At 41.2% G+C, this 232,778-nt stretch overlaps 2 protein-coding genes across 6 annotated transcripts; one reads left to right on the plus strand and one right to left on the minus strand.

Annotated features, from left to right (window-relative positions):
- Nucleotides 1–260: 260 nt before the first annotated feature.
- DNAJC1 (DnaJ heat shock protein family (Hsp40) member C1) lies at nt 261–100,990 on the plus strand. 2 transcript variants are annotated; one of them, XM_064162524.1, is made up of 12 exons: nt 261–505; nt 39,618–39,719; nt 40,646–40,692; nt 47,234–47,399; nt 48,294–48,391; nt 49,451–49,544; nt 59,334–59,424; nt 66,574–66,740; nt 85,618–85,737; nt 98,512–98,560; nt 99,190–99,665; nt 100,775–100,990. In XM_064162524.1, exons 1-12 carry the CDS (start codon nt 347–349, stop codon nt 100,841–100,843), a joined length of 1,638 nt encoding a protein of 545 aa, XP_064018594.1. In that variant the 5' UTR covers nt 261–346; the 3' UTR covers nt 100,844–100,990. The 2 variants fall into 2 exon arrangements, with proteins under 2 accessions (XP_064018594.1, XP_064018595.1); XM_064162525.1 differs by lacking the exon at nt 261–505 and adding an exon at nt 31,741–31,811.
- A 5,307-nt stretch (nt 100,991–106,297) lies between these two features.
- On the minus strand, nt 106,298–230,969 carry MLLT10 (MLLT10 histone lysine methyltransferase DOT1L cofactor). Of its 4 annotated transcripts, XM_064162520.1 has the most exons (21): nt 230,954–230,969; nt 230,079–230,247; nt 226,202–226,281; nt 213,062–213,116; nt 201,802–201,911; nt 195,671–195,774; nt 193,305–193,398; nt 191,240–191,335; nt 173,985–174,080; nt 170,298–170,553; nt 166,631–167,209; nt 141,556–141,734; nt 124,309–124,426; nt 122,904–122,976; nt 118,481–118,635; nt 116,466–116,654; nt 115,971–116,059; nt 115,484–115,845; nt 110,057–110,159; nt 109,331–109,543; nt 106,298–107,916 (listed from the first exon to the last, which is right to left on the minus strand). In XM_064162520.1, the coding sequence occupies exons 2-21, from the start codon at nt 230,245–230,247 to the stop codon at nt 107,848–107,850; spliced, it is 3,189 nt and encodes a 1,062-aa protein (XP_064018590.1). In that variant the 5' UTR covers nt 230,954–230,969; the 3' UTR covers nt 106,298–107,847. The 4 variants fall into 4 exon arrangements, with proteins under 4 accessions (XP_064018590.1, XP_064018591.1, XP_064018593.1 ...); XM_064162521.1 differs by lacking the exon at nt 230,954–230,969 and having other exon boundaries at nt 106,298–107,899; nt 230,079–230,647; XM_064162522.1 differs by lacking the exons at nt 106,298–107,916; nt 230,954–230,969 and adding an exon at nt 107,944–108,755 and having other exon boundaries at nt 230,079–230,647.
- Between the last annotated feature and the right edge of the window lie 1,809 nt (nt 230,970–232,778).

Genomic DNA, 232,778 nt, shown 5'->3' on the forward strand with positions numbered 1-232,778 from the left:
GGCGGGGTTGCCCCGGGCGGCGAGGGGGCGATAAGGGGCCGAAGGGAGGGCTCCGGCGGCAGGGAGGAGGCGAAGGGCGGACACGAGGCGGGCCCGCGAGCCCCGGCCGGCGGCCAGCTGCAGCCGCGCGGCAGAGCCCGGCCCGCGCCCCGCCCCGCGCCGCCCCGCACTGCGCGAGCGCCGGCCGTTGCCCGGGTGCCTGACGTCACAGCAGGCGGCAGCGGCGATTGGCCAGGCGGGGCAGGGCTGTTTCAGTGCGGAGCTGCTGCTGGGCTGTGCGCGGCTGCAGCGGCACTTCCTCGGCGGCCACGTCCTCGCTGCTGCTGCTGCCGCGGGGCAAGCGGTCATGGGCCGCCTTCCACTCGCGCCGCTCCTGCGGCTGCTGGTGCTGCTGGTGGCCCTGCTGGTGCCCCGCGCCCGCGCCTGGGACAGCGGCGACCTGGAGCTCTTCGATCTGGTGGAGGAAGTGCCGCGGAACTTCTACGACTTCTTAGGGGTGCAGCAGGTGAGTGAGGGACCGGGCTCCCCACAGCAGCCGTCCTCCCGGCGCGTCTTCCCCACCGCCCCCTGCCCCGGTCCCTTTGCAGGGGCACGGGCCTCGCCTGTCACCGCCGTCTCTGCCTCCGCCGAACATGGCTGGCTGGCTCCCCCCTCCCCCCCTGCGCCGCCGCCACCCGGCTGCTCCCCGCGGCACACGGGCACCGGGCATGCCGCCGACCCTTTTTTGCCTGGCGCTGTCATCCGCCTCCTGCTCGGGCACGCTTGCGGCTGCCCTGCTCTGCTGCTTGCGCGCAGGCCCCCACGCCGTATCCCGGTTGCTGAGGCTCGGGGCAAGCCTCCTATGCCTTTCCCAGCCTCTCTGTTCCCTCTGCAGAAGCTCTGCTTCAAGTACTGTTCAGTTTTTCATCATCTGCTCCCATCATAAATCGACCCACTGCAGTTCTGTGTGTTCGTGCTGCCTGTTGCTCTTCCGAGTATCTCCTCAAATGCATTTACGGCTAGACACAAATAGCTTGTGGGCTTCTCCTGGATATGGCTGTTTCTCATCTTTTATTATTTTGCATAGCTGCTGATTCCTTATCTGCCTAAGATTGTGCATCACCATGTGTTGTGGCTCCAGTTTTCTCTCACTCGTGCCATGTGGCAGACTGTGATCCTTTGCTGTGGTGACGGATTCTAGATTGTCGTGTTTGTTACTTTGTGTGCCTTGGTTATTGTGGGAGGTTTTCACCTCTGTTTGCTAGGCAGCACTTATCTTGAAGCATTTATTGTGCACCTTGGGTAATTTTCTTGCAGGTGTAGTCAAAACAGGAATTGCTGCTCTGAACAATTTTATTCTGTGTTTCTTGTGTATATTTTGGATGTGGTTGCTGGTGTTACTGGCACTTGGCATCTTCAACTTGTATCACTTGTCTTGGTTCCCACTTCATGGCCTTCCTCCCTTAAGATGCTCTGCTTTGTGTGTGATCTTGCTTGACCTCTCATCAGGCATCACTCTTTTTGTCAGTATTCTTCTCCTTCAAGGTTAAATGTGTAATTCTTTGTAATTTGTTACTTTGCTCAGAGTGTCCAAAATACACTTGGTTCTCTGTTTGTCTTCTAGCATCTCTATTCACATGGCTTCCCTGACAACCTTCAAGTTAATTCTGATGCAGTTGTGGTAGTTTTTGAGAATAGTAGATGTGTTTTCAGCTACTTTTCACTAAGACATGTCTATAAAGAAAGGGAAAATGTCTGCAGTAGGTACAGGTTCTGTTTTGGAAGCTACCAGCTGTGTTTGTGACAGTTGAGGCATTTCAAATCAGTTTCATCTCTTTCTTTTACTCCTTCTTAAACTTGTGTTGTTAAATACTAATGAATACCATCATATGCAACATAGCAAATGCTGCTACCCAAGTTTCACTTTCCTGAGCCTAAAAGCTAGGTTTTATTTCCTCATGGCAAATTTTAGTGTTAGAAAATGTAGGGGTACAAAAGTTTGTTTCTTTCAATTAGTGATGTTCAGATCGGTCACACAACTCCTGAACATCTTCCACAGTTCTTTTTCCCTGGGGCTGAGTGTGTGTGAATAGAAGCTTTGCACATGCAGCAGAACATACCTGTGAGTACAGAGCTAGAGTGTACAGTGTTAGAGTTGGGTTTCAATAGAAATATGTAAGCACTGGAGGATGCTGTATAGGTTTATGGGTTCTTCCGCACTCTCTTTTGTTGTGTTGCTTGCTTCTCCGCCTCTGACCTAAGCTCGAAGCCTCAAACAAGATACTGAAGTGGTGTTCTGATTTGCAGTGGCTAGGTACCTGCAGCCACTGAAGTTACCCTGTGGGAAGGGTCTTGTAAGGGGGTCAAGGGAAGTACACAAATCTCAGATCTGCTGTAGCTGACTTTGGAGTTCTTAACAGAAAGCTGCCTTTACCGTAACGTCTGTACATGCTGTTTTCATGTTTCTTCAGGTCTCTTGCTATTTTTAAAACTATGGTTTAATGGAGATGACTGCTCATTTTGTGTGTCATGCTGGATGTAGTTGGCACGCCTTTGACTAGAGTGCTGTGATTAACTTTTTATAGTTCGGGTGCTAGTGGTTTTATTCCCTGTGCTCAGGTGTTTCAGCACAAAAGGGTCAGGTATTGCCTTTCTGGCCATGCCTTTGTACTGTTCCTTATTTTTCAACTCGTCAAAGCTTGCCTTCCACTCTTTTGCTCCCCCCTTCCACATTCCTCTTGGTGTCCCTTGCCTTATATTGGGTCATGATAGTTCCTTCTTCCTTTGTGTGCTTCTCCCTCATGCTGGATGTGACTTCTGTGTCCGAGATACAGATACTCAAACGTGTTTGTTACCAGTAGTGTATCAAGGCTGCCAGAATTTTTCTGAACATGTCATCTTGTGCTTCCAAAAAGTAGAGGGAATGGCTCCAGTGCTTCCATAGGGCATTAAAGCAGGTTGGGAGAACTGTGGCACTGGCTGCTTGTTGAATCTCATACACTGTCAGAAGCTGATATTGGCCTAAGCTGACAGGGTGCAGAAGTCATAATGGGAAGCTCTGTTGCTCTCTAGCAAGCCTTGGTGAAGCCTCTGGCTGATGGATTACTGTTTGGGGTTGAAGAGAAATGATGTTTTTTTGGGGGGTTGTTTTGTTGCTAGTCTTTTCATGTGGGAGTAATGGGTTTGCATTTTATCTTCTTGAGGGCCATGTGGAAGCCTCCTGGCACTGTCAGGTAACTGTCATCCAGCACTGTCAGAGTGTTAGTTTTGAAGCTGCTGTAGTGCTTTCCAAGAATGGCGACTAGTTTTGTTGTGAGTGTGGAATGCCAGAGGAAGACCAAGATTGTCAGTGGCTTGGCTGTTACTATAACTGTCCTTGGTGCTTGACTTCACTGAGGGGCTGGCTGAGAAATCTGACAGAATGGTTGAGGTTGGAAGGGACTTCTGGAGAGCCTCTTGTCCAACCCCTGAGTGTTAGGGTTGAGGGTCTAGATTAAGAAGAATCTGATTTTTATACAGGGACATAATTAATCTATTTGTTAGCCCATCAGAGCTCTTGGTAGCATAGCATATATAAGAAGTTTTGTGTTGTTACTATTGCTGTTCTAAACAATTTGGGAATGGCTCTACCTGTCCATTTCTTTGGTGGTTTTTAAATTGATGGTTGTGGTTGCTCATTTAAAACATTGCTGTTCTCTGGAAGTTTGACCTAGCAGCATGGTGAGAGAAGATAACATTTGGCTTGAGAAAAGATTACATTTCCATGTCCCCCAAGTGGTTACTGAAGAAAATAGAGTCCTAAACTCATGCCAGATCAGAGGTAATAATCATTTCAGGAGTCACTTCGATATAACCAGTGTTAATCTAAAAACTCAGGTGAAACAGCAGAATTAAACCAGAAGCTATGCAGAGTCAGTATTAAAATTCCCCTGTTGCATGAGAATGAGAACATGCAAGTATGATGTCAACACTTAAAAAAAATTCCAGAAAGATCTGGGGAGCTGCAAGCTTGTATGGTGAACAAATCAACTGAAACAAGTTAATTTTATTGTCTTTCCACAGATTTCATTAGCTGATACCTGCATAAATATAATAGGCATCATCTGAATCTGGATCTCCTAGCCAAAATATGCTTCAGTATTGGCTTATGTCTTGTTTTAGCCATATCCTAGTCCATGCATGTGGCTTTACTGTAGACAACTAAGAGCATTGTGTCCATGCCGTTGTTGGATGATGGGTTTGCTAGACAGCGTTACATCACAGGATCAGAACTGCACATACAGAACCTGATTTTGGTCCTGTAGCCTGTGATACACTGATGTGTTGGCACTTTCTTGCAGTTGCTAGACCTGAGAACCAGGAAGTTGAGTTTCTTTGGCAGTGGCAAACAACAACCCCTCTGGATGAGCTAGATGTATTTGGCTATAATAGGCTCCTTCAAGAGGACTGGGACAGAAGAGCTGTGTGTACTTTGGCAAGTGGCAGTGTCTGCCAGGGTTGTGTCTGGAGAAGGCAGTGTGTGGTGCTGAGGAATTGGTATCTGTACTGTTTGCATTTCAGGGATTTTTTTGTTGTTGTTGAACTGATTCCAGGGTGGCTGCATGGCCTCAGTGCCCGCTTGTGCTGAAGGGTGCTATTTGCACTACTGGTTTGAAGTGTTACAGCTCAGTTCTATCCATAATGAATCCAGCTCACCCACTCCAAGACTGTTTTGTGGTACATGGTTGATGGGTATAATAAGGTTTGCTTTACATCTGCATTTCTGATCTGCACTAAATGATTTAAGGCAGATGCACCTTTAAGATTGTAGTTTCTTAAGTGACTGGTGCTGAATTTTTCCTCTTGGCAGTGTTCTGCAAGAACATTATCAGGAACAAGCCCCACGAGAAACTGTGGCTTTTATGGTATTGTGAGACATTATCATACAATCCTAGAAATGTTCTGGTTGGAAAAGAGCTATTAGATCATTGAGTGCAACCATTCTCTTAACTCTGCCAAGTCTGGTATTACACCATGCCCCTTAGCACCATATCTACATGTCTTTTATGGGAAGCTGAAGAGAATTCTCAGTAATAGGTTTTTGCATAGTCTGGAACTGCAGCGAGGTATGTACTGCATCCTGTCAGTCAGTTCATCTGCACAGAACCAAGTGGTGAATTCATAGAAGGAAAGTTCTTGGATGTAGAATGGTAACCTGTTTTTCAGAGAGAATGAGTCTCTGAGCCTGGCAGTGTTGTGTCTTCTGGCACTGCTGTATGGACTGCTATCCAGGAAAAAAAAATCTAAATAAAACTGGTTTTGCTGTAGAGCTTTTGGAGGACTTTGAGTACACAGTGGTCCCCTCAAGTGGAAAGAGGCATGTGAGCGAGAGCTGTATCTGTTCAAGGAATGCTCTCGAGTTTTAGCAGAATCAGCCTACCTGTACCCATAATGTATGTCTTCTGTCTTCCTTGGCAGGCAAGGTGCACATGAGGATGACAAGGATGGGAAAGTAAGGAGGTGCAACCCAGAAAGTCAGTAGTTTGGTGGTTTTTTTCCTCGGTGACAGGCGGGATTGCACTCCAAAGGCTTACATTTTGGTTGCTATTTAACACTTAAAGTCGATCCCATCCCTGCTGCTTTTTAAGATAAACATGTGTGGGTGCAGTGTTACTAAAGTCATGGAATGTGCATCACCTGCAAGTGTTTGGAGAAAGGTTGGTAACACTGTTTCAGTCCTCCAAGCTTTGCAAATGCATCATATAGTGAGACAGAGCTTCACATGCATGCAGTTACAGCAGCACTTTCTTCAGGTGCTTGTAGAAAAACTCTGAGCTGTAAGGTTTTCTTGCTTCATTTTTGAAGATTGTTTTTGTCTTTGCATGATAAATAGGATGTTTACTGGTAGTCTTGTGCCTTGAAATGACATGGAGCAACTTGATGCCTCATTTAATCATCTTTGAGGCATCCGAGTTGTTGGGCTAGCAATTAAAAATCATGTCTAATGTCTAAGCCTCTTCTTAAAAATATATATATTAAGCAGGCCTAATAGTTTTGGAAGGCATTAGATTTTAATGCACTGTCAATTGCAGCATGGGAGTTCTCTGCTGGAAGGATGAAATGTTTACATTTGCTTGCTCCGAAATGGCAAAAAGAATTAACTTCTATGACACCCAACTAGGTGGGAATAGTAGCAGGCCTTTATTTAAGCAGTGAGGTATCATAGTCATTCCTGAAACTATACATTTATTGGAAGTGATGGATGAGGAAGAGGTTTTGAACTTTTTTGTTTGTTTATTTGTAAGAATTTGCTCCTACTGTGGTAGTTACAGCCATAAAAAGCCCTCAGATATACTGTCAACACTGATGCAATAACAAACTCCACAGCATTAGAAAAATGAAGATTTTTTCAAGTGGCTTTAGCTGTAATCTCAGTTCATTCCATAAGAATAATTGCGTGTTCTTTCTCAGTGTGTTATTCAAACATAACTCTGCATACCTTCATGTGTTTTAATTTCCTTTTTGAATTGTGAAAGTGAGATTTCCAGCAGTTCTGGAAATTGCTTGTCAGAAAAAATGTAAATGATGAAAATGTTGAAGTCAACATTGAAATAATTCACTTGGATCCTACAGAACAAAGTTGCTCCAAACTCCAGATTAGTTTAATTGGCCTCAAGAGTCACCATAGAGAAGCCCTTTGCATAGCTGCTCAGATTGTGACTGAGGATGATGCAGCATGTGGGGGTTTGTGTGTGTGGTTTACTTTTGCGTTATCTCTTTTTAACAGTGCTGAACTTTGGGGTAAATTGCTGACACTTAATGTAATCCATTCTGTAAGTGCCCTGACAGCTCATGTCGGCACAGCACTCCCTGATCTTTCTGTTCACAGTTGGTGCATTTAAAAATGACCGAGACATCTAGACTTGTAAAACTAGTATTTTCCATAAAAATGGCTTTTCTCTATTGTTTCCTGTTAAATTTCTTCTTGGATGTTGTCCAAGGAAATTCAGGGTGGTTTTTTTTTCTCTCATTGTTGGCTCTTTTCTCAAAGACACAAAAGCGTCTCAGAATCTGCCATTCTAAGTACTTTCAAAGACATTTACTGTTAACTTTGCCTGACAATTCATTCATATAATACTTGCCTGATTTCTTTCAGATTATATTTTTCTTCTTTCTTGCTGTGTAGAAGACCATATAGCATCAGGAAATGACTATGTTTGGGAACCCAGGGGAACTAAGAGTATGCAAAATGCTGTGAAAAGGATAAAACAAGCAGTCTTGATTTTTTTATGCTGTCTGCAGCAACAATAATGTCTCAACTCTCCCTTGCTATACTTCCCACTTCACAGATCCTTTAAGGATGTATTCAATGTGTCTGTAATAGCTTGATGTTCAAATTGCAGCAATAAAAAGTGGACTATTTTTCCTTCCTAGAAATTCTGTGTTTGGTCTATAATTCATTGAAGGAAGTGACTGATTTCCTGGTAGGTGACCTGTGCTGATGGCTTCTGGTGCTTACCCAAGGCCAGAAGGTTCTATACCTGATTCAAATTCATCACCTTTGCAGAAGTTCTTGTGTTATGTGCCTGTGTTGGTATCTAAACTGGCATATGATTTTGTAAATGACTTCTGAGTGGGCTTTATGCTGCTTGACTGCTGTGGATTGTGGTCATTGTGTTTGTAAAGTTGTGTGGAGAAACTTCTCGAAGGTAGTCTTCATTTAATTCCATTCACTGATAAACCTTTTATGATCCATTTAGAGTAATTTTACAATAAAATGTTTTCTAGTTGAGAGAAAATATTTTAGGGAAATAATTGGAAATATTGATGGTGCTGTTTGAAGTACTTGGTGAAGATGATGCTAATCTGGGAGGGAGTGTTGATCTGCTTGAGGTAAAGAAGGCTCTACAGAAGAACCTGGGCAGGCTGGCTGGCTGGGCTGAGGTCAGTGCTGTGAGGTTCAACAAGGCCAAGGGCCAGATCCTGCAGTTGAGTCACAACAACCTCATGAATGCTACAGGCCTGGGGCAGAATGGCTGAAAATTGCTCATCAGAGAAAGACCTTGGGGTATCAATCAGCAGCATCTGAGCATGAGCCACTGTGTGCCCAAGAAGGTCACTGGCATCCTGGTCTGTCTTGGGAATGGTGTGAGTAGCTGGACGGACCAGGGCAGTGATTGTCCCCCTGTACTGTCCTTAGCGCTGGTGAGGCTGCACCTGGTGTAATGAGTTCAGTTTTGGGTTTCCCACTCCAAGAAAAACATTGAGGTGCTGGAGCATGTCCAGAGAGGGGCAACAAAGCTGGGGAGTGTTCTGGAGGACAGGTCTGGTGAGGAGCAGCTGGGGAACCTGGGCTTGTTTAGAAAAGAGGCTAAAAGGAGACCTTCTGGTTCTCTACAGCTCACCAGAAAGGAGGTTTGAGTGAGGTGATGTTGGTTTCTTTTCCCTAGTGACAAGTCGTAGGTTGAGAGGAAATGACCTCAAGTTGCCCCAGGGGAAGCTTAGGTTGGAGATTGAAGAAACTTCTTCCCTGAAAGGGTTCTCAACCACTAGCACAAGCTGCCCAGGGAGAAGGTTGAATCTCCATCCTTGCAAGTGTTTCAGAGAGGCAGAGACGTGGTGCTGAGGGACGTGGTTTAGTCCCAGCCTTGGCAGAGAGAATGGTTGGACTGGATGATCTTACAGGGCTTTTCCAACAGAAACAATTCTATAGACACCTTAATTTTCTGTTGGAGGTGCAGACTGCTGGTTAGTGAGCTTAAATGCAAGGATGGTTGCTGAAGTAGATCAGTATCTTACTGGTTTACAGGGCCCTATGAATTGGTTGAAAACCACAATCTCAGCATAGTTAAATGTTCTGTTTGGTCACTGTCTCTGTGCAGTTAGATATTCTGGTCAGTGGAGATAGCTGCTTCTGTTTTCTTTTACAATGCTTATCTTTTCCTCAGTGGTGCCATGCACTATGGCTTCTGAACAGGATTTATTTTCTATATGAACAAATAAGATACTATTTTCCAATTGAGCATTGTTTTGTCTTGTTCACAGATGTTCCAGTCTAGCATTGCATCTTAAGCAATGGATCCTGATGCCCATGGGGCCTGTTTCCATTCCCTAGCCTTCTTGGTATCATTAAGGCTCCACTGTGTGTCATCCACAAGCTCCTTGCATGCCCTCAAAGAGTGGTGGATGCTGTCAAAGTGTCCTGGATGGCTTTCACTCTGGTTTCTCATTATTTATACTGTTCTGTATAACCCTTGTGATTGTTTCTTAAAGAAACAAGTGGCACTGGATGGTATTTCTTGGACAGAGCCTTGTTCTGCAGTCCTCTGTACCTTTCCACCTTCACAGTTTTGGATCACTAATGTCAAAAAGTATGTTTTTTCATGGTGCCTTTCAGTCAGCTGATGGTTTGGAGAACTGTCAGCAATGTCTTGGATTGGTTAAGGATTTGTAGTTGCCGGATGCAGACTGCTCTGTGTAGACTTAATTTAGCTGAAGTGACAGTTGTACCTATGCTCAACCTCAGCTCTTGTTTTTTCTTTGCCCGGATCACTTGTTTTGGCATTCCCTTGCTACTGTCTGGTGTCTACCCCATGGCGTCACCTGTGAGATGTCACTCCATGCTCTGCTCCTCAGCCTGTCATTGAAAATGCCAAATAAAGCCAGTCCCAGCACAAATCCTCCAGCAGGAGACCTTTTAGCTGCCTGTTCTCTGCCCTGAAAAATAGCCATTAAACCCTGCTTTTTGTATCCTATTCATTAATTTTCTGTATATAAGACTGTTTTACTCCCACCCTCTTGTAAGATTGTTCCTTTGATAACCTTTGGTGTGAAACCTTGTTAAAAATATTTCAAAATTGGGCTGTACTGCCTGCTGGCCCTCTGCTCTCTGCCCTTACTGATGCACTCCAAGGACTGGGGTGGGCTGATGGGGCAGAGTTTCTTTTTGCAGGAGCCATGCAGCATCTTTTCCAACAAACCAAATTTATCTTCGTCTACAGTGACTTAATTTTTATAGCCACTCCAGCAGCCTGCCAGGTTTTTTGCAGTACTGAGTTACCTTCCTCACCTATAGGTCTGCAGCTTTGTATGTACTTTCCCCCCACCCCAGCAATCTTGTATGAAAGATGCAGTTCAGGTGACTTAGCATTTAATTTGTCTGGAGTGAGACATATGTCTGCAGTGCTACAGGCTTGGGGCAGAGTGGCTGGAAAGCTGTCTAGCAGAAAGACACCTGGGGTTCTAATTGAGAAACAACTGAACATGAGCCAGCAGTGTGGCTGAGAAAGCCAATGGCATCCTGGCTGGGATTAGAAATGCTGTGTCCAGCAGAAGGTGATTATCCTCTTGTACTCTGTTCTGGTGAAGCCACACCTTGAGTGATGTATTCAGTTTTGGGTACCTCAGCACAAGAGATGTGGAGGTGCTGGAGCCAGTGCAGAGGAGAGTGAGAAAGCTGGGGAAGGGCTTGGAGAGTAAATCTTATGAGGAGCAACTGAAGGAGCTGGGGCTGCTTAGTTTGAGGAAGAGGAGGCTGAGGGGAGACCTCATGGCTATCTACAGCTACCTGAAAGGAGGTTGTGCAGAGGTTAGTGCTGTCTCTTTTCACAGGTAATTGGTGACAGAACAAGAGGGAATGACCCCAAGCTGTGACTGGGTAGGTTTAGACTGGACATTAGGAAAAAGTGGTCATACAGTGGAATGGTGCATAGGGAGATGGAGTCACCAACCTTGGATGTGTTTGAAGGTCATTTGGATGTGGTGCTTGTGGCTATAGTTTAGGATGACTCTTGTAGAGTAGGGATATGGGACTTGATGATCCTGAGGGTCTTTTCCAACTTGAATGTTTCTGTGACTCTGTGATATTTATTCTAAGGTAAATGAGCTTCTCTTGAGCTGTTGACTGCAGAGAACACGTTGATGTGGAAATCTGCTGAACATCTCCAACAGAAAAGACTCATTAGATACATTATTAGATCGTATGGCTGTAGCTTTATTCTGGAGCAAAACTTTTCATAGTCTGTAGCTGGCATCCTGTTTTAAATAAAACGGTTTGGAAAATGAAGTAAGTTGCCACTCTTAATTTGCTTGGACAGATAAAAATGTTTGTATGAACATATTAGCAAAGTGGTCAATAGAGTTTTTCAGCTGTACTGGAACTAGCACAAAATCTACCATGTTGCTGTTATGGTTACTGGGAGATTGGCTGCTGTTACAGTTTCCCTGTTTGACCAGCTGCTAGAGGTGTGATTGTGCACATTGCATCAGACCTTCAACTGAGATAGGCAGAAGGAGCAGAGGAATATGTTACCTGCTTCTGTGTATTTTGCTTGAGTAATTAGCATTAACTCTCTAACAGCTCATTCTTGGAACAATATTGCTCTTTTCCAAGAGTAAAACGGTGTGGGTTTGTATTACTACTTGAGTTAAGACTTAAATAGAATTGATTTGTGAGTGTCCCCCCCCTCTTTTGATTAATGGTTCCTTCATACTATAGTAATTCTGTGGATTTATCCATTCCCCACCAAGGTTCTTGCTGTAGTGTACTTGAGTGTGTCATTCTGAAAACAATGAGATTATTTTCTTCTAGTTATCTGAATTTTGATGGTACCACTTATTAGCAATATCTTTGCTGATTCCTGTTGGTTTAAGCAGGATTTTACTATTGCAAAATCAGAGTGACAGTGTCCATTTTAATTTTTTCTATTAAATGCTGATGTTGTTGAGGAGAAAGACATCACAGAATGTTAGGGATTGGAAGGGACATTGAATGATTATCCATGCCAACCCCCCTGACACAGCAGATCACCTATACCAGATCACACAGGAACACATCCAGGTAGGTTTTGAGTATCTCCAGACAAGGAGACTCCACGACCCCCCTGGGCAGCCTGTTCCAGTGTTCTGTCCCGCTCAGTGAAAACATTTTTCCTTATGTTTCCATGATGGGGGTTTATGAAATGCCCTCACTTCTGTAAGTTTTTAAAAGGTAGAAGCTTGCCAGAATCAATTTTGCAGCAAGAAACTTGTTTGAAATGTGGAAACTTTAAGAGAACATATAAAAGCTAGATGTTGTATTGAATAAAATATACTGAATTTCAAGGGTTTAGTACAGTTTTGCTGTACAATCAATTTTCTGCTAAGTAGAGTCAGTCTGTTTATTGTTCAGGGACCTGATAAACTCATACTACAAGGTACTTTCAAGAATAATTAAACCCTGTGATCCCACCCATAGCTTCCATGCTGTGCATGTGCCTTGACTAATGTCATGAGATGTGAATTTAGGGTAGATGAGGCTCTTTGCTAACATCTAGTATCTGGAGTGAAGCACTGGAAAATCAAATTGGAGGACCCAAAGCAACAGTAACTGGAAAAGTGGACTAATGAAAGATGAAATCACACTGCATTTTCTGGGAACTCACATTTTCGGTTGGGATGTGTTGGGTGCAGATTTCATAGGAGAGATAGTGGTGGTGAGTAGCTCCTATTTTGCTACCTCAATAGCTGGGCCCAGGATTGTCCTGTGTAGGGTCCAGATTGCTGTAGTGCGACAATGAATTGCACTGTATCACAGAATCACCAAACTGCCAGGATTGGAGGGAACCCAGCTTCCCTGCCATGGTCAGGGACACCTCACACTAGATCAGATTGCCCAGAAGCACATCCATGTTAAAAACATTCAGGTTTGCACCTCCCTGTGCAACCTGTTCCAGTGTCTCACCACCCTTACGGTGAAGAGCTTCTTCCTAATGTCTAATCTAAATCTCCTCTAGCTTGCATCCATTCCCCCTGTCCTATCACTACCTGACACCTCTTCTTGTAGCCCCCTTCAGATACTGGAAGGCCACAATAAGGTCTCCTTGGAGCCTTCTCTTCTCCAAACTGAACAGCCCCAACTCTCTCATCCTGTCCTCAGGTGCAAATAAATATTATTTGGTATTGCACTTGACTCTTATCACACTTCTTAGCTTTATCTTGATGTTAGTGTCAAAGCATAGTATTTAATTCTGTCAGTCTCTGAAGATGTCAGTTTGAGTAGACTCTGTTTGACTCCCAACGGTTTAGGTAATCCTGCATTCCCTCTGTAAAGTACATGGAGTTAGAGAGAAATGCACTCAAAGTAAAAATCCAACGCTCACAATAGAGAACTTAAATATTGGTGTTACACTTTCTGTTCTAAACCACAATGTTTTCAACTTTTCAGTACAAAACATTTGTTTGCCTTCATGTTGTTGTTGTATTTGAAGACTAGGAAATTGGGACAGTAGCTTTGTTGCAAAAGTGCTCTTGCAGAGATTGCCGTTTTGTGTTGCAGGATGTCAATTTCTCTTGTAAATGTATCTGTGAATGTAAACACCATTCAGCACTGAATAAGGATAGCCATATTTTGATTCTGAGATACAATCTAATTTGTTTTCTATACATTTGCCTTCCTACAAGTTCAGATCTCTAAACAGCCATTACATTATTTTTTGTTTTAATTCATTTAAGAATACTTACCTGGTTTAGAGGACTGTTAACGGGGGCATGGTATCTTAAATTTTTGGCCTAAAGAAAGAAGGCTGTAAAATATAAGTGTCTTCACTTCTGGAATACATAAGATACATTCCTGGAGCTTCTGTGCTCTTTTCTAACAGATTTACTCAAAGACACTGTCATTGAATTAACGGAATCCCATTATTATCAGGGTATTGGTTATCCTGTCTACTGTCATGAGATATGAGAGCCTTACATGACAGCTGCTTATACGTGATCAGATTGATGCTATGGCCAGGAAGGACAGAACTGGACTAGGTTGGTTTCTGAAATTGATTTCTCAGTCAAGATAGAATTGTATCTTGATCAGGTATTCAATATTTTGCAGTCCAGCTAAGACAAATATACAAGATATTTCCTATTCCATCTGCAAGAGTAGAACTTGCTGTCAGTATAAAACGCAACACCTCCACCCCACACCTCAACTTGCACAGGGGTTGCTTGTAGAGTCCCACACTGTCCTTTGGTGTCTAAATTGGACCTTGGGTTCTGTTTGGGTAAAGTATGAAAGCCTCTCACATTTTCTGACAAAGCTGGGTCCAGATAATGTTTCAGGTGAGTTGATTGTTCATTTCTGAACCATGCCTTCCTTCTAGAGTCCCACTCATACTGTTCTCTTGACAAGGAAGGGCAAAGGCAAATTTCCTTCAGCTGCCACAGTAAATAACTGTGCAGCTCCAGAAAAAAGAAAGAAGTGGATGCTTGCTGTAGATTTTCTGTGCAGTTTTTGGCTACTCTTTATTATTTCCTTTACTAGGAAAAGATGCAAACAAATCCTCCAAAGGAATGACCTATGCTTATTCTTTCTTCTTTTAATTCCTCTCAAGCCTTCATAACAGGTTAGACCTGCCTGCCAGTGCTTTATTTTCTATGTTACTCTTTGACAACAGATTTCCAGTTTTGAGTAGCCATTAGTTTACTGAGTGTCATTGAGACTGTTTTTTTGCCTTCTTCCCCCTTGCCCCCCCCAGATTAGATCCCTTCAAGCTGTCAATCCTAGAATAATGATGGAGAACCAGACAGTTAATAAATGCCTTCTTTGCTAAGCCTAAAGCCTTGTTTTTTTTCAGAAGACAGCATTGTTGCTGGAACTGTGCTGAGTGTCCCTCATTACTGAGGGCAAGCAGTACGTGGGGTCTTTGCTGGCCACATCTAGGAATTGCTGAGCTGACTCTGGTGTTTGAGTATTCTTAGGGCTCATCAGTACATCTTGGGAATGTCCTGTAGTGCAGTTTGTGATGATAGTTCATGCAGCTAATAGTTTTCCTCTCTTTGACTCTTTCCATAGCTTTCGTGCTAGGTTTTGTTGCTGTTCTAGTTTTTGGAGGCCGAAAGAGCGAACAATCTGATAGTCCCCTTTGTCCTGCTCAAGGATGTACTTTGTCTTCTGGTTCCTCGTTTTCTCTTTTCATCCCTTCATGAGGAACTGCAGATACTAATCACAGATTCTCTTCAGGGTTATCTGTTACTTTTTCTTATCAGTTATTCGCTACATCTGTTTTAGAGATCTGCAGTCAGCTTGATCCATGTGTAAGCGTCTTTGGGAAGAAAAACTTAAGTAGGTGATTTTGGTTTTGTTTGGTTTTTAAAATCTCCAATGTCATCTTCTGCTTGTCACTTTTAATCTTGGAGGTCATCTTTTCTCTTTATTGTGTGGTTGGTTGGTTTGTTTCTAAATGTTTTCCTGCTGCCATCAAATTTTACTGTGGCTTTCACTGCTCATCATAAATTCAGTCTGTCCTTTCAGCTCGGGAACCAAAGTGATTCTGTGCACCCTGTTTAACTTACATTTCAGTTACTTCAGGAACAACCTCTTTATCGAACCCCTGTGCTTTCTGTGACTAAAATAACTACCTAAAATTGGTTTGGGCTTTTCAGATGGTCCTCAAGATTGAATTCCAAGCCAGCAGGCAGTTGGTGTTGCCTTGAGCTTAAATCTGTGTGTGGCTTTGGGCTGCACATTGCAGCCCCTGCATATAATCCCATCTCTTATTCTTGCCTTCCCTCCTCCCCCCCCCCCCCCCCCCCCCCTTTTTTTTTATTTACACCCTGACATCCTTCAGTTGTTGAGTTTTGTTTGTTCTTTATTTGCTTCCTCAGTGATTTTTTTTTTGGCCTCTTTCTGTTCGGTTTTTGGATTCTTCTTATTTGTTTCTGAACATCCATTTCCCCATCTGCATGTCAGTATCATTCCTATTCCTGCTTTCTCAGTGTTTCAGGAGAAATAATTGTCCTAAGTTTCATAATATATACTTCTGTGGTTTTCTGCAGTTGTTCTCAAACAAATATTTGATGTTTGAATTTCAACATGGTGATGCTATACTAATGGTTATTTTGAAGGAAAAAGTTCACTGTGATAGAAAATTGCTGCACTAGAAATAAGGCATCTTTGGAGGAGCAGGCAGGGTTGCAGGGCCCAGCAAACACAGAACTCAGGGCTTTCAGACTGACCTTTTCCATCTGTAAAGTTTGGCTGTCTGGAGGTTGCTTTCCCCATGGTGAAGCTTTAGCAGACTGCTTTGTGTGAGCCTGCTGGGATGGGAGGAGGTGAGCGGCCACTAGTACTTACCCAGCGAAGATCTAATCTGTGGACTGGCAGACTCGGGCTTTGAGAGGAATGGTTCAGTAGTTTTTGCTGTAGCACACTGAGTAGTCTTTGCACTTTATCTTCTGTGATGGCAACTGGAGTAACTTCTGAAGAGGAAGTACGATGATGTAAGGTTGTGTGCGTGGAAGAGCAGGCAGAAGCAGTGAATGCAGTTTTGCTGTCTGTGTGCCAGGAAGAGTTGGTGTAGAGCTATTCCTGATTGTGGTGAAGACCTTGTGGGATTTCTGCAATTCGAAGCATTGTATGTGGGAGTGATGGATGACTGTGGGAGCAGTTCTAAGGGAAGTCAATCACTGTGTTGAAATAATCAAGGTCTTGCAGCCTGGCTCCATTCTCCTGTTACTTTATTAGTTGTTTTCCCCATTATTTGATGTAGACAAAATCTCCCATTTTTTCTGTTGTGTTGCATGCTTGCTTCCCTGTAGGTCACTTTTGCTTGTGGCGCTGCTCCTAACAGCAGTTGATTACAGCTGTGGAGCACAAAGGGAGAGACTGACATAGCTGCATATTTACTGCTTTAGAGGCTGCCGAAGAGCTGGGCTGCTGCTTCTTCCTCCTAGCTTTTGAGATGCTGCCAACAGGCAGTGCTAAGCCTGAGGAAATGTTTGCGCTGTTCCTTCGAAGTATGTGATGGGATTCCTCCTAACTGCCAAATTCAGCGTCTTTGGAATGTTAAGCATCACAGATCTCGTTGCTTAAAAATTACTTTATTATGATGTCTTTTTGTTCTAAATATAACGTCAGAGAATATAGATGTAGGTTTTTATCTTGTGCAATTTGAAGTAAAAATGAACTTTCTACCAAGAGATTTAAAACTATTGCTGAATTTTATTGCGTGAGGCTCCCTAGTGCTCTAAAGCCAGGCACACCAGCACTTAAATGAAAAGAACCACAAAGATTCTCGATGTTGGTAGCTTTCTCTCCCCTACACCGATCATTTCATGTGATTATTGAGATTTTAAATTTTTAAGTTCAGTTTTGGTTTCTTACCACTTGATGGCAGTGAAGGAGCTAGTGTTACCAGGCGAAGGTTCAGGGCAAGAACACATTATGAATAACAAAAGAGGAGGTACAAAGGAAGCCTCTGACATTTAATATTGTTCACATTTCTAGGTGATATTACATATCCCACAAATGACAGTAGAGGAAGGAAAGCCTCTAGATGGAGCTTCAGTACTTCCAATGGGGGAGAGGTTTTTATCCTCAAGTGGTTCACTCCTATTTATAATAATTACAACTTTCCCATTTAGGAACGGAATGATAGCAGATATAATCAATAGGTAATATCGGTGCTCTGCTGCTACAAACATGCTGCATTTCTTGAAGCGCCTGCAATTCTTGCTGCTGCTTTTTTTTTTTACACCCTCTGTTCAAACCCTGCAGCCTCTCAACATTTGCAGGAATTCTCGGGTTTTGTTAGGAACATGAGATGTAGATTAAGGATCAGCAATGCTATTCAAGCTATTTTAAAAAAAAGAATTAGATTTTTTAAAAAAGATAATTAGATTTTACTGGTGGACCAAAAAGAGAATTATGAAAAGCAGTGTTCAGACTGGAAACTACCCCAAAGTATTTGTTGTTTAGCATGGTCTAGTCTCAGCAAAGTGCTTGTTGTAATATTTAATATTACAATGCACAGATGTGTGTTTGAAGCACTTTATTAGTGAAGGTTCTTTTGCACTCCCTACACCCATGTACACCTCTTGCCAAGCTGGTATGGGGAAATGAACCATATAATGGTTCTGCTATAGTAATTGGCTCCACATGGGTGGACTCTAGTGCACAGACAAAACCTTATTTGAAGTAATTGGTGCTTTGTATAGGTACAAGGGTCTGTACATGCAGATTTATTTTGGATCTTGGGTCAAACCTTGGCATTAGTGAAGGTCTCAATTTCATGCAGTGTCTTTGACATGTAAGTGATTTTGAATGAGGATCAAAAACATCCACACAAGCAACTTGATTGAAGTTGTTTGTTAAAAAAGTACACAGCTAATGTTTTGCAATTCTATTTTTGGTTGAATGCTTAAAAAAAACAACAACGAAGAGCTAACAATTAAAATTTGAATGTACAGCCTGTTACTAATTTTAGATTATTAAATGTTTGAGTCAATACCAGCATTATTCTAGTTCTGTGTTAGGCAGCATTGCATAAAGTCACAATTGAAAATTGAGTGTTTAGTAGGGTTATCAGTAACTTTGGTTTCAGATGGCATTCTCATGTTTAAAAAGCACTCTTAATTTTCAAAAGCATTTAAGCACATTAGTATTAGCTGGCATCTGTTAGCCTAATGGACAGCTTGCTCTTGCTGGTTGAATATGATAGCAGCCAGAGCACACTTAGTAGGCAAAATTCAAGTTTAGCAGATCAAATAAGCATCAAATGTGTGTTCTGTGCAGGGGTAGAAAGAAAGGGTTTGGAGATAGTTGAAGACAGTACAATATTTAGAATGGTTGTTTCAACCAGGGGAGACTCATTTGCTGGATATGCATTGATGGGACTGTAGCATTTCTTCAGCTGTGGCATGAAACGGTACTGAGGTGAGTTTCTGGTCAGTGCTGTTTTGAGGAAGACTTGTTAGAAAACAATGAGATTTCACCCCATTATGTGATGTGGGGTGGCTGCATTTACTTCAGTGGCAGTGGAAAATCTTAGCTGCTGTGGTGCAATGCAATTTGAAGAGAGCCCAGCACAAGCTTTTGCAGCTGCAGTTTGATTTAGGGGTATTTGAAAGGTACAAAGGAAAATATCAGAGTATTTGGAACATGAAATCAATTTGGTTTAGGAAGTTAGTGTTAATCTTGCTCTGTATGCTTCACAGGCTGAAGAGTATAATTGTCAAAAATAAGCTATGTAAAAAATAAGTGTATATGTGCAAAATAAGTGTTATTATTCTAGTTTATTGTCAAAGATTTTAGCAAATGCAACTTCAAGGGGAAATAAAAATCCATTTTAGGTTTGGGATTTTTTTTGTTCACCCAAATTGTAAACTTACCTGTTTGATGAGCACTGTGTTCCTCCAGGGATTTATGTTGTAGTACTGCATACAACTGTTAAATCTTGTTCAAGAAATCATTTTTTTATAAAAGGGGGTGGAGTGTCAAAAAAGGGGCCACAGCTGTAATTCAACTCTCATGCTTCCTGGAGGATAAGTAGTTTGTACTAAATAAGTCCTATATTAATCAGTGCAGCAGGAGCAATTCCCTAGAAGCAACATGATATTTTTAGTGCTCTGTATCTGGTTAAGAGTTTGAGATAATATTAAAGGTTTTGATTTTAGGTGAAAATCAACAAATTCATATTGATCTTTAAAAAATCCTTTGGCTTTCTTCTTTTATTGTGCTAACACTTGGGGTAATTTTTGCTGTGACATTCTCTGTTAGTTATACCTTTATATTTATCATTAAAACTTTGAGTTTCTTTGATGGCATTAAAGAAGAAGTTGATGTTTTTTTTATTTATCCTTGTCTGCTAAGCGAATCTCAAACTTGTACTTCTTGTTTGGGTTGAAGGAGCAAGTGAATTCTTGGCAAAAGCATAAAACTGCACAAAATAGCAAGCAGTCTATGGAGTAAATTTCCTTGAATATCCCTGGATTTTCTACTGATGTGTATTTTGAACAAAGGTTTAACTCTGTGTCTAAAGGCAATGCTCAAACTTTGTCATTTAGAAGAGAAAATGCCCTACCGGAACTTAAGAGTTGCTAGGATTGTGGAGTTCATTTTCACCTTAGTTTACATGTTACTAGTGATGGAAGAGATTTGCTAATTGGTGCTGCTGAATTAATAAAAAATGTAATCATAAATTTTCCTTCTATGGAGAAATCTAAACAATTCTAATTTATTAGAAACATAGACTTATAGGAAGAAAGGTGGTAAAGATAAAACTGTAGTAATTAGCTTTTTTTTTTTTTTTGTAAGGATAAATTAACATGAAGAACTTGAAATTACTCACAGAATTAACTTTAATTTTTTTTGTTTATTTCATCAGAAGAAAACCTTTTAGAATTTGAATTTCATTGCATTGCAACTAATTAATTCAGTGAGCAGCTAGTTTGTGAGGTTTGTGTCCTTATTTGATATTCACCTAAATTTCAGACCCAGTTAAAGAATGCTGGAGACTCAGTTAAGAAAGCAAAAAGAAAAAAAAATCCTTTCTTTGGGTTGTTTGTCACTAAAGCTTCTTTCTTTCTTTGTACCTCCTGTTAATAATGATTAACTGAGCACATATCCTTGACCTGCCTTTTAAAAATATTTTTCTTTTAGCTTTTTTTGGTACAAATATTGCTCTAGTGATACGGAAACTAGCAGTTGTATATTGGGGGACCTTATTCCACTTCCTTTCGTTGTTCCCTCATTTCTGAGAGTTGCTTTTCTCTTTTTGATCCCTGCTTGGTTTTATCTAACGTTGTTAGTTGAAAAGAGGCAGCTGGTAGTGAAGACTTTAAAAAAACCCCTTGGTTAAAGTCTTTCAGGTGAAGAACATTATATAAAGTATGTATGGATATAGTTTGGAACCTATGTGCTGTGCATGAAGTCTGTACAAATTAAGGTGATTATTGAAATTTTCTTCGTTTCATTCAAGGAACGTTTGCTATGTCAAGAATCCTTTCTAAACAAGGCTCTTTCATGCAGCTCCAGATCAATACAAACAGAAAGGTTTTCTTGGGGAAGATAAACTGTTCCCTGTATGTAAAGTTGTCTTGCTTGTAAAGGTGCCTGTAATTTTTCAGTTCATGGATATTTAAGTGTGATTCTAGATCTATAAATATTATTGAGAAAAAGCTTAGCGTGCCTGGCAGTTTATTTGGGAGCATAATTCTACCAGTGTTTAGGCAGCAGTCGTGTTTGACTCCCATCTAATACATGCACGAGTCCCAGGATTCCTGGAAACCTGCAGAGATGGAATTTTAATCTGTAAAACAATGTTATTTTAATTGCATGCAAATTTTGATTGCTCCATGTGGGAATAGCATAGGTTTTATATTTGGAGTTATTCTTTTATTCTTGCATAGTGCAGGAAAATTACATCACATATAAAAGAGTGTTTCAAAAATAATGTTTACAAGTACTTAGATTCTTGGTGATTGTGTTGGTGATTTTAATTTTTTGTTTGTTTATTTGCTTGTATTTTCTTAGAGGTTTTGTTTATTTGTTCTCCTTTTTCCTTTTTTTCTTTTCAGAAAAGGCTTGCATTAGTTGTATTTATTCAGTTCAATAAAATTTGTCTTACAGGGTGTATGTGGCTTTTAAAATCTTGGTCAGATGTAACCTTAGGCAATGATAAAACCAGACAGAGGTGGGACAAAAGTATTGCAAGTGTATCTTGTGTTGCTAGATGCTAACAGTGCCACTGACATGAGCAAAATAATTCTGTTATTTACAACTTCTGAAAATGTGCCTCACCAATTATATTTCCACAAGATTCTCAGTAATTTGGATAAAGAATGATTGCAGTAATTTGTGGTCTGAAAGTAGACATCTCCATTTGTGCTTCCGGAGTACTTTTATGGGTTAGAGAAGTTCTGCTGAATTATTAAGGCAGAACTTTGTTGTACCCTTACAGAATTGGTAATTAAAACCCTTAGCCAGTTTCTCGTGTGGCTGCCATTATTTTTAGAATCTCATTACTTTCATTATACTCGAGAGATTTTGCAAGATCCTGAGTCTTGTGCTTCTTTGTCTTGAATGATAAAAGTACATATGCCTTGCAGAAAGTGCTTGGTAAATATTTCTGGGGCTTTTGAGACAAAAGGTACTCTTGCCTGTAAGAGAATCATCAGTTGCCTGGACACTGTGTGTTTCAGAACTGTCTGTCTATACCTGAGCTCATCTGCTTGTAACACACAGAGTCTCCTTCCCCTGCCTAATTGATGCACTCAGTTTGCTGATTTCTCCCTGCACTGCTAGAATGATGCAGCATCTGCTGGGTTTGGATCCTGCACAGATACTGATCTGCTGCTGCCTGTCTCTCAGAAACACTACACTGCTTGTTTGAAGGAATAATCCAGTTTATGTTAGGTTCATATTAAGATTTGTAATTTGAAATAGGCAAGCTGATAACTGGCCAGATCATTCTGCAATCAAAATGATACTTCAGAGAGCTGGGCTTAATTTGAAGGGGGCAGTAAAGCCCTGTGTGTAAGATAGTATTAAAAAGCAGGTCTGCATTGCTTATGCAAATATTTAGGCTTTTTCCTTTTTGAATCTGCCTGCTTCTCTGTCGTCTTGTACAACAGCTACATACCTAACAGTGCTGCTGAAGAGCAGTAACAAATTTCTGGGGCAGCATACTGTAAAATTAGGGAATGTCAGTTTTCAGAATGTCTCAAATCTTAATTTGATTTCTTTGTGCTTGTTCATTGTGATGATTTTTAATTCACTACATTATATTCTACAGGGTCTTTACTTATTCAGGCTCAGGGAGAGATCTGGCCCCAGTGCTGCTTCAGGGTTATGTATTGAAAGAGCCTGTTGTCTGTAAAAACTGTTTAACCTGTAGATGTTGAGGGTATGTAGAGAGTGGGGGAGAAGATTGCAGGGGGGGGAAAAATTGGTTTCATGGGTAAGCTAGTCAGACGAAAAGTGCCCTTGAGGATTGGATTCTGTTCCTCTCTCTGCCACAGAATTCCTATGTGATGCTAGGCAAGTCGTTTAAACGAAACTTTTCCCAAGTGGTGACTAATTGATTTGAGTGCTCTGCAATTCTGGTTGCATAATTTGAGATACTAGGGGCTTATATGCAGAAATGCCGAGGGTTTGCAGCTGCAGCTGCAGTCGATTAAAGTCTGTGTCCTGAGCCTATGGAATGTTGAGCACTTGGAAAAATCGTGTCTGAGATAAAATTAGCACCTGAGATTGCTGGAAATTCTACCTTAATTTTGCAATTTATATTTTTTTTTTTTAAAGGAAAATAGTACAGGTTCTCTTCAGATATTCCAGTGGTGAATAGTATTATTGATGAACTGTAAGATGCCGTCATGATGGGCTTCAGAACAAATAACCACAGCTTCCAAACGTGTTTGAACAGCGTGCAGCTAACAGCAGCTGAGGCCACACGTGAACAAACGTGCAGGGAGAAATGCTGGCTGGCTGCTCTCTGGGTAAGCAGTCGTCATCTGCATCCTGCAGGAATAACAACGGCAGCTTGTTGGTCCTTTGCAGGGAACCCCTGAGCTCTTCTCAAATCTCCTTTACCTGCTCAGAACACTTGTTGTTGTCTGTATCTTTTACCGTATCACTGTTATCCCTTCATTTTGAAACGGTGTATATTTTAGATGAATTATGCTCACCTTTTAACAGTGTTATTTTTAACAATAACTTCTCTTGCTACTTAAAAAAAGGTTTTCAAAAAGGTACTGTCCTCTCATTGATTCAAAGAACAAAAATAAAACTTGACCAATTTTATTTTTAATCTTTTTTATCTCTTTGCCAACAGCGTTCTCTTTGTCAGCATTGCCACAGGGTATGCAGCTTCCACTGCTGGCATCTGCCTCAAGCTGGCTCAGGGTTTGTGTGGGACTAATTGGAAGAGGGGAGCTAGATGAGGAAACAGATTAATTTTAGTCCCCTTCTTCCTTTTGTCTTGCTTCCTCAGTTTCTTCACCCTGTAGCAAACATTTCGTTTAGTTTGTCCAGTGGTGCTTGCTGTGACTGATCTGGTCAGAGGGAGTTTGCAGTATTTCTGCCATGCCTGTTCTGTGTGTGTTGGGTTTTTCCCTTTCAAGAAAGACAAATTATGAGAGGAGGGAAAATACATCTGATGGAATCCTTTTGCTTGGATTTGATTCTGTGGCTGAGGTTATGAAATAGAGGGAAATGTGGCTTTGGTCTATTACTGATACTTGTAGGGTTATCAGTAAGAATGCTTTTTTTCTGTGTAGTAGCTCATGGACTTGCAGTTTTCTTTTGTCTCTAACTGTGTCAAAAGTTAACTATCAGATATATACTTGTTTGTCTATTGATCTTTCCTCTAGTCTTGAAAACTTGAGGGAGAACTCACATTAGTATTTGTCTTTGCTTCACTTAACTGTGATCACAGAACTTTTCCTGTAGCTTTTGCATCTGAAATATTCTGGTTTTGTCGATGTTTCTACTTCAGGCAGTAGGACCGCAGTTTTATCTTCCAGCTTTCACTGTTATCTTTGATGCTGATAATCCTGTAATCCCATGTTGAGAGGCAACTAAATGAATTGGTAATAGCCACTATCTTCTGCAGTCAGTTGGCTGAAACAGATTTCTTGTAGCATAGTTAATGGGATGTAACCTGTGCCAAGTTTTTATTGCTGCTCACTCAACTGCTGATTCTTCTTTTTCACAGGCATAGAAAGAAGAGGCATACTTTTCACTTTTATTTTGGCCTTTTCTCCCTTTGCAGTGTTTGCCTTGCAACTCACACAACTTTGTAGTTCCTGCAGCTGGCTGTTCTCTGTCCTGCTCTGTACTGTTGCTGACTGAGAGGCTATCCTTACAATACAGGTGTCGGTAGAAAATTCCTTTTATCTGTTAGTTCTGCTTGTGATGGGGAAATGAAAACAGAGCAGAGAAAGCAAGAGATCTCTTCTTTCTAGCTGTTCAGTTCCAGTTCTGCTGTTGTGACCTGATAATATGTCTCTGTAGGTGGATGAGAGATGATAGGAGGCAAATATGTCCTGTACAGCTGCTGTTTTTAATATCAGTGGCTGAAGAACTGACTTTACATTTGCCCCTTAGTTTTCTGTCAGGAGCTGGGAGCATTTCCCAGTCTGTGTCTGTTGAGAGACAGTATGGGGTAAGAGCTATTATTTTGCCTCTGATGGTGGTGACAGGCTGTTAAGTTTCCCAGCAGAAAAGACTTGGCTTTGAGTTATTTTTGTGTGTATAAAGACAGAAGCAGGCACACACATGTGTTTCTCCTCACTGCCTTTTGTAGCAAGGAGCTGTGCAGTCACCTAACCAAGGTATGCTTACATTGATGGTGAGAAGTGTTTGCTTCACACTCATCTTTTCTTCTCCTTGTGCAGATCTGCCCCTTGTCTCCTGTAGACTTCTTTGGGTTTTCAAAGCCTGTGGTTGGACTGCTGCCTTGTTCTGGATGTTGCTGTGAGAGCAGTAACCCAGTGCATGCTGCCACTACCAGCTGTTCTTTAGGCCCTTTCTGTAGGGGAATGCTCCCTTGTGTGAGTCTCCCAGACTGGGTAGACTCTTCTGGCTCCTGCGGGCCAAGAGGGAGGTTTATGGATCACTGTGAATTACTCCCCTTCTTCCCTCATGCAAACAATGCATCTAAGGTAGTACTGGAAGAGCAGTAACTGCTTGCAGGGAAAGGCTTTATGAGAAGCAGGGAGATGATCTTTCTGCCTCTCACTTGGACCTCTGTGGCCCAGTTCAAAGGCTTTGGTTTCAAAAACATAGAGGATGGTTCAGAGAACAGTGTGGTACTGTGTGTAGTGCTGTGTGCCCACAGCTGCCATAAAGCTTGAGAGGTAATTATCTTCTCTAAGGATTATTTGGCTCCTTCTCACTGGAAGTAACATCAGATAAGCATTTGTAGTGACCATAATAGCTATTTTCCATCCAACTGCTAATGAAATGGAAGCGGAAGGAATTGTCTTTGTGTCAGGTTCATCCAAGTCAGTGCATGTTTGTAATTGTTAATACAGGCACAATTTTTTTATCTTTAATTTTCTTTAACTTTTAGTTGCTTATCAATTTTTTTGGTGGATGTGTAATTTTAATTGAGGGTTCCTAATACTAAACTCAGTTTCTTTATCCAGGTGCTTTTGAGCATGACTAATTTATGGCAGGTTTTCTGAATAGTCTTTTCGTGTCTTTTAGTCTGTTGGTGTCTCTTGCATTCTGTCCTGGCCCTTCATCAGATTTGCCACGCTTTGTGCCACCAAACATGAGTTTGAGGTGGTCAGGTGATGCTCATGTTTTCAGCTTGCTTGGTTGGGAGTAGAATCCAGAACAGTTTTAGCAAAGTGATGGGCCAGAGCAGCAGGCAGACATCTCAGTTAAGATCCAATAAGCGAATGTTTTAGGCTGGGATGTGCCTTACACACAGAAATTTTGCTGATGCTGGCATCTGTGCTGTAGAGTGGTGGAGGGCATTCCTGTGTTCTTTCAAGGAGGCTATGTACTAACTCAGCAGTGAATTACTATATAGGTAGTGGCATGTTACAACCTCCCTGAGGTCTTCTGAGTCCCGAGGTAGTAATAGCTCATTAAAATGGTAGTTAATGAGTATAAAGGGATCATTATGTGACTCTCCTACATGATGGGTAGGGCTAAATCCTAACTAGTTCAGTAGAAAGTATTCTAAAAGCAGGAAGAAATTTGATAAATTCTGTGTGTAGTTCTTTATAAACATGGATATTTAAAGCAATGCATTTGAAAAAACATCACCCAAAAAGCCCAAATAGAAATATGTTTTGAATTGATTAGTACAGGTTTAGAAATGTATTTTAGGGCTTTTAGAGATATTAGTATCCTACATAATCTCAGAATTACTTTAGCATAGACTGTAATGACTTTGGTTAAAAATACACCTCATTCTGTCACTTCTGATCAGTTGGGTTTGATGTTAAAAAAAACCAACCATTCTTTGCCCCTCCACCCTGGTTTACCCTAATTTGTTTAAGCTCTCAAGATTTGTAGATATTTTCTATTCTATATTCAAAAAAGAAATGGTGGAACAATTTTTCCTTGAGAGAGAAGTAGAACGACACTCCCATAATACATAAATATACATAATACATAAAGCATAAGCACCTCCAGGAGATCTTTTATTTTATGCCTTTCATTTAACTATAGTTATTTTCTGGAGAAAGATAGGGAAGATTTCTCCAAACTGAACAATGAATTTTGTAGCAGTGAGGTAAAAAAAACTTCATGATCTCAGGAAATGTTTTGTGTCTTCTTCTGGACCCTAGAAGGACAAATGAAAGACTGCAAACTCAGGTATGTCTAGAGCTTACAGCTCAAGTTCAGAGACAGGGCTACTTTTAAGTGTCCTTAAGCTAAGAAATACATCATTGCTTCAGCAAAACGAGTCCTTTGGAAATACTAGAGTGTGATACATAAGCTAGCTAAATAATAGGGAAAGGAGGGTGGAAAGAATTAAAAAAAATCTATTATATATATAAAAATCTATTGTAAACATAGGAATAACTATGATTTTTGAGAAAGATGTTCCTGCTTTCTGTCTTAAATGAAGAAATTCTAGCTACTGTGCTTGGATGTGGTTTAGAACAGTGGTTCTACCATATCCTTTTATTTAGTTGGTTTTGCTGCAGGAATAAAGTGTGCTTATAATAAACCAAATCCAGACCATTTTTGAAGCAATAGCTTAATTTAGAAGAAAAGGCTGTAATCATGTTTGTAGGAATGCCTGCTTGCTTTTCTTGTTCTTTATTTTTATCTGATATTTTCAAGCAGCCCTATTCTGTAGCTGTTGTATATTTTCAGTCTAGTGCTGATACTGAATGGGGGAAGTATTCTATGCTGAAAGGGTGTGGATGATTTGTTAGTCATCTTCTACTGCAGGATGACTTTCTTAGTAGTTCAGAGTAGCTGCCACAGAACAGGAGAAATAAGCCTGATGCCTAGTGGTCCCAGTCATGTAGCCAGAGTCCTGTGGGGCTTCAAATTCAGAGCAGAGAAGTGTATCCTCTCGCCTCTTGCTACTTGCCACTCCTTTCAAAACCCTTTTAGAGGTTGTGAAAAATCTCACTAACTCTTTCTCTTCCAGCTTGAGCATCTGTCATCTGCAGTGTGACAAGAATACTGCCTTTCCGCCAGGACCTTTTAAACTACATAAACAGATGCAATAAATCTACTTGGAATATTTTCAGAAGTAATTATTAAATTGATCATCAAAGGGATATTTAAATTCTAAAATATAGGACTGTTAGTGACCTGCTCTACCCTGCTGTGACAGAACCAGTTAAATTTAAGTCACGTCTGATAAATGTATGCAAAACCTGCTTGTAAAGGAGCCCTCGGCAGTCTGTTCTGGTGATGATGCTTTTACGGAGTATTTCTGCTACCTAACTTGGATCTCCTCTGCTGCTATCTTCAGTGTTGCTGCTTAGCCCTGAGAAGTCAGACAAGGTAATCTGTAGAGTCATAGTATGGCTTAGGTTCGAAGAGACCTTTAGATAGCATCTACTCTAACCTCCCTGCCATGGGCAGGAATGCCTCTCTGCTAGACTCATCCAACCTAGCCTTGAACACCTCCAGGGAGGAGGCATCCACAACCTCTCTGGGCAACCTACTCCAGAATCTCACCACCCTCATACTGAAGAACTTCTTCCTAAGATCCAATATAAACCTACTCTGCCTCAGCTTAAAAATTATGCCCTCTTGTGCTATCACTGGACACTCTTGTGGAAAGTCTCTCTTCAGTCTTCCTGTAAGCTCCCTATAAAGGCCACTTTAAGGTCCCCCCAGAGTCTTCTCCAGGCTAAACAACCCAAGCTCTCTCAGCCTGTCCTCGATAAAGGTGCTTTAGCCCTTGGATCACCTTTGTGACCTTCATCTGGCCTTTTGCTGGTAGTTCTGTAGGTATTGCATTTTTCTTTAAGGCTACCTTTTGGCTATTTGAAGATGTGAATTTCCCTTTCTTTGGGCTTAAGTCACTTTTGTCCTTCCAGATTCTTGTGCAAGTCTTCCCCCCAGCTTTTTCTCCTACTATTGCAATCTTCTGGGGCTTGTATTCCTAACAGCCTTATAGCTTTCTTGAACTGCATTGTTCAACCTGGACACAGCAGTCCACTGAGGTCATACAGTTGCTGGGCAAAGTGGCACATGGCTGCTTGTTGCCATACTCCTCATGATGCTCAGCGCCAACATCACACCACCAACATATGCTCAGCTTGTGATTCACTGATCACTTCTGCTTAACTGCTTGCTTTTGCTGTTGTGTGTTTGTGGAGGTGATTAATTCTGTCCAGACGTAGAACATGAGTCTTTCACTTAGGAAATAATGTCCCTTTTTTTTTTTTGAGCAATTGGGATCGTATAAAGTTCTAATTCTCTTTGTAGGTTTTCCCAGGTTAGTGTTAACTACCAGTTTAATAGCAATTCTGTAATCCAACTTGCCTATTAAAATATCGAGTATCAGTGGACCTGGGACAAACCTCATAAAATCTGTTTGATGCATCTCTGCATTTTGGACAGTTAAATCTTTTATTCAGGGTATGAGTTACTTTCAAGTTTCTTTTGCACCTGCGAGACAAGTTTTATGATGCTCGTGCTTTTGTCATCTGTTTAAAAAAATGCTGTGCATTAAAAACGTTGCTCAAGATACAAAAATGATTACTTAATAGCTTTTGTTTACCTGTGCTCTTAAAATACTTTGTTAAGTAAAGCAACAATTGTAGTAATTACAAAATGAGCATTGCATAAGCATTAAGCACTGCTGGGGAGGTGCCCATGTTTCCACGTGTTTTTACATTGATGCCTCTGTGTGTGTGTGAAAATTTCTATCGTGGATACATGTGGGTGTATGGGTGTAGAAAGTGGAGTCCTTCACTACTGATAGGGCTAAGGGAGTGGCTAAAAAATACTGTTTATTGTGAAAGTTGCTGCCTTTGGGAACTATTCAGCATGTAATTGTCATGTCGATGCATAAGAGAATGAGTAGATTTTGGAAAACTTCTGAGTTGGAAATAATTATTCTCTCTTGACTTCTTACATGGCTTTATAGTATTTTCTTCACAGTCATACATCCTAGATGTCTCTCATATGCCATTTGCTAATTCCTTGATCTCAGAAGGAAGAACAATAAACACTTCTCAAAACTAGTTCTAGAGCTTATAAGTCAATTGAAGAAATGACAGCAGGGGTTCAGGTGACCCAGGAATTCAGCAATGAGTAGCCCAAGCATTTTTTGGGAGGCTATTTTTTTACTTTACTTTGGTCTTTTGGTTTTGTCTGTGAAGCAGTTATTTGAAAAGAAAGGGTAGGTGTGCAGGAGCATATGGGTCAGTGATGGCAGTTCTGCTGGAGGGGTGGAATAAGCACAAGATAAGCAAGAGGAAGTAAAAGCCTGTTCCTGAAATGTAACAAGAAAATGATAGAAACAATCAAATAGCTTATTCGGGGCATTACAGTGCAAGAAAGATTGGAACTTGTCAGATCCAACACCCCTGAGGTCTTTGCTGCCTTGTACTGATGCTGCAAAGTGGTGACTGTGAGCTGCATTCAGGTTTCCTTGGCTATGGTAGTGTCGCCTCTGCTGTAAATCACGGGGCTGTGCTAGGTAGAGAGAAGGACACAGAGCAAGAAATGCGCTGCAGGAGACATCCCATTTTGCTTTTGTGGCTGTAAAAGCAGTCTGTCTTTGTAGCAAGGTAGGTTCTGTGAATGTGTTGTAGGCTCGGGAATTTTGTAGGCAGCGTTTTTATCTGAGAGGTGTAGACTGGAAATCTCTGATGCAATAGGCAGCTTTTCCGAGAGAACTTTCTAGAAACAACTTTATAAGGCAACACCTAGAGGTGTGTATAAATATATATAAAGAAAATAAAAATATACATTGCAAATACTATGTAAACAATATTATATACGATGGAATAAAACCAAATATGAAATAATGTTCCTGGGAAAACATGAAATAAATAAAGGGGACCTACTTCTTCCTTTTGAACTGCCAGGATCAAAACCAAAATTGAATAAACTATAACAGTAGGTAAGGCCTCGAATTAGAGAGTATTGGCTTGAATGGCAACCTCAGTTGTTGTTTGAGAGCTTCTCTCTGTTCTGAATCTGAGGAATAGCTCTAAAAATGTGAAGAGTTTCAATGGTTTGTGAATTTTCTGTCTCAAGGACAAAGCTTTTGTTAAATCAGAACTCAGCTTTATACATAACGGTGTTCTCTTGGGCAATCTCTTTTTTCCTGTCTAATCACTTTCTGAAAATCTAAGTGAAAGAGAAAAGGTTGAAATAGTTTAAACAGAAGGGGGAAAAAAATGAAATACAAAATACTGTTGTTCAAATTGGTCAGGAAAAAGCTAAAGTGGTGTAATTGTGCACATGTGCTGAGGAGAACACTTTTTGGTTTCTCAAACATGAGGCAGCAGAATTTTCATTCATTTGGCATGCTAGGCTGAAAACAGCCTTCTTTCATTTGACACACTCCCCTGGAAACAAACATGCCAGCGAAGGGTTTGTGCCAGTTATCAGAAGCTCACAGGAATACATTGTGCTGGTTTGTCTTCATTTTCATTTCATGAGTTGCTTTAAAACTTAGCAACATAAAAAAGCATTAAAGCACCTTTTTTGCATTATTTTTAGTTCCTCTGTATTTCCCTGCTGTGCTGTTATTTGGTTTAAATCAGCGGAATGTCGTGAGACACATGGCTCCGTTTGCAGCAGAGCAGATCTCTGCCTCTGCCCGGCTATGGTTGGAGCGTTCATCTGTAGAGATTTGGAGTTTAGCTCTCTTCACATCCTTCAAAAAGATGAGCGTCTTAGGAAGAAGTTCAATAAAAATAAAGGGCGAATCAAACAAAGGCTACGGAGCAAGAAGTTGAAGCCAAAACTCAGCTGGCATCTGTTAACTATAAACACTTGCAGATAGTGCTTGGCCTTCTGGGAGACACTTGCTTTGCCTTCCTAGAGTTATGTTCTGCAGGATTGCCAGCAGGTCCTTCCCACCTCTGGAATTTGCTGCAAAACTTCATTTCTCTCATAGATGTTTTTCCAAGTGCAAACTTGGCAAACTCAGGTATACTTCTTGGAACTGATCTGGTTGTGAGAGCTGAAATTGGGAGCAGGTTGCAGTTGATGCATGTGAAGCAGAGTATGGGAGTGGTGTTTGAATCAACTTTATGTGGGTGAAAATTCATTTGTTTCCTAGTCATGTGCTGTTGGCTGCTGGTAGAGGAGCAACCATGTTAGATATGGCTATGCCTGCTTTTTCCAGCTGGTACTGCTAAGCAATTTTTGTGCATAGAAACATCGTGCAGGTATGGGTTTTAAACTATATTAATATTTTGTAAAGAGAAATTGGGAAGTGACATTCTGAAAAGGTGTTGAGGAAACAGATGTTTGTGGTTGTGCACAGAAGCTCTGTGTTGTGACATTTAAGGCTATTGGTGTTGATGACAGATTTTTTTTTGTTTCTAAAAGAGTTTGATTTTTTTAAATGTTTTTTAATTAAAAAAATAGAAAAGGCACAAAGCCTAGAGGAAATGCAAGCCAGTGTGTGATACACTTTTAATGCTGAGCTTCCTGAGTCACAATGAACAGGTATCCCCTTCTGCTTCACCAAATAAGGGTGTGAATTTGGTTGAAAGAACTTACAGCTCTGTGTTCTGTCCTCAAAGTGACCTAGAGGATGGGTCTGGAGCAACAGTGGTTGCTGTTCTGTCCCCACAGGAGAGTGAGACATTTAAGATGGGTGACAGTGTCTTCCTTAATGTTGCTTAAGGAATGAGGGCTTTTGATATTTAATTGTTGACCTACTCTCATGTTTGGTCTCTGACACTTAGGGACGTTGAGTTTCTGTGGACTTCACAGGAGAGGAGTCTGGTAAAAAGTAGCAGTGTTGACACAATGTCGAGTAGGCAGCTGTGCAGTTCTCTGCTGCTGCTTGTTGGGTGAATGTTTGTGGGACAGCCTGTGCATCCTGGGAGAAAAACATGCGATTGTGATTTACAAAGTGTACTTTTAGTTTCTTTTTTCTGCACCCTTCTGCTAAGATGTGCACCTGATGGTTACCGAAAGAAAAAAGTTACTTCTGTCCCTGCTTTATCACAGAATTTCTGAATGGAAAACTTTGCTGAAGAATCACAGAACGATAGGAATTGGAACGGACCTTGAAAGAATGGAGTTCAACCTCCCAGCCAGAGCAAATTCACCTAGAGCAGGTCACACAGGAATGCATCCAGGCAGGTTTTGAATGTCTCCAGAGGAGACTCCATAACCTCTCTGGGCAGCCTGCTCCAGTGCTCTGTCACCCTCACAGGGAAAAAATCCTCCTCATGTTTCCATGGAACTCCCCATGCCTCAATTTCCATCCATTGCCCTTTGTCCTCTCATTGGGCATCACTCAGCAGAGTCTGGCTCCAGCCTCTTGGCACTCACCTTTACATCTTTGTCAGCATTCATGAGGTCACCTCCCAGTGTGCTCCAAGCTAAAGAGCCCCAAACTCCCTCAGCCTTTCCTCGTAAGGAGGATGTTCCACTCCCTTCAGCATCTTTGTGGCTCTGTATGCATTTTAATTGCTCCTGAATAAACCCTCCAAACATAGAAGTTACCCAAGTTTGATTTATAGTTGGGGCAGGCTAAAAAATGCCTCCCAAAGGTTCACACTTGAAGTACAGTCAGCTGGTGCTCTGTACAGTTGTCACTTACTGTTGCTGTATAGCTTCAGTGACAGGCATTGTGGAAAATTCTCCACCGTTACTCAGCAACATCGCCATGAAATGGACACACTGATGTCATTCTCTTTTCACCCTTCAAAAGTGATGGGGCAAGCTGCAGCTCAATAGAAACACCATTTCTATCTGCATATTTGGTCCTCTGGACCACGTGCCTTCCCATTGCTAATAAAGATAATGCCACCTATTTGAAGACATCAGCAGGCATCTTTAAAACCCAAGATGAATTGAGCACATTTACTGCGTTAGCAGCAGTTGCTAAATTGTAAGTAACTAAGTCTTGTTGTATAACTGCATTGCACTCAAGGGAACAATTTAGGTTTTGAATTGTATATGTTGGTAAGTGAAAACTATGTAGACATTGATTATTTTTTTTTTCCCTTGACCTAATCACTGTTTGCCTATGGCAATATCTGATATGTTATGTGTTCACCAAGAATTGTCTTGGGACCATAGTGAGGCTGGATTTTTTAGCTTCATTAGTAATCATAGTTACATTAGGAATAGAAGGTAATAAAGTAATGTAACTGCACTGCTCTACACCAGTTTTTCTACTTTATTGCAAAGGTGGAAGGAAACTTGGTAGGTGGAAAATTTGAAGACAGGGAGAACAGATTTGAATCACTGAGTTTGCAGCAAGATTTTTTTCTTTAAAGGCAGGCAGGTGCCTATTTAGATTTAATTTTTAATACTCTGAAGAAATCATAGAATCACTGTGGTTGGAAAAGACCTTTAAGAGCATTGAATCCAACCACTAACTTTTTCAACGCTGGGGCTAAACCATCCTTGCCTCTTGGAAACACCTCCATGGATGGGGATTCAACCACCTCCCTGGGCATCCTGTACCAGTCACTGAGAACCCTTGCAGGGAAGAAGGTCCTCCTGATCTCCAACCTAAACTTCCCCTGGTGCAATTTGAGGCCATTTCCTCTCACCCTATCACTTGCTACTAGGGAGAGGAGACCAACTCCCCCACCTGACTCCAACCTCCTTGGTTGGTTGTAGAGGGAGAAGTTCTCCCCTCAGGCCTCCTTCTCACCAGCCTAACCAACCTCATTTCCCCCAGCTGCTCCTCACAACTGTTTTTGGGTAAGATAAATCCTTTCTTTGTTTCTTATGTGTTTGTAATCTAATGATAACACTTTTTCTGTTCAGACTAGAGCATATGAGAATGATGCTGAGTAAGTATAATTTGTTCAGTTTAGACAACAAACACATTACTAAACTGCCCAAAGTAAATGGCATAAATAGTGAGAAAAATGTTTCCCTCACTCAGAGAATTTGATTTTAGGTAAAAATGAAAAATTCCAACAGAATACCTTAAGAAATGTATTTAACTTTTGACTTACAGTTGAGTCCTTCAGGTGGTGGTAATGTTTTATATGCTAAAATACTTGTATGTGAAGAAGTGTAAAAAGGCTGAAAAGGATCATGTAGTCAGACACATCGATGCTCTGCTTGTTAATGAAATGTTAGCAAGTAAAAAATTCCCACATGAAGACTTGTGCATTTGCACACATAGGAGGCCAAATGGTGGCCAACCCACACAGAAACTTGCAGATTGGTCTTTCTGAAAACTAATTCTGGTACAAAACACATTTTGCTCCATTGACTTATCTACTCTATGCACTTTTAGCAAGTGCACATGCAGCTGACAGCTGAGTAGTTTTGATTTTATCTTAGAACATTAATTTTCCTTTCTTTGTTTCAAAAGTGCTTTGTTTTGTGCTGTGGTTTTCAAAATACACTTGTTGCTTGTGTCTGCCTGAGAGCAGCGTGATAGAGGGTGGAGATGCTGCATGTGAAAGTGTGTGCTGTTGCTGCAGCGGGCACAGCAAGTCCTCAAGATCCATTATCAGGGAATGGATGTGGAAAGAGATGTTCCGCCTGGGAAGTGTGATGGCACAACAGTGCTTTGAAAAGGTAGCTGTTGACGTAAAGCAGTGCTTTTGGTGTTTGTTTCCATGCGAGGGGTGTAGTGTGACACCAGCTGTGACATCAGCTGCTCCTTCTAGTAACCAATATTCCTGCACAGGTTTGGTTTTTTTCCTTCTTAGATGGAACTCTGCTCAAGATATCTGAATTTCAGTCAAGCCAACCAGCATGACTTTTTCTTGAAAACAGACAAAACCTGAGTGTGGTCGTGGCTTTCTCTCTCTTACCTTTGGACTCCTGCCCTAAAATGTAATAGAAGGTCTTAGCCCGTAGAGAGCAGTGACTCTTAACTCGGTGTTTTGCTGCTTGGCCTTCACAGAAGCGTTGCGGAAGGTGGCCAATAGTCAGTCAGCTGCAAACGAGTCTCTTAGCACAGGTAGCCTCACTATCCTCTGCCTTTCTCACTCTGAAAAGGTTTCCTGGGGCTTATTTAGGGTCGTACACTGTGGGGAAGTCCCGTAGTGATGAGAGGCTTTCCTCAAGCACCGACCACTTCTGCTGAGGACAGCTTCTAGGGCAGACAGCTCCTAGAGGATCTGGGACTTTGCTTGAAGATGCCCAACATTACCTCGAGGTAGCATGGCTTAGCAAAGTGTGTGGAACAGGTAACCTTGTCCTGTGCTGTGAGGACTCGGTCAGCGGCAGACATGTCACCTTGGCGTACTGTGTCCAGGCCTGGGGCCTGCAACACGAGAAGGACATTGAGCTGTTGGAGCAGGCTCAGAGGAGGCCACAAAGATGGTCGGAGGGCTGGAGAACCTTCCCTGTGGGGACAGGCTGAGACGATTGAGCCTGTTCAGCCCGCAGAAGAGGAGGCTCCAGTGAGGCCTTGTAGCGGCCTTCCAGTACCTGAAGTGGCCTGCAAGAAAGCTGGGGGGGTACTTTCTACAAGCGCTTGTAATGATGGGGTGAGAGGGAATGGATTGGACCTTGAGAAGGCAGATTTAGGCTAAATATCAGGAAGAAGTTGTTTCCAGTGAGGATGGTGAGACACTGGAACAGGTTGCCCAGGAAGGTCATGGATGCCTCCTCCCTGGAAATTTCCAAGGGCAGGTTGGATGAGGCCTTGAGCAACCTGGGCTAGTGGAAGGTGTCCTGCCCATGGCAGGGGGTTGGAACTGGATGATCTTTACGGCCCCATTCCGACCCAAACCATGCCATGATTCCGTGATTTTTATGGCCCAGTTGTAATTAAATGATTTACAGCAGCAACCCATATTTAATTGCTTATTGTTGTCCCCTTTTCCAACCTTTTAGAAGACTAAATATTTCATTTTCCGTGCTATAGTGTTGAAATGTACTTTGTTATAAAGACAAGGCCACGTTGTTTGAGTGGCCAACTGGGTCGGTAGATGAGGGAAAACAAAACAATCTCTACTTAATTTTTGTCAAGTGAGATGAACAATCTGGTTTTGTAAATCTATAGATTTTTCTTTCAACTTCTGAAGATTGAACAAATTCTCAGGGGGAAGTTTTATCTGTATGAAGTCAGGTGCTTCTCAGCAATGCCCAATGACAGGACAAGGGGCAATGAGTGGAAGCTGAGGCATAGGAAGTTTCATGTAAGGAAGAATTTTTGCTCTGTGAGGGTGACAGAGCACTGGAACAGGCTGCCCAGGGGAGTTGTGAAGTCTTCCTCTCTGAAGGTATTCAGAACTTGCCTGGACACGTTCCTGTGTGATCTGGTGAAACCTCCCCCATGCTCTGCAAAGGGGTTGGACTTGGATGATCTTTTGAAGTCTGTTCCAGCCCTACTGATTCTGTGATGTTGAAGGAGCTTTATTCTTTCCAAGTTGACTTGGGATTGCTTGCTTTGCTGAAGCACCAAACAGACAAACTAACTTTTGTCCTGATCTTGTTCACAAATACTCACACTGCTCCCAAATGAAACTGAAGTCTAAGTTGTTGGGATACAACTGAAAACATTGCAATGGTTTTTGCTTGTTTGCTGTTTGAAGAAATTGCAAGAATCCTGTGGGACAGCTCTTTAATATATTTTTATCAGATCTTTAAGTGTACTTTGGAAATGCTCCAAAAATAATACCAAGGCCATCTAGAAGTGTGGTAGAGGAGGAATAAGCTGTGTTTATCCCAAATACGTGGTCTGGAGGTACTAGTTTCTTGAAATTATTGTTGTGTCCATCCCTAGTGTTTAAAAGATTGACTTACTTTGCATTTTCACATTGTTTTATATTACCCCATTGAGTCTACACCTCAAGAATTTAATGGTTCTTTGTGCTTAAAATAGATACTTAGTCACTGTCTCTTCCTTCCCCCTAACCAAGGTTTAAAAATAAACCTATAAAACAATGACAGTGTGAAACAACTTACTGGCAGTAAGCATGCTGGAAGCAAGCTGGTGCTTAACCAGAGGAATTCTGCTTTGCTGTGTGTATGTCTTGGGAGCTGTTGGAAAGTGGAAAAATGGAAGAATGCAAATAAAGTCCTTTCAGGAGAAATCTTCCCTGTAAGTAATAAAAGCACCTTCCCTTGACAGAGAAGGGACTTAGGAAACTTGGAACTCAGATCCATGGAAACTTGGCCTTGTCTTAGGGGATAATAGCTTCCTTAAAATATAGTTCAAAGATGAATTCTACATTTTCTCCTACTTTATCCTTTTTCACTTTCCTCTCCTTCAAGGCTTCCTCTAGTAGTCATCTCTGGTCCAAACTTGTGTATAGTCTTATTACAGCCTCATGTTGTAAACTTGAGAATTTGAAGGTGAAAATAATGATTTGCAATAAAAAGCCTGACAGTCTAATTATAGTATTGCATTAATTATTATCTTATTTCAGCTCTGTTCCTCTCACATCTAATTCCACTCTGGCTTTTGGTGTTTTCTAATCTGTAGTTTTGAGAGAAAGAATACACTGGGGAATATAAAATATAGAAAATCAAGAAATTAAACTTTGACAGATAATAGTTGATTTCTAAGGTATTGCTTTGGGCATGTTAGTAGTAGAATGCAGGGAGTTCTGTGTAAGTGGATTTTCTGGTGAGTGTAATGTGTATCTACTACATAATACAACTCTTAAAATCTTACGTTTCTGGATACTTTGCAGCATGCACCAAACAGCAAGCTGATTCAGAAACTGGTATATTGTGTAGCTATGCTGGTATTTGGCCCTGGTGAGGTCACACCTTGAGTCCTGGGTTCAGTTTTGGAGCCCTCACTCCAAGAAAGGCATTGAGGTGCTGGAACACGTCCAGCTGGTGAAGACTCTGGAGAAACAAGTCTTGTGAGCAGCAGCTTGAGGAAACTGGGGTTGGTTAGTCTGAAGAAAAGACCTTCTGGCTCTCTACAACTTCCTGAAAAAAGATTTGAGCCAGGTGGGTGTTGGTTTCTTCTCCCTAGTAACTAGTGATAGGGTGAGGTGAAATTGCCTACAGTTGCTTTAGGGGGCATTTAGAAACTTTTCCTTTGAAAGAGTTCTCAACCACTGGCACAGACTCTCCAGGGAGGTGACTGAATCCCCATCCCTGAAGGTGTTTCAAAAAGGGCAAGATGTAGTACTGAAGGAAATTGGTTTAGCAACAGCCTTGTTAGAGTTAGAGAGTGGTTGGATTTGATGATGCTAAAGGTCTTTTCCAGCAGAAACAATTCTATGGTTCCATGATCATTGATGCACTTTACATTTTGAGTTTTATCTTTTCTCTCCCAAAATGTGCAATTCTTAGTTCAATTAAGGTATAGATTGATGTCAGTGCTACATTATAGCTTCAAGATTGCAAATTGAAAGCTACTTTAGAAAGTACAGTTCTCTGGATGTGGTGAAGCTTGAGTTGAATGGAACTCCTATTGATACGATGAATTCGATGTAAATATTAGTAGGGATAAACTTCACAGCAAGTCCCGAATTTGAGAAATTGAACAAAATTATTTATGTGAATACATGCAAACACAGTGATTTCCAGGGTTTATTTGAATTTTGAATGGTGCAGAAGGTGCCTGAGTTAGTTTTTAAGCAACAAAGGGTTTGAATGTTTCAGCAGGTGTCGTTGTAGTGGATGCCTGGTAGCAGAGGAAGTCAAGGTGAAAGTTGAATTGGGCTGAGTGCTTGTACAGTCATTGAAGCTGGGCTTGTTGCATGAGTTGGTTGTTGGACCTCTCGGACTATGTTGCCTCACTTCCTGCCCTTGGCTGATTGTGTCCACATCTTAACAACACTCTGGGTGTTGGTTTCTGACAGTTTGCTTTGTTTTCCTTTTTCAGGATGCTTCATCTGCAGAAATTCGGAAAGCGTATCGAAAGCTTTCACTTGTTTTACACCCAGACAAGAATAAAGATGAAAATGCAGAAACACAGTTTAGGCAAGTAAGTGCAATGTGCTTTTAGGGAAAGCAGAATCAGAATTTCTTTAATGATATTGTCACTTTAGCAAGAACCATGGCACATCTTTGAAATGTCTTGCAAGTTGAGGCCTTGAACAACCTTATCTAGTGGAAGGGGTCCCTGCTCTTGGCAAGAGGGCTGGAACTAGATGATTGTCAAGGTCCCTTCCAACCCAAACTGTTCTGTGAATCTATGAAACACTGAATTACATTTTTCCTGAAATAGGTAGATTAAAAACAAATACACTTTTTTGGAATTAACTTGTTGGATAACTCAGTATATATATATATATATATATTTAAAAGTCTATGTGTGTGTATATATATATATAACCTTCTGTATTAAAAACAAATTGAACATAATACTTAGCCTTTTAGGAGTAAAATATATTTTGTGCTTTATGTAATACTGCTTATAAATAGTCTTCAAAAGCAGGGAAATTTTCTGATCAGTTCTCAGTGCAAGTCATGTGTAGGCATGAATTAATGAAAATAATTAATATGAGTTTTTGAATCGTTGCCTTTTGAATCTTTAGAGTGAAACCACAAGACTTGTAATTAGCTCTGCCTTTAAAAATGCACTTCTGATGACTGAACACAGGCCAGTCAACTTCAGTAAGACCTTTAGGAGGAAACAAATGGTATCTTTTAATTTGAAACCAAGACAAGGCACAGTTTGGAAGATGTGAGGAGAGGAAAAAGGGGGTTGCTGCTTGGTTTAGTATCTGGCACTTGAAATATGTCACTGAGTTTGCTCCTTAGCGTTGAATGGAAAAGTAAAAACTAGTTGAAGGGCATTAGTTGGCAAATGTGTCAGTTGTAAAATATGATACTACTAAACAAATGTCACAAACTCAGTCCTAAAATAAACTTTTGTGGCTTTTTTCTTTCTCTGTCTTTTTGGTTTAGTTGGTGGCCATCTATGAGGTTTTAAAGGATGAAGAAAGGAGACAGAGGTGAGTTAATTTTCACGGCTTCTTAAAGCATTCAGGCCAGTGGTGTAATGAAGTCCTGTTTGACTTCATTGTGACTGCAAAATCTGAGTTTGTACCTCCTATGTAGCTGTTTAATTACAGGTTGTATGTGGCCTAAAGGGGAAGCTGCTTTGTGGTTTTGTTTGATAGACTGGTTATTCTCCTTTAAAAACAGAACTTCAGAAGCTAGCTGTTGTCTGGAGCATTTGTTTGGACACCTAACAATTCTTCCACTTCTTGTTGAGGTGTGTCAGTTGTTATTGCTTGTTCTGTTCAAGCCCTGCTGAAAGTACAGGCCACAAACTCAACTGTCAGGTGTGTCTCACTGTATCAGTTGAAGGTTTGTTGCATGATATTTAGGGATTATTTCCAGTATGTGTGTCATCTTCAATGTTTTCTGTTGCTTAGTTCATTATTTTTTTCTTCTAGATGTATTACCCACTTTGATACAAACTTTGATACACATTTTATTATTAATGCTGCTCCAGAAACAGGTCTAGCAGTACCTGCGATATGATTAAGAATTGATCTGCTTTCTGGAAGACTACTTTGAATTATTTCTTTCCCTTTTAAAATGGATTATTTAAACTAATGATTATCAAGAAAATGGAGACACTGAAAGAGTTTTGGTTTCAGATTGGAGTTTTAGTAACTTGGAGTTTTAGTAAGTAATCTTTTGGCTTGCAGGTTTTTAAACAGAGCTTCACAAGGCATTCCTTGAAATTTTTTTTGCTTTGAGGATGCCCTTTTTTTTCTTGGTAGTCCACTCTTGAAATGTCATGAAAATGTAGTTTATAGATGAACTTTTTGAAATGTGATAGGTTGTGGTCACCTCTCACAAGAGAATTACATTGTGAAGTTGTACTCAAGAAAAGTTTACTTTGTTTCTGACAACTTGGAAAGTGAGTTAGCCCCCAAATTCCCATCTTCTTATTTATAACATTGTTTACATATGCTCTGTGATACTGATTCTCTGCAACTTCATTCCAAAACTTAAAGGAATTGCCTTGGAACTTGCAGGAATTCCCTTGGGTGTAACTGTGATGCACTAGATTGTATGAATTCTGTTTCTAAGCCTTTGCCTATATTAAAAATGTGTCCAACTTGCCCAACTTGTTTGTGAGAATCTTGTTAATTACCGCAGCACAGTGATTGCAAATGAGAAGTTAAAGCAGCAGTAGATTGTTCTAGCTTAGATTGATTTAGTTGTCAATAACTTAATTTGTACGTAGACAAAGTTGTGTTTTTCTTATGCAGTGTGGATGTGTGATTGTTATTACTTCTTTAGCTGATTAAATATGAATGTAGTAGATTAAATGGTGTTTAATTTCCAGAAAATTCTCAGAGGGTAAATACAGAGTTTAGAAATAACATAAAGAGTAGCAGAGCTGTATTCACATTGCTTTGAGGAAACAGATCTATTACACAGCCTCATGGTAGACCCTCAGTTGAGCTTGCAAACAGAGGGTGGACTGTCCTGTGTCTTGTAAGGTGGTGTTGTAGCAGGTCGTTAAAAGAAGTCTTCAGTAAAGCATTCTGGGAGCTGCTCCCTCTGTAGTAGTGTTTCTGCTCTCATGTTTCTGGCAAGCATAGGGGAGAAGAAAGGAAAGAGTTGTTGCTTTTTGGGATCTTCCTACTTTAGATATTGATATTTGGCTGTACATTGTGTGAAGTGCTGGATCTACTGGAAGAGGCCCAAGGTTTACCCCATGCCCTGGGGAGCAACTAAGCTTTGTCTCTCAGGGCTTGTCAGCTCTCTTATGTGCTGATTCCAGAGATTCATCTGCTCTAGCAAAGGTTTCTGCCAGGCTATTGGGGTTTGTTGATTAGTTGGTTTTGTGGTGTTTTGTTTGGATGGTATAGTTTGTGTGTGATTGTTTTTGTGGGTTTGTTTGGTTGGGGTTTTGTTTTTGGCTTTTGTTTTGGTTTGTTCTGTCTCGTGGTGGTTATTTTCCATCCCTTGGCAGCGTGGTACTTTTTATTTCTGGAGTAGTTCTAAAACCTGATGGGATGAGGAGAAAAATAGTTCCATTTCTTACAAATTAGCTGGGGAGGACTTCTGGCAGTTTAGCTGGGCCTCAAATGGCCAGCCATATGGTTTGGGGCACAGGATTACACCACCTTAAAGGGTGATCAGCAGCTTCTACTTCTGTACAGTGAAGTCAGCTGTACTTGCTTCTTAGTATTATCACAGAGTGATGTAATCCAGCAGTGGTCTTGGTGTGCACACATGGGCTGGAACCAGTAAAGGAAGGAATAAGGCCCTGCACTGTGGGAGTGATGGTTGACTTATTTTGAAATAGTAACACTGAGTCTAAAATCCTTTTCCACATTTTGGTGGACAGCAGAGGTACTAAACATTTGTGTGCATATACAGAAGCAGTGTTCTGAAAAGGCAGACCTGCTGGCCAGCCATGTGCAATTATTTTCCTAAAACCTTTGTATGTTCGTATTTATTAGTGAACTTTTCCTTCATCTGAAGGCAGAAGCCTTTCTTAAAATGTGGCAGTTGCTCTACTGACAGTTCTAATACAGGGCTTTGTAATTAAAATGTGGTTTGCTGCTTTGAAAAGCTGTGTAGTTGCTTGTGAAGTGTAGTAGTGGTAGAATATAGCAATATTACTATATTAGTACTTTTCTCTTACACTCTTTGATATATCTTCAAAACATTCTAATATTCTAACATTAAGCATACATGCAATGTTGTTTAATGTAGCGGTGTTTAACATTAATTTAAACATACCAGCAGCAGAACATAATATTTTATCTTCTGTATACACACTGTGGAGTGTGTGAAACTCTACAGAGAAGTTTATCTTTAGGGTATGGAGACATGGGTGCACTTCCTGAAATACGCTTTAATTTAGGGCATTTATTGGTAAATCAACTTGACAATGATGAATTTTATTAGCCGTTGATTACTTTTAATTTATGAAAAAAGTGGATAGTTTTCCACACTTCCATTAATTGTAATTAAGCAAAAAAAAAAGTGTCTTCAATTTTAATTTTCCTGTTTCCATTTTAAAGAGTGGGTTTTTTTACCTTCTAGCCTATTTTCTGTAACAATGTGGGCTTGATTACAGGAAACATTTGCAAAGGAATCAAGATATACTTGTTTAGAGTAAGAAAAGTGTTTATCTTAGTTCTCATTATAATTAAATATCTGCATTCAGAGGTATAAATTGTTGTGGCTGATGTTGCACTGAATGTCTGACAGCTCGAGGAGAAAAAAGGCTCCCAAAATTAAAAGCGTCAGTGCAGCCTTCCTGTCGTTCAAACAGATCTCGTTAATTCAAGTTTATATACTATAAACTACATGAGATTTCTCAAATTATTTGAAATATGAAATGCAGTGGCCTCCTTAAGGGGAAAAATAAATTTAAAAATATGATATTGTGATTAGCTGCTGCAGCTAATGAGTTATTTATTTTTCTTACAATGTAATTGGTTCTCCAAAGTGCTCTAAAAACTATTTCATGAAACTTTACAGAAGAACGTTAATAACGTTGTTAATCTTGCAGTTGGTTATCCATTGGTGTAAGACTAACAAACCTTGCATGGAATCCCAAGTTTAAAAATAAAGATTTCAGCTGCAGTTATAAATGGGGATTTTATTGTCTTTTTGTTTCTGTGGTGGTGCTTTGGGGTTTTTTTAGCTCACTGACTGCTATGTATCAGAGACAACTGGCAGGCATACCCTTGTGCATGAGATCTGCTGCATTCTGTCTACATATGTCTGAGGAAAAAAACACTGCAAACACAGTTTTCCTTTTTAGCTTGGTTTTTATTTTTCTCACTTGCATAGAGTAACAATTAATATCAGTTGCCAAAAGAATAATGCTTTGTAGTAACAGTTTGAATGTAGTGCTTGATGCACATGGATTAACTAACTACCATTCACCGCTAATAAAGGTTTCTACAGAGAAATTCTTAAATTAAAATCTTGCTTTTAATTAAACCACATCCTAAATTTGGAAGTCAAGTGTAAAAATGATGGGAAGCTTCTGAGTTTTGGTAGGATCATTTTCCAGTTGAAAACCTAAAAATCATTGATATCTTTATTTTTCAAATATAGAGCTTAATTACTATTGAAAGCAGTGATTTATCTTTTAACAGTATATATTCTAAAAAGTGGGTTATAATAGAAGCTATCTTCCCTTAAAATGGCCAGTCGTGTGAGCCATAATGCTCATTGATAGTAAAATCAATAGAGCATTGATTCTGAGACTTAATCCTTGGAGACTGTTGTTCAGAACAGTGGACATAGCCTAGTAAATACGGAGTGCTGTTTAAAGTGTTTAATGCGAGAGGCTCTGCTGTCTTAATTTATTTTTTCTTAACAGACCATTTCTAAAAGAACCTGGTTGCCAAATGTTCGTTTGCAGTCTCTTTTTACATATCACTATATTGTTACTGGTGGCATCTATGGACCTTAATCGGTAGTCACATTTTTAGTACATCAATTAACGGGGTTTAGTGCATAAGAAAGGCAAATGCTTAATCATTTTATAGTAGTATTTAAAATCCTTTCTTGATTCTGTGTGTTTCTCTGAAGATTTCAATGAAGAACATCTTTTATGAAATGTTGTTTTCAACCTAATTTGGTTTAGAAATGGTTTTGTTTCTAAATTATCTTTTTTGATTCCAACACTAAAATGTTTTAAAAATACTTTTTTTATATTAATATGTTCTTAAACAAAGTAAGTGAAATAGAGGTTTGAGTTTTGAAATAATAGCCTAAGCAATTTTTCTGTGCAGAATTTGTGTTAAGGCATCAGTAGTTAATTTGTTCTGACTTGCTGGGAAAGAAAAAAAAATAACACTTGAAATTTCCCAGTAATGGATATTAATCTTGATATTTTCCTAACTGTCACAGAAGATCAAATTCTGTAAGTTGAATTTTACTCCTGGTAGCATTCAAACGCTGCAGAATCCTGAGATGTTCAGTCTTTTGCATGGAAATAACAGTGCCAGATTGAAATGCTGTTTTATCAGAAGTCAGCTTTTCTATCTATACCGAATTGAAGTTGTTTGGTTTTTTGTTTGGTTGTGGTTTGTTTTTTTTTTTAATTGAAAACGATTACCTCTTTCTGATTAAAAAAATGAATTTGCTTGTTGAAATTTTTTTTTTCCAGTCCATCTCCAAGGTATCAATTTAATAACTATCAAAGTAGCTAGTGCAGTTGTTGCATTTAAATTGATTTACATGTCAAGACTGGCAGTTTAGCAGCTGCGCTATTATTCCTGGATCGGTCAATTTACTTGAGAAAAACCTACTACTGAGTTCTACTGACCTGCATGACAATATAGACCCTATTTCTATTCCTGTAATTAGGCCTGCGACTAACTCAGAATATTTTTAATTAAAATATTTTGGTCAATGTGTTGCACCAAATTAGGCCTTTCAGTGCAGATTTAATTCTGGAAATGCTGTGATTAGAATATGTAATGAGTTGCGTTCAATTTAAGATTAACAGGTTGCGGTGTTGTGAACATGCAGGTTTTTGAGTCTGCTCGAGAGATTTTTGGTGTGAAACTTCCCCTGGAAAGTTAACAAATAGGAATATACATTGTGGGTGCCTCTGGTTAATTTTTACGTTGATAATAGCAGGCTGTAAATAAAAGAGCCTAGGCACACGAAGAGATTTCAAAGCGTTTGGGGGAAGCAAACCTGACAAATTGTCATAAACTGATTTCTGTACAGTCAGTAGTGTGAGCAAAATTAAACAGTTTAAAAATTGGTTCTGGAGACAGCTTTTCAAATAGAAAATCAAAACTGTCTAGCAGTGGTGAGCTTTGTTTTCTAACATAAAAATCAAGTCTTTAACTTAAGCTCCTCTCTGAAGGAGGATGTTAAGTCTGGCAGCTTTTTTACCTAATGGATGTCATGCTCTTAAAGGACAAAACAAAAGCCAAGATACTTCTCACCTCCCCCCCAACACTGGTCCGTTTTAATTTTAATCTGTAAAAGCAAAAAAAAAAAAAAAGAAAAACCCAAACAAAAAAAACCCACAGACAACCCCCCCCCAAAAAAAAAAGATTTCTAGTGTTTGAGATTTTTTTCCTCTCTACTACCTACTTAGTAGTTTGGAATTTACTTAGTTCTGTCACAGAGACCTGCCCACTGATTACCAGGCAGATAGAACACATCTACATGTCTCCAAGTCTGTTATTTCAGAAGTGAATGAATTGAACAAGGGGGAGGGGGATGTTGCAGGAGCAATCAAATGACTTTTTTTTTTTCTTTTGCAAAAGACTAGATACATCTCCCCAGCATTTGGTTCTGGATTCTGTTTGTCTCCAGATGCAATCCTAGCAGCTGAGAAAACAAGGCATTGCTCTATTAAAACAAAAAAAACCAAACACAACAACAAACAACCCCCCCAGAAAACCTAAACTATCTTTTCTGTGTGTATTATTCAAGCAGTCTGTGGATTATCATTTATTTTGTTTTATAATTGGATGGTGTGGCTTATTTCAGTTTTTAGCTCTCCATGAAAACCTGTTATATTTGCTACTGTAGGTATGATGATATTCTGATCAATGGACTACCAGATTGGCGACAGCCTGTATTCTACTACAGGCGGGTGAGAAAAATGAGCAATGCTGAGCTGGCATTACTCTTGTTCATTATACTCACAGTGGGTCATTATGCTGTGGTTTGGTCAATCTACCTGGAAAAACAGCTGGTAAGTATTGGTAATAAATCAAACTTGCTTCAATTAGTAGTATTGAATTTCCTACAGAAGTTTGTGTAGTTAGAGGGGTCTTTACCACTTTCCCTGTTTTGCATGTGGATTTTTTTTTGTTTTAAATTTAATATTTAAAACAGTGATAATTGTAGAATGAGAAATTCAGCATGACAAGGATAGGAATATGAAGTACTAATTTTTTTTAGAATTGGTAAAAAAATAGCAAGAGACTCTTTGATTTTTTTAACTGGAGGGAAGAAGAGGAATAAAACCAACCCTCTTCTGTCATCTCTTGATGCAGACTCATACACTGCTGTAGTTTGTAGTTTTCCTAGACTGTGTTTAAAAATGATCAGTTTTTATTCATTTAAAAGTCATACTTACTTTGTCTTTTCTTCACTAAATGCTGTTTGGTTTGGGGGTTTGTTAAGAGGATAAACATTGCTAAGGCTTATAAACCACACTGTTTTCCAATTACTTTGTTTTACATCATATAAAAATATCTTGCACTTAATACATCAGAATAAAACCTTAGCATAACTTGAAAAATATTCATACATTAGCATCTATTTACTTTTTTTTTATTTTCCACTGCATTATTGAAGTTGATGAATGAGAAAGGAGGCAAGTTGAATGCTTTCTCCTCTTAGAAAACTTTGATTGCTATGGAGATACACATGAGTGACAGAACTGGACTTCATGTGTGTTTAAAGACTGGATGCCATGGCAACAGTTATTGTTAAGATAGATCATTTTACTTAATCATGTAGGACCCCTAGATACATTTGCATAAATGCTACTCTACTGTTTACCCTTCACAGAAGAGTCCCAGTAACATTTGTGGTTTACATGTTAATGATAACCTGTAACCGTAGTTCTTTCTACATCAAGGATGAACTGCTTAGCAGAAAAAAGAGGGAAAAGAAGAAAAAAGCAGGCAGCAGGAGTGCAGATGAAGCCAAACTTGCTGCTCTAGACAAAAACGAAAGGTGGGAAGGAACTCTCTTGTTTTCTGCCCTTCTTTTTTTTTACATTTTCTCGGCTACCGGTTTAGTTCTGTTGTTTTCTGCTTGCATCTTTGATGTATTTTCTGAGAAGTGGTGGTGTATTTGTAGTAACAGCTATTGCTGACATCAAGTGTGCCCGCGTAGATGTGTTTCAGGCTTTGATTGGTAAATAGATGTGTGCTGTTTATTCAGCAGATCAGCAATGATTGAAAGATAAGGCTGAATGAATGGTGTCTGCCCTACAGAAGGGCAATGTTTCTCCAAGTTGATTCTAGAAGATTTTACAACTTTTTCTTCCTTCGAAATTTTTTTTGCCTTGGGTTGCAATTAACAAATTTCATTTTATTTAAGCTGTAGTTTGTTACCCTGCCAAGCAATGAGTTTTTGGAGTTTTTAATGCCTGTCTGATTTAATGCTTTTTATCTGCTTAACTTAAAACCAAGCCTGTTGGTAAAGGCTTCTAGCACCATTGTTTGTTAAGAGAAACATGGGGAAATAGTGACTTATAGGACACTCCAAAAGATACCACCATTTCTTCTATCGATTCATAGAAAGAAATAAAGGGTTTAAATAGTTCACACAGCAGGGGCATGAACTGGATCAATGAAGGATGGGGATCAGAGAGCATTCTGCCTGTCGTCTTCCCTGATGACATCAGTGAGTAATGCTCCAGTGAACCGCAAATGACATTAATTTTTATGCATTGTTTTGTTTACGCTACAGTCTTCATATCTGCTTGTCAGCACTTGTGAACACTTGGTTAAGGCTTTGGTGGGGGGGGGATTCAGGTTTGAGGTGTTTTAAACTGAAGTGATTACGTGGCTGACAAATGTATTTTCTTGGAGAAAAGCCCCTTTTCAGAGACTAAAATACAACGATGGTTTGAAATTTAGCTGTTATGTATTTTGAATTAAATAGTCAAACCATGTCTTTAATGTTACATGGCTGCACACTTTTTGGAGGACTTCAAGGATAATCTGAAAGTTCTGACTTGGAGGTTGTGGGCAGTAACCAAAACCATATGATTTTATTTGACTGCAGAATGCTGGACAAACCACAGTGGCATGACTTACTTCCATGCAAGCTGGGAATATGGTTCTGTCTCACTGTGAAAGCTTTACCTCAACTATTCCAGGTAAATAGTAATCATTTTAAGTTATATTACTCTTATTTTTCTTGATGGTGTCATTGTGCATAATTGGATGTGTAGCACTTGTTCTCGCAGATGTTTCTGGCTCAAGCACATAAACTCTTTGGAGGCAATTGAATATCGTCAAAATGTGAATGGATTTTAAATGGGTATTAAGCTGAATTTGGTAGGGAATTCAGCAGCAGCTCCTGTTAGGCAAAACTCTGTCACTCCTCTCCCATCGTTAATCTTACATACACACATCTAATTGGGAATAGCGGTGGCTTCTAAGTGATCTCTTAACAAACAGATTTTTATCTCAAATAGGCAAATGCTCTGTTTTCATAGCAAATATTAATGTCATTCAATTTTAAGGGGAAAGTGAAATGACTTCTTCTGATTAAATGAGTCTTTTTCTTTCAAGTTGACTGGATAATGCTGTAAATTGGTCTCTGAAATTACTAAGATAAAGTAAGAAAGGTATGCTTGTAATTTATAAACAAAAGCATGGCAGAGTTGCCCACAGTTGTAGTTGTTTTTTTAATCCACTGCTAGAAACTGCAAAATTTAGCTGGTATTCAGCCAATTTAAGTATTGTCAGATGAGTTAGCACAATAACTTTTACTATCACATGCTCTTTCTTTTCACTTCCCTTGAATACACCCATTTGTTTTTAATACCCTTGTGACTGCTGATGAATATGGATCAGGGAGGTGTAGGTGTTGTAAGTGATATCAGTGATCAATTTCTGTCTGTTCAGGTTGGAAAAAGAGTAATTTCCAATTCCTTATCTGTTAGCAAAAGGCTTGTAAAAGTTCTAAATGCAATAAAGTGTAGTCTGCCAGCATCCATTTTCATAGCCCTTAGGTTTCCCTACAAAGAGATCCAAAAGTGAATCTCTCTTCCTCTCTTTAATGAACTTGCCATGCAGTTCTAATGAAACTTTTAAGAAACTTTGCAAGTTTTTAAAGCAAAAATGATGATGCTTAATTAAATCAACAGTTGTGTTGTGTGCCATTAAAGGGAGTCGAATGGAAAGGAATTAAGTTCAGTGAGTGCTTTTGCTGCATTTCTGAGTCTTTCCTCATAATCATAGTATTTTGGCTTTTGCCTCGGTTGGAAAGTATTCAAAATGTGACAGAATATAGCAAAGTTGATTAACAATTTTGTATTAGGACTTTGTATAATCTTCCTAAGCTGTAATTTTCTCATTTTTATGATTTTAAGATAGTCTGCTAAGAAGTCAGTGTGCCAGGTTGCAGATTTCCTGTTCAAAATGTAGCTCCTGTGTCTGCCAGAATAGGCAGAAAAGATGAATGCAACTGAAGTGGTATTTCACACTTTGTAAACACCTAGCCAGTACTTCTTGCTGAGGATTTAAAATCTATAATGGTAGCGGAAAAGAAGCTATCCAATAACTCTTGGAAAATTGGAGACCAGCAAGCAGGGTTTTGGTGCCAAGGGAATCATGATGTGGAGGAATGCAGAGCTGGAAGGCTTTGGAGCAAGGAGAAAGGGAAGAGATAGGATTCTAGAGTGAATTGTCCCATATGTAAATTACACGGTTGCTTATCTGCATTTTGTCTGGTTGTTGTTTAAGATGACCTGATAATTATGTAGGATAAAATGTAAGTAGTCTTCAATATTAAGAATATTCAGGAGTTCAGGTAATGGAAATTAATGTACTACTTAACAATACTTAAAGTAGTATTGCTGCATAACAGCAGCAGTGGCCTCATGTTGGAAATGTCTTCTGAAAAAAGAGTTTCAAGAATACCTTTTATTGTAGCTCCTTGGACAAAGACACCTCTGGGCTCTTTTTTGAGTTGTATCTAAGATTTATCATCATCTACCTTAATTGCAATTACCAACAAATGGCTAAAAAATAACTGTACTTGCACAGTTCTACCCTAGTGTACAGAGGTCTTGTTTTGAGTGGAAGTGCTTTTCTCTTCAGTAATACACTAACATAGGCTTGGGATTTCAGAGTATTTCAGGCTTTTAGTGTAAACAGAATCACTAGGGCAGCTTATCTTCTAGATAAGAGTGCTACGAATACTGAGGAGTGTTATATGTGCTAGTTATACATGCAGATTATTTACCACGGCGTTAACAGCGGTTGAATCAAGAATGTCTGCTACAGATTTTAGTTGAGTTAACCTGAATTATTTCTTCACCCAACAAATTGTTTTCAAAGTTTGCTGTCATTCATCTGCAGTCAGTGCCATTGTAGAGTAAAAACAGATCCATGTTTAAATTTGCCCCCTTTGAGGTAGAAAAAGGTAAGACTTAGCAATATGTTTCATTAAATGTTGCTTCTCTCACTGTGTTTTTCAAAGCCCTCTTACCCAAATAGCTGAACTGCTTCCTCAGACCCACCAAACAAAGCCACTTGCCTGTGTACACAAGTTCTCCCTCACAGGAAACTTCATTAAAAACCACCCCAAATAACAAAACCCCAACACCACAAAACCAAACAAACAACAAAAAAACCCCAAAATGCCAAAACAAAAACCAGGAGGAGAGGTCAGTTTAAACTTGGAGCCAGTTCTTCTATTTGATTCCTTTTACCTAGCATTCATCTCCTCCCCATTAATTAATGTGAATATTCTACTTAAAACAGCTCTATCTGAGGATTCAGGTTGCTGAGCTTCTGCTCATGCCTGGCTCTCATTTATCCTTCCTCCTACTTGCCCTCCTCCTTCAAAATGTCAGATTTGAGAAGGAGGCACTTAAAATAATTAAGGTGGGCCTTTACTGAAGAAAAATGCTTTGTTTGCATGCCCTTCTGATGGCCTGTGCCATTTTGTCGTAGTCTGCATTTTATGTCAAGAAACTGGAAGAAAAATGTGTGAAAGGAGGATGAGAGAAACTAAAAAATGATTGTCTGAAAAAAACCCTATTGATAGTTTTATATTTTGAGAGAGAATACATAGGTTTTTCTATCTACACATTTAGTTTAGTTAAATTTGGGGGTGAAAACAGCACCATTATGCTTGTTTGAGGAAGCAGAGGAAAGAAAAATACATAAAATATGCCATAAATCAAAGTATCTGTGGTGTGAATGAAACATTAAGGGAAGTGTAAATTACGTTGACTTTTAACCAAGTTTAATCCTTATAATGTAGGCTCAATTAAAAGACAGAAGACAATGCAAATTCTCTCTAAGGTCATTTATAGTTTGCTCTTTCATGACAATGACCAGTAAGGAGGCTATATGCTAAAAAAGAAATAAGAAAAAGATAAAAAAAAGATAGAAACAAAACTCAGTTAAAATGCTTATTGGAACTGAAAATTGCTGTTACAAGGAAATAAACCAGCTAAAGATAGTGTGCAAGAATTTCAGTTCAAATAGTCACTAGTCCAGGATGCACACTTGGTTCAAGCTTACTTTGCTTTTGTGGGAGAACAGTTGTGTTAATGGCACTTTCTTCCCCAAAAGCTAACTGGAGTTCTCCCTTTGGAGTTGCAGACCTACAACCTAAGAGAAGTGGCTTTTTTCAAATATGATAATTCTTCTTCACAAATCCTCCAGTGTTTGTTAGTGTTCCTCTCAACTGCTTTTCCATCTCAAGCATATCAGTAGATGTCTTTATTTCTACAGCAGCTTCATAAATGCCAGTCAGCATGAGGAAATATTTTTCTTTATTAGTTAAATGATGAGCCTGCTGTTGTCCCAAGTGTAGTGAATCACAGAATGTTAGGGGTAGCTAGAGATCTCTGGAGATCATCAAGTCCAACCTCCTGCCAGAGCAAGATCACCTAGGGCAGGTCACACAGGAATGCATCCAGGCGTGTTTTGAATGTCTCCAGAGGAGACTCCACAATCTCTCTGGGCAGCCTGCTCCGGTGTTCTGTCACCCTCACAGTAAAAAAGTGTTTCCTTATGCTCATGTGAAGCAGAAAGCACTTTTGTTTGCTTCAGACAGAAATGGACTCTTGCTAAGAAAATTTTCCTCTTATCTTCTGTAACAGTGTAGGTGTAGTGTATACACCCTAGCAGGGAGCTGTTGGAAGAGCTTCTGGTGGCTCACCAGTAGTGAGGAGACAGATGAAGCTCAACCCATACTTGTACTGGGTATAACCTAGTAAGATTATCAACAAAACTTTCAATTACAGTTGAAACTTTTGTTTCTAAAGACCTTTGTGTAACACAGAGTGAATTAAAACAAAAAGGCCAGTAATTTGTTTTGCTGTAGACTACCAGATGGTAATTACTATAGCTGATTTAGTAGCCTGGAACTGATTCAAAGTGGTGACCCAGAGGTGTTTAATTTCTTGGCATTTTGTCCTCAGGTTTTCTCTTAATCCATGATTACATTTCAACACCTGTTTAGAGATGGTTCAGCTTTGCCCTTAAATGGATTGGCAATGTGTTGTTAAACTCAAGAGGCTTTGCCAGCAGGACATCTCCTTTGGCAAAGGTAGCTTTTAAGCAAGACTTCATGAAGTCAGCAAACATTTATGTGGGTTGTTTTTCTCTTTGCATGTAACTATATAAAAATCATCATGTGAGATTAAAATAAAATTTATTGCATTTAATAACTTATGCCTTAAAAAAAAAAGCTATTTTTTGGAAGGGATTTATTCAAGTCAATGAGGTGAAGTAGCTCCTTAATTCCAGCTTTACAGGGTTTTGAGGTGTTCCAACTTACTGTACAGCATTAATGCTGATAGAAGTTGTGGGGAGCAAGCAATTGCAGGATGTGTGGCACGAGTGATTGCCAATTTGCTCTGTTTCTTGCTATTTCGCAGCTGTTGGGAGAACCAGAGTAGGGATGAAGCTCTTGACCTTGAGGTCAATTGGAAGCTTAGAAGCAGGTCAGAGGAGAGTAGATGGTAAAACAAGTATTCTGGGTGTATGCAAGTGAGCAAAAATAACTTGTGTCTAACAGGGTAGAGCCTGAGGCTCTGGAAACAAAATGTGCTTTGCTGCATGGTAGAAGTTTTGTATTTACTTAAAGTCACTTTAAAAAAATTGCCTTCAGTTGTCTGCTGTTCTGTGGCAGCCAGTTTATTCAGCTCCTTCAGAGCAATGACTGTATGCCTGCTATCCCAGCATGCATGTCAGAGGAGAGAAGTTCCAAGAGGAGATACTGCCTTCCAGATAATGGTACTGATCTGCTATGGTGTGAGTCTCACAGGATGCAAGCGGGTCCCAGGGAGGCCTTGCCTGGCCTCGGTTCCCCTCTCTGGGGATGTGGAATATACCCAGAAGATGGTGCAGTGGCCCAGGCTGCTGCTCTCCCAGCATATCTGAGTCTTGGGAACCACACTTCAGTTGCCCACAGGCTTGGTCACACCAGGTATCATTCCAATCAAAGCAAGATTTTCTGATTATAAAGGAACAAGTAATTCAATTCCTATTTATTTACTAGCTTGTTCTTGAGTAAACATGGAAAAATGCCAAGGAGAATTACAAATCAGAGTGTTTAAGGGTTTTTTTAAACATTATTTCTTACCATAACATGTTGAAATTACTGGTTTATAAGCCCATCAAAAGAGTGTTTTCTGCTGTGGTATAATGGCAGACATTTATATTGCCTAGAAATAACAAATTGAAAGTTGGATGTTACGGTAACTTTAATTTGATTCCTTTTTTTTTCTCCCTTTTTTTTTTTGGTACAGATTGTTCAAAAACACTGTACTCTGACAGAGTAATGAGGAACTCTTAGACAAATATTTCTCTTTAAGCCTATAAATTTATTTAATAAGAATTAATCTGAAGAAAGTTATTTCAATATACTGATTTTAAGTATGTTTGTGGCAAAGTTACCACTTAGCTGTAAATTCTGAGGGGGTGCATTTTATTTGTATCAGTCCACCCCCTAAAAAACTCAAATGTAAAGCTGATTCTACCACAAGTTCTGTAATGAAGATTCACATGTGGCCAGTACAGCAAGTTGTTTGCAATGTTTGCTTTATTTCTCCTAACCTCCAGTGTTTCTGAGGTAGACCAGAAAGCCAAAAAGATTAACTGGCAGGGGTAAAAGAAAAAAACACAAAGCAAAGAAACCCAACAAAACCTCATCACCCTTCCCAGAAGTCAATGAGAGTGACTGAGTCTTGCTCTGAAGTTTTTAGTTTCAGAATTAGTACAGTTTTAATAAATGCTGTATCTGGTGATTTTTAAAAAACAACAAGCAAACAAAATCCCACCCCAAAAAAAAAACCAAACCAAAACCAACCAAACAACAAACACCCCCTGCAACCAACAGAAACAAAACCAACCAAACAAAAAGCAGCTGCACAAAAAAAAAGAAACAAAAAAAAAAGCCCAAACATGAAAAAAGCAAACCCACCACAATGAAAAAGAAAAGGCCTTTAAAATGTAGTAGCAAGAATTTCTGTATTTCTCTGTGACTCCACTGCTGCTTTATCTTGGCAATCACAAATTTATTGATGCAAGATGATACTGATCTAAAGAGGAGCAATGTTTTTTTTTCAGTGTTCTTTATTCTTATTCGTGGCTAAAATTGGAAATATGTTAAGTGTTTGTCTGTCAGTTTTAGTTTTCTTTGACACTTCTGAATGGTTTTGGTTAAATGTGAGAGCAATCACAGGAACTTCCTTTCTGTGGTAGTCGGAAGATGATTTAGAAATTCTAATGGCAGCATTTTGTGTTTCTAATACAATTTTTTTTGTTCTATTTTTTTTGGGAAACACATTTGAAATCATAGTCTAATAAACTAGCATGTATTAGCTCTCTTCATTATTATTTTTGCTTAGCTACATGCATGTTACTTCTTTGGTGAAGAAAGAAAAATAGTGTATTTGTGTTACTGTTCTTTTCTCAAAACTTCTGAAACTCCTGCAAATGAGAACAAAGTATTTCTGATTAGGTAAGCTGGAGCTTTTCATTAGAGCAATTCCAAGCTTGGTATTTGTGGCTCCCCTTCCTATGTCCACTCCCAGAAGGACAAAAATGTGGATTTTCTTATGTTTATTATTTGTTATAGACCATGTATAATTGTGGTGGTGTGCATACTTTGAGCTGTTTGAGCTCTTAAAGAGGAATCATTACTGAATCTTGAGGGAGCTGTAGCTTGGAAGGGACTGTGTCTATATTGCCATTGTATTTAGGGCCCTAAAATGTTTGTACTGAGGCAAAATGGCTGCTTAAATTTATTACTTTGGAAAAGTGGAAAATTCTAAATGGAAATCTATTTTAGAATACTCTTCCTACTAAACCCAAATATGTTTGAAAACTAATAGTCCTCTTTGGGCAGATACTATTGAAAACTGATGAGGAATACATTGAAATGTGCTGATTTATGGTAAGGCAGAAGTTCTCTTCAAAGAAATCCCTCTTTTGAATTCTTCTCCAGTGTGTTTGTCATTTAGCCATACAGTTTGTGTCTGTGGCTTAAACCTTTACTCAGGTGTGTCCTTCAATTCCTCTTCACAACCTGTAGAGATATTTTGACTACTTTATTTTTGCTTTGCTTTGTATGTATACATTCTTGTGTGCTTCAAAACGTGCAGTCTCCTTTTTTGTGTGATTATGGTATCAGCCATTATAAACTGTGATTAATAAGATGAAAGGCTAATGTTGCCTTTGTTACCTGCATATGACTCAGTTTGCAGTGATAATCCATTTTCTATCTCTAGAACAACAGTACCACTAAATTTCATCCGTGTGCTTCTGACTAGTTTTCTTTGTTGTTCAGCTTTTGTGTCTCATTTTCATCTGAGCCACATTTCCAATTGTTCCGTGATTGACGTGCTGGAGAGATTGACAGTTACCCCCTAGTGCCTGCTGTCTGGAGATCCCACAAGCAATAATGGATTTTACACCAGAATTTAGCATCAAATATTGGCTTTCAGTGTCAAATGGGTTAAATTTAAATGCCGGTTAATTGTAGCCATTTTGAAATCATAGCCTTAAACAAAAGCATTTTTTGGGTATTAGTGTCTGAGTCCTGAGTATGCCACACAACCCAAATGTCTCCAACTTACAGCAGAAGTTAACTATTACATTTTAGGGCTCTTTGTTTCTTAGTGATGCAAATAATCCAAATCTGGAGAGCAGAAGGGAAGTTTCCATATGTGGTAGGGAATTCACGTTTCAGATAAAGCTGAAAGGAGAACCAGTGCTGAGCCTGATTTTGTGAATTCAGTGTTCTAATGTAGAAACTGAATATTTCCTCAGAGCCTTCACAGCTGCTCTTAATGGTAGGCCTCCCACACACATTTGTGTATTTTTTTTTTTTTAGATCCCATTCTACTAAAATTCCCAAAACCCACCCCCAAACCTCTTCCCCAGCCCCAAAACCAAAGCTGTAAACATCTGAGCTGTTCTCATCTGTTACATTCCAGCATCATAAAGTTATGTAAACTTCTTAAAATCTCCTCTCTGCTTGGTCAACACAAACGTGGCAGAGAAATGCAGCTTTTCTTGTCCTGTATCCAAATGTGGAGGCAACTAGAGAGTAAGAAAAGGTATTTTGGAAGGAGGTGAAGCCTTACTGATCTCTTGTGGGAGTTTGTCAGTTAGTCTTCAGGTGCACTGGCTTGTATTGGTGAGGTGCCTCCAAAATATACAACACTCTGCTCAGACCTGCATCGTTATTCTGTCCTATGTTTTCCCACCTCAGGTATCTTTGCAGGGGTAGATGCCAGTCTAAGGCAAAGAACTACTGTTGTGGTGGGTTTGGGTGACTTCTACCATTAGAGGCAGCAATGACTGCTTGACTCAGCTTTTCTTTTCAGATGTCTTATTAGTTTTTAATGAGACCAAGTTTTGTTCATATGTCTAGGATAGTAGTTGAAACTATAAAAATATTTACTGATATTTTTGCAATACCTCCTGCATGAAAATCGAAATCATTTTTTATATGTATGAAGTGGGACTGTTAATGTAGCAACAAGAAATTATTTTCTTGCTATAAAGAACTAAAATTAGATTTAGCCAATGCTATAATTCTGAATTCATATAATAAATGTTCTGCATGCCTGGAAATAACTAATAATTGGTCTATTTCAGCATTTCATTGTTTTTGAATGAGTACAGGAATCTCTGAAACTGCCAAATAGGAGTAAGAAAACTCTTCACAGCTCATACTTCAGCCATCTGTTTGTTCACACTGGAAAGCTTTTAGACTAAATCTGTAGTTACTAATTAATTACATTTTGGAAATATGTACCTTGTTGGGAGGTTTGTGATGGGACTTCTAATTTTATGTGTACATTTTCCAAACCGATTTTTAGGTTAGAATCTAATTCTTGGAGAAAAAAAACTTAGTATTATCTTTTCAGCACTTCAATAGCAATGTATAAGTTGGTTTAAAACAAGCAAACACAAACTCCAAAATAAAACATAACCAAAAAAAAAAAGGAAAACAAAAGAGAATGAGTTTTTGGAGCCTGCAGCTGCACCATCATTGATGCACACCAAGTTGAATACTGCCTAGCAATTGCTTCTGTTTGTCCTTGCACACACAACTCTAATGAAAAACTTTTCTTTCTTTCTTGAACTTCCAGATTGCTGTTGTGAGCAAAGTGAGAGCATGGCCTCCTACAAAGTTGTAGGCGGTGGTCAGAAATGTGGTTTTAATGATTTTACTTTGCAGGTTGTTGAGCATCATAGTCTATAATATCACCACAATTACATTTGAACTTTATTACACCAAAAATTCTGTATACTGAACAAATGCTTTCTATACTGCAAATTGCTGTAACTCAAGGAAATGAATGTATCTGAATTTTTTTGGTGAGGTTGAGAACTTTAAAGAGAGCCATTGCACTAACTTGTTTGTATAAGGATGCTAATGCCATTGCAACGTTTTCTTAAAGGATGCCAGACAATTATATGTAGAATATAAAGAATCAAAAATGAAGGCGAAAGAAGATGCCCTGGCTAAGGCTGAACTTGAAACACTTCAGAGTGAGTTTTTACCACTGTCTTAATAAACAAAGATGTAATGTGCTATACCTACTACATGAGATTTGTATGAGTAAGCATTTGTATCATCTTCTAAAAGACATGCCTTATAGATGATTCCTCTGCTGCTGTTAAAGTGAAGCTTTTCGTTTTGTGGCTAGACTTTGCAGTAGGCTGATGGCTTGTTCCTATAGAAGCTAAAACTCCTGTGGTAGTGATACTGTAGCAACAAAAGCATGCCTTGCTGGAAATGCTGCTTTGCACTAGAGGGAAATCTCAGATGTGTGAATCACAGAGTGTATGTTTTCAGAAGTGACCTCTTGCTTTTTGAGCATCCTGATATTCTCTAGGTCTATTAATATTTCTTTAAAATAATATTTAATACTTCCTTTGTGTGTATTGAATTGATTTTTTTTTTGTGGTAGCAACTGAACATGATTTAAATTTCCTGCTGTTGTTGAAATAAATGCCTTGAAGTCTTTACACTCCTGTAAAAGCCCAGAGAAGAACATTAGCATTTCCCTTAATAAAGTATTCAGAATAATTTATAGGTGACTTTTCCTTCCAGTTGCTTACTCCTGCTAATGATTAACCCTACTCTCTTCTGAAGACAATTTTAAAAGTTTTGTCTGTGTGTATGTGCTTGCTTTATTTACTGTACTTAAGTGCATGCGTTTAAGTTGCTTTTATACCAGCAAGTTTACTGAGTGAGCTACAATAATTTGCCATCTTTGAGTATGCATAAGCCTTTAGCACTTAAAATCCAGCTGCATTGTTTATATTTACCAAACAGCTTAATTCTGTCAAATCAGCAGAGATCCAGTTTCAGTGAAAATTTCCATTCCCAAATTATCCATAGCTGAATCTCTTCTGAGAAAATGGATAACATTCAGTACATCAGTGAACATCATGGACCCAGGCCAAATCTAGCAAAATACTGCATTTAATGGTTGTGAAGGAGGCCTGCTATTATGTTTGAGATACCTGCCATGAAATGGGCCCTTGAAAAGGGTCTTGACTTGGGTTATTAAAAACTTGTTAAATTGTCAGCTGCTAACATGTTGCCATTGTTCAGAATAGCTGGCATGTGTTCTTCCTTGGGAACTGCTGTTCCAGAAGGACTAGTTTTTGAAAATAGAAGTGCAAATGAAACTACAAAGTCCTGAAAATTGTAATGTCAACATTCCTGTGTTCCACTGGAGGAGCAGACAGGTTTTTCAGTATTTCTCTTCTGCCAGATGAGAGTCGCTGGCTGTTTTGTTACTTCCAGTAGAAGTGCCCACATGTGAGGTGCAGGTTTAGCACACATGCCCCTCCAGGCCGCCCCGACCTCTCACAGTAGCACTACTCTGTCCCCTGTCATGCTGCTGGATGTGACATGGTGACATTGGATGTGACCTTCATGTCTGCCAGGTGACCCAGCATCACTCATGTGAGCAGGGGCCAGTCCTCACCAGTCTCACTGGTTGGCATCCTGTCCTCCCTTGGTGTGCTTCCTGGCAAGGACCAAAAGGAAGGATTGAGAGTCACCACCTGTAATTAGCAGGCTTTGAAATTTAACGTGGAGTTTAATTTGGTCATTTGGGCAGCTGTAGCAGTGCTGTCGCTGGGCAGCAGAATCAGCTGTCAGTTACCTTTCTTACAAGGAAATAAGAGTCTCAAGAGAAGAACAAGAGCTGCAGCCATGTTACTGGGGGGGGGGCTGTTTTCCTGAAGGCTGCATGCAAAGCATCTCTCAAATTTGCTTATTTCAATATTATTCTGCATTGTCACTTCACAATTAGCATAGAAAGTTTGGAAGTCAGGAAGCATGTGTTTTGTTTTGCCCCCGTTCTTCTTAGAGACCATGGAATGTGAGTTCATGACAACATTCCCATCTGTCTAATTGGGTAAATGTATCTCTGCAGATTAGCAATGACCATTTTGCACTGCTTGTTTTTTTCATTACCTGATTACCAGTTTACTGCCACGTCTCTCTGCTTTCCTGCTGAAACTCTGTAGGCAGCTTGAACTCAAACCAGAGAAGGGTACTGAAGGAGGAAAATACAATTTTCAGGGTAGGAAAGGGTGCACAGTATTTGAGATGTCATTGAAGTGCTGTTTGTAAGGACTGTGAAAAAGTAGTGTCTTGGTAAGTCAGTGTTGTGTACAATTTTTGCTATATTTTTCTGGAACTTTTGTAGTGGTTTTGATCACTTCTCAGTCTGTTCAAATTTGTCATTAGTATCTTAGAAGCATGGAATCACAGAATCGTTCTGGTTAGAAAATACCTTTGAGATCATCAAATTCAATCATTCTCTAATTCTACTAAGGCTGAGGTTAAACCATGTCCCTCAGCACCACATCTCTTCCTCTTGCAGACACCTCCAGGGATCGGGGATTCAGTCACCTCCCTTGGCAGCCTGTGTCAGTGGTTGAGAACCCTTTCAGGAAATAAGGTTTTTTTTCTAATCCCTCAACCTAAACCTCCCCTGAAGCAACTTGAGGCCATTTGCTCTCATCCTATTGCTGTTTACTAGGGAGAAGAGGCCAGCACACACTTGGCTTCAACATCCTTTCAGGGAATTGTAGAGGGCCAGAAGGTCTTTTCCTCTGTCTCCTTTTCTCCAGGCTATCCATCCCCAGTTCCATCAGCCACAAACCTGACAAAAATTAGCAACTTATGATGCAGGCTTCATGGTTGTAAGAACCATGAAGGTTCGTATGGAATTTCAGGTAACTGGGTAGTTTAAGTAGAAATGGCTTGCCTGACATTTTCTGATGCCTTTCTGATGCCTTGTTTAGATACCCAAACCCAAAATTTAGAGTGCTTTAATTAACAAACTTCTTTTTCACTTACTTTCTCTTCTATAATGTCACACATATATAATCTTGTGTCAGAGAATGTTTCTGTAGCAATCAATAGCCCTGTTCTTCTAAGTTGTGGGATGTAGAACAGAGCATGTATTAACTGAGGAGTCATTAAACTGAGAAGACTTAGGCATACAGTGTCAGTCGAGGCAGATGATTGCCAGTTCTTAAGCTGGCAAATTTAAGTAGTTGGCAAGACAAATTCTACCAGCTCTACCAGTCCTCTCTTGCTCTGTGTAGTACTTCTTTCTGTTTGGGGGGAAAACACATTTATCTTTCTTTACCCTTAGCCTCAATAGTGTCCTTGCTTTCTGTTCTTGTTATATTTGCTTTCCCTTTACAAAGACACAAATCTGATTGTAAGGTATGCCTCTTCAGGGAACTAAGACCTGCTAGGTACTGCAAGTGAAGTCCATTGATGTACTAGTTACCTAACCATATTTGCTTTGTAAATCCAGCATTCTTGTCCTGACACACAAGGCACCTGGAACAATTTATAGCAAGGAACTATTTTGTTGTAAACCACCTTGAAAGTACTTTTGTGTGTGTGATTGTTTTGTTGGGTGTTTTCCCCTTCTCACCTCTCTCATTCAAGCTTTAACTGCAGTACAAAATGATTAGTCCCATGGCTGCATGACTGCTTTTCTTTCTGTTATGATGCCATACCTGAGTGCCTGCTGTGAAAAATCCAGACTTGAATACTTTGGACTGAATTAAGTCTTGGTGCTTCCCCCTTTCCAGGCAGCCTGGGGTATCACTTGTTGCTTAGCTAGCTTTCTGCATTATTTCATTAAACTTAGGAATAGAAGACATCACTAGGCTGTCTAGTCTAATGTGTTTATTTCAGATTCTTACAGGCAAGAATGAGCTAAAACTACTGATTCCCATGATTTGTCTTCTTTCACACATACTAGAGAGGCACATTAGCTTTTAGCATCTTCTTAGGCAAGTTAAAGTACTGATCAGAAAACCTTGAGGTGTCATCAGTTCTTTATGGTTTGTTCAGATAATTACTTCTACTGTCTTAATTTCAGTGTGGATTTTTGTAGCTTACAGTTGTTCATTATTAGCATTTTTTGATGCTTAAAGAAATTTATCTGTAGGTTTTCATGATATAAAGCATTTCTTTATCCCTTAGTTTCTGTGGATTTTCTCTAGTTAATTTTCTGGTGTAGTGGTAAGTATTGGACCCAGGGTTTGTATCCAGCGTTCTAGCATTCGTCATCTTTAGATTATAAAATCCTATTTCTCCCATTATTACTGCTTAGAGAATACAGGTTACCTCAGTTCCTATTGCTTTGATAGCTCCTTTCAGATCGCTTGTCCACCATAACTGCAAGGTTCCTTGCACACAGTCCCTCCCAAGTGCAGATTTGGCATAAGGTCCTTAACTGTGTAATTTTCAAAATTACTTCTGATGTGGTGGGTCCCAGACCACCAGCTAGTCCATATTCCTATTCTTCCTGCACTTCCCTCTTCACTGTGAACCACTTTGACCAAATTTCTGTCATCTGACTCTATACTGGAGATGGCTTTACATTTATTTCCAGTCAATTGACCAACACCTTAGGTGATTGTCTTTAGGATTAATGCTTGCCAGAACTCAGCCTTCACTTGCCTGCTCAGTAACGCTCTGCTTTTTGTGGTTGGCATGGGTGGGAATGTTCTGATCACTTAATTGCCACCTCTGCAGCCTAGTTGTGGTAACCAAGTAGCATCCTTTTCACTGACTGTTTTGGCTGGCCTGCTGAAAGGATTCTAAACTTGCCTGCAAGCTTGTGTGTGTTGTTTGAAATTGTTTCAAGAAGGCCGCATGATGCCTGATTCCATAAAACCTCCTCAAGATTTGATGGGAAGCATTCCACTGACATGCAGCATTCATTCTAACACTCATATTATTATGGAGAGGTATTTGGGGGGAATAGGAGGTTTTGGGAAGAGTAGGTACTCAGAAGAAAGTGAACAACATCTTGGTGTGTCTCCATTACTTCCAGTTGAACACATGCAGTGCCACAAGAGGAAATTGTCATTGAAGGTCACCACCTAGAATATTTTAGCCAGAGCATGTGTTTGCAGTAACTAGCAGGTGAACCATTGTTACTTATCCTTATGGGCCTTAACTCTGACTCAAAAAGCTATTGCATGTGCCAGCTTAGGGGGAAAGTGAGATCATTTTAATGTTAACATAAGTGATTTGATTATAAAAGTTACCTTTTAAAACAAACAAAAATAATTTGGCACCAGTATTGTCTTCAATAACATCTGAACAATGAGAGAAATTCTGATGAAGGCTTTGGGGCTTTCTTTTAGTTTAGGGTTTTTTGGTTTTTTTTTTTTTAATTTTATTTTTTTTGGGGTGGGGGGGCATATGCAATTCCATTATATTTGCTATGCATACCTGTAGAAGATTACTAAAAAATTCCAAATACAAATTGCTACTTTATATTTAATTTAGTAACTTAACAATTACAAGCAAAATTAAGAGGTTTTTTTCCCCCACAAAAACAAGTCTCTAAATAATGTGCATTCAGAAGGTTAAAGGCACCTTAGTCATTCTCTAAACTTTCATGACCTTTAGGCTTTTCCTGTTCTTTTGGACTTCCAAAAGGTGCCATGAAACTTTTCACAGAATCACTGAATACTAGGGGTTGGAAGGGCAGGTCACACAGGAATGCATCCAGGTAGGTTTTGGAAGTCTCCAGAGAAGGAGACTCCACAATCTCTCTGAATAGCTTGCTGCAGTGCTGTCACCCTCACAGTAAAATGTCTCCTTGTGTTGAGGTGGAATCTCCTGTGTTCCAGCTCATACCTGTTGTTCCTTGTCCTGTCACTGGACACCACCAAACAGAGCCTGTCACCTTCATCTTGACACCCACCCCTCAGATACTTATAGACATTGTCTGATCCCCACTTTTTGTTTTCATAAATATTCAGTTCCTAGGAGTGTGTCAAGTCCGTTGAGTTGTTTCACTCTGTTCCTGCACATAGTCATTTCACTGCTATTCCTGCACACAGACTGTTAGGAAAGGGAATTCTGCATGAGAGTCTGTAGGGAACAGTCTCTCTGTCCTCTTCAGGAGGTTTTTTCAGAAGGTTTCAATGGAAAACAGGCATTTCTCCTATGATGCTCAGAACTATTGTGCCATGGTTGCAAAGGCAGATAAGCTGATCTGGTGGCTTACTGCTGCTGAGGAGTGTAGTTCTTTTTCTTGCCTACTACCTTTAAATTACTTGGAATTTTTTTTTCTTTCTTTTTGAGTGCAAAAGAGTAATTTTCTACTAAGTTAGTGGATTGGTTTGCTAAGTGGTTGATTAAGGTCCCTTCCATCCTAAACTGTTCTGTGATTCTATGCCTGTCAAAGAACAAACGAAAGAGTGAAGAACAGATAAGGACAAAGTGGAGAACGGGGAAAACGGCAGCAGAGTAGTCCTTCCTTTTGGCTGCAGCCAGTCGCTGAATCAGCCTTTTTGGTTTAGGGACATCCAGTGCTTGTGGGTACAGCATGTTTTTAAAACAATGAGGAGCACTCAGGCTTCCCACTTGGCATACCTGAGGTTTATGGCTGCTTTCTGTAACTCAAGAATTCAAGAACAATGCTCAAGCTTCTTCTGATCTTCATCCTGTTTCCTCAATTGTGATCACTCTTAAAGCTACCTTTCAAGAATCTTATACAGGGAATATGTTTTCAGTTCCTGAGGTTTAGGTGGTGGTGGTTGTTTTACCACCTTCCAGTCCCCTAAGTTTGCTACTTCCATTTGAAGGACAGAGAGCAGAGAACAGTGATCATGTTGAGAATTGAGATCCAATCTTCCTAAATGTGTAAGTGCTAAAACAGAACTATTTGTAGTTACAGGAATCTGAGAACAGAGAAGCTGCCTCTTGACTCGGAAGCTTTTACTTGGCACAGCTGACCATAAAGTAGTACAAAAGTTCTTTGAAGCCAGCTGAACTTCTGAAATCTTCCAACAGCTCCCTGTGCTTTTGCCTGTACAAATCATAGTTGCCAGATGGCATAGCAGTGACAAGAGCTGACAGTGATGTTGAGGGTCTCATTTGGCTCTTTAAGGCATGGTTCAGATAGAAGAGAGGCTAAGTGGGTGCTCCTATTTAATTTTTATTGAAATGAAATTATAGTGTAGAACTCTAAAGTAGATTTTTAACAAGGAAACTGATACCACTTTCTCAGTGGAGATATTAATAAAGCATTAAGAGGTGAGGAGCAAGGTCTGCTTCTAAATTATTATTCTCTGCATTATTAGTAGCATTAATTTTTTTTCTACTTCTTTTCCACTTTTGTATAGAGGAGAAGAAGCCTAAAGTCAGGAAACCAAAATCAGAATTTCCTGCATACACATCTTTTGAGTTAAATGCATATACCCCGTCATATGATCATGGAGCTTCAATTGAAGAGATTGAGGAACAGATGGATGATTGGCTGGGAGGCAGGAACAAAACACAAAAAAAGAAGGTAAGTTCAAAACATTTCCTGTTGTATATTTGCAATGTTGGTTCTCTTGCTCACCTCTTGAGAAAGTGGAATATTGTGTGTGTACCCCCGCAATATTCATCTATCCTTGAAGTCTGGAGAAGAATTAATTGTCAGGCAGAGACATCATGGAAAAGATGGTATTGATGTTCAGTGTAATTTGTGCACTGATACTGGAAATCTTGTTATAATAGGGTGTCATTGATTAAAATATATGAAAGCACTCTGTGATCTCTAATATAAATACTATTCTTGTTCACTACAGATAAGTAGAACGTAATGCTCTCAAGTTTTATGAGGCTTGGTTCTTTCCCTTACTTTCAGTTAATATTTTACTTGCTAGAATAGATCTTTTTCTATTGGGGACAAAAAAGAAAGTCTTCACTTCTTAACACCCAGGTGTAGTTATCTCTTGATTATGGCTTATATACTCTGTGTGTTTCACCTGACATAAGACAAAGTCCTAACAATTTCACTTATGCTTGCAGTTTCTAGAGACAGGGGTTTGTAGTGGCAGTTAGCCTAATTATGTGCTGGGAACTTTTACAAATTGGCTTGAAAATGTATAATTTTCAGCCTAGAACTGACATACACAGGTAACAGAAGGAATGTTCCAAGACGGCAGATTCATTTGTAAATGTACCTTGTTTGTAAGACTGAGATGAGAGGAGTGGTGTGTTTAGGGTGGAGCTGGGGCAACACATTGACTTCTGTGTCAAAATAGTGAAATAGATTGCTGCTGGCATTTGTTTGATTCCTCTGTGCTGCAGATTTGCTTACTTCTTAGTGGTTTCCAAGTCTGTGAAAAATACATCCTTCCATTTTTAGCCAAGCCTAACATTTTTTACTATGATAATTTGAATTTGGCATAACCTGCTTAATCATCTACCACTCCTGGATTCCTAGGTTTCATGACACTTCAGTTGTCAGTTCTCTTTTGCTGTTTACTTTTCTCTTTCGGTATTATTTAGTACATCTACGTGATGTTTGCTTGTATATTTCTGTAACAAACCTGTTCTTCAAATGTGCTTAGCTTTTGATTGCTCTGCAAGGGATTGGCACTGAATCCTGAAACGCTGGAGCATGTTTTTGTGTTCTTGGGGAAAATAACAACTCAGCTCCTTGATTCTGTAGTTGAGAGCATAGGAGCAGTCGTTGCTTTGTTTACCTTGTCCTGGCACAACAAGCCCTGCTAAAAAATGCATCAAGTGACAGGACAAGAGGAAATGTCCTCAGGTTGTGCAAGGGGCATTTGTGTTGGGTATTAGGAAAAACTTCATCAAATAGAGGATTCTGAGGCCTTGGGGCAGGCTGCCTAGGGAGATGATAGTCATCATCTCTAGAAGTATTTGGAAGACACAGGTATGTGGTGCTTAGGGATATGGTTTAGTTTAGTAGTGGTGGGATTGTGAGCTCTAGGCAAATGCTTGGATTTGAACTCCAGTGGATTCTTCCAGCCTCAACGGTTCTGTGTTTCTATGATTCTAACTCAGTCTTTCTTGTAAGCCTCCTTTAAGTGCTGAAAAGCCACAGTAAGGTCTCCATGGAGCCTTTTGTTCTCCAGGCTGAACAACCCCAAGTCTTATTCTCATGGCAGAAGGGTTCCAGTCGTTGCATCTTTTTTTGTGGCTGTCTCAGGACACCTCAATGTCCTTCTCGTATTGAGGGCCCCACAGCTGAACCCAGTACTAGAGGTGTGGCCTCACACGTGCAGAGTACAGGGGGTAATCGCTTCCCCTGTCCTGCTGGTCACACTATTCCTGATCCAGGCCATGATGCTGTTGGCCTTCTTGGCACATACTGTTTCATCTTCAGCTGGTTATCAGCTAGCACCTCCAGATCCTTTTCCATGGGACAACTTTCCAGCTTTCCAAGCCTGGAGCATTCATGGGGCTGTTGTGACCCAAGTGCAGGACCTGGGACTTGGTCTTGTTGCATCTCATACAACTGGCCTCAGCAGACACAGTACCTACACCACTTATGAAACTTCTTTATGACCATGTACCATGTTCTTTAACTCCATTTGCTGAGAACAGTGTGAGCAGAACCAGCTGTATTTGAGAGCATGGAAATGAAGCAATGAGACTCGAGGGCTTTTTCTAGATAGGAAATCATCCTTACCCGGCATTAAACCGCATATGCATTGTTTAACATACTCATGCCAACTGCATCTAACTACAAAGTGCAGAAGAATTACGAAAAGCTCATTCTCATGCTGATAAGAAAGCTTTTCAAAGCAAGTACTGGAAAACTTTGTCTCAATTTGTTTTTGTTTTGTCACTGAGTGTTTGTACTCTCAGATTAGATCTTCTAGGTTGCTAGGAGGAGATAAAGAGCTTAATTTGCTTAGCTTGAGCTTCTGATTTTTTTTTCTTTATCTGTCACCAGAAATTCACTGGATAAAATATTCTATGCATGGCAGTTAGGAATCAAGGAAAGTTTAGAGAGAGTGTTACCATGGCCTTCCTTCTAGGTCGCAGTATTTTGTGGCCTGCATATAGTGTTAAACCTCTGTTGCATTTCTCTGTAGCCATCTAGCCTTTTATTTTCCTGTTCAACAACCTATCAGGTAGAGTTGGAAGGAGAAAGAGCAGCTTGTTAGAAGATATGTTTTGTTCCACCTGATCTCGTTCTGTCTTATCTGCAAATATTCATGCCAAGAATATGTATGTATTTCTGGAATGATTCTGTTGATGAATCATGGCCAAGTAATTTCTCTCCCAGTAGGATTTATCTCATGTCCTTTGTTCTGGTTTGATTTTACATGATTTGTAACACACGTTGTTTTCATGCGAGTTCATTGTTTGTGTGAATAATGTTGTTGTTGCATGAAAATCCTGGCCCTTGAGAAATAAATGGGAGATTTATCACTATCTTCAGTGGGACCAGGATTATAATTCCTTTTGGTTTACAGATTCTTCATCTTCTCCCACTGGAATCTCCTCCTCATTCCATATCATTATTTGACTCACTCATCTCTGAAGATAGAGTTCCAAGTTCTGCCTCAATGAGGGGTGGATACTTATGACCTTTTGATATTTGCTTGCTCTGTAAAGGGGAGATAAAGGCAGAGAAAGAGAGTGTCTGATCCCTTCCAGGTGGACCAGATGTATGGATAGAAAATCATGTTTCTCATTATTTTAGTTTTTCATGTTATCCTATGGCATTGCTTGGCATTTGGGCGTTTTTGATATTGCAAGAGCACCTGGATTGATTTTGCTAAAGCAGGAATAGTAAAAACTATTTTTGTGCACAGAACTTGAGAGGCTTAGATAATGTCTCTCCTGCATTTGCTACGCTTTACTTTTATCCTTAAATTAGGATTATTAAAAGTACCATGAAGCAAAAGTATACCTAAGCATTGTTTTTACAGAGTTCATTGGTAGGTGCTGGAAACAGAGTAGTTGCCATTGTTTTCCAGTTGTTGAAGGCGGTGATTATCTTATACTGAGCTTTTCTCTGGTTAAAATGCAGTTTGTGTCTTTATTTTTCCCAGCCTGGGCCATCAAAGCACTGTGTTTCATAAGTAGAATATTGATAACTGAGTTAGCTTTTTAATCCTGAAGGGTTTATTTGAAAGCTGGCTCTGGAACTTAACTTGAAATGTACAAAGGAGGTCTCTCTGCTTTATAACATTAAAAGGCAAAATGCCACAGCAATGATAAATTATTGTTGTTATTATTTGGTTAGTTTAAAAAGTATACTTTTGACAATTACATTTTAGTCATTTTGTAATCTTGCACATTTTGTAATTGCCACCTGCTCTCTTCTGCCTTGAATCATCCCACAGCTGTGCTGCCATGAAATCTGAGTATGCTTTTTCTTTAGTAGCAAATAACATGGTGCTTGTTCTAATCAGACATCATATGACAGATTACCTGAGTACAGTTTCTAGGCTTTTAAAAAATGTTAATTCCTGAAGCAAGCAGTTTGTGTAGTAGCAGGATTAAGGTGCTGTGTAAACCAGCCATACTAATAAATTAGTCTTTGAGTAAGAGGAGTATTTTGTTTTAGACTGCTGCCTGGGGTCATCTAGTTTTGTAATCATTTTCCAAGCAGTGAAACAAGCAGGATATCTGAAAAATATGTCTGTATGCCCAATCTCTCTTATTCCTGGGGTAGGTACAAGTAAGCTGCTAGCAGTCTGAGGTTCCTCATGGTGTCCTGCCGGTGTGTCTCACCCTAGGCTTGCTGTAGGTGGAGAAAGCAAATCGCTGTGTGCCCATTGAATTGAAGGCTCTATATTGAGACTGCCAGCAGCCATACCTGTTAGTGTCAGTTATGAAGCTATTCACTAGGAGCTAATCTAAGCTCATAATACATTTTAACCTAAGCTCCACACTCTCATCAAATGGTGATGACTTTGAGTCACTATTGATCTGGGCCATATTGAATTTAGTAACCCTGAGGTGAAATATCTCGGAATGCCATTACAAAACTCTTCAGCATTGTAGTGTCACTGAAAAGATACTCTGTTAATAAAAAAAACACCACCCCAAAATCTGCATTGGAGTGGTACTGAGAGGGTGAAATCAGAAAATTCCAGGCTTTTCTGAGGTTTATTATGCTTTGTGTTATTGCTAACATTTTAGACTCACCCTGAGTAGGATATTGGGAGTTGCATTTTGAAATAACTCTACAGTTCATATACTAGAGGTAACTCCTGCAGTTATCATGCTTAAGAGTTCTTAGTGTTAATGAAAAAGCTACACACACTTTAAAAAACAGGTGTTTGAATCTACTTATGTAATATCCTTAGGCTCCTGCATGAGGTGAACATGTACAGAAGAGTGGATGCAGGTTTCTTTTGTGCAGCAGAATGATCTTGATAAAATAGTGATGCTAACAATTGGAACAGTGTGGAGAAGGTACTGGGTATTAGAGAGATGCTTCTAAAACATTGGAACAGTCTGCCCAGGGCAGTGCTGGAGTCCCCATCCTCGGAGGTGTTGAAGCAGTGTGTGGACCTAGTGCTTAGGAACGTGGTTTAATGCTGACCTTTCAGTGCTGGGTCTAGGGTTGAACTGGATGAGCTTTGAGGGCTCTTCCAATCAGGTGTCTGCAGTGATTGTTTTGTCCTGTGTTTGTGAGGTAGCAGTGAACAGGACTTGATTTACCAAGAAGCACATGGGCACTTTGGTTGTTCTAAAACGTCTGTGTCACTTTTTTTATCCCACATCTGCATGGTAGTGGTTCTATTTCTCTTTCTCTTCCTCTGTACTAGCCACAAAGTCTTTAAGGAACAAAAGAAAAGCAGAAAAACTTGAGTTTTTCAAGTATCATACTTAACAGCCAAAGGCTTTGTTGGTTTCCTTTTGTTTCTTTATGTGGCTGTTGAACCTGGGCAGTGGAATTTTAGCCAATTAATGTATTTACCATATTTCTAGCCATGTATTATTTTGTTTAGAAACAATTCAAAAGGTCATAAATCTATTGTATTTACTTAAATGCACATAATAAGCTCGTTTTCATTCTTCTATCTTTTTTAAGCCACTGTGAACTTTACTGTGGGCTTGAATAGTTTTAAGGAGAGAATAAATGTGATTTTTAAAACTTTTTTTTTTCTAATGGAGTTTCTCTTGGAGAGGATGAGCCACATCCATAAATCTAGAATAAGACCTCTCTGCTTTTGTGCTGTGAATATCAAGTCATTACATTCAGAAATCTAATTTTGTCTGCAATATTAAATAAATTTGGTGAGTGTAATCCTCAGCTTCTCTTAAGGAAGAGAACAGTTATAAAGAGTATGATGATGTATTCTTCAACTAGCATCTCAAGTTGTTGGGTTTTTTCAGTTTTATGGCAGATACACACCAAAAAAGAGTTGTATTTGTAAATACAAAGCGATGAAAATCAGTTATTCTGCCTGTAGATTGTTAGGAAGAAGTCATTGTGATTTGGGATAAATGCCAGAAGTTGTAAGAGTTGAGCAAGAATTATGGAGTTGTGCCTAAAATAGGTCAGGAATATATAAAGATTGTGAATAAAAACTAACTGGGCAGCTGCTATGTAAGAATGGGAAGTCTGTCTTTCCTTTCCTGCCTTAGCTAGTTTAGATGGGTGAATAAAGCATTTATTTCTTCATTTATTCTTGGATCAATAGAAAGTAAAGGTGTATTTATAGAATACAAACACTTCAGTAATATTCTGCTTTCAAATGTACCATGCTCAGTCTGGCTAGGAATAGTTTGGGTGGAGAGCTGTTGTAATCTGTCCAAACAGGAGAGTTATGCTGTGAGCCTTTGAGGAGAATATTAAAAAGCATCTAAATGTTCTAGAGAAATGATTTGATGTGACAGCTAGGGAAAAAGTTTTTTGGAAACAGTATGTTTCACAGCACAACCAAAATTCAGTCTGGCTTGCAAAGGAAACAAACAGCCAAATACATATTTCCCTAAGGACATTTCCTAAAGATAGTAACAATATGTTATATAAACTCTTATACACTAGTTAAAACCCCAATCAGCCCTGCATATGTGTTGGATTAAGGCCATACAGTTGACATTTCCTTGATGTTTCCTGATGGTGATTGAGTTTTTAAACTTCCTGTCTAATTAAATATAGTAGCATAGGTTCTTGTCTTGTACAGACAAGAATAATAACCTACAGATTTCAACACCATGCTATAGATGCTGTGGTGTCAAATTTTAGCTTTCAGTAGTTTTTCAACTGAATCTATATCTCAGAAGAAGTGATTGATGTGACTTGCTGCCATAATTCAGTCTGACTGGTTTTGCATGTGTGCTTTCCATTTGTAGTCCTCAGTGTTTTAAGACTGTCAGTTGAAAACTACCCAAGAGCTGAAGTCAGTGGTGCAAAGTTGTCATCTCTGGACAGACACACAGTTTTTTAAATGCAACTCTGGAACCTCTGTTCAGGCAGAATTTCTTAAATACAGTGACTGTCCTTGGGATGTAAATTGTGAAGGAGGAGGGGAGGTTCTCCCATCGTTTCCAGCTGGGTACTCTTCTGTGAAAGGAAATTCTGGGGTTTGCTGCAGCCTTTGGACTTTCACAAGATGTGCATGCATGCATTTAGAGCATGTATTTACTTATAAAAGTAGCAAATTTGATGTGTTACATAGCATGAGAGTTTTCACACAGCCCCATTTGGGTGGTCAGAATGTTGATGGCCCCTAAAGTTCTCCTACTGGTGTTTTCTTTTTAATCACGAGTTAAACAGTTCACCTGGATTCATTATTTGGTTTAAATACACACACGGACACAACAACCTTGCTGGGAGAGAATGCCGTGGACTGCAGGCCATCAGTGTCTCTGAGTTAGCCACAGCTGAGCTGAGTTGACTACAGGTGTGTCCCATTAGCATCACACTCTCACTGTGAGGGGAGAAGTGTGCTGAAGAGAGGGGACACTTCTGCTCGGGTTCCTATTCCTGCTCGGGCTCGTCTGGAGACTGCTCCTTTTCCTTCTGCTTTTGAGAATTGCCTTTCTGGATGCTGAGACTGCTGCACCTTCAATGAGCTGAGTATAACTTTGCATACTTTTTATGTGCTTTGGTATTAGTCTGTTTAATTTTCATTTCAACCTGTGGATTGTCTTTTCCTGATCCTTCCTTCTCATCTGGAGAGGAGTGATAGAGCAAATGCTACTGGCTAAATGTAGACAGATAATACTTCAGTTGTTGTAATTTTCTAGGTGATAGTTGTAATTCACATTGAAAATATGAATTCCAAGAGCTCTGGAAAGAAATTAATGTCAATAGAGAATCTAGGTACTAAGTGAGTAACTTCTAGTGTGTGTGTGTGTTTGGTGGGGGGGGCCGTTTAACTATATACCAGTGCTGGTTGAATATAAAGTCATGGAATGGTTTGGTTTGGAAAGGACCTGAAAGATCAGTTAGTTCCAGTGTTTGAAGCAATAAGTGATTACTAGCAGAGTAAGGTGGCACTGCCGTTGAAAGAGTTTAGTTGCATTTGATGTGGAAGGAAGAATGTTACTCAGACATTAACTGTGGTATTGAAATGCTTCTGATGGAGACAGTCAAAACTAGATTGAGGAAGGTAGGGGACAACCCCCTCTGATTTTGGATAAGCTGTTTAAGCTGAATGAAAGCAGGAGAAAGAGATTGCCAGCAACAGGCCAGTGTTAAAGTGACAAACCCAGAAGCCGTTGAACTAAGGTCTCTGTATGCTAATGTGCTAGGAAGCAGGACAGGAAAACTGGACAAAGGACTGGAGAGACAGAACGAGGACAGCACTGCAGAGCAGGCAGTCAGCAGGGTTAGCTGTGCAGTAATATCTTGTTCATTGTGACGCAGTCTGGGAGGCTGGGGATGATTTAGAGCATTGATTGCAATTAATACCACATGTTAATGTTTTCAAAACACCCATAACAGGCCATGTTACACCACGGTGGATTAAAGCAGAGCATACAGCCCAGTGCTGTTAAATATTTGAGGCTTGCTAAGCCTGCTTAGTGTTTCATGAGACAAATAATAACCTTGCAAGGAAAAACACTCCTTACTAATAAAGACTAATCACACACATTAATGTGTCTGCATGCCTTTGGGCTCATCTTATCTAGTGAATTTAACAGCATGGCCACAGATTTTTAATGTATCAAGTAATTAGGGGGAAAAAAGTTGCCAGTTGCATTCTTAGGGACTTAAAACTTACTTAATGAAGTTTATGAAAATAACAAAATTATTTTTCCTGAAGAATTTATTAAGTTCCTTATCAAATGGAAATACTTTTCCAACTGCATTTAAAAATCCAAGTGCAGTGGGTGCTTCGAGAAGGAATTAAACCCCATGTATTCCCTTTCTCTGGGATTTTGTCTCCACAATAATGTATCACAGGCCAAACCTCATTACTTATTCAACCTATAGTTTATTTGATCTGCATGCCTGAGTGTCCTACAATCAAATCTACTGAAGGGCTTCTCACTTTTTTCTATGTTAAAACAATTGCCATGAAGCAGCTAGCAATTAAAACAATAAATGAGTTAACACTTTCTGCTAAGTGCTGCCATTGAAGTTGTAACATGCAATTAAAAACTACATTTTAATTTCTGTTCAATTACATTGACTTAAATACTAATTTTAGTGTTACATTTATGAACCATTTAATTGTGACCTTTTTCCTCCAGCTTGCCTGATAGAAAAGTAGATTTGATTTTGAGAATGCAGCAAGAAAAAAACCTTTGTTTTTTCCCCTCCATGGCTTGCTGTAATAACAAACAGAGAAAGACATAGATAGGTTTTATGTAAATATGACAGAACAGTTCCATTTCAAAAGCCATAAAAAAAAGTGTAATTTGGGTTAACTTTTTGTGTTTTTGAACAAAATCTACTTCAGAGGAAGAATATTCAGATGGCTTTATGGTGATAGAGGTGGATATTTGAAACTTTGGGGCATGTTAAAGGCTATAGATTAAAGAAAGTTTGCTAATAGTCTAGAGTTAAAGCCTGGGAGAACCTGTGCTGTGATGCTCTGCAATTAGCTTTCAACCTTCTTCAGGTGTATATTGTTTATAGACTTTATTACTCTTTAGCTTTAGCTCCTTTTTTTTTAGGAGGAAAATGGTGTTTGAGGCATTAAAAAAAAAAGTTAACCTATTTTTATATTGATACTAGAGGGAGTTTGCTCTGTACAAAGATCCATATCAGAATTTTCTCTTACTCCCTCAAGTCCCCCCAAGACATCCAGCCTAAACTTAAGGTAAATTAATACCTGAGTGCTTATGTCCCCCCTGTGAGGTGTGTTGGGTTTATATGTTTCACTCATCTTTTATACCACAGGAAAAAAATAATTATTTTAGAAATCAGTGAGGGAGTAACCTCTGAGTTTTACTTAAACTATTAGTGTAGTAAATTGAACTCATTTTTTTGTTGCATGAAGCAAATTTCTTGTGGAGGTAGATTTGCAGATTATTGTAATTGTGAGTTTTACTTCAAATCCGGTATTAGTGCAGTCATAGATTCTAGTAATCTTATACTCCTGTAGTTTTGAGGGGAGATCTCCAAAGAATTTGTCCCCAAAGGGTTGGAAAGGACCTTAAAGATCATCTAGTTTCAGCCCTGCTCTGCCTTTGGCAGCGACCTCCCTTCCACTGAATCAGGTTGCTTAAGGCTCTGTCCAGCCTGGCCTTGAACCCCTCTAGGGATGGAGATACAACCACCTCTGTGGGCAACCTGTTCCACTAGTTCTGAACCTTTTCAGGAAAGAAATTTCTTCTCTTCTCTAACCTAAACCTCCCCTGGGGCAACCTGAGCCTGTTTTCTCTCATCTTATGACTTGTTACTAGGGAGAAGAGACCAACCCCCACATGGCTCCAACCTCCTTTGAGGGAATTGTAGAGAGCAGTGAGGTCTCCCCACAGCCTCCTTTTCTCCAGACTAAACAGCCCCAGCTCCCTCAGCCTCTTCTTCTTAAGACTTGTTTGGGTCTTATTTGGAGAGTATATGTGAAAAATTGTGGAAAACAGACACAAAGAATATCTGTAGAAATTATTCAAGGGTTGGAAATGGTAGTTACTGATACTTGGAGGGGCACCTTAAGTTAGCAGATGCCTTCATAGGAGAAAATCCTTGCTGTTCAATTTGGCTGCTCAGTCTTGGGAGAAGACAAAGAAGGATCAGTGGTTGGAAATGAAAGAGATGCTGGCATGAATCTGGTAACAATCATCATGAGAGTAAATAGCTCATCCAGTGCTCCATTTTTGTCACTATTTGCCACTTCTTCTACCAGATGTCTGATTGCCTCTGTTTTTTAAGTATCTGCAACTTCCTAAATATTAGTAATAACTACCAAAAAAAAGTTCTCACCTAGCTGGGTCTTATTTATATTTCTTATTTAAATTTACTTTTCATACACACACCCTTGCTTCTTGTGTGTTTGCCAGAACACAGTTTTTTCAGTGTTAAGGAGTAGTCTAGTTGTAACCTGGCAGCACCCTGTGATGCTGCTGAAGATGATGGTGGGACAATTTATTGTTCACTCAGGCTTCCTGTTGAGGTTAAGCAGTAGACATATCTATAGGTGCATAGAGAAGCACAGCTTAGGAATGAGAAAGCTCAGTAATAATCAATTTTTTACTTATGTTAGCTGTGACATGTAAATAAAGATTGTAGTTGATGTTTCTGAGTAGATGGCAACTGGCTTTGCTTTCCACAAAACATGGGGATGCTTGCATTTTGGTTTGTAATCTGCTTAAAGTCTCAAAGGAATCTTAGATTGTAAATTTTTGTAATGCATAAAAATAATCTGTTAATGAGCACTTCAGATGGGTTAACAGACTGCTTGAAGGTTTTAAAAGATGCTTTCAGACTTGTGAATAATCACTGTGGTAGCCAATAGAAGAACTGCAGATACACCCACTGCAGTGGAGTTTAAAGTATCTAGAGTCTGACATCATGTGTTGAAGGCAAGTGGGGAGGGAGTGCTTTAAAACTGAAACACTCATCTGAAGTTGATAAACAAAAAAACTGCTTGGAACATTTGTCTCCACCGTGAGTTGACCTGAAAAGAACTCATAGTATTAAATCCACTTAATACTGCTATTAATAATGTAGCAATTACTTAAATGAGCCCCGAAATGAGAGATGGAAATAGGACACCTATTTCTGAGCTTCACTGGGGCTTCTGTGCGCAGCAGACTGGTTAGCATGAAGCCCATAGTGGGTCATTTTTTTGGAATTATGAAGCAAGTGATACTATTACATGGGCCAATTTAAAAATAATAGTGTAATGCCACTGTGAATTTAAAGAGAAGGTTATGGTTTCTTATTAGAGCTTTACAGTCTGCTTGGATTTTGTAATGCTCTTGACCAGTTCTGTCTGCAAGACTTCTTAGAGAGACAAAGGTAAAATCAAAGGGATGATCTTCAGTGCTTAAAGAACAAGAAGTAGATACATGATTACAAAATGTTCCTGGAGGAGTTTCCTGTGTACCCACAAAAATGTGGTCAGTACTGAAGTGGTCTGTAGTGTGGTAGTCATGATCTAGTGGCCAGCAGGTTGATTTTCTCCCTCTGCTCCATTCTGGTGAGAGTCCACCTGGAGTGCCGTGTCCAGCATTGCAGCCCCCAAAACAAGAAGGATGTAGAACTGTTAGAGCAGGTCTAGGGATGCCACAAAGATGCTCGGAGAGCTGGACCACCTCTTCTGTGAAGGTAGGCTGAGAAAGGTGGGGTTGTTCAGCCTAGAGAAGAGAAGGCTCCAGGAAGACCTGAGAGCAGCCTTCTAGTACCTGAAGGGGAGCCATGGGGGAGCTGAGGAGGGACTTTTGACAGTCATGGAGTGACAGGATGAAGGGTGATGACTTCAAACCAGAAGAAGCTGGATTTAGATAAGGCATTAGGAAGAAGTTCTCCATCATGGTGATGAAGCACTGCAAGAGGTTGCCCAGAGAAGCTGTAGAGGCTTCAATCCCAGAATTGTTCAAAGGCAGATGGGATGAGCAATCTAATAAGAACTGCCCTTTCCCCATGTCCAGGGTATTGGAACTAGATGATCTTTGAGGTCCCTTCCAACTCAAGCCATTCTGATTCTATGAGTTGTAAAGGATGATGCAGTATAGAATTATTCAAGGCAGTGCTAATCGGAGCATCTGTGAAATAGGCAAGGTCTAGAAAAATCTGCCCTGAGGACTCCTGTCTCATCCTGTGGACTCTCCTTCTGCAGCAACATTGTCTCCAAGTGTGTGTTCAGGAATGAAAGCAGCCATGCTGGTTACTGGTAGTGTTCTGTTTTGCTTTTATTTTCTCCCTCCTGTATTATGTGTGGAGCTGTAAAACAGCAGAGAAGTGTATTGACCAAAGAGATGACAAGGCAGGAGATGTGATGAGAAGACTAAATGTGTGTCACTTACAATGTTGAGCAACGATGGAATGAGGAGAGCAGACAATAATCATCATTGGCTTGGTAACAGACACTGGTTGAGCTCTGTGCTTAGAAAATCCCTAATCTGGTCAGAGAGTTAGATCTGTGAGAGAAAGTATCTCCATCCTGAAACATTTGCTGGTGCACATAGCAGAAGACCTGATACTGAGGCAGATGAAACTTCATGCTGCTTTTCTTAGGTTCTCACTCTTCTCTCAGAGTTGTTATCTCTTTACATTATGTGTATTGTTTAATATTTTAATGCTACAGGCTTCCCTGTGTGAGGATTAGGATGAACACAAGTTATTTTGGTTAGGTTATTATCTTGACAAGCTTATGATATAGCTCAAGATAACTTGGTTTATCTTCATATTTACATGCAGCTGCTTTGAAAAATTCTAAAGTGAATCTCTAAATGGTCCTTTGGAGCTGTGTAATATATTGTTTATATTATTTAACTTACTGAGACCAGAGGATATGTAGCCAAGAGTTCAAAGGGAAAAAAAAAGATTTAATAATTCAATTAACTGGTTATTTTCTTGGATGCCTCAGGATTGAAACAGGAAATGTGTCATTCTGTTTATTTGTTGTCAGTGGAATTCAGGAACCTTGACAGGCCTGTACATCTGACATCTATTCAGGAAAAAGGAATAGAATTGGTGAACACCAGGCAAATGAGACCTGTGCTTAGTCCTGGATAATGCTTCTGTAAAGGGAAATCCTGACTTAAATCCTCTGGGCTTCATAGAAGGATTACCAAATGTGCAGGCAGAAGGTGATCTGAAAAGTCTTCCTGACTTTCCCAGAACACTTTAACAAAGCCTATAGGCATTCCTGGGGTAAGAGGAAGGATGTTTTCCTAGATAAGTAATTAGTTAAAAGATGGGAAATGGAGGGCAGAAATAAATACCTCTGCATAGAGCAAAGTTAGCAGTGTTAGCTGAGTTTCTGCTAGCAGTTACACTGCTCAGTGTATTCATATAGTGCAGCAAACAAAATAATGTTAAAAGCTGAGCCTTGAGTTGAATGAGCTTATCAATGATAGCAGTATTTGGAATAGCAAAGCTGAGAACTGCAAAATCGTCCCATGAGCTTGACTGCTTGGGCAATAAATTGGCAGAAAAAATTCCCTAGCATGTAAGTACAGAGTGATGCAAATGTTGATATAGTGGATGGCTGTCCTAACCATGCACAAGAAGATGAGCACAGAGCAAGTCATGATCCTTGAGGAGTTGGACCTTAGAAGTTATCAGTGCTGGCTTCATGGAAAACATCAGTTCAGGCCCATTCCAAAAAACAATGTAAATGTTAGAAATTGAGAAAGGAATAGAGAGCAAAGCAGGAGAGTCCTTATTCCACTGTGTAAACTTGTGATGGCTGCTGCATGCACTTTGGTGCCTCATTTCAAAGAGGCTGTTTGGTAGGTGGGTTAGAAAAAGGCTTTGTGGGCTGTGTTATGCATAAAATGGCTTTTACCTGAGGAATTAGCTGAGCAGGTTAGCACTCTTTCTCCCCCACAAATTATCTCTTGCTAGCTAAAAACTTTGGACAAAAAACATCCCTTCATAGGAAGTGATGTGAAAGTCAGTTGGCATAGACTATTTGCTGGGTCATTCCAAGTAAAGGGCTCTGTGCCATCAAAGCTAGCAGGAGGCAGGATCAAACCAGGCAAAATTAGATGTTTTTTGGTTAGCAGATGTGTGCAACTTAGAAACTGGTCTTGCAAATCCAGAAAGTTTAGATAGTACTGGGAAGAATGGAAAAAAATACTGAGGAAAAAGATTAATTGAGAGTTACTTAACAGATAAAATATATCAGCCTAGAGAAATTCCTTGAACTGAAAAGAATTGGAGTCTGAGAAGACCATTGGGGGAAGCATGAGAAAACTATATGCTAGCATTCCTCTTACTGTTGGTGCCTGCATAAGGTCCCTGCTTTTTCCAGAGCAGAGTGGGGCTGGAAAGGATGAATGATAAACATGATATTTTTTGTTATCACAGTGTAGTAAAGTTTCTGCAGCTGCACACATTGAGCACAAATGATGAGCTGCCTGGCCTACCTTGCCCATTGCTCTGAAACAATGCTGGCTTTGTTTTTGTTGGCTCCTTTAACATAAACCATGCTGGTGGAACTTGGATTTGAGTTGGGACTTTGCAAGGAGCAAAGGGCTCTGTGTACCAGTGGCTTTGCATATGAGTTTAGATCATTAATACCTTGTAGCAGATCTTAAGAACTTTAGCATATTCCTAGCATTCAGCAACAGCTGGACTGCAGTGCCAGATGTGTGTTAGAGCTGGTGAAACTGACTTCAGCCTTCTTGCAGGTGAAGCAAGAAGTTGTGAGAATGTAGAAGAATATTGTAAAAAAAAGGAAGGCTTTATGGGCAAGAAGTTAAATCAGAAAAACTTGTTACATTCTGCTTTTAGAATTACAGGATAGAAATGACACCACTTTGTAGGTTAAATGATTCCTGACCTCCAGGATTTTACTAGGAGCCTTGTTCTACAAATGCTTGCACAGGTTTTTTTAAATAGATGCTGCCTTGTGGTTTATTTGCAAGGTTGTGGCCCAGACATGCTCAAATTAGTGAATCACCAAAATTAGATGAAGCCTAGCACAAAGTCCTAGCCAGAATGAAAACATTATCCAAACTTGCATACAGCAGTGATTTTAATTGAATCTGCAGCAAGAAATGGTTTAGAGCTTAAAATTCCTCTCCAAAAAACCCAATTACCTCACGTCGTCAAGTTGATATAAACGACTGTAAAAGTTTCTTTGTAAGCTGTATAGCTTTTATATATAAAAAGTTTCTCTGTGAACTGTAGAAAATACTTGCCACTTCCCAGATTCATCAATAAAAGGGTCTATAGTTTTATACTTACTATGTTAACAGGTCTAAGCCAGCCAGCCAGTTTTCTTGGAAAAAAAAATGCTTTGGTGTCTGAAAGTTTGCTTTTAATTTGATTGAAAGGAGAACTGAGATTTTTTTTTTTAGTCTCAATAGTGTCAGACTCTGTCTTGCTGAAGGAGAGTGTGGAAGTGCTAAGTGCAGATGCATGTCTAAGGGTGATGCTAAGCAATAAAGCACGTAGCTGTTTCTATAGAAGGTGCCTAGTGGTTTGGGTGAGCTAATCCTTCAGTGCTGCCAGCCCCGTTTGATAAACCATGGCAAAGGATTATTATTTATGGGAATGCCATGAATTTCTTATATCTGCACTTGTGGCTCCTTGTCATTTTAAAGACTGGAGAGCCATAACTCTGTACTTTTAATTTTGCATTCAGTATGAGGAGTTAATCCCAGAATGGAGCTTTTTTGATGCAAAATCCGAATGGTTGTGTAGTAACAACAGCTGTCCCCTCACCATGTGGTGTCTTCCATTGCTTTACTGTAGAGATGAATTTTGGCCCAGCGTTTCAGTAATATTGGACACACATGGTTTTAGGTGACAAAGCAGTATGTTTATGCATTCATTTGACTCTCACAGTTACAGTTGGCTACAGATTAGAACAGGGAGAATACATTCACACCATGACCACCCTCATAGTTGCTTGTAGTAGTTGGATCACAGTAGGTGCCGTTGCATCTAAAGACACAATTAACTGTTGCTGAGGAACTGCAAATTCACAAAAGCTCTTTTACAGCTTTAGCCCTTGAAGAGTGGATTTCCTGAAAGCTTTTGCAAAGGTTTTCCACATTTGCACGTATTTTAGATCTTCACATCCTAAAATTAGGTATCTTGAAATAAAACTAACAAGTTGATGTTTTAACGTAGCTAGTGAATTCTTGTGCTGTGAATTAGCTATGTAGATAGATCTACAGACTGGCTGGAGTTTTGGCTGTTACTTAGGAAGATAACCTTATGAGTCCTGCAGTATTTACAGATACTTTGGGAAGTTCTGAGCATGCAGGAAAAATCAAAGCTTACCCTAAAAGTCTGAAAATAAAACTCAACAGAAAGCTTTTCCAGCATGTGTGCATCACTGAAAAGTTCATCTTGATTTCCATGTGTAATTGCTTAGATGTGCTTTGGATATGGTAAGAGAATAGCTCTGAATTTACTTTGAAACAAAACAAAAAACCCCAACAACAAAACCCAAACCAACCCCCCTACGAAGTTTTAATACCGATTCAAATAGAAAATTACAGCACGTAGCATATTAAGGCTAATTTTGAGGTATGGATTTGGACTAATTTTTCAATCAAAGGCTTTTAACCAAGGATCTGGGAAGAATGAAGTATTTAAAGTACAGTGTTGAAAACTTTTGTAGGAACATTGCCTCAAATCTTCCTTTCTCAAATCTCTTGAGCAATATTCCAGTATAAAATACATACATGGAGTAAAGTAGAATGAATAAATATGTGAATTATATTAACTTGTTTGGACTTCATTACTTTTATTGTATTAATGTAGATATTTTCTATGTATTTGTCACCTCTTCTGTAGGCCAGAGTGTGATTGTATGGAAATGCTTGTAATGTATGTGTGAGATCTCTCACACACCCCGGCTATTTAAGCATCCCATCCTAGAGAATTCATTTTATACTTGTGTTAGAAACGCTCCGAATATGAATGTCCGAGGCTTTCAGCACTGAATAAAGGACTACATGGATCCAAACTAGGACGATTGATGAAATCCTTGCTACTATTGGCTATTATTTACTGTCTTTTAAGTGGCAGGTTGTATTTATGCCAATTTATCTGCTTCAGGGAACACTCTTGATAGCAGAACAAAGTGAATAAAAGTAGTTTGCTTTGCAAATGAATGCAAATGGTGGAGCCTTTCGGGAAGCCCTTTAACAGGAGCAATGCACTTTGATTATGAGTGAAGCTGCCATTTGGACATGGTGAAAAGAGCACGCTTGAACCATTGATTGGGGGAGACAGTAAAAAGTCAGGAAGGGCCCCGTTAAGCTTGCAGTGCGGCAGGCGGATGTCAGCGTGGTTAGAGCACAGTGGGAGAATGACAGGCAGGATTAGTGTCAGGGAGAAGCTTTGCTGTAGTTGTGGAGATGGTCCCTGGGGTCACTCACCTCTGACTGTTGTTCTGTGCTGATGGCTCTGTAATGCAAACTGCTTGATATGTGCCTGTTCATTATCGGAAATGCTGATTAGGAGAGGTATGTCATAAAGCATTCCTTAAAAAGGAATAAACCGGCAAACTGCTGATGGGGACAAAGATTCGGCTGCATGCTCCTTGCCAGAGATGCTGCAAATGTCAGAGGTGGTTACTGCATCTTTGCTTCTGAGGCAAGCAGCATTTCATGCCTCAAATTAATGTAAGTGTCTGTTCCTTGCTTGTTTGCTTTTTTTTGGCCATGATAGAGGTAGCTTTTTTTTAAACCAGGTTGTCTTAGGAATTAGAGCAAAATATTTCTACATCTTTTGGGCACTGGGTAGTGGAAGCTTCTGGTTTGGTTTGGTGGCACAGCAGTGTTTGGAGGGCTGAGTGTTGCTTAATATTGTTAATGAAATATTAGCATCAACAGATTTGATTCCTGAGTCATCTCGGAATGTTAAATCATAGGATGATTGCAGTGAGTAGAAGTTAAAATAACTGTTCTGTTAAGAGGCTTTGTAAGAAATGCAAAAAATGAACATGTTTTCTTTGAATAGTCTTACATGTGGAATTCAATAAATATCTACAATGTTGCATCTTAAACTGTGATTTAAGCTTTAATTAAAGCATCATTGCTCTTTTGCCTTTATTATATTTTACTGTGTTATCTATACTGTATAAATATTGATAGAAATTAAATGTGTTGGTGTGTACAACATACAAAATGCAATTTTGGGGTGTTAAGGATTTTAATATCTTACTTTTGGTCCACTGATTTCCTGTGGGTTTGGCAATAGCACAGGGAGGTCCTGCACAGTTAATTGAAAGTATTGTATGTTTTTACTTCTTTTCCTACACGATTTGATTAATTCGTTTGAAAGAGGGTTTTTTTCAGTGTATTACCTCACAAAAATATGTCCAATAGCCCTGTGTAATGAATGTTTTACAAATGTTTTACAGGCACCTGAATGGACAGAGGAGGACCTCAGCCAGCTGACAAGAAGTATGGTTAAGTTCCCAGGGGGGACCCCAGGTCGATGGGAAAAGATTGCTCACGAATTGGGTCGATCGGTGGCAGATGTGAGTTCACTCAGATTTGCATTGTATAGAGAGTGACAAACCAGAACAAGACAGGCAGTGTGGAAGGCAGACGTGCATGGGGCAGACATTGTCTGCAGAGAGAGGCTACAATCCTTTTAGGACCTGGAAGTAAACCATTAACTAACCACTGCAAGAAGCAGATGTCAGCCAGTTTCTCCCTCCACAATTAACAGCTGTAACTGATCAGCTGGATGGGGGATTCTGGTGCTTACAGCTTGAGCTACTGTAACCCAACAGCAGCAAAACAATGAGCTTTGGGGACTGTACTAGCCTTCCTTCCCTGCAGGCCAGTGTTTGTGACTTGGTTAAAGATTACGTTTCTGTGGCAGGGCTGTCCTTGCAAGATGAGCCAAAAGTGTTTGGACAGGTGGTTTCCATTAATTAAACTGAAAATATCTCTGCAAACTTTAAAATGAGCTACACATGATACCATTTCAGTCCCTTTTCTGGATTATAGCATGGGTAATAATGATATTGTGTAAAATGATTAATATCCCTGTTAATTCATATTTTATAGTATTGTACCAGATATCAAAGAAAGCTTATACTTGCGGATTTTAAGTGTTACGATCTTGAAACCCTTAGGGGCCAGGCTGTAAAAGACTTTTCCTTTGCAAGCAATAGATCACCAGGACATGATGTAGTGTCTGCTGAGGACCATTTGAAAGCCCTTTCAGCTGACTCTGTTTTATAGGCTCTGGAGGGGTTAATGAGAATGATGTTTAAATCTGTTGCTGTACATTTTGAGATGAGATGTTCTTTATTATATTTCAGGAGTTATCTTAAATAATGGCTAGAGTGAAATGTGACCTGATATAGCCTTTGGGACAATTTACATACTACTTAATTGGGTTTTCTTCCCCTCAATATAATGACAAAAAGATGATATTAGAAGTTATTTTTAAAGATTGAGTGGATCTATACAGTTCTGGTATTCGCATACACTAGAAAGCAAGCCATTTGTGTTCTTACTCTTTCAGAACTACACATGTTTGCAAATAAGTGGATGAAAGCAAGAAGCTACTAACCATGATAAAATTACTGTTTGGTGGTGTTTATCATAGTCCTTGATGCACTTAAACCTCAAAGTGGCTTTCTTAAAAAGATGCTGCATTTTACAGAGCAGATATTAACTGCAAAACTGTTTTAAGTGGCCTGGTAGCATGTGGTGTGCATGAGGCAGATCTTTTGAGCTTGCTTTGGAAGAACTTGGAATTTGCTTGATACTGGTAGTACAAACATGCAGAATGGTTCTGTGTAGAAGCATCACAAAACTCACACTGCATTAAGATTGCCTTTTGCATCCATTGTCTGCTTTATTCCTCGAGGCAGGTGTCAAAACATTCTTTACTCAGAATCTGTTACATAATCTATTTGGCCACCATACTTGCACCCATCCAGTCCTGAAAAGACAGAACAAAGCTGCTTGGGTCTTCCATTAAGTGAGAAGTCTTCAGCAGAGTGCTCTTCTTTTTAGTGAGTGGGAAAGGGAAATGAAAGCAAGGGATGTGTTCTAAAGAGTTTTTTCTTGTATGAAGAAAAGGAATTCTCAGGGATTTTAAGGTATGGAGAAAGGTATGAGTATAATTCTTTTTGCTTCCAGTGACCTCCAAACCATATGATAAATGTAAGCACTCTGCACAAGTTTTTACTTCTCTAAATTTCCATTTGCTGGTAATGCTAGGTCAGCTTTCCTGACACAGACTACTTATTGGAGTTTCTGCTGCTTTCATCATCCTGTTGCACAGCACTGCAGCTATTAGGTTTTAAGAGGAAACACTTGAAACCTTCCTGGAAACTTCTCTGGATCTCAAACTGTTAGTTCATCAGTATCAGAAATGTTGAAACTGGGAACTGCTTCAGATACATATCCACTCCTCTGCTGAACAAGATCACAGAATGCTAGAGGTTGGAAGGGACCTCCGGAGATCGAGTTCAACCCCCCTGCCAAAAGTAGGATCACCTAGGGTAGTCCACATGGGAATGCATCCAGGAGGGTTTTGTAAGTCTCTAGAGAAGGAGCTCCACAACCTGGAGCTTAGCTCTACATTCTGTCCGGAATAGGCTGTCCATTCCAGACAGAATGTAGAGCTAAGCCTTGAAATTTGCTGAAGGTGACATAGAATAGCATCTCAGTTTACAGCAGAGATTCTTACTTTGCTTGGACATCACTACAGTTAAGTAAGAAATGTTATGCTAAACCTGCAGAGAAAACTTGTTGGTTTGCTAAACTTGGGCAGAAAAAGGTGTTTGGGCACGATGGCCCAAACAACTGCTCCCTGCTTCCACTGGAAGAGGCGCAGGGAGTTTTGGAGTATGAGGTCCTGTTTTCAAGCAGCTCATGTAGTGGAGTTTGGGAGTCTCCTGCTTACAGCTCCCTGAACAGGTCAGAGAGAGTTTGAAGTGTGTATTATCTGGCAATTGCACTCAAGGACAAATTTGAACTTGTTTTTCCAACCTTTTCTGTGGCACAGGAAATAGTTTAACAAAACGTGAGACCACTTTCTGCTTGTTTCTTTTCCTGTAAAGTATCAAGAGCAGTGAGGCTTGGGTTTTCCTTTCACAATCACAACAGATTGACAAGGTAGTTTGTGGTTGTTTCCATGTGATTTTATGTGTTGAAAACCCTTTTAATAGTAGATAAATAGGTATTAATAAAAACAGCTCAAAGTAGTCCAGTCCAAAATTATCTTATTGCTTCTGTCTCAAAGCTTTCTGAAACCTCAGGAAAAGAAACGGTTAGAAAATATTCCAGTATTAGAAAATGGTTCAGTACTTTTAAAGAATAAGCTGAAACCATTCCTGTATACCAGAGAAGCATCACTGAAAGTCACTGCTCCTAACCACTCCAAAGAAATTCCATTTGAAATGGTCTTAAATTCCTACCCTGTTTTAAAAACAAATTCCTACATCAACCTACATTCATTTCCACTGGCAACTTTTTAGCAGGATGAAGTGGCTGAGGGGAATGTTTCTGGCTTCTGTGATTTTTTTTTTCAGCTTCCTGGTGTTATTCTGACTTGGTTTTGTGGGTTGGTTTGTTTTGGAGGTTTTAAAATACATTTCTTGAGTTTTCCTACTGCCATTACATTAATGAGTTTTGGAACAGCATGAAGCAAAGTTTCTGATGCTTAGAGCTTTAGTACTGCGTTTTCACATAGAAAGGAAGCCCAAAAAGTTTGTCTCTAACTCGTTTACAAAGAGATTTGTTCAGCTTGCAAATTCTTCCTTAGTTTTTTCTAGAACATGACTTTGATACCCCAGAATCTGGTAAGCACATGTAAATCTTCCAAAGCTAAGAAGAACTGAAAATTTATTGGAAGACCAGTGGAATTCCAAGAGGTCAAATTCCCAAACACTGGGAAAAATGAGATGTCAATGTTAGGGTGAAGTTAATATAGGAATATAGGCAAGGGCGTGCAGCAGGATGATCAGATTCACAAATAAAAGATGCCAAACAGCTGGCTCAGGAGTGGCTTTTAAAAAGCAGGAGGAACTTGGGGGGATTAGTGGAGATAATGAGCTAGCTACAAGTCAACAATTAGCAAGTCCTTGTGAAGAGGGCAAGCATCTTACTGGGAGTATACACAGAGGAGGATGGTAGGCCTGCATCTGCACCCTTAAGTTTGTGTCTAGTTTGCATTGAGTCAGCTGTTTAAGGGCAATGTTGAAAAGAATCCAGGTGAGAATTAAGAGAATGGATGTCTGAAGTGTGACCTGCAAGAAATTCATGTTGTTGAACTGAAAACAGCTAAGTATTCAGCTACATAAAAAGAAAAACTGTAAAAAGGGGACTTGTGCACTGTGTTAGTTTTATAGCCAAAAAGTAATTACTTCAGATTTTATCACAGGATGCAGTGTCAGACATTGAGGGGTGAAAAATTACAGTGGAGATGGAGAAGCAGTGGATTAAGCTGCTGTGGAGTCTCCATATTTGCAAGCCTTTAAGAACAGGTTGCACAAACATCTGGGAGAAACAACATAAATGCAGTGATTCTGCCTGAGGTTAGGTCCTTCTTTTCATATGGTCTGTGATTAGACTACAAGTACAAGCTATCTAGGAGGAAAGGGGAAGGAAACCAAACCTTCCTACAATTGGAAGCATGTGTGAACTTGTTTCTAAATATGGGAAATTAAAGCCAGACAGTCACCATAGCTGGTCAGTAATCCCTGCATGTACCTTAGCTTGACTGATCTTAAATCCAGTAATTCCTAACAAAGTCATCCTTCAGATTTTTTTTTTTCCTTTTCCTGCTACTCAAATTAGTTTTGTTTAAGTTTGCAGCCCCAAAATACTGTACAAATGAGGGTTACTACATGAATATCCCCACCAGATTTGCCATCCAAATGGGCATGTCCACACAATGTGATAGAGGGCACTTGGGAAGTGCCAGCCAAAATCCAGCAATAACCATCTATGTCCATGCTCTAGGATCTTGAGCTCATTCTGCTCTGCTCTTTGTGCTGCCTCGTGTGAAAGAAAGATCTTTGCAACCTACTCCTGTGGGTCGCAGCTCAGAGCTAGACTGAGCTCACAGCCTAGTACAGAAGTGCTGCAAGAGGGCTTGCTTATTGTCTTCATTTTTGTCACGTTCAATCTAGGGTACCTTTATCTGGTCCCTCTTCAGGAAGACATCTTTTAACAGCCAATGAATAATCAGCACAAAATAGATGAGGTTAGTTGTGCCCATTTGATCACTTTTAATTATCTTAATTGCTTAATACGTGCATGTTGTGAGTTTAGTAGTCTTTTCCCCTAAAAACAGTTCCCACCTGCTTTAGTATAACACTTTTTACTGCTTTCACAGCTGAATGCTTCAGCAACTTTCAAAGTAATTCTTATTGCTTGGTTTGGTGTTATAAATTAGATTTTCAAGTATTTTGATCATAAAAGGGAAACAGAGTTCAGTTAACTCTGATCAGGATTCCTGTCTGCTGACCTGGTTACCTGTATCACTACTCTGTCATCCTCTAAACATCTGTTCTCTGACCCATTTTCCTTGCTGAATTTGTTGCTCCAGGGTTAGTTCTTCATTCCTGTTCTCCAGTACTTAAGGAAATAATTGACATTGTAAAACAAAAAAGTCACGTTTGAATCTCCTAAGCACTGTGGACACCCTATAATGCAGTACAAACAATTAATGGAACAGAGCTTCAAAACTACTCTTTCTGAAAAATAAATACTGTTTGATTTGACAAATGCTAAGCCTTATGAGGCTTTATACTAATGATTGTCAGCTTTTACTGAATTAAAAAAAAGGACAGAAAGCACTTAGATGTGAAACTATAGAAATATATTGTGCTTGACAATAGCTACCTTTATAGATAAAAAGTTGAAAAAAAAAATTGCTGAAAGGCATAAATTAATTTCAGTAACTACAAAGGACCTTCAAATTGTAGAAATAACAGAGGAAGTTAAAGCTGTCTGGCAGGCCAAACAGACTTTAATGTGATTATTAGATACAGGTTTTTTAAATTAAAGGCAAGGAGATCTCAGATTTCATACTCATGAAGTAGTATCATTCACTTGTCTTACAGGATTTAAACTGATTCTGTTTGCTCCTGCAGTCACTAATCTCATGCACTTGTGCTACCAAAGTGGGCTGATGGGGATTTGCTTCCTGTACAGAAAACCAGCAAGGCAGGCAGCAGGACAGCACAGGTGGCTGCACTTGAGCACACCTGAAAGATTCCCAAACCCAAGAGCACAAGGTTGGGGGAGGGGCAGTGCTTATTTTGTGATATCTTTTGTACAGCCAAGCAACAGCTTGAGTCTTTAACTCTTGACTCTGGGAGTTGGTACTTCCTGTATTTCATGTGCCATGCTGAAACAGGTTTCTTGTTTTTGACACATTCAAGCTTGTTACCTTGCCAGTAAGAAAACATCTACATAGGAAATGATCCACATGTAAAAGTTCATTAATTTATTAGGGGTTTTTGCTTCTGGAGATTTTCTTAACTCTGTTTGACATTTCATTTTGTATTCTCTGTCCGAGTTAGCTCATTACACCATGGATGTTCTGAGATAGTTACCTTAGCAGCTGGCATATATTTATGTAATCAGTAGTTCTTCAGTTGCTTACTGGAGTGCAAAGTATAGCTCTGGATTGAGGCCTGAAAGAGGTTATGAATATCCAAGATGAGGTTTAGATCATGTATAGGTCATGTAGATCCCTCAGTCTGAGAGTGAAGTCTTCAAAATGTCAAATCCCACAGACACACCAGAATGTCTGTGCTGATACTTGGAGGGGAGGAGAAGGTGGTTCTCTTGCAGTTCCCTCCCTGTACAATTTCCTTCCATGCAGTCCTACAGTTGCCCCTACAGTTTTTGCAGAACTGGGCAGAACAATACATCTTATGCCCAGATGCAAAGCAGATTGATTTCCTTCTTGTGAAACATTCCCAGAGCATTTTTCTCTCACCTAAAGAGGAAAGGTTTTACAGAAGACAGGGGAACAACTTCTAATTCCAAATAGGTTGCTTGCAGTATCATTGGCTTGACCACTCTACAACTTTTTAGAGTGACTTGAATTAATGTCATGTCCCATATACATCCTGGTGAGCGGGGTTAGAATTCCATTGCAGAATTTAATCTTCTTCTTCTTCTCAGGAAGGGTAATGTGTTTTACATCAGTAGTCAAGAATAAGGTGTAAAAGCAGTTGTTGCAATGAGCATTGAAGCCAAACTCTTCTCTTACATAGGGTCACAGAATTGTCAGGACTGGGAGGGACCCCGAGGATCATTTAGCTCCACCCTCTCTGCTGTGGGCAAGGACACCTTATGCTAGATCGAGTTACTCAGAGCCACAGCCAGCCAGGTCTTAAAAACTTCCAGGGATGAGGCTTCCACCACCTCCCTGGGCAACCTGTTCTGGTGTCTCAGCACCTTCATGGTGAAGAACTTCTTCCTAACATCCAATCTGAATCTACCCACTTCTAGTTTTGCTCCTTTCCTCCCAGTCCTGTCACTACCTGACAGCCTAAAAAGTCCCTCTCCAGCTTTCTTGTAGCTCCCTTCAGATACTGGAAGGCCATGATAAGGTCTCCTCAGAGCCTCTCCAAGCTGAACAGGCCCAACTCTTTCAGCTTGTCCTAACAGCAGAGCAGCTGCATCCCTCTGATCATCCTTGTGGCCTTTCTCTGGTTGCTTTCCAGCACATCCAGATCCTGCTTGTAACAGGGGCTCCAGAACTGGATGCAGTGCTCCAGCTGGGGTCTCTCTCCCTTGACCTGCTGGTCACTCTTCTCTTGATGCAGCCCAGAATTCATGAGTGTCTGTAGTATTGAGCTAAAGGCTCTGAAACACGCATTTGAACTGACAAAACCCCAGAAAGATCTAGAATGAAGTCTCCATCTCCATGAGAACTCTAGTTGTCAAATCTTCCTCTCCCTGACTCCTAAAAAACAAAAAAGAAAGCAGTTCTTCTGCTGCTTTAAATTAACTATTGGGCACTTAACCTGGAGGGGGGCTGGTGTTCTTAAGCTGGTGATTTAGCCCAAGTATGCCTATTTTTGGCAGGCCACATCTTATACTGCCTCATAACTCAATTCACAGCTTGAGGGGTTTCTGTTGAGATAGCCACATCTTCTCCATTATCAAAGTAGTGTCCTGTTCTGGGAAAGAAGGTGGATTGTTGCCCACAAAAGGTTGCTAGGAGACAGCCAAATGGCAAAGGTTTCAAAGCCCTGTTGGTTGTGTCCTGTAGAGCTGGGCTGGAGGGGTCAGCTGAAGTGATGGGCTGGTGGCATTGCAGAGATTTCCCTCTAGATCTGTCACAATTCTGTGTGGTTTTTGTCTGCCTTCCCTACAGGGTGAAAAGTAGGCTCTCATTTCTCTGACAGCAAAATCTGGTTTTGCCTGTGCTGCTGAGAGTCTTTTAAGCTGACTCTGAATAATTTCTCTTTTTTTCTCATGTATATCTCTGAAGCATTAAGTGTCCTACCTGAAAGAGGTGGCAGATGTCCAGAGTGGGTGGTCACAATGAGGGATGTTTTTAGTGCTGGTTGTCTTGTTGAGCAGCAGCTAGTCTTGTGATCTGGACTAATTGTCAGCACTACAGGAGGAGACCTGCTCTGTCTGGCTTTCATTGAATAAAATCATCCCACTGATCCCACTTGCTTTCAGTAAACTGTTTTTTGTAGCTGAAGAGCTACTGAAACTGAATTCAGAAGGGAGTTCTCAGAAGCCAGCTGTTCCTGTGGCTTCTTTCTGCAGGTCCCACAGTAAGATGGTTTGATTTCTGGCTCAGCAATTTCACTGCATGCATCCAGCATTACCTTTTTGGGCACCTGAGAAAATCTGTTATGCCATTCATGAGCTTGCCTGCCTCTCTGTGATTGCTGTTATCCCTGGTAGGCTGCAGGAATACTTAGGTGATTTGGGCAGGGAAAAAGCAGCATTGGAAGCGGATTCCTATAAATTAAAGCAGTGTGTTTGTTCAGCAGTACTGATGCTTGCAAGAATATGAGATCTATTCTGTTCTGTTTTAAATCAATTTCACAGTGTTGATCCTTATTATTTAAGCTATCCCCAGCCCTAGGATTTCTGAAGGGTGGGCTAATGCTCTGGTGAAAGCTGTTGTCAGTAACAACAGGCTTCTAGCATAACTTTTCACAGCCATGATAAAACTCATAATTTAATATACATGAAGACTGTGATTTTAAAGTATTATGCAAGAGCAAGCAGCAATAACTAGAAGAGTAATTCTACAACTGCTTCATGCTTTGAACACCAGTATTGCCAAGCATGGCACCTCTTACCCAGTGGAAAAATAATAATGTAAGCAAGTTATGATAAGAAATTGAGTAGAAAAAGCAATGGAGCAACTTATGTTGCATAACTTAGTGCTTTCTTTTTAAAATCACTGCTAAGAACTAGCTAGGAGGTAACACTGATCACCACTGGGAATTGAAATGGCTATCAAGGATGTCAGAGTATGGAAGAACTGGCAACAGAGGAGTCTGCAAACCGAGTGTCAAGAACAATGATTAAACTGAAATACAATTTCCTATGGTCCATAGGTTGGATTCCTAATAATCCCTAGTAGTTTAATGCTGACATGTTGTGAGTCTTGCCCTGTGTCACCATCTTCAATGGCAGTGACAGCTGAAGCAAATGAACAGAGAAGTCTAAATAAGTGATACCTGGACTCGGAGTAGAAAGAGCTGGAGTAAACACGAACTGTGCATAAGCACTGGCAAAAGCATCCCTGTGAAGAGGAAAGCTGACAAGGAAAAAAGAAAACCAGACAAATAATCTCCTCACGTAACTTGTGAGCAATGATAGTAAAGCAGTAAGAAGCTTGATGAGTTGTCAGACTTACAGCAGCCAAAGGTGCTTGTTCAGTGTTGGAAATTGCAGATTCCCAGTATCTAAGCCATACACACAGCTCTATTTCCAGCTTACCTGGTGAGTGTTCAAATTGAAAGTCCATCAAAGTGTGTACAGGTATCATAATACCTTCAGAAGAGAAAGGCTTGGAAACATTAGATGTGATACCCAGGTCCACCAAGTTGTCATAGCTGAAGTTACCCAGTAAGAGAACTCGTGACAGGACTGTTGCCTCTGAGCATTTTCCCCTACATGCAAAAGGTTTAATGTCATTAGGGGCCCAAATAAACCAGGGTAGTGGCAGTCACCATCCCTGGAGATGTTCAAAGGGTGTGTGGACCTGGTGCTTAGGGACATGGTGGATTTAGTGGTGGACTTGCAGTGCTGGGTTGAAGGTTGGTCTGGGTAATCTTGAAGGTCTTTTCCAACCGAAGATATTCTGTGAAAACCCTGTCCTATTGTGGGGAAGAGATAGCAGCTCTGTTCCTGTCTTTGTCTCTGCCTGCAATTTATTCTGCTCTGTTTTGTTCAGCCTGTCTTGTCTTCTCTCTCTTTCCTGCCTTCTTGGCCTTACAAGTAAGCTGTTAAGTCTTTTAAAACAGTACTTGAAAAAGATCAAAATTATTTAGAAGCAGTTTTCTGGACTCCATGAACATAGCTAATGCCATATTTGCATCATTGCATCACCCACTTACTTGCTTGCTGAATTCTTCCCACTCTTTTAAAAGTAATCTCTAACAATCCAGTTTATGCAACACCATTTTTATCTAAGAGATACTACTAGCAAGGTAGCACTAAGAATCTGTTGTGTCCAGCAGTCAAGAACAGATTCCTGTCCACTCAGCCTTTTAAAGGGCTGACCCTATAGAGACAGTCTGCTTAAAGTGAAAATGGAACACAAACTTCTAAAGTGTGGATTATTTTAAACTATAAACTCTTCAAGGAAGACAATTTCTATTAGTGGAGCACATGTTTGGAGGAGAATCCATCCTGTTAGTTCAAAATCAGGATCAGAGAACTGTTAGTGTCATTTAAAATAATCTGTTCACAATCAGTGTTCTGAGATTTCCCTTTGAAGGATTAAAACTTTATCATATTGCAGCAGTAGCAAAGGGAGTTTTCTATGCCAGATGTCTAACTCTGGATGAAGGGTCTCATTAGAGCTGGGAATTTTTCATTCCTGGAGTTTTTATGTAAACTTAATTATCCCAGAAAATGAGGCTTACTTTGTAGGGAAAGCAACCCATTTTCCTGTAAGTCTTGCTGTCATTTCCTTAAGGAGATCCAGCACTTGCCTCTTTGGAAAGCCAAATCCTGCAATTTCATGGGCAGAAAGGTGGGTGGGAGGAGCCCAGACTAGAAACAGATGGTACCATAGCACTCTAACTACTGAAGTATTTAAGAATCTCGTTCTAGAACAAAACTCCTCAATCTTTGTGTTTTCTTCTTCCAGCAAACAGCCACAGAACCCCCTGGCAGCTTTGCTCTCTGGTGCTGCTCGGGGTGAAGGATAACTGTTACTCTTAGCACTGGTTAGCTAAAACAGCTGCGGTCTAAGCTGTGGCTCTGCAGGCTTCGGTTACTGATACCATGGGTAGACAGACATCATCCCACAGGACTTTGGAACAATTTCTGACTTTATAGCTGATGTGTTTTTAATTTGTCTTAAGGGCAGTGCACTGCAAGTGCCTCACACTGAACAAGTCTTAACATCTCAAATGGCAGGAATCCAAGGTGACCCATTCCAGGTACAGGATCATAGAATGCTTTGGGTTGGAGGGGACCTTAAACATCATCCAGATCCGACCCCCTTGCCATGGGCAGGAACACATTCCACTAGGCCAGGTTGCTGAAGGCCTCACTCAAACCTGACCTCGAACACCTCCAGAGAGGAGACATGACCTCCCAGGGCAACCTGTTCCCTTCCCTCTTCCAGCTTCAATCCATTTCCTCTCATCCTAACACTACAAGCACTTGGAAAAAGTCCCTTCCCGGTTTTCCTGTAATCCCCTTCAGGTACTAGAAGGTTGCTTTAAGGTCACTGGAGCCTTTTCTCATCCAGGCTGAACAGCCCCAGCTGCCTCAGACTGTCCCCATAGAGGAGGAGGTTCTCCAGCCCTCTGATCATCTTTGTGGCCTCCTGGACCCACTCTAACAGTTCTGTGTCCTCCTTTTGCTGGATACAGGTAGTACTGGTTCCTGTTCACATTTGAAGTTTGCTTTGGGTCACTCAGACTGACTACTTGATTTCAATTTCTGTCTTTTTCACAAAAATCTCACTTTCAGAAGTACTGAAATCAGGTATTAATGAGATGTTTTCAGGAGTTGAAAGTGTGTTTGTTTCCTTGAGTGCTACGTTTTTAGGTGCTTTTACGTGGTGTTTGTATTTAGGGCTCTAGACCACTTGGTATAACAGTCTTATCCTCAAAGGAAGCCTCTCTTGTTGTCTATAGGGAGGGATGGGGAAGACCCTTGGTTTGGGTGGGGAACAAAGCCTGTTTGTTTCCTTAAGTAAAAATCAAAAGCTCAGTCTGGTGTTGCTTTCCTCCCAGGACACAGTATACAGGAAGAGGTTGAAGCAGGCAGCTCTCATCCTTTAGATTCTCAGTAATAAACTTTATTTATCCTTCAAATGGCAGGATTTGGGAGGTGTCTTTGCTTATCTTTGGCAAACTGTTATATTTGATTTTGGGACTGAATGCTTGTCCATCAGCATGCACCTGCATTGTTGTTTTATTTAATATTGAAAAACTCATATAAGAAGACAGATAATATGGTGCCACCTTTTCCCTCTCCTTGTATCCAGCAGTAGTTGAACTTGATCATCATAGAAGTCTTTTCCAACTGAAATGATTCTGTAATTCTGTGGCTTTTTTAAGCTTAGAGAATTAGGGCTTAACAGTGAAAGAAAATAAAACTTGGATATCATCTGTGGTGTATTCTGGTTATAGGGATAAAAATGTGTAGCATTGCTTATGTTACTTTAATAAGCTAGGACTGTTTTAAAAGAACATAAAGCTGGATGTTAGGAAGAAGTTCTTCACAGCAAGAGTGATTAGCATGGGAATAGGCTGTCCAGGGAGGTGGTGGAGTCACCGTCTCTGGAAGTGTTTTAAAAGAGACTGGATGTGAGAGTTGGTGCCATGGTTTAGTTGATTAGATAAAGTTGGTTAATAAGTTGGACTTGGTGATCTTGAAGGTCTTTTTCAACCTGGTTCTGCGATTCTGTTTTGGGAAAGAAGGACGTCTAGAAAGTTCCTTGTTTTGCCATTCTGGGATCAGACAGACAGGAGGAGAACATCAGCCTCATTTGTATTTAATGTATGCTTAGTGTTTTGCAGAAAGCTCCTAACGAATTCTTCAATAGCCCAAATAGTGTCCTTTTTAGTAGTCCTTTAATATTTTTTGTTGTTTCTGTGCAGGTTACCATGAAAGCCAAACAACTGAAGGATTCTGTGACGTGTTCTCCAGGTGGGTGTTTCTAGATCCTCACTGATGCTTTTGCAAAGCAGTGTCTGGGTTGCAACCCCACACACAGTGTTTCAGGCAGGCTTTGCAGAGAGATTTCTGCAGCCTTGCCTCACTTTGAGCCAAGAGAGGACTGTTGGCTGTTCTGAAGGACTCCTTCCAGTTAGCTGCACCCTCCCAGGCCGTCTTACTTAGCTTACTGTGGCTTTGTTCACTTGTTCAGGTTCTTGTGGGGTTTTTTTATTGGTGTGGTAATTTACTGGTACTGAGAACAGGCAAGCTCCTAGTTGGCAAAGTTCATTGCTTCATAAAAATACCTTGGGTGCTGGAGCACTGGAGCAGGCTGCTCAGAAAGGTTGTGAAGTCTCCTCCTCTGGAGACTTTCAGAACCCACCTGGACACATTCCCATGCAGTGTGCTCTAGGTGAAGCTGCCTTCCAGCCGGGGAGTTGGACTAGATCTCCAGAGGTCTCCTCCAACCCCCACCATTCTCTGATTTCTTGGTGAACCTCTTCCTTAAGCTTTTAATTCAGAAGAGCCTTTTCTCCTCTTTGCACCTTTTGTTTGCAGGCAGTTCCCTGCTTGTCCATGGGTTTGCTTTTTCAGCAGTGTAACATCCATACTTTCCACAGGTGTCATCAGGCTCTCTGAGCTTAAAACACTGGCCCAGAATTCCAAGAACATCAAAGCCAATGTGAATTTGCCAGACCACATCATCACCCAGCGAGAAAGGGAGGAAGAGGACGAGATGGGGAGCTATGATTGTGTCCCAGAGTGGACAAATATCCAGCCAGACCAAAAGGAAACCACTGCAAGTGAAACCAGGCATCGGAAGCGAAAGCTTGTCAAAGCACCCGAGATGGGTCTGCCAGCAACGAAAGAGGTGCCAGAAGAGAAGGGCAGAGGAAGACGCCAGAGAGATTTTGATAACACAGAGCAGGAGGAAGAGAGTGATGATGAGAGCAGGAAAAGGGAGAAAAGCCGTGCCCCAGAAGAACTCTGGACTCAAAATCAGCAGAAACTTCTGGAAATGGCCTTGCAGCAGTACCCAAAGGGAACAGCAGATCGCTGGGATAAGATAGCAAAATGTGTTCCTGGGAAAAGCAAGGTAATCTTGGCTTGGCTTGAGCTGAGGTACAATGGCATGGCAGGGGAAGTGCACCTGCTACCAGTGTTTGATTTACCTTTAGAACTGAGGGTCCATGCAGGAAGGTGAGATCCTTACTTAGCCTCCCAGACCAGGGATTGTTACTGTCATGTTTGTTGGGTTTGTCTGAAATGGATTTTCACTTCCTTACTTTGTTCTATTTCTGAAAAGCTGAAGTACCTCCTGTTTCATTTAAAACACTGCCTCTCCTCTGCCTTTCAGATCTTCAGTTGCAGGACAAATTAGATTCTAAACCAAATTTTGAGTCAAAATTAGTACCCAAATGTTGGTGAGCTGCTTTGCTTCCACTTTTACAGTACCTTTCTCCACCCATCTCAATGAACATACAAAATAAGTGACCCGACCCATCTGCAAGTGTTACATGCTCAGTAATCTGTCCCATGTTCTTTTTGTGAGTATCCTGTCTTTCAGTAGCATTGGTACTGCTAGAGTTGGTCTGTGCTAGATCTCAGAGTTGTGATAACTTAGTGTCCTTGATTATCCCTGCACCTCAGAAAATCCTTGTTCTGTTTCTGCTAGACAGTGAGAGACAGCAGAAAATGTGGCTGGTGGCTTTGGATGTTTGTTCAACAGCCTCTAGTGTCAGTAGGTGCTGTGTTGGTCATCATAAAGGTTTATCTGAGCCCATCTGCAGCATGGCTCACACCATAGTGACTGTTCTGAAATGGATATTGCAGCACAACTGCTCAACCACTGCTTTTACAGACAGTGGCAAGAAATTCCAGCCAGATGTTTTCTTGAGTTTCTCTATCCATCAAGAAACAGAATTTGCAAGTTCATTTTTCTAACTTGCTCCTCACTTAGATGTAGATTCTCCTCATGAAATTCAACCACAACTTAATAAATAAAACCCAAAACCACCAAAACAAAGCAACAGAAAAACCAAACAACAACAAAAGACCCCCACCAAATAAAGCAGACACTCCAATTTCCCACCCCACCCTCCACCCCTGGCACCTAGCTCCAATTCTGGAGCAAGGTGGCACTTGTACAGTTAGAGCAACACTGAAGTGCCAATCCTGAATGAATCCTTTTGTTTTTCCTTCCAGGAGGAGTGCATAGCAAGATACAAGTTGCTTGTTGAACTGGTACAAAAGAAAAAAATGGCTAAAAGCTGAATGTGCTGAGCAGAAGACCTGGAGCTCACTTGTGTCAGAATGAGGTTAAACCTCACCTGTGGGAAGCTGCATTTCTGTACCTCAGTATTTCTATACATCATGTGCCTTAGGAAAAGAAAATATTAATAAATCTTCTACTGTCATGCAGATTTCACGTGTTGAAGAATGAAGGAGTGTTTGCATGCTGGAGAGTTGCCCCTGCTCATACGTGACAGTGGCAGCAAGGTATTGAAACGTTGGTGGACCTTTAGAAAAACCCACCCTGCTCATTGCAGGCTGGGAGCAAGGAATACACAGAGTTTGTTCTGGAAAAGAGAATTGATCAGAAACTGTTCCAAATGAGAGTAATGGAGCTCTGCACTCCAACTTTTCTTTCTTGCAGCTTTGACTCCAAGACCATACCCATCTGAGCATGTCTGCTGCTACAGGGAATGTCATTGTGACTGTAGTTAGGAAGCAGTAGTATCTCTGACCTTAACTTCCACCTAAGTTTGTGTGTCACCAACTCTGCAGGCTCCTTACCAACCCCACAGGGATATTGGTAGTGCTGTGACTTTGCTAAAGTCAAAATAGGTAAGAATATTAAAGGCATTAATTTCTTGATGAGATATTAAGATATAAGGCATAGACTTCATGAGCAGATTTTTAAGTACGGAGTAGGGCTTAAAAGCTAACTTTATTTGGCCAAACATTCTCCTGTTTGGGGTGGGGGTGTATGCCCTGCATGAAATTTAGTTTGATTTTCTATTCATAGATGAGTGGCTAAGGGTTATTAAGCCTGACTTGCTCTTTTGATTCTCAGTTTGGGAAAAATGTCTGCAAAGGTTCAAATGCTGGAGTAAAGGGTGCAGTGGGCTGTAAGGGATGGCAGGTGCAGCTCAGCACTCAGCCTTGTCTTTCACCTGAAACATTCAGGACTTTTAACTGTTATCTACTACTGCAATCCTGAATTGATACCAAGATTCCAGTAAGGTTTTGAGCTTTAATTCAAAACAAAAATGCAAAATCAGAGGTATATGAACTCAAACTTAGAATTTGGTGGCTGAAGATGTATTCACTTCCCATCGAAGCCCCCAGTGACTGTTTGCCAATTGTCTTGCTTTTGACAGATCAGCTTTTCACACAAGTTCATTCCATTCCCATAAATAGTCACAGAAGAGTTCCACGTGTGTCCCTTTGCCCATGGGAACACACTGATCCTGTTTTTTTGTCACACCCAAATGATAGTTGGTAAGAGCAGTGACATTATGGGGAATGTTCTAGACACAAAATAATGAATCTTGATTTTGTTTCAGAGCTTCTCCAATTAACTGCGCTGGAAACTAACCATGGTTAGAAGCTGTGCTCTGATCCCTATGTGCTAATGGATCAGTGAATGCCATTCCCTGCCATTAATGCACCCAGCCAGGAAGAGTCTTGGGGTGAGACCAAGTGAGGTGTTTGCAAGAGATACGAGGAAATCTTGACTTCAGAAAGGTGTAAGCACCCTCAAGGAGAGGTGATGGAGCCACAAAGCAAGGTGACAGAAATGGCTGCAGTGAAACGCTGCTGACACGGATTGGGTGAGCTGGTGAATGTTGACTTGGTGGTGGAGCATGGATAGGGCTGGGGTAGAAGCAAATGGAGATGTGGTGTTCCTTACAATATGACTGTCAATGGGAATCTTTCTGCTCTTCCAAAGAGAGTGGAGCCTGTGAGGATAAAAGTTGCCTTTCATTTCCCCTCTGGATTTAGAAGGCTTCACTTGGAGTGCTCTGCCCAGTTCAGCGTATCAGTCAGGGAAGATGCAGACCATCCAGAACAAAGAGAATGATCCACAGTCTGCAAAGCCTGATTTGCTAGGAAGGACAAGGGGAGTTGTTGGTATTTGCTGCACACTAGGGAGAGAGTGTGTAAGAGCTTTGCACTTGTGTGATCTCTGTCTCCTTGAGGCAGTGAATGTAGAAGTACTACAATCTGCTGGGGCAGAATAAGTCTTCACTTGGAGAGAAACAGTTTAGTTACTACTGGGGGGAAAAATGCAGTGGCAAATGTAATAAGGACTTGGGAGAGCTTTAAGACCTTCAGTACAGGCAATCTTTAAGTGCTGTGCCACCACTGCGTGTGGTAGTAATTACATACTGCCTGCCCAGCACCTTCAGCTCTCTGCCCCAGGCTTTGGATGGACCTAAGGAAGAAGGATGAGCACTGGGTACTGGTAAGAAACTTTTTCTTCTTGAGTTGTGTGTTTGTGAGAACTTTAGCACTGAGAGCTTTAGAGCAGTGCTCTGACAAATGGCTTACCTGAAAGAAAATCCTTAAGCCTGGGTGAACTGCACACGGCCATCCTGTCAGACCAGTCAGGTTGAATGCCTGCAGTGATGGCTGTCAGTGCCTAATCACAGGTGCTGCTTGGGCCTGGATGGGAGTGAAGTGAGGGACTCTTTCCCTGTGCTTTCCAGTTCTTCATGGAAAGGCTTAGCAATGTACTAGTGGGTAGTCTGGAACTTGGAAGGGTGCTTCACAGTGAGTAGTCTGCTGGTGTAGGTCTTGGGATAAGGAATGTGAGTCAGTGCCCAGCATCAGTGGATCTAATTTCTGCCACCAGATTCACAGAGAAACCCTCCTTGTAGTGAAGTAATGAAAGCTTCATCCAGACCACATCCTGTCATCTTTCATGTTTGGATTCTCAAGGGCTAAAGGAGTTCATGTAGCCAAAGCTTTAGCTTTTGTGTTTGGCTGTAGAGTGAAAGTGGTATGAGAGTCCAGACCTTCAGGGCCTCCCAGGGTCCTCGCCTGGGGTTGCTGGGTGATGAGACAGTTGTCCCCTTTGGCAGTGGATCTACTCTGTGCTGAATGAGGTCAGATCTGATGCTCACTGGAGAATTGGTAAACCATTACCCAGCTTTGGTTTTTTGTGATTCTGGTGTCCACCACCAGAGCTGTTTTATATAAAACTTTGTGGCTATGCAAATCAAGGTCACTGCAGGCTTGGCATTTAAACTTCTCCCACCTTGCATTGGAACACAGAATGCAGATTGCCTTTAAGTGATGCTAATGTTTACCTGATAGCAAAGGAGTATTTTTTTTTTTCCTTCCCTGGGCAGTTGTGAGCTCCAAGTGCCTTTTTACTATAGCTTTGTGCATGGAAAGCTTTCAGCCTTAGATGGTCTGTGCTGGAGTTTCTCTGCCATGACCTGCACCTGTGCTGTCAGATACGTGTGTTTTAAGCCCCTCTGCATGTGTGTGTTGATGGGAGAGGCAGAAAACTATAGGAAGACACACTCATGGGAGCCTGCTTGGAGAGGGCATCATTGCTGGCCCATGCTAAGGGCACATTCCAAAGTGCCAAGTGAAAGCAGCAGGTGCTTTTCATGTTGGAGCCTGACAGCCAGGCACACGTAAGGAGGATGTGACTGAGGTGCTATAGAGGTTGGTGGTGCTCTGATCTAACAGGTGCGGTTCTGTATGGTCTCCTGGACATCTCCATGGTTGGGCTCTGCTATTCTCAACTTCACAGCTGTCAGTGTATGAAATAATTAAAGTTTCAGGGGAGGTTTTGTAATGCAACTTCGTTGTGAGATAACAGAGTCTGAGAACAATGGAAACATTGTCTGACTCTCAAAAAGAACTCTCCTCAGGTAGGACCAACAGTGAGAGCTTAGTGCAGCTTATGAAAAGCAGGTACCAGAAAACCTGTCACTTAAATGTCACCCAGGGGTGCTGCTGAAAGAGCAGCTCTTGCTGGCACAGCCTTATGGGCTGAGGCTGCTGAAGCAGGCTTGGAGGTGTCACAAGCTGGCTTCTGGAAGCCATAAAAGCTGTGTTGTCACTGCTGTTGGTACAACTGGACTCTGGTGACAAAAAGGGCAGAAAGTTAAAAAGCCTGCTAACGTGAAACTCGGAACTGCAGCTTGGCTGTGCTGGGCTACTCTGGTGACACTGGGCCCAGACACAGCTGAAGGCAGTATAGCAACCAGGGACTCGGCTGCCAGAGGAATTCCACAAGGACAACAGCATCAGCTTCTACTGGACCAGTGCCAGATCAACCACAGAACATCATCTTTGATGTCAGGATCTGCACAATCACTGCAACAAGGTTGGGTTTGACTGCATGTGGCCCTCACGTGAACTTGGCTTTGATGTGATCCGTCTCTGCAAAAGGTTGGTGAATTGGATTTGTGTCTGGATGTCAGAGCTGTCCTTCTCATTATTGCCCTGCTGTTGATTGCTGCTCCATCAGTGCCACTGCCCTCCTGGGTTTCTGGCACCAATCTCTAACAACTGAGAGTTCAGTATGCCTTGAATTTGACAATCACACTGAAATTTCCAGCTTTGCTTCTCTCCAATGTAGTAGGAGCTGGATACCAGTGTTCAGAAAGGTCCAGCCAAAAGCAGGACTTTCCACTTCTGCTGGTTCCAGTAGGAACAAGCTGACTTACTGCTATGTGCTCTGCACCAGGTACTTTTTGACTCTAGCTTATGCCCACAAATAAAGCAGCAGTCAGGTAACCCTCCAGCCCATGAATCCAGCAGAAGGGACACTCGGGACAGGGTGATGGCAGCCTGGGTTTCTCTTTCGCCTCATGTACTTGTTTAGTAGTTTGATGTGTAGGTCTGGTGGCCCAGGACAGGTGCTATGGACTCCTCCTTCACACTAACAGTCAGTCAATGCTTAGCAGAGCTACCTTGCTGAGATGGCAGCAGCACTAAAGCTTGTCCAAAAGGTGCACGGGTTCAGCTGGCAGCCACATGCCCGGGCTTCTGAGCTTCTTTGGATACCTCCAGAATGCAGGGAATTCTTTCCTAGCCCTGATAGTCAAGAAGCTATGTATTCACCAGGAAAAATGGTGGGGGTTAGTGAAGCCCCAGGCACATCTCTCATCTGCCCAAACCTGTACTGCCACAGGCCTCAGCTCATGTTCAGGTGACAGCATAGAAAGGATCAAGTTCCTCCCTGCTGCCTGGGAACCGGCAGCCCGGGATTGAGCTGTGTGCTTACCAATTCTCCATGGACAGCAGGCAGATTTCCTGGACCAAGCAGTGAGCTGGTTTGATCTAAAAGAGCACAAAACCCCAGCCACAGGCCTCAGTCATCTCAGCACAGGCACTGGGTGGATAAAGGACCAGCCCCACCTCTAGAGCATTCTCGCTGGGGCTGCTGCAGCAACAGCTGGTTCCTGCTCCTGCCAGCACACAGCCACTGCTCCTGGAAGGATGAAAGCAAACCACTGAGGCTGTGGCACAGGCCGCAACTGGACAGGGATGCCCAGCAAGTAAGTGAAAATGTGCCTGGAGAGCTCTGCAGCCACAGCAGTCTCTCCTCAAAGCAAACCTTTACATGAGAACCATCTTTTAGCTCTGTGCTGTGAAAGGCTGGTGGCCACGTGCAGTTGGCATCCTTCCTGCCACCTGATGTTACCAGAAACGCTCTCTCCCGCTCCAGCCTCCTGTCAGACAAGCAGCACACAACTGTAAACATAATTAAAGTTTATTAACAAAAAGCTTTGTACATCTCTTCATACATTTGGAATTTTACATCTAGGCAAAATAACAGCACGTGTCCATCTGCCCTTTTGTACAAATCATTACAGAATACGCACCAGTGGGCTGAGCAGGAAAATAAACCACTGGTGTCCTTCTGGAAAGTATCTACAAAAGTGATTGACTTCTCTTTTCCTCTTTTTTTTTTAAAAAAAATTCCCCCAGAACATAGAAAAATAAATTATTTTTAACTTTCCTTTTTTTCTGCAATTAAATCTACTAATTAGAAATATTACAAATCAAAATATCAGTGTTTTTTTCCTTAGGAATTCTTTCACAATACAAAACAGATTCACAAAACCTTATTTACAGCAATGAGGTAAGAACTGTGCAATGTTTAACTAAGAAACATATTGCAGAATTAAGATGTTCTTCCAGGTCAGTACACAGTGGAGGTCTAATTACAGCTGGGTCTTTTTCCCCTACCACTTCCCACCTTAGTGCTGAGGAGTGGTCACTGCCCATCTCTGCTCCCTTCTCCACGCTGCAGAGGCTGGCGCCAGGAGCTCAGCTGCCATCAGAAGCGCTGTAACCACCTTCACTTTTTTCAGCCACTGCCAAGTTTCAGTGGGAAATGCTCACTTGTTTTGGTAGTCGATGAGTGAAAAGTGACCCAGGTAACAACACTCTGCCTGAGCTCTCTACAGTGGTACAAACACCTCTAGGAAAGGCAGAACAAGAAGGCTGCTGGTGCAACACAGACTACTCCCATGGCTCACTAGGACACGGCTAGTGCATGGTCAGCTGCAGCCATTTCACAAATGGAGGTAGCAACAGGCACTTGGGTTAGGCCAGACACTACACCTGCTTCTGCCAGGTTGGCCTGCTCAGCTGGTAAGGAAACTCACTGGAACCACACTGGCTCCTCTTAAAAAAAACCTCAATACTCTAAAACCTACACCAGAAGTAATAAACTTTGGATTCCATACTGCAATTCTTACCCTGGAGAAACTCCCACTATAGAACAGGAATCTGAAAGGAATAAACAGTTCAAGAGTGGATTTCCCTTATGAGTTGGGTTTCAAAATAGCGGTATGAAGCGGGAAGAGTGGAGAGCAAGCCCCTGCTGCCACACCCAGCTGGGTCCGAGATGACATTGCAGCTGCAGCAGAAGGATGGGGGCTGCTCTGAAGCTAAAGCAAAGCCTGACTGCAGACAGCCTCAGAGCCTGGCATGTACAGGACTAGACTGAAGAGTCAAGTCCATGTTCTTCTGGGGTGGAATCTGTACTTGGTACCAGCCTAGTGACAAAACAATCAGGGCTTGCAGAGTTTGATCTACTTCACAGTCAGAGAGATTAAGTACATCCAGTTTAGTGCAACAAGAGAGCAAATGAAAGCCTACCCACACTATCCTCAGCTTTAATCCTTTGCTGTGCCGTAAGTTCCTTGTTGCATTTCTTCATCCTGCAGAGCAGGAACCTGCAGCCTGCAGTCAGAGGAAGTGCTAGAGCAGCAGTACCTGCAGTTCTCAAGTCTCATTCAAACATCAGCTCTTCTCTGATGCAACTGGTCCAGTTTTATCATTGAGCCTCTGTGTAAGAGAAAATACTTCTAAAAATCAGATTATAGAATACAGAGTTAAGTCAAATTCATACAAGTGACAGCAAGTGAAGTGCATTTACTGCAGCTTCTGACTCAGAGCTTCTGCAGTGCAAACAACAGGTAGCAGAGAATGACAAATGGGAAGGAACAGCTAAGGAAGTAGCCCTGCATGGGAGCAGCTCATACTAATCATCACATTAGAAAACACCAGCTCTGCTGCTCCTTTCATTCTAGCAAGACTTGCTGTTGGCCTCTCCTTAGAACCTCATGATGGTCAAGACAAACCTGCTGGTGACCTCTGCTACATTTCACCTCTGCACTGCTCCTTCAGAATGGAAACCCAGCTTCTGTTTTGTGTCCAGCACCATCAGCTTTCTTCCATAAACTGCTACAAACGCACTTCCTACAGGTACTCAACAGGACTCAGCAAAAGCCTCACCTCAGCCACTGGGCATTCTGAAAACCTGTTCCAGCAGGAAATGAGCTTAAAACATCCCAGCTCTGGCAACAGAGAATTTGGTTAAAAGCCCTTTTGGATTGCACTAGTTGAGCAAACCAGTACAGTCAAAATAATAAGAAAAAAGCCATTTCAAAACGAATTTATTTCTAAGGGGTTTGTTCCAAAGATACTGTGAGAATTCCTGGAACAGTTTACAGCTCCCTATTAGGAGACAAAACCTGAAACTGGCAAATACTTTTGTGTTTGTCACACTGCACAGACCCAAAACAGTCAGAAGGAGGGGGCAGCAAAGCCCTGTGACAGCCCCTCCTCCACTGACAGTGGCCAGAGGAACATCATCTGCCCAGTCCTGCACTGGGCAGCTGCAACATCACAACAGACGCACCTGGGAAGAGACAGCAACCCTGCACAAAGCTTAACACAAATAACCACTCCTAGCCTTGGATAGAAAGAAGCTGTTTTCAGAAAAACAGCTGGAAAAGCCCTCACTTATGTTTGGAAAGTACCATAAGAGCCCAGCTGCCTGAATCCTTCCCCGCAGCTGTGCCCACAAATTGACTAGAGGCTTTGGTCATGGGAGAGGAAACCAATATTTAGCCCCAGACTCTTCCGGCCTGTTGTTGTGTACCAGCTTCCCCTTCTCTCTCTACAGTGTCTTCTCCAAGGAGCACAGGAACTGTGCTGTGCTCATCCTTTGGTTTTACAAGTTGCACAAGCTTCCACTTAATTCGCCCTTAATTGTATGGCCCTTAGGAATTCTTTCTTGAAGGAGTCAGGGAACAGACTGCGTTCTCTGTCTTGGGGTGGGAGGTGACAGGCCAGTGCTGAAGAGCATCACTGCCAGAAAAATGCATCGTGTTTCCTCACCTGCTTAGGAAAGGCTTTCTTACTTTTCTTACTCTATCATTTCATTGCCTCTTGGAGGTACTACACTGAAAATGAGATGAGAAATATACTTACTGTCACCTTCTGGGCTGCATTATCCCCGTGGATGGTAAGGAAGGGGTTGGTGGTAGCTGCATTCAGTGGCGAGGCCTGGGTGCCCGACAGCAAGTTGTTCATGGGTATCTGTGCCCCTCCAGTAATCTGCAGCTGCTGTACTTCGGACTGGTGGTGCTGGTGGTGGTGATGCTGCTGCTGTACTAACTGATACAAAAGAGCTTGATGTTGTTCCTTGAGTAATGTGGAAATCAAAATGAGTCAAGAATTAGTAAGTCCAAGAAAGCTCTTCCCTGGCTTCTTGTTTATCCCTGTCTTCAGTCAGTGAAACTCTCAACCTAATTCCAGCTAATTTAGGTTACACTCATAAATAAAGTTCCACGAGACTGAAGAAAGAGAAGAAAATTAGATGAGTAGCTCAGCAGAGGTTTCAAAGCCTGCTGCCTCTCAGGCCTCTACCAGACAACCACCAGTCCCTGCCTGTCAAAGCACTAGAACTGCACCACGAACAACACAAACCCTCACACCAGTTACTAATGGGCTGCACGGAGACTGCAAGGCAGAGCACATCTTGGGACATGGTTAGGATCCACACGTACTCCCAGAGTCTGCTGCCCACAGCTGATGTTGACTGTTCTTAGCAATACACCCAGGCCAAGAATGCTCTGCAGTTAATCACCAAGCCAGCCAGAAAGGCTGAGGCAACTGAAATGCTAAAAGACTATAAAATCTGTAATCAACACTTACTGATGTGAGCTGCTGGGTACTCAGTAACTGCTGGAATTGCTGGTGCTGCTGATGGAGCAGAAGCTGTCTCTGCTGGTCAGGAAGCAGTCCTAGTCCTGAGGCACTGTGGGGTTTGACAGGGCAATATCAAACATCAGGGTTTATATCAAAGAATGGCAATTTTTAAGTTCAGCTTTGCATTGAAAAAGAGAAAACAGCATTCTGCCTGCACACTGTTGAGCACTGCACCATCTGCCTGTCCAGCTGCATTTCTGCATACACACCTGTGTGTCAACACCCCCCGCCAGTCTCACTGGTGCTGAGCAACAGCAACATCTTGCCTGTAACTACATGCACATAGGAGTTTAAGATAATAATGACCATTTCTGCATTGTTTCCAGTATCTATTGCAGCATGCTCATATGTTGTAGGACAGCTCTTGCCAACCTTTACTCAACTAGGCATTTACTTTGTCTTGGTTTCCCTTTAATCCTTGTCTTTTGCTCTAGTCAAGTCCTGGCCCTCCAGGCTGGCAGTAAGCCAGCTGCTGCTGCCCCTGCACTCACTGCCCCACAACTCCCTGTCCCTGTTTTCTTGCTGCACAATATTTTCTGCAGCTCTTTAGGGACTTGGGCAAGGGACTCATCCAGCTGGCAGCTGCTCTGGAAGAGAAAGGTTTCCTCTGCTATTTCAGCTCACAGTGTGACCAACACCATGAAGAAGGGTGAGTTTGGAGCAGACCAGGAAGCCAGCTGCATTTACTTCTCCAGTATCAGTACCCAATTGACTGGAGGTTACAAACTGGAGCCCATCTACAAGCTGGAAGGAGAATCTGAAGAACTACATACCTGTCAGTCTGACCTTGGTGGCATGAAGCAGGTCATCTTGAGTGCTACCACACAGCACATACAGGGCAACCATGTAATCAAGCCAGTCAGCCTGTGTTCATGAAGGGCAGACCCTGCTTCATGAACCTGCTTTTCTATGGCCGGGTGCCCTGCTTAGTAGATGGAGAGGCTGTGGGTGTTGTTCACCTGGACTCTAGTAAAGCCTTTAACACCAGCCCCCACAGCATCCTCCTGGAGAAACTGGCAGCTCATGGTTTGGATAGCACACACTTTGCTGGGTAAGAAACTGGCTGATGGCCAGGCCCACAGAGTGCTGGGGAATGGAGTTAATCACCCTCAGTGAGTCTGCAGATAACACTAACATGGAGGGAGTGTCAGTCTGCTGGAGGCTTTGCAGAGGGATCAATGGGCAAAGACCAGTGTCAGGTCCTGCATTTAGGTCACAACAACCCCAGGAACAGTCCAGGCTTGGGCAGAGTGCATGGAAAGGTGCCTAGAGGCTCCCAGAACCTGGAAAGGTGCCCAGAACCTGGAGGCTCTGGTTGACAGCCAGCTGAAGACGAGCCAGCATATGCCCAGGTGGATGAGGTGGTCACCAGCATCCTGGCCTGGTTCAGGAATAGTGTGACCAGCAGGACCAGTGCAGTGATCATCCCCCTACACTGGGCTCTGATGAGGCCACACCTTGAGTCCTGGTGTTTTGGGGGCCTTCACTCCAAGACAGACATTGAGGTGCTGGAATGTGTTCAAAGAAGGGCAACAAAGCTGGTGAAGGGTCTGGACATGACAGGACTGGTGAGGAGCAGCTGAGGGACCTGAAGTTGTTTAATCTGGAGAGGAGGCGGCTCTCAACAGCTCCCTGAAAAGAGACTGCAGCCAGGTGGGTGTTGGTCTGTTCTTCCTAATAACAATGATAGGAGGAGAGGAAATACTCCCAAGTTGCACCAGAGGATGTTTAGGTTGAACTCAGGAAAAACATCTTCACCAAAAGGGTTGTCAAGCCCTGGAACAGACTGCTCAGGGAAGTGGTGAATGACCATCCCTGAAGTTATGTAAAAGGCACCTTGATGCGGTGCTGAGGAACATGGTTTAGCGGTGACTTGGCAGTGTTTGGTTAATGGTTGGATGCAGTGATCTTAAAGGTCATTTCCAAGGTAGAAAATTCTATGATCTGCCGTCAGCTGCTTCACACTATTCATTGCTATCACTTCTACTGCTCCCCTGGCTCTCAAAACTCCTGCCAGTGGTCTTCGTCCCTAGCCAAGAAGTCAGTCCCACTGACCTTGCCATGTGCAAGTCACTGTGTCTCTGCTGATTCCTGCTCTACTGGTTCAACCCTCACATTATCCGTTTCTGAAGCTGTGTAAGCAGCACTGCAGGTAACATTCCAGGTGCACACACACAAGGGAGCTACCAGGACAGAACACCCTGAGTAACACCACACTGCTCCATCCCTAGGAACCATCACCGCTGACTGCTGATGAAAGCGGAGATGACACTTCACCTGCCCAGAGAAACTTGTAGATCCTTCTCCTGAGCTACGACAGCAAAACTCAGGCTACAACTGCGTGCACCTGTTTGACCCTCAGTGACACTCAGCAGTCTGAAATGTAACAAATTCTTAAATCCAAACAGCTTTAAATCCAGTTACATCAGAAATATCTGTAACAACTGCAACAGCACCAGCACTGTTACTCATTACCATTATTTCCTCCTCTTTTCACCTCACTTTTGCTGTACTCTTCAATACTGGAGTGAATTTTGTCCAGTGCTTTTTTATTCTTTTATCCCACTTTTTCTTTCTTCCTGTATCATGTTCTACCTTTGCACTTCCACTTTTTTTCTGTTGTTCTCCCTTCTCTTTATCTTCTCTGCATTACTGCCTTGCTCTGCACTGGCACTTGAAAGAAAATCTCCTCAGCCAGCAGCTGAGATCTGAAACAAAACCCAACTGCAGAAAAGCAAAGGCTGCAGCTCCCGAGCTTTCCCAGAAGAGGCAGCCGACTGGATTTCACCACAGAGCTTTCGCTCTCCAGATCAGCTTGGAATGTAAATTTAATCCTTTTTAGCTCCTCATTAAAAGGTATGTGATCAGCCTGAAGCTCTCCAGCCTACAGTCTTCTCTGGTTGCCAGGACGTAAAGAAACAATCCTATCTTTCCCCTCCAATAACTTATCTCCCCTTTGCCAGTGATCTGGAAGGAAGCTACTTTTTCCCAGAGCAGGGCTGAGGTTGTCTCTGCCAGACAAATGTAGTCTCTTTTACCTACAACCTGAAACTCTCTCAAACAGCGAATTACAAATCAGTGTTTTCTCACCTCAAACAAGGTCAATATGCACAAAGATGACTTCATGGTTTGGGAAATAACCTGGCTGTTCTTTCATAAGAAACTGTCTGAACAGCTTCTGAAGCTCGGTAAGTTTCTCTAAGTAGCAACTCGTAAGAACATCTGGTAAGTCTCTTAATGCCAGAACACCACACAAAGGTTAGAAAGCAGGACTGAGCTCTCATGGCTTTCCATTGCCTTGCAAGCGCTCATTTTAACCACCACCACCGGGCAATGCCACAAGCCTTGGAGAGCTCGCAACACCACAGCAGCAAAGCCCTCTGCCTGCCTGCACTTGCTACCATGAAACCTCCCCACCTAGGCAGTTCGAAGAGCAGTGAGACCCAGGCCATGTGACACTGACGAGTCACCTAGTCGCCACTGTACTGAAGAGTGACAGAGGCAAATGTTGGTTCTGAAACTGGATGGGACACCAATCTCAACCAGAAGAGAATACTGATTTTCCTTCAATCAGTCATCCCAGAGCCTCCTCACAGCTTAGCTCCTGTAACAGAAAAGCTTCTCCCTGTTTTTCTCTGGAGCGTTTGTAACAGAAGGAACAGAGACGAGTAATGTACACATCATCAGTGGCATCATCTTAGCACCAAGCAGCATTAGAGCTTGCTCTGCCTGAACAACCAGAAATACTGAACCCACAAAATGAAGACAGTTGTGAACCCAAATGGAAGGAGGCCCAGCAAATCCTCTGGGTTTGCTCAGCAAAGCAGAGAATTGTACTCTCTTGAATATAAACAGATCACACAAGAACAGGAGGAGAGAAGTGAAGTGCTGGTGGACCATAAGCTTGTTGCAGCACAACACAGTAAATCACTGGAATATTCCAGCCTGTGCTAAAAGAATGAGAGCTTACTGAACAGGGTACTAATTGCACTATCCTGTGTGAACTAGAGCAGTCTACTACTAGGATACACACTCAAGGGTTACCTTCTGCAAAAATACTCTGTGCATTAACAAAATCATCTGAGAAAGGAGCAGCATGACCAGGGGATTCTGGCATCATTGCCAAGTGGAAAGCATCACACAGCAGGCCACTGTAATTGATTTTATCTGGTATGTCTCATTCCTCCTCACTTTAGGGTGGAGCAATACAAAAAAATCTTGTTTTGAGGGTAAGGACCTCTACTAAAGGAGATAACTTCTCATTAACCACATGAAACATGAACCACCTATGAAATGGTAGGTTCACCTAGCTTACAAACACCTCTCAAGTAAAAATACAGCAGCACATGAAACCCACAGGATACACATGAAAGCATCAGCTGGGATGAGCCTGCTGAAGCAATAGCACACAACATGCACCAACTATTCAGGAGCTGCCAGACCAACAGCAAGGAAAGACACTAGAAAGACAATCTACATAACCAGAGATCCTCTGCATCTTTCCAACCACATAAGCCTTCTGTCGTCGGGAATGCACCACCATCTCCACAAATAAACTCAGTTTCAAAGGCAAGAGGGCACTCCCTGTTTGCAGGCACTGGTTTCTACACAGAACCCCACCTCTCCCTCCTAAGGAAAGGGCAATACAAGGGGTGGGGGAGGGGTAGCAGGGAGCTTGAGTTAGCTCGGGCTCTGCTCTTACCCCAGAACACTTTCCAGCCCAAGCAGCCTGTTCCCCTTCCCAGGAAGCAGCTGCCTCCTTTTGTTACCCATTTGCCTTGCAGCTCCAACAGCCGCAGCTTAAGCTGCTGAGCATACCTGGCCTTGGGGAAGGGCAATCCTCAAGCATGAATCTTTTCATGCATTTAAAACTTCCTTAGGAACACCACTTGACAAACTCATTTCTTTGGAGTCAGAGACAGGAACTGCAGACACCATGCCAGTGTTATCACCCTGGTTAGTTATGCCTATTACACCTTTAATTCCATGACCATATATTGTTCTTCTCACCCTCCCCCTTCTTACTGCAACAAATGGTAGCTTTTCCAGGGCTTCTTTAATCCTGGAAGAACAATTGGCAGGACGGAGAATATTGTTTTCTGAACTACAACACATTTACATAATTACATTTGTTTGGGAATGGGACTTGATGAAAAACCAGGATTTCCCAAAGCTAAACAGAAACTCTTTTCTTTGAACTTGACTCTTTGTGCTTCCTTATTTTCATTGCCAGATCAGGAGCAGATGCTATTTGGAGAGTTACAGGCCAAGGAAGAAAAATCAGCATCTTTTGAATGAGAGAGCTAAACAAATACAGCTAAGCTGAAAAGCAGCAGGCACTGCCAGGAAACCATTCCATCAGCAAACCCTTACCTGTTATTTAAGGTGGTTGGCAGGGGATGTGTTGCGTTGGGTGGCACAGTTGCGTGAGCCAGAGGAGAAGGGTTCTGCGATATTGTTGCTGGGGTCTGAATGACCCCATTTAAAGCTCCTACAATCCCATTGATTGCCAGCTGGCTGGCTGGCAGCGCTCCAATTATTCCACCCACACCAGGCACTGCAGGAATGGTGGAGGTTACAGTCTGCATACCACTAGCTAGTGCCCCCACTGTCACACCATTGACCTGTTGAACTCCTGTGACTCCTGAGCCTTGCTGAGCTGGACTCTGCCCAGCAGGTGGTGGAGTGGAAAGAGCTGATGAACTGCTGGTGCTTTGTCCGCTGGAGGTTATCTCCTGGTGTAAAAACAAACAACAAAACCCCCTCAGCTGCATAAAATTTCACCTAACAGCACAAGGCAAGGACTATGATGAGTTAACTCCTAACAAGCTGAAGTTTAGAAGAAACAAATAAATATTACCTGATTTAATACAGGGAGAGAACTGTCCGGTAAGAAGCTGTTTCCCAGATGAGGGCTTTTACTGCTATTCAAGGAGTCAGTGCTAGGTGCTAGAATGATTATTAAAAAATAAAAACCAAAAACACACAGTGGTTAAATTTCTGCAACATGTGAAAAGATCCTGAATAATTATTTCAAATTAACATTTAAGTCAAACATAGAAAATGTAAAATCATCCTTCAAATAACTGCTGAAGAGTAACATTTTAACTAATTGATGAAACAACGGATTGAAACAGATGTGCTCCAGGCAGAAGTAAGAGAGAAGCTGCACTGAGCCAAGTAACAATGGTTCCAGCTGGCTTTTAAACATTTAAACACATCCACAAAGACAAAGTCTGTGTTCATGCTACAGGTAAATGCAGCTCCCATCGGTGGCACAGGTGGAGGAAATAGATATTTTTCTATCAATACATGTTCAAATTACTCTGACACTTTGATACTCTCCTCTCCTTACCTGCTTGTACTGGAAAGGGGTGCACTTGATGGGAAGGGCTGGGGTTTGAAGTGATTGTTGGAAAGGGCACTGAGAGCTGTGCATTGAGTAGCTGAAGCCGCTCCTTCTTGGCGGTCAGATTCTTGATTTGCTCCTCTAACCTCCTGTTCTCAACCTGAAGCTGGTGTAAGGATTTAAGCATTCCTAAAACTGAGGTAAAAATGCCTGGGTTATATTTCACATCTTTGGGGGGTTTAATTCCTGTACTGCAATTTAAGACCAGCACTAAGTCATATGTGAAAATATAAATAAAATCATTACTGAGAGATACAGCAAAAAGAAATCTGACTGCAAGTGGAAAGGTTTAGGATCAATTTTGTGTAATTTAAAGTGCAGGAAGAAGTATGCAGCATGTGACAGTAATTTTGCAAGGTATCTACACCCTGGCTCGAATAAAGTCCCATCAGGGCTGACATTCATTTTAAGCAAAGAGCAGCACAGGATAACTTAGCCCAGAATACAAACCCAGTATTATTTTAGTAGCACAGGTTAATTGAAATAGATTTTTCCCAACTCTGCAGCTGCAGTCAGAAACATTTTTTAGCATTACTAAAGCAGAGGAAGGTTGGCAAATACAAATTCAACTAAAACCAGAGCCAACAACATTTATGTAAAAACAACCTGCTTGTGAAAGAGGAGTTTTGCTGCTTCAGTACCCTGTACAGCAAAAGATAAACTTACAGACACCCCGAAAGAACGTCTCTTCCGAGCCGAGGCTCCCAGGACACAGCTCGCAAGAGCAGCAGCTCTGCTCTGGGCAGCGATCTGCAGATCCCCCAGCAGGGAGCACTGTGCGAGCACTGCAGTTGCCACCCCTTTTTTTGCAGAAAAAGGGGGCAGCACCTTCCATAGGAACCTGCTTTTTGCCAAGCAGGGGCTTCTCAAACTGCGGTTTGATTTCAGAACTCGTATTTCCCAACTAGTACCAGAGTGCAACTGTAAAGCCAGAGGAACAGCCCTTTTTTTAGTCCTAAATTGTATTTGTTTAACATGACCTCTGGGCCTACTACAGACATAAGTCTACTGGTATAGGCACATCTGGTCATTTCCCAAGGATTTAGCTTTTAACCCTCCTCTTCAAGAACATACAAAGGAACCCTCAGTGAGCCCAAATGAGATGCAATAAGACTTAGCTAAACCTGTCCTCCAGCTATCATGTTTAAAGGATTATCCCTGCATGAATTTCCTCACAATTAGCATTTTTGTCAGGATACCATTCATAAAAATACCAACGAGATACCACTTTACACTACCAACAAGAGCAATATGTTCAATAAAATGGAACACAAACCCCAACCTGGTATAAAAAAATCAATTCTTTTAATTTATTCATTGTCTTTGATAGTGATATATTGTTGAATATGGAGAGCCAAGTGGTCTGCTCATCCCTTCTGCTTTTAACATACTCATTTTCGGACTATTCCACTCTATTAAACATAACTTGAGGAAAATAATTACTTGCTTGCTTTGAGAACTTCACAAGAACCACAGAACGAAATAAAGATGGGAAAGCCCAGCAGGACACCTGACTAACATTTGTAAAGCAACAGAAGCAGGCAGTTTACAGCAGGAAAAAAAATAAAGATGGAAAATGGAAAGATTAAAAAAATCTCATGCCAGTTTATATCCCACAGCACACAGCAGTCTGGGGAGCTGTGCTTTGCCGTTTACAGCAGTGGATCTAAGAGTCCAGAATTCATTTCAAGCTCTGCAACTGACCAGCTGGATCTGCAAGTCACCGCCTCTTCAATGCCACAGTCTCCCATCCATAAAAATGTAGATGATTATAGAGAACTTTCTTGTAGTCCCCTGAAGCCATGTGCTGTGTTAAAAACTGTGCCACAATTAAACACTACAGTCACATTTCTATCACCAACTGCAAATTTATTCTTCTTTAATTCTTGGGCAAGCACTGAACAGCAGTTCTGAATAACAGAGTTAACAAAAGCAATAATAAAGAGAATGTGAGTACTTACTGTCACTAGGGGTGCCTTGCTCTAATAAAAACTGTTGTCCTTCATTCCACTGCCTCTCCAGAAGCTGTTCTATGCTGGTTGCTACTGGGGGCAAATTCTCCCCGCAACTGTTCCCTGATTGATCATAGCGAATCTGCAAGCTGCTTGCAGGGGATCTGTGGAAAATATTGCAATTTATTGGATAAAGAAAAGGATGGAAAGAAATGTCTTAGTATGAGCCTGTTGCCACTTCTTACCTTTTGTCAGCCCTTAGCACCTACAGATCTTACACTTCCAAGACAAAGTTAATTCATCAAAATCACTAAGACCTCCTGGTTCTCGCTGCCAAGGCTTTAATAAAAGAAAGATTTCATATTTCACAGCCTGAGAATTTACACTGAGAGAGCACATAATAACCTCTCCTGCACACAACCTAGCATTGCACCCAACTGACAAACAGCGCTGTATGACATTATACAGCCCATACTTCTGCAGCAGGAAACCAGTGTACACGCATACGTACAGCATCTGTCTGCAGAACAAACAAACAAAATCCTCAAACCTTGCCCAGAGAAAATGAAGAAAATAAAACCAATGTCTGGAAGTCAGGACTTCCATGTAGAAAGGCCAAATATAATTCCACTGCTCAACCTCTGGAAAGAATGATGTAAAACTACATTTTTGTGGGACTGTATGAGAATATTTTGCAAGGGATGCAAGGAAAGGTAAAGTTCTCCTCTGTCATCTGCACACTTAATTTACTACCTTTTTTTAGTCATGATCACATAGTTCAAAGAATAATCCCTTTGCCACATCTTCTGTCATTCAGGAGCACATTAAATGTTCAGGTCCTGCAAGAAGGCTTCTGTTACATTGGCTGGGGCAAAATTTAACCTTTGAGCAAGGCCAGGTGTCCAGTCTGGTCTCATGTGTGCATGGTCCCATTCCTCAAACAGGACCACAGCCCATTAAAGGGTGCTTCGGTGAGTTTGGTTTGCTGTTGTTTTGGGAGGTTAAATCAATTCTAGTGCGCTCAGATTCAGGTTCTTATATATTGGTGCCAATGCTACCATCGCAGGATCACAGCTGTACTGTTCTACAGGTAGTGTCAACTTAGCAGCAAGACCACCATGGTCCCAGTACTGGACAACATACAAAGCTCAGGAAATCAGCGTGTTAATTATGATTAGCGTAATAAGCAGTGGTCACAGCACATTAGCTACCTAATGACTGTCAAGCATTTTGCAGGCACCAGAGCAAAGCGACTTTTATGAGGAAAGGTTTTAAGTAGGTGACTTAAGAGCTGTGTAAGTATTTATAAATAATTCCTCTTTTGCATACAGGATGAAAGGAGGAAACCACTTGTTAAAACAAAAAGCCCTGGTGAATGGGTAACCAAGGTAGTGTTTTTTGACAAGAGATGACAACTCAACAGCATTGAACAGTTCAGCAGAGACATGGCAAAGCCAGCCTTAAAACTAGCTGTTTACACGATGTGCCGAAGCGATAAGGAAGAGGTTTATGCAGAAACATTCTGAACAGATGTACTACATGCCACAAAACCATACACTTAAAAAAAAATTAAGTAAAGAAGGGATCCCCACAAAGCAAAACCAGAAAACAAATAGAGAAAACCACCACAACCTCCCCAGCAACTTCTTTCTCTGTATGCATGCTTTTGAAGGGTGCATAATGCCACTCTTAACAGCTTGCAGGAACAAAACTCTTGTTTGGCTTAGGACTGTTTCCTATCCACTTCATGGAGGTAGAAACAAAAGCAGCATGTGAGTGTATAACCTCTGCAGTCCTGTAGTGGAAGCCCATATAGAAAGAGGAGGTTAAAAAAGAAATGCAGATTTTCATGTTTGACAGTATTAGTCAATCCATCCTCTCATCCTCTTCCAGCTGACTGCCCACCTCAGCCTTTAGACATGGCACAGTTCCTGCATACCAAGATTGAGTGCTTGTTTTAAATAGTATTTGATCATAGTTTCCAGCAGGATTATAAGGGTGCTGTATGCCTAAGTCTGGATGCCGTCACTGTTTCATGCTTTCACAATTTGGGATAGTTATTCGTATTCTTCCACTATTAATTGTAAGCAGTAGTGCACATAGATACAAGCACACAAATTTCAGTTCAGGCGTTACATAACAGAGTTTTAACTCTAAGGTCAAACACAGGGTAAAAGAAGTTGAAGTGCTGCCTTGGGAAAAGCAGTAATTCCTTTACAAAACAGAAAGAGCTCTCATTACCAGCTATAGTTATATTTCTCATCTATACTACAGGTTTAAAGATGACAGCTTCAGCATCAAGCAGTATGGTTTATATAGGGATACAAAGATGTAACAGTATGGATTTGAAATGACCGTGCAGCTCGTGAGTCACACGTCCTTCTCTGAAGAGACTGCGTCACGAACAGCCAACAGTTGTTTCTGCAAGTGTTTTTATTTTAAGCAACTATTTGAGAAGTAAAAGGGCTCTCTCAGAGCACTGAGTTATTTATATGTCTCATAAGCTTCAAAGGGAATAGAGGCAGGACACGCAGTAATAACAGATAAAGCAGGTAACGTTCAGAGTCACAAAGCTTTCTGATCACAGATTTTAAATTCAGCTATTGATTCGTTATAATCCAGATTTTAACTACTCCCAGTTACTGGTTTGACTGGGGAATGCAGGCAGTTACCACATACATGTCGACGTGTGTGCGATCTTCCCTAGCACACAGCCCAGGTGTGTAATCTGCTAACGGAATGGGTAAGCTCTCTCATTTTTCTTCCATGCTGGGTATTTCAGACGCTTCCTTCTTTCAGTTCTGGCACTGCAGCAGTGGTTTCTCCCACTTGCTTTCTGACTTCTTTTTGAACAACTCTGCTGTCAAGCAAAAACCATCTACTCTCTGCAAAATGATACAGCTTCCATAAGCTGAAGCAAGCTCTGCATCTGTGGACTGAGATGGCCTTTGTATCATACAGCTTTCCTTTGCCACTCCCATCAAAACCAGATTCACTTTGGCCATGTTATAAATACTGAATTGTGCCTACCCTAAGTATACACTCCACAGAAGCACCACATTTAAGAAGTTTACCTTCCCAAGTATTGCAAGCCTAAAGACAACCTGGGCCTGTGTCAAACCCAGTGCAGCCCAGGGCCTTTGTGCATTAACTAAGGTGGCAATAACAAAATGGCCATAACAAGTACACATAAGACGACTACTTACTATGCAGTGAAACTGTCACTTGCTAATTGCTGAATGTTTCCTTTTACAAAATTCTCTCTCCTTGTCTATATAATATATATACACACACAACCCCCAGCAGGTCCCTTATTTGTCTGAAGACTTGTATGCTGAAGCAAATCTAGGTATTTATACTGCAAACACAGTCCAAACTAACTTGTAGATTTACTGCTTCAGTAGCAACACGTACTGGAAAGCTAAAAAGCCAGTCCATGACTGGGTAACAACACCTAACAATTATAATGGATATTCTCAGTCCGTTCAACAAGAAGTCTTCTGATTAATTAAGGAACATAATACAAAATCAACACCACCAGGCACGTACATTAAATGATCTAGTTTGGAACTACTCATAAATTACTGCGATCCACACATGCTATAACAATCAAATTCATTGTTAAAATGCTCTGTGTAACTACTGTATTTTCAGCTGCCCTAAGATCCTTTACAACATAAAATCCCTGTGGTTAAAAAAAGTACTAACACTAGAAAATCTAATTCATATTAGATCCAGTATGGAAAACAAAGCCCTTTAAAGACTAGGAGTCACTTAAATACAGAAGATATGACTGAAGTATTTTAAACACAGTATTGAAATTTTAACAGCATGTGTTTGAAAACAAAGTAGAATTCTTATGTCACACTTCTGTAACAGAGATGAATTGCAGCAGAACAAAAAAAAAGTTTGGTTTTTTTTTTCCACAGAGGTTTGTTGCACATTTTGAAGTTGGGAGGGAAAAGGAAGAAAATATTTGTTTGAAGTTTTTCCTGATCTTTAACTTCTCAGACCATCTTGTCCCTGTAGCTGACTTACTCTAAGTATTTGGGATTTTTTTGCACATAGAAGAAAAGTATGACAATGGTAATGACTGTGAGGAGGTGAGATTAAATGATAGATTTTCAGGGACAGATAAATCTCTCTAAAGCAACGTTCCTTAAGCAAAGTCCTTCATTTGTAAACCTAATTGCCGGTGATACAAAGGTAAATTGCAGCACACTTTTAGCTATCTGGATATATTAAGGTTGAGGTTTTTTAGACAGATGGATCTCTATAAAAAACAATGTGTGTACACTTGTGTGTCTGTATACACACACGCATATATATATGCTTTTAAAGCACTTATATATCACCAGAAAAAAAGACTGCAAAGTTCCCAAATCTTAAACCATTTCCTCTGCTGGCCCTCTCCAGTGTAAATAACGCTTACCGTGGTGAGAGACTTCCTCTGGGTGAGCCTCCTCTGCCAGCAAGGCTTCGGCTGTTATCTCCGAGATCTTGATCTGCAGTGTAAATATTTCACAGCTGATAAATCGACTCTTCTTAGATAACAGTTTTAAAGCTGATGCAGATATTTGGAAGACGCCTTAAATCTCGACTTCCATCTGCAGTTACCGCCAAAGTCTGAATACGTAACTCGTTTAAGATTGCTGAACTGTAGCATGTAAGGTGTTGTCCTTACACATTTCTGAGGCTGTACGAGGCCATGGATTATGTTCACTTCTTTCATTCCTTTCAGTTTTACAGCACAGAAGCGTGGTTTGCATTTGCAGTACCCTCCCCTCAGCCACTTTTAATTTGTACGGTGAAAGTAATGAATCACAGCTGTGGACAGCTAATCTGTATGCTTATCACAGCAAATCCTGATGCTCTGTATTTTTTTAACGCTTTGCATCCCAACACAACCCATAAAACACAGAGGGCGTTAAAGTTGCCGCTGCCGCCTAACAAGCAGGCATCAGTGCACGTTTACTGCAAACTTTATGAACGCGTGTAATTCACTAATTCCTAGTTATAAGCAGAAGCCTAGGAAAGTCCCTGCCTAAAAAGGTAGTAAAACAAACAAAAAAAGGCCTCATTAAATATACGAAAACGTTTTGCTTGGAAGGACTCAAAAGGGTTATTTTCCCTATGGCCTCTCAATAAAATAACCCTATCTGCCCCCTTCAAGGTTGCCCTCCCCCTATTCTGAGTCAGGCGACCTCCGACCTCTCGGAGGGCAAAGACATGACTGATCCATTCTTGGTAAACTGCTAAACTCATTCCCTTCCCCCAAACAGGCATGACTACTACGACATGTCAACAAATCCTTACGGAGGGAATGAAACAAAGCAAAGCCAGAGGCTCATTACAGCCGCCGAGGAGAGCCAGGGTACAAAGTGCCAAGCGGCGAATATTCCCAGGCTTATGCAACGCGCACAAGTTCTCTGGCGGGATCTCTTTCACACGCACTTGGGTGCGATGCCGTTTCATGAATTATGCAAATCGAGCTTTAAACTACCCACGGCAGAACCCGGAGCCGCGTTACTCTCCTTGCAAAGAGCCGGGAACCGAACACATCCATCACAGAAGTCACAGGAGACATTGTTGCATTCCTGCCTGCTGATGGCTCTGCTTAAACATTTACATTTCAGACACTAAGAAAGAAAAAAAGGCAGAACACTCCGCGCTGCTCTGCGGGACAAGCCAGAGTGTACCTCCGACACCGGGAGGTCTCCAGGCGGACCTTCAGTACCGAGCGCTGCACAGAGTTCCAACCCAAAATCTGACACTCTCTTTCAACATCTCGGGGTGTGTATCAAGTCGCCAGTTCGTGAGCAGCAGCGGGAGCTTACCTGCTTGGCTGTTTTCAGACTGAGATATAAGTGCTGCCACGGTTGAACTGGGGTTCAGCCTACTGCCGTACATGTGGGATGGAGGCAGACCGAGCGAAGATCCAGGGAGGGTGTTTGCCTGCAAGAAATCAATTACAACTTGAGTCCGCTTTTAGGAAGGGGGAGAAACGCTAAACACACTTTTAAAGAAGCCTTCCCAGCGCACAGATCTCCTATTAGGTTTTTAAACACTGTAGGTATTTAACAAAGGAAGCACACTCTTCCATTTGTGAGTCCTGAAATAGAACTGCAGCACTAGGAAAATACGTCAGGTTTTAAAGTGTGTTTTACTTGTTGTTGGCAAGATCTGTTCATAATAAAAAAAGTATTCTAATGGAAAAAAAAAATGACTGCAGCAAATATTAAAAATACCTAAGCTGCATTTTAAAAGGAGCAGAGCAGGACAGGCAGAGTTCCCTGCAGTTCTGAAGTATGTACTCAGTGCTAGGACTTCGTAGCGTGGCGAGCATGTGGTTATCCTTCTAATTATTTAATCTTATTAAACCATTTACAAAATAAGGGCAGGTAGACAACAGATGTCTCACAAATGCTTGGGTTCCTTACATCACAAGCCGGCTGTGGAGGTCAAAAGGTCCAACTTTCAGCTCTATAGTTTAACTACACAGAGCCATATTTCCTTTGCTCTGCTCCATCATTAGTAAAACCTGCACACTATTTTGTTACTTCCTATTTTGATAGACTTGGAAGCCTGGTGTTTTTTTGTTTTGTTTTGTTTTTATTTTAAAGAAGGCAAACAGCCATTACAAGTATGTTTTCTATACAATAGGGGGGCTCACCGAATCACAGCTTTGCTCTGACCCCATATAAGGAACTGTATTTTTGGCAGTTGGCCAGCTCTACTTATTGAAGAGCTCCCAAAGTTTGTGTTCATTCATGTTGCTAACCACAATTCTGAAGGTCTCTGCTGGGACTTGTGCCAAACAAGCGAAAATGAACCCTTAAACAGATGAAGCTAAGGAGACTGGCCAAAATCTTGCATAATCCAACGCAATAAAAATACCTTCTTCCTTGGCTGCTTACGCTTTCTCCCTTTCGAAGAAAAGATCTGTGTCAAATGCCGAGTTGCAGAGACAGGCAATCAAAGGGAAAAAACACACAGAACTATGGCTGCTCGTTACAAAGGCATCCTCCTACCTGATAGAAATACTCTTGCAGACCAAAGAAAAAGCTGCAGTGTGGGAGGGGGAAGGGGAAAAAAGAAGTCAAGATGCACAACTTGTGCGATCGCTGCTTTAAAATGAATCTTTTAGGAAAATGTAAACAAAGGAAACTGCTTTTTAAAGAAATGGGCAGAAAAAAGGTGAAGAGTAAGGAACTCAATTTGTGGGACATTTTGACATGTGTAACTGCACACAAGAGACAGGGGAAAACATACTGGTTATTACAGCAAAATATTACAGAGTATAAACTATGTCTCTGGAAAGAATCACACACTACCATTAAGTTTTGGCTTTCAGCCAACATATTAAACTTGATGAATGGACTTTTATGAATTCACACAACTGTTTTCAATGATGCTTTATTTACTACATACTGGTGAGAAATTGTGCTTGAAACTTGCTTTTCTCTACTGTCACAAAGTTAGCAAAAGCCACAAGTGGTCAATTTCTTCACGTTTTTGCAGGCCTGTGTATGACTGCTAGACACAGAACCACACTTTCACATCGACTCTGGATGTTATTTCTTTCCTCTTTTTTTTCCCCTCTCCCTCTAAAGAGCTGTGTGTCTTTAGTAGAATTAATCTGAATTATTTGTAAGCCTTAACAGCCATGCAGGCACTTCCACCCACCCAGGCACCATGTTAGCTCATGGAAATCCAGGATGGATGAGTGCTGTGACACCGATGCATGCAGCAAGGGCACGCAGCTTCTGCTTTTTTCCTTGGTAAACTTCCGCAGCATGAATCCAACTCGGCTACATCATTCACTAGCAACCTGCAGCTCTTCTCCTCTCAGAAACAAAACCAATTTCAAAACCAAGGTAGTTTTTGGTCAAATATTATCACTGAAGAAACATCACAGAATATAATATTACTTATCCATTATTTGCTTTCACATCTGAGACTAGCAATGTGGAAATACATCTACACTTTTGTTAAACAGCCTGAAGTTCTGAGTTATACTAATATTGTTTGTGCTTTGCAAGAAACAAACAAGCAAACCCAGAAGTAACACCTACCAACACCAGGTTCTCTTCCTACAGAAGACTTCTCTTAATTCTAGTAAGTGCACTGGTTATGTTTTACACAGATGCTGCTATCCTTTGAGGAATTCACTGTAAGGCTGCTTGAAACCGCGCTACAGCAACTGCCTATCACTTTGTGGTGGCAGGGCAACTACAATCAGCAAGGAGAACGCGTGTTTATTTGACTGAGACATACCCAACGAGCTTTAAGAACTTTCTAAAAGTATCCACGTATCTCGAAAGGAGTTGCTAAAGTCTGCAGAGCAATCATCACATCACAAAACAAAAGACATCAAAGGAATTAAGCCAAGTTTGCTAAGTGTCTTGATATCCCAGATCAAAAGACTTAGCCTGACTTCAACAATACCCAAGAACTTTTTTTTACAAGCAGTGGTTCACCCTAGACTTCACCCATTGAAACTAATGGTAAGGGTGTCCTCCGACAAGTCGGAACTAGTGCCATCCCACCTATCCTATCCACGGGGGAAAGCCACATTAATCAAGTTGTTCAAGTAAGCTGGAGGTGAGGAAGAAAATCCCCCAAATCCAATTTTTAAATTGCAATGCAAAATGACAACATCTGTGAAGCTTTCTTACGCGTGTGATGCCTTCCTCTGACAGTGAAGAAGGGCTGGATGGGTGCTGCATTTATTTGAAGGTGAAATAGGAGCTTCATGTTTCACTTACAGGCGAAACAAGCTGTAGCAAGCATGTATTAAAAATGCACAATCATCCTGTCAATACATATTAAGGTCATGTTCTAAAATGCAGAACTTCTAAAGCTGTAGGATTCAGTGTTTCAGCTGATTCCATTTAAACGGTCACCATGATACATCATCAAAACAGAGGAACTAATAAAATAAAGAGACTGCTAAGTATTTATTTTGAAAAGGCAGCAAATGTTCCTGAAACAATTGGAGCAAAAGGAGTTTAAGTCCACGTAGAGGTATAGAATACACTGCTTTCATTTATGGCACGTTCAATAAATCAGTAAAGCAATAAGCAGCAGAGCAGCACAGAAGGAAGATACCCTGTAATTCATGGGATGCCCCAGTGCAGTAAGAATAAATGATTGATATTTGATTGATGCTCAGAAACACTTCCTCTACTGCAAGAAAGACAGGGCAAATATATTCTTCTAAATAAAGAACAAGACTTGCACGTTAACTAAACTTAGCTTGTACATATAAATGTCCTTTGAAATACTGGAAGTGGTTTTCTGCTTGTATCACACTAAAATGGTCCTTTACTGAACAGTATGACTAAAAGATTCCCAAGCTGACACTTGTTTGCATTCATAGTTGGATGTCTACTTCTGTTTCCAGGGAAAACAGTTTCTTAACTTCAGAAAATAGAGGTTCTTTAAAGAAAAAAACTGAATGGAGACATAGAAGACCACACTTAGCTGTATGGAATGAGACTAGGTTTCAAAAACCTTTGAGAGTGGCTATTCACCCACTCCTTGCAAGTTTTGTGCTATGAAATATTTTCTGATAACAGGCCTCATTTCTCTCTCAGCTCCACAGCAGCAAGGTTTTAATACTGGGTGTGTGATGAGAGATGAAACCAAGTGTGAACAACTTTCGGGTCCCATGAGTAGGCTGACTGTTGAAGCTGTCAGGTTCAATTGCATCATTCCACTTTATTCAATGCCCCAAACTGCTCCCTAATTGTTAGGAGCTTAACATATTCAAACCCATTGTTTAGGCTAATGCCGAAATGCCTGCAGTTGAGTTTCCATAAAGAAAGGGGAGGGATTTAATTGTAGTTAAACCATTACTGAACTCTCCTCCTTTTGTGATAGGGCAACAGGGACAGCTACAACAGCCAATTCCAAGACAGCTTCTTCATCAGCTTTTCACCAATCACCACCCCTTTCCCCCTCTGCTTTAAACCCAGTCACTGCTATATTGTAGCTCTGCCTTGTATTATAATGCTTTACAGTTAGTGACAGATCACCCAATTACCTACTTGAACCAAGACCTATTTGTCAATAATAATTTTAAAGGTGATCTTTACCTCTTGTTTAAAATAAAAGCATGCCATTGCATTGTCTATAACCTTGAAGCATGAGTGCCAGACTGGTATGGGGTCATGCCATTTACCAGTCCTCCTAGGTTCTTCATCGCAGCACAATGCTGAAACATAAAACTATTTCTTGTCTCTCTTAACACTAAATAAAGAAATCAAGAGATAGTGCCAGTAACTATTACTTATGGCCAACAGCTACTGTAAATAGTATAAAGAAAAAAAAATTATGCAGATTAAGTTTAAAGCTAATCTTTGAGTTTTCTGCTATACTTCTGGGATGTTACTAATGCTTTCCATGCAGTTTTCTAGCTTCATGAATATGGAGGTGAATTCAAGCATTCAACCAAATAATAACACCACCTTACTTCATCTAGAAGCTTTTTTAAGCTGATGGATTTTGGTCAATGGCCAGCAACATTTCTCTGAACAATGTCCTACTGAAAATGATGGTGAAACGGAAATCTGCACTACAATTCATTGAGCTTACATAAGCAAATGTACTATTGCTACCTGCACCACACTAACCACAGATGAATAAAATACATTCATATTATGTATTCATATATAAATTCATTTCTTCTCTTGAGAGGTGGAAGGAGCTGCCTATCAAATGACAGCAGCAAAAAAACCACCCTAGCCTTGTTTCCTAGCTTAACTTTCTACCCCTAGAATTTTTAAGGCCAGTTACGCTATAGGGAGAGGGTAACAGTTGCCTTTTCTTGGGCACTGAATGCACCAGGGAGACTGAGCTATTGCTTCTTTTTATTCTTGCACTACTTCTGTTACCACCTTTATGTGGGGGAACCACTCTCTGAATTGTTAGCTGTTGATCAGCATGGCAGCAGAACTCCTCAGAAGCTAGGCAGGCTACACCTAACTCCAGCAATACAACCAAATCTCTAGGAAGCCCAAGAGGATGTTCTGTCCCATCAAGAGCTTTTCATGCATTGTTTGCTGCAGCACAACTATTTCCACCACAAATATGAAGTCTGCTTAGAAATCTAATCTAGACCTGTCTCCATTTAAAAAAAAGTGGCATCTAAATTCCTGTTTATTTTTCCAGGTGTCTGGTTTAGTTGAGGCAATTATTGAGGCAGGAATTATTAGATATGTAGCTAATTTTATTTCCAGCCAGCCTCGCCCACGACTATCTACAAATGACTCAGAGTTGGGTTCGAATTCAGTCAGGAAAATCTTCACAAGGATGCTTATGGGAAATTCATTCATTGAGGAGGATCAGCAAAATGGGAAAACTCTAGCCACAAAATGGCTTTGCCACACTTACAAAGAGGCAGCCTGGAGCCCTAGGGAAAGTCTGTGCTACTCGCTGTGGTGGAGTAGAAATTTCAAGATAGCCCCTGGCTCCTTTGTGGCAGTGCTGGAACTGCTGGGCCGTTGAGAGGCTGCTAGATGTTCCCAGGGTGCTGGGAAGGAGGCACACGATCTCTGACTGGTTCCTGGTTCCTCTTGGCACAGAGGTTTGCAGAGGTGCAGGCAGGATTTTCTGTAGATGTGCAGAGAGCACAATGTCTGTGGCACTTCTTGCCACCTTATGAGGCACTTAAATGCTTTCTCCCAGGAAACTTGAGACACTCAAGTTTCCAGGTAGTTCAAACTCAAAACATCAGGCCTAAGCTGGTCTGAAGCAAGAGGCAGAGCAGAACATGTCCAAGAGCAATGAGGCAGAAGCAGCTCAACTGCTTGCAACTTAGCACCACTTACATTACTTGCCTGAGTTCAACGGCTCCTTTGCCCACAGAGATTCACCAATCAAAATGGCATTTGCAAAACTTTTATCAGGTGAAACCAGGGCTATTTGGGCAAGACACCAACAAATAGCTAAACGCCTGTTTATCACTTTGGGAGGGGATACAATGGCACAAGCCTTTGTTTTGCTCCTGCCTTTGCTCCCCCCATCAGCAGAAGGGTGGGGCAAACCAGCACACGTTTTAGGCCTGTTAGCTTTCCAGGACAGTGTCAAAAAATACAGATGGAATTCAGGACACCAGAGAAGATCCTTAATAAAATACTGCTTCTACATCTCTTCTGAAAACCATCATGTAACGTTAAGTCAACTAGCACAATACAAAATACTATTAAAATGCAGCAGGATAAACACTGTGTTTTAACTTTAACATACCTCTATTTACTAAATTTGAAATGTATGTTTTCTCTTCTGTAGTTGCAAACTAAACAATTCATTTTCAAGCAAATACAGAACTTCTTGACTGAATCAGCCTGCAGTATTACTGATGGCTGCAAGTGGAAAGTCTACTTTTCACAGCTAACCTCACCTCATCTGCTAGCACACATTCATCACCAGTGTGAACCAACCCCAAATATCTGCTGTAGTCTTTCTCTCGTTCATCCTACAGAAACAATACTGGCATGACATGAAAACATAACCCAGCCCATACTGCCACCAGCACTGTCCAAGCACTTGGAGCTCACAGAACCCTTTTGGTTAGAAAAGATCTTTAACATCATTGAGTCCAACCATTCTCTAATTCTGCCAAGGCTGCTGCTAAACTGTGTCCCTCCCTCGAGGGAAGGTGTTTCTGAAACACCTCCAGCAATGAGGATTCAATCTCCTCTCAGGGGAGCCTGTTTCAGTGGTTGAGAACCCTTTCAAGACAAGAAGTTGCTTCTAATCTCCAACCTAAGCCTCCCCTGAGGCAACTTGAGGCCATTTCCTCTTGTCCAACCAGTTGGTACTAGAAGAGACCAACCCGCACCTGGCTCCTACCTTTTTCCAGGGAGTTGTAAAGAACCAGGTGGTGTCCTCTTAGCCTCCTTTTCTCCAGACCCAACAACCGCAGTGCCCTCAGCCACTGCTCCTCACCAGCTCTGTTCTCCAGAGTCTTCGCTGCTTTTGTTGCCCTTCTCTGAACCTGCTCCAGCAGCTCAATGTCCTTGGAGGGAGGGTCCTAAAACTGAACCCAGGACTCAAGGTGTGGCCTCGCCAGTTCTGAATACAAGGGGACAATCACTGCCCTGGGCCTGCTGGTCACAGTGCTCCTGATCTAGGCCAGGATGCTGTTGGCCTTCTTGGTCACCTCAGCACACTGCTGGCTCATCTTCAGCTGGCTGTCAATCAACTCCTTAAAGCCTGGGTTGTTTTTTTTTAACACAGATAATCAAGGTTCAAGTTTACAATAAATGTTTTCACTAACAGGCTGAAATAAAAGTTTAATGAGGAGGCTGGAAAAGTTTAAACTAAATCGGATGTGCTAGAAGGAAAAAAACAAGTTTCCCATCCAAAAGAGCATTAATTACAAACATACAAATTATTGTAATTAAAATCTGTATCCATGACACAAAAATCAGCTTTTGGATACATTATGCACATCATTAGTACTTTTTATGGTAGTAACCAAAATATTACTTTGAACTTCTAGCTGTAATGAAGACTCTTGCTTATGAACAAGCAAATAATCAAACACTGTCTTTGAGAATCAATTGTTTTGATTAAATGTACAAATAGATCCTTCAATTAAACCAAACCATCTAACCTTCAAAACAGCAGCACTCAAGCTTATTTTCCAAGAAGAGCATGAATGAAGGCAACTGGGAAACATAGTGGGATTTGAAAGGCAGAATGAAAAATTAATGGCACACCTACAGAAACTAATTTATACCTCTGCCCAGTGTACAACAAGGGCACACCAAGTCATTAAAAACCACATGGGTAGAAGGTCTATCTTCCAATAATATGAAAAAAGCTATAACCCCAAGTGTACTACCAGTTCAGTCATCCCTTCCACCTTAACTAACCTGGATATTATGTAACATTTTAACTAATTTGGTTTCTTTAGTTACCAACTAGACACATACAAAAACATAGTTGCACAAAACCTTGCTAGAATGCTACCTCACTAAGAGGTCTGTCTGCTGCTTCTTGTGTGGGTTTGTTTCTCTTTAAAAAGAGGCTTTAAGACACCAGACCCTGGAATTCCTTCATCTCCCCCACAAATCAATCTGAAAACACAGCCACCACTTCAACACAAATCTCTTTTACCTCAACTTTGTTCCTCCATCCTTTCTATCTACCTCTGGCTTCGTAGCACTTAACCTGCATGTGCTCTCCACAGACAATGGGAGCAGTATTGTACCCAGGAATCTGTTTGCCTTAAGAGCATGAACCTGTAAATCAGGAATCACAATTTCACTCTCCTGTTGCCTAGCAGGAAGAGTGACTCGATTAGGAAATAAACCCAGCATACCCATATTGTCATCTATTCACTTCATGTCAGTATTCCAAAGCAAGCCAGAAACTTGTAACGTGGCAAATCCTGAATCTGAGAGCAGAACTTCAAAAATAGTGACAATAAAGAATCAGCCACTTCACCATCCTCGACACACTAACCTTCTAAATAAACCTCAACAGTCTTTGCTATTTAAGGGACAAACGCCCCCCTAAAGTAGCAGCATTACTAAGGCTTGCGAGATCCTCACCATCTGATAATGGCCTGCAAGGACCCTGCCTCAGGAGCAACTCCTAACAAAGCACACACCAGGTAAACCTGACATCTTTTTCGAGCCAACCCTGAACATTCGGCTTCATCTAAATATTTTTATTTACCCTTTCCGTTGCATACAGAGTAGAAAATGTCACACTTCTCACACCCAACACCACTACTATTGTCTGAGGCAGCTAAATTGAAGTAGTGCTACACTCAGTTCAACCAAGAGGTCAATGTGCCTCAGTTGCCTGGAGACTGATGGTTGCTACAGCAGCACCAGATAAGCCAAGCTAAATAAGCTTCAGCTTGAAGCCAGAAAACATTTATGGCTAGCACAAAACACTGATGCAGTTGTCTCAGCATGCAGCACTGCACAAAATCCTGCAACTGCCTTTCAGACTACCTGAGCACAGCATAAGGTCACGCAGAGACAATCCCACCAAAGCAAGAGGAAAATGTAGAAAGTAAAAGGTTTTAATTTGGCTAAATACTAGATTACTTGCAACTATGATTCCTTTGTTCTTTTAGTTGAGTCACATGTTAGAAGGAATTTTCCCTCTGGCTGTAAATTCTTCCTCCTTGCCACTTTCCTCCACCCCCACCCCAAAAATCCTCAGATAGAATGAGAAGAAAATTGGATTTTTACCCATTTTGCCCATTAAACGGCTTTTAAGTAACAACCAAGAAAATTCAGATGGAAAAACCTGGCCTAGCACGATTCTTGTACCATTTTCCTTTTGCAGGACTCCTGAATTTAAGTGGCGCAAGTAGAGTGTAGTGGCTTAGGAAGGCAAGGCCCTGTTTTGCACTGCCATCTGACACCGCAGCATACCCCGGGCTGCCTACAGCACACTTTCTGCATCTACCACTGCTGGCAAATTCCTGTGGCTACAAGTCCCAAAGAGGAGCAAAACATTTCTTGACGAACAATTAATTTCTTTTTCCTCTGGATGACTTTTCCCTTTTTACCTTTTCCTTAAACTGTGAGATGAGTACGACAGAAGAATTTCAGCATGCAAGCAGTCTGTGATCCATGGACATATTATACCTTTGACCCAGTGGGCAAGAATCTCTTTGGAGAGATTTTATCACCAAAAGGCATTTTGATAACTACATAAAAGATGTTAATTTGTTTTCAGGTATCCACTGTTTTCGTGGATTAGAAGATTATAGTGCAAAAAGAGGCATGGGGTTTCCTTCTTCTGGAAGCAGGCTGCTTAACCCGTACACTATCACAATCTCCAGATGTTTTCTTAGTCTCTTTTTTCAATTACCACTCATATTAATGGTTATATAAATAATCTTTAGGCAGACAAATGAGTGCAATACAACCAAGTTGACCACAAATTTGTAAAGCCTGCTACTTTTTATCTTGGATCTTAAGGAAAAAAAACCCCAAAACCAAAGCACACAACACAACCACCACACACTGTATGGCAACGTATATGCTGAACTGAAATAACTAACAGAACTTATGAAGTATCATGTCCACGTGCAGGAAAGATCCCTTAACTCTAGATTACAGCTTCACAGATTGCATGGGGTTAGAAGGGACCCTCAAAGGTCATCTTGTCCATACCCCAGTAAGCAGCAGGGACACCACCGACTAGATGAGGCTGCCCAGGGTCACATTGAGTCTCATCTTGAGTATCTCCAGGGATGAGGCCTCAACCACAATCCTGTTCCAGTATTTCATCACCCTTATTGTGCAGAACTTCCTTCTGATGTCCAACCCAAATCCGCCCTGCTCCAGTTTCAAACCATTGCTCCTCATCCTAGCCCCACTGGTCCTCCTGAACAGTCCCTCCTCAGCCTTTCTTTAGGTGCCCTTCAGATACTGAAACACATTTCTAATGTCTCCCCAGAGCCTTCTCTTCTCCAGGCTGAACACACCAAATTCTTTCATCCTGTCTTCACAGGGGAGGTGCTCCAGCCCTCTGATCACCTTTCTGGCCTTCCTCTGGATCTGCTTCAGCAGTTCCACGTCTCTGTTGTGTTCAATTACACCAAATGACTCAGTAGCAGCGTAAGGAAAAGACCAGTACGACCTGGTGTCATGATCACCAGAGGCAGCATACTTTGGAGAACTGCAGCAACACATCTCGTCGGAAGCACGACCTGTGCTTTACACAAAGGACTTGTGAGGCTCCACCACAAGACACCCATTATGAGCGCTGGAGAGAAGCAGTAGGCATCTCCACTGTCTGCACTCTGGACTTCAGAAGAACTATTCTAGCATTCAACAACTCAGTTACTTCTATATTAAGAAGCAGACTTCAGGAAGTGGTCCAAAAAATGTGGAGAGCATAAGAGTCTTCCTAAGTTATGGAAATCATGTCTGGTTACATGCCTAACATAATCAACCATAATTACATCCTTTGCATTGCAAGAAAGGATTACTGCTTAAACTTACTGAGATTATTTTAAAGTCTCTAGTTTTAAGTTGTTGTGATTCACAGGTGTCTGCAAGAGTATTACCCTAAATTCTTTACTTAGCCATTACACATGGTTGTGATGTATACCTCTGGGTATACAACGCAGCCAGCCACCCAGAGAAGTCTGAGACTGTCACATCTGTTACATCCCAATGTCCTAGAACTGAGGACAGTTTGTCTTTTTACATGCATTCATTCCAGTCCCCAGAGAAAAGTTCATTAAGCACAGACAGCTAATAGACCTGCCATGTGCAAGAGTACACAGAGAGGACAGCCCAGAAATTTCCCTTAAATGGACTTGGATTTTTCTCCTTCAGATGCTTACCTGAAACTTTCCTCCCTTCCTCACATTGCTAAATACTTAACTGTTTTGAAAAAGTAAGTAACTACTCAAAGAAACATACCTTGTTTCTGGCCTAAGACTAGGAAACAGAAGCAGATGTAGGAGTACTTTCCTTAGCCATACTCGATTTGAGAATATGATATCCATTATTTAAGGCTACAACTCCAAACTGGACAGCACTATCCACCAGGTATGTGCATATTACTGTCTTAGGAAAGTAACAAATTTTCCCTTCTGGAGACTTGCAAAACCACCAAATTTTCAGCAAAGACTGCTTCTTGATGATGTGCTCTTAAATTCCCTCATAAATCCATCACTGTTTTGGAAGGTACAAGACTGCTCCAAAACTACTCCCAACCAATCTGTTGATGGAGACAAGAACTAAGAACTGAGTTCTTTTTTCCCCTGTGTTTTCACATTTTCCCATGAGTGTCAGAATAGAAAAGAAAAAGGAGAAAGTTCCCTTGATAGCATGCAAGATGATGAGCAAAGCTAAATTATGATAAGAAGAAAACCACTACAACAGAAAACTCAAATCAGTGCAAACTAGTGATGTGGAAAAAGAGAAGGGCACTAGAGAAACCCAAAAGTAGGGACTCAAAATTTCTCCTTCAGAAAGTGAGAAAATGAAGCCTCTGAAACATCAGGTGCCCTACATTCAGAATCTGAAAAGATTTGAGCTTTTGCATTCCTCTATTGTCAACAAATAGCTCCAAATGTAGTTGGAGGGGGGGAGGAAAGCAAGCCTTATCTCCCTCTTAAAGCTGCATCAGACAAAGGAGGATAACCAGCACTGCAGGAATGCCAAAGAAAACCCTTTGCTGGTTTTCCACTGCTCCTAGGGGGAGTAAAGCCAAACAAATTTCAGAAGAGATAATGAAGTGATTAAAGCAAATTTCTTTCACTTAGAATTGCAACTGAGTAGCGGCACCAACCTTCCCAATTAGCACATCTCCACCATGGAGGCAGCAGATCATTACACTATGTTGATGAGGTTCTATCAGCCATCACAAATACTTCCTGGACTATCAAGTAACTGACAACAACTCTCTCCTTTCCCTGTCTCTGTGCCGACTGTAAGGACTGCAGTTAGAGATACTTCTTGTCCTTTTCTTTCTCTTCATGACCTGCTTCTGCGGCAAAAGAAGTGCAGTAAGAGGTGGGACCAGGTCAGTGACAAATACAGGCAATATTGCTTGAAATTGCCTCACTGATGTGCTTTTATTACAGTCACTAAGCACAGATATCAAAGGAGACCAAAAAAAGACGACAAAAATCACCTACAAACTCACAATTACACTTCCAGAATAAGAACAAAACCTGAACATTAATCTGCTTATTCAGAACTGTATAGCTCATACAGTACTGAATCCCACATCAGCACCAAGAGTCGATGAGCTACAAATATTTAAGAGATGGCTGTGGGTGTTACAGAAACCACTGCCTGCCGTTGCCACTGCCACTGGAAATGCTTTAGAACTGAGATTCCTAAATTGGTGTGGGTTGAAAGGGACCTTAAAGATGATCTAGTTCCAAACCCCTGCCATGGGCAGGGACACCTCCTACTAGAATTCTTTCTGCTTTCCAGTCTACATCTCCCTTCCTCAAACTTCAATCCATTGTCCCTCATCCTATCACCCCTTGTTAAAAGTCTCTCCCCAGCTTTCTTATAGCCCACTTCAGGCACTGGAAGGCCACTATAAGGTCTCCCCAGTGCCTTCTCTTTTCCAGGCTGAACAGCCCAAATCTCTCAGCTGCCTGCCCTCATCTTTGTGGCCTTCTCTGGACTCTCTCCAGAGTTCAATGTCTTTTTCACTCTGGAAGCACCAGAAATGGATGGAGTACTCCAGGTGACAAGAGATTTTAATGAGATGACATGATACTTGAATGGAGTCTTCTCTTAAAAGGAATACAGCCTGAGACATGTCTTTAATCAATGACTGAAAGAAAATCCAGTCCAAATCTTCACTTCCACTTCTGCAATCTGAGCCTATATTCCCAACAGGGAGAAACAGCCACAGAGCACCAACAGAGCAACTTCACTCATCTAAGTCATCAAACAGGATAGCTCAGCCAATGTCAGACTCAGTCTTGACCAAAGCAGCAAACACATTTCAGTATAAAATACTAAACCTCATTAAAATCAAGACTACAAAAACCCCGTATTTTTTTTATCCAATGACCATCATTTCCTGTTGAGCAGGGTACAAATTCTGCTGTATGATACCAAAAGACACACAAGTGACTGCCTTTTTTGTTTGTTGGGGTTTGTTATTGTTTTTTTAATTAACATGTATTAATCACTAATAATAACTCCTCAGAAAGAGCAACACAGCAAACTAGTACAGAACAACATAAAAGGCTGACCAAGTTTCTCCTGTCATTACAAAACACAGGAATCTTGGAGATAAACTGAGCATAGAACCTCAGAGTGGTACAACTTCTGTCTTGGGAAATAGGGGAAAATTTAAGATAATAATCAAAATTACTTTTCTCAACAGAGCACTAATATTCCCACAGAAGTTAAAGACATGCTTCTGGGAGAAAACTTTATGTTTGGGAAATAGCAATTTGCAGTTGCAGGCTAAAACAAGAGTACTAGCAAACATGACAAGAGGATCAATTCACAGCAAATGAGGAGCAGGGATTTGTATGGGCTCTACCTTCCCTACTGTATCCCTTCCCCCCTATAATCTTGCAATCATTAACTGCACTAAAGAAGCCTCACTGAATTAAGCAGTGTAATCTAGCTAAGGCTGTATCCAACACAGAAAAAAGAAAGAATAGGATGGGGGGGGAAGGAAATCTCTATATCCAGCAAATAGCATTTTATTAGACAACTGATTCCCACCTCATGAGGAACACCAGCATTCAAATTCAGTTATGGCACAGCATGGAACACAAGCTAATCATCTTTTCTGGATTTATCAGGGTGACGTGAGACAGATAAGGTGATCACAAGGCCCACACTGTACACTTATCTTAAAACCAAGTAAACCCCATGTTCATCCTCTGACAGACTCTAACAAATACAAGTGACAATGCACAAGTCCTGCTCATTTAACTTTTCCATGTTGTTTGTGTCTTATCCAATCTCAGTGTCTCATTTTCAGACCACTATTAACTCATTCCACATAAAGATGCTGTTCCTTGCCACTGCTCACTACCACAGCTCCTGTACCTCTTTTGTTATCTCCTCTATCTTTTTGCAATAGAAACTGACTTCTCCTTTTGATATTAATTTCGTTTGTCCTCTTACCACCTTGTCAACACAGACTGGTGAGGTCTTTCAGCACTAATAGCTCACCTTCAGTGAGCATTGGACTAGACCTTTGGAGGTCCCTTCCAACCCAGACCATTCTATCATTCTGTAACAGCTCACTGCACAACCCAGCATCACCAGTAAACTTGGCTCCTGTTCCTCCTCCTCTTCCCAGATCACTTAGGAATAGGTTTGAGCTACACAGAAGGTCACAAGGCTGATCTTTCCAAGCCTCTGATGGTATAACTATGAAAACTGAGCATCTCCTTCTCTGGGATACCTGAAATCTTACGTAATCTGCTACTGAACTATGACACAACCTCTCCCCTTATCTCCAGCCTATTCAATTTAGGTGTCTTCAGTGAGTTATGGTGTGCAACACTCCTTGGGAATTAAAAGAAAAAACACACTAAAATAACTAACTCCAACTGGTTGTGTTTTCCGTTCAGTAAAGCTATGCTGGCTCTTTGCCAAAGCATCATGGGTTTAATTAATTTCTTTTGAATAGTTTCTATCAATTTGTACCCAAAATGTCACCCAATCTGGGGTGAAGCTGCCCAATAGCTTGCTACCTGTGTTGGCTTTCACATGGCATTGATGCTTTATGTGTACTGTACATGCATAGAGCTATGGATGCATTAAGCTTGATTTTTACCTCAGAAACTTCAGTAAAGACAAATGTAGAGTCCTGCATCTGGGGAAGAACAACACCAGGCACAAGTACAAACTAGAGGTCATTCTGCTGGAAGCAGCTCTACAGAAAAAGACCTTAGGGTCCTGGTGGATCACAAGTTATCCATGCGACAGCAATGTGTCCTTGTGGCTAAGGCGGCCAATGGTGTCCCAGGTTGCATCAAGAAAAGTGTCTCCAACAGAGCTAGGGAGGTTCCTCTCCCCCTCTACTCCACCCTGCTGAGACCATACCTGGAATACTGTGTCCAGTTTTGGGCTCCCCAGTTCAAGAGAGACATGGATCTACTCAAGAGGGTCTAACACAGAGCTATGAGGATGACGAAAGAACTGGAACATGTCTCCTATGAATAAACACTGAAAGACCTGGGACTGTTTAGTCTGGAGAGGGCTGAGAGGGGATCTTATCAATGTCTGTAAATATCTGAAGGCTGGGTATCAAGATGAAGGTGCCTGGTTCTTTTGGATGGTGCCCAGTGACAGACTTTCAAGACCCATCTAAATGTGCTCCTGGATAACCTGCCCTGGGTGACCCTGCTTTGGCAGGGAGGTGGGACTCGACCTTCTGAGGTCCCTTCCAACACCTAATATTCCACGATATTAATTCTCCAGGTTTACATCCAGTGTCTTAAATCACTGTACACTCTATATATTAAAAGTTGATTGCTTATATGCACATACAAAAGATTCCCATCAGAAAATGAAGACCACAAGAAACAAAGTATAAACAAGAAAAGTATAAACCCATCATCACCAGTACAGCATTCCTTCATGCTTGCACTCCAACCTTGGTGGCTCTCTACAGATCTAACTTCATACTTCCCTGCCTTGATAAATGCAGACTTACTCAACTTTGGTTAATATAAAAGTTTACTATAAAAATATTTTTTCTGGTTCATTAATTCAACTAAGTCATCCTCTTGCACTGCTCCAGTTCCTCCCTTATCCCTTTATCACCAAATATGAACTACAAATTCATAGAGTGGTTAGAGTTGGAAGAGATCTTAAAGATCATCTAGTACCAACTGCCTTGCCATGGGCAGGGACACCTCCCCCTACACCAGGGTTGCTCAAGGCCTCATCCAACCTGGCCTTGAACACCTCCAAGGAGGGGGCATCCACAGCCTCCCTGGGCAACCAGTTCCAGTGTCTCACCACCCTCACTAAAAGGAATTTCTTCCTAGTTTCCAGTCTAAATTTTTCCAGCCTAAATCCATTTCCTCTCATCCTATCACTACAAGCCCTTGTAGATAGTCCCTCCCCAGGTTTCTTGTAGGCCCCCTTCAAAAAAGGCCTGCATTTGTATAACCTTTCCAATACAAAACTACAGCATATAAATCAACTCTCATTTGCTACCAAGATGTCAGCCTTGGACACCCCTTGGTAGAGTTAGTCTTAGTCATCCGTTTGTCAAACCCCTCTGGTTTATAACTGCTACCAGCATTTTTGCATGAAACTTGCCAAACTCTCCATATTTTCCTCCTTTAAATCCTTTCTTAAAACATGGATGAGACCAGACATTGATTAGAGCACTGATGAACTGTAACCAGCATTTATGCTACTAGTTGTAACAGGGTGCTTATTACTACACACTTTCACAGACCAATTTTTAAGTCTATGTGGGACTATGCAATATCAGGGGGAACTTGCAGCCACTCTACCATTTGCATCACAAATACATTATTTCTTAGCCTATTTTCCAAACACATCACTATTTAACATCGAGAACAAGCAGGTCAAGAAGACTGTTTGCTATCTTAAACTCTTGTGATAGTTTACCTGAGTTGCAGCAACAACAGTAGTTATAGAAGGCGCAGTTGAAGGTGACAGAGCTCCCACTTGCTGCAAGTGGCCTGAAGCCTGCTGAGGTAAATGAGAGCTGGAAACGGGAGTGCTAGATCCTGAGCCAGATACTGCATTTGGAAATGATACTGCTACATCATTGCTGCTAAAAATACCTGAAAAAAAATTACAAAAACAATTACATGCATCTCTCTCTCTCCCCCTCCCTCTGTTTTTTTTCAGTAGCCATGTAAATATGCAGTAGAAAATTAATCAAGATAAACAAGATCACTTAAAACATAATGCAGAAAGCTCCTGTGTAGAAATTCTAACCATGCTGAGTGATAAAAGTGCTCTCATCATCTGACATTCTACAGTTCAGGGATCACAGATTGATTCAGGTCTAGGTTTTCGTAAAACATGTGTGATACATCAAATATTTATGTGCACTGCAAACTGCTCAAGTATTGACAGTAGCAGAATTTTTGGCTAAAATGTCTGCCTTCAATGGAGTCTGCTACCAGCTTGTTGTGTCAATGAAATGCTGTAAAATGAAGTATTTGGCTGTATAATCAAACAAGACAGAAATGGGAAAATGCTTTTTAGCTTCAAAGCACAACATCCATTGGTCCAAAACTCTTATTTTGGCAGCTAAAGATTGCCCATCTATTTTTAGGAAAGCACTGACAGCAAGCCTGAGGACAGAGGTCTCAGATATGCTGGTAGAACTGGGTGGGATTTCACATATTCACAAACTAAAACTCCATCCATGATGTATGAATGCTTGACTAACATTTCTGCTAGAGCAGCCAACGAGTAACAGACTACACAGGTTAACATTACTCAGACTTGTACGTTAGCAATTTAAACAGGAAGAGTTCATACCCCTCTGTGAAGCCATTACTTCTGTTCATCTACATGCAGGGTAAAGTTCAGAATATAGGTTGGGAAAAAAACCCTACTGACCAGAAGCCCAGGACAAGAAGTAGTACCTGTCTATGAAACTGTTAGGCTCCACGTGCATTAGATAAGTGAGCTGTCAGCTGGCCAGGGAATATCAAGCATGGTAGCACTGAACTGCAGTTAGAGGAAGAGTGCCACAGGGAGTAAACAGAAGTAGAATGAACATGGTTAGATCAAAAAAAGCAACAGAACTGAAATGCCAGTTAGAAGGCAAAGGGTGGAGCTAGTTTGTCACTCATACAAATAATGATCTGGAGAAGGCAGTGACAATAAGAAGATAGGCAATGTTAAAACACCACTCGCCACCCAGCAATCCCTCTGAGCACAGGCAATCAAGAGAGACCATCACCCAAACCCACACATAGTAAGCAAATACTGATGCACCTTCAATTCCCTGCCTCTGCTAAGGGCCAAAAAAAAGGTGAGAGAAAACCAGCCAGACCCAAAAGAGGAAGAAGATATGAAAAAAAACAGCTGAAGACACATTCTGGCTTTTTTTTTCCTGCCTAACCAAGGTTAGTGACTTCTTGTCATCTCATCTTGTCCCCAGCCTCTTGGTCACAGCACAGTTCCATACCAGCTCCATTCTTCTACTGACCTCTGCCTCTTTTTTCCATTTAGCACCTTCTGGGGTCACTTTCCCCTTCCTTTTTTTTTCCCCACCAGCCCAAAAGTCAACCATTATGGCATTACTAACAGGCAAAAGTTTCTTAACGTGTTCACTTTGTTATGACTTCTCTCCAATTACACCTGCCTCGCTTAACTGGACAATGAAGTCTATGGCGTAGATCTTACACAGCATCAAACCAAACATCATTAACCACTAGCCTTGCTACTGTGTCTTCTCTTAGATGTGACAACTACAACCACAAAACCTGAAATATACCCCAGGCCCTCAAAACATTTTTTAAAACTTGATTTCAATCAGAGATTTCAAAATGAGATTTTTGACCATTTGTATCTTTACTGTACTAAAACAATTAAACATACAAAAAATCTTGGAAAAGCTGAGATTCTGATGCAATCATCTGGCTTTGGGAACTGATCATTTGGAGACTAAAAACAACGAAATATCACAACACTCATAATTAAATCTTAAGAGCTCATCATCAGGAATGCTGTCACTGTCATAAAATATAAGTGCCAATGAGTGAAGAAACAAAAAAATTTAGTGAGGGTCAAGTTAGTAAAAAAGAAAGATGTTTTGCCAGAACAGTAAAACAGTTCTAGTATTATAAAGCTATTGAAATTTTTTTCCCCTTAATTTTTCAAAACCTTCCATATTTAATAACTGCAGTTTCTGCTGATTTTATTTGAATGCTAAGGTTTATTCTTCCTCTTAAAAACAACATTTTGGAATACAAGCAGATGCCAAATCACAGGTATAAAACTAATTCCAAAAGAAAGACAAGCAGTAAACTAGTTTTTTTCAGTGGAATGAGGTAAGCTGTTATTTGTTGCTAGTAACAGCAGCTGTAGTAGTGGTATTAAAAACACTATTTGTTGTTGCAAAATGCAGGACACACATGACTTGTTTGCACACTCTGGTGGGGTTAAGTATTTCCATTTTGCAATATCTTACACAGTATATAAAGTACATGCACCTTCTGGCATTAGTCGTGCAACCAAGGTATTGCCCCATGCAAGCATCTGAATAAGAGCTGTATGCTGAGCATACAAATCAATCCTTGAGTTTTACACTGTCTCAAACATGGCTGGATTAAAAAAAAAAAAAAGCTATGCATATATCATATTAGAAAATCAAGAAAGTACATGCTTAAAATGTCTCAAACATATCATGTTGTCCTGTTGGGGTTTGGGAAGAGATAAATCATTTTGCGGATCAGGAAGGAATAATAATGAAAGGCTGAACAAATCACTATAAACCACATGAATGTTTAAAACAAACAAATCACCTTGAAGTCCTTCCCATAATGCTGAAAATCCAAATAGCTACAGCTTGTGATGAATGGCACAGTGTCACTTGCCAGAGGCATAAACAGCAGTTAAATACAACCTTCAGCATTTAAAAACAGAACACACTTCATTCACAGAATGGGTTGGGTTGGAAGGGATCTTAAACATCATCCAGTTCCAAACAGCCTGCCATGGGCCGGGACACCTTCCACTAAACCGGGTTGCTCAAAGTCTCATTTAACCTGGCCTTGAACACCTCCAGAGAGGGGACATCCACCACTTCCCTGAATAACCTGTTCCAATATCTAATTACCCTCACTGGCAAGTTCTTCAGCTGCAGGTGGAAATGGACATCTAACACTGCTGGGTAAAGTCTGACTGTGCTTAACACTACCAAGCCCTGCAAAACGTGGCTTCGGGCTCTGGCAGCTAGAATGCATGTACAGCCTGTGCTACTGGACTGAAAGGCTTAATGAAAAAGGGAACTGCAGGGGGAAAAAATAAAGGCGTCTCTGGAGAACAAATAGCTGCCTGCTTAGCACAGAAGAGCAGTACTGCAGAGCAGGGGACGCATCAGAGTATGCAGAGAAAATGCATTCTTTTTGCTGACACAATGACAAAAATAAAAGGAATTAAGAGTTTCAAGAACAGCAAAGGAAAATAAAACACACAACAGCCTTAAGTCAGAGCTAGCTCTGCAGCAGCACATGCCAAGGGGCACATACAACAAATTTAGTGACTTGACTCCAAAGCTCAAAAATAAGCTGTTCCATGGGTAGAAGATTTAACAAAGCAGATTAAATTCTGGCTTTCAGTAGTGTTGCATCTCTCACAGGACACTGACCCACTACGATTTCCAACCATGATTTCTGTATCTAGTTAGGAAACCCTCAGTTCTATTTATTTTCCAGTACTACACAATTCAGTTCCCTCATCTTCCCCTCCCATGCTGGTGCTTACCTAGTTCCACCAGACAAAACCAGGCTCCTGTAGCCATACCATAGCCATACCTTGACCTTCCCTATTGCATCAGCTTAACATATTTTAGACTCCTTTATCAAGTTTACTTGAAATTGGACAACAGGCTCAAAGCTAACTGTGGGCCAAAATCAAGAGAGAAAAGATGCAGACTGCTTCCTTCAGAAGCCAGGAAAACGTTCTCCCTACCATTAAGAAGTATTGTATTTTTAAAGTCTCTAATTTGAAACTTGCAACAATTGTGAAAAGAGGAAGTTCTTGGAGCTATTTGGCACAGGTTGCTGTTCCTAGCATTTTGGTAAAATGTAAAGGGTAAGCAAAATATGGACAGAGATGTTTGGGGTTTTGTTTTTTTATAAGATGTAAACTTGTGATCCCACAGAAGTAGTACAGAACTACTGAACTTTCCACTTAGGGCAGGACAGAGACAGGACAGGGAGGTGGGAGCAAAAACCTCAAAGAGACTTGTAGCAGAACTCACAGAAATCAAATGAGATTTTGAGTTCTAAGACCAAGAAGTTCTTTACAAACCCTGAAGCTATACAGCTTCACTTCCTGTACTGATCTCAGAAAGTCTCCCCTACAACCAGGATAACATCCTATACAGAGCAAAATGAAAATGTACTTTTGAATGAAACATGTAGAAAAAATTAAGTTTAATGACATGAAAAAGAACCTGTTGTGTTCCAGCAGAACATTCATAGTGGAAGAAACACACTACTGTTTGTTATTTTGTACTACGGACATCAACCGAAGTAAACCTAATGCTAAACACAAGCAAATAAAAAGAGGTTATTGTGACACAGCTGTCCAAAAAGTGAAGAAAGTCGTGTTTGAAACTGCTGAGCTAGCAATAATATTTCCTTTCGGTTCACCTGATATAATGAAGCTGTAGCTTAGATGCTAACGAAGCAATCTGAAACCCAAGAATCAAACCGGCTGTTCTGCTGCTGCTGAGCAAAGTGGCAGAGTTCACTTTCAGATGGGCAAGATTCTGAAGTACCAGTTCCAGAAATGGCAGTTGCTGTTCTGCAGCTGATAACAAGCAAGCATTTCCCTTTTCAGGGACTGGGAGGTCCTTTTTTTACAGAGACCCAGCAGCTTCTCTCACAGATCAATAGTCATTGCCCATTCTGTGTCCTCTCCATGATGAGGGAGCAGGAAAAGCCTCTAGACTTCAAAAGCCCAAAGAATACAGGCTGCTGAGGGTAGAGGGAAGATACCAAATACAGATGCACACACTTTCATAACAGAAGAGCTGTTCTGGTTTCACACCTACTGACAGAAGGCAGACTGCAGGAATTACTCTCTTGGAAAATATTCTATAGACAGGACTGACAGTCAAAGACCAAAATACTCAGCAAGAACCTCCAGACAACCAAGGAAGACAATTCATCACAGCAATGAGTAAATGAGCTAAAGGAGCAAAGTCATATCATCCTCATATACAGCAGAGACCTAAGTCTGTGATCCAATTCCATTAAAATTAACTCCAAATCCTTGACAGCTCAGCTAGCAGATGCTAAGTCACTCTTCTGCCAGCTCCCATTCCTATGCTCACGATTCTGACTCCTATCATCTACAGTCATTGAAACAGGTAGTCAGAAATGGGATGGGGGTGAAGGACAAGAACTGATTCGTGTAGGCAACAAAGCCTTCTACTCCTTTCAGCCAGTCCCACCTGCTGCAATGAAAGTTTCTTTGTACTTATCTCATATGCATTAACAACACACATCAGCAGCCTTATAGACTTCACCCTTCAGTAACCTGCAACAGAGAGGAACACACAGTCCAGCTAACTGACACAGAACCATAGGTGAGTTGACTAAGCCAGCTCAGTCATCCTAGTCTCCTCTCTTACTTGTATTGCCACAGGCAGGCTTTCCATACAAGATTTCAGAACTGCCCAGACCACTGTCAGCAAGGTCACAGCTCCCTGATGCAGAATGCTTGCTCCTCATCTGAACTCTTCCAGGCTGCCACAAGTATTGCACTGTAGCCCTCCACAAGAGAAGCCCAGCTCAGGTGGATTTGCTCTGAACATGACACAAGGAGACAGATGAAGGACAGGCTGGATCAGTAACACAAGGTGTGTTCCTGGACCAGTATATCTACCTATAACTGTGACCAACTGTCAGAGGAAAAGCATGGTAAAAAGGAAGCCTGAAGTAATGCTTTCCTGAAATCCTTTCTCATCCTCTAGAAGTCTGTAACATACACATTTTGAGTTTGAGGAACAATCTTTGTAATTATTAGCCTTAAATTTGCTACTAACCTCACCTCAGTTAATTTCTCCCACTCCTTTATGAACAGTAGTAACTTATCAAATCATGTCCCACAGCAAAGTTATACCTCAGTTAAAACGTGTGGTTTGGTTTTTGGGGAGAGGAGGAGTGAAAAGTAGGGACAACATTGGGGGAAACTTCCTTTAATTTGTATTCCTCCAGTTGTTCTGAGTTCTCACAATAAATTCTGGAGAAGCTTTAGAACTCCCTGTTTAAGGTTCACATATACAATTAATTCAGACTTACAAAATAAGGCACAAAGAACTTCATGCTTATTGTAGCCCTATTCAAGAAGTTTTGAAGTACTCTTCTAGACTAAGAGCATTAAGATAAGGAGTGTCACAAGCATAGATGAGACACATGCTCAGGACTACAGGAAAAAATTGTAGCTCAAGTGTGTCAGCACAGAAAGATCTATGCAAGAAGGAAAAGTTAGACAGATATAGAAGAACAATTGATACATCATAGAATGGTTTGGGTTCAAAGATACCTTACAGATGATCTAGTTCCAACCCCCTGCCATGCACAGGAACACCTCCTACTAAACCAGGTTGCTCAAGGCCCCATCCAGTCTGGCTTTCAACACTTCCAGGCTTTAAGCCTCTGCAGCTTCTCTGGTCAGCCTGTTCCAGTGCCTCGATGCCCTCACTGGGAACAATTTCTTCCTAACGTCTAAGCGAAATCCTGCTTCTTCAAGTTTGAGGCCATCACCTCTCATCCTGCATAACGATCTTAACTTTTATTTCAGATGTTGACTTTCGTCTTAGTGAGTCAAGACAAGCCTAAGTTACTTTAATGTGACATACTAAAACCAAAGCCATTTCAGGATCACTTAGCACATATTCCCAAGTAAAAGCATGACACTCGTGAGCTCCCTTTCTTGCTCCATTTCCAGGGAGAACTAAATGCATTCGCTTCAGAGCTCCATCAACCTACCACAGACAGCAGCCAGAATGGTGTGAAGCCATCTCAGTGCTCAAATACTGACTGGCAGCATAGAGATTTCCTTCAACTCTTAACATAATACAGTCTTTTGTGGTAGTTTCTACTTCCAAGCTCTCTGTCCTTGGGATTGCAGAGATCTGAAGCTGGTGTCTCAGAAGGCACACTGGAAGCTGCTTGGTTTGAGGCAGAATTTCCCAAGCGTGGGCCAGTAAGAGCGGCTGGCCAGTACCAACGGCAATTCCGTTGTGGTTAGTCAGGCCTGGTGGTGGGGAACAGCTGTTGCCTGAACTGCTGGAAGACCACACACAGATGTCCTTAGGAAGAGCTAAGGCTTTAGAGCTGTGCCCTGGAAACCCACAGACAGGTAGAAATTGCAATGGTTGACAAGTTAACAAGAACACTCAATACTCTGAAACAAAGGACATACACCAACTTGTTACTTGCCCTTCTCTTCTTCCTCCTTGTTTTTCAATTTATATGGTTTACCCAAACACTCCTGTCTCCAGCCCTCAATACAGGCAGATGGCTTTTCACCCATACTGCCCACCACTCCTGTCTCCAGCCCTCAATACAGGCAGATGGCTTTTCACCCATACTGCCCACCACTCCTGTCTCCAGCCCTCAATACAGGCAGATGGCTTTTCACCCATACTGCCCATGATGGGCCAGATTCCAAAAAATAAACTCTTTCCTGCTCAGCACAGATTCTGTCGAGTTTAGATTACCTTGTTAAAACCAACAAACAAAAAAAAAAATCACACAGACACTGAATGGTTTGTGTTGGAAGGAACCTCAAAGATCATCTAGTTCTAGACTGCTGCAGTAGGCAGGGACATCTTCCACTAAATCAGGTTGCTCAGGGCCCTGTGCAGCCTGGCCTTGAACACCTCGAGGGAGGGGGCATCCACAACCTCCCTGGGCAACCTGTTCCAGTGTCTCACCACCCTCGCTGGAAAGAATTTCTTTCTCATTGCAAAGTCATTCCCCCCTCGTCCTATAACAGGAAACCCTTGTAAAAAGTTCCTTCCTGGATTTCTTGTAGGCCCCTCCAAGTACTGGAAGGCTGCTTTAAGGTCTCCTCAGAGTCTTCTTTTGCATGACTACACTTCTGAGTCCTCCTTTTTAACTGAATCTTTCACGTGTGTTAGAGACTTTAGCTACCATCTTTCCTCCTCTACACTGCCAGCACATGGTTCAACTGAGAGGCTCTGACCACACCTTTACATCAACCTTACTCCTCCCAGCTTGTACTTGCCTCTACTCAAAATGAAACTCCCAGTTCTTTCTTTTTGGTACTTTCTTGCTGATGTGCAGCCACCTTAAACTCAGTGCAACTAAAAACACCCAAGCTCCTGATAAATATCTACATCAAACCTCACAGATAAGGACTCTCTAATCCTCAGCATTATCTGACTCATCATTTGAATATGCTGTGGGAGTAAACAGTCTTGTTGTAGTTAAATATTTACCTCAAGTTTGAATACTTTCTTTTCATCCTAAACATGCATGGCAAGATGCTTCCTCACTGTTCAATCTATCAACAGTTCTACCTATTCTCGTTAATTTCACTCACACACATCCTTTTATCAAAACAAGAGCCGTCAAAACACCAACCCTGCAAGACTGGGGAGGGGAAAGTACCCAACTTTAAAATCTTGCTTAGAGAAACATGGGGAAGCAGATAAAATACACACCCCTCCAAGACGAGGCAAGGTGGGGAAGAAAGGTGGATTAGATGATAAATCCTGTCCAAACACTGTACTAAACCAAACATCAAACATGCAGGTAACATGATGCTCCCCCACAGTCATGAGCCATCCAAAGCATTGTTATTGCTTGACAAGAAAGCACACAACATTAAGCAACCACTTTCCTCTGTGCCCTTCCAACTTCCCTGCTGGAGTTGGGAATATGCAATCAGTTTAAAAGGAAATGTCAATGTGGGAAGAAGGCATGACAAATGGCTTTCCATTAGGATCTGTTCTGCTCGCCTTTGTGAACCTACGCCTCTTGAACGCGAAACAGCAAAACACCTCTGCTTAGAAAACAGCAGAAACTCACCAAGTCCAAATTCAGCACACTTGGTCAGATACCCTTCAGGTGTTTATTTTTGTTCAGAAAAATGGTGAGCTTGCTTTCCTTCATCTCAAAGTTGCTTCAGAGCACTGTATACCTGGGAGAGTGAGAGGGAAACCCTATATCAAAAGGAAAAAAATCTAAGCCTATGTTACTAAAGCAAAGCAAATCCAGAGAAATTCCAGTATTTCTCACCACATGGAAGCTATGAAAGAGAAATGTAATGTCATCTTTTTGTTATTTTGTTACTATAAACATCTGCCTAACAGATGTGGTTTGTGGCTCTGACACTGTGAAAAGCAGAAGTCCTATAGAACTGCTACCTTCAAGTGTAAAGAACTTTACCATGCAAAGTTAAAACGTTTAAACTCTTTTGCATATGCTGAACCCCAAGTCCACACAATTTGCAGTGCATACAGCACTGCTCTTCCAACATACACACAAAGCAATATGAAAATCATTCTCTGGCTGACACCAATGGATTAAAAAAAAAATCCACTTTTTATTAACAGATCACCTGACACTAATTAAATATCACATTGAGGAATAAGCTTGAGCATCTCCAAAACCAGCCTCATGAGAGGGCTTTAGCTGTAAATATTCCCTCCTAAATCTTTCAGTGACTCATGAGCATAGCTGTGATTGTTTCCTACAAACGAACAATAGCCTTGAAAAAGTAAATCAGGGTCTAATTTAATAAGATATGTTTCATTTCCACTGCCTGTGAGTGAAGACAGAACTAGGGGTACAAAGCCAATGCTGAATACTGAAGGAAAATGACAATTAGACACATTAAGGATTCAATATTACTCCTTGTGAAACTGATAGCGCTGTTATCAGTGACACAAAGACTGGACAAAACAAGGCTACCTTCACATGCATGGCTTGTAGTAATTTAAGCAGTCAGGAAGGCAAGTGGGAGAATGCCTGAGGTAGACACCACTATGACACACCTATGAATGGAGCACAGAAGGACAACTAGAAACACTATTCACAAAATTAAAGAAAGGAATCTCAGAACTGGAATAAAACTGTTATCGTTTTACTGCGCACATACAAAAAGATCATAAAAAGAGAACTGAGCACTATTGACCTATCAGGCTCCTGCAGACAATCTACAAAGTTTTCACTCAAGTACTGAACAATTGACTCACTGCAGACCTGTATTTCACCCAATCCATAGAATATGCAGACCTTCAATCAGGATTTTCCACAAAAGGCTATCCTTTGTGATAAATGAAGCACTGAAAAAAGATTCTAATATAACTTACCATTATGTATGGTATTCATCAACTTGGAGAAGGCTTTTGAGTTAGCAGAAAAGGGGCTTCATGTTAAGATCATGTTTAACAGACACAAAAGAATACATGTATAGATAGGAATTTCAGGGAACAATAATATAGCTGAATACAGCTTTCTTGTTAGAGCTCTGATCATTCACAGCAGCTCAAATTGTAGAATGGATTTATTTCTATCCACTACGAATTTTTACTTCTATTTCTTTTATCAGTGTTTGTTAGCTTTTAAATGTCAAGTATCAGAAGAATATTCCAGCACAGGCCACTTAACCACATTCCAAAGCTACTGGTAGGAATTCCAACACTTTGCAGCAACAATCAAGTGGCTCAACAAAAGACTGATTTAAATGTCATTGTCTAAAACAAATAGAGAAATCTAAACTGAAGCTGCTTGCTAATTTTAATGCTAAGGCCCGTTTTTTGGGGTCGGTTTGTTTATTGTCACTGACTGACACTAATTCTATCGATAAGAAGTCTAACAGAGAACAGAGGTGTCTCCTAAACTTGAGACAGCTCAGCTGAAAAACTCAAAGATGTACAAAGAAAGACCATCCAGCTAGTGGAACACCAAAGGAGATGCTTGCATGAACGTTTGCTTCTAAGTTGGGGTTTGTGAGAATCTTGATGTCTGATCATTAAGTGCCAGAATTCAGTGACATCCTCTACTGGGTAAGTGAAGTCTCCAAGGAAGCCTCCACATCACCACGACACATGAATGCCCAGTTCCAGAGTGGTGGCAGCCATGCAGTTGGTCATCTCTTCCACTTCCACCACCAATTTATTCATACTTAGCATAATGACCTCATGACAACTATTTTAGTTTTAATTTATTACTTCACACTTTCACACCACAGATCAACAATGCCCTCAGTTTACCAGTCTGGTCTGACAAGCCGATCAAATGGATGATTCTGCAGGCAAGAGAGAGTCTAGTGAACCCCTCTGTGTCAGACCTCCATGGGTGGATTTTGTCCCTGCAGCAGCTTCTGAGCTCTGACTGCAGTAACTCCTCCTGTTCCAAACGGGGCATTGTCTTTCATGCTTTATTTTTCCCTTCTTTATTCTCCCTACAACTGGTAGCTACTGGAGACTGCTGCCATTAGCCATCTTGTAACTGCCAGGCAATTCTGAACATCAGGATTCCCCCCAAAAATGAATTAACAACAAAGTCAGTTTAAGCTTTTTCTGTTGATACCAAAACATTACAAACCCAGTTTGGATCGTTAAGGAAAAAAAAACAACAATCTTTTTTCAATCCTTCTCTTCAACCTAATGCCCAAGTTTGAATAATCAGCTAAAATTACTTCCTTGAAGAAACAACTTCTAAAATAAGTAATATTTGAATTAACAAATCGTATTTTAGTAAAAGTATTTTGACTAAACTATTTTAATTACAAACCAAATCGATATTGTGAAAAAAAAAACCACCAACCAAATAGTGAGGGGTTTTTTTTTCCATTTTTTGTGGTACAAAAAAATAAAACAGCAACCTAACATACAAAATCCTGGATCTGCTAGACAAAACTGGATGCATCTGATAAAAATAAGTTGTAGTTTTCTTTCAGAGAGCTAACAACAACAACATACAAAACCACACTCCTAAATAAAACTACTCATTTAAAAGGCAAAAATTAAGTGATAAAAAGAAATTCCAAGTTGATGAAATGCAGAGAGTGAACATGGCTGGGATCATCTACATTATAGATGTATATGGGCAAAGTAAAGGGTAAAGGGTGAGTGCCAGGAGGCTGGAGCCAAGCTCTGCTTGGTGATGCCCAATGACAGGACAAGGGCAATGGGTGGAAGTTGAGGCATAGGAAGTTCCATGGAAACATGAGGAGGAATTTTTTCCCTGGGAGGGTGACAGAGCACTGGAACAGGCTGCCCAGGGGGGTTGTGGAGTCTTCCTCTCTGGAGATACTCAAGATCTGCCTGAATGTACTTCTGTGTGATCTGGTCTAGGTGATCCTGTTCTGGCAAAGAGGTTGGACTGGATGAGTTTTCAAGGTCCCTTCCAGCCCCTGACATTCTATGATACTGGGCCTCAGGAACAGAGCACAAAGCCCAACCACCACTCTAAACAGCAGAATCATTTTGTACAGTCACAGAAGTGTTGCAGTTGGAAAAGACCTTTAAGATCATCCAGTCCAACAATTCTCTAACCCCACCAAGGCTGATGCTAAACCATGGCACTGCCTCTCTGAAACACCTCCAGCAATGACTCTGCCACCTCCCTGGGCAGCTGTTCCAGTGACTTACAACTCTTTCAAGAGAGAATTTTCTTCTGATCTCCAACCTAAACCTCACCTGGGGCAACTTGAGCCCATCTCCTCTTGTCCCATCACTTGTTTCCTGGGAGAAGAGACCAACTGCCACCTCACTCCAACCTTTAAGGGAGTTGTAGAGAGCCAAAAGATCTCCTCTCAGCCTCCTTTTCTCCAATCTAAACAGCCTCAGTTCCCTCAGCTGCTCCTCACCAGCCCTGTTCTCCATACCCTTCCCCAGCTTCATTGCCATTCTCTGGACACAACCCAGCACCTCAATGTCTTCTTTGGAGTGAGGAGTCCAAAACTGAACCCAGGGCTCAAGGTATGGTCTCACTAGTGTCCAGTACAGGGAGTCAGCCACTTCCCTGGTCCTGCTGGTCACACTGCTCCTGATCTAAGCTAGGATGCTGGTGGCCTTCTTGGCCACCCGGGCACACACTGGCTCACGTTCAGCTAGCTGCTGATGAACACTGCATGCACCTTTCCACACCTACTCTCCACAGCTTTTATTTGATGGTATCAGTTTGTTCTAGTTGTGGTTTTGTGCTGAAGAAATGGCAGCCATTTTGATCCACCACTGCTTCCATACTGAGGGATGTCCCTTTCACAGTTAAGGAACAATTAGGTAGCTTTTTTGAGGAAACTTTGGATGGGGATGCTTCTCTGATTTTTATAAGAGCTCAGACTGAGAGTGCCTGAGGCTACAGCTTTTGCTTCCTTAAAAGTCTCCCACACTGAAGCTACCAGTAACCCAAACCACCTCCTGTACTGCATTCCCAAGCAGCACTCAGAAAGTTTTCAAGCACAATACACTAGTGAAAAATCTTCCACAAGACAGGGATCTACTGAAGAGAGTCCAAGGGAGAGTATAAGAAAGGAGGAATCCCCCAGTCCTTTCACCAATGAAGAAGCACTGAGAGACCTGGGGAGAAGAGAACACTGAGAGGAGATCTTACCAATGCCTATAAACATCTGAGTAATGGGTGAAGGTGCCAGGCTCTTTCTGGTGGTGCTCAGTGATAGAACGACGGGTACAAGATGGAAGACAGAAAGTTCCACCTCAACATGAGGAGAAACTTTGCTGTGAGGATGCTGGAGCCCTGCACCAGGCTGCCCAGACAGCCTGTGAATGCTCCTCCTCTGGAGACTTTCCAAATCTATCTGCACGCATTCCTGTGTTACCTGGCCTAGGTGACCCTGCTGTGATGAGGATGTGACTCAATCTCTGGAGGCCCTGTCTGACCCCTAACACTCTGTGATTCTAAGATACACACTTCATAAGCAAATGAGGAGGAGATGCAGATAAGGAGCTGACAGAACAATTCCACAAACCTAGTCAGCTACGTGGGGTTAAATCAAGCAGTTGTATGGCATGAAAACAAGACAGGAGAAACAAACTGCAGTAGAACCTCTTTCAACTACAGCTACTAAACCTGGGGGTAAAGAATTTTTAACATTCACAGTACACAATCCTGAAGAGAGCAGTGCCAATGCCAGGACACACGAATTACTCTTTAATAGTCTGCTAATGCGCTTATCTCAATGATCTTTGCTGCAAATAAATAAATAGTGAATCTTTGATTCTTGCTTTGGAAGTCTCCTTGTTTTGAAGTCTTAAGATTCCCAATAGGAAGTAAAAAAACTATCATGGAATGAGCAGAAAAAGGCAAATAGAGTGTTAGCAATTATCATAAGGGAATAGAGAACAAAATAAAACACAGATTTATGCCACTTGAAAAAATCATGTTGTTTCTCTATCTCAGTACTACCTGCACTTCTCCAAATAGGATATAAGTAGAACTTAGAGAGAGATGGAAAGGTTAAGGATAATTTCGTTTGAATGGAAAAAACACAGTATTACGATATCTAGGTCTAAAGAAGGTAAAAAGGGGAAGTGACAGAAATTCATCAATTATGAATCTTGTAAAGATGCTGAATATTTTTAATGACTAGTCACTGGTTTTCAAGTGTCAAAACATGATCAGCAACAGCTGCAAACAAAGTACATCCTTTTATAGTGCATAAAGACATCAAACTCACATCTCATTTCAGATGCTAACAGCCTAAATGGTTTCAAAAGCAATTACATCAATTTGCAAAAGAGACCAGTCCACAGAAGAGATGTACAGCTACAGACATCCTGCCTTGAGAGGAGATGCAAAGAATCCTAGTAAGAAAATGTTCCTTTGAAACAAATGGTTCCAACACAGAACTCGTCTAGCAGCATGATGAAGGGCCAACACTACTAGACCAGTCCTCCTTATGATTTGGAACTATATCCAGACTTTCCCAAGCCTCAATGAAGAACAGAAAAACTGTTTTTATCCCACCCCAGTGCCAATCCCAGTCCCGACCCAAATGCCACTCCTATCCCAGTGCCAATCTCAACTCCATTCCCTATCCCAACACCAGCCCCAACCAGGTACCCACCACACCCTGCAGATGGCAAGGGCAGTCCTGGTCTTCCTTCCCTCCTGTTTGCTGATGTTCCTGGCAGCCTCCACCAACTCCTGCATCCCACCTTCCTTTCCCCACCCTATGAATTTGTAGAAGGCAGCTAAAAAAGGTGGTTTATTCTGGAAGAACAGTCTGTGCTCCTGGTGTAACTGCCTCTGCTGACAGCTACTCCATTTCTGACAGCCTGCACTGAAGTACCCTCCCAGCCACCTACTTACCTCCTACAATGTACAGCCAAGCTATTGAATCCCAACGTGCAATGGTATCAAGAAAGGTTATAGGCTGGTGAACAGAAATCAGATGTGCTAAAAATTGATGCTGTAGTAGCTGCACTTCACTTTCCTTGTTTGCCTTTCTCTTCCATCTCTACTGCCTTACGCACTTCTCTCCCAGACTTGACTGAATCCTTCCTTTCTTCATCTAATCCTTATGCTAGCTGCTATTGTTTGCTTTAAAATCTTAGCATTCTTCTTCCTCATAATCCATGCTGCCCAGGAAGACTCTGGTGCTTCCAGCTCACTTGTTTTAACTAGTTTCAAAACACCTAAGAACGGACCATGTGTCACTGCCTACAACCCAGGCACCAGCATTCCACTCCTCACTGTTTTCAAGTGAATTGGGCATGCACACAACAGCTAAAAAGAATTTCTAAGCTTACTATCACTTTCATAGCAGGGAACAAAAGGCCTTGGGAGTGGCCCTTTAAAGAATGTTAGGTGTTAACTGTATCATCAACCACTAAATTCTTCAGATTAGGCAGTAGTCCATGGCAGTTATCATACTTTTTTAAAGACAAAAGCCTGCATTCGAGATGCTCACATGAAATTTAACCATATTTACAGTCCATGAGTTGCTTCCGAGTTTTTTGGGAGGGAGTTGTTGGGGTTTTGGGGTTGTTTTTTCGTTTGGGTGGGGGTTTCGTTGTTTGATAATTTTATTATACTTGGAAATTATCAGGAAAACCTTCACATGAATATTCAGGCAAATAAACAATGGAAAATAGTTAAGAATCTATAGACATATTAAAAAATAAAGTAAAGCTCTAATAGATAGAAATCGTTTGAGTAGGAATGACCTGACAGGACTACTCATGTGCAAGCCCCAGGCATGCTTGTATTCTTCAGTTCTGTTTACAGCTCCCATGACTTTCCTCAGCAAAGTTCCTAAAGCAATACTGGTCCAAAGACTGTAGATGCTAACTCTCTTGGACAGAAAATTCCAGGTTTTCCAAGCTATATTTGTCTAACGAGAGCCCTCTCAGAAACTTTATACCACTGCATGTATCATAGAACCACAGAATAGTTTGGATTGGAAGGGACCTTAAAGATCATCTAGTCCCAGTATTAGTGGTAAGGACACCTTCCACTCGACCAGGTTGCTCAAGGCTTCATCCAGCCTGGCCTTGAACACCTCCAGGGAAGGACCAATCCACAGCTTCCCTGGGTAAGCTGTTCCAGTCTCACCACTCTCACTGTCATGAAAATCTTCCCCAGAGAAAGAGTCTCCACAGCCTGCTTCACCTAACTCTCTCCATCAGATTCCTGTCTCTGGGAGGCCCAGAACTGGATACAGTATTCCAATGCCTTCTGGTGTTGCAGCTGAATCTTCACATCAAGTGAACGGAAAATTTATATGTAACCTGCACTTCCTTCAGAGTTTAAAATCCTGACTCTGGTGCTGCCACCTCTGCCTGACAACAACTAAACAATTTTGCCTTCAGAGGGACAAAAGTGTTGCAGATACTATCAACAGAAGTCATTTCTTTAATATCTACATTTGATTTCTGAAAAGCTGCAAGTCGGTAAGGTCTGAAAAAGCAGATTTTTCAAGGAGGGGTAAAAATCTTATTGCTCCTTTTGTAGCGGCTTCTTCACCTCCCATCCCCCTTTTTTAATGCTCCCTTGTCACCTTTAACAGATTTTATGGAGTTAAAGGACTGATTGCTATCTCCCATTTGACTTACAAAGAATGCCTCACTCCAGTAATTGAGTCCAGATGCTGAAAGATGTTCACACTCAGAGAGATTTGTATTTTTATATATATAGATGTATAATGATATCAAATATAGCATTTTTTTAAGTCTTAATTTTTAAAAGAGATCTTGAGAACTAAAGAGTTGCAAGTAAGTAAACACCACCTGCGCCTCACTTCATTTTCAGCAACAAAATTGCATTTAAGGAATATTTCCTTCATTTTCAGAAAGGGGATACACTTCCAAAGCAAATATCAAGTTTTGCAATCGAGACATCTGATGGGATAGAAATCTGAATTGCTTCAGAGTGTCTCAAATTCCCCTGATCTATTTTAAATTCTAATTCTTAGTTTTATAAAAAGACCTAAAGAATTAACCCAAGCACAAAACTGGAAGTTCTAGCAAATTTTCTCCTATTTTTTATTTACTTCTGCTAAAATATAGTAATGATAGTGACATGTACATACAAGGACAATCAACCCCTGACAAAGCAGACAATTTATTTTGTCCAGTACGCAGGCAAAGCTGTCAGCTGCATCTCACCCATGCAGCACTGATTACCCAAACTTAAAGTAACTGACTTTTTGTTAGGAATTCAAACCTAGCACCAACTACATGCAAAGCACTTTGTAGTGTTACCAGTTCGATAGAATCTAACAGCAAAGACTTCACAAAAAGCTCACAGGCATCTTTGGAAACTTTCCTTCACCAAAAACTAGTTGAGAGGTGTCCTCGCCCCTGGCAGGGAGGCTGCAGTAGATCTCTAAGGTCCCTTCCAACCTGTGCCATTCTATTAGGAGGCTTAGTGTCCAGCACTGAGCTGTCTCAGCTAGAGGGATTTCACAAGCAGCTTCTGGACATTCTTCCAAAAAGTAACAAGCCAAAGGTAACAGAAAAGATGCTCACGGCCAGGTTGAGCAGCCTGGTCTAATGGAAGCTGCCCGTGACAGAGGGGTGGGAACTGGACGATCTTTAAACTCCCTTCCAAAGATTCTACAAATTCTATGAAAGATTCTACAAATCTTTGGAAAACACCATGAAGCCTCCCAGCAAGCATTTTTTCCCCCCAAGCCTTAACACAAGCATGGAATACACCTCTTTTAGAGCCACCTCCTGCAGACTGACATTGCCTAACAATTCCCTGCTAACTACTGCACTTTGAAATGCATTATTTACCCAGTTATGGTATTCCATGTGCCAAGCTGCTGCAGCAAGCTAGTTTTTATTTTGGAGATCAAAGGGATAATGCAGCACAGACTGAGGTTCACAGATCAGAGCCAAACAAGAATTTCACATGATTTGATTTCTAGCTCTAGAGTACCTGCAGATCCAATAAATATGCTCCACTCAGCTCTATCTTCAGAGCACCTCTAAATCTTCAGCACCATTACTAAGAATTACTCAACTACTACTTCCTCTCACTTGATCATGTTTTACCTTTTTTGTTAGGCTAAGGATCATTATGGTATCAGCTTTCAGTTCCCCATGTGATGTTCACAGTCAAATGAGCTCACTCTCTAGCTATTTCCAGTCCTGGACTCCTTCTCATGGCTCTTCTTTACACAAAGCAGAGAGCAAAGGTAGAGGCAAACACAGTATTTGAAGACCAGATGCACTCTACTGAACATAAAGCCACTTTTCTCAACAATTTGCTATTGATGCATTCGAATCTTTCAAAACACAGCTCAGCCCTGGAAGCCAAGACAGAGCTCATTATTCATAGAGTAACAGAATTAACTGGATAGGAAAAGACCGTGGAGATCGTTGGGTGCAACCTATCACCCAACATCATCTAATCAACAAAAACCATGGCACCAAGTGCCACATCCAGTCTCCTTTTAAACACCTCTAGAGAAAGTGACTCCATCATACCACCACCTCAGGCAGCCTATTCCAATGCCAACCACTTCTGTGAAGAACTTCTTCCTAACATCCAGCCTAAACCTGTCCTGGAGCAGTTTGAGGCTCCTGTTCTGTCACTGGTTGCCTGGGAGAAGACACCAACCCCCAACCTGGCCACGACCTCCTTTCAAGTAGTTGTAGAGAGCAATAAGGCCTCCCTTTCACCCTTCTCCACCTTCACTCATCTTCTGTTCAACCCTTTCCACAGAAGACCATCCTTATCCAGCAAGTACACATCCATCTTTCTTAGAACCTTTCACTTCAGCTCTACAAACACAACTCTTAATTTGTATTGCTTACCAAAAGCAATCACAAAATGTCAGGTTAGAAGGGACCCCAAGGATCATCTGGCCCCACCTTTTGCCGTGCTAAGTCCAACCTTTCTGGGATCTATTTTGCCCTGTCCTCACTCCCACATTTTCTCAGAAATTCCATAATTTTCCCATTAATAGAGTAAGGCTGATAACATGGGTGGAAGCTGAGGCATAGGAAGTTCCATGGAAACATGAGAAGGAATTTTTTTCCCTGTGAGGGTGACAGAACACTGGAATAGGCTGCCGAGGGGGATCGTGGAGTATCTCCAGAAAGGGAGATTCCCTCTCTGGAGATACTCAAAGCCTGCCTGGATGTGTTTCTGTGTGGTCTGGTCGAGGTGATCCTGCTCTGGCATGAGATTTTGAGGTCCCTTCCAGCCCCTAACATTCTGTGATTCTATGCACTGATACAGAGAAAAGTGGCACAGAAGTAAAGACTTTGATTTAATAATGCTCTGATTAACATGAAATTGTTATCCATTAACTACATGCAATGAGAAGTTTTGCCAATGTCCTGTCATTCCAGGTCTTTAAACTATCACATGGTGTCAACTGAAATGTTAACATCTGCTATGCCACTGCTTGTATTAAAAGAACATCAACAAAAAAATAAAGTCAACTTATTTTCCATAACCTACAATAATCAGCAGTGGACATCTCATCTCACATGCCAGTATCTTTCTTGTACCAGTCACATTCTAATTACACACCATTAACTATCCACCAGTCTCCTACAACCTCACAAGCTGGAAAGGCACTGTCAGTCTAAAAACATGAAGTACTCAACATCAGAAAACATCTATGTCATTCTTCAAGTTGTTTTAACACCTACTTTAGGTAAGACCATTTTCACAAGCTTCCCCTATCCTTATGTGATTTCTTCCCAATTGTTTGCTGAATGTCTCCATTCTATACCAACAACCAATTTTAACATTACTGCCTCACATCAAACCAACACCATCCTGTTGAGTCTTGAATATGATTAACTATATTCTTAGTATATGAATTCTGGTTTTTGCCTTATGCTTAGTCCTAAAAGTATTAGTATCAAATCATTCCATTTTATCTCCCCTGGAATACAAACAGACTTTTTTAACACAGCAAGACTTTTTTCTGCTTCCCCTTCTTGGGCACCTAGCAGATAAATGTAATAGCACAAACTGATGCAGAATAATTTGTTCTAAACTCTTTCTCCCAATAGCTTTAACTAGTTAAGTCAGAGGCTTCAGGAGTTCAAACATATCATCAAGATTGAACATAAGCTCCAAGGGTCTCTCTCTCTTTCAATGAGAATCACTTCAAGTTAACTCCTCTACTCTGAAGCTCACAGTTCTCTTACATCACCGCTATGACAACAAGGGGAACAGGAAGATGATCATGCACAAGAGCATAGTATTTGTCAGAGGCTTCGTCACTGCTTGAATCAGAGGAGAAAGGAGAATACAATAGATAGCCTAAGCTGAAGCACTGAGTGAACTGCTATATAAGGCAGTGATTTGACTGCGCAAGATGTTAGATCAATCCAGCAGGGAGCTTGTGCCAAAACCCATCCTAAATCAGTTTGCAATATTGCTCTATTGAAGTACAGGACTGGAGCCATCCTTTATTCCAACACCTGTCTTGTATTATTAACCAGAGCATACTGAAGTCTGGGTAAGGATAGAATACAGATGATGGGGGAGACAGAAAATGAAGGAAGACAACTTATAAAGTTGCCTCAGTTGTGAGAAAGGATCCCAGAAGACAGGCACAGCAAAGGTACTGGAAGAATGGGTGAACCATTAAGGCCCAATCTAAAATCTAACCTTCTCCAGCCTTCTTGAGGGGAAAAAAAAATACACTTTGGAACCATAGAATCTTTCAAGCTGGAAAAGACCTTGAAATTCATCCAGCCTTCTACCAAACACCTCCATGATCAGTAGAAGAGATTCTGAAGTGCCATGTCTACTTGTTTTTTAAGCACTCCCAGGGATGATAAGCTCTTACAAGGTTTACATACATGACTCATAAGGGCATCAAATCAATTATGCAAAAATTAAGGTATTGAACCAAATGATCTCCTGGAAGTCCTTCGCAACTGAAGCTGACACTAGACAGTTTGTGGTACACTTGAGATTAAGAAGAGAACCAGGACAGACAAAGAAGTACCCCTGTAAACTTGAAGCTCTGCAATGCTTCCATCAGCAAAACCCCATGCAGAACAGGTAACTGCAGTGACTTTTTCTGCCAGAACATAGACATTTCAGTTTATTTCTGACATCTGATAGCTTTCCATTTTCCCTTACTGCACTAGTTGCCAAAAGTCAGACAAATGTCACAAAAATGGTTTGTTTGGATTCTTCTCCCCTGTTGCTGTGGAACATGAGTTCTCAGAAAGCTCTTCAGGCACTGCAGTGTACTCCAAAGAGGAGCCAGAGCCTGCACAAAGTGCTTAACAGAATAACACAGAACATATGACAATTATTTAACACAGTTGTTTGATTTTTTAATTACATCACTTTGTTTCTGCACTTCAGTAGAAATAAAGTGCAAATGTGGTAGAAGAAACTTCTGATTTCAGAATCTATTGCAGAGATAAGCACTGGGACAAGATGCTACTCGTCTCTTCCAGTCCCTGGATGAAGGTTTCATGTTCCTTAACCACCACTGTTGTGAAAAAGACTATTTTTTTTTAAAATAGGTATCTCTAGCAGAAGACATCACTGCTTTACTGCAGACTAGAAATATTAAGAGTGCTATTGCCTAGAAGGACTCTGAGAATAATCTTAATCCTGAAAATGCAACTAATATAACCGAAATGGTTCTAGAAAATGTCTAAAGAGTTCAGATGAAATTCACCCGCATGAAAAAAAATGTGTCCCCTGAAATCACTCTGAAGATGAGTCCCAGTCTGGAGGAACCAGTACCAGCTTTATGCTACTCTCACTGACTTAGGTCTTCTTAGACAACAAACTTACAGTGCTTTGTGAATTTCCATAAAGAGAAGTCAGGTTTGTAAATAAGCTGCTAGTGGATAACGTTTTGTTTGGTTTGGGTTCCGTTGAGTGATTTTAGGGGTTTTCTTGTTTGGTTGGTTTGGTTTCTTAAACAGGGACAGCTCTACCAGAAAAAAACAAACCACCTTACCACCCTAGCAGCTACACTGATTTCATTTTGAAGTTAATCTTCAGTCCCTCAAGTACTGAATGTAATGCAGTCAATGTTTCCTATCAGATTATAAACACATTTCATAAGAAACAAAAACATAAAGAGCATCAAGATTAAATCCTCAAAATTTTGAGTACATCATATCAGCTGCATGGCAACTGTGACCCAACCTGAGAGTTTGTATTGTAACAGCTTTTAATGACGTGGGTTTGTGCTAGTCAGGGTACATGTCTGCTCTTATTTAGCAGGAAAAGAGAAATTCTGTGGTACTGATTGTCGTGATTTGTACAGATCTCAACAAGCACTCTTAAAATGGAGTATCATTACCTCATGATAGCTGCAATTAAAGTTAAGATGGGAAGGAGGTTCTTGAAGAAGTGCCTCAAAAGCTTTGTTCAGGATGGTCTAACTCATTCCTGATTCTGCTGCTTTGAAGTAACAGGGCAATTCCAAGTGAGAGCCAGTAAAAACTTCCTGGCTTGCCTTCCCCTGCATTTTCTCTCACTACGTTTACATGCACAAACTCTTACTGGGTGTTCTGGGTCAAATCATTTAGACTCACTTATCGGATGTTGTTACTGGCCAATACAGAGACATTTCAAAGAGAAACATCAGCATAGCATACCTGAGAAAATGTGTGTTTCTGATAATACTGCTAGCACTCATATGCCCTTCCCTGTTGTGACCAAGTTGTAAATGGATTGCTAAGCCCAGAAAACACTGGTGATGAAGTGAGGAAAGCAGCACTATAACCACAAGAAAAAGGGGCAATGAGAGAGAAGACCACATTAAAACAGAACCCTCAGACTGCCGCAGAAGTTTCTGGATAAATTTAGAGCCCACATCCTAAGGCAAAGCTATCCCATCCGGTTTTGCTCCTTTGAGGTTTCTGAGCTTTTTTGGGGTGATTTTGTTTATGGATTTTGTTTGTGTTTCTTTCATACTCCAGGGCACCTTTGGAAAACACCACTGCTTTTGAGGCCAGGTCTAACACTGGCCAGCAAGAAGCAACGTATACTTAACACAGGTGAAATTCTGGAGCTGAAAGGTAATAAAACCTACCCCACATTTCCACATAGTAGAGACTTTTGCAAAAGCAGTTCATTAACATTATCACTGGATTTTTATAGATGGAAGAATGAGATGTAGCAGAGAACAAAACAAGCAAGAACTGACAAGAGTGGAATATTCTAGGACAAATCTACAGAGGGAAACACAGGTCATTCACTTCAAACCAAAAATCTTGTACTTCTGTTACCCCAGCTACACCAATACTTAATCCACCTCTAAGAGATTATGAAGAAATAGGAAAGTTTCTACTAAAATAACCAAAACACTGATGCTAACCTGTTGGATCCCTCTGTCTTTAACAGACACAAGATTAAGATGTTTTTTAAACTGCATTTTGATGAAAAAGGATCAGCAGTGAACTAAGAAGTTCTGTCCCAAACTACTTCTTCCTATGCATTTCAATGCAGTAAAAAAGATTTTTTAATACCTGCTACTGCCACTTCCATTATAACCCATAACAGAAATCACCATTTGCCAGTCTAATAAAGATTTAAAACAACAGGTCTTTGAGATCAAGTTTTTAAGTACCTGTCTTGTCCCAAAATAAGACTTTTTGTATCTTGAAGCATGCATATTTTTAAAAGAATCTCTCATACAGTGAGACATATACAATATAAAAGCAGAAAACCCTGCCCACAAGTAAATATTCAAGTTCAATTTCTTTTTCTCCTCAAAAAAGAAAAGAGAAGCAAAAAATCAACTGGATCAACAACAACAAAAGAAGATAAAATTTCAAAGTTTGAAAAAGGATTTATCAGCTTTTTTTAAATCCAAACACAAAGGCCTCCAAAGAAACTTCGAAGCAATAGAGCCTTTGGCAGGGAGGGTATTCTGCAGCGTCATTCCACACACAGGTTTACTGGGAACAGAAAGCCTCTCGCAGCCCCAGGTGCAGGCAACATTTAGAACAGAGGAAGAACAAACTAGCCAATTTCAATTGCTAAAAAGCACGTGAGAATATGAAAATGCCATCCAGTCACATAAGGGTCCAGATCCAGAATACCCTTTTATGTGTTTAGAAGTGTGAATTCCCCATGTAGCCACTCTGATTTTTAGTATAGCTAAACAGGCACAGAATAATTGAGAGGCATACTCAGAGCAGCTGAGATGCTCGAGTGCTGACTGGTTCATGTAACAGAACACACAGACCATACAGTCTGTGTAAACTAGCACTTATCACACCTAAACCTGTTATCTCTTAAAAAAAAACAACCAAACAACAAACTTTGTCCATGAAACTTATTTTTCCCTCTACAGCCTCCAAACCTGCATTTACGTAGCATACACAGGTCACCTATAGCACCACGGCACCTACACATGGAACAAAACTCTTCCAGCTGTCATATTCTTCTTATTACTTTTCTCCCACAAAGTGACTTTAAAGATACTCTAAGTGACATTGTTCTGGGCAAGCATACTCAGAATTACAGCTAAAATAAAGGCAGTTTGAGGTAAGAAAATAAATCCAATAAATGCCTACCTGAACCCACTGGAGATGAGCCAACACTAAGACTTTGTAAACTTCCATTCCTGAGCAAAGTTGGAGATTTTTGAAGACCAGAGCTTGTCACACTTCCTGCAGCAGATGCCACAGATGAAGTTGGGGAAGCAGAAGAAACTGAAAGATGGGAAATGCTTTCTTGACTCTTATTTCCTTTGGGTCTACCAGGCCCATGTTTACTTTGCTTATTTCCTTTCCGTTTCTTCTCTGTTACAGTTTCTTCGTCTATTCCAGAAGTCTGAGCTCGTTTGTATGCTGTAGAAGTAAGGCTCGAATTACCTATGTCTCCAGGTGAACTGTCAAAGTTTTTAGATTGGGAAACAGATGATGATGATGATGATGATGAAGGGAGACCAATTAAAGAAGTGAAACAATTGGCACTCCCCTCTTGACTCCCAGTCTCTCCTTTATGTACATCTTTGGTTGAGGAAGCCTGTTGAGAATGTGTGAAACTGTCACTTCGCAGATCTGTGTCTGTAAAACTCAAGAAATCCTGGGGAGACTGGACTGAGCTTCCAGAAGATGACTTTATGCTCCCAGGAGTGCCCAAAAAGCTTCCTGAAAAACAATTAAAACAAATTTTAAAGAGTTTTGTGATGTTATTTGCTTTTTTCTCCCTGTAGTCCACAAAAACTGACAGGTAATATTACTGCCTTAGAACACACATATTTGAAGCACAAGGATTTTATGAAAAACATTACAAAGAGCTAGAGAGTTTATTTTTAAGGTAAGTCACTGCTGCTCCTGCTGATCTTCACTCTGCTGGGCCTGACTCTCAGATTCAGATTTGAATTTCAGGCATGAACAAGGTGAAAATGAATAACAGGAAAATAACTTTGTGGCTTAGGCAACTTTGTCACCCCTTGTGTTCTTCAGGCACAAGAACCTCTTGGTGCAAGTCAAAACAGGTTTTCTTAAACATACCCAGATGTAAAAAGCAGCCTGACATGAACATTCTATTCTTAGGTCTACACTATGCTTGCAGCCTTCTTACGATCCCACCTACAGCAGGGCTCTGACACCAGTCAAGGGAAGAACAATTGCACCGAATTTGACCTGGGTGAGGAGGTGTTCCACAGAAGAGGTATTTTTCACAAAGATAGGACAAAAGGAGTAAAAAATTGTTTTTTAAGACTGCTTTAGCACTGTCAGAGAACATAAAGACCTTTTGTGCAACAGAATTATGTTGCTTCTGTAATACTTGGAGCGCAGTGATTCCATCACTGTGTTAGCACATGCAAGGCAGGAGCAACAGTATGAGGGGCAACAGTTTGAAACAGAAACAGAAGAGATTAAGGCTGGACATCAGGAGGAAGTTCTGCAGAAAAAGGGTGGTGAAATACTGGAACAGGTTGCCCAGAGATGTTGTGGAGGCCTCATCTCTGGAGATACTCAATATGAGACTCAATTTGACCTTGGGCCACCTGATAAGAGTTGGAGGTGTCTCTGCTGACTGCAGGAGGGTTGGACAAGATGGCCTTTGAGAGTGCCCTCCAATCCAATGCAATCTGTGAAAGAAGGAAACCCAAGAAGTGCAAACATCTCCTGTCACTGAAATTTACTAGCTTGATATGGGTGGCTGCATGTGGGTCTCATAACCACTACTCCGTCAGGAATACATTTCTAAATATGGTATCAGGTATAAAAAAATCCTTCAAAAATATTGGTGTATCATTCATACTTCATTAAAAATCCTTTAAAAATACATTTAAAACATAATTTGAATTAATACAGCAACTTAAAAATCATTAACATATTGTTGGGTGTGTCAAGTAAGTTTCGTTAACTTCAGTTAAAGCAGCTTTAAGGAAAAGAACAGGCATAGAATGAAGATCTGTTTTGCCATCTGCAGTGAGCATTGTTTTTCTGTAAATGCAGGAGCCCAAGGCAATTTTCCAAGTTTGGAGTATTTGAACAAACACACACTTCAGGGTTTTTTCAAGTAAAAAAGACTGAAATATGTAAAGAGTTCTAGACAGCTTTTAAAAAGTGATCACTGCAGAAATTCAGAGGAAGAGCATCATCATGAAGTGACAATAAAGCTGCTACACTAGGAAGAAATTCTTTACAGAGTGAGAGGTTAGACACTGGAACAAGTTGTCCAGGAAGGTTGTTGATGTCCCCTTCCTGGAGGTGTCGGACAAGGCCTGGAGCTTCCTGGGCTAATGAAAGGTGTCCCTATCCACAACAGGGGGGCTGGAACTACATGACTTTTATTGCCCTTTCTAACCCAATCCATTCTATGACTCTATGATACATGCCACAATGCAAAGTATGGAAAAAGACTTTATCAAATGTCTAGTTTTCTGCATTTCAGAGGAACATGTTGTCTTAGTTTAGAAATAAACCCCAAACTTTTAATTAACATACAAACAAATCCCAAAACTTTCTTCAACTCTGACAAAGATGTCATCATAAAATTGCTTTTCAGAAGTCACAGAATCATAGCATCTAGAGCCACGGAGGTTGGAAGAGACCTCTGAGACCATCCAGTCCAACTGCCTGCCTAAAACCCACAATCCCACCACTACTGCTAAGCCATATCCCCTCAAGAACCACATCCACGAGTCTTAAATATCTCCAAGGATGCTGACTCTACTACATCCCTGGGCAGCCTGTTCTAAATCTGAATCTCACAATCATAGAACAACAGGGGTTGCAAGGGACTTCTGGAGATCATCCATTTCAACACCTCTGCTAAAGCAAGGTCACCAACATAAGCTTGCCTGGGATTACAATGTCCAGGTGTGTATGGAATCTCACCAGAGAAGGAGATTCCACAACCTCTTTGGCAACATGAAAGTAAAGAAGTTTCTCTTCCTGCTAGGGTGGAACCTCCTGGGTTCCAGGCTTTGCCTGTTGCCCCTTTTCCTGTCACTGGACACCACTTAAAATGATGATCAAAGGGTTCAAACAAAATTACCTAATTTAGAATTGTAGTAGAGGACTTTCTGCATCTGTATTTTTCTCCCCACTTTTCCACCTCAGATATTACTAAAACTTCATCTGTGAAGGCTTTGAATCCCAGTCTCAGCAGAGCATTTAAGGAGTTTCAGCATGCTGATCAAACCCACCGAAGCCAACAGCAACCTTTTTGTATTACATAAGGTAAATAAACTGCAAATACTTGTCACATAATCATGTTCTGCTTATGTACTTTAAATGGGAAGAAATAAAAGGGCCTTTAACTTTGAAGAAAATGCTGTATTTTAAATGTCTGCATCTTGAAAAATTACACTGGGGCCACTACATCCTATGCATTAGGTAGTGCAGTTTCATTCTAATATGCACTAACTAAAAGAATATTAGTATCACTTCCTTAAGGAGGTCAGAAAACCCCCTAGGCTCAAATTCATCTGTTAGATTTTCCCCCAGACTAACTTTTCCCCCAGAGTAACTTCAGTTTTAACAGTTAAAAGAGAATACTTCAACAGTCTAAACGAAAGTATTGGAGGGGTGCCCTTTGAAGATGCACAGTGGCTTTTTTCATGCTATGACAATGAACAACTTATCACTGAAAAACAGTTATTTTTGCTCCAAAGTATTATTGAGGGTAAAGGACAAACTGCTTTTCAAGTTTTCCATATGTAAGAGAGTTCTAACTTACGCCACAGCAGAAGCTATCTCACAGCCTAACAATTAATACCTTGCTGAAAAGGGCTCGCTGTGCTCACAGTTGTGCCTGGGTTTCTTCCAGCACCAGGCTTTCTTCCCCTCTGACCTGAGTTGTGACCTGTAGATTTCTTCCCTTTGCTCTCTGACCCTCTGGCCTCTGAAGAATCTTTTCCACTCGAAACGTGTGTAGAAACTTCCTGGAAATTTGCATTTGTAAATCGAGCCGTGGTGTCTTCCAGCCGCTTCAAGGAGCCCGACATGGAGTTGTTGCTAGTGCTTGTGTATGACTGGCATTTGGGAAAGGCAGAACAAAGAACAGAAACAATTAGGTCACACACAAAAAAAATGGTTTAAAAGAACCCATTCCTCCAAATAAACTTAGAAGTGCTCCAGTACTAAGGTAAGTGACAACAGCAGGAGTTACATAAACTCCATTGTTAAAATTTTGGAACAACTGCAGCACATAAATCCTCATTTTATGGGGGGAAAAATGCATTAAAATGTCAGCTTGGGTTGAATTTTTACTTGACTGAGATTGATGGATTCATTTCAAATTAATGCTTACACAGGCTTCATACTTTATTTAAATGCAATATTGTCATTTTAGCAATCACACTGAAAACCAGAAAGAAAAAAATGAGACTTTACTGGTTTTCTGAAATACAATTTTTGTGCAGTTTCTGTTGTCAAACTGGAAATTTTGTTCCATCAGCAGAAGCGATGAAGGCTTCAGAGCCTGAGGACTTGCATTTTAAAACTCTACAGCCTCAATAATGAATCATAACCAACCCCAACCAGCCCAGCTTCCCCTTATGTCTTAACTTCCCACTGTCACACTATGCTCCCCTGCCACCTGAACTATCCCAGCCATCTGGTTCCTTTAGTATGCTCGGGTAAAGAGGACACCAGATCTAGCTGGCACCAAAGTGCTAAGATGGCACAATATGGACAGCCAAACACACCCAACACACACACACAATCCATAGCCCACAGACAGCAAGCTACTATAGCACAGAGACATTGAGTTATTTAAAGCACAGCTTTCCCATTTCCCATTTTCCTCTGGCCCCCACTGCAGTAAGATCTGAGCACCTCCCTTGAGAACCAGGGGGTCAGCATTGTCACAGAACCACAGAATCATTGAGGCTGGAAAAGACCTCTGACATCACTGACTCCAGTCTATAACTTAACACCACAACATCGGCAAAACCTTGCCACCAAGTGCCACATCCAATCTTTGCTTAAAGACCTCCAGGGATGGTGACTCCACCACCTCCCTGAGCAGCCCATTCCAATACCCAATTACCCCTTCTGTCAGGAAGTACTTCTTAACATTGAACGTAAACCTCCCCTGGCACAGTTTCAGGCCATGCCCTTTTTGTCCTGTCAAAAGATGCCTGGGAGCAGAGCCTGACCCCCACCTGACTTCAGCTTCCCTTCATGCAGTTGCAAAGAGCGATAAAGGTCCCCTCTAAGTCTCTCTTCCAGGCTGAAGAGTCTCTGCTGGAGTCGGTCAGCAGTACTTTAGTTACTGACTACGGTGTGAACACAAACACGCTGTCTGGTGCGTCTTTGTGTACATCACTTTGAAGTTTTGTTTCAATTCATAACAAACCCCACATCCCATTCTCCTCCCCCCTCCAAAAAAAAAGGCAAACCAGCCCCACCAAACCAGAACTGTGGGTTTGTGGAGCTGTTAAACCACACACCTTTGTAAACTCTTGATAAAAGCCAAAGCTCGAAATGCAAGACAGAAGCTTTTATCAGTGCTAAACACAGTAGGAAAGAGCTATCAGCCCTAAGAGGAAGAGCAGAAGACAGAGCTCAAATTCCTAAGTTATTCTAGTCCTTCTTAAAGCATTCTGTAGCTACACTAAAAGCCATAATATTTTTAGTACACTAATGAATGACTAATTAAGAATTTCTGTTTTCAAACTTAACTGCCCCCGCATAAATTTGTTAGAGACTTAATAATGATGTTTGTTAGATAGACTCATAGAATGGTCCTAGGTTGGAAGTGACCTCCAAAGTTCAACTAGTCCAACTCCTTCACTCAGCAGGCACACCCTCAACTAGGATCAGGTTGCCAGAGTCCTGTAGAGCCTCACCCTGAATATCTCTAGGGATGGGGTCTCAATTACCTCCCTAGGCAACCTGTTCCAGTGTTTTACCACCTTGCTGAGACATCGCAAGGAAGCTCAGAAATGCATCTCTCACAGCAGTACTTGTGACTCCACACAACATTTGGACTGGAAAAACTTTACTACCAATTTCTTGGAGCTCAGTTTTGCAGAACAAACAGGCAAGCCAAATAAACTAACTCATATCACACAAATACACTGTTTATTCTGCAGCCTTTCAAGAGCCCTAGGAAGCCATTCATCCAGATAAAAACCTGCTCTAAGGCATCACCTGCACAGGTGATCCCTACCACTGTATCACAAAGGACTTAACCTCAAAAAGGAAAGTCAAAATTAATTTCAAATCCCAATTCACCTCCCCCAGGAAGAACATGGTAGTAGAAGTGGTTACACAACATGATAAAATAATTTGTTTACTGCAACAAGACTGCTGTGCAAAAGGCATCAAGTCCAAGTCACTTCTGACAACTCTATGTAACAGCACAGAGAGAAGTAACATTAATTCATAGATTCATAAAATGGTTTAGGTTGGAAGGAACCTTAAAGATCAGCTAGTTCAAACCCTCCTACCATGGCCCACTAGCCCAGGCTGCTCAAGGCCTCGTCCAACCTGGCCTTGAACACCTCCAGGGAGGAGGCATACTCAACCTCCCTCAACAACATGGTCCAGTGTCTCCCCACTCTGAGACTGAAGAATTTCTTCCTAATCTCCAGCTGCCCACCTTAAGCTCAAAGCTATTGCCTCTCACCTTTTCATAAGCCCTTGCAAAAAGTCCCTTCCCAGCTTTCTTTCAGGCCTCATTCATGCACTGGAAAGCTGCTCTAAAGGTCTCCCAGAAGCCTTTCCCACGCTGAACAGCCCCAGCTCACTCAGCCTGCCCCCACAGGGGAAGTTCTCTAGCCCTCTGGTCATCTTCATGGCCTCCTCAGACCCACTCCAGCAGTTCCATGTCCTTCTTAGGCCAGGGGTATCAGATCTGGACACAGTGCTCCAGATGGATTCTCACCAGAGCAGAGAGGCAGAATCCTCTCCTTCGCCCTGCTCTTCATATTTTGTTGATGCAGCCCAGCACACAGCTGCCTTCTGGGCTGCCAGCAACCATTGCTGGCTCATGGGAAGATTATCAGCTGACAGCCCCAGGTCCTTTTCAAGACTGCTTGTCCAGCCTATATTTGTGCTTGGGACTGCTCCAACCCAGGAGCAGGACCTTGCACTTGGCCTTGTTGATCTTCATGAGGTTGGCTTGGGCCTGCCTCTCAAGCCTGTCCAAGTCCCTCTGGAGGGCATCCTTTCCCTCCACAATCAGCCAGACCACACAGCTTGGTGTCATCTAAAACTTGCTGAGGCTGCACTGAATCCCACAGCTCATATCGCTGTCAAAGATGTTAAACAGCTCTGGTCCCAGTACCAACCCAAATCATTTTAGGATTTTATATTATAGGAATAAATACCAAGTGCTTGAGAATCACAGAATCTCTGCCATTGCAAAGCCCTTGTAGATACAGTGGAATCATTACATCATGGTTTGCCATATGTAGTTGAAGTGGAAGAGCAGAAAAAATCCACTTTGACTTACTTTCTCCGTAGTAACAGTAAGAGATGGAACCAAGGACGGCGAGGACTCCGACTGCTTCTTATATTTTTGCTTGTGTTTATCTTTCTCTTTATACTTCTACAAGTTACAAAAGAGAATATAACCTAAGTTGAGCTTCATCTTTAACATAACCCATGTTACACTGCATCAAGTGTTATCAAAGTACAAGAAGAGAGATAGTAATGATGTCCTGCACTGGTTTTTTGGAAACAACATTCATGTTTTGCAGTTCTTATCATACAATTTTATAAAACCAACTTCAGTGTTTATACTTGCTTCCCAAGTGCACAAACTGAAATCCTTCAGCTCCAGCCAGCATTTATAAATCTGTTTTTAATCAGTATTATCCATCTACCCAATGATCAATCAGCAAAAGAAACTGAATTAAAAGTAGACACACAGCTTTTGCTTCAGAGATTTCCTGTATTTCTCACCAAAGATTTCTTACCTCCTGCATTTCTGCACTTGCACAGTAATTTTTTTGTTGGGATACTACTGTAAATCAATGCAAGGTTTGAGTTGTGGCTCTCTTATCAATATCTCAAAGTGAAATTTCATTTCAATTGATTACCCCAAAGGCAGATACAGTTTACTCACTAGGTTAAGTACTTTCCATGTTAAACTGAACAACATACCAAAAGCTTTAGAAATCAAGAGGCTGAGAATTTAGTTTGGTTTGTTGTGGGGTTTTTTAAACACAAGATGAACTGTTGGCAGTGTGAATGAAACAGTGCAAAGACAGCCAAAACAATTTCTCAACTCAGAGCCTTTAGACTAGAATACAAGGCCTTCCACACTGGCAGCAATTAATTCTTAGAGGTTTACACAATCAGACCCAAACTGTGTTTCTTTACATAATTCAAATTCTAAAAACACAGTGTTTGACAAAATTATTACTTTAACCAACTTTGAAAATAGAAGGGCTGCAGTGTTTTTACCAACTGAATCAAAACCAAGTCTAAACACTTCACTTTCTTCTAAGCATCATAATAGACAGCTAACGAGGAGACACAGAGAAACACAAGTGTGACAGAAAGAGACTTGTAAGCTACTGGCACTCAAGTATTTGCTTCTTTAACTACTTGTGGAATTTTTGTGTACTCAACACAAAATTCAAGAGAACAGCAAATCTCTATCTGCTCAACAAAAAGCTACCAAAAATACACACATATGGAAGGAAACAACACCGAGTAGCTCAAAAACTGTGCAAGCATGAATAACCACAGGACAACTCAGTAGCTGGTTTGAATCCTAATGATGAGCCATGCTGATCTTCCTCTATGAAAAGGACTCTATCTAGAACCTCACAAGAAAACACAGGTTGCTCAACAGTGACCACACAACCACTCTCACCAAGCACCAGGATGAGATCTATTTGCTGTATACTCTAGGGTATCACCAAGTATCAGGTCTCAGTTTCAGCTACAACAGAAGAAATACCAGAAACTTGTTCCATGGAATGAGAGAGAATAAAATAATGGGTCCTCAATTTTTCCAGTAAAGTACAACCAGTTAACTGACAATTGAGATACTAAGCATTTTTCCTCATGTTGAGGTGAACTTCCTGTGTTCCAGTTTCCATCCATTTGCTCTTCTTCCATCACAGGGCAGCACAGAGAGGAGCCTGGCCCCTTTCTGACACCCACCCTTCAGATATTTAGGAACATCAATATCATCTCTCAGTCTTTTCCAGACTAATCAGCCTCGGGTCTCTCAGATCTTCCTCATCAGACAGATGTTCCAGTCTCTTCATCATCCTCATAGCCTCCATTAGACACTCTTTAGCAGATCCCTGTCCCTCTTGAACTCATGAGCACAGAGTTGGACACTATACACCAGACGTGGTCTCACCAGGACAGACTGGAGAGGTAGGGAGAACCTCGGATGACCTGTTGGCTAATTAAAATCAAACCATAATTCTTCAAAAGGTTTTTCTTCCCCAGTGTGCTGCTTAAATAGAAATATAAAGTTTTCCCTTTCATAACAAAGTGTGCAACATCTTAACTAAGTAATGTAGACCATGAAGGCAGAATTTCAGTTGTTTAAAACCTAATATAGACTTGTGAAGGGAGTTTTAGATCAGGGAGGATGTTTTTGTTTACTTGTGTGTTTGGGATTTTTTTGTTTGGTTGGTTTTGTTTTGTTGTTGTTTAAGAGGAAGAGGAAGATGATTTATTTGTTTGGGTCAGTTTAGATCTGGAAAATACACATTTAAATGAAAAAAAATATGGAGAGATTCAAACACACTGAATTGCTTTTTTCAATAATTTCTTAAATATAACAATTTCCAAAGTGCTACTACTCATACTGCCAGAAAATAAGCAGAGATGAAGAGAAAACAAAAGCATTCACAGGAAGGCTGCCAATGTTATCCATGAAATCAGATGAACCAAAATCCTTTCATCAGTGCTCATTACCCAGCTGACTGTATCATCAGTGTAAAGGTCTAGATAAACCTGAGTCAACTTCACTCAATTCCCAAGAAGCCTCAAGAAGGAATCTATGAAAAGGAAATCTAGGCCACTGCCCAAGTTTCTTTATCTTTCATCATTTTACTAGGAGACCGTTCAAGGTAGGATTGGATGTGGCACTTGATGCCATGGCCTAGCCTTGAGCTCTGTGGTAAAGTGTTGGACTTGATGATCTATGAGGTCTCTTCCAACCTTGGTGATACTGTGATACCCTAAAGAATTGTCTTTATTTCTAATCTTGGAGCCAAGGGGTGGTGACTTTAATATGCTTTAAGATGAAACCTCACAGTAGCATCAGCAAACAACAGGAAATATTTCAATGAACGTGTTTTACAGTTTCTTTTCTGTTGACTTCCCTGTGCTCTTTTATTTCCTGCATCACTTTTGTCTGGAAGAACTCTAGAGAGATTTCAGATCGTTATGTACTGCAAGCACTGATAGCCGTCTCAGCAGAAGAGGATGCATCAAGAAGGAAAGAGGGATAACAAAAAGAGAGGGAAGGGAGGGAGCATAAATGACTAAGCCTGGAAAAAATATGCTCCAAGTTCTGTGATGTGTCAGCAACCACACCAAATTCCTCTCTCAAATCCAAAACACCACCAGTTTGCCAGGACAGCTCACACTGGAGGGGCAACCTCATCCAAAGATCTCAACGTCAGCAGGTTTGCTGTCCATAACTCTACATTCCCTCCTCTTTTTAGGTTAGAGCTCTCCTAACAATGTCTCCTCTTTTTTTTTTCCCTTTTCTATTTTCTTCCTAAGGAAAGTTCAGAAGTCCTCCTTCTGAATATGAATTGACTCCAGATGCAAATAACATCAAAGAACTGGAGGAAAACCCTTGAAAGGAATGCTTAAGTTTTATGCTGATAAAAATCAAAATCTCAGTGACAACCTGCTGAGATGAAGAGACTTAGCTCCCATAAAATGACTCATTGCATTTGCACCCTCTTCTCACCATAAAGATGCATACAAAGCACAATAGAGAGTTCTGAAATAGCCACTTTTGGATCCAGAGAGAGTAACAGGGACACAAATTCCCACATTTAACAAATATGCCAGTTTTCAATTCAGTCTGTCTCAAAGGACAGGCAAATTAGCTATCTTACTGCCAGAAAAAGAACAAGCTCTTGGCCCTTCACAGACAACTCACTGCATGCTTCACTTCTGCAGGCCCTCCTCTAATCAGCCACAGCTCTAAAAAAAACCCCAAAAATTACACAGCAGCAGCTCCCTAAGATAAACATCCATGCAGAAAGCCACAAGGAAAGCCACCATTCTGGGGAAGTCAATGATATCAAGTGTCTGCCCTTTTGCAAGCTGTACTGTAAGGAGAAAAAAAAAAGGCAGAAATTAATTTTAACAAGGACTGAAAAGAATATTGCCAGTAAGTGAAACCTAAGGGAGCCCTGAGGGCAGACAGAAGCCATGTTCCACATCTCAATATTCAGGTTTTCTTTTCTTTTAAGATCCACAGGCATGAGCTCAGATGTCCCAGCTGCAGAGCTGATAAATACATTGTTAACGTTCTGTAAAAATGGGATTTAGCAGAACCATTCCAAAGAAGAATACGCAGGGCCAGCTGCAAATTTGACAAAGGAAACTTCAGACTTGGTTCACAAGCAGGGCAGAGCTCATCAGACCAGACTCAGGCAGCTCCTGAAACCTTTCTTACTGTAAGAGAAGCAAGCAGTGACTGCCACACAGCCATTGAGTACACAGCTGTACCATTACTCACCCTAGAACTGGAAGAGCCTTGATTTGAGATGTAGCTAAAATAGAACACAAAACACCTTGGAGATCCTGTGTCATAATATGAAACGTCCAGAGGTGTTCTCAACCACTGGCACAGGCTGCTCAGGGAGATGGTTGAACCCCCATCCCTGAAGGCATTTCGAAGAGGCACAGATGTGATGCTGAGGGACATGGTTTAGCACCAGCCTTGGTGGACTTAAGAGAATCATAGAATGGTTTGGGTTGAAGAGGATCTCAAAGATACCTAGTTCAACATCCCAGCCATGGGCAGGCACACCTCCTACCAGACTAGGTTGCTCAGGGCCCCATCTAAGCTGGTTTTGAATACTTCCAGAGCTTGGAGCCTCCACAACCTCTCTGGGTAACCTGTTCCAATAATGTTTGGACTCGATTATCTTAGAGGTCTTTTCCAAACTAAAAGCTTCTATGTTCAATAAGAAAGCTTTATTTATCACTAAAGATCTCACCTTTGGCTTCTGTTTCTTATCTAAAAAATGATGTAATAACTTCCAACACCTGCATGTTGAAAGCTAAGAAAAGAGATATGGTGTAAGATTTCTGAGATTTCATACATTACCCTCTTGTGGGTCAGAGGGCTAGAGAAGGGGAGAACTGATTGCTTCTATTTCTTCCCCAAAGATTCAATACACAAAATTCTTATGCAATAGGATTTCACAAACAGTTTATTTCCACCTCGTTGAATTTTTAGCTCATTTACACCTATATCAATCTATAAAGATCAGCACTTGGTGATTCATTTGTTTTAATGCATTTATAGAAGAAACATTTATCAGACTGAGATAAAATAACTCATCAAAATATCAAATCAAGCAAATTTGTGTAATTTTATCTTAGCCCTGCTCTCTCACCAACAAAATGAATGTCAACAAACCTCTCTTTCCACAGTTTGGAACTCTATGTCTGGTAAGACTGAATAATGCAAGTGGATGCTAACTTTTCCAGTACAGATGGAATGGATGAGTTCAGCTTTTCTTAATGGCATTATTAATTCATAACCCTTCCATGTGAAAGTATCATTTAACTTGCTCAAGGTATTTACACTTATTTGCAATTCATTTTTCTCTCAGAAACACACAAACTTCTCCAAACAAGTTTTCCAGAGCACTTCATTTCATTAAACTTCGTTCTGAAGTCTGCTATTTAATAATTCCTCCTCACAATGGGGGAGGAGGGAAGTTTCCTGACCTCTCTCTCACCTTTCCCACACTGCTTAGCTTGTCAGACCTTCTGCATGCCATTTCAGACTGCTACAACAGCCACAACCAAAAGGAAGCTGCTGTTTTAGCAAGCTAGGATAGCTCAGTGAAGGAGCATGAGAGATGGACAGCAACAGGGACAAGAGGTAGACAAAGAAGAGAGGAACAAGAGAGCATCTGCCCAGGGAACAGGTGACTAACTTTTGGTTTGCAGGAACTAAAACATGTGCAGACAAAACCATAGCATTTTTACCCCTTTCTGTATTACAGGAACCATAACCCTCCACTACCTTTGGTTGCTCCAAGTTTTCAAAAGCTTAACAACATTTTAAAATCCATTTTCCTTAATGGTTCTTGGAAGCAAGATCATCTGAAGGGCTAAATCACTGATTTTACAGCTGCTTTTTTCAATTCCCCTCAACAATCTGGAGGTTTCAGAACATTCTGTCAGCACTCAGATGGGTGCTTTTGCCACGTACGGGTTTCCTGCACTATCTTTCCATGGCTGAAGCTTGTAAATCCAGAGCTGTCACCATCACAACTAATGTCTTCAATAGAAAGCTACACACAGTTCCTGCTAATCTCCAATACAAGGCCTGCCTGGCCTCTTATTTGTGCCTAGTAGCTATTAGTAATAACCATAACAATTCCAGGATGAAAGATGCTTACAGTCCACAAGTTTCAAATTCAAATCCTAATTTATCTTGTTTTGACAGGAACAGCCCTAGCTCAGGCATTCATCTATCTATCATTTTATGTGGCATAAAACACAGCATGAAAATGAAATGCAATGGCAGCACCGCTGCAGTCACAGCAATCAAAGGATTCTGGCAGGGGCTGGTTTCTAGGAGAGGTGGAACACCACTGCCAGCATTACTCAAAAGCACACATTTGCAGTTCTAAGCACCAAATTTGTTCTTGAGTGTCAATCCTTAATACAGTTACATAAAAGACTCAAAAACCTCACTTCAGTACAGGTGCAACGGTCAGAATTTTAACTGTCAGTGGTAAAAAGGCTCAGAAATTCATGACAAAAATACCAGCCAAAACCTCACTTAGGTGCAAGACCTACCAGTACTACCAACAACTCTTAATCAGAATTAGCTGCACTTCTTTTGGTATTTCACATTAAAATACACTGCTGCTATTCTTTAGAGTTGACTATTAATGGTTAGTGATTGATATTCAGTGCTAAACACTTAAGCAGCACTTTAAAAGTTCAAAATTGGTGCAGGAGTAACTCAACTAAAGCTGTTATTTATTGTCCATGCATCCTTTCCTTTATTCCTATAAAAGCCACACATATTTAAAACATCTGTGGTGTTGCACACTGCAAACACTCTGCTGCCTGCAAGGTAACTTAAAGATACCTATCAAACACGCGTCAAGAAATCCATGACTGCAATGGCAAGCAGAGGAATGCAAGCACAATCCCATGCGCAAATCCAGGCTGGACAGCGAATGGCTGGAGAGCAGTGCTGAGGGAGAAGCTCAACATGAACCAGCCACGTCCTGGGCTGCATCAAAAGCAATGGAGGCAGCAGGCAGGAAGTTGAGGGAGGAGCTTCTCCTCATCTGCTGCACTCTAGTTCAGGTCCCACCTGGAGTACTGTGTCCAGCTCTGCAGATCCCAGCACAAGCAGGACACAGAACTGCTAGAGCAGGTCCACAAAATGCCACAGAGGTGATCAGAGGGGTGAAGCACCTCCCCTATGAAGATAGGCTATGAGACTTGGGGCTGTTCAGCCTGGAGAAGACAAGGCTCTGGGGAGACCTTAGAGCAAGCTTCCAGTACCTGAAGGGGTCTATAGGAGAGGTAGGGAGAGACTTTCAACAAAGGCATGGAGTGACAGGATGTGGGGTAATGGCTTCAGATTGAAAGCAGATTAGACATTAAGAAGAAATTCTTCCCCATTAGGGTGGTGAGACAATGGAACAGGTTGCCCAGGGAAGTTGTGGAGCCAGGTTGGATGGGGCCCTCAGCAGCCTGGTTAAGGAGGAGACATCTCTGCCCATGTCAGGGGGGACTGGAGGTCCCTTCCAATCCAAACCATTCTGCGATTCCATGATTTAATTTTCCCAGCCCAGTCACATGGCAGATCACCTTTGACTGCACACAGCCTGCCAGCACACACTGTACCTGCTGAGCACCACATAAATACAACTTCATTAAGCAGTATCCAGGTCACCCTTTAGAAACTGTTAGGAAGCCAACATAAGGTACTAATCATCTTGTATTAAGGATCAAAAACAAAGAAAAAGGCTACCTGAAAGCACCTTTTTCTTCTACATCTCTCACACTTGTAGCTACAGAATTGAAGTGTTTGAAGACCCATTGCTCAAACAGAAACAAAAATCAAGTGGTAATCCTAATGACCTGCTTTTAATTTGAAAACTCAATGACACCTGAACATTAAGACAAACAGCAGAATTGCATCATTCTCTCGGGCAAGAAACATTTCCTTTTCTGCAGGTTGGCTTATCTTTCACCCCAGTTAGTCCAAAGTGACTATCTCAGAATGCAGCAGACTGCAAACAGTAAGGAGCTCAGTAAATGATGCTGCAATACACTGAGCTGTTAGAAAGATCAAACTGAGAGTCAAAGTCTTACCTTAAAATTTTGTCAAGATATTGATGAAACCCAAGCAATGACAGCATAAAAGGAACACCTAACAGTGCCCCAAGCATATCCCAGCAATTTTTCAATCAAAGAGGAAGTCTTTGGGTTGATCCCTGCAGACCACGGAAGACATCCAGACTAACACTGTGATTTGCCTTTAAAAAAACCCAACTTTAATGAGCACGGGAAGCACTTTTCACAGCAGAGATCTACTCCACAGTCCGATTCTCCCAGTATTGCTTTGCAGATACCTATGAAAACCACAGTGAAGTGGTAGCTCCACAAAAGAAACAAAGAACCTGAACTTCTTCAGATAAACGTTTGAAGAATTTACCCCATGCAGAATTCCAGGTCTACAGCCTACAATTACCACTGTTACTAATCATTATTTCATGCATGGGTTCTGCTGTGTACTTGGAGGGGAAACCAACAGCTGCAGCTACGTGGCCTTACAAAATTCTACATCTTACAGGGCAGTTCTGAAGTCTTTATGAGGTGCTGTGTTTGTAATTTTGATTTTACAGTAATTAACTAATCCCATGTGCCAAGCTCAGTGCTGTCGTGGCTTAAACCCACACAGCTGGCAGGAAAGCACCAGGCAGCCACTCCTCACTCCTACCCTGCTCTCTCCACTTCTACCATGCTCACCTCTGGTGGGATGGGGATGAGGAAATACAACAAAAGGCTTGAGGGTCATGACAAAGGACGCGGAAGACACATTCAGCAGTTACAGGTCTCGACTTGGGAAACAAAACCAACTTGATTTCAATAACAAAACCACCACTAATTCCCCAGCTGAATCAGAGTAGAGCGAGAAATACAACTGGACCTTAAGAGAGCACCTTCCTCCAAGCCCTCCCTTCTTCCCAGCCCAGCTCTGCTCCCGATACTCCTACTCCAGTTCCTCCCCACCAGCGGCACAGGGAGCAGGAAAGGGGGGTTGCAGTCAGCTCATCACATCTTGCCACTCCTTCTTCCTCACTGTGCTCCCTTGCTGCAGGGTGATATCCCTCTGTAAACGTGTCCTACCAGCTTGAGTCCCTTCTGCAAGCTGCGTGGACTGCTCCAGCACAAGCTTCCCTCACTCAGGGCCTTCTTTGGGTGCATTCACCTGCTGCATCCTGGATGTTCCATGGGCCACAAGTGGGAATCTTCAACCTTCACAGTCTGCAGAGGCACAGTCTGCTGTCTCACCACAGGCCACAGAATCATAGAATGGCTTAGTCTAGAAGCAACCTTAGAGATCATCTACTTCAATCCCCCTGTCATGGGTATGGACACTTCTCAACTAGACTTGGTTACTCAAGGCCCCACGCTGGAGGTGTTCAAGGCCAGGTTGGAAGTGGGCATCCACCATCTCCCTGGGCAACCTATTCCAGAATCTTACCACCTTCATATTGAAGAGCTTCTTCTCAACATCCAGTCTACACCTATTCTCCCTCAGCTTCAAACTAGTCCCCCTTGTCCTATCACTACACACCCTCTCCAACCTTCACACAGGTTCCCTTCAAGTACTGGAAGGGAAAGTTTGCTCCAGCACACCTCCCTCCCTCCTTCCTCACTCACCTTGGTGTCCACACAGTTGTCTGTCTCACATCCCCCTTCTTTCCCAAACAAAAGAACCCCTAAAACAAAAGAATCTGTCCAACAGGTTTTTCCCCTCTTCAATGTGTTATCACAGAGGCACTGATTGGCTCAGCCTTAGGCAGAGGTGGGTCTGACCTGGAGCTGAGGGAGCTTCTCAAAGCTTCTCACTGGAGCTACACCAGCAGCTCCTCCCCCAGTACCAAAGTGACACCAGCCACAAACCCAACACGACACTGTTCTGAGGCGCTCGTTATGCCATTCCTCTTATTCCCATCAAGTTAGGAGGTGTTACTCTAAGGTTAAAAAAACTGCAGGGAGTCAAATCAGCACTTCCATGATAAAGATGACCATCAAAAGAGTACTTCAACTAAAACAGAAGAGCATTGAAACAAAACCAGTCTTATCTGCTTCTACAGCTCTTCCTGACCTCCACAAGAAGTCATTTTACTGTGCTGTTTGTATCAACCGGTGCTGATCGCAGCAGATTACATGCAGTTGATTGTCAGGCTGACACAGAACACAGCATAACTTAACACAACTTTAGCAGGCAACAGAACACTTAACAAGACACCACCTTTGCTCTTCATCCTGCAGACTCCAAAGATGAATACTATTGAATATCCTCAGATAAAGGAGGTTCCAAATAAAATTCAATTTACACAGTCACACTCAGTCAGCCTTCCTAAATACCCAGACCTTCAATTCAGTTTGACATGGAAAGAGACACTGAGAAACATAAAAACCTGCACTCCTACAAAGTGAAAAATGGTGTCCAGAAACAAAAACACTGTGCAGCAGCACTTCAGTAACCGACTGCAGCACCAGCTCACCCCTTTGTGAACCAAGGGAACCACAGAGAAATTCACTCTGGAAAGCAGGTTCTGCAGCTCCCGGGTGGGTATTACAGACCATCTTTAGACTAGGCTGATGCATACTCATTAACCAGTTTTCAGATGAGTGTTAGAGGCAGTCTCCTTTCCCTTCAGCTTCCCCATTTGGAAGAAGTCAACATGAGTAAACATCACCATTACCATCCACAGCACACAATTCTCATCTGCATATTTATTTAACATTGGAGAAGAAAAGGAGCCTGACGAAAAGAAGGTTCAGAGAGACCCAAAAGCAGCCTTCCAATACCTGAAGGGGGCCTACAAGAAGGCTGCAGAGGGACTGTTTACAAAGGCCTGCAGTGATAGGACAAGGGACAATGGTTTGAAATTAGAGAACAGGAATTTTAGACTGGATGTTAGGAAGAAGTTCTTTACAATGAGGCTGCTGGAACACTGGAACAGGCTGCCCAGGAAAGTAGCTGAGGCCTCATCCCTGGAGATATTCAAGGTCAAGCTTCACAGGACTCTGCACAAACTGATCTAATGGAGGATGTCCCTGCTCACTGCAGGGTGGCTGGACTAGATGACCTTTAGAGGTCTCTTCCAACCCAAACCATTCTATGATTCTACTACAATAATGAAAATTGAAGTAATTTCAAAGTGTAAAACGTTTTTCCTTCTAGTTATCTTCCTCATTCAATAATTCTGCTTGTCAAGAACAGCTGAGAAGATCAAACAGTCAAACATACAGAACTAACCAGAATTTTAGTAAAAGGGGTACTACCTTGCTGAGATGAAGCTGGAGCTTTCTTCCTTAAAAAGCTACACAATTCCCCCAGTGTTTCAACCACATAAAGATTATGAAGTGAAGCAATTAACAGAAGAATGACAGCACTGCCTTTGCACCACTCTGCTTTATACATTACAAATTGATTCTTCCAGATTATAGCACAATATATGATTTTTTTAAAGAGAACCAAAACAAACCATTGCTTATGCAACCAGGTGGTAACCCAAACAACTTTAATCTGTTCCTATTTTTGCCTAAAAGTGATGTCTAGCAGGTCAGTTCTGCCTTCTCACAGCCAGTAATCAGGCAATGAGCAATCCATAATGAACATTTGAGCTGAGCATTTAGGACTTGATCTGTACTAGCCCACAGAGAACATTAAAATGCATTACAAAGCATCAAGTACCTTTCTCATAAATGAAATTCAGTGCCCTGACACTTAAATGTAAGTTCCTTATGACCACCTTAGGCAAGTCTGGCCAGTTCTGACTGCACTTCAGGAGCCAATAGCCAGCCAGCCTACTGAAGCTTTCAGTGAGTAGGGGTGTGTTTGAAATTCTCCCTTCCCATGGGCCTACCAACCAAACTCATGGCTGGAGCAGAACACACTGCATGTCATGTACTGCCTCCAACATTCCTTACATGTTCAAGTTCTCCCCTCAACGTCAGAGAAGCTGTAACATTTCTTTAAGAACAGAAGCAGCAGCTAAACGCTCATAAGGAAGTCCCTTGGGCCAGTAACTCCGTGATCAGAACACCTTTCCCAGCCCCTGCATCTCAGGTTCTCCTCTGACACCCTTCAGCTCCATAGAATAATAAAATCAACCGGGTTGGAAGAGACATCCAAGATCATCCAGCCCAAACTATCACTCATCCCTATCCAGTCAACTAGCCCACGGCACTAAGTGCCATTCCAATGCAAATCACTCTTTCAGTCAAGAACTTCCTCCTAACATCCATTCTATACCTCCCTCGGCACAACTTGAGACTGTCCCCTTGTTCTGTTGCTGGTTGCCTGGGAGAAGAGACCAACCCCACCTGGCTACAACCTCCCTTCAAGTAGTTGTAGGCAGCAATGAGGTCACCCCTGAGCCTCCTCTTCTCCAGGCTAAACACCCCCAGTTCCCTCAGCCTTTCCTCCCAGGGCTGTGTTCTAGACCCCTTACCAGCTTCATCCCCCTTCTCTGGACACATTCCAGGACCTCAGCACCTCTCTCTGCAATAGTGCCCTTGGGCTCCCCGTCACTATTTTGTTCTGCCTCTTCAATCACCATTTTTCACACACTCACAGTTGCTGTGGTTTAACCCTGTCCAGCAATTAAGCACCACAAAGATCACCCACTCCCCACCTCCCCCAGTGGGATGGGGCAGAGAATCAGAAGGGTAAAAGTGAGAAAGCCTGTAGGTTGAGATAAAGACAGTTTAACAGGTAAAGCAAAAGTAAAGAAACCAAGGAATTAATTTCCCACTTCCCATGGCAGGCAGATGCTCACCCACCCATATCACACATACCCGTTACTTGGGAAGACAAATGCCAGCACTCCCAACGTCCCCAACGTGCCTCTTCCTTCAGCAGTATATGCTGAGCATGACATCACATGGCATGAAGCATCCCTTTGGTCAGTCGGGGTCAGCTGTCCCAAACGTGTCCCCTCCCAGCCTCTCGTGCGCTCCCAACCTGACTGCTGGTGGGACGGGAGGAGGAGCAGAAAAGGCCTTGACTGTGTGTAAGCTCTGCTCAGCAGCGAGGCAAACACTCTACCTTATCAAGGCTGTTTTCAGCACAAAACCCAAACACAGCCCCACACTGGCTGCTGTGAAGAAAATTAACTCTCTCCCAGCCAAATCCAGCACAGCAGACTTCAGTCACGAAGCTGTTTCTGTTTCAGTTGTATCCTATGAAACACTGTAGCAGAGCATGTAACCTCCCCTTTCTGGGCACTGGGTTTGTATATGCACAGAGGGGCTACTGTCTCAGCTCCTCTAAGGAGCCTCAAGGAGCTCCCAGAGCTCCACAGCTGGCCCATCTTTGGCCAAGGCCAAGCCACTCACTGATGAAGAAGTGCCTCTGCAATAAGATATTGAAGAAGGGAGAAACCTGTTTGGCAAGTTCTTTTGTCTTAGGGGTTCTTTTGTTTGGGAGAGGAGGGGGATGTGAGACAGGCAACAGTGCAGACACAAAGGTGAGTGGGGAAGGAGGGAGAGAGGTGTGTTGGAGCAGCCTGTGGTTAAACAGCAGGCTGTGACCCCGCAGACCATGGAGGTTGAAGATTCCCACTTGTGGCACATAGAACATCCAAGATGCAGCAGGTGAATGCACCCAAAGAAGGCCCTGAGTGAGGGAAGCTTGTGCTGGAGCAGTCCATGCAGCCTGCAGAAGGGATCCAAGCTGGCACAGGACAAGGTTACAGAAGACTCTGCTCTATGGGAGGGACATCACCAAGCAGCAAGGGAGGACTGTGAGAAAGAAGGAGTGGCAGAGGCACTTACAACTGTATAGTAGTTACTATGTAATAAATTCACATTTTTCAGAAGTCATGACCATAATGTCAATAAGCTCACCTAATTTTCACTTCCATGGCAAGACAATTCCTCTACACAAAAGTCAGACACAGATACAGATTAGTCTCCTCTTCAGTCCCTTCCAAAGAGAAGGCTACCAGGAAGATTGGCAAGGAAAGATACTCTGCCACAGGCTCATGGTGGCCTAAGTTCTTCCCCAAAGGTTTGAGGCAAACATCTGAGGCCTGACAAAAGGAGTATTATAAGGGGATGCCAAGCAACAAGGCACAAACTCATCTTCCAAGGCACGCAGCCTAATCTCTAATCATTTCCAAAGAACATGTCTCCCCCAGAAACTAATACTTAAGGGGACAGTAATAAGAATGTAACTAAACTATTTATTACATAGCTTCAAATTCTTCATGACAGTTCCATCATCCCAAAGGTTTAGTATGTGTCTGGTTACACATTTGCTACCAGTTTTGTAAGCACACTGCCCACATGAGACTAAGTACAAACTATGACCGAAAACATTTTCAAATTGGTGTCTCCTGACAAAAACAGCAGCTACTCATATCACAAGGATGATGAAGAGACTTGAACATCCTTCCTGTGAAGAAAGACTTAGAGACTTGGAGCTGTTCAACCTGGAGAAGAAAAGGCTGAGGGGGGATCTTACCAATGTCTATAAATACCTAAGGGGTGGGTGTCAAGAACAAAGTGCCAGCCTCTTTTCAGTAGTGAGCAGTGAAATAGCAAGGAAACACAGGTATAAGCTGCAACACAGGAGGTTCCACCTCAACATGAGGAGAAGCTTCTTTGCTGTGAAGGTGCTGGAGCCCTGGAGCAGGCTTCCCAGAGAGGTTGTGGAGTCTCCTTCTCTGGAGACTTCCAAAACCATCTGGATGCATTCTTTTGTGGCTTGCCCTAAGTGACCCTGCTCTGGCAGAGGGGCTAGACTCAACGAGATCTAGGGGGTCACTTCCAACCCCTGACATTCTATGTTTCTATGATCATAATTTTCAGACTAACTTCTTACTGCAGAATAATAGCAATATCCCTTTTGAGGGCTAAGCAAAAAACAAGTCCCAATCATCAACTTACACGGCTTCTGCTTTGCAAAATTAAAGTTTCAAGGATATCTCAAGATCAGATAATCCAAAGAACACGGATGAAATATTAAACAGAAATTAGAGTGCCTTTACTGGGAAGGAGTGGAAGGGAAGATCTATAATTTACTGTAATATGACAGCAATCTAAACTGCAAACAAATTTACAGAAGAGGAAAATAAGGAAAGTTGCCCTAAAAAAATACTTAACGCCTGCAACATACCATGTTCATTTTATATACTTCATCAAATAAGACATCACATGCACAAGGCAACCAAATTTATCGAGAGAATGAGCTTCATACCACACACAGCTCATGGACTGAAGATTAGGAGTTTGCAAAGCACAGGTCCTTGAACTACAGAACATGCAAAATTAAACACTCAAAAAAAGCAAGCAAGCCTGTAGTCACAACAGATTAAGGGATAAACAGCTCTAGGAAATGGCAACTTACTTTTTTAACCGCTTGGTTTTAACTAGAATACTGTTATAACACAACACATAAAGCAAATCAAACTTGGTAGGTGAACATGCTGTAACATGCCAGGAAAACAACAGTTAGTTGAACTGTTTCAGTTCAAAGGTAAAGAAATTGTAACACCCTATTTCTAGCAAACTTCAAGTCACAGAAGAAGAGCAGGACTTGCAGAGGAAAGCCACAGCATTGGCTATTTCTAAGAGATCCACATCAAAACACTTGCAGAGCAGGAGAAGCTGAGCAGCTAGCAGAAAAAGTGTCTGATACAGTGGCTGAGCAATGTTGAACATTAAGACATGCTGAACAATTGGCTGAACATCAGACATTCCCTCCAAGTACTCTCGAGATTTTACAAGTATGATACCTGAAGAAGCAGACTAGTTCCAGTAAAAGTCACTTTTAAAACAGAATTGGGGGGCAGGTACCATAAAACCACGACAGCAACAGGATTTTTAACAGCCCAAACATACCAAACTGAAATTGAGCCTCATGCTCACACCTCCAAGATTCTTTAAATTCACCTTCAAAGCTTTAGCAATGTGAGTAAAAATCTATGCATGCCTTCTGTAAAAATGTGACCTGAAACACGGTAGTGGTGAAAAACTGAGCAAACTAAGACAAAAAAATGCAGCAACTATTAAGGTTCTGCTGTGCAGGTAGTTCTGTAATCTGTAACTCAAATTTGGTTTTCCTTTTCAATCTGTTACTAAGCAAAAAAGATTAGCCAAACCCTCCTTCCCTTATTATTGTGGTCATAAATTTAGATTTTGAGGTGCAACTGCATCACAAGCCACACTCTCTTCTGCGTTACCAGATGGAGATGGAACCATTCATTTCAACCACTCACATTAACTAGATCTAAAGACACTTTTTAGAAGATTATATAAAACAAAGGAGATCAACATCCATCCAAAGTGGAAATGAGCTTAAAAATCAAATCACATATTAAAGAGACTGAGTCCAAAGACTGATATTATTTCATTTCCTGTGTCTCCGTAAACATAGCTCTTTCCTATATAAAACACATTTGATCAATACATTCTTTCATTTCCATTTTCATGTAATGATTTTTGAATAGTGCAAAGCTAAGCATACCCACACCTGCACAAAAATCTGTCAAATCAGTTGTACAGGACACGTTCAGGTGAGCAGTTCCACATGTGGTCTTAGAGGGCTGAAGAAAGCCAAATCAAATAGGCATCTTTTTGCCACTGTTTGTTACCAGTCTGTGTTGAATTTAGATGACAATTTTTCCATAGGAAAGAAGACATAAAGCAATCCTCATTACAGACTTTAAATTACTTCTTTTTAAATGTGAAGTTAAACTGTTACGAAACTACACCAATGCTAGAAATTAGCCATCAGTTATTATGTTCTTTGTACCCTCACAGAAAGATTCCCAGGTGAGTGACAAGGTATTTTGCCATCACAATGGCTTGACCACCAGAAGCAGTAAAATATAACTACAAGAGATATCAGTTCTTTGACTAAGAGAAAAAGAATAGGTTGAACCATAAAAACTAGCTACACCTGTTCAGCAGCACACCTGCTAAAACATCTACTCAGTTTTCTTTCCTGCTCAAAGTCTACACAAAGAAATCTCCAATGGAAAACTAAAGCAAAGGAAGCAGCATGGAAACAGGATTCCCAAATGTTTCAATGTGTATCCCAAACCTGGAGATAAACAGGAATAGGAAGGTGCACATACAAATGCACCTGAAGGTGTTGCCTTATGGCACTAAGTACCTGTTTTATCATCTGTGTTACTTATTTTTCAGTGCTTCAGGAACCTGCTTCCTTCATGCTTGTCAACAAAAGTATCAGCAAGTGCTATTATTAAGCAGATGTGCCATGTAATTAGCAAGGACAAATCCACTTACTTTTTTCTCCTTCTCATGATGTTTATCCTGAGAGTGAGAGGAAGAATCACTTAAACTTTGATCATATGACCTATTAGATCCCCGTTTGCTCTTTTTCTAAAAAGAGAAAATATATTTATGGATAGAGGAAAGGAACCATTTGAATAAATAAAAAGTCTAAAGCATTTCAATGGATAAGATGCCTTACTGCTTGAAGAAAAAGATTCTTCAGTTATTGAAAATATGACAAATAGCTAACACTAATAAAATTAACAAGACAAGCCAACGTATAGCAGAGAAAAAGCCTATCCTTACATTGACTTTACACCTCCCATGAATTTGCAAGATACACTTTCCAAAAATGAAATGACACTTTCTAAAGATTAAAAGATGCCAGACATTTTCCACTGTTCATAGCATCAAACAGAAAAGATGCTGCTCAAAAGACTCTCACATGAAGCCACAGTGCTAGCACTGCCACACATTTGAAATGCATTGGAAGGTGACTTAGTTATGGTTTCATGATGTATTATTCAAGTGGCCTGTCTGCAATACTTTCATGCCAGTGGCTTAAAAAGTAGGATATACAATGCTATGGTCACGTGTGCATTTGAAGGCAAAAGATATAACTGCCTGTGTTTCTGCAACGTTTGAGAACCAGTCCAGGACTTCATGCTGTGGCAGTGTTCAAAATGTTTGTTGCCTCACTGTCAGAGGTAGCTTTACAAAGGCACTTCAGGTCAGTGCTCGGCCAACCAAACTTTTCAGTGGTACAGTGGATACAGGCCAGCCACCATTTGCAGCAGCAAATACTAAACCTGTATTGTATTTACCAAGCATCAACAGTCAAAATAATCCTGAAGAAACACTAGGAACTTAAAGCACCTTCAAAGTTTTTACTTCTCTAACTGCTACAGGTTCAGAAAAAGAAGCTAGCTAATTACACATCACAGTTCTCTCTCATTAAACTTGTTTTTTTAATACATGTTTAATGTTAATACATGTTTAATAACTGTTCAAGTATTACTGCACTAGAATATGCAAATCAATGTAATCAATTCAGTCCAATTGCAAGAGCTTGCCTTAAGCACCACGTAGCATAATTTTTGCTCTTTTTGCATGCTTAGTTCAAGATACTAATTTAAAAATAATCTTAGCTTAGGAAGGGCCTTGAAAGCCCTGAGTTCACTAGGAAGCAAGCTCATCAATATTCACAAGAGCACAGATTGAACCTCCCCAAGCTGATCTTCTGGAAAGCCAAAATGGTTCACAGGTCCTGGGTTTTTACCCCATTACAACCTGCCCAAAAGTCACACAAACAGTCAGTCACCTTTTGCAGCAGTGAAAAAAAGTCATCAGCAAATTTCACTGTATTTACAGCAGTATCTGCTGTAAATATAGTGAGTTTAAGCCTATGTATTTTCACAATTCAATATTCGCAAGTAACACTTTTAAACTTTAGTAAGCCCTTCAACTCCACACTCACACACAGAAACAGATAGCTGGAACTGTCAAACTGTTAAGAAGTGGTGGAAAGATGCCAGAGGTTTGATCCAAAACCTATTGAATTAACTGAGAAGTATCGAAGTGGGGGTTTCTTGCTTACTTTTTCAAACCTTGAGGTTGTGTTTCAGAGAACTTACAGGCAGGGAATATCCACTGGCTACATGGTAAGAGACAGAACAAAAGGAAAAACCTCTTCCAAGAAGAGAGTACTAGAAGCAGAAGAAATTTGGGGCTGCTTTACCCTCTAATATACAGGATAACATGTCATATTTTCTAGATTATTCAAAAACGGACTAAATTCCTAGAAGCCAACTAAATAGCAAAAGAAAACATCAGAGGAACTTACTGAAGAAACTCACAAAACATGTATGCAGAGGAGACAAACCCACACATCTAGAAAGCAACCACTTAGAAAAATATTTTCAGCTACTACTTCTGTAATTATGGTTAACATTGTTTTAATGAAGCTCAATCTACTTTCTGAGCTAAATGAAAAATATTATTTCTGGTATTAATAGCAACTCAGAGTGGGGAAAAAATATTCAGTGACATTTCTTTATAGAACTGAACAAATACTCACCAGTTTGCTAAAATGGTATTTACAGTAGCCGCAGTATTGGACGTTATCGGCACCATTGCCTTCTTCTTCACAAAGAAGTCCTGCAAACTGTGCACTAAAAACAAGCCAAACAACATTGATGGAAAGTAATTTTACATCAGCTCGTACCAGAACATCACAGCTGGCACTGTATGGGTACTGAAATCTGCATTCAATACATTTCCACACAATGGACTTCTGATAGCATGCAATTCTGTAACCAACCTCTGGAGCCCAGTGGCAGATGTGTGGCATGGTTTACACTTTGGTCTGATGCCTTTTTCACAGGCACTCACACAAGCACACAGCTTGAAAAACTTACATTTATTAGATAGCTATTCCCACTAATAAACGAAGCAAGCAATTTACAATGACTCTTATCACAAATTCAAGCCAAAAATCTTCCATGGAAAGAACAGCCTTTAACAAAACCATACTGCGGGTTCAAAGAAGACATTTTTCTGAGGTTGCACACATCCTTCTCTGCTCTGCCAGGAAAATTACTTCTTTTTTTAAAATAGAACTTCAATGACATAATAAATCAAATCATATTTATTGGTTTAAAAGACTGTGGCAGGTTAATTTCTCTTACAAAGAACAAGTTTCCTCACCTAGGCTAATTATTACCTTATTCTACTACATTTTTTCCAAATCAAATTTGCTTTTCACCTTTTGTAACGTTGATTTATTTTCCTTATCAAAACCAACTTAGACATTGAAAAAACAAATGTTCAGTTTCATTTTCCATATCATTTTCATTAGCATAATAAGGCAATGCTACAGTCAAAGTGATACACGGGATTATTTAAATGAACAATATAGAGGGCTGCTGATTTTCATTGCTTTTTAAAATCAATTTCCCTTCTTTTATGCCTTATGTTCTTGGGCAAACCACAACTACTGCTGCCTAAACACACACACACACCTACAGCAGATGCCAACTACAGAAAACATTTGAGAGGCTTTCCACAAGCAGAGATTCATTATTCTAAACTTGACATAAAAAAAAGAGATGGACTGAAGCTCACTCACAGACATTAGCTGTGTTAACTCCAAGCTGATACAACTCACCCTGGATCTCTGCCTTCCATTGTATTCCCATGCAGAAGCCTCTCAAGATCTTCAGTTACAGTACTCTCTGACTAGGTATTGTAGTACATACTTGAAAGCTTTAGAATTAAATTCTAAAACCTGGCAAGATAAACACCTTAACCTTGTACCTAACTCCCACGTTCCTTATGGCATTGACTGAAAACAGGATTTGGGAAGAAATTAAAAAATATAAAAGGGACTCCTGTATGCATCCAAGTGTTTGAAAGAAAAGCCCTCTTTATCCAAACACTTGGATGGCCATTTTTCCACAGCTGTGACCCCTTTCCTTGGAATGCATGCTTTGAGGAACACAATCCATTTTCACACCATAAAAAGAAACTTGGCATGAAAAATTAGATGCTTATGAAAGCGTAAAACCTACCCAATAGTCAAGGATCTAAAAAAAAGAGTTACCAAAACCCAGCATCTAATCTACAAAATTACATCCTTTAAGATCTGCACACAACAAAGTATCACTTGATCAACATAAAAACAAATTTAAGTTTCTGAAGTAGATTTGCAACTACCATTTCACTGACTGAGCTGGTCATGAAGAAGCATAGTGGGGCACTCACAAAACAGACTATGTAGGTCTGTCTATTGTTAAATAGTTTCAGCTGAATCAGAAAAAAATAGTAATGCCTGTAAATTTGGGAGTAGAACTCCTTTTGCCTACTGTCTATATGTGGCTCAATTTAATTATCCAGCCCCTTTTCAAGTCCATGAAGTCCGCTCCTGAATGCAAGCAAATCTAAATATCTTCAAGTGGAATGCATTAGGTGGTGGACACAGCTGGTTTCCCTCCAAAAGAACAGCTCAGAATAGATGTTCACTATTTAGATAAAACCAGTGAGGTGAATTACCTCCAAACGCTTGGAAATCTGTACCAGAAGGAGGGAGTCAGTAACTTTTTTTCTCACTGATTTACCAGAAGTATCATAAAGCACAAGAATAAAGAACATTCTATAAAATAACATCTATGAAAAACAGCACGAGGCAAAAAGAAAACATTAAACCTTAGTCACAGGAACACAGCATTTAATACGACCTAAGGGATTATTAACAGACAGCTTTTGCAGCACTGCTGCCACTACCATAGTGTTAAGAAACTCCAGTGCAGTCAAGTTAGCTCTACAGAAACCACTTTGCTACACTTCTTTACTCAGAAATATACTCAATAACAAATTTATTCATTAGACTGTGTGCATCAATTCTTCCTGGACCATCAGAGATATGAGATAAGAACAGGTACTTACCACGTTACGTGGAAAGCTTGCCGACATCCGTGTTTATTACACGTCATACAAGCACCGGTGGCTGCTTTGCTTTCTCTGCCTTGCTCATCACAAATATAGCACGTCTATCAAAGAGAAAATACTCAACGTGATAAAGAGCACACAAACTCTGTGTTGCTCACAGGAGAGTCTGGGGTGAGAACTACAGGACTTTTTAGCTTAGCTTATACAACAGGTTCTTTACAAAAGCCTAATTATGTTTGTTTGCAAAAGCAAGATCACCTGGCAGATTCCTGCCACCTGTGTGACTCTCCACCAACGCCAAAGCAGCAAAAATGCTAATTAAATTTTATACAGCTGGCCAACTAGCCAAACAGTTAATCAGCTAAAGGGTAACAGCTGAGTGCCCAATGGTACAAGATGCCACGTGAGACATGTGCCTACAACTACAAACTGCACACAAAAACACTGCAAGCTCAGAGAGCTATTGGTACATTTGGTGTTATCAGAAGGCTTGTAGCATGCTTCAATACTTCTGTGCTGCTCAGTCACCTTTAATAACTCTTTCTGAATTTCAGCATGGCTTGGACAGGCACATAAACATCTTAGAAATTAATCAAGCAAGAACCTTTTGTAAACAAAGCTTCAATTAGGATCTGAGACTCATTTCAACCTCAAAACCAAACTAGAATCAAAACAACTTGTCTAGTCCCTGAAAATCTCTTCACAGCATTTCTGTTAATGTCTTTGCATTTGGAAATAATCCAAATTGCCACAATATCCCAGTAAAGCATTCTCAGTAAAGTGGAAGGGGAAAAAACAGATTATGACAAAGAAACCAAACCCCTTCTCATTAGCCCATAGTTGTTTGTGGCCAACATGCTATCTGGAAGCTCTCTTTTATACTAGACAGCACTACAATCTCTCACCAGGACTGCAGGGAAGAAACATCAACCAAAACTAAATCACTTGCTGCTTTTTTTCTGCTCTAATTACAAAAATGCTGGTTAGAGAGATTCTATCATATCAGACTTCTTTAACAATTTAAGAACAGATTGTTAATGAAAGTATACTCCAGCACTGGGGCAGTCAAGTGTCACTACAAGAAGGACACTCGATTGCTGGAGCATGAGAAATGGACAACAAAGTCTGGAGAACAGGTCTGGTGAGGAGCAGCTGAGCGAACTGTGGCTGTTTAGCTTGGAGAAAAAAAAGCTGAGGAGACGACTCAGCAGTCTCTGCAACACCCTGAAAGGAGGTTGGAGTGAGCTGAGAGTTGGTCTCTTCTCCCTAGTATAAGGTGATAAAACAAGAGGAAATGTCCTGAACTTGTGCCAGGGGAGGGTTAGGTTGGAGATTAGGAAAAACTTCTTTGCTGCCAGAGTGGTCAGGCATTAGAACAGGCTGCCCAGGTAGGTGGTGGAGTTACTCTTTCTGGAGTTGTTCAAGAAACCTGTGGACATGGCACTTTGGGACACGGTTTAACGGCCATGGTGGTGGGTTGATGATTGCACTCAATGATCTTAGAGGTCTTACCAAAACAATTTTATTATTCTACAATTCTAGAGTGAGAAAAGACCTTGAGGTAACAAACATCAAGGACACTTCCACCTCTGCAGAAATCTCATTACAAGACTTTAACAAAAAAAAGAGAGAAACTTTTTTCCCTCCCAAATTAAATACTGTCTACACCTGAACTGTAACTGTTTTCCTGCAACTGTATCACAACCTCCCTTCAGTGAGGCACAGAATGAGCAGAATAACAAACAAAAAGATCAACCATGGCTGGTAGAAAGTAATGTAAGAAAAACAGAGAGAAACACCACTGAAATAAAACACAGAAGGCTATAATGCAGAGCCAGTACTACTTAAAAAGCCTGCGATCAGAGCAGCCTTTTTACGTGAGCGTACAGAGCAACATTTAACACATCAGCTAAGCAAAGCACTTAACACATTAGACTCCAGGGCAGGTGAGTCACTCTTGTATGCTTTCCACAAGACATTTAAAAAGCACTAAACCAAATAACTAACAGATCCTAAAATCATACCCTATATCCTAACATTTGAAGGATCAGAAAGGGGATAATCCTACTTAATTCCTTCCCTTGCTCCCTTTGTACATCAAGGTAGCGCACACAGATAATTCGGTTGTTTGACAGGGCCTGCTCTTTAGCTTTCCATATCATGATTTGACACATTTAGGTTTTAGAAACAAACCAGGTCATGATCTACCAACCTCAGCTGAGTAACTACATCAAGCATATATAACTTCATACGTTAGATACCTCTGTGAAGAGTGCAACATAGCCATAGCCCCTGAAACTCAAGCTACAGTTCATGCACTACTTCTCAGAGTATTTTTCTTAAGCTCTGTATTTCTTTTCCTCATTGAAGCTCAGGAAAATGAGGATATGCTGAAGGAGCTGGGGTTGTTTAGCCTGGAGAAAAGACGACTCCAGGGCAACCTTCTAGCTGCTTCCCAATAACTGAAGGGAGCCTACAGAATGCTGGAGAAGGACTTTTCATAAGGGTGTTTAGCAACAAAACAATTGGGAATGATTTTAAGCTGAGGGAGAGTAAGGTTAGACAGGATCTTGGGAAGAAGTTCTTCAGTACAAGGGTGGTGAGACTCTGGAATAGGTTGCCCAGACAGGTCATGGATGCCTCCTCCCTGGAGGTGTTCAAGTCCAGGTCAGATGGGGCCCTGAGCAACCCGGTCTAGTTGAGAGGCATGCCTGCCTATGGCAAGAAGGTTGGAGTAGCTCATCTCTGAGGTCACTTCCAATCCACTCTATGATTCCCTTTAGTAAGGACATGGAGTCTGTTTTTCAGCACCACATACTGCACTTAGGGGCTGTGTTTCAGGGCTCTTTAAACCAAATCACACTCAAGTAACTGTAAACAGCAAAAGACCATCTACATTAAGAACAGGTTGAAGCACAATACGGTGGACTGCCTACCCACTTTAACAAGGTCAGTGAGTTTCTATCCCCCCTTCAATAGTAATGGTAAGGATTAAACCCGATTCCTTCTCTTTCACATGAAACAGTACCAAAAACAGGTTCATCTTCCTTTTACAACACAGACAGAAAATTGTCTCTAAAGCTAAGATTCTCATACTTCTACCTTAATACAGGAAACTCCACTGATACTTCTCTTCATTTTCAAGACTACAGCATAAACTCTGTCTTATGGTCATTTCATTGCCCTGTATTTTTCCCCAAATCCATACTACATGCATCTAGCCACACAAGATTATTTATTTAGGAATTCATAGGAAATAAAAATCTTTCTTAAAATCACCCCATTTTAACCCACGTTGACAAACAGAACGAAATTAGCACTAAGGCTCTCTGAAAAGAAGATGACCAAATTCATTGTTTCACCATTACACATCTACATTTGTTCACAACACATAACAAATGTTTTTAGACCCATTTGTCATATGTGCTTGTCAAAAAAAACCCCAACATTCTTCCCATTGCTTCTCAAACTGGTCAAGTCAAACACTTTACAAAGCTTCTCATTTAAAAGATGTAATGTAAATGTGAATTTTATATATATATACTGAATAGCAAGGGAGGTGGAGGGGAGATCTTACACCAGCATCCCAGTACCTGAAAGGAGTTCGCAAGCAAGCTGAGGAGGGATTTCTTACAAAAGATGAGGGGGAAAATAGATTGAAGCTTGAGGACAGCGGATTTAGACCGGAATTCAAGAATTTTTTTACAGTGAGAATGGCAAGACACTGGAACAAGCTGCCCAGGGAGGTTGTGGAGGCTCTCTCCATGGAGGTGCTCAACCTGGTCTAGTGGGAGGTGTCCCTGCCCATGGCAGGGGGTTGGAACTGGATGAGATCTTTAAGGTCCCTTCTAACCCAAACCATTCCATCAATCAATGAAAGTATGAAAATGTTGCAGTCTACCTAAAAATGGCATTAGCAGTTGGACTGGTTTGGGTGGACTGCTCCTAAGTAGCCCATTCTGGAACTGGTGACAGTTTAGCTACAGCAGAATCAAACTCGGTACTGATTACAGATTGATCAAGACTATTTGAAGAGTGCCCTGTCAATGATTGTCTCTTAAATTCTCTGTTATTAAAACTAAGCTGCTTTTGGCAACCAAGCGACACTGGCTTCAGGTTTGCTGCAGCAACTGCACTATAGGCATTTCTTTGGTGCCCCTGAATCCACAAGTGCTACCTCCCTGAACCAAACAGCCCAAATAAAGACAGCAAGAAATGAGCTCTGTAAAAGGAGGAAACAAAATATAATAAAACCCCAACAAAACAAGACCAAAAAAAGTTACTTTGCAGGCTAGGAGCGTAACCCCAAACCTTGGAATTTCTGATATAGGTCTCATTATATTTTACAACACACTGTAGTGGCCTCTATGAAAGTAGTTTTAGGCTGTTAACACAAAAAAAAGCCTGAATCACAACTAAACCCATAGAAAACTAAGAGCTAGCCAACATCAGAACTCTATTTACATGATCTGTATGGCATCACTGACTATCTAGCAAGCAGGAAAAAAACAAAAGATCATAGCAACTACAGACCAACAGAATGCAATTGGGATTTTAACAGTAAAAAAAATCATTTCAGATCATATAGTTAGAACACAAACAGCTCAAGACAGGAGTAATTTCAGTTGTTATAAAATGGAATTAAAGACTGAAGCCAGAGACCAACAATGGACTTTGTGAATGATGTTAAAAGCACAAGCTGTCTCTGAGGTTACAGGGATTTATTCATTCAGTATCAATCATCATCAGTGGGTATGGAGCAAGATAAACCAAAATCCAAAGTGTTTTGGGACACTTTTGAAGTGCATTAGGAAGAAGCACTACCAATAAAAAAAAAAAATCATGACTACTACTTGAGGAAAACTGAGAAAACAGATGTGCTGTTGGCCCAGAGTTGAGAAGAGGAAACAAACTCATCTGCTGCAGCAAATCTGCACTGCTTTGTGTCCAAGCACAAAGATTTTATTAGCTCTGCACTTAATCCAATTGTTGCATGTTCTTGCCAATGCAAAAGGAAGCCAGTAGTGAGCAGCCAATATAGATGCTCAGGTAGCACATAATGAGAAAGCATGAGAGAACTCCAAGTCACACTTCTGGCTTTGTCAGATGCACTAGGGAGTAAAATAGGGAAAAGAAATTGACAGAAAACGGGGAGAATGTGAAATAGAGAAGGAAAAGACCAAAACTTAAAAAAAAAAGAAAGAAACTGAGGGGGAACTGTGAAGATCAGAGGTATAAACCTGGGGGGAAAACAAAACTGAGAGGTCACAGAGACAATATGAAAAACACAAGAGAATGCCATTTCTCCTTTCTATCAGTCTATCCCTCTTTTACTCCAGTAGCCACAAAACATCATTAAGTCACTTTAAAGAAGTAAACCAGAGCTAAAAAATACCACAATAAAAATACATAGTAATAAAAATACAAAGTTGGCTTCCTACAGAAGAGAAAATCCAAAGGAGGATGTAGTCAAGTCTAGTGAGAAGAGGTAGCACAAGTGAAGCAAGGAGACCAATGTCGTTATCAATGCAGAACATTCACAAGTTACTACGATATTCTTGGTTGTTTTAAATGAAGTCTCACCACACTACAAAACATTCCATCTCACTGGCCCTTATTTAGAGACAGCTCTTCCAGATGCAAATCCCACTGAAGTGCATACTGTTTACAAAGGCACAAGTCTACAAGCCAATGTATTAGCACAGATTTTCTTCCCAAAAGAGATGTTTATGATTGCATTTATGTTCAGATCAATACTTAAACCAGGAGGACTCAGAAGTAATTAATAATAACATTGCAAATAAGCTGCAGTAATATTTTAACCTGTGGGAAGTATTTCACACTGCTTTCCAAATAAACTCTTACTTGAAGATCATGAGTCTTTTAATTAACAAAACAGTCCCAAATCTGTAAAAGACTAAAGAGACAGGGCAGATAACCTTGCAGCTTCATTTCGTGCTACAGCTTCCTTAACCCTGGAGTTTGTCAGAAAGTCACAGCAGAAGACACACAGCATTACTGCATACACGTATGAAACAAAGAGCATGCCAAGAGGTGCAGGTTTAGATGGTGAAAGCTCAGGAGCTGTAAAACAAACACATCAGACACAAAGAGACAGATAATTATACCTTGTTGTACCGATCGTGAGGAACAGACTGCAACACGATAGGTTCCATTGTAGAAACGTTTGCAAACTGCACCTCGGGAATGTACAGAGCACAAACCACATGAGCCCAACCTACAACAAAGTTATAATTGCATTTAATTGGGATGTTTGATGAAAGCTCAAAGGACATGTCAATTATAGCACCAAGAAACTTCCACAACAGCTATTTTGTTCAAAGTATTACAGACAGAAGTTACTTAAATCATGTTTATATTTCATTTCCTATTAGCCCAAGTTTAGATGAGCTGTAACACGTTTTTAACTTCATTCAGTGGATAATTTACATGAGCAATACTCAATGAAATCCAAACATTAACAATTTATACAAACAGTGACAGGGAAACAGAAAACCAGGTTACTTCTTTACATTTCTTGGATTAACACAGTCATCATGTCACAGCTATGAAAACTCCTGCAGGAGGGAAATGTTACCTGCACAAACCAGTATTCCTGCAAGGTCTCTAATTTTATTTTAACAAAGTAATTCTAGTTTGACCAGACTCCTGTTTTTCCTTCCCTACACACACACAAACATCCTCTCTGTCAAACCTCTCCTCTTCCTTCTTGAAAAGCGTGGCCAACTCATTTTCTCTTAGGAATGTCAACTCCTGTACCCAGTCCTAACTCATTAACTTGGAATCATCAATAACTCCTTAGTTACTTACCACATGGTGCTTTAACAACATTTCAAGGAATAAACATTCCTAACTGTCTGGCATTAGGTTGGATGGGGGGGAGACACCAGTTGAGGAAGAGATCTACTCCTTTTAGGCTTTTTTCAATACTAAGAAACTCAGAGCTGTTGGTTTATCTCAGTTCAGGACAGTTTGCCATAGCTTTACATTCAGCAGAAGCTGCTACAGAGCTAAGACAACATATTAATATAGTGACACCAGTAACAGGATTACCAGAGGACTATCACATATTACAGACCTACCTCATTTGAAAGTGAATTTGGTTTGCTAAGCATTTATCATGACTTCTGTTCTTCCCCAACAGGAAAACTGAAGTCATTTGTCATAAGATCTTCAGTACACCTTGAAAATAACTGTGCTTTAGATGTGCTTTCCTCCTATCTGGTCTTAATTGCATGCAAATATTAAGGACATTCAGATAATCTATCAGATTAGGTAAATAAATTGCATTTGTGCAAAGGCATCCTATACTGAAAAACAACCACCACCATCACCACCATACACAATACCCACCATCCTGAAGACCATTTTGAGTTTGGTTTTCATCTCGGATTTTCTCTTTTAACAACACTAAGCTACTTCATATTCAGTAATTTCTTTGTCCACCTATATTCTGATTCTTAAACTAAGATAAAGTTGCACTTACAGTAATAGTGTAAGGCTCTAGAAAAGTATTTGGTCTCTGGAATTGCACACATACTTTTTAATTCCTTTCTTAAAAGCACAAATCTTTCCTGGCTGTTTCCAACCAATTGGTGTGTCCCCTCCCCACTTACTAAATGAGTAGTTACAAATCATGTAGAAAAAGAAAAGCACATACCCAATCAGCATAACACTGTCATTTTAGTACTTCCTCTGCAACTAAATACAGTATTCTGTGCTGCTTCAGCACTTTCTTCACAAAGAGTTTGGAGAATCATTCCACATAGAAAAAGTATGAGACTAATAAAAGAGTAGGGAAAAGAAAGAAGAAACTGCTAGCTTGAGCTGCTTTTAAAATAGCTCTAACAGACCATTTTAAAGTTATCATTAACAGATTGGAAAGAAAAATACTGTAAAAACCACAGCCTTTTTTTGTTCTCTCCTCTGCTTGAAATATCTTCAAGGAGTAAGTGCTTATAAGGCCTTTTCTAAGAGCTGCAAGTTGCCCTAAGCCAAAATCGCCTTCCTAAAGACAGATAGCTAAATGTAAACATGAGTTGATGGTGAAAATTTATCTTCCAATCTCCTCTCAAAACTTAACTCCAACAGAAACACCTTTCAGCTAATAAAATCATTAAAGCGGTAGGAAAGTGACATTAAAACTTTGAAAACAAATCCTCTTCAGTTAGTTACACAAACAGGTATCAAAGGCTTTTCCTTCAAATGTAATTAAGCCTATGCTCCAGCTACAGGAATTCATAATAAAAAAGCATTCTGTAATACACAAAATATGCAGCACCCTTCTATTACCACTGCCAAATGCTTACTACATCATGGAAGATGCCTGGTCTAGTGGGAGGTCTCCCTGTCCATGGCAAGAGGTTGGAACCAGATGATCTTTAAGGTCCCTTCCAGAATCCATCTTTGTGATATTCAATCACAGAACTTTAGAGGTTGGAAGGAACCTCCAGAGATCAAGTCCAATCTCCCTGCCAAAGCAGCATCACCCAGGGTAGTTCACACAGGAACACATCCAGGTGGGTTTGGAAAGTCTCCAGAGAAGGAGACTCCACAATCTCGCTGGGCAGCCTGTTCCAGGGCTGTCACCTTCACTGTAAAGAAATTTCTCCTCATGTTGAGATGAAACTTTCCATGTTTCAATTTGTAGCCATTGCTCCTTGTCCTATCACTGCTGACCAGTGAAAAGAGATTGGCCCCAGCTACTTGACACCCACCCCTCAGATATTTGTACACACTGATCAGATCTCCTCTCAATCTTTTCCTCTCTACAATAAACAGCTCCAGGTTTCTCAGTCTCTCTTAGTAAAGGAGATGCTCAAGTCCTCCAGTCATCCTCCTGGCTCTTCGCTGGACTGCCTCCAGCAGGTCCCTGTCTCTCTTGAACTGGGGAGCCCAAAACTGGACACAGTATTCCAGGGCAGACAGAAGGGGAGAAGAACTTTCCTGGACCTGGTGGCCACACTCTTCTTGATGCCCCCAGGATGCCATGGGCTCTCTTGGCCACAAGGGCACATTGCTGGCCCATTGGGTAATTATTTCAGCAGCACCTACAGAGCCTTTTTTCTCTCCCCACAAACACTCCTACCATTAAATTCAGTCCTTCTGAACTCTCCAATTGTTTGTGTGAAAAATTATGTTACAAAACTCCAGTAGCACTGCTTTACACATCCAATTCTGTTTAAAACATCCTCACTCGTTTCTGCTGTAACTGAAATTATTTTATTACCATTCCTTTTCACCCAAAACACAGCACCAAAATCACAACAGGACACTGACTCTGTTCTCCAAAGTTAGCCAAGAACACATGCTGGTTTTCAGCTCACTTCTGTCCCAAATGAGTTCATTAAGCCCATCTGTGCAGCCCATATTCTGCACTATTTAAATCAGTGATAAGCTACCATTCGCTTGGGCTGTGCATGATTTGCATTCACACAACTGCCCACAGATTTATTCCTCTTGTTTAATTTTACCTAGAAAATGTGCATTAGTTGCTAGCTGACTATTCCCACTGAACTAATACTCCATTTACCTTTGCTTTCAGCTCCCTTTCAGGATAACTTTTGAGGGGAGAACCACCACATTTTTTTGCAAATGCAGATACCAGCATCTTGCAAAATGTTCTTGCAGTTTTCCATATTCTCATGACTTTTTTGTTGTTGCTGTTTTCCTTATTTTCTAATCTCTGAGAAGGTGGCACACATGCTTTCTAAATAATATTTTTGCTAGATGGCAATGCCTGGCTTGCTTATTTTAAAATAAAGTTTGGCTTTAGGTGAATAATAAGAAATTAAGAAATGCGACCCAGAACACCCATTGAGTTTGATTGTTTCTGTGCATTGTCAAGTTCTTAGCAGAACTGCTTTTTCTGAAACTGCTGACAGAAAAATCATAGAATGGGTTGGGCTGGAAGGGATTTTAAATATCATATAGTTCCAAGCCCCTGCCATGGGCAGGGACACCTTCCACTAGATCAAGTTACTCAAGGCCTTGCCCCGACTCGAGGGTACCATGGACTAAAGCCTCTTCTGCTTTAAACAATCCAACATGTAACAATAATCAATGTCTCCCAAACAGAAACTGTAAAAATCATAGAATCAACCAGGTTGGAAGAGACCTCCAAGATCATCCAGTCCAACCTATCACCCAGACCTATCCAGTCAACTAGACCATGGCACTAAGTGCCTTATCAGGGTTTGTTTATTAGAAGATTGGATGGATCTGCTATTAGAAGACTGAAACCCTGAAAGGGTTCTCAGCCACCAGCAAAGGCTGCCCAGGGAGGTGGCTGAATTCGCATCCCTGGAGGTATTTTGAAGAGGCAAAGACATGGTGCTGAGGGACACAGTTCAGCCTTGACAGAGTTAGAGAATGGTTGGACTCAAATCACCTTAAAGGCCTTGCCCAACCAAAGATATTCTACGATTCTATAATTATTTATCACAAACAACTTATTGGTGATAGCCCAATTAAAACAAAAAATATCTACTTCAAGTGCACTTTCAAGGCCAAGAACATTGGTAAATGCTGTCTATCTTTCAAAAAAAAATTTAAAAAATTCACTGTGTTTTCTAAGATGATATCACACAAGTACAGCAAAGCCACTTGCCTTTGAAGAGATCTTAAGAAACAACTTCAACCACCATTAAAACAACATCAAAACTGCATAGAAACCAACTCCAAGATCTACTTTGATATACAAAAATAATGAAAAAAAAAAGTTACTCAATATCAGAAATTGGATGTTCATGCTGTAAAGCCTTCAAAGTTTAAATGTATCATATGAAACCTCCAACTTTCCACCAGATTCCTCTTGCATTTTGAGTTATCCTTCAGAACACCAGACTACAGAGTTTAGCTGATTTTTACATTTTGCTGTGGCATACAAAATATTTGATTACCAGCAAAGAATCTATCCAAAGTTTATCAACCTTTCACTCAGACTTTTTTCAAGTGCCCAACTAATTTTTAACTCAGTGAAAGCCTAGCAGTACACACTAGGCAGGTGTTATATGAGTATGTGTTGTTCATCAACAGAGGGATAAGTCTCAGGCTCCAGAACCCTAACTGAAAATGAGCTGATCTGCTACCTCAGTGCAACAGAGAAATGGTAAATCCCTACAATTTCAGCATCAGCAAGCACACAACTGTTACCAACAAAGAACTCTTTAACTAGAAGCAAACTCAACCAAGAGTACTCTAAAATTAACAGGGAAAACCCACGAAGAACATAATACATTATGTAGCTAGCTGATTTTTGCCTTTACAACTTACTCAAGTGTTCAAAACTTGATTTGCAAGTTGATTCATCAATCACCTTCCAGTGCAAATTCCAAAGCCTTGCTTTTACAACGTTTTATTTCATAATAATACAAACAGCAACATATATATAATCCATCTACCATCCAAATCAAGAGAAGCTCACTGTGGTGAAGGGCCTTGAACACAGGTTTTATGAGAGATGGCTGAGGGAACTGGGGTTGTTTAATTTGGAGGAGGCTGAGAAGAGACTTATCACCCTCTAGAACTACCACAAGTGAGGTTGGAGTAAGGCCAGAGTCAGAATTCTTCTCATCTCACATGCAACAAGTGACAGGACAAGAGGAAACAGCCTCAAGTTCTGCCAAGGGAAGTTCAGGTTGGATATCACAAAAAAAATTCTTCACAGAAAGGGTTCTCAGGCACTGGAATGGGCTGCCCAGAAAGGCGGTGGAGTTATCATCCCTGGAGGTATTTAAAAGCCCATGGATGTAGTGTAGTAGATATGATTTAGTAGTAGTGGCAGGATGGTGAGCTCTAGACAAGCAGTTAGACTTGATCTCAAAGGTCTCTTCCATCCCAAACAGATCTAGAATTCCATTATTATAGCTTGTGCACTAACAGGCACTACCTCAGCTCTATGTCATAGAAAATCAGTTTTGAAGCTGTGCTGCAGAGCAGTAGCAAACTGTAGAGGCAGAATCACCAAATCACATCAAGATCAAATCACAGAGCCCATCTGGTCCCACAGGAGATCTCTGGGATGTCATCACCATCACCTAACCATGCACCAATTACCACAGAAGTACCCAGCTGTTCTGCTTGGAAAAGATCCTCAAGATCACTGTGCCAAACTACCACCTAACTCTACCAAGGCCACATCCCATATGACATCACACTATCCACATTCTCAGATGTTAATATCAGAAAACTCAGCAGAACTGAGGGTGAGGGCTGCTGACTCAAATAACAACAGCAATAAGAAACCCAGTACAGTGTTTTTATAGACTTGGGAGATACTGACACTAACCCAGGGATGAGAAGAGGGCCTGGACCAGGACATAAAACCACTGCATTGTTAGCTGGCCTTTTCCCAAGCAGCTGCATGAAAAGTAGTCTTCTCGGGAAGTCACACAAAGAATGCTGTCAGACAGCATTCTTGATCATCATCCACTGGAGTCAGATTTCAAAGTGCCAACTTGCACAGCAGAATTGAGCCTTTTAGGCCTAGGAAAATTGTGCACAAAGGTTACTGTAAGAAAACCATCTGAATGAGAGATGCACAACGTTGGATACAGCTGATCAATCTGCTTACCAAACAGACTGCATACTCCATAGAATGAGATCATAAAGGAATTTAGATTCAAGAAGCAGTCAGTTCAAATGCTCGGGGCTTTATTGCCTACCCATTATGAAAAATCCAAAAGGAAATCACTGCAATGGTTAAGGAAACATTCAGGAATGAAAAAGGCCCAAACCAGTCCCAGGCATCTTGAAAACACTTGCTCACTTGCTGCTCTTCTCTTTTGCAAAAAGAAAGTAAGTACTTATACTTTGTTCAACTACTAATCCACATGCAGAGCAAAGAGCTAGTTACATCTCTTTTTCAGTAGCATTCTTGCACCTAAGACAGAAAATCAATAAGTAACTCTTGTCTATAGATCAGGGGTTTCACATTTTAAAAAACATTTAGACTGTCCTGTGTTTAACACCACAGTGAGGGCCATAAATGAACACCAATACCAAACTGAGCAAGGAATTCTGTTAACAAATATAGTCAGAGAGTAAAGTTCTTTTTTCAGCTCAGTCCTAGTTTTCTACTTTCAGCACCAATGGGGGGAAGGGGCAAAGAGGGGGAAGGGGCAAAGAGGGGACCAGAAAGAGGAAAGGAGAAAGAAAAAGTAAAAAAGGGAACAGAAGTAAATAACCTAACATAATTTCTAAACCTGCTGTCTGTGAACATTGAATAAGTCCTAATGTTTCTGTACAAACTAATTCCACAGTGTCCACATATAGGGAATACTATTTTTTGTCCTTAACCACAGTTGTACTTTGCAGATATCCATGCACCAAAACACCTTCAAAGCATACTTCTAAAATTTCTCTCATTCTGATCATATCTAAGCTATGTCTCACTACTCTTTAATTAATTAATCAACTGTGCATAATCCTTAGCACAGATAATCCACTGACAACTAAGCTGCATCAAGACTCTGACAAGGGAAAGCACAGGAGGGACACAGAAGGACAACAGGACATATTCTGCACAAATCTACAGAAAATTTTCTCTTTGGGCTCACTGCAGGTTCTAATTATAACAGCAGCAGCCATCACCAAATCAAAACCAGGCACTGTGTACTCTCAAGTGTAGCAAAACAAGTTAGGAGCAACAGAAAAATGCCATTTCCACTTGGCCCTTCACAGGAACTCTTGAGTCCTTCCAGATCCAGACACACTAGCACTTGGTGTAGAATAATCTGTGTGAGTTTCCAACCCTAAGCGGAATGTTATCACAACACTAAGAAACACTTTGCTAACAGAGTCACTATTACCTAGGATAATTGAACTTCCCCTATCACACTCCACTTCCAACAACCCAAATAGTGACAATTTATCTACATCTGTAAAAATATTTAATGCATCAAAAATGTAAACTACTCCTATCTGTGGTCAGCCGAAGATGAGCCACTTTGTGATCAGGCAACCAAGAAGGCCACCAACATCCTGGCCTGTATCACAAAGGGCATGACCAGCAGAAGTCAGAAAGTGACTGTTTCCCTGTACTCAGCACTGGTGAGGCCACATCTTGAGTACTGGGTTCACTTTGGGCACCTCACTCCAAGGAAGACATTGAAGTGAAGGGCAACAAAGCTGGGGAAGGGTCTGCCGAACAGGGCTGGTGAGGAACAGCTGAGGGAACTGGGGTTGTTTGGGCTGGAGAAGAGGAGGCTGGAGGGACATCTCATTGCTCTCTAGAACTCTCTGAAAGGAGGTTGGAAGCAAGTTGGGGTTGGTCTCCTCTTCCTAGTAACAAGTGATAGGACAAGTGATAATAGCTTCAGGTTGCCCCACGGTAGGCTTAGAATGGAGATTAGAAGAACCTTCTTCACTGTAAGAGTTCTCAACAACTAGAACAGGCTCCCCAGGAAGGTAGTTGAATCCCCATCCCTGAAGGTGTTGGGAAAAGGGAGAGATATGGTGCTGGAGGACATAGTTTAGCACCAGCAATGGCCAAGTTCAATAATGGTTGGGATTGATTATTTTAAAGGTCTTTTCTAACCAAAATCATTCTGTGATTTTATGATTCTATTCTATTGTCAAACAAATGTAACAAACAATGCACTCAATTTAAAGATCATTCTCCACGCAAAAGCCTTGCTAAAAATCAATGTTTGTTCCAGTTCCTGGATCTGTCCTAGTTTTAAGGTAGCCTGAATGTTCAAGCTGGTGAAAATATTCTGTATCAAAGAGAGAAAACACTGTATGAAAAAATGGTAACCCATACTTACACCAGTACTCAGTGTCAGGGAACACTAAACCACATTGTAAGTATTCTGCAGTCTGGAGATTCCATGGAATCCCATCCAGTAGATGTGTCTGTCTAAAATGTCACATTCAGCTCTGGATTAAGTATTATTTGGAAGATATACAGGGAAGGGGAAAAGCAACAATCACTTTCCCGTAGAAGAAATGCCTGGTCAGCCTGGGCTTCAGGTTCCTGCCAGCCCTGACAATTCTAAGGTTTTGTGATTACATATTACAGAGTTCTACAAAGCCAGAAGAGGTACTGGAAAGGTGAACACAAAGTAGCCACTGTTAGTCACTTCCTGTCACTTAGCTAGTACCACACTGCATCAAATAAAACCATGAGTTAACAGGTCCAAAACAAACCAGCATACATCTTGACTACAAAATGCTTTGCCACACAATGTTACAGGCACTAAACCTTGACATAGAAGTGGACTCATTCATAGTATGGTGGACTCTTCTTCTATTAAACACAAAAATACCATCATCTCTGGTTCAAGAAATCCAAAGCATAAATACTTGTAGACCTGGAAATTATCCTGAGGAGACACATAAGAATCTTCCAAGGAATTTAGTTGGTACTGATAAAGACAAGGCCAAATGTTTGGCCTCCATGATATGCTCTTCTCCTCTTACTGTATCTGGCTGACACATTTAAGTTCTAAGATCCACAAGAGTACTGCTCAAAGAATGCTGTGTTCATGGTATCACTGAAAACTCGAATTCTATATTTGCCACAGACATTACTGAAGAACCTAAGGTTGATGCTCAGCAAGTGTACTAATAAGCAGGTCTAAGGTACTGAGATGCCTCCAAGCAGAAGCATAAAACCTAAAAACAAATCTAAAGTGCTGATCTCCAGAAAGTTAGATAAGCAGGAACACAGCAGTGAAAGGAGGAGGAGGAAGAATGCACACAATGGAACTTTGCATCACTTGGGGGGACAAGGGGAGGGATAGAAAAGAAAGACATATAAACACAATCACACCATACAGCACCATCACTACTCTGCCCAGAGTAGTCTCTGGAGTCATTCCAACCCTGCCTGGATACTGTGCTGTGCAACCTGCTCTGGGTGAACCTTCTCTGGTGGAGGGGGGGCTGGACTCAATCTTTAGAGGTCTCTTCCAAGCCCTACCATTCTGTGATTGCATCAGTGTGATATTCTAGTAAGTCACACTTCAAAACACAAGTTTGATTCCCATACTATTTTATCAAATATACCTTATAGTGCTCCACAGCTCTTAAAAACAAGACAACACCATCACAGAAGAGCTGAAAGATCAGGTTGCTCTCAGTCACAGCTGTGCAGCTGACCTAGGACAGCTGATATACAGGCTGCTGCTAAAGGAACAGTCATGGCTATTGCACAGAATCACCATCAGCATCCTCAGCTAGGGCACAGAACTGATTTCATTCAGCAGAAAATGAATCCAGGAAGAAAAACGTTTTAAATGCTAGTTGCATCACAAAGGAGGAGTAAGCAACACATAGCAGGACCCTCTCTGCAGTAACAGTGCCTTAATGAAGGGTAATGAAACTGTGGGACCCTATAGTAAAAGCTCAGTGAGTAAAACCCCACTCCCAGAGGACACTGTGTTCACTATCAGGTTTGAGATAGCAGACGCTGGAATGGTGGACACTGTGGTCCAAGCACAGACAAGGGAAGGGTTGCTCAGCACAGATACGAGTAAGCTCTGTGCTCCTGCATTTCAACTGCAACAGAAATAGCAAAAGCTTCTGCAACATCAAGCCAAGACAGAAATTGGAATATTACCTACATGGCATAAAGCCTCCACAATACAACTGACAGACTGTCCAAATGAAATCCAGAATCCTGATCTTATTTTCTCCTCTCAAAAGAGAAAGGGCTCAGTATCAAAATGACCATGTTATTTACAGATAGATGATGGACAGGAATTTAGAAGCACCTAGTAAAGAAAGAAGGAATTCCAAAAGTGATTGAGAAGTTAATTGGAATTTTTTCCCTCCTATCACCCAGCTATTAGTATAAACATACTCAAGACAAGAGATTCAGTGGAGACTCTGTGGAGCAGTTCTGCTGAGCAGGAGGACCGATGATAACTTGAATGATGAAATTAGAAAGAAGCAAAGGACAGGTAATCACTATAGCAACTTTCCAGCTTTAAGTTCTTTGTTACAGAAGCCATTAGCAAATCAGGCATGACAGAGCTGTCCTCTGAAAGTGCAGTGGTGCATTCAGTCAGAGCTACAGGCAGAAAAGTTCCACTTTTCTCCATGAAAGGGGCACTTTCAACAATTTTCTATAAATGTGGAAATTCCAACTCACACTAAATTTATCTTTTTTAATCATTAAAATCTTCTGTTGATTTACTCCTTCATTGCAACTTTTTTCCCTAAAAATAAAGCCTAATGACTGATGTTCCCAAACTGAATTCACCCTAAACTAAACAAATAAAACTTACAGTGAAGTAGTTCTCCCTACCCACATCAGCCACTCTCTTCATTTAAGGCCCCTATAATTATTTTCTTTCAGAGACTTAATTTCCCTTATAGAAAAATAAGAGAGTTCACCAAAAAAGTAAGAATAAAACTTACCCCCATTATCTGTTCTCTTTAAAGCACCATCCTTATGAGGGCATAATTCACATCTCTAGGGAAAAAAAAAAGGCAAAAATAAAATAAAAAAAATGGAATGATCACATGAGCATTGAGAAAGAAACCACACACATCAAAACTGTTAGCTGACATTAAGGAGCAACCATTCTTTGTAAGCTAATGGATGTTTTCCCTTAACCTTTACTTGAACATTAATGGTGGTTTGCCACAAACAAAGGTTTCTCCTGAAGGTCCTGAAACTGTGAGATACAGAAATATTTAAGCTACTTGCAGTTCTATCACCAAGTCCAGTAAGTGAAAGGAAACTATGGGAGGACTGCAGACAGACTTTTCATAAGGGTGTTTAAGCAACAGGACAAGGAGGAATGGTTTGAAGCTGAGGGAAAGCAGGGTTAGAGTGGATCTTAGGAAGAAGTTCTTCAGTGTAAGGGTGGTGAGAACAGGTTGCCCAAAGAGTTTGTGAATGCCCCTGCCAGAGGTGTTCAAGGACTGGTTGGATGGAGGCCTTGAGTAATCAAGCCTAGTTGAGAGGCACCAAGGTTGAAGTAGATGATCACTAAAGTCCCTTTCAACTTAAGCCATTCTATGATTCTACAGTTTCAGACCTTGGAATTCTGAAGACAAACCTCCAAAAACTATAGAATGGCATAGACTAGCTTGGTAAGGAATGTGAGTGCAGTTCAAAGACTCCCTGCTGTGCTACCTCAGCCTAGGATCTCTGCATTTACCAAAGCGGTCAGTCACAAAGGCATGCCATGGATATCACTAGCATACTGCACACACCATGGCTGACCTCATAGTCTCTGCTGACTGTCACCCCAAAATCAATCTCATTTTCTGTCCTGGAAAAAGAAGGTCAGAAGGTGACACAACCCTGAAATTCCCCAAGGCTGCAAGTCTGGAAACGTGAAGTTTGACCTCACTTTCTTTTGACAAGGGCCAGGCTTGCACCAGTACCTTCTTTCTGCTATCACTGCCTTCATCAAGTTCCTAACAGCAAATTTATCTCCAAGTGTCCCATAGCAGTGTGGGCCAATCTCATACCAGTTCAGACTGGGACAGGTTTGACACACATTCCACTTTAACTGCTCCAAATGACATACAAAGGAACATCACAAGTAGAAGTTCTATACCTAGAAGTTTTAATAAGGTGATATTTATGTGATCACAAATCAAGGACAGCTCAGAGCATACCAATCTAACAAGCTTTTTAACAAACTGACCAACAGTCTGATCACCAAATGCAATCTTAACACCTCCTTCAAATGGAGAGGGACATTTGGCATCAGCACAGATCAGCTCTATGTCCCCAAACAGCACTGTGCTCTGTTAACAGCTAACGGACATGTCAGCAGACAAAGGAGCCTATGACGCTTGAAGTACTTCAGAAACAGTTTGCCCAAACTTATTTGAGGAATGAGAAATTCCATTCCTGAAATTCATATGGCTGAAGGACTATCTATTTAGACATCAGGAAGACAATTTTCACGATGAGGATTGTGAGACACTGGAACAGGTTGCCCAGAGGCTGTGGAGGCTCCAAACCTGGAAATGTTCAACGCCAGGCTGGATGGGGCCTTGAGCAACCCAATCTGGCTGGAGGTGTCCTTGCCTGTGGCAAGGAAGTTGTAACTAAATGATCTTTAAGGTCCCTTCCAAGTCAAACCATTCTATGATTCCATTCCTCTTAATCTTTAAGATACATTGTATTAGCAGCAGTGAGGCTTTCATAAATGGCAGAAAAGTTCATCAATTATTTCTGCTCAGTGAATAGGCACAGACAGCTGCACACAGGAAGAACCACCTTTAGGGCTGCTGCTTTTTGTCTTTTGCTTCACTCATTGCTCCCTCACCTTCACTCACTGAAACAAGCAGCAATGTACTCTAAGGCAGCATTAAGTCTATGATGAAATTTAGAGAGAAAATTTGTTAGAAACTTCTGAACCACTCTGTAAGCTGTCTGCAGATGGGGAGCATTACATCACTTTTTAAAAATCAGGATTATAAGGATTTCCTCACCACTGAAATGATCATTTTAAATAAACCCCTGCATATCCAGTATGCATGTGAGCTGCGTCTAAGCGCTGTAAGTAGGTGCTGGGAGGCACCCAGCAGCAGGCTCATTGCAGTAAATTCCCCAGGCACTGAACCAGATTCTCAAATGAGAAGCCTGCTGTATATTGATGGTGACAGTGTAATAAAGTTTGTCCTCACCCCAGAGCTACAATCTGGCAGCAGAGATGGCACACCTACCACTGAGACAAGGCACACTGTTAACACAGCCAACCCTGCCCCACCTTCCCTAAGCCTGAGGAGGTTTGACATACATTTTCACTAGTGGCAAAACCAGTTTAGGAGGTTCTCTTCTTCCACCACTCCCTCAGACGTTGATCCAGCTATTTGTAGAGCTGACCCTTAAACCAGTCAGTGGAGTGAAATCAATTTTTTCTCCCTGGTATTTTTACTTCAAGTTGTATTGTGGATGCACATAAAGCATAATCCCAGAATCAGCTGCGGAGGCACCACAAGCAGCAAGCCACAGGACTGCAGCTCTAACAAGTGAAGAGCCAGAAAACTTTTTCAGCAAACTTCACACAACTGAAAAAATGCAAATGATGACAGGACACTAAGCTGCAAAGAACTGAAACAGTCCTTTATGCAATAGAGTGAAACATGGCCTGGTTATCAGAGCTCAGTTTGAACTCATTTTTGTCTTGAATTTCTTTTAGGATTCAAGTCCATTAGGTCCTCTCTCATTAATACTCTGATGGCCACCCAGCAGATACTGGAAGTAGTCAAAAACAGGGGAGGCTTGTGCAGAAAGAGAAAGAAACATTTTTTTCTGTCATTATTAAAAAGAGTAGAAACAATTAAGAAGAAATAAAGAACAGCAAAATATAAATTTGAAAAAAAGAAAAAAGTGTGGAAGTGTCCACTACAAATATCCACCAGAAAGTTCCAAGACCAGAGGACCAAAAAAAGTGAAGGAGGAACTAAATAAATCCATCCTCAAATAATTAATTAGCTACAGTCTACCTTGGCTCTACTGCATTGTGGACCCAAGGTTTCTCCCTTAGTTTCAGTGAAATGCCTCTCCATTTCATTCAGGACTAAGAGCTATCTTCACAAGCAGAAAATAGTATCAGACAAATTTCAGTACTCCAGTCTTTTTGGTTAACCTAACAAATTTTCTACTGCAAGTGAAGGAAAGACCAACCAGGGCAGGAATAAATGTTCCTCAGCTGCTGTCTCAGATGAAAGTCAGAGGCCAACCACTTCAAAGATGTGGATGGGTGTGGTGGATGCTCCTGCACCCTTCCAGGAGACCTGCGAGCTTGACTGCCTCTGTGAAATGCCTGTAACACCAGTGCAGGCATCATGGGGATAAACTGGAGATTGATGTGAGCACAGGGCCATGATCTAATTGCAGTCACAGACACATGATGGGATGGCTTGTGTGACTGCAATACTGTCAGGGGTCGCTATGGACATTTTAGGGAAGATAGGCCAGCAAGGCACAGTGGTGGAGTCGTCCCTATGTGAGACTGCAACCGGAATGTATTGACTCCGCCTGCAAGAGGTGAAGAATGAGTGGCGAGCTTATGGGTAAGGAGGGGCAAAGTGTATTCTCAGCAAGTTTATCGATGACACAAAACTAGGAGTGGCTGTGCTGTCACTCAGGAGGTTCTCCTCCCCCTCAACTCTGCCCTACTAAGGCCACATCTGGAGTACTGTGTCTAGTTCTAGACTCCCCAGTTCAAGACAGACAAGGAACTACTGGCATTTAGCAGAAGCTACAAAAAAAGAGTGGACTGCAGCATCTCTCTTAGGAGAAAGGATGAGAAACCTGGGGCTGTTTAGCCTGCAGAAGAGCAACCTGAGAGCATATCTTCTCAATGCTGATCATTATCTAAAGGATGGAGTCAAGAGGTCACTTGATCTTAAGGAGACACTTCTTTACCTTTAGAGTGCCAAAGCCCTGGAGCAGGCTGCCCAGATAGGTCTTTTAAGTCTCCTTTTCTGGAGACTCCAAATGCATCTGGTCATTGTGATCCTGGGCAGCCTGCTCTAGGTGACCCTGCCTTAGCAAAGAGATTGGACGAGATGATCTCCAGGTCTCTTCCAACCCCCACTACTCTGTTATTCTGGAAAAGGCATAAAGACTACCTTACTCATTATGAAATGAGCAAGCACAAGACATAGTAGGTAGGGAAGAGAAACAGAAACACAGAAACAAGACTATACAAGTAAAAAAGGAGTAAAAAAAATAGTAGGGATATAGCACTATTTTTCCCTCAGGGTTCTGTGAATTTGGAGCAAGTTTCATACTGCATCATCTGCAGACATATATTATGTGCTATCTCTTGTAAAGAAAACAAAGGTCAAAGCACTCTTGTGCAAGTGATTTACCCAATTCTGCTCCAAGCTGGGCCAGCAAAACCATTCACCTGCATAACAACTGTCAACCAAGTGAAGTCCTGCAGGACTGAATTCCCAGCATTGCAATGAGGCAATAAACTCTGTGTGTCTCAATACGACCTGTTAATCTAACTAACACAAGAAGATCCACATCAGATTAAACAGAACACCATTTCTCCAAGTTAGCTGAGAAGTCAGGCTGCAGTTCCAGCTGACCTGCCTTCAGGCTCACTTTGCGCCAACAGAACTGCACACGGCTGCCCGAAGATGATCACTGGCTATTCCCTGCTGTGAACTTTCTACTTCTGTCCTTGCTCTGGGGAAGGCATTGATCTGATCCTATAGAAATCTTAATCAAACTAAAACTTATACACTTTCTTCTCTGCCAGACTACTTCTTTAAGTCACCTTTCAGAAGGCCATACCAACAACAGTGCCAGATAAAAAATGTACCGGGAACACAGGGCGCAAGGCAAGGATACATCCACCCTGCTCAGGAGGAGGCATCAGCTATGCTGGCTACAACTGAGGATGGAATTACAAGCAAGGGCCTAACAAAACAATAAATACCCAACACACAACTAACTCCCACACACTCCCTCAAAAAAAAAAAAAATCTAACCAACAAAACCAAAACAAACCACACCCCACGCCTGAAAGAAGCTAAGTACAATACAGCAGTAAATCAGACATCTTTCTTGGACCCAGACTCAAGCACAACAGGCCAGAGTTGGCCTCTCCCGGACATTCCTCTAGACAACGATGTTAACCAGTATCAGCCACACACAAAATGTTTAGTTCGCAAGTTGCTTTCCCCTCCCAGGCTGTACTACACTCAGCATGACATCTACACTTTCAGAATAGGAGGTTTATCCAAAGTACATTTTGATGACAGAACTTGTTTCATATTGCTTGACAAGAGGGGGGAAAAAAAGCAGCAGTATTTAACTGAAAGGCACAACTTTAAGAGACTGCAATACATGACCCTGAAAGTTATAAATAACAAAACAGCAAGCTACACAAAATGAGCATCACACTTCTTGAAACCTGACACTCAAATCTCTTTCAATCACTTCATCAACAGGAGTTAAAACCTGACAGACAAAACATTTTATTTTGCTGCTCCTGTGAACTATTAATCCAACAGCAAAGCGGTTAAATCTGTCTGGGTTGATTGTGAATTTTTGTTCACATTTTAGGAGAAGTGAACCCTGCACATACTCCATCAAATCCTTATTACTTGAAAATTAACCTAGGAGGAGAAAATTACCAGACAGAAGTAATTTCATTGCTTTACTTTTGAATTTCCTTCCCAACAGATGTATTTCCCCATCCTGCAGACTTCAAATATACTAGATAGTCTGCTATCCTACTATTTCAGATTACCCAAAGTATGTTAGTATGGGATAAAGATGTTTTAGAAGGGTAAAGACATCCATATGAGTAGTTATTTCAGTTAATAAAAACTAAATAATTTAATGCTGGCAGGCATATATCCATTGCTGTCAACAAAATAAAAGTACTGGGGAGGGAAAATAAAAGGCTATCTAGAAAAGAACTCTGGATACAAAGCTGATCACAAACCATGTCTGGAGTTTCAGTCACAATAATGCTGCACACACATCATCCTCACTGCACCTAACTAGCTGAGGTTCTTTATTCACTTTTGGATGAAAAGCTGTCTTTCAGCTCAAACATTTTTTGCTGTTTCATAGAGCCACAGAACTGTTTCAATTGGAAAAGACCTCTAAGAACATTAACTCCAACCATCAACCTAACACCACCATGGCTACTAAAACATTTATCCTTCCTTTCCTCCAAAAAGTGTCAAATTAGTATTCCATCTTCTCCAGAGAGAAGTCTTTCATTTTCTCATCTTCCTTCTATACTTTTCTGTCTGTGTCCCACTTTTCCCTGGTGTTTTTGCCCATTTCTCTGAGGGGCTGGTGTGGGGGAAAAAGTAGTCCTGAAAACCCACCACATAAACATTGGAATGATAATACTGAAAATTTTTTAAAAATCTGCTTTTCCTTTAAATAAACCTGGGGAAAAAAAAGGTAGTCATTTTAGTGGTTAGTTTGTGTCAGATTCAGGTAAATATGGTCCCAAACAATCAATGTAAATACAGCACCATATTACAAGGACATTTACAGAAAAAGCACACTAATTACACCACAGACAATTAGATGATACTTAACAGAAAATTTAACTCCAATTCAACTAGACAGCATCTGCATAAGGACAAACAAATGCCTTGGAGCCTACAAATAAAGCTTTTGCAAGATTAAACCACCAGAATAAGAAAAATCTAGATATATTTGCAGAGTGGGGCAAACTTAGGAACTTAGTGGGCAACTTAGATCTTGGTATAAATGCTATCAATAGATGAGAATGCAAAGGCAGCTAACACAGACAGGGACCCAGTGACAGGATGCATACCAGACTGACCATGTCTACAGCTGCCTGTAGCAATAACTGAGCCCAGCCCCCAGAACCCAGTGACATCTCATCTTTCCATTCATCCATTCAAACCACCCTAGAGTCACAGAATCATTTTAGTTGGAAAAGACCTTTAAGATCAGATCTAACCATTCTTTCACTCTTCCAAGGCTGGTGCTAAACCATGTCCCTCAGCACCATACCTCTGCCTTGTTGAAACACCTCCAGGGATGGGGATTCAACCACATCCCTGGGCAGCCTGTGCCAGCAGCTGCAAACCCTTTCAGTCAAGAAGCATCCTCTTGTCTCCAACCTATATCTTCCCTGGTGCAGCTTGAAGCCATTTCTACTCATCCTATCCTTTGCCACTAAGGAGAAGAAATCAACGCCCACCTGAATCCAACCTCCTTTTTTCAGGGAGTTGCAGAGAGCCATGAGGTCTCCCTTCAGCCTCCTCTTCTCCAGATTAAACAACCCCAGGTCTTCCAGATGCTCCTCACCAGATCTGTTCTCCAGACCCTTCACCAGCTTTGCTGCCCTTCTCTGGACATGCTCCAGCCAGCCCCTCCATGTGTTTCTTGGAGTGAGATAGTTTGTGACCATGCAAGTACTTGAAGAAATCAGTAATTAGCTAATTCCACAATTTTTCAACCAAGGTATCTGAAGAAAAGCAAAATAAAGTCCCAGTGTTTCCAACCTAAGAGTTGCACCAGACTCCAGTATTTATAAGCCACAGTGAAGAACCAACAGCAATCAAAAGATCTTCTGCCACTTTCCAGAATCCCCAACTGGTTGACACCACTAATAGAGCAAAGGAACGCAGGCTGTCAGCACTTCTCTTGGAAAGTGCTATGTTCTGCAACTTGACAACTTAAGAAATTAAGTCATCTCCATCTTCAAATAATCATTTCTTGATGCTGACAAATTTGCCAAATCCCTGCCCCATCTCTATTCAGTCATCTGTCCCAGGAGAAGGAGAAAAGTTTTTTAAAAGCAGACAGTTGACAAGTAAAAGAAAAACAGACTGACTACCCGAAGCATTTTGGGTTTTATACCTGGATAAATTAAAGAGACTCAACCTAGTTCTCTTTATCAAGGAATCAGATAAAAATATATGCAGATTCAGTTAGCTCTGTCAAAAACATCCACTATAGATAATAAATTTACAGACTATGACAGGAAGATTAGAGGCATTCAATGTGCAAATCAGTATTCTTCCAAGGCCATCCAGCCAGTACGTACTACAGGTGACATTTAGTCATACTTTTACTCAGTACATGTAAGGCAACTAGAGAGAATGCAGAGCACACACTGTAACATAGTGATAACACACACCAGTTATCAAACCCCAGCCACTTCAGCTTCACAAAGCCATAAATCTCCTACTGTATATTTAGAACTAGTAAATCCTGCTGGATGTTGCAGAGTTCCAAATTATCAACATACACAATCATTAATGAAAAGCATCAGAAGACTCTGAGAAGGCTATGGAGAGCCACAAAAAAGAGCAGAGTGCTGGAGTACCTCTGCTACGAACCCAGGCTGAGAGAATTGGGATTGTCCAGCCTGGAAAAGAGGTTACTTCCATGGAGACTTAGAGCAGCCTTCCAGTATTAGAATAGGGCTGTAGGAGAGCTGGAGAGGGACTTTTCACAAAGGTAGGTAGCGACAGGACAAGGAGCAATGGCTTCACACTGGAAGAAGCTTGATTTAGATTAAATGTGAGGAAGAAGTTCTTCCCCCTGAGGTTGCTCAGAGAACTTACAGAAGCTTCAATTGTCCAAAACCAGGAGGATGAGGCCTTGAGCAACCTAGTCTAGCAGGAGGTGTCCCTGCCCATGGCAAGGCGTGGAAGTAAGTTATCTTCAGGGTTCCTTCCAATCCAAATGATTCTGTTCCGCAGTCACAGCCCAGAAGAAAAATCACATCCTGGGCTGCATCAAAAGACACACTGCCAGCAAATCCAGAAAGGTGATTCTGCCACTTTGCTCTGGTGAGATCTCACCTGGAGCACTGTGTTCAGGTCTGGAGCCCTCAATACAGGAAGGACACGGACCTGATGGAGCAGGTCCAGGAGAAGCATCTCTGCTATGAGGACAAACTGAGGAAGCTGGAGGTGTTCAGCCTGGAGAAGAAGAGGCTCTGGGAAGACCTAACAGCAGTGGTCCAGTACATTAAGGATGCTGTTTATAAAGACTATTTACAAAGGCTGCAGTGACAGGACGAGAGCAATGGGTTCAAACTACAGCAGAGCATATTTAGATTGGACATTAGAAACAAGTTCTTTACTATGAGGGTGGTGGAACACTGGAATAGGTTGCCCAGGGAAGTAGTTAGAGCCCCATCCCTGAAGATATTCAAAGTGAGGCTTGACAAGGCTCTGAGCAACCTGATCTAGTTGAGAATGTCCCTGCTGACTGCAGAGGACACTGGATTGGATGACCTTTGGAAGTTCCTTCCAACCCACATCATTCTATGAAACAGAGTTCATAGACTTCAGTTACACTAGATTCCAATGAGAACCTGGAGAATGCTATCTCTAACCTTAGGTCACTAGCTCCACATGGAGTCACAGCTCCCTCAAGACATTCCCTAGGACTGAAAAACAGGTGGCTTTATTAGACAAGCCACAGCATCACATGAACATGCCAGTTCATTTCTGAACCACTGCTGCATATAATTTCCTAAGCCACCTTATTAAAAACAAACACCACTAAAAATGCCAAGGGGAAAATCTACCACCTGTACAAGGTTAGAGGAACATGCACCACATCCAGACTGAATCTTCCAGAAGCAATAGCAAGCTGTAATACACAGTGAAGCAGATCAACAGCATGGTAATTCCTTCGCAACATAAGCAATCTAACTTCACATGTACACTTGAGTTGTGCTTCAGGTAGTAAAAATTCCTAGGACTTGTAACACTGAAGTTCAGTACTGAGATCTCCTGGTCCCACTGAGCTGAGCTGAATTCACCAGGACCAACCTCTACACATAGCCAGTAAGTATGACCAAGCTAACTTTGTGGAGATGCTGTATGTCTCTGAGCTGCCTGCTATCTCCAGCACATGGATTATGCCAGCACCTTAATGATAAGCAAGACTACTAGAAGCTTGCAATAAACCATAAGCACATTGTCTATTTATACCCTGCTACATCCAAAAATAAACCATTCTTAAAATAAGATCATCAAGAAAGATGTTTGGCACATAACAGGACGATGAGGATCAAAAAGGGTTTTGGAACAAGTTGTGCTACAATTCCTAAGCTTAAGTTTCTCTAATCTCTCTCTGGATACCAGCACTACTAGTCCAAAAATATACGCACCATCTAGCTGCTCAACACAGGACTCAAAGTCTTTTACATACTATTCCATACATCCTCATACAGATCCAAAGATTACTTTTTCCTAAATCAACACCTATTGGCTCTGCTTTCTGGCAGAAAAGTTCAAGTACACCTGAAGACATCAAAAGAGCAGGGTAATAGCAGCCAGTGCTGACACAGGAAAAACTGGGAGCATTTGCTATTCACCTAGAAGAGATTCACTTTCCAAGGTCACCACAGGTCAGCTAAAACAAACGAGCTGATTTAGGGGAAGCTGAACCTTTTCAAGCACTAGTCAAAAATATACACACTGATAGTAAGAAGTGCATGCTGAGATTTGTTATGTACTACTTATGCATGATTATATCAGCCACCTCAATATGTCCACTATTCAAACTCCAGGCTTAAAAAAATACACATAAAAGCACAGTTTCTCTCACATGTGAAAACACAACCTTGCTAGACTCAAGACTCACGACTTGTCAGGTGCAGGACAGTGCTTTCCAACTATTGACCATTTCAAACCCATGCTACTGGCTACCACCTATCACCAATGCAGAAGTCAACCAGCCAGGAGGCTTGCATGGCTGCAAAACATCAGCCACTGCTTTCACTGACAAGCAGCATATGCCAGCTGAGTTGCACCTCGCAGAATAAAGGTAGGATAGAAAACGTATGGGTATAGCAGTTGAAAGCATATGGGAATCCAACTACTCTAACCTGCTGTGAAGCAGAGGTCTCTGCTCACCCAACTACTTGAGTTACAAGCTGTTGAGTTATTGCTCCTGGGTTATGAGCTCCATGCTCTATTTCTTTCAGTTCTGAAAGCAAGACTAACATTAGGGCAAGCAATTAAACCTCATCTCTTATCAGAATGGGTTGATTTGTCCACTAACTGCAGCTTAAAAAAAGAAAACACGGAACAAGCAACATCCAAAACTACACAATGCAGACAGCATCAGCAGGGAAAAAAATACACCTTGAGTGCAAGACTTAGGTGTTTCTGAAGACTATAACTAAGTCAGTAGAAGCATGTAATACAGTTACTTAATTCTGATTTTGTTTCTAGACAAAGTCTAACAGAAAAAAATAAGCTTTGGTCTCCTACAGTGATAAGGAGGTTTCTGTTTGCAAGTATGTGCATTAAAACTTCTGTGTCTGATAAACCAGTTACAACGAAGTTCCAGTTTTCACACTGAAGCCAGGGCTTCAGTTTAGTTTCTGAATGTTAAGGGCTGATTCAAGACACCCCGGAGACAGTCACCATGTTTCTAAGTCACTAAACCTCAACTGTCAGCAACCTGTTTTCTCTCATATGCAGTTAGTTTGACTCAAGAACCACTTACAGCTACACTGCATTACACATGGGGAAAGATTTTTATTTTCAAAACAAGATCACTTAGCAGCTTGTTGTACTGTACCTTAAACAGACCCTGAGAGGTGTAAACAAGAACACAACACACTGGGCAGAGAAATCAGTGAAGTTTATCACTATTCCTTCTTCAAACTGCACAGAAAAGCACTATAACACCTATCAAAGCTATTCCCTCTGGTAAACTCAAGAAGCTATTAGAAGGCAGTGAGAACTCTTGTATTTTAGAACTCAGTACAGATCGTTCCTTGTGTCAGAAGCCAGGAATAACTATATCCTAAATCCTGATGAGAACTGTGTATCACACACCAGAAACATCCACCTCCTAGCCAGCATCTCTCTTTTCCCTCTCCTCTGTACTTTGTTGTCAAACTGTATCAAACTCAGCAACGTTAAAAAGTGCTGCTCTCAAAACTTTCTGTCACTGACAGTCTTCTCAGGATAAAAGAGAACCAACTTTTCTCTAAAAAGCATGGTAGGTTTGCTTTTCTGTTGACAAGCATTTGGAGAGCACATGGAAATCAATTCCTTCTTGCTCCCACCACAACAGGTCTGCTTTGGAAGGAGTAACAGTGTCTGAGTCACAAATGGAAGCACTAGTGCCAAGTTGGGAAAAAGTAGAGGAACAAGGTTCTTCAGACCTGTGCCAAAATTCACACCACATGAAGTCATCCTACCATTTCTCTAGTACTTCGTATTAGAACAGGAAATAGGGGCAGCAAACAGCTCATGTAAACGCCCTGCCACTCACTCAGAGTAACTGAAAATTTGGTCTGAGGCTCTTCCATTTGTTGTTAGAAACAATTTGATCACTGCCCTAACATGCGGCACCACCTTCTCTTCCAACTTTCACATGAAAAATGTTTTCAGAGCCGAAGGAACGGTTTTGGCTTTGTCAATACTCTCATTTCATCTTTTTTCTGGAAGACAGACTGGAAAGTGCCAAGTAGTGACAGTGGTGATTCTCTTTTTCTAAAAATGCCTGCTGTCAAGCTGCTTGACCTAGTAACACACAAGTCTGACCAAAAAATAACATCATGGAATCAAGAAGGGGGAGGAAAAAAAAGTACATTAGGGTTTTCTATTGTTGTTCAGATGGATTATCTGAATCCCCAGCATCTACCATAAAACATCAAAAAGAGAAAAAAAATAGATTCTTAAATTAAGAACACTACTTATTGATGAAGTATTCCTGGACTGAAGCTTTCAAGTGGCAATCTAAAGTTGCAGTAAAAGAAAATTTGACAGAGATTTTATCTTCTCCCCCTACCTAGGGGTGACAAAATTACGAAACCCATGTCACAGGTAAAACAAAATAATATTCCAAAGAGCTGGGAGGGGAAATTAAAAAAAAAAAAATCAAACACACACAGCCCACAAAAATTATCAGAATAGTCAGTGACATGTTTCCACTTAAAAAGATGAACCAAATTCTCTCTACATGGCATTTAGATGGAATTATGACAAAAAGCGAAGTTATTTTCTACTATTACTGATATATCTGAGCAAATATTACCCACACAAGCACTGTAACTATCATTACTTAATAAACAAAGCACATACCACTCTGGCTGCTCTTTCCTGAGATTCACACTTCCTGCAAAACCAAGGTCCAGTGGGTACTTGAACAATTCCATAGCAAGCTGTTTGGAACAAGACAAGACATTTCAGCAAACATAAGCAGCACTACAGTACTACTGATTGTTATAAAACAAACCAAATAAAAAGCTATAAAAAGCTTTGTATTAGTTAATCTCACATCATTTCAGCAAATCAAATGAGTATCTCTATATTGCACAGCAAGTCCTACTGCAATGTTACTGGAAATGAAGTACAGCAAGCTTCCACTTCAGAATTTATGCAAAATCTGATAAATAAAAAAAGAATCTTATTAGCAAGTAATATAACCACTTAAAAGCAGGAATGTTTTGTAGTTGATCTGTTTTGCTGTTTCTTTACCAGCAAAGCAGGTAGAACTTCAGAACAACAAATACTCAACCATTTATAGTAAAGTTTTAAGAGAAAAATAGAAGCAACTGACAAATCTAAGTTGGTCACACGACATTCGTACGCTCAGCTACTATCAAGTTCTCTTTATAAGCAGAATAGCTGGTCTGAAGTGGAAAAATAAACTAAACAAAGACACAAAGTTTGCTTTGGCCCTCATGAAAATTCACCTGGAGCTGTAAATACAAACTGAACATCAGGGCTAGGTTAGCTGCAGCTACAGCCAGGTTGCAACACAAATTCTTAGGAAAAAGATTTTGAGACATGCAGATTTCTCTGTAAGGTAGTCATCTGTTTTTTAACTGAATGTATTAAAAAAAGAGTGTGATAAGAAAATCCACAAAGAGTTTACTAATCTGGCAGTATTTTTTCATGTTTGAAAGGCACAGATCCAGAAACTAAGAACTGCTCAGGGAACAAAACCACAAGAACACAAGTGCTGGGGGTATATTCTAGTATCTGTATGGATTTAATGACCAGTAACAATCAAAAGTTCCTATATTTTCCTCAAAATGTAATCTTGAATTTGACATCATAGTTTTGCTGTCTCAATTTCCAACAAACACTTGTTACTTAGATATGATAATCTGGGTTTAGCGTGTAACTGAAAAGAAAAAAGAAAGGTAAATTAATGGTTAAGACAAAAGATGAGATTAAATTACTATATACACAAAAAAAAAGTGAGTTTGTGTTAGTTTGAAATTAAAAAAGCACACAATAATGCAGTAGTATTATAAAAACCATCTGGCTAATACACTTTTCCTCTATGAAGGAAAAGCAATGAAATAATTTCCTATTATACACACACATGTAGTCACACTAAGACTATATGCTGATGAATACTGTCAGATCAAGCTATCTTGACAAGCCCTTTCTGATGTACAATAAAGCTTTTTTTTCCAGAGAAGTTGTGGAGACTCCAAGTCTGGAAGCGTTCAAAGTCAGGTTGGATAGGCCTTGAGCAGCCTGGTCTAGTAGGAGGTGTCCCTGTCCATGCGTCCATGGAAGGAGGTTGGAACTAGACGTCTTTAAGGTCCCTTCTAACCCAAACCATTCTATGACTCTACAAAGAAACATCTTGTTTACATTGCATCTCCATTAACCACAGACAATGGGGACTTTGCCTTCCTCTTTAGCAATTAAGAGGAGGATTTTCAATGTGCAATCACACATTCAGTAAGAAACTAACTGCAGAACGCAACTCAGGGGCAGGCCTGGCAATGGGATCCAAAGGCAACAGAAGTTAGGTAAAGACCAAAGATGAGGTGACAAACTTCTGTCATTGCAAATGTAACAGAGTACAAGCAGAGCCTGAAAGAGTCCACTACAGCTCTGTGCTCTGATACATTGTGATTTTTTTGTGTATGTTCTACGACTTCCTTTGGTTTATACTTCCACTACTATACAAAGTTTGTATAAACACTGAGGAGATTCTGTCCTCCACAACTTGCCAATGACTAAGCACTTGAAAAGAACTTTCTTCTGAACTAAAAATAATTATAATAACAACAAAATGCAGTTAATAAAGTCTCACAAGAAATAGCACTGTCTGAACTTCAAACCAGTAACTTTAACCATAAAGACTACTACTTTTACTACAGAAAGTCCACAAAGAGAGTACACATGCTTCCTCTACGACCTTCACTCACATGAGACATCAAATGCAAAACATAAAACATCAATGCCACAGTAAATCAAAACACACAGTTCCTCTCCTCTTAAGACATATACACAGCATCTGGATTCAGGAGAAACAGTACTCTGCACACTTCCTGCCAGATTCAAATTCAGATTTGGACTTGACCTTAAAAAGTAAAAGACGTTCAATATTCTTGAATCCAATTTACTGAAGCCCGTGGCTATATCAGGAATACTTCCTCAACCTGACTCTTGTCTATTATTTCAGCTCAAGCTGCTACTATGGTTAAAGTTCTTTCACTGAAAATACTAGCACAGATCTGGATGCAAAGGAAAATGCTCAAGACAACACAAAAGTAATAGCTGGTTCAGATGCTACTTCTAAAAGTAATCATGTTTTAGAGTTCTTCTCCATGATCCTAGGATTCCACAAAAGCAGAGTTAACTTCCTAATTAACATCACTAAGCCCTTAAGACAACATAAAAATCGTTCTAAACCAGGCCAACTTCACAGATCTTGCCAGATCACTTCCACATTCAACCCAACAAGAATAACTGAATTCCTTCTCGGATCTCCTTAAACTAATTTCTCACCATTTCTTGTTAAGTTTACAAAGGAACATATACCTGAAACAGTTACTCTATCGTCTTCAGCACGATTTAAGACCAAGCATGAGACACATATTTAGCAGCATTTTCATGTGCATTAAGCATTGAGACTGATGAGCTGGATTTAGGACTTTCTGTCTCCCCCAATGTATTCACCACCCAGAGTGAGTCAAAGAGCAGTCACAGAGTTTATATGCCACTCCAGAGTTGAAACAGAAAAGCTACCATCCTATTCCTTATTGGTGCCACCATAAAGCGAAAGTCACCCCAACTTCCTCTCTTAGAGTGTAAGCAGCAGAATCCAGTCTCTTCCTCTGCTCTCACTAGGGTCAACCACTGACAGAGACAAACCAGTCACACATAGAGGGAATATGCCAGCTCCTGAGCCAAGCTGGAAACCAACCAACCAGCCTCCACTAATCCTAACAAATCCAGCATCAGCCACTCCGACTAGCACCCTCCCTCTGCAGAACCACAACAGGAAGTCTCTTCATCTACCAGGAAACGTGAACCAAATGACATTCAAGGAAAGGCAGGCAGGAGGAGAAATCACATGACAACTAAGACTTTTCTACACACTTCTCTCTTGCGATCCTAAGCTCTCCTGGCCCACTGGCCCCTCAAATACATTTTTCCAACTTGAGAAAGGCACAGACAACGGGAATCGAGTAGAGTAAGAAAGAAATGCATCAACGACTGCCACAACAGAAATTAATAAGAAGTTCAGCAAATAAGGAAAAGAGGTTTTAGCAGTCTTTGGGCTGCTGCTGTGGAGGCTGTTAAGCGTGTGCAACGGCCGAGTTGATAGCACAGGCACGGAAACAGCAGGAAAAGAGGAGGGAGAGGGAAAAAAGAACTTTTTTTTTTCTTTCTCGTAGCCATTACATAGAAGTCATAATACGGCAAGCCTCACATGGAGGGAAAAAAAACCAGACAGACCGGTAGAGAATGAAATGACAGATCAGGACAGGCGAGAAAGCACGTAGCCCTAGAAAACGAGTAACAAGCTTCCTGGGTGACAAGAAGGAGCTGGGAGCGGGAAGCAAGAGAAGAAGGAAAAAAATGGGCAAGAAGGCCAGGTAAGAGAATGGAGGAAGGCCCAAGAAAGGAGAATAGGAAACACTAAGAAGGAAGTAGCGAGGCGAAGGAGCTGAACAGGTGAGCTGGCACTCCCCTGCCTACTCACCTTGATGCACTGCGACATTGCAGCCGTGCCCGTCGCAGTAGACAAGCGGGTTCTCGGCCCAGCCCCTCTCGTCGGAGCACACGCAGCAGCCGCCGATCATCTCCTTCATGCTATTGGAGAACTCGCCCTCCAGTGACACAGGCAGCAGCAACGGCTCGCTAGAGACCATCTAAGGGTTAAAAACACCGTCGTCAACACCACCCACGCACACCGCACGCTCTACCCCCTGCCTGCCCCCCTCCCCCGGCGGTGTCTCCCCTCAGTCACTCAGCCGCCGCCGCCGCCACTGCCGCCACGGCAATGATTTAGGGCCCATGACCGCGGGCTGAAAGCCTCCGCTCGCCCCCGCCCGACCAACCGGCCAGGCCGTTTCAAGTCACGCAAAACAGGCAGGCAGGCAGGGGCGACCCGGCGGCAGCACACTGAGGAAGACACCCCGCAAGCAGGGGCAGACAGGCGAGGGGAGTGCGGCCGGCGCGCAGGCGTAGTGCGCGCCCCCGCGGGGCAGGCCCGGGCCTGGGCCTCCTCGCGATGCTTCGCGAGCCGCCCCACGGAACGTGCGCGCCGGCTGAGCGCGCGCCGCCGCCCTCCCTCCCTCCCCTCCCCTCCTCCCAACGGCCCTAACGGCCGCGCCCAGGGAGCGTGCGCGGCGCCTGGCCCCCGCGCGGCCCGGCGGAGCCGCAGGGCACCTGGTGGCGCAGCCCCAGCTCGGGCACCCACCTCGGGCTGCTGCCTCTCTCCGGCCCCCGGGCGAGACGTTCCACCCCCCGCCTGCCCCTCACCCCCACACACAGAGGGCCCGCGGCCGGCCTAATCCTAGAGCGCTCCGTATGGAGGAGCACAGCCCATGTGGAATCGCCTCCCCGCCCCAGTACCGGAGAGCTGTGGCCGGGCTGGTTGCTGCCCCCCTCCCCTCGGGCGGCGGGGGGAGGCGGCGGACATGCGCCCCGCTCCCGCCCGCGCTGTCACTCTGCTCGTGCCCCCCTCAGGAAGGCTGCTGGGCTCGCCCGTTCCCGCCCTGCTGCCTCCCCGCAGAAATCATTTTTACTATCTTGTTTATTTTCCCCCTGATGTGGCCGCAGGACTAATGCATTCCCGCGCCCAACTTTTATGATCCTGTTTATATCCCCGCGGCGTGCCTGCAGCACTAATGCATTCTCGCCATTACGCCGCTTCCCTGCCCCTCACCTCAACTTTTACTATTTTGTTTATTTTCCCTCCGATGGGGGCTGCAAAACTAATGCATTATTAATCCCGTTCTTTCTCCTTTCGCCCTCCCCCTTCCCAAAACTCTCGGTGTGGACGCGGCACGACGCAGCCACCGCAGCCAGAGGGATGCTGAGGGGAGAGCTGACAAATGGAGACCCCAGGGCGGCCACGGGCAGACAAAACCCAACGTGCTCCTCCTCAGCACCGCTTTCCCTACCTTTGCTGGGAGGTGGCTACGCCTGCCTCTCTAGAAGCTAGGCGTTTAGGGGTTCTTAGTAAACAATTCTGCTGTATCTCTTAATTAAAGGGGAGAGGGGAAAAAATAAAAGCAACAAAAAAAGAGAGGGGTGGGGAGGAGCGAGCTGAGGTGGTCAGCAGAGAGGCAAATCTCAGGGTATTCAGTTCTCCATTGTAAGCAGGTATGCCTGTAGCAGAAGGAACTAATTGTGCCGATTGTTAGGAGCTCGGAGAAATTAAACGCAGCCTTGCAAAATTCTGCTCACTTGCTGGCCCCAGGGCCAGCAATTCATTTATTTATTTATTTATCTGTTTAGCACTGGGCAAGGAAGACACAATTGATTTATTTTCATTATCATGCTAAAAGGCGGGGAAGCGGAATTTGCTCATGGACTATATTTTTCATGACGATTTTGCGAGGCCAGCTGTGTTGATCTGGTATCTGTACAAATCACTACTGAATTATGTACATTCCTGGACGTGTCACTACCTAGACCTATGTGTGTATATATATATATATATATGCAGGTTGTATTTCATACGCTGTTAACTAATAAAACATCTGCACTTGTGTACAGGAGGATGAAGAACTGCTGCATGGAAGAGAGAGGTGGGATGTGCACAACTCCCTAACCCCTAGAGACATCCCAGTCTGTAGTTTGTATGCAGGGTATCTTAAGTCAAGCTCTTTGCTCTCCTTGAAAGTTTGGAGTGAAATTATTTAGACGGAGGTCGAATGAAGAGCAGGAAAGGGGAAAAAAATAAAGGAATGCTGACAGTAGCTTCCCAGAAGAAGGAAGGCCCAGCCAAAGACACAATTAACACAGCCAGCTGAGAGACATTCTATATGTTTCTCTGTAAATGTATGTTCCAATATCCTTGGGAAGTTTAGGAATCTTTAAGGCAGATGTAAAAAATTGAGGTGGGTAGGACTGGGGTGTAGCACGTTTCACTTTTGTGTAAAATAACATGGAGATTGAGTTGAAACAAACAAAAAACAAACCCCACCCCACACTCAAATGTCCTGTTCTCCCCACCAAAAAAAAAAAACCCAAATCTGAACATAAAACTATTTATGTACTAAAACATACTTACAATGCTATTTTTATTGCTTTTACAGCTTGTAAAAATACTCTGAAAATTGCAGGTGCCAGCAATTACTTTGTAAGGAAATAAAGCAATGAATATATGCCGGGGTTTTGAGGAGGAAAAAAAAAACAACAAGGAAACAAAACCAAAACACAAATTATTTGA

This window comes from Pogoniulus pusillus, chromosome 23, assembly GCF_015220805.1.
Source record: "Pogoniulus pusillus isolate bPogPus1 chromosome 23, bPogPus1.pri, whole genome shotgun sequence".
Classification (NCBI taxonomy): Eukaryota; Metazoa; Chordata; class Aves; order Piciformes; family Lybiidae; genus Pogoniulus; species Pogoniulus pusillus.

Bases quoted from the DNA above. Each gene is read 5' to 3' on its own strand.
- DNAJC1 (XM_064162524.1), top strand. From the start codon at position 347: ATGGGCCGCCTTCCACTCGCGCCGCTCCTGCGGCTGCTGGTGCTGCTG. The intron at 59,425-66,573 runs GTGAGTTTTTAC...ACTTTTGTATAG, and splicing joins TGAACTTGAAACACTTCAGA to AGGAGAAGAAGCCTAAAGTC. The intron at 98,561-99,189 runs GTGGGTGTTTCT...TACTTTCCACAG, and splicing joins TTCTGTGACGTGTTCTCCAG to GTGTCATCAGGCTCTCTGAG.
- MLLT10 (XM_064162520.1), bottom strand. From the start codon at position 230,247: ATGGTCTCTAGCGAGCCGTTGCTGCTGCCTGTGTCACTGGAGGGCGAG. The intron at 213,117-226,201 runs GTATGTGCTTTG...TTTTTTCCCTAG, and splicing joins AGGAAAGAGCAGCCAGAGTG to AGATGTGAATTATGCCCTCA. The intron at 174,081-191,239 runs GTAAGTGGATTT...TGTAACTTGTAG, and splicing joins ATCATGAGAAGGAGAAAAAA to AAGTATAAAGAGAAAGATAA.